Below are 287,572 nucleotides of genomic sequence, written 5' to 3' on the forward strand. Positions count from 1 at the left end.
TATTACCTTGGTTTTCTGGGATGATCGTGGTATTCTGATGGATGATTATCTGCAGAAAAGACAAACAATCAATGACACATAGTATGCATCAATTATTAAACGCAGCGGAAAACTCAGTAAAGGTTAGTTGTTCCGCCAGAACCATGCCCTTTATTCACAAGTCTCGCATTTTGACTTCGAATCAATTAAGCATCAGCCATATTCTCCTGATTACGCTCCATCATCTTTCATCTATTTCCGAAATCGGGAAGGGCGATTCCCGGTACCCAATTCGATCAGCAGATGACGTCAAAGATGCAGTTGACGACTTTCTGAAAGGTCAAAAAAGGTAGAGGGTGTCATTGTATCTTATTTTACCTTTTTTATGGTAGACTGTGTCATGGTATCTTATGATCCCTGTTTCTATGGTAGAGGGGTCATGGTACCTTATGATCCCTGTTTCTATGGTAGAGGGTGTCATGGTACCTTATTTTACCTTTTTTATGGTAGAGGGTGTCAGGGTACCTTATGATCCCTGTTTCTATGGTAGAGGGTGTCATGGTACCTTATGATCCCTGTTTCTATGGTAGAGGGTGTCATGGTACCTTATTTTAACTTTTTTATGGTAAAGGGTGTCATGGTACCTTATTTTACCTTTTTTATGGTAGAGGGTGTCATGGTACCTTATTTTACCTTTTTTATGGTAGAGGGTGTCATGGTACCTTATTTTAACTTTTTTTATGGTAGAGGGTGTCATGGTACCTTATTTTAACTTTTTTATGGTAGAGGGTGTCATGGTAACTAATGATCCCAGTTCGTATGGTAGAGGGTGTCATGGTACCTTATTTTAACTTTTTTATGGTAGAGGGTGTCATGGTACCTTATTTTACCATTTTTTGTGATAGAGGGTGTCACGGTAACTAATGATCCCAGTTCGTATGGTAGAGGGTGTCATGGTATTTTGTGATCCTTGTTTGTATGGTAGAAATATAGATTTGTACCTGATACCCTCACTACAAGACTACGAAACGACTAATGTAGAAATTGGATGTTTTGCCTTTTTTAAAGATCATATTTTTCCCTAATGTCTCCTTGACACAGCCTCACTTTTAGCTTTTCGTTGAACGTTTGTTACTGTAAGTATATCTTTTGAACTCTGTGTTAAGGTCGAGACATAAAAACAATGTACCAGATCTTAGAAATAGTAATTATTTCACTTTACTTCACTCTCGGCAATTTGGTAGTCTAACGACTGGTTCAAACGTTGATATGGGAGAAGGCGGGAGTCCTCCAGACTTTTTTCAATGTGATAATACTAACAGGTCAGTTTCACTTCAAAATTATTACAATGAGGTTTACACTAACAAATTGCATCCTCCCAAATCATGGACTCACCTCGGATGCACAGAGATGTCGCTCTGTAGCTGATATATGACGTTAGGAAATATAAACCAAGTCGTACTGGCTTGTCGACAAATATTGGATAGAATACACAAGGATTGATTTTATGATGTCCTGGCAATATTTCATGATTAAACATAAGACACATTATAACACATAAAGCAAATCTATGATTTGAATGGCGAGTGTAGTGTACGATCAGACCATAACAGAATGAAAACACGTCCGTGCTTGACTAATGCAAAATACGGCGAGTGCTGTGACGTTATGTCGCTCATCATCATCGTGACGATTGGACATACTTTTTTAAGCTCAACACCTACATTTAAAACAATTAATGATAGTGTCTGTGTATTGTTATGATCCCAAAAGCCCGTGGAAACAGAAAAGGTTCTTAGGATTAACTAACGCTAAAAACGAACGTCCATAAGCAATCGGCAAGACAGACGTCGAAATACTTGAAATATTCAATTTAAAATACAGAGTTGATTAACATTGGTGTTTACTTGATAACAAATATTTTTAAGCTGTCTCGACCTACCTGAAAGTTTAATTAGGCATTTTTGAAGGACAATCATGGTAAGAGTTAATTACATATTCATGCTATTTAGCATGAAATTTAGTAAATCCTAATTCTTTGAATTTTCCTAGGCAAATAAGATTTTTAAATAAAAGGAATTAACTCGAGTAATTACTTTTACATTGGTTTAAAAATTTAATGTGCGACAGCTTCAATTTAATTATTTCGAACTCAGAAATTATTTATAAAAGAAACAGAGGTTAAAATCACGACATTAAATAATTATGAAAAAAAATGTGATTTGTAATGTCATATTTTGTTTGGCAACAATATTGTGAAGAGTAAGTTAAAAACATCTGAATACCTGCAATAAAAATTCATAATGACAACTGACAAGAGCGCGCCAATATACATAGTCTAGATGTAAAGCCTTTATATTCCCGTGGATTTATTGATTATCATGATCGCCATCAACTGATCAATAATACAAAAAGCCATACCTAAGATATGCTCTGCTTGTTTTCCAACTGAATGGTTGAATTATTTTTTAATTAAACATATTTTATTGTAAATTATTTACAAAAGGTCGGGCACAAGTTATTTCAACTTATAGTTGGCGTTTCCTCAATACATTACAAAACAATAAAATCACAATATCAAGCTATCAATAATTTACATAAATATTGGCTAATATATTTTTAAAGAGAAGGGAAAGAGAGAGAGAAAGAGGTGGGGTGGGGGTAGAATGGGATTCTATAATTATTACTTTTTCTCGAAGGATAACGAACTTCATCTTGAACAGTAGAGGAAAGTAAGGAAGATAGATATAGATAGAGCCTTGTTAGCATGCATTTTATATAAAAGATGAAGTTTCCTTCTCTTTCTTCTAGCGGACAGTGATTCTAAACCAGTTTCAAAAGTTAAAGAATGAATATTAGCATAGGAGGCAGACCTGTGATAATTCTTGCTGCCTCACGTTGGGCCTTTTCTATCATTTCAGATTTAGAAATTGAGCACCCGTCCCATAATTCACATGTGTATTCTAATACAGGTAAAATAAACGTTCGATAAATTCTTAAAAGAGCATCTCGCTTTAGCACCAATTTCAATTTTCTCATGACATTAATAGATAAATTAATAGATCATTTGTATATGATCACTCCATTTGGCACTAGAGCTGAATGTTACGCCAAGGTGCCTATGATTATCTGTAAAATCTAAAATCTTACCATCAAATTCTAATTCTAATAATTCATCAATTTCGTTTCTATTAGAAATACAAAGAACATCAGTTTTATCTGGATTAAAAGATACCAGCCATTTTAGCCCATGCATTTAAAGATTCCAGATCATTGTTAAGAATAGTTTGAATTTCGTGACAGGAAGATGAAGAGAATTGAAGAGATGTGTCATCCGCGAAAAGACGAGAGGCTGAATTAAATACATCTGCAATATCATTAATATAAATAAGAAAGCATAACGGACCTAGGATAGAACCTTGGGGAACCCCAGCATCAATACAACCCAATTTAGATAGAAATTCATTAACACATACCTGTTGTTGCCTTTGATCTAAATATTTTTTCAACCAGGCCAACAACTCTCCTTCTATACCATAGGATCTTAACTTAATACACAAACCATTATGCCAAACACGATCAAAAGCTTTCGATATGTCACAAAAGACTATACATGTATGTTTTTTTTCTTCAAGAGATAAACAGATATTATGATACATTTCAATAAGCTGAAACACTGTAGAATGGCCAGGTAAAAAACCTGATTAATATTTATAGAACAAGGAATTTTCAATAAAATAATTGTGGATATGTTTGAATATGACACGTTCAAAAACCTTGCCAACGGTAGAAAGGAGAGATATTCGACGATAATTTGATGGAGAATGTCTATCACCCTTTTTGAATGGTGGCATAACTTTTGCTAATTTCCATAATTTAGGATAAATACAAGTAGACAATGACATATTAAATAATAACTCAAGAGGTTTACAAACTGAGTTACAGACATTCTTTATCATATGATGACTGATTTCATCATGGCCCGAGGCTTTGCCAAGGTTTCAATATTTCTAAGACATCTTTAATTTCGGTATAGTTCACTCTGATAGAATTAAACTTTTTATTAATTTTTGGGGCTATGATGGGATCTGGGACATTATCCTCATCAATACGACTTATACTACAAAAATAATCATTAAATATATCAGCTTTATTCTTATCACACATGATTATTTTATCCGTCATTGGATCTATAAGAGTTGGAATTGCATCAGATGAACCACTAATTTCTTTAGACGTTTAATTAATCAATATGCTTTTGGGTCGGACGACGAATAGTTATCTATTAGCCCATGGACATTTTCATAAAATATTTGTCTGTAGTACTTCTTCATATTATTGACCTTATTTCTCTGAGTTTTAAACTGATTGATAGCATGTTGTGTTTTTGTTTTTCTAGCTGTTTTACGTAAATTATCTCTTATTCGTATATTTTTTCTCAATTCTGTTGTCATCCATGGCTTATCATTTGGTCTGATTGTTACAACTTTCGAAGGTATTGATAATTTTGCAAATTTCATAAAAACATTAGTAAAGGTTTCACAAGCAATATCGACTGATTGAGAATTTGTAAAAGCTTCACTCCAGTCAAATTGATTTATAAGATCATTGAATTTACCAAAATCTGCTCGTTTATACAACCAGACTTTATATTTGTAAACTGATTTAAAAGAAAATGGAAGTTAAACACTAACCTTACAACCAGCATGATTACTGATTGACCTATCAATATCTATTACATATGAGTCTATACAGGAAAGAGATTCACTTAAAAGAATTGGATCAAGTAAACTTGATCTCGTATGACCTACACGAGTGGGTTCTAATATAACATTTGACAAACTGAGGGAATTAATTATATCTACAAAAACATACGTTGGTGCAACAGTTAATAAATCTACATTGAAATCCCCTGTAATAATAACATTTGGTAACATGTCAAACGCATTATGAATAGCTGATCTAAAATTGTCCCAAAATGGTAAAACAGAATTTTTAGGTCTATAAATGGTGCCAACTATATAAGTGAAGTTATGAAAAGTAATTTGTAGCCAGATGGTTTCATCGCTATTATATTCAAGGTCTGTTAATCTAGTTACTTTTAGTAAATTATTTAGGGCCAGGATTCGATATAAGTAGGTCATCTATGGAAACATTATCGCCTTGACTTTCAGTAAAACATAAAAACATCCATACACAGCAATATCAAAAACATCATTCAACATCCATACACAGCAATATCAAAAACATCAGTATGATAAAGAAATGGAAATTCCTAACACGGGAAACGATAAAGATACGAACTAAATTGATTGATTTCATCAATCTGTGAAAATTTATCATCTTAAAGTGGGATGTATAAAAATATGTATTCAAGATAGGATAACAATTTGAATTGTTATCACACAATATAAACTTCAGAATTAAAAAAGGACTATATTGTTTTGTTTTAACAATGCTTGCATACATGCTAAGTATGCAAATAATATGCATGGATTTACAGCGGTTTTAAACAAGCTGAGAAATGAGTCATACTTATCAATGAAATGCAATTTCTTACTAAAAGCGAGTGACTTACAATAAAATGTACCTCATGGCACACCTCCATGTATCAATACAACAACCCATCATTGAGGGTAAAGGCATAATATCTATGAAAACGTGTGGCAAGGTGGCCAGGGGTAACAATATGTTCATAAAGGTATGACGTCATCTGAAGATATAGAATTAATGGAAAATAGCAAAAGAGACAAGGATGGGATAAACGTGATAGGTAAAAGAAGATAAGAGTGCAAATTGGAGGTAAGAAGAAGCGCATTTTGAACCAAAGCATGGCCTTTTGGGAAAAACTGTAAAACGACCACTTTTTTAATAAAACACCGATCACTTTATTGGTCATGCAAATTCATGATAAGCTGTTACATGTATTTAGATTAAGGATGAAATTACTATGAATATGATATCCGTACATAAGACATGTAAAATGGAGGCAACACAGATGCTTAATTGTTAAAACTGGACAGGGGGGATCTGATTTGTCTATATGATTAGGTAAGAATTATTTGTGTAATGACTTGGAGTTTAAATTCAACAATGAGTATATACCCAGCCAGTTACTGAATTTTGCACTGACACACACAACTCGGCCACCAGAAAAAAAGACAGTCCATGAGGTCGTGGTAGCCAGTGATAATGCGGCACGCCAGAATCCAGCCACCGGATAAGTTATCAGTGATATTATTAGACAAAATGAAGTAATAAGACTCTTAAAAGTATGTATATACATGCATAACGCCCCATGCTTAACAAGTTAAATACAATAGATTTTTTTCGAAAACCAGAAATGCACAAAATTTGGATTTTTTCCAGGATAATGCGATATTCATTAAAGTTATTAAGTGGTAAAAATTTGACAGGCAAATAAACCAAGACAGGCGGAAAGGCTTGGAATGTTTAGGTTCATAAAAAGTTTTAACTACTGAAGTTTTTTCATATACAAGTGCATATTTCACGTGTGGACTGGCTTAACGAGTTACACTGTCTCTGGGAGTATAGTGGAAGTCAGGCACCAGACTCCGTATGTCAACAAGACAGGAAACTAGAACTTTGAGGGAATTGTGTTCCTTTCTTGAGAAGATACGGCCGTCCCTTGTGCGGAACGAATGAACTTTGTTCATGTGGCGCAACTTATTAAGTTCATTGACAATGGTTTGTCTTTTTCGTCAATGCTTCCACAATCAACGTGCGATTCGCATTGCCCTTGAGATGATGATTGGCCTCGAAAACTCGTTGACGATCATAATATCTGACGAAACGCACAATGACATTCACCTTATCGTCTTTGATCTGGCCCAGAATATGGCATCTAGAGATCGCGTTCACTGGAAGCTGTATCTGAATGGTTCCGTTAAATCTTTCACAGGTTTCACATGGGTACCGTTGTTTTGTTTACTCTATGATCTTATTCTGGCATTAATAACCCACAACTTTAATGATACTGGGATTCCAGCTATTGCTAGAAGGTCATGTCTTTATTTGTGTTTCAGATATGTACATTTATGAGCTTACAAAATTGCCAACCTGTAAATCTCATTTCTTAGTTTCTCTGGCAGTCATTAAAATTTCCGGCAGTCGAAAAATAAACCCAGTATGGACCGATATGCTTGAAAATGCATGCTTATAGGGACAAGGGTGCACCTACCAGGTTGAATATCTCTTATAAGTCTTACATATAAATATACTGTTTATCAGACTCTGTCTGGTGTGTTCTTCGAAATACGTCTTTATCAGTGGTTCTACACCTGATCGTATTTAAAGTTTTAGTTCTGGTTCCGTAAACCTATATCGAAAAATATCCTGAAGATCTTTATAACAGCATGTGATAGCTCAGACACGTACCAAATTTTAAGCTATTGTTGTCTGCAATGTAAATGTACAATCACAAAGAACGTTTACTGTTGTGCAACCTTAAATGTAAGTCTCCAGTTTGGAGGTAATAAAGTGGTCTTCTCCTGCCGACATGTGGTGGTTCAATGGTGGTTATATTGCATTGTCTAAGGCAAGTGATAAGCAAGCAATTGGTAGGCGGTATCTTCGAGCTTTCAAGAGGTATGTATATATGTCAATGTCGTCTTTTTGTACTGTCATTTAATTTACTACACAATAGATTACGATTGGTTTTTCTTCCCTCCCTTGGTTTATTAATAGCATTCGTTTTTTCCCTATTACAACTTTCAATTTAGATACACCGTCCACCAACGATGAAACATCCTCGATTTTATTGTTATGTTAATCGTCCGGTCAAGTGAGCGAGACGTCGGGTCTATCCTTATGCTGAGACATTGTAAAAACATGAAAATGGTTCATAAATCCCACTGCTTGTCATTCAAATTTGACATATTTGAAAAGGGTCCACAATTACTGCGTGGCTTGCATGGACAGCAGTATGATAAACGTAATGATTTCAATTTCCCTATAGTGACTCGTCCATTTCTGGTTAGTAATATCCCTGCATCCCCAGCCTACGGTGGACATTCAAGGGCCTGTTCCCATTATCACAATTTTCGTGCAAGAAGTCGTCAACTGACGGACAAACGTGTACCTCAGGGTTTCAGAAGATGTAGGTTAATGAAAATTGTGGGGAAATTACAAGGAGATTATGGTGTGCTAATCCTGATGGGTACGTGTCTTCTGCTTCATCTTGATTTACCACAAGTAATGAATGACACATTTCCAACGGAAGGAATAAGCATACTAACGACCATCAGACATGTCCAACTTCATTACGCACAGGGCAATAGAATATTTGACAGAGAGTTCATTAAGACGGCCGTAAAATTTCCTGTTAGTTTAAATCAACCTTCATCTCTCAAACCCTGTGTTGTGAATTTGAACGTTGAATTTGTTGCCGAAAATCGTAATGGGAACAAGCTGTTGAGTATCGATTTATCAATAGGTATAATATTGATTATATCATCTTCACTGACGGTATATACATAGCATGCAGAAAGAAACAGTCGTCACAAGCATTACCAGTATGTGTTTGTTGTTGAAAGCACTATTGATGGTAGCTGTCTTCAGAGGTAAGTTTATTGTTTATCATATAATACAAAATAGTTCTTAGCAATGTTTTCTTTCTTATAGTATGACATAGTTTAATTACTCATATACAAAAACACGAAATTAACTCTCCATTACAAATGTTAATAATCATTTACTTCTTCGATTATGACAACCGGCTGTAAGCATCACCGTTAGACGTGTCCTAGACACACAAAACAACTGTATAATGTAGTTAAATGTGTCCAGCTCGGTTAATAAGATAAGAAAAGAAGTATTCGTGGAAATAAAGCTAGTAGACGTGGAACTTGTTCGTAATGCTTATCGATATTTTATTTCTGTTTTTATTGCTTTGTGTTCTATATATTGATATCTGTCATTTCTTTGTTCAAATATGCATTTGTTCTAGTTCCACTACAACCTTAACTTTACGTTATAATAAGTTTTTTCAATTTGAATTTTCTGGGAAAAGGAGACACATATTAATAATGAAAATCGTCGTAAATGTATCTTAATTCAACTCTTACTGAATTTCAAAAGACCTTGATCACAGTATGCATATGTAACGAGAACCGATCGGCGATGTAAAGACTCTTCAATACAGAACACAACAACTTCTTACAATATATACAATTTAATCACACTTTTTTCATAAACAATGCTCTCTCTCTCTCTCTCTCTCTCTCTCTCTCTCTCTCTCTCTCTCTCTCTCTCTCTCTCTCTCTCTCTCTCTCTCTCTCTCTCTCTCTCTCTCTCTCTCTCTCTCTCTCTCTCTCTCTCTCTCTCTCTCTCTCTCTCTCTCTCTCTCTCTCTCTCTCTCTCTCTCTCTCTCTCTCTCTCTCTCTCTCTCTCTCTCTCTCTCTCTCTCTCTCTCTCTCTCTCTCTCTCTCTCTCTCTCTCTCTCTCTCTCTCTCTCTCTCTCTCTCTCTCTCTCTCTCTCTCTCTCTCTCTCTCTCTCTCTCTCTCTCTCTCTCTCTCTCTCTCTCTCTCTCTCTCTCTCTCTCTCTCTCTCTCTCTCTCTCTCTCTCTCTCTCTCTCTCTCTCTCTCTCTCTCTCTCTCTCTCTCTCTCTCTCTCTCTCTCTCTCTCTCTCTCTCTCTCTCTCTCTCTCTCTCTCTCTCTCTCTCTCTCTCTCTCTCTCTCTCTCTCTCTCTCTCTCTCTCTCTCTCTCTCTCTCTCTCTACTCTCACTGTACCAGGTAAGTATATGACTTTCTCACAACGGAATATGCTGAGACAGTCCCAATCACCTTCATCAGACCGTCAGCTTTAGGCCCTGTGCCAGACGGTCAGCGTTGCTTGTTGGTCTTCAGCCTATTAAGTTACAACATAACTATAACCTAACATCTATCTTTAATGAATATTTACAAAACAAAACATATCTTATGGATAGTTCTTAGATTAAATATCACGTACATTTACGTACTTAGATAATCATAATCAATAACATTTACTATTAACGATCTATACCCATATTATGTAACTACTAATACATGCTAACTGATGATATTTATATTTCAGAACATATTATAATTCTATATAAATATTCACAACTAGAGTATTCGAGCAGCGCCTATACACACCTTAACACACTACTAGCACGTGCATTACTCCCCGAACATGCGAGTTTGTTTACATAGTATTGGCTACATCTGAACAATAGCGATACCCGGTATAAGAAAACACACCTCGTGTACGCCCTATAACCACCCACATTTGTGATGAATATGTATACGTCCCATTTATGAATTATAGTATTAACTTAGAATGTGATTTAACTTACCGTAATCTGTGTTTTACGCTCTGAAAACGGAGTGATTTTAATTTTTTTTAAATACCTGAATGGCGGCCATACTTTCAGCAGACTCTTATTAAAAGTAAATCACATTTTAAGACATTTCTGTTGATTTTTCAAGATCGGGACTTGCATTTCCGCTCATAGAATTAAATTTGTCTTCAAGAGTTATCTGTTTTTAAATAGATCCAGACACAGGCTTAATTGCCAAACATTTTCCTCCAAATCCATAAATTGGCCTCCATTACCTGGTCTCTGGTTTTTCACACACACAAAAAATGAATATTAACCGATTTTGATTAAATTTGATACGTAGGATATTAAGACCATTTTAACAGTGCAACAACTCTGGCTTCCTTCATCAACAAAATGAATGTGACTTTCTGGTACTGATTAGTCAAAAGAAATTCAACAAAATTATCTGGTAGAATTTAAAATGTCTACTTTTGATGAAAGTTCTCAGATTTAGAACAATGTATATCTATCATTTTTCTTCTATTGGACATTTTCTTGAATTACACGGGAAAATCCTCAGTGACCACTCTCAACAAAATAAAAACAAATGTATTTTGATGCAAAGGTAAGACGACTGTTTATGTTATTATAATTAGAAACAACTTGAGCAATTGTTATCTGCATGGCCACATTTACAATGGGCTATGTAAAATATCTAAACAATTCAGTGATAAGTCATCTTTTAAATAGTGGCAATATAGATTTTCCGAGTGTTTGTCACAGCTTAAATGCTAAATAATTTTGGTTTCTAAACGTGTAAACAAATATTTGAATTACATCTGCGTACCTTTTTTTGTTTTTTTTTTTTTTTGCAAACATCCCGATAAAAAAACTCATTACTGGTAACTTTATTTTTGTAATAAAGACATATACTCAAATACAAAGGTTGAGTTCACAGTGTCCGGTGAAATATATCGAAATATCTTTAAACAACACGTCGAATCAAGCATTATGTCTTATACATTGCCTAAATACATTATCTATGATGTCATAACCAGGCTGATTATGTGACGTCAATGTATTTTATTAGAACTTTTAAACCTAAACTAAACAGTCTTGTTTAAGAATTTCATAGACTACATGGTGTTGTCCCGTATAATTATGGCGTCATATAGTATGATTCATCCAGCATTGACTGAATTTTTTTTCAATAAGATGTTACCATACAAAGAAATTTACAAATATCCATATTTAAATCTACTTCATACCATGTGTTGACATCCATTTTCAGTCTATCATATCAGAGATTATAGTGTTCCTTCATTTAAAAGCTTTAACTTTGCTCTATCACGGATTTTCTGAACTAATGGCTCTGAATGATATCAATGCTTGTTTTCCATATTTTTTCAACTTTTAAACTTCATCAGACATCAGAAAGAACAGTCTCCTCCAAACAATTCACACAAAACGGGTACTTTCTTGCTTTAAAATAAATAGATATTTTGGTCCTTTGAACTAAATTGAATAAGCATCCCTAAAACACGTGGCCCGTATATATTTTAAAGAGTGAGTTCCATTTTCTGTACTTGACCCCATTGTCTCCGCACTACATGATTACATGTAAGGTCCCCTCTCAACAGCTATGGTCACTGAAGGAGGGGGGAAGGACTCATTACGTCATTTGGTCTTTTGGTTTTTGAGATATTGTATAAAAAAATTAGTACTTATTATCCATATGACCTTAAAAGTGGGTTAGGTTCATTGGAACTAACTTTGTGGTAGACACTGCTGGTGGACTTAAAGTTCCCGAGGTTTGCTGTAACCCGCATGCCACTTCTAAATTCATTCGAATTGTGGCACAGTTCAGAATATACACATGTACTTGACGCTATTCTAAAAATGTGTCTGATATATCAAAATTACGAAATTTATGTAACTATGGGGCTGCTGCACCTGCCCATCTAGATTTTGACTTTTCTTTCGATCACTGTGGATCTTCTGCTGTCGCATTCTGGGCTTCAAACTGTAGACCCTTAGCATCATTGACAAGTCCTACAAGGACGAAACAGCTATATGATAATTTTTACTTCGTTGTTTTGCTCTGTTGTATTTAACAAAATGAATGAATGTGTTATTCACGTGTGTGTCTTTTGTACAATCTTTGATCATTATGCGAACATAATAATTACCCTGGTGGACCTCTTTGTGATTGAGAAGTCGTCTACAGGGGAGCGTTGACGCCAGGCGTACTCAAACTGTGTCATGACGTGCTCATGTATATTAATCTTGGTCCCTGGGCCTTTTTTTACTTATTAATGTATTGATATAAAAAAATATCATCGTAGCTAACTACACAACAGGTTTCACAAATTGGTCCATAAATAATAAAATACCTGATCCGTTAGATAGATACTGCCACAACACAGACTTATCATTTGGCATATTCAGACATTCTGAATAATGTTTATTAAATATTAATATAAATGTTACTTTTCTGTTGGACGATGCTCTTTCTGATAACATTGATTTTTTGGGTTTTTTTCTGTTATTTAGAGCTTGCACTTAGTGAAACTTGATGACGATGTGAATATTGCTCCGTATGTTAAAACCTCACGTAGAGACATATGAACCCAAAACACCACTATAACGGCGGGTCTGTATATGTCTACTACAAAATTGTGAATGAGATCGTGTAGGAAAAATTAATTTAAAAATGAATAAAAATTCTTACCAAATTAAAGCAGATTTTTTATTATTAGACAAACGGTCCTATGCTATCGTTAAAAGTGTCGTGATACAATCAAATGAGACATCGCAGTGTCATTTCATCGCCTTCCTTATTTGGCAATAGCTGTTGATACGACGTTAAACAACCTAAAACCAAAACCAAAATTTAAAAGACATGTTTTTTTTTATTTCAGAGGTCGTCGGTGACATCACGCCGAAACATATATTCCAAAAACTCCCAACTGGATTGGAATACATACGGTTTGAAAATGCATTAAACATTGTCGGCGCAAAATCTAAGATACAATGCGCAAGTTTCTGTGATCGGTACTCGTTGTGTAATGTCATAAGTTGGGATGCGGCGACCAAGACATGCAATGGTTTCACAAGGAGACTCAGTGATAAGGCCATGTCCATCAGTACATTACAATTCTACATCAGCAAAAAGAGTAAATATAGACATCGTATTTTGTATAACCTTGTTTAGATACTCCTGTAGTAGAAATGTCCCAACTCTAACTGTCAGCTTTCTATACTTCAATACCTTAATTGAACTAACACTTCAGCTAAGAACAACACTTGGTTAAAATTGAAAAGTTTAAGAACCAACCCGAAATCTATCCTCACATCACATGTCAGCATGCTGGTACACATTATTGTATTTCAATACTTGAAAAAAAACGTTTTACCTGGCGATGCCAACACAGGATTGGTTTCTGAAAAAAAACTTTCTTCAGAATAATAACTAAGAAAACATTAAAAGTTATGATTAGCATTTTAGCATCGACGCTGCACATTTTACAACTGATATCTTTCATTCAACAGATGTATTGTGTACGGGCGAAGGCTATGTCTACACTGCGGGAATGTGTGTCAAGTTCTTTAGAGACAAAGAGCATTTGGTGAAGAACTGGCAAAGTAGCCAAGAGTTTTGCATCTCTCAGGGTGGACGACTGTTAGTTGTCGATACAGTGGAGAAACATAATTATATTACCACAGAAATACGAAAGAACCAAGTTATTTGGAGTATGTATGAACTGGAATGTGTAGCTGTATTTGCATGTATCACTCTGTTCACAAAGCGTTATGTTCACTCTTATTCTCTTCGTCCAGACTTAAATGATAAATCTCATGTGAAAAAAAACATGAAATCTATAGAGATGTTACATTATATAACTTTCCATTTCACAGGAGATATATGAAATTCGTGTGATATCCTCATATTACTAGGCGTCTTGCGTGGTAAAATGAAGTCGTTATGAATTTCATAAGTCTCGTTTGAAATGAAAACAATGGTAACATTATTAAGATATTTTTGCAAATTCTTGTGATGATGCAGAGAACTTTTTTATTGGTGTGATATTAGATTGTATTAAATGCTTGCTCATTGTATTGTCTATTGATTTGAGAAAATATAACTATATAAATAGTCGTCTAATGAACTCGTGAGTCTACAAGCTAATAATATAACGATGATATAATAGCGAAACAATGAATAAAAGAAAGCTAGAAAAAATCGATATAATTAATTCAAAATGTACTATATATAACATTATTTTAAAGTCATTCTATGCTGAATATCATGTATAAGTGCACTTTTATACCGATATTTTTTACCTTTATTTCCACTAATTGTGAGTTTCTTGTTCTATTACTAGACACTGTGTTGATATCTATTATCTAATTGTAGATATCGAAGTGTTTTTTGTTGGTGCTGTTAAGACGAACGGTCAATGGATTTGGACGACAGGTCAACAGCTAAATCCAGATACACCTGTTAATAACGATAAGCCATCGATCTCGTATTGTCTATGTTATTTCTACGGTGCTCTTGATGATATAGAATGCTATAATTCCGGGTATCCTCTTTGTGAAAAATGATCACACGTTTTATTTGGAACATTGATGTAAGGGATACGTTTCAGGCTGGTACAATGGCGATAGACAATGGAAAGGGAGTGAACCGAGTCCAACTTCCGATGATAATGGATTAATAACTAAGTTTGATCAAGATCATAATACATACATGTGTGTGTACTTGGATTTTTTTTCTTTCACAATAAAGCATTGTTTTATACATCTTTTGGCATTTGAATTGCTGCTAAACGTTGTTTTAGTTCATCTGGCTGCAGGGCATGTAAACCTATGCCGTGACGCGGCATCCATTGTCCATCGGTCCGTGGTCAACTTTCCGCTTTACATGACTCATTCTCAAAACTCAAAATAACAGGGCTCTGATATTCGGACAGTAGCCTACTTGAATGAAAGGCTACCAAGTTTGCACAAATGAATGACTATGAAGCAAAAGACGCTGACTCTTTTGGAACCGATGTGTCCGTAATCATCAAACTATTCACTTGTTCAAATATTTTTGTTTATAAATCGGATATCTGAAGTAATTTCACAAGACTTAAAGTGAGATATATTTCAAGAAGTCATGCCCCAGTATAGAACTAAACCAAAGTATGTAGTGAACATGCATTTATGTAATTGTAATCAAATGAGTAAAGTTGTAAAAATAACAAAGTCAACGTCGGCATGTTAACGCAATCATAATTCAAACACAAATTCGATTAAAGTACAGTAAAATATAAACAAAATGTGTACATTGAAATTCTTGAAAATACAAGTATAAGATCACGTGTTCCGAAAGAATAAACGTCTTCTGCTTCATCAACGACACCGGCCGTGTAAATCTTAGTCTATCCAAATAAATAAATAGATTTACATTTCCTAATTAGAACATGAACAACGGGACCATCCGGTATGCTAACGAGCATCAAACACATCCAGCTTCATATCGCACAAAGAAACAGAATATTTCTCAAAGAGATCACTATGAGGACTGTAGAACTGTCACCTGTGGACATCTTTTACGAAAAAACATGATAATAGGAACGAATCGTACTATATCGATTCAACTGCGACAAGTGAGCACCATAAGTTGGGAATGTAAAGATCTTTTTTGTTCAATCGACCTAAGAGAACACTGCCGATTTCATTCTTCATTTGATCCAAACAATCTTAAGTGACGATTGAATTTCTTTGATTTTTCGTTCTTATATATATTCGTCATTTCATATTTTCATCTTCAATTCATGTATGTTTTCAAAAACCGACATGATCTTATTTTTTCCTGATTTGGCTCCTTTTGTAAACAGCTAATTATGTTTGGTGATTTATTATACCCCTTTGGTACCCACCAAAAAAAAACACATACCGTCACTTTTACTTAGGAAGCATTTCCTGAAATTATTGGTCATGTTTGAGATGTACAGGTATAACAGATTGGTTATATAAATATATCATTACATTATGTATATTTATAAATCACATAACAATTACATTAATAGTAGAGAGATGAAATTTGTGTAAATCAAAAAATTTCCTCTGATTTCTGACATTTGATTGTCATGGTTACCTACTGAAAAAATGCTAAAAATTCAAAAATACTGCTAATTCCAACCTAACACTACAACTTTCTAGAAGAAATTTCATTCTAAACATCTATCTTAAAATCAACAACAGTCATGGTAACACACTACGTACATTTCAGCAAATCCCAACTCGGAAATCCTTCATAACATGACTACATGTAAACACTATGAAAATTTCACTTCCTGTAAAGCGAGTTTGTTGTGCGTAGACACAGAGACTGCTCAAATAGTAATCTCCAACACAAAGCTAAAATATTATTCTGAAAAAAATGAAACCCCACATTGTCCACTTTAACAAGACAAGACCAATTTTAGTAAGGATTTTTTGTTTCAATTTTAATTAAAACCTTTATAATGGGGTAATCTAATGAACAAAAAAAATCACCCATGGCCACACCGAGAAACTGTGTACTGCTACCTGAAGGCTTTTGCTTGCAATACTATCAGACATCTTTGAATAATTAAGGTGTTAATCTGAATATACCGGGGATTAAGAAGGCGCTTTCTAGACACACATCCTTTGTTTTAGGGTCAGATGACAGTGTGCGGGTATCAACCGTAAATTCTCGGAATGAACAAAATGCCGTTACACCAGGTGTTCCACCAGGTCCTGTCAGGGGTCCAATATTGTTTTCAATTCACTTAAACAATTTGGTTGCTTTGAGTTAAGGTCATATTTGTTTGTAGGTGACATCAATAAAGAAAAAAAAAGCACAAAATGTCTGACCAGCTTCTACTTCAACAAAATATTCTATATGTGGTACCTAGCTATTAAAATGTCCTCCTAGGAAAGTGGTACCTGGCTATTAAAATGTCATCCTAGGAAAGTGGTACCTGACTATTAAAATGTCCTCCTAGGAAAGTGGTACCTGGCTATTAAAATGTCATCCTAGGAAAGTGGTACCTGGCCATTAAAATGTCATCCTAGGAAAGTGGTACCTGGCCATTAAAATGCCTTCTAGGAAAGTGGTACCTGGCCATTAAAATGCCTTCTAGGAAAGTGGTACCTGGCCATTAAAATGCCTCCTAGGAAAGTGGTACCTGGCCATTAAAATGCCTCCTAGGAAAGTGGTACCTGGCCATTAAAATGCCTTCTAGGAAAGTGGTACCTGGCCATTAAAATGCCTCCTAGGAAAGTGGTACCTGGCCATTAAAATGTCCTCCTAGGAAAGTGATACCTGGCCATTAAAATGCCCTCCTAGGAAAGTGGTACCTGACCATTAAAACGTCCTCCTAGGAAAGTGGTACCTGGCCATTAAAATGTCCTCCTGGGAAAGTGGTACCTGGCCATTAAAATGTCATCCTAGGGAAGTGGTAACTGGCTGTTAATATGTCCTCCTAGGAAAGTGGTACCTGGCCATTAAAATGTCCTCCTGGGAAAGTGGTACCTGGCCATTAAAATGTCATCCTAGGAAAGTGGTACCTGGCCATTAAAATGTCATCCTAGGGAAGTGGTACCTGACTATTAAAATGTAATCCTCGGAAAATGAACCTGGCCATTGAAATGTCCTCCTGGGAAAGTGATACCTGGCCATTAAAATGTCCTCCTGGGAAATGTATCTATGTACACAGGAAGAAACTTTGGCAATAATTTTACATATTATGTCGCTGAAACTGTACAAATGTAACCAGAAACATAAAAATGCATTTCCATTTTGATCAATAAACATCCTGGATTCGGAAAGCACATACATTCATGTATATGAGAAAGTGTAAACGTGTGAGTGGAAGAGCAATTCAAACTCTGGATATATAGTACATTCATCTTTACAATAAACCACTAGTAATCACCAGCTCGAACACACCTTCACTTCGCAAGCGCTTTTTGGTCCTTATGTAAGAACCAATGCGTTAATATAATTGAAGGAATGCAAAGGTGACAAAATTTGTCCCAGAAATGAGAAAAGGGGAAAAACAAGACACAAAACAAAATAAAACGAAACAAGAAAATATAACAAATTAAACATATCTTGAATATTTTGGACCATTTTCTTCAGATTGGTAATGTCAATAGGGTAGAAGTATTTCTTGGTTGTGTTATCTATGAATCAAACAAAACTCGTCTCCATATAGATTGAACAGCCTCGGTTTATTTGAATTATTATAAGACCTTAATTGTGGTTTTATGTGAAAGTTTAACGTTGTAAGTCAAGAGATTTCACCCAGAAACTCCCTGAAGCCTGTCTTGCTAAAAAAAAACCTCTTCAAGGGCTGATCGCGTATCAAATTTCAATAAACAGTTCATTTTTAGGGTTCTTTAATCACCTTGAATTTACTCACAAAATATCATAAAAAGTTAACGTCAAATTCATTGTTGGGAAATACTTTTGTATTAAAAAATAAGTCATCGTTTTTATGAAATTATGAACGAATATTTCGTCGGAGCGATCAAGTAGAGAAAATTATCTAAAAACTATTATATATACCAACAGTATTCTAGTATAAAGAGACAATTTTTCTTCGAAATGCAATTATTTTTAGACTTACAAAAATATAAACAATAATTAATAATTGAGATGTGGTAACACATGAACATTTGAAAAAAAAACAATGACTATGGAGTCAAATATATCGTTTCAAATTATATAAACACAACAAAAAACGCACAATTAAATTATGCAAGCAATAGCCAATGATATTTTGAGAAATTTGTACAAAATTTTATATCAATATGAAGGGACAAGTCTACTCTTTCCAATACTGTAGAAGGAAAAGTCTGTGCTACGTCATTTGTGTCGTCAGTAGTTACTCAAATTGGGATACGCGCGAAAAACAAACTGCAGTGTGGGCATCTCTTGCACGACGGATTCTCCTGTGCGTTCCCAACAGCATTTCAAAAGTCTGATGAAGGGTGTAAGGGAAGAATTGTACTCATGTGTTCATATCGACGACTTTAATCAACCATCTGTACATGTTGATTGTCCTGCCTTGTACGCTTGGTCTCCATTTTTCACAATCGTAGAGGCTCCGATTCGGGCGCAGACTGGTACTACAAACATCGTAATCTTATTAACAAGCGTCTCACCGACTCAGATCAAGTAAAAAACATGGACGACGAAGAGGAAAAGCCAGGCAACGAGTCGATGAAACCTGTTGTCGTTGACGATTGTTGCAGCGATATATCCAATGGCTCTAAACTGAGGTTGATATAAATTGTTGTGATCATCATTGTGATGGCTTCACATATATGCTTTCAATTCATAGCTATTGTTCCATTGATATGAAAATACTCCTCGCGGTCGTGATGGATAAAAGACGCTGATATATTTGTGTCAAGTTGTATCGTACCACAAGAACACACTTTAACCTAAAATCGTAATGTCGACGTACCTACAACATTGTAGTTACATGTAATTTTATATGTGTGTGTTTGATATGATTTATGTTTGAAGACCAAAAGAAATATAATGCTGAGGCAGGCGTTAGATTCCAATCATTGGAAGCTATAGAGAAAAGTCAAAGATCCCGGCTCACATTTTACTGAAGTGCTGTATAAAGCTAATAACAAAACATACTTTTAGTTATAAGAAATGTGATGTTTGTTGGAGTTGATAAAGTTTAAACTCCTTTTGTTAGTCCATACGTCAAACAAATACAGCTGTATGTGTGAAAAAATATTTCTTAGTTATTGTCTACCACAGTAAAATGCAGGCGAAAAAGCAGAAACAAAAATGTGTCCTGAAGACCGACCAAATTATTATCATTCAAAAATTTCTAGTTAGATATAGTATTCAAAGTTGATAAAAAGTAATTAACTCCCATTATTAACCACATATTTCTGAAAGCCTTGTTTCCTTATATTAGCCATAAGCAGTGGAGAGCCAGACTAAAGAGAGAGCGACGGCGCCAGAAAAGACAAGAGAATGCAAGGGTGTCTGTAGCGTATACAGAAAATGGGAGTTTAGGTATGATATCAGGAGACATTACTTCATTATATTGCCTTTCAGGCAAACAATTCACAACTTCTGCAATTTACCAAGAAATTATACTTATTTGAATAGAAGTAGGGACATTCGTGTCTTAAAGACTTTTTTTTAAGATTTTCTGAATTCAAGTAAGCACTAAATTTTGATAATGTGATAGGAGTCTTGATATTTGTTTACATCTATATGTTCCTGTTGGGCAAATGAGACCTAAACTTTGTTTGTTGCCAGAAAATGAAGTTGTGAATGAAGAGTTTGAGAAGCTGAAGGAGCAGAGAGATGAAGCGGAGAGGGCATACCTCCATGCCCAGTGGTTGGAGCGTGAGAAACAAGCACAGGAACAGTGGCAGAGGAGGAAGGAGAAAGAAAGGATAGAGAAACAGAGGAGAGAAGAACAAGAGGTGATTATTTATACCTGTCTTACTGAATATGATTTAGACTTATTGTCTTTCAATATTTCATTTTAAAAATTGATATTTTTCTAAATGATGGGATCATGAAAAATCACAAAACAAACAAACAAACCTTCTTTTTTATGGTCCTTTGTTCTAGAATCAAACAATATGGCCTTGACTTGCACCAAGAATGTAAACATGTGATAAAAAGAAAACAAATATCACTTAATCAATAAATCGCATTCAAATACGATGTTTGAATTTGTACACCTACTTTTCAGAAAAAAATCAAAGAAGAATGGGAAGAACAGCAGAAAAAAGAGAAAGAAGAACAAGAAAAGAAAGATAAGAAGGATAAAGAAAAGAAGTCCCACCAGGTGAAAGATGCCACATACTCAAAATATCCTAAAATTACAGTGGATGAAATTCAGAAATTTACATTTATGTATCAGACATCTGTTATATATATAGATATCTTCATTTAGACATCTTCAGTTAAACAGACAATTTGGCCACAGTTTTTCTGTTCAGCTCTTAGATGAAGATGACTGAAAAATTTTTTGAAGCGAATTTCTATCAAGTACATATTAATATTTTACTGATATTATTCACAAAATATTAGTTATTGAATTATTAGAATTCATGTTTTTTCTGAATTTGTTCAAAAATTTACAATGATTCCTTGACCAAGACTCCACATTATGGCAACGAGTTGGAATGGCAGGAAGAAGTTTTTAATAGAATGTATCTTTTGTGTTGCATCACTAATATCATATGGATTTGTTCAATTATCCAGAAATTTACTCCTGCAGTGTGATCTGTGTTGATTATCAGTACCTTAATTAATTGATTGACAAACATTTGATTTTTTATTGAATTAATAATCTTACACTTCTATAAAGATTTTTTTGCTCTCAAATAAATGTCAGGAGAAAATTATGATATTTTGTACAATATGCACAACCAACAACTCTAGCTACAGTAAGTTAGGAGTAATTCCATATTCTAAATTAAAAAAGAAAATCATCCCTGTTCTGAGGTGATCTGCGCGATTTAAACATAAAATCCATGTTTAAGGTAACTTAATTAAAACTACTTCCATACATCAAGGACATTCATGGGGTGTGGATTTACGAAGAACCACAACTCCTCCTTTCATAAAGATATCTCTCTGTCTTATTTCCATTTATTGAGATGAAAAAAGATCCAAATCTGTTGACCATCTTACATAACTCTTTTTTTAATAACCTCTCGTTCTTAAAAATGTCAGATATTATAACAATGATGGTTTCCTTTCAGAGCTTGCATTGAGAGCTAAATGTTCCCGTTGTCCTTTTTTTTCAACCATTTCATTTTTCATACAATAGTAAAATATTTTGTCATTTTACAGCATATTTTTTTTAATGGAAACTACCCTTGGTATCTAATATTAAAGGCATAAATAAGATGATACCTCATATATGTCCAAAAACATTATTTCTACAAAGGACTCTAAACACATTTGATATCTTATTTTGCATTTTACTTCCAAACATAGATACTGTTAATTTTTTTACAGCTTCAACCATTGTTTAAAGTAAAAAGAGGATAAATTTTTCGCAGAAGATATGAAACTGATTTTTTCTTTCATTGTCTTAGTTTTATTTTGAAGGTGTCTACTTCAAGTGATTTTATTCCAGTTTGAAAATAGCCAACCATGGAATTTACAAAATATAAATCTTAAGAGTTTTATGAAAAAAGGTTATCTAGCAAGAATTTAATTTAAATTGTGATTATATACTTAAAATCATTAATGTAACAACCAGAGATGTTAAACAGAAATGTAAATTGGTGTAAGGATTTTAGAATAAAAGTCAATGGTATTACATTTGTTTTGATATAAACTTAACTGCAGATATCAGAGTTTTCAGCCCTGTTCCTGTTTTGTCATCAACATGCTGGTGTTTTGTAGGAGGATCTACTTCGTCAGGCAACCGCCAATGAAAACAAGGTAATATAAGCAGAATTTATCTAGCATGACCTGTTAGAAACTTAAACGTGACTTTTCAGTGACTACACTTTGACAATTTAAGAACATGTAAACATAACCCAAAGGTTTCTGACTACCTACCTGCGATTTTATTTTCAATATCGACCACATAACATGTGCTTGTCACTAATAATCTTGTCTTGTTGCTGTTATAGGAAGGAGATGAACAGCCATGGCATAATCCCATTGTCCGAGTTGTACAGGGTAAAGAGAGAGATAGATGTCCCTTTTTTGCCAAGACAGCAGCTTGCCGGTTTGGTGACAGGTATTAAATATAGTTACAGATGATTCTGAAAAATTGATTACAATAATTTAAAGATCTGATCACTGGAATTAACAAAGAAAAGATTTCAAATTGAATTTATCGTATTTTTGATTGAGTCTAGGTTTGAAACTGAAATTTATTTCCATTGGTCAGAAAAAGGTGACCATCACCTTGGTAAAAAGGACTTCAAGGATTTAAAAATATATATCACTTCTGTGTGCATCGGTACCTGCCTGTTTCCAATTATAACACGCAATTTATTTTTCTACTGTTATGTAAACTTATTTAGAAAATATTTAATTGAGTCTTTGTTGAATCAGTTACAGATAAAATATTATATTTCTCTAAGGTATACGTTTTGTTATTTATGTATTAAGAGCCAGACCCACTCCTCAACCGATATTATTTTATAAAAAAAAATTCCTGATTTTTTATTTTTCTCCGGTAGCAAAAGTTCTGACTAACCCTGTAATACCGCAATTTTAAAGTAAATAGCTACCAATCTAACGTAATAAATAGTTTTAAAAAAGAATTTGAAATGACTCAGTGCTAATTCTTAATTATGCGGGAAGTCCTGCCCTCTGATGCATGCGCAAAGAACTGTAAATAAATCTGCCGTCTTCCAACATGGCAGAAAGCGTGCGAGGGAAGCGGGAAAGAAAACATATTTTGACGGACTCTGAGGCGAAAAAAAGGCAGATGACTGGTTCATACTCTGTATCGCTGTCTGTTTGGCTCTCGTGTAGTATCACTCTAAAATCATATTCATAAATACTCTTATCATCGAATATTGGCTTTAGATAGATCCATTTCGCGATGTTCTACATGTTTGTTACCGTATTGTAGCCCCCATTTGAGGGCCTCTTTGCAATTAGTCATAGTTTTTCTCGTAATCTGCACGTTTTTGTGTCATATCTAAGCATTGAAAGACGTGATCAATACATATGTTAGATGATTTCCATACAGGATATATAGAGAATTGATTGCATCTATTGGTAAAATCTCTTTACAAGCAATGTCACATGGATGTACGACTTGCCTCTTCCTCCAATTTTGTTTTGGTTCTGACTGCGTCACATGACTTTTCCTCATCAATATTCATATCCTGGTGTTGATTAATGAGACTAATTCCGGCACCGATATCTCTGGTACCCTTTCAATTTCAAGTTCGAAACTTTATACAAGTCCTTATTTATATATTATCTATTAGTATACAACAACAGTCAATAAAATATGAAAAAATATCTATAACGGAGTGGGTCTGGCTCTTTAAGTTTTAAAAATTAAGAAAAGGAAAAGCTTCGTTGGATCATTGTTCTTTATAGCTTGTACCTTTCTGATTGGCTTGTTTGTGCATTACTTAATCATTCAAGTCACAGAATTATTGATTTACAGTATTTTTATTTGTCCCAAATATAACGAAGTACGAAATTTCTAGGATTGGTCAAAGTAAGGCCCTTCTCCCTTTACATCATATGATATGCTGCTGAAAATGTATACTAAGTCATGTTTTAATCCTATTTGCCAGATGTTCTCGTACACACCCCCAGACTGAGAGCAGTAACACTCTGTTGTTCCGCGGTATGTACAGCCACTTTGAGTTGGAGCAGGGTCTGATGGGTGAGGAATACGACACAGGTAGGTGCTAAGGAGAAAGAAGAAAACACCTGAGCTTATTGTTTCCCAGAATCTTTATATTTCCAATAGTTCATCCAAACTTTTGCCTCTTTAATTTAGATATCTTTGAATCTGAAAATGTATATTGATGTAAAGATAGGGAGACATGCTGGCATGTAGATGCTTTATACTCCCATGGTCACTTTTCATGCCAGTGTTATGAAACAGCTTGAGTATATTTTGATAACAGGACTGTTTTCAGTGTTGACTTCACATTTAAATATCAGGTTTTTTAAAAGATTAGTATTTGATGAGTGTTCTCTAATTTTCAGATCTAATCCTTGAATATGATGATTCGGAACTCTACCAAAACTTTCGTGAATTTTATGAAGATATTGTCCCAGAATTTAAAGCCATTGGTCAGGTTGTTCAAGTGAAAGTGTGTTGTAACTATGAACCGCATCTCCGTGGAAATGTCTACATCCAGTACAGAAGGTAGGCAGGAGACTTTGGGTTAGCCTTGTAGTTTTATGAGCATTGCATTGGAAATCTGCATTCATTTTGTTTCCACGCAATGTTTACTAATAGTTACATTATATATATGTTATGAATGATATATAGTTCATTTGTATTTTGTATGTAAAATAGTTTTTGAAAATTTCATATCTATCATGTATAATATATCTTTAAAAAAATATAGTTCCATGTGTCTCAGGCCTGTCTGACTACATTATACTGGCAAAGTAGAATTAGCAAGCATATTTTGTCAGTATGTAAGCCATGTGTCTCAGGCCTGCCTGACAATATTATATTGACGAAGTTGAATTAGCGAGCATATTTTGTTGGTATGTAAGCCATGTGTCTCAGGCCTGTCTGACTACATTATATTGACGAAGTAGAATTAGCAAGCATATTCTGTCTGAATGTACGGCTTGAAAGTAAGTTAGAGAAATACCAAAATATCCTTGAAATAGCGATGGGAATTAAAATGTGTATGTTGATTTTTCAAAGGGATGACAAATTTAAGTGCTTCAGAATTGGACACAGGATAATGTTTTTAACCTTTATAAATTCCACTAGAAAAATGTCACTCTTGAAAATGTATGAGAATGGCATCTATGGTGAGAATAGTTACCTTAATCCAACAGCCTCCAGCTTTATTTACTTTTGTATTGATGACTTTTGGGGTAAAAAATTGGTGTTATATCATAATGTGAAAATATTGAGAAAAAATGTAAATATTCCTTTGCCATTAGATTTCAGAAGGAGAAGATGTTATATAAAGCCTTCATCTCCATATCAGCTTTATTTGTAAAAAAAGAAATGTTCTGCCAACAAGGAATCTACTTTGTATGGCCTAAGTAGCATGTTTAAAAAGTTAACAGGCCATATCCTCCATGATTTTTCAAGGATCTGTAGGTTAATCATGGCTGACATACTCTTCTCATTTTGACTTCAAGTTATTGTTTTGTTGGCACAACAGTACTTCATTGTTGTCTCTGTATAAATGACCTTATTTTACAGAGAGGATGATGCAGCCTCAGCCATCGTTCAGTTCAACGGCAGATATTATGGTGGAAAACAGCTGTCCTGTGAATATGTTACTATAACGAGCTGGAAATCAGCTGTCTGTGGTAAATGAATTTTAATATATTCGTTTTATCAGTTTTAAACATGCTTCTGGGAAATCTATCACTTAACGATTAGCTAATTAAAATGCCCTTCGTTGGCAGTTTCTCATCAACCCTAAATATTTATTTTGCAGTTATGTCATCAAATGGATGTTTCTGTTTCTTAGATAGTTTTCGTTTGGTCCGAAAATGTGTCCATTTAATTTATAATTGATTAAATGACAGGTGACTCACTTGTCTTCTGACATTTAAACTGAATATTTACTGTGAAATGCTGGAGGGGTTTTCTTGAATTTCCATGTAAAGAATCCCTTTGGTCAAAACTTTTGGCAATCAGAGGAAAGTTTGAAAGACATGCTACAACAAAAGCATTAAATATCTGCAGACGGTATGTTGTAGTAAACAAAACATGATGCTATCTGACACGACATGACATGGTGTCCAATGTATCTGGAAAAGCAATGGATAGTGTTTCCTCAAATTTTACATAAAGATACAGATTGTCTTCATTTTAGTGTTTTAATCACTTGATTCATTCACTAGGCAAAAATCAATGAAGAATATAGTAAAGAGAATTAAATAGAACAAGGTTACATTACAGAAATAAGTGTAATATGATGGGTGATAATTCCTAAAGGAACTCTTGCTTAAACCTTCTGTTGCTTTCTTTTCACTCTTACTATACAAGGTATGTAAATTAACTTTATTTGATCAGAGACTGGAAGTTTATGTACACAATTTATGTTACCATTAGGATCAAAAATTTGTTTTTTTGTTAGAAAACCTGTCAGTCCATTGCCAAAGGGCAGGTAACTTTATCCTTATACATGTACATCTCTTTAAATATTGAAGGGAATTTTGAGAGATGTTTTGCTTTAAGCCAAAGAACAAACTGTGATTTGTCTTTCAATTCATGAAACTACCATAACTTGTACCTTACACAATTATTCCTATTTTCTGACAGGTTTGTTCGGAAGTGGTCGATGCCCCAAAGGACGAAACTGTAATTTCCTTCATGTGTTCAAGAATCCTGGCAATGAATTTTGGGAAGCAGATCGTTATGACAGACACAGACAAAGTAACATGCATAATAGGAATAGAGAATGGTCAGAGAGGTCATCAAGGAATCGATCAAGGTCACGAGAAAGACAAAGAAGCCGGTCAAAGTCACCTGTAAGAAGAAATCGGTCACGGAATCGTGGAAGGTCAAAGAGATCCAGATCGTTATCAAAAGATAGACATTATGATTCAAGAAGAAAAAGGTCAAGGACATACCATTCAAGGTCAAGATCAAGAAGTAAATCCGGAGACCGATCAAAATCTAGAAGAAAACTTTCAACTTCAAGGTCACTGTCAAGAGGTCGATCAAGGTCACCAAAGTCAAAGTCAAGAAAGAAGCATCCAACATCAAGATCAAAATCTAGAGATCGTCAAGGGCAGTCAAGGTCAAAAAGAAAACATTCTGCCTCTAGTTCACAGTCTAGAGGTCGATCAAGGTCACCAATGTCAAGAAAGAAACATTCATCTTCAAGGTCATTATCAAGGGAACGATCACACTCACCAAAGTCAAACAAAAAACGTTCTTTCTCAAGGTCACTGTCAAGGGGTCGAGGAAGATCTCCGTATAAGTCAAAGGATGGAATTGAAAGGAAAGATCCAACAGTAGAGGATTATTGTGTTATTCAGAGTGAAACATTGTTAGTGTCTGAATCAGAGAAAAATGATGAGAGACAAGAAAACAACACAAGCGAACAAATATCAGAAACGAATTATGTAAAATATGATTTACCAGAGAACAGTAACAGTTCTGATTCAGAGAAATCAACTCAAAATCATACAGACAAAAAACATAAGAAACGTAAGAAACATAAGCGTAAGAAACACAAAGTCATATTAGAATGGGTAGAGGCTTCATGAATGGTGATGTTACATTGTACCTACCCTTTATTTTGTAAAGAATACATTTGTGGCTTTTATACATCTTTCTTAAACAAAACCTTGTGTTACTTATGCTTTTACCGGTGCTGATTTGCTAAAAAGATCTGAAAAGTTTAAGCATGAGGTTATAAACAAAAATGGTAATATCAAAAGGGAAGTTGAAGTGTTCCATGTAGTAACTTAATGTATTACTGACATAGCAATCTGCTTAACAAAAGTGGTAGAATCATGTAGCTATTTGTGCGATGTGGAACTTTTTGAACATCTAACTCTGCTATATAAAGTAAGGATTTTTGGTCCTACATGATTTCATATTTGAATTTTTAAGATTATTTTCAACCCTCAATTAAATTCGCCTGTGCTCCATTATCTGTCAGTAAACAGTTCTTGTTTCCACTATTTCATGAGAAGTACCTGATGGAGCATTCTAAAATTCCATGAGTAGGCGCCGTTTGGCCCTACTTGTACCTGTTTGATTTTAGTACTAATCAGGAAAATAAAATGGCCGACCTGAAACTGTTTCGGATTTTGACAATTAAACTTTATCACTATTTCTTAAGAAAAAGTTGAAAAGATCATTCTAAAATTTCGTATGTATGCCCTCCCTTGGCCCCTTGTGTGCCTGGTCTTATTCTTCTTGCACTTTTTCAGGAGTCTGCTATGATTGTTTTCTTTTGATCTCATTTTGCATAGCTTTAATGAGTTTGTGTTTGGATTATGATTATGTCCACATGTTGATGTTTTCTCGTTGATTTTGAGACAGATCCCAAAAAAATGACTGTCGGGATGCTATTTTATCTTTCGCCAATTTGATATGTAGGTTTTCATTGGTCCTAGTTGCTCGTTTGATTTTTAGACTGATCCCAAAAACAAAATGGCTGACAGTGGCCATCTTTGATTTCGACAATGACAGTTTGTTATTACCCTTTCTTGAGAGATACCAGATTTATCTTTCTAAAATTCCCTGTGTGGGTTTCTCTTGGTCCCAACTTCTGCCCATTTGATTTCATGAGTGATCAAAAAAACAAAATTGTTGACAGACGGACATCTTGGATTAGACTAGCGAAGTTTGTTATCTCTATTCATTGAAGATGCAGTTCCGGTATTAATTTGCTCAGTAGCACTCAACTTTTACCCAATGCTTCTTTGAGGCAAGTGCTTGCATGCAGAAGTTACAGTCACTGTTACCTTAAATAGAACATTATATTTCTACATGTCTTTAATTCTATTTAGATAATTGTACTTTCTCCATAGCTACTTCACAGGAAGCACTAGCTCTCAATTTCACATTCAAAAGTCAAGATCACCATCATTTTAGATAGAGGTAAAACTATAGTTTTAATATTCACCATATCTAAATGTTACTGATAAATATTTACTGATGGCTTTCTGAAGCACAGATTAATGAAATCCAAATAAGCAGTCAGCCGAAAATAGGTCAAGGACATCAGGTCAAAGTTCAGTAACAAATCTAAGGTATTTTACCGCCGGATATTTATTATCATAAAATAAAGCATTAGTGACTGAAATCAAATGAGGCAACGATATATCGAGGTCAAGAGGTGAAAGATCAAAGTTATTTTCGAATTGTTCTACAGTGAAATATTTAGAGTCAAAATCCGAGTTGAAATTTATTGGTAAACATGAACTAGATATCAGTTGTCTTTTATGTTCAAAATTCAAGGTCATTATTACTGTAAATAGTAATAAGAATGTACAGCAGACTAATGTATCTAAATGTTACTGGTCAATGTTTTCTTGTGTCATTAGGAAATATGATTGACTGAAAACAAATGATATATCACCCGACCATAGGTAACAGTCACCAGATCAGAGGTCAGAGCCAAATTTGAAATATTTCAAAGGGAAATATTTTTCATGACATAATGAATATTTATTGACAAATCAAAGGAGAAGTTGCCCAACAGTATGTGAATGTGATGAGGTCGAAGATCAAGGTAATATTTGAAATATTTCGGACAAATGCATCAGGTCGAATGTCGATTTCAGGTTTTACTGGTAAATATCTTGATATGACATATTGAAGCATAATTAGTTGAAAACAAATTAAAAGTCGACGAACCATATGTCAAAGATCAAGATTAAATTCAAAATATTTCAGACAAATATTTGAAGCTAAAAGCTGAGTTCAGGTATCACAGGTAAACATTGCGACATGATGAAGCATGATTAGTTGCAATCAGATGGGAAGTTGGACAACTACAGGTCAAGGATGAAGGTCAAGTAATATGATTTACAGTCAATTTACCAAGTCTATAAACAAAAAATCAATATTGAGGTAATGTTCAATTTTTCAATCCTGAAGCCACGTAATAAACCAAACGTAAATCAATTATGGTCATTAATTTTGTAGGAGCAGGCAGTACGATTTTGCGTATGAACTCACCTTCGGATCTCGACCAATTTTTTGTGTTCTGTGTAAAGCAATATCAAAAACTAATATAATTACATGTTGACGATAACGTCGAAAGTGACAACCATGATCCAAAAATCCCGATGGCGTTCGTGGATTTCAATGCAAATAGGAAATTTATCTGACATTCCAATTAGTAAACAGTTCTGTACAATTACAATGCCTATTGTGATGGGGAAAACATTGTAATACATCGAACGATGACTGAGTATTTAGAAATATCGCTAGTTTTTCTCGTGAAAGTGATCCTTAATTTATCTCAAATGCAATGAAAATGAAATGAAGCTTAGATCCAGCCGTCTACCCTAATCTAACACAGACGCCTTTTAATTTAGTTTTTACCCCGAGTCTACTACTTTTACCGATTTAATTGTCAGACACTGAATAATCTGGAAGAACAGAGCTTATAATGGTTCATTATTTGCGGACGAGATAGCATTGGAGACTGTAAGTAAACTGGAGTCTATTATTCAAGTTAACCGCTGTATATCGTAAAAGGGTAAACGCATTCCAGAACATATTCTTGTGGTTGGTGATGTCAATAGAAGTTCTAACATCTGGTCTTTTGTCTGGTGAAGGTGAGCGTGTATTCGTCGAAACGTCATCGAAATCTTCTACTAGTTGTGTTATAAGAACTTCTATTCTATGGCATGAAGGTCTTAACAGATCCAGGATATCAGTTGTATACAGTTCAATAATACTGAGATTTAAAATAGCAATGGTCCCATCATCCCGTGTCTACATATTTTAGCTGTTGTCGGGCAATCAACTCGGAACCTACTTGCCCGATAGCCATTCAAGGAATATACGTAGAAAAAATGAAATATTGGTAGACAATATTGTGTACTAATGAAAAAAAATCACAAATTTGTGTCATTTTATTTGTTTATTAGGCTAAGGTTATATATATTTATTTATTTACAAAACGTGTCTACCACCAACATAATTGGCGTCCGCGTTAGCTGTGGCTAACCTCTTTTGACCAGAGTACTTGTAAATATGGACACAATCAAAACGAGATGGCATCATGTTATTTAGCTATTTAGCATTTCTATCAAAACATCGGCAGTATTCTACAAGATTTCGATGATTCTAAACTCCGGGGGTTAAAGGTTAAAAAATGCTGCCTCTAATCTTCCTGCGTCTCATTTTCACTGGCATTGATTTATTTACAATAGACATGCGAGTATAACACATTTATTACAAATTGAAAAATAAGAACCGAATAATGAATTAAATCGCATTATACAACTTGTTAGTATATAACTAAGTTATGTAACAGATATATTGGGTGACACCTTAGTTCACAGAATCATTTAATGGTTAGATGAGTTCTTAGAATGCAACGCGTATATCATATTATAGTTAAGTGTTGATGGCATCCATTTCGGAACTGTCGCCGCTGAATTCGTCACATCCTCCACGACCTGTCAAATTGTACACGACCAACCGTTTGAACGATCGTTTGTAGTTTCGTTCTAGGTGTTGGTAGACCGGTATAGCACTCTGGTCTGCAGGTTCCCAATCGGCCGTCGGTTTCAGCAAGGACACCAATCTCTGTCAAATTTAAACATCAACAGCAATTTCACTGTGCTGCTCTTTAAAAAAAAAGCTTTTGGCTGTTAAAAAAATCGAGACTTTATTTTTATTGTGTGTAATCATTAATGATTATATTTTACGACTAAATACAGATGTTTCGGATCTGTGAAATTAAAGACTTAAACACTTCTAACACAAGTTCCTAGAAAGCGTGTATTAGATACGTTGTAAAATAAAAATATCAGTGACGTAAATCATCTTAACGTTTCTGCAAAATGAGAAATCGAAACATGAAATTTAAATAAATCTGTAAATGAAAACCCTGAAATCTTAAACACCACGAGTAAAAAGGATATATATATATACATTTTATTTCATCAATTTGAATTAATCTTATTTGAATTAACAATTAATTGTATAGTATACCTCCTTCAACGGGCCTTGTTGCTTCTTTACCGCCCATGCCATATATCCAAACATTGGGACGATTGAGACCATAGCAAAACACCATCCAATAATTTGAGCGTAGGCTGGGTACTCGTAAGTGTAGTAGGTGGGAGGTTTGTATTTAAATATGCTGATGAGGACTAAAAACTATGAAATGATAAAAAAATATGATATATATGAAACGGATTTATTTCCATAAAAATGTGCCTTTGTTAGATATAATTAAATCCCCTATCTAAAAAAATATGTTTTATCTAAATTTGCATAATCATATGATTACTAAATGTATAATCACGGACTTGGCTATAGATCGAAATGTGTGCTATAATAATACATGTGAAATTTGTTTCGCCAGTGTGAAATGAGCCATTTACTTGCAGCCTACACGAGACAATTTCATGGTGATACATGTATACAAAATTCTAGATTATCTGTAAGCTGCCAATGTGTTTCATAAGATATGACCTACCATGGCCAATTGGTACTTTTAAACTATACATATGATTTGGCATCGCCTTTTAAGTTTATTTGTTTTTGTAATGTTTTATTTACGTAAAGGAATTCTAACTAGACAGCATGTAATTTAACTAATACTTGACTCAGGCATTAAGTACACTAACCAGGAGAACGGCGGGCAAAATGAAGGCTGTTGTGATTCGCACAAATGCGGGTAACGGCCTCTTTAGCATCAGTCTGGCGTCTCTACTCAGTCTGTCACCACCTAAAAAAATCTACATTTTCAGTTTTCCAATATCGTAAAAAAAATCATGTTATTAAATATAAAATTTAAAATCATACAATTATAAGAAATGTTACAGCTGTTTAATACAACTTTTTTTATTTTTCATTTGAATAGGATTGAATCTTAAAGCGTATCCTTTTGGATATGTTCACATCACTTGATTGGGATATTTGAATCGTATTATATGGCATTGGTATATGTCACGTATTCCGAGGTAGTGAGATAAACTTAGCATGGAAACGTATTGCAGAGGATCTTTTCAGTACGTATTCTTCAAGAAATCAATCCAATATAAGCGGATTTCGTTGGTATTTTTATCATTGGTGATCGATCGTTTTACACCGCTGTCAATACATTACCAGTTTTTCACATCAGATATAATTCTGACAATCAATTATAGTTTGTTGAATTTCGTATATAAATTGCCTACCGTAGATCCAGGCATATACAATGGACTCGGTCACGGCGATGAATAAAATACTCCATGTTGCGGTGTACCAATCTATCAGTTGGAACATGTAAACTCCAGCCTAGAAAGCGAGAAATTAAAAGACAGCTGTAGCCGTTACTGTAGTTGGAATAATGGGTAATTGGATGCTTTATGTGGTGGCGCGTATACCCCTAAACTCTATCACTCTAACTATTTCTAACATTTTTTTTTTTCATTTTTACAACGAAGGTTCAAGTGATAGAAATTTAAATTTGTTCAATCAATTTTGACCAATCAATCCACAGTATTTTCAATTTTTCCCGGAGTGCTTTAAGGCACCCGTAAAGGCCGACAACCCTGATAGAGATTGTGAGAAATATAACTCCATAATTTATTTTATTTATTCTATTGAAGAAATTCTGGGCGTGTTAAGTTCAGACAAATCGCTAAGGTATGGGCTCTATGAAAAGCAGAAGTTAATTAGGTAAACACAATATATATGTTTTCTCAATATGTAATTCAATATCAAACATCAAGGCAAAATACATTTCACAGCTCACTGCCCTTACACTATTCTCATTACCAGTTGGCGCTGTCATTGTAAGTGATACAATGTGTTTAACAACAAAACGTCACACACCTTGTGTGTCTGGAATATTTTAAGTTTTATCTCTAGTGCGAGGGATATAAAATTCTTTAAACTTTTCCTGTTTTGTCGCGATATGACGTAAACAAGTTTTTAACTTGCAACGCAATACAAATACCATCAGGTCAACACAATCCAAATTCATTAACACTAGTGCAAAATATGAAGAAAAGAAAGTTTTAGACGGAGACTCCCAAAAATTAAAAGGAGAATTAGACAATGTGTTCCAATTCATTGTTTAGCTCTAAATTTGAATTAAAAGGTCCCATCCACTTGTGTGTCTTTGGTACAATATTTTGTCAACAAATCTACCCTTCTATGACGTAAGAAATCGTGTTAATAACAAAAGAATACATTTGGTGCAAAAAATTTCTGTGCCTTATGTGTAAGAACACATTGATCTTGTTATAGCTCACACTGTAGAGTTTGCTGGTTTGAAGACTCACTCGCCAGTAAGATACATATGTCAAGTTCTCCAAAATAGACCAATGTACGATCACTTCACCTTTTTATGGCTTCCTGGTTAATTCCACCAACTCAATCGCGATAACAAGAATGTTCTCCCGTTGTACAAATACATCCACATATATTATATGGCCACTGGTTTACCTAAGTAATAATTCGGATTAACTCAATATACACCATCTAGACGAACTCGTATGCTAAGGATATTTTGGTAAAAAGGTGTACAAGATTGATTTTCACACGTTATCTAAGCAATCTTCAAAGTAGCAGTTTTGTCCTTCATGAGACGTTGCAGAATGTAAATTCACCAACGGTTGGTGAACAAAATAGCAGTTCTGTCCTTCATTAGACGTTGCAGAATGTAAATTCTCCAGCAGTAGGTGAACAAAATAGCAGTTCTGTCTTTCATTAGACGTTTCAGAATGTAAATTCACGAGCAGTAGGTGAACAAAATAGCAGTTCTGTCTTTCATTAGACGTTTCAGAATGTAAATTCACCAGCAGTAGGTGAACAAAATAGCAGTTCTGTCTTTCATTAGACGTTTCAGAATGTAAATTCACCAAAGTAGGTGAACAAAATAGCAGTTCTGCCCTTCGTTAGACATTGCAGAATGTAAATTCACCAACAGTAGGTGAACAAAACAAATTAATGCCAATAACTAACTTCAAGAAGTAAGTTATCCTATCGACCTTATAAGTGATATAAATTAAATTAAAGGATAAAACCGAGAATAATGTATACCTGTGAAACCAGAGGGACACCACAGACGAAGGTGATTAAGGTCATCACTGTAAGAAGTGGGATTCGTCTTTTCCCGATTGTTTTAGGAAATATTTCTTCAATCACACACAGAACGGGCTCCATCAAAATTGTCTATTAAAGAAAATCAGATAAAATATATTTACATTAGTATAAACAATACCGTAATATGAACCACTAGAACCTGTACAATAAAATAAATCCAACGTTTTATCTTAAGAGTTTAACTTTTAAGAGTAGCTACAATTCCTTAGACTTGCTATGGTTTATAGTCAGTTTTAACCGGGAGAGGTAAAATATTTTAATATATCATTACAAATGTAATATATAGATACCTATGAAATAGCTGAGACCTTTTACGTTTTCATTTAACTTTGTTTTTATAGTTGCAATTATAAGTTAAATTTAAACATTTGGTAATACGTTTATTAGAATCCATACTTCTGATATACATTTCGTGACGGCGTAGCTGACGTTGTGTCTTAATCAATATACTGCAATTGTACCTTACCTAAAATGAAGGAATACTTTATACAATGTCAATATGTGTAGGTGTATGTATGCCTTATACGGATGTTTGTATGCACGATTTGATCAATGTCAGTGTGGAGAATGAAAACCCTTCTACATAACGGCATATTTGTACTGTGACGTTGTGAAAAATCATATCCATTTTAAAGGATTTGTTTTCTTATTTATCTTATCTAATGCTCCTTTGCTAAAAATCACACATCCCAATTGTATTTTAATGATGTTATCTTTTTCTGATTATCCATGGATTTTCCTTTTATAAGCAGTTGCTGGGTTACAAAATATTAAAAAGGTCTTAAGATGGCACAGATGCAAATCAACAATGCACATATTGTTTAAAGCAGGTGATATCCTGAAATTGGGTAAAAAGCATTGCCAACCATTCATTTTACTCAAAACTATAATAGCACTATTTAGAGACAAAGTTAGAACGACCAGTTCCTTTGCTTTCAAGAGAAAGCGATACCAAACATACATTGTCATTATCCAACATGGCCGCCTGTCAGTCATTTTTTTACCAGATCCATCCAGTACTTCTAAAAATAGCAAAAACAAGACTGGTTAAAGAATTATGATGGTTTGCTAAAGTGAATACGTAAGATGTAAGAAAATCGGGTAATTTTATATGTTAAATATATAATGAAGAGGAGTTCCGAGTAATTTTCCCTGCAGTCGATTATCTAAGAAAAAAAGAGCTATTTTAACCATCTTGATTTTAAAAAGTATTTAAACATAGAATTGATTCTGCTAAAACGTAGTACGAATGACCCCAACCCCACCCAATCTACCCCTTCCAAGTTCTTGATATCATGCTTTCCCAATTTCTCTTTTGGACTACCCAGATTGTTACCTATAGTATCGCTGAAAAGCGCTAAAAACGCACGAGTTGTACCTATAGCCAAATTTATATTCAACTTGCTTTTGTGGACTGATTGGGATTGCCGACGAAAAAAAAATTGTTTCAAGAGCGTATTCTCTTTACTTTACCTGACTATCAAGTCCAGGCAGGAGGAGTACAACGAAGAATAGGACGGCCCATATTTGCGGGTAGGGGAAGTATGTGATAGCCTCTGGATAGGCGACAAACGCAAGCGAGAATCCGCCTACAATAACATAAAGGATTAGTCTAATGAGATCATATTTCCAAAGTCGAAAATATGACAGAATCGGAAGCAAGTAGCTTACAAAACGTTGCAAGAAATGCTAATAAAAAATACCGCTTGAAATTTGATTAGCCCAAAACAGTTTTAATGGAATGTGTAAAGACATTTGTTTTCATATTTAAGTATCAGTAACATTGCCATTTTACCTGTCTGAAATTTGGGTGAAATTGACACCCTTGAGTGTCTTTTTCATCTATCATCTCGCAAAGTTTTGTAATATCAATGAGATCCGTCAGAGAACTATATATACTAGGAGAGCACAGTTTCTTAATGACATTTGAACTTTGCGTCTGAAAAGCAATTTGAAAGAACACTTTGTATGCAATCAAAGCACAAGAAACAAACATATGTAGTACTTAGCAATTTAATTCATTGTTTGGCTCTACTTTATCTCACTCTAAATTATAAAAAGGTGCTATTAACTTGTGTCTTTTGTACAATATTCAACAATTTATATCTAGTTGGACAATTCATTTTTACGTGTTTTGTATTATTTTATTCAAATCTACCAAATAAGATGGAGGTAAAGTAATTTTATAAAAAAATTATTGGAAGATTTCTTAATTTTGAGTTGAGTTACGTAGTTAGAATATGGAACATTTAAAAAGAAATGCGTACCTGAAGTGATGACCTTGTCGAGGGGTATTCCACTTTCGTTGGCGAGTACACCAATCACAGAGAAGACCACAAGACCATTAAATAGCCCATAACATACTGTTACTGTAGTACTGATGACAGAGTCACTGTGAAAACAAACATCACATAACTTGTTCCAGGATCTACATGGTACGAGATATTCAGTACACCTAAATAACTGCAAGGAATCCTGTCACTAATACTGCTACTGTTAGAGCATATCTCATCAATCAAATTAATTAAGTTTCAAAAGAAACATTTTTCAGACAAAAAAAAAACAAAAAAAAACTGCTGATTGTATCTACCAAAACAAATATAGCTCATACCACAAAACTGACATCAGTCACGAACACGGATCATTTAGTGTAAAATAACAACAGAGTTACTAGTTACTAGCGGACATATGTCAGATTGCAGAGATGAACATATTTATCATGATAACGAACATGGGCCATATCATAGAAATAATATCAGAGTTACTATGATAGCAGACACGTGTCAGATCGCAGTGGAGAACATATTCATCATGACAACAAACACGGGCCATATACAGAAAAGACAACCGCTGTACCATGGCATGAAGTTTATATGAAAACGGATACAAACTTATTACCGGAAGCAGTTTGCTGAGAACTTGTTATGACTTCCGTATATAACCAGACCTCCCCAAGCAGGACCTAAGGTGTAGAAAGCCATGAATGCTGCCTCTATCCAAACCTAGGACAAATTAACAGTTTGCAATCAGAATGTATGAGTGACGTTTCTGCGTATCAGATGTTTTAAATCGATCATATGTTATGTTGTTTGCGCTATTACAATTGTGTTTTATACCTGCAGGAAAAAACCGAAACTTTAATATATATTATCCCGTAAATTGATACTGTTGTTCCGTCGGTCCTTTCAAAATATGATATCTAGTCAAAGTTCATTTTTGGCTGCATGATAATTTTGGCCTTTCAGCTCGGGTTAAGGGGTTTATTGTTTGTTTTCAACAAAGATGTATAAAGATTACTTTGACAGTAATTTACACATACCTCTGAGTGGGCGAGGCGGTTGAAATCCGGCGTTATGAAATAGGTCATGCCACTTGTGGCTCCCGGAAGTGTTAAAGCTCTGATCCAAATAATGAAAGTCAGAACCACTGGTGCTATTGCTGTTACATACATCATCTGTGAATGACAGATGACGATTTGTAAGCCAACTGACATCATCATCATGATAAAAGTTATAGTACAAAATGCTTACTTGAAACTGAAAGATATTTAAGCTGTATCCACAAAGAAAAGATTGAAATAAGACAACACAATCCAGCAATCACCATTATATCATTAAAAAGATATTTCTGTTTTGTGTTATAAACATGTTTACCACATTCTACTTCTATTACACAATTGATATGCTGTGAACATTCAAGTGTGTTACTGTTTCTGTTTACACACTTAGTTGAGAAATCAAACATAGGTAACTGTACACCTGTCTTTGTACATAAGCTTGCTAGACCTGTTGTCACCAACAGAATGTGATAATCAACACTATCAAATACATTATCGTACGTTGGTTTGACATTTATATCCCAAAAACGAAGTAATAAAATTTCATTTGATAATATTCGTTTCGTGTGATTTAAACTAAGAGAAAGATATTGTGTAAAAAAAAAAAAAAAAACACTGCATGACACGAACATTGACGGCAAATTCATCATTTTTTTATGCATGAAATTTTCTGGACACAAATTTGGGCATACTGTGCATGAACTTGACGATAAACTCCCGTCGACAACTCGACATTCCCCTTTCGGCCTTTGTGGCAGCCCTGCCGACATCACTACGTGCCAACAACACAGTGCTATAACAGTATCGTTAGCTGATCAGTCCAGCTCGGTTTCCCGAAATCTGTTGGAACACACCTGCCTTGTGGTGTCTTGAATGAAAGAATCTTCGAGAGAATTTTTGTTATCATTAACAATAATTACACACTTGCCTTGACGTTCGACCTCGCCGTGTTATGTCATTCATTGTGAGGTTAATTGAAATGAGCATTCTATTAATAAAATGCATGAAGACTAATATATACATTCTAAAGTTATTTTATGTACAAATATACCATAATAAATATTAGGTGGTAATCGGAAATATATAATAAAGTCGTTTCCACATTTCTGAAATAAAAAGTTATTGGATAAACGAGTTCCTCAAATTAGAGCAAAATTGCGAAGATCCTTCAGAAGGTACACAAAGAATAAATCCTTGTTTTCTGGATGAGTATATTCTGCTATATCGAGATACCCACCATATAAATATTAGTCAATGGAAGAAGTATTACCACATTTGGGAAAAAGATTCAAAACAGTGATACCATCATTCCTACGAAAGCATCGAATACATTAAACATCAAATTGCACAAATTTTGTCTGCAGTATAAAACATATACTCGAATTTGGACCATTGTTGAACCTGGATACATAAAAAACTGAGATATGAACATTGCAATAGAAGCAACTGCTTTGTTAGCGTGCGAACATGGACCTTCTGTACTGTTTCTGACTTATCCAATGTTTTCACGGTGTTATGTTCAAGACGTCTTATAAATAACATTTTTGACTTACCTTACCGATGGACTGAACGCTCTTGACCAATGATAGCCAAATGATTCCATGACATCCGAGTAAATACAGGAGATATTTCCAATTCAAGCTTCCAATATCGTCTATACCGGAGGACAGATTTAGTACTTTGTAGCTGTGAGATTATACGGAAGTAACATTAAGTGAATTGTTTTAAACTGTAATTTGTAATTAATGGAATTCTGTAATCGTTATACTGATATATACGTACTTCCAGAACTCTTCTGCTGACGACATGGCCACAATTGAAACATTGTCCCCACCATTTCCAGTCGATTCTAATGTAGTCGAATTTCCTGACTGGAAAAAGAGAAAACATGGGAAGATAAAATACGTATATGTTAAGAACACAGAACTTACAGATTATGAGAAATTCCAAGTCAGTTAAAATTATAAATGTAATTTGGATTGTGACGAATATCTTTCTCAATGATAAGTACATGTATTAATGAATCTGTCTGAAATGCAGTTCTCACTAAGTTACTATCGGCATTAGAAAGTAACGGATCGAGAATCAAGATACATTTTAATCATTTTCATTAATGGTAATGAGTAGGCTGATTGAAATTCACTAAAGTCATATAATAATGGCTTCAACTCGAATGGACCAATAATAGAAAAAGGTATTGCATTATATGTCATACCGCTAACATGCTGTAGTGGTGGGTGGAGTTAAGAGTGACATTACTATTCGAGTTACTCTCCGACTGGCCATGACCGACACATCCTGGCGTGTTCCACTCGTTCCCACAAGATGCCCATGGAAGCTCGGTCGAAAATGAGGCAACGATATATTCTATGATCCAAGCCTTTTGTAACATAGCGTATGCTAACACAGTCCAGTTGATGACAAGGAACGCAAAACCAAAACCTTGTGGAAAAAGTAAAGATTCAAAATATTTTGGCTAGAATGAAATTGTTCATTTTTATTTCACATTATATTAGTTCGATACCATGTTCTTTTCAATGGTGATTTTCTTTAACTTATATTTCGATAAAACTTCCAATATGGACTGATTACACTGCATTCTGTTGGGTAGTCGGGTGTGCCGTAGTAATGCACTCGCCGTTCACCTAACCGTCCGGGTTTAAATTCCCGGAACGGACATGAAAAGGTACGGGACCACCACTTTGCAGCTCGATGGGCTTTTCCGCTGTACTCCGATTTCCTCATGCATACCTCCCACCCCTCCGTCCATAAATTATGGATTTGTCAAAGCATGCTACGACTTAAATAGATGCAAATGTGAAAATTTTTGTGTTAATTCGCAAGGAAGAATCTTTTTAAAAACTTTCTGAAATAGCGTTATTACTTTTGACTGATGTTTTTACCTTAGTTATTTTTGTTCGTGATTAATATCTTTTTGTGTGCATCGAGGAAACCCCAGGTAGGTAATTTAATCAGTCCTACGGTTGAAAACCTGGTGTCACACATTACCAAGATTACATTACTTACGCTGACCTAGATCAGAATGCAAACTGAAGAATAAGAATAACAACGCAGTGACGTGTATTGTTTTCATGTCTGACTTGCTAATCTTACCTAGGTATTCAAAGTGAGAAAACCATGTGATGTTTTTGCCTACCAAATACGAATATTTTAGCAGTCAACCGCTAAATCTCTTTTATGGCCTCGTGATCATTATAATTACAGCGCAGTGAACTTTTGGGTAAAGATTGATGATGTGCACTCTCCCATTGTGAAAACTTAGGAGGTAGGCAGTTACTACACTTACTACTGCACCATCCTGGCTACATAAAGGACTTGAAACCGCTAGCTGATAAAACATTCATCTTATAAGATATTTTTTGTTAAATAGTGTAACTGAATAGGTACTGTATGGTTCAACAACTTTTAACTAGTGAATGTTAGGAGACTTGAATATGTTTTGTGTAAAATTACCCGTCTCGTAAAACCACGGCATCTTTAGAGAGTTTCAGTTGCTAATCATGTTTTATGAGGTAAGTGATGACATATATAAAAAAAGATTTAAAAAAAGTTTGGTTTTATATCGTTTAGTGTCCTATTAACAGACAACAGCCAAGGTCATTAAAGGACGGCCTCCCTAGGTTTGCAAGTGTGTGAATCTGTAGTTGAAAATACAAATCAGATTCCATTTGTTTTTGAGTAGTTGAGAAGGACAAATCAGGTGTCATTTGTTTTTGAGTAGTTGAGAAGGACAAATCAGGTGCCATTTGTTTTTGAGTAGTTGAGAAGGACAAATAAGGTGTCATTTGTTTTTGAGTAGTTGAGAAGGACAAATTAGATGCCATTTGTTTTTGAGTAGTTGAGAAGGACAAATAAGGTGTCATTTGTTTTTGAGTAGTTGAGAAGGACAAATTAGATGCCATTTGTTTTTGAGTAGTTGAGAAGGACAAATCAGATGCCATTTGTTTTTGAGTAGTTGAGAAGGACAAATCAGAACAGTAGTTGAGAAGGACAAATCAGATGACATTTGTTTTTGAGTAGTTGAGAAGGACAAATCAGATGCCATTTGTTTTTGAGTAGTTGAGAAGGACAAATCAGATGCCATTTGTTTTTGAGTAGTTGACGACAAATCAGATTCCATTTGTTTTTGAGTAGTTGAGGACAAATCAGATGCCATTTGTTTTTGAGTAGTTGAGGACAAATCAGATGCCATTTGCTTTTGAGTAGTTGAGAACAAATCAGATGCCATTTGTTTTTGAGTAGTTGAGAAGGAGAAATCAGATTCCATTTGTTTTTGAGTAGTTGAGAAGGACAAACCATATGCCATTTGTTTTTGAGTAGTTGAGAAGGACAAATCAGATGCCATTTGTTTTTGGGTAGTTGAGAAGGACAAACCATATGCCATTTGTTTTTGAGTAGTTGAGAAGGACAAATCAGATTCCATTTGTTTTTGAGTAGTTGAGAAGGACAAATCAGATTCCATTTGTTTTTGAGTAGTTGAGAAGGACAAATCAGATTCCATTTGTTTTTGAGTAGTTGAGGACAAATCAGATTTCATTTGTTTTTGAGTAGTTAAGAAGGACAAAACAGATGTCAGATGAGAAGGACAAATCAGATGCCATTTGTTTTTGAGTAGTTGAGAAGGAGAAATCAGATTCCATTTGTTTTTGAGTAGTTGAGAAGGACAAATCAGATGCCATTTGTTTTTGAGTAGTTGAGGACAAATCAGATTTCATTTGTTTTTGAGTAGTTGAGGACAAATCAGATTCCATTTGTTTTTGAGTAGTTGAGGACAAATCAGATTTCATTTGTTTTTGAGTAGTTAAGAAGGACAAAACAGATGTCATTTGTTTTTGAGTAGTTGAGAAGGACAAATCAGATGCCATTTGTTTTTGAGTAGTTGAGGACAAATCAGATGCCATTTGTTTTTGAGTAGTTGAGAACAAATCAGATGCCATTTGTTTTTGAGTAGTTGAGAACAAATTAGATGCCATTTGTTTTTGAGTAGTTGAGAAGGACAAATCAGATGACATTTGTTTTTGAGTAGTTGAGAAGGACAAACCATATGCCATTTGTTTTTGAGTAGTTGAGAAGAGGCCATCTATTCCTCCTGTTGATTTATTTCAATGCGTGCCTTTAGTATGTGAAAACAGAAATCCAGTAAGATTATGTACCTGGTAGCCTTTTAATCATATACAGATTTAATTAGATGAAAAAAATAAACGGTATAGAGATTACATGGTCAGTGTCTTAAAATATATGCCGTATTTCGGCGAGGGTGAAAAGAAATACAAAAAATCATGAGCCTCTGGTGAGCCATATTTGTCTTTCTGACTAAACACTTTGTCATTTGTTACCAAGCTTTGCAGCACTTTCAAGTTGTCTGTGTTACATTGCTTGATATGAGAGTGTTATGTTCGTTAAAAGGTTAAAAACATGCTTATATCGAACCATTTGTAAAGTATCGATAGTTTTGTCATACATAATACTGAACGTGCTAAAAGTGTACATATTACCTCGCTTGTTTTATCATCTTTATTGCGTATATACGACATACCTCTAAATAATGGGCACATGTCCCAAACGCGCCATGTTCCTTTCGCAGAAAACTGTGACGTCATTATTTCTAGGAAGTACAACGGAATTCCACACACCATTAGGAAAAAGATGAAAGGTATCAAAAAGGCACCTGAAAGTATCAAAGTATTTAGATAGACAAAGTGTTAAAAACATCCCTGTTGATTCGATGAATCAGGTTACTGTTTTCATCAATCACTTCCAGAGTGCGGTACCTTACATAACAAGTCTACAAACGTCTTACGCCATTCCAAGATCCTCAAAAAACGTGTTTGTGTCAAATGAAATAGTTCATTACTTTTTTCTTATTTGTATCAGTATTTTGAAACTTTTGAAAATGAGGCAGATATTTTGTTGTGCCATTTTAAATTCTTAAGTTAACGCCATTGTCCATATTTGGATATCGGAATATCACTCTTCAGATGAAACCCAAATAAAAGAACCAATCCTGTGAGATTTTGTTCGGTATGAAGCGGACAGACTGTTAATTTTTCGCATTAAGTTTGTCACTCTCTATTTGTAATAGCCCGTGGCTTCTGAAAAGCAAAGACGTTAACATACAATGAACAGTTGCGACTTCTAATCTTTACAGTACTGAACGTTAGGTAATACACAACTACCCTATCATTTCACATAGCATGAAATGAAACATACCTCCTCCATTCCTGTAGGTGATGTAAGGAACTCGCCAAATATCTGTTAGTCCCAACGAGTAACCAAGAAGAGAGATGATAAATTCCTTTCTTGACGACCATTTTAGTCGACTAGCTTCTGCCAACACCTGTATTTCCTCACCATCACGAGCAGTTTCTTTACTTTCCATTGACACGGTGAATATAGACAATCACGGTAGAAACACCTTGATACAATAATCCCACCTGCACACACCTTATACTTCAACATATATTACAGCAGATTTGATATGCATGAAAACACATGGGTACACAAGAGGGCGTGACTAACGTATGTGTATTCCATAACACTATATTAATTATGATAGAAATACATATGAAAATGGGCACCCGTTGGAAGTGGGCAATGTGTCGTTTTTTCAACTTTGATAATGTAACCGGCCAGCCGAGAAAAAAGGACAATATAAGTAGTGAAGTTAATGTCAGATTGGCAATCATATAAGTATGCAAATGTAAATAACATTGCTATTCATACAGAACGATTGTCCAGAATTTATCCATGGTTCCCAATTGTTGGCCCCTACGGTCTGATACCGGATATCATCCCCGCCCCTAAGGTAAACGCGTTGAAATAGTCGTGATCATCATCATATCACTACATCTGTTAGGATTGTAAAGACAAACACACGCATGTCTACTGCTTATGCATATCACATCACCACCATTTACCTAGGCGAGGGGCGGTACTCTCCAGATATCTAACATCTCTCTTATTGACTATTTCGACAACGATAAGTTTAATTAGTTTGAGGGCACCAAAATCCAGACTGCATGCGTCTAGGTGTATATCAGGCTTTTGGGGTAGAGACACTGTTATGAACTAAGCCTTGAAATATTTTTAAAACTGCTTCTTAATCTGATTAGAGACCAATCCCTTGCGCGTCACAATAATATATAGTCGCTTGCTGATTTATTCATGCAGAGACATAATCAGTCCGGCTTGGAATAAGGCGGGTTGTCTTCATATCATTGTTCCGACTGGTAAGGATAAGATGGTTTTAGTTTGAGAATTGTATTATGTGAATCGTTCATATGGAGGTTTTATTTTTATTATTTCTTAACATTATCAATACTTCAGTAACCTTCTGTCCCCACGATTGTCTGGTATACATAAACAATATGAAACAAGAAACAAACGCAAATGTCTATAAAAAGCACAAGACTTTTCATTGATGATAGTGTTTTGGACTGGAAACTTTAGCTCAGTATAGCCATTCGTTAAGAATAAACACAATAGAATATCACTACTAAATTGTGCAACACAAATAGACGAACAATGATAACGTTTCACCATTCTGAAAGGACATACGTACATAATACCCTTGCAGCATTTGGGTGATATCTTGATATATCAAAGGTATGTATATGATGAAGTGGCAGAATCTAAAAATTGACAGGATACATGCTGATATAGCAAAATCTAAACCAAAACTTATGAAGTGTTAGCAACGTTAATTGCAAAATCAGACATCAGTATAGAATGTCTGAACCTTAGACTGATCTGATGACAGATTGTAGTATATACAAAAACATGCATCGCATACTGGACTAATATCAAAATAACTAAATTACCATATTAGTGAATATAATAAGTTGTAAACAAAAATGTTTCAACGAAGACGATTATTACAAAATTATTTAAGCCTCACTAAGATCATGCATTACACATAAATTGTTTTGTTGTTATGGTACCAGACAGGCTCAAACTACATGCCGTTTCTATAATTTTGTTAATGATAGAGATTGGTTGTCCGTTGCCAATGTTCATTGCTCAGCTGTTAGTGACGCAGATTGCTTGTACGTTGCCGATGTAGACATGTTGCACAAGCGAGTTCTGTTCTCTGACCGAGATCAACCAAAATCTACAAAATCGGCACTTTCTTATCTTTGTTTTGCTGTCAGCATAAGAGTTAGCTTTATAAAGTGATCTGTTGGAGTGTCATACTACCGGGCCCAGGGTTATGATAATCCACAAATCACACTACTGAACCGTTCTTATTTTACATCCATCATCTTATCTGTAGACACCTGCTTTATACGGCCTTAGTTGTTGTGAGGACGGTTTTTAAACATACCCTCATCATTTGTGCACATCTTCTATATACAACTTTAGCTGTTTTAAAGACGGCTTTCAAAACCACTTCATATCATCTGTTGACACGGTTTGCATGGCCTTAGATGTTGTGAAAACGACATTTCATCAATAACATATCCGATGTCATGTCGGCAGTTGATAGAAAATCGAGTAACAAGCAAAACTCAAAGAAAGAAGAAAATATTTATTGGAATGATGAATTTTAAGCATATCTATTTATACTTCACACAGTTTGTCCTTAAGACTGTTCTGATCAAATTAGTAATCATATTGAACGTGCTAGTCTCTGTTGATTGCGCACATTTCAGAGCTTCATCAGGAGAAAGCTTGTATAATCCCCCATGTCCCGTCAAATTAAAATAGGCTAAACTCTTTAAGGATCGTTTTGAGATACGTTCTGAAGTTTGGTTACTGAAATTGGCGTTTTCATTTGCAGGACCCCATTCCGCCGAGGGCTTTAAAGGGACAGAAATCTCTGTGAAGTAAAATCAGCTGGCATTAAGGAAAATATTGCACAAAAGAAAATTAACATCACTATCAGACCATGATAATTTAACAGCATTGACACAAATTTGATTTCAGCAACAATCGCATGACACCAAATTAATGCGGATATTCATATTTTCCATAGGATAGCGGTTTGTATTTAAATACGCTCAAGAGGAGGACTAAAATCTGGAAAAATGATGGGGTAACAAAAATCAAAATTCAAGTCGTATAGAAATAAAACTAAAGTAGAGAATGTAGCCTGACGTGTTAACTGTAAAGGTGATTTTTTTTCCGTGGTTCAAAATAAGGTTTTAACGGTTTTACCCAAAACAACTTGTAGTTAGTTTTAATAGTGTTTCTATATTTGGTATACGTGATGATAGCGCTTATAATTTTCAGCAACCATTTTCCGAGTACATATTATGATCGCTAATGCCGCTTAATGTGTCATATTTGATCCGATCCCAACATATTTAAATTGCAAATGCGTCGTTTGACATGTCTGATTTGCCATGAAAATTACATGCATTGTGCTTAGTATGTTCATCTTCACATCAAATATGTTGACCACGAACGTTGAACATACCCACCAGAATTTGAAATCAAGGACATGACAATTTTTTCTACAACATGCATTGTGCTTCATATGTTTGTCTTAACAACACATTTACTGACCACGTCCATCATTTATATTTACCAGAGTCATGTGATTTTTCAGTGATTCCGGAGATCTAACATCGAGGAAAGGTTGGTTATGAGTTTCATTGTTTTCGGAAGAGAATTTCAATATAAGATTTTTTCGACTGGTCTGAAGATTTTTGAAATTATGATTATTTGGAGACGAATTTAAGGAAAAAACAGATCAAAATCATTTGCAAAACCGATTTTCCATTGTTTTCAGATATCCAGTCGATTTTAAGGATGTTTTACCACTGATTCGTTTAATGATATCCCATTTTTTGTGAATGAATTGGAATTTACCTTGGACACATAAAATCTCAAAACTGCTTAAGTTATCACTTGTGGGGTTGTTTTTGAATTGTCTCAAGGCGATTTTCTTTTATTGATAGCTTTATCAAAATCTTCATTAATCAAAGATTTGGTATTGTATTTTCATGTTGGCTTTTGGCATACATTCTTTGATTACCTTAAGACGTTCGGTAGTGAAGGATTATGTTTGGTCTTCTAAATTCAGGGAATTAATGGTTTTAGAATTGTGGTACTGAGATGTTCAAATTTATTCCAATCTGGTTTATATAATTTCAAATGGTCGCTCTCTGTGGATCCACAATTCCTTAGAAAATAGTCGCTTCCACAGAGATCGTCATGTACCGTCCATTCGTAATTGAGTCCCAAAATTGGGTAGCATAAATGAAGGAGTATGAATGTTTCGTGTGTGCCTTTAAGTTGGAGATTTATTATTTGAAAAGACACGTCCTGGTAAGACTGAAATGTTAAACGTAACGGATCCTGCCATCTCGCTTCACCCTGATCCGTTTAACATAGTTCACCTTCTGTTGTTCCCTTGAACTAACTGAGTATGTTATTCTCATTCTCTCCCTGAAGAGATGGACAGAGTATTTATATATATATATATATGTATATATATATATATGTGTGTGTGTGTGTGTGTGTGTGTGTGTGTGTGTGTGTGTGTGTGTGTGTGTGTGTGGTGTGTGTGTGTGTGTGTGTGTGTATGAGGGTGTGTGTGTGTGTGTGTGTGTGTGTGTGTGTGTGTGTGTATTCAGAGAGGGATGAAGGGCAACGTGGACTGTTCTGTCAGAACATTTGGTCGTTCCTAAGAGGTTCTTTGCTTGTGACAGATGGATTACTTCCACCAGGAGTTCGTCAGAACGTAATTTGTCAACACCTTTTGGAGAACTGCATGTTGAGAATATGGTATTTTCTTTTACAAATGGTGAAACCGATGATATTGGTTTATCTTTTTGCAATGATCTTATTACGTCAATTGATTGAAATCAAATCATGGTCATCTTCTGAGTCTGATGATGAAGGTTTATTATTTATTTATTTTCTAGATTTAATTTTTTATATTGTTTTCCATAATTAGGTGTTCATTACCAATTCTCCTCAACTACCTCGGAGTCAAACAAAGTGACACAGACAGTATACTCGTAAGAATAGAACTCTCTTAATTGACCCTTAAGCCACCTTAGGGCCGCAATTGCCACCCGTCTTACAGAAATAGAGGCCAAAGTGATTTATTGGGGAAGATAATACAATATTGCTGGTAAGGAGATTATTTAAAGCGCAAACCACAAAAATGCTCAATCACAAGGATCCTTCTATGGTAATTTAATAACGGCCTCCTGATGTATGCGAGGCGAGGGCATGTTTTTTGCTGCGATAATATTCAAACTTACACCATCTGTTATTACTGCATACTTTGACAACAATCAAGTCAAATGATTTGCAGCAAAAATCCTGAAATTTCATCTTCTTGGTTTTATTCCTATGTCTTCTCTCATCACTGGAGATGTTTTCCAAATCTTCAATAACAGTGTTGCTGAGAAAAGAATTCGCTGTATCATTAGAATTAGAGAATGACACTTTTTTCCAAAAAGTGAATTTCATTGAGCAAAAGTCACTAGAATAAATACATGATAAGCCTTCGTCAAAAGCATCATAACAATATTATTTGTAACCGCCACTTGTACATGTAATCAAGTAAGCTTTTAGTAGTTGATCTATGGTAAGCAAGTGTTCGATCACATCATGGAGAAAACATACTAACGTCTTTCCTATAACCTTGTTGGGTGTAATGGTCTTACATGTATTCGGAAGCAGACTAATAGAGCATACATTTCTTTGTACGATTTGCAACAGTCATTTTGATGGCAAAGTCGCAAATGAGTAAAATTACCATACATTTCATATGGACGAGATTTTTTACCTCAATACATTATGGAAATGTATGTATTTTACATCAGTCAGGACTAGGTCATATATATGAACATGGTTAGTGCATGCTGTAAACTTTTGTGCGATTTTTTAAAAAGATTTAACAACCTTTTTAAGGTTTGAACTCCATCTTGTTTAGTATAACTCTATTAATTCAAGTGGAACGGAATGACCACCATCTTTCTGTCCATACAATTTTGTATATTATTGAGCTGATGTATTCCAACTTGTATTGGTCACTCTTGTTAGTACGAAAAATACCAAGGTAGTCTTCATACTTTTTTCACGTCATTCGGGAATTTAGCCTCGGACGTTTATGTGAAAGCAAGTGCGTTACCACTGCGCCACATGACAACCCTGGCAATAAAATCGGCAGAGTTCTCATCATCTTGCCATGATCGTTGACTTCATCGGTGAAACTTCAGAAACTGGAGACCTTAATTCTCGCTTCGTTACTCTTCTCATTAGGATCTGACAACATACGTGAACGGGTCATGTTCTAATGACCTTTGCACCCTCTGGACTTCACACATGTCGAATATTTTAACAGACAATTTCATCAGCACAAAATTTAGATAAATTTTATTAAAAACTAGATCCTAGTTTTCTCTCTGTTACTCTCCGAGTAGGAACGACAAAATGTTTCTGAATCTTAATGGGATCGACAACATTCTTGATAACACTTTAGACCTAATCAGTATCAACACTCCAAGTCAAGACACGGGGGCATCTCATTATATGACGCGGTATTCCTTGAACTTTGTCATGTCCCCTTGAAAATCATACAAAAACACTATAATGTACAAAACTATCAAACACCAATTCCAAAAGTTATCTGAGATACATTTTGGAACTCTAAAGAAGACATTGTTTCTCCCAAAGCTGACATTAATGCAATTAAACCTATGAAAACGTTCTTTACATCCATAAAGCACAAAACCCGGTTACATTGGAGTGGATTTTCTTAAACAGGATGGATACATGATTTAACCTTCAAATAAAGCAAATACACCCATCCCAATTTCATTCAATGTTTTCTACTTCTGACGAAATCAGTATGCATACTCCAGACCATGACTCTGTAATTCCTCTTTTCCACATAACACCCAGGGATATTAAAAAACTCGTCCTCAAGATAGACAGCAACAACGCTACATTACCAGATTTCATAAAGTCTCGAGTCCTCAAAGACGTCGCTACCGAAATATCACCAATCTTTTGTCTCATCTTCCAAAGACCTCTCGATACCGGTCACATTGCACGTGACAATATTTACCCTAATGGGTCCTGCCCTTCTGCGAGATTTTTGCTCTATTTACTCAGTTTACTACACCTATTTTTCCATAATCACTGTCTTCAGTTGAGCGTTCACCCCTGTACAAAGGGCGTTGGGTCCTAGCCAAGACATATCAAACCTGTCATAATTGTAATGTTGATTAGTTTGAGTTTGCTTGCTAACATATTCCATACCTTAAGGATTACGATCACTGTCGTTCTCTGCACTCTTTGAACGTGTGCGACACCTTGTGGACAAGACAAAAATATTAGTTTGATCATTTGATGTACATCAAACGAAAATCGAGGTTGTATAGCGGTATATTGTAACTGCTTTGAAGTTTGGTGTCGTTCCTTTGTAATTTTCTAAAGGAGCGTATCAGCCTGTGATTGGTCATCTTCATCCTCAATGCCTTCAGTTTTGCCATGACAGGGGTGCAGAGAGCGAAAGGGATATTAACGACTGGAAAATCGGGGTTGCTAGCTTGGTCCTTCAGCAGTAAATTCATACGTGGTAGCACATCAAGTCGGCTTCAAAGTGGGCTTGTATCTAGTATAATCAATTATTCTTCTTATTTTGTTTAATCACTATGTATATTAGAAAATGAATTGCATAGTGCACATGCCTTAATAATTGAATTTAAGTGTTTAAATCTCAGTATTATAGTAATATAACGATTAGGGTGCACGTTGGATGATGTAACCGTGTTGCTCAACCTCGACGAGGCCATCGTTAAATGATCATAGGATAGAACGTTAAACGATTGATAACCAAACGGAATTACTTTAGGTATGCATATGCAATGAACATCAAGAAATTAACAACATTTTAACATCACCATAATCCAAACTCAAATTCCAAGTTACTAAGGCAAAATATGAACTAAAGAACAATTTACATGGATACTTCTGAAAAAGAGAATAAGACCGGATTATCCATGAGAGTAAGTGTCTTCTGCTTCATGGTTGACACCCGTTGTCAATCAAAGTAAGCAATGTTACGTTCTCAAATTAGAACACGGTATACAATAACGCAACCCAAAGGCAAACTAACGAACATTAAATAAGTCAAGCGTCTTATCACACAAGAAATAGAATGTTTCTAAATGAGATCAATATGGCGACCAAAAAACTTAACAAGTTTTATCAACTAATGTTTTAAGCAGTTTTATCTCAACTCCAGCAGGGTAAGCTTATGGCGTATCGCCGGGTTCGTCTGTAGACTTTTCTTATTAATTGTTATACCAGTCATGAACCATAAAACATATTTTGTCCAGTTTGGGCATGGAGCTTCCTTTGGGGGGGAGGATCAATTATAAACGATTAATGAACAAAGAGTTGTTATTTAAAACGGTAGCTCTGTTGACTTAATCAATCGGATGTCAATGATTAAAGTACAAATGTGGGATTAAGATATAGCAAAAGCAAAAAAAATACCGTTTTACCATTTTGAAAAAAATATGATTATACACTGAATAATATGTAGTTACTGGTCATATGTATTTTGTTCCTGTACTTTCAACACATTACACCTGGATGTCTTCATGAAGGGTGTCCATCTCAGAGTTGTCGCCTCCAAATTCTGTAGAGAACTTGTCACATCCTCCAAGACCTGTCAAATTATATTTGGCCAACCTCTTGTATGATCTTTTGTAGCTCCCTTCCAATTTTCTATAGACATGTTTTACTTTCTCTTCTGAGGGTTCCCAATATACCGATGGTGTCAGCAAGGATGCAAATCTCTGCAAAATTACTATAAATCAAAACACTTTGCGAAGGATTGACTGCATTTCAATTAGTCGGATAACAAATTCAATTTACTTTCCTCTTTCTCTTCTTCAAAAAAAAGCAATGCTCGTCAAAATAAATCTTCTCAAGACAACGAAATACGAGACACAAACATAAAATGTACTGAATGCAAACGAATGCAATGTCAAATACGTATACATCTTTGCTGATTGTATGTAACGCTTCAATCGGATAATAGTGATACAGAAACTATCCAATATACAATTGATACGGACATGACATGATCTAAAATATCGAACATCATAACAAAAACATTGTTACATTGATGAGGTTTTGGTCCCACCTACTGATAACCACGTAATAGTTTTCAGAGGAACGCAATATTCCTTCATGAAGACCACAACTTGTTTTGTTCTCAGTGTCCTTAAAGTCCTTCAAGCCACATGCCTTCATATGACGCTGGTAGAACCAACATGAAACAAGACTACTATTGCATTACCCTTCTTGTAAGGGCGTCAGGCGTAGGATGCTATCGCTAAATTCATATATTAGATACTCCTATTCATATAAATGTTTAAGCAGTGCAAAATATATTGACAACCATACACTATCAAACAAGGCTAGTTTTACTTCGCTGTCCTTTAACACACAGGAGGTATTTCTGTCATAGCTTCAAAAATTGAATACACAAACATCCGCATAGACAACAAGGAAAAGGTTAAAATGTTTTATCTAATTTATCATTACTCTTTCTTATGTAAGCTTTATAAAGAGCGAACTAACGTCTTTTTCAACTTTTTATCCTCCCTATATTAACCTTAGTGTAATTTTCGGTGTCAGGTAATTGACAGGACATTAAGACTATGCTCACTTTAATCATATCCGGTTAATCTATCAATAACCAGAATATTATTCAGTCCATATTGTTGTATAAAGTCGTTTTGAAGTCTCTATAAAAACCTAGTTTCTATGGAAATTTCACTCTTACATCCACATTTGATATCACTGAAACTACTATTAAACATACTTCCTTCAGTGAGCCGTTCTGGTTCTTTATCATCCATATCATATAAATCAAGCTCGGGATAATGGGTATTAGGGCGAAACACCATCCGATTCCTTCGGCGTAGTCAGGGTACTGGTAAGAGCCATACGTTGGCGGTTTGTACTTGAATATGCTGACCACGACTAAAAACTGAAAGTATGATGTACCATAATTTGTTGAACTGAAAAAACTTAAGCATTAAAACCGAGTACAGGTGAGATACAAAGATTGGGCTGCTTTCCCGATCGGTTAATCGTAAGAGGGAACTAAACTCCGTATGTTCAGGAACGGTTTGTCTTTTACTTTCCCAAGGGCAGATCACGAAAATGGTAAAATCTAACACAATTCTAATGCTCATTCTTCGACGTTACCATTTCTAGCAAAATCTAGAATAGCAAGTAAGATAGAATTTATTTTATATGTGGCACAAGAGAAATAGCAAATAAAGTTTGCTCTTCTCCTTTCCATGACACTGTACAAGAAGGCATACAAGAAACATTATACTTTCCTGCTCCTGCACAGAGGAGAATTAGATAGAAAAGTTGTCCAAATCATTGTTAACGTTTTCCCAATCGGATAGATACTTGTTTGCCTTTAATAGCAACAACACTTGGCATTTACTAACCATTAGAATAGTTGGCGTGATGAAGGCCGTTGAGACTCTTACAAACATCGGCAGTGGTCTTCCAATCATCAGGAAGAAATCCCGGCTTAACCTGTCGCCGCCTGAAATAATTTGCATTAATATTCGTCAGAAAACATTTTCCACAAACTTCACAATAGTCCTTAAATAGGATTTAAAAAATTTCCAGAAAGAAACACCTGCTAATGACAATCTTCCTATTAATGATATGGTGAGATATCAACGGGACTGGAGGTCAGATAATATGGATATTTACATTGACACTAGTCCTTTTTGTCATATCAATATATGATTCTTAAGGAATAAAAAAGAATGATATGATGCTGAATTTTCGTATGCGTTTTTTTGTGTTTCCAAAACCCAATACCATAATTTTATTTCTGACAATACTTTATCTGGAGTCTGATGAACTCTTCCTTGGGTTGAAATAACCACATGGTAAACCTATTCTTATCGGTTGTATCTGCAGATCTTCAAATTCACCTGTAACCATGATTGTATTGTTTATTTAGAAAGGGAAGTAATCCTGCTGGGATATTGATCAAGCCATATTAAATTTTAATCCCAATTCTCATCTTCACGTGATTTATTGAAATATGGATCACAATATACTGGATTACAAAACTGCTTACTGAACCTACCAAGACTGATTAACGAGGCTTGATATTCTAATTACTAACAACTTAGTAAAACCTCTGTCCTCACTCCCTACTGTCCTGTTAGCGCAAACTTATATTTAACATCTAATAAACCTACTTAAAAAAACTTTTGAACAGCTGCAGTAAGATCTTATGAAAAAATCTAGAAAACAAAGTAATCAGGGAAAGACATTGTTTCATTCGGAGATGCCAAAGAAAAAGACAACAATTGTCTCACTGATGAAACTACTATCCCTGAAAAATGGTGACGAGATGCCATCCTTGAAAATGTTCATGCTATACCGGTGTCCCGTCCAACTATAGACCAAACACTCTGCTAATCCTTTCTAAAAGGTCCCTCTCGAGTTACAATGTCTCGCTAAAAACAGTTAAAAAATAACGGCATAAGTAACAACATGGTGAAGTGGTTTTCATCTTTCCGACCAGAGTGGTCGTAGAGGGATAACTTGAAAACATTGCTGGCAAGGATAACTTAAGGCAAAGTTTGTTTTCATTAAGTATGTAATATGAAATAATTTGCTTTGTATGCTTTATGGTCTGATTGAGGGAAACAGATATGAAGCTGAATTTTCAATTTTCAAAATATTTTATTAATACAAAAACAAATTGCATTAATAGGATCGGACAGCAGGCATAAGCCTATATAAGTCCTCTCCGAAGACAACACAGGTGGTCAGACAGTTATAGAATAGAATAAACATGTATACAGACATCAGTCTTTAGCACACTTTCATACATACATACATACATACATACATACATACATACATACATACATAACATACATACATACATGCATGCATGCATGCAGACAGACAGACAGATAGACAGAGACAGACAGACAGACAGACAGATATACAGACAGACAACTACTGAGTTTTATGTAATTAATGACTGTGGGAGAGATAACTCTTATTCATTTTGGTAACTAGACATAGTTAGTAAAAAGATATAAAATAATCCAATCTGTAGAATTTAGTAGTTGTTAAATGAAATAAATGCACATTTGGTATACTTGTTCCTCAATATAGACAGGATTTGGGTCATAAGAGTCCATGGTAGTTAAGTTGACCCTCTTCCCATCCAATGGAGAGGCAAGTATACCTGTATGTGCATTATTGTTGAATAGAATTATTTTTCCCAAATATAAAGGATTTTCTGTTCTAGAATTACTAGTGAGTTATATTCCTTTTTATGAATCGTTTTGAGATATTAAACCAGATTATCAGATTATGAAGCCGAATTCGAATTATGACCTACGAAAAATATCTGTTTGTGCAAAAAAGGGGAATCCTTTTAAGTCCACTTTTGACGTTCCACTGTCCTCTGAACATGTTAGTATCCTTGTTTTGGTATTATTCTCTCTAAATCGTGTTTATATGACCTAAAAAATTGACAAAAAGTATATTATTCCCACTATGATATTCCTACCACAAAAATGTACCTACCGTATATCCAGGCAAATATGATGGACTCGGTCACAGCTATGAGTAAAATACTCCATGTGGCAGTATACCAGTCTATCAGTTGGAATATGTAAACGCCAGCCTACATAAACAGAAATTATTTCTTATTATCATGTATTTTTGCAGTGTTGCATTTCGGCCAATAGTCCTGTACAACAGGTCGATGCGTAGGAATGCAATGAACATTAATTTGCAGGATAAAAGATTCGTAGATACCCTCAAAATGAATACAGGACTGTCAACAACTACATCTACACATGCATTGTCAATGTTTGTTGAAGAAATCCGACATATTTGTACCGATGACACGTTCCACTACTGATTCAATAAACACTTACAATATTCACTAATGTGTGATATTAATTTCTGTCTTTCATACAAGATTATTTCACCAGTTACAATATGAAATCATACTGTCGTATAAGGTCAAATGCGCAGTATGCCTTATCCATTAAAGATACCCAAAAACTAAAGCAAGACTAGAAACCAGACTCAAACTTCATAAATCTTTGCAGATATGGTGAAATCAAATGATTTGCATGAATGAAATAAAGAAAGGGTGAATGCGTACTAAAATTGTGTTTTTTATGATCCCAGGGTCCTATACTTACCCATAAGAAGGGATTTAATTTTGCAGTAGTTTATGAAGGATAATTGCACTTCCAGAGTAAATTGTTAAATTACAAAAGTACCATTGGAAAGATTTCAAGTTTATTTGTGTAGGATGACAGTTTGATAGTATGTATACGTTGATAATGGCTGACCATAAGGGGCTGATGGACACAACCACACGCGTCAAAATGACCCATATTTCAAAAAAATCTTCTCAACAGCCAAATATGGTGGAATCAAATGATGTTCATGGATTGAAGGGTCTTAAGGTACTTTATTGTGAATTTAATGACTACACAATCTCACATTTCAACCCAAGGGGGTAAAGTTCAATACATTTATAATGAAAAATTTGCATATTTCGTTTAATTCCATTGGAAATATTTAAAACTCAGATGTATCTTCTAAAATCCATTGAGAAAATACCAACATGGCAATATAATAATAATACAAACTCAAATTCCAAACCAGGACACAACTAGAACAATAGAAAGCGAGACAGCTCAGCGCATTATACACTGACTACTGCAAGATAGGTATACAGTGGAGGATTTGAAGCATATTACACATTTTCTCCATTAAATATTATCTTTATGCTTGATGACTAAACACGAATAGAAGATTTTTAATGCATTACATGGATCATTGTCAAAGAACATATACAGTTGCCCTTTGATTCTTTTAAAGTGAGCCTATCTAATTGTGATTTATCGATAAAACAAAAGGTTCAATGGGGCCCTTAGCGCTCACCTGGTATATATTAGGTAAAAAATACTCAAAATTGACAATGTTTATACATTTACATAAGTTATGCATATTTTGAAAGGTTACCATGGGTACCATAGCTGCAATAACAAATAAAAAAGTTGATCCCCTGTGACCTTGAAGGTCAAGTTAATTTCCGTTTTCCTAAGAACATATCAGCCAAATATCATGCCTCTAGGCCTTTTAGAGCTTAAGACGTTTAAATGTATTTAGCAAATTTGACCACTGTGACCTTGTGACCCTTCGGGTCAGGTGTGCTATAAATGGGTGAAAGGCGGCCACCATAGATTCCGAAGGTTGGATTTTGTTAAATTTGGTTGATCTTTTAATAGAAAGAGGTATGGTGCTTTACCGTGACGGAGCACCTATTTCAAGTTCATCGCCTTGGACAATCTAAATGTTTATGACTTATGACGACAGGTAAACGTGCATTCGGAGTCACAGTGTCTAATATATAAAACATGTACGTCTAGAAAGTGGTGTGTTTAACTATATGTCGCTGGCGATTTTCTGATAAAAGTTGGAAAATGTACAAGAAAAGGCAAAACTGTATATTCATCCAATGACTTGATTACTCCTTAATATACGATCATGAAGCCACATAGAACGTTGCAATGACATTCTACCATCCTAGAACTCTGTGCCACTAGCATTATCATGTAACTCATCGGCTGCATTAGGGTTTGGGAGAGTAGCGGAAATGATTAAAACTATGAATAATTAAGTTAAAGGACACTTGTCACAAAAAGAAGATTATTAGAAATGTGTATTGGAATAACATAATATCTTTATTCCATTAGCTGAGATAGAACTGGGTACCTCCCGAAAATCCCATTTACGTGGGAGTATTGTCTTACTGTTTGTGCTATATACACTGATGAAGAAATGGATGACAATTAAATGGTAAATTTGATGTTGAAAGCATGAGCATTTAACATTGTTTGGTCACATCTGATTTTTTATTTTTTTTAGCGCACGCTTATACCAACTTTTTGTATAGGATCCAAGTAAGATTTCATTACATGGATAGGTTCAGTTGTCTAAAAGTTGGAACATATGGTGTGTGCATTCGAAGCTGGGGAAACCCCCATGTTTTAGTGCATCTTGCTTCAGGTAGCAACTATCTGTGAAAAGAACATATGACACATATCCAAGATAGTTTTTCTGGTAATTGATATTTGGATATTGCGATTACCTATCCGAAATCTTCGAAATCGAATATTCATTTTTCAATTTTACAGTTGGTCACATTTAGATCAAATTAGACGGTAACACGCCACAGGAAGATACAGCAGAGCCAAATAATGAATTAAACTGCAGCATACAGTTGTTCCATCCTTCTAGGACTCGTCAGTGATGCTAAGGGCCTATATTTTGAAGCCTAGGAGGCTATTAAGAAACTAAAGTGATAAAAAAGTCATACTGTAGATGCAGCACCCCAGAATTAAGTAAATTTGAAAATGAAATAAATGTACAAAACTTCCGTTAAAGTCATACCTGTGAGGCCAGAGGGATTCCACAAATAAAAGTTACCACTGTCATTCCGGTAAGAAGAGGAATTCTTCTTTTCCCAATGGTTTTGGGGAAAACCTCCTCAATTACACAAAGGACTGGCTCCATTACTATTGCCTGGCAATGTATCAAGATATACAGTAAGGACAGAGTATTCCACACAATGTAATTTCTTTCTTTCAAGACCTACAATGAAATCGACCAGCAAAATCCATAGAGAAGTATTAAGTTTGATTAGGGTTCGCACCTCAATGACCAACCAACAAACATGTTTTTGTAAAGAACTTTTCACGGATATTCATAATATCATTTAATTCATGAGCTCAAGACCGCGAACAAGCAAAATACAATCAGCTGATTCTTGTTAGTTGAAACGGATGAGGTCACATGAAGATTGTTTACACTTGACGATGTGTAATTCCGATGATATATCATGAAGTATGCATATAAAACCCAAAGACTTATTTGAGCCTGAGAGAGAGAGAGAGAGAGAGAGAGAGAGAGAGAGAGAGAGAGAGAGAGAGAGAGAGAGAGAGGAGAACGGAGTAGGAAGAAATGCCAATCCGTCGACCTTCAGTACCAAGAGATGTTGTTTTTGTTTCCATTTCAAGACAAACCATTGACTAAAAAAATTAGTTGCTTCTCTTAATTTAACGTTTAGCTTGTCATTGTAAGTACAATGTCAACAGTTGGTGTGACATTCTACAGTTTCCATGTATTTCAGTGAGGTGGCTCTATAAAGGCGTCCGACATCATCCGTAGACGTCGCAAATAGTAAAATAGCAAACATTAATAATGAGTGAATTATTTTCTACTGCAAACACATTTAAGGAGATGGACAAACCTCAGAGAATTGGTAGGCATTTTCCTTTTCCTCAGCTTTTCTATGACAGAAAACTAGAATAGACGCATCACTAATTTGATACTAATGAGTTTTTTAATTAACAACTGAACAAACCTGAGTATCAATGCCTGGCAGGAGAAGTACAATGAAGAAAAGGATGGCCCATACTTGAGGGAAGGGGAAGTATGTGATAGCTTGTGGGAAGGCAATGAATCCCAACGAGAACCCACCTGAAAAAAGATTTTCGAATTAATGCATAATCCACCATCGTATAAAGGTAAGAAGGGTATCGTGTTTGGTTACACATAAGTGAGTTGCGACAAATAAAAAGCAGAGTTAGTTTTCCTAGCCGACATACCTTTCATTCTCAACATACAACATAATGATACTGAACGCAGGACAATGCAAAACGGTGATCTTGCTCGTTTGTAAAGAACTAATCAACGCATATATACACCACATACATTTTTCTTATGCTTGCTTTTGCACAGATTATAGTCGGCGATGGAATTGAACGGAAGTTACAGGTAATTATTGCAATTAAACCCCACTAACTGCAGGTTTTTCTACGATAAATGCTTACCTGAAGTGATGACGTTGTCAATAGGTATTCCACTTTCGTTGGATAGCACACCAATCACAGAGAAGATCACCAGGCCATTTAATAACCCGTAACACACTGTCATAGCAGTACCGATAGTGGCGTCCCTTTTGGAAGAAAATAGTTTGAAAAAACACACCATCATGTTTGAGTTTGTTTCGGCGATGAGATTGTCTGGATTTATCGGCAATGCACATTTATATGCAATGGAAACAAACATGTCCGATATATATGAGGTTGCTTTAAATTTTGGCAAATCTACTAGATTTTTCTATCACATATCAAAGGTCTCTGACCTAGACCTAAACTCTGGCAACATGCGGTCCAGCATTATCTTGCTGGAAAATTAGGCTATGACGTCTGAGAAGTGGAAGGACATGTGGTTGGAGGATCTGGTATCTGTATCGAACGGCAATTGAGGTTTGGATCCAGGACCACTAAGGGGGAGTTAACTCCATGGGAGATGCCTCCCAAAACCATTAAAGTAGTCCCATCGAATCCATCGCGTTCACTCAGGGCGATATACCCTTTGTCTTCCGTCTGAGCGATACAGATAGAATCTAGACTCGTCGGTGGAAATCTCACGCCTTCACCGACGCATCCAAACCTTTTCGGGCCGTGTCTGCGCATCCAGTGCTGATATGACCGGACGACAATTTTTTCATTTGTAAACAAAGTTTCGAATTTGTGCCTGCCATTTGCTTTTCGCATCATCCAATTATTTAGTGCGTGCTTTTAGATAAGAAAAAGCAGTGTCATAAAAAGGCTTTGACCAAAGAGAATTCGTGCTGTTCACCCCCGGGACACGTGATTACGTGAACTGTGTATTAAGTAAATATAACACGGATATACGTAGGGTATCGTACAACATGGATTAAAAAAAGATATACGAAGAAAGATGGATTAAAATATATATACGGTGAAATACTTATTTAAAACTGAAAGTCATGAGTTGGTTATGATAGATCCTACTTTAAGGTTAACTAATTACATGCATGTATATATTAAAACAAGTTCTTCAACTTTACCGAAAGCAGTTGTCTGAAAATTTATTGTGACTGCCAAACATTGCTAGTCCACCCCAGGCTGGGCCCAGTGTATAGAACGCCATGAACGCTGCTTCTATCCACACCTTGAAAAAATATATATCTTAGCTACGTCAACAAATTTCTCTTTTATTATCCTTTTGAACTTCGGATAATCGGTTGTAACATTCACGTAAACAATTTTTAAAATGTGATACAGAATATTGACTGAAGAAAGGAAAAATCCCCACGACATCAAACTAGTTGAGATGTCTTTCGAGCATAAAATGTCATCCATCCCATACCCTGGTACTTTATAGATGACACAATCAAAACAATCAGTTAATATGCACATAATGTAACAACTATCTGTCGGAATTGGCTTTGTTATATCGGTGTCATGCCTGTTGTGTGAAAAAGAAAGTTGAACATTTGAATGCTACTGAAGACTAATTTTACCGGCATTTATATATACAAATTTTAACTGAACAAACAACAGGTATAAATCTGACGACTTATTGTGGTAATGTCAGAATGTTTAACCAAATAATTAGCATTTTCTTCAAACAAATAATTTGTAAATCGAAACACACAGCCAAGACTTCATTCGAGTTAACGACCATTAATGAGAATGCTTGGGACATTGTGTTGCACATGTTTGTACTTTGTTCAGAGCATCCAGGAAATGCCTGTAGACAATTAAATTGCGTGGAAAAGAACAGCAGTCGCAGGTCAAAGCAATTTTTGCTTTTCGATTGTTTTGAAAGTAAATTTGTACTAGATATTACCATATACAAACAGAAATAAAATAATTTTCTTTACATTCATTAACAAAGAAGAAAATGGAAAAACTAAATTTTTATCCTGTTTCGTTTGCAAAACTTTATCTTTTCTATCGCATGTTTTGTATATGCTTAACATGAGTCGACATCGACTGGTCAGCGCGTTGTCAGTATAAAGAGAGGGGTAGTATGTCATGCTGTCGTTTTCAGGATATTTCATCTCAGCGTGATGGCACTGTGGAAAAAGGTCCATATCTGACCCTATAATTCAGAGGCGCTGTTGTCATATGAATGTTTACCACACGTAAAACTTGTAAAGATAACATTATCATTGGTTCTGCTATTAAGTGATAATAGGATCACTTCAAAAACATACATAAACATGTACATACGAAAACGTAAATTCATATTTTAATGTGCTGTAACACATGATATTCCCTAGCACTGTGACTGCAACATAAGTGTGCATCAAGTATATTGATAATACTTTCAACCAAAGTTTTGAAAGTGTTTGAGTTCCAGAAAATATCAACTTACCCTTGAGTTGGCGAGGTGTTCGAAATCAGGAGTTATAAAATAGACCATACCACTTGTGGCTCCTGGAAGTGTTAGAGCTCTAATCCAGATGATCAAAGTCAGTACCACCGGGGATATTGTTGTGACATACATTATCTATGGATAACATGTAACAATCTGTATGCAATTTTAATATGATGACGATATAACGCGATTTTAACAGGATAATATTCATGATCTATTCACAGATAAACTTCTAAATGAATTCATGGCAATCATTCTGACGCTACCTCTGACGAGTATCGTACACGACGCAAACGACATCGATATAAATATTAATGAAAACAAAAGCCATGATTTAACCTCCTGTATATGCACACAACAAATATACTATCCTGTTGATATATAATTGTATTGTCATGATATCATTCAGACAAGGTATCAGAGAAAGGAGTTAAGTAGCATCCCCTTTAATATGTATATTGTATATGTATTTTTGACGTGTTATATGCTTTGCTGGAAGGGAATCATAGAAATAGCTGCATTGAAAATGAAAAGAGGAAAAGGAATCCGATGGAATAATTCTATGTAAAAGGCATTATTTTACATCGAGGTCTCAAACGAACCTAATATCACCTTTTATACTATAAAGGAAGTCTTATGGCAAACGTTGAAGCAGGCCAATATTAACGTCACATTTACGCCTGAATGATAACATTATTTGTTGTCGCCAATATTGTTGTCACAAAAACAAAGAAAATACCGACAATTCTTAATTCAACTTGCTAAGGGTCAGTCACAACATTTTGGGCAGGCTTTATGAGGTTGGTGCGTTAGGAATTTTGCAGCAAACAGGATCATTTCTGTGTGGCAAGCCAATATTGCGTCGACATGTGCTATGAACGCGTAGTATTTGCATGTGTTCTCCGTGACTGGCGTACCAGAGACGTGGATGACGCATGAGAGTCCTGTGGGAGCTCCTAGCCACATACATACACCAAAGGAGTACCGGTATACCACCTGCGTTGGCGTTGCCCGCAAGGCGGGAAGGCGTATAAACATCAACAAGAAAATAACAACATATCAACATGATAATACCACCTCTGTCGAAGTAGCCCGCAAAACGCGCAGGGCTTCTCAATAAGATCACTATTTTCATTATCCTGCATCTTTTGAAACCCCCTTGTCACGAGTTTGTCCGTCAGTTGACGACTTCTTCATTTCTCAGCCAGATTTCATAGTGAACGCCCTTCTCGTATTCTGATACGATTAAGTCACATTTATACTTGCATGAAGACCGGTTGCTCCTGCATGACGCCAATCTGGCACTGAATGTCTCCGATGCGCATGTACCTTGGCCTCAGCCGGCCATCAGATTACCAACAGGAAGGCAATAACAGACCCGTAACATGCCCTTACATGAAAAACTCGCCCTCCGACCTGTATAATCAAGCTCGTGGCCTGCTTTTTAGGGTATAGAATAAAAAGAAAGTGCATTCTGGTATGTTTGTTAAATTCTGTTTCTGTTCATGCTATAATTATATTATGTACAACCGCTAGCTCACCTACCTTACCAATTGACTGTACACTCTTCACTAACGCCAGCCAGATAATCACGTGACATGCCAGTAGGTACAGAATATATTTCCAATTCAGTCTACCAATGTCGTCAATACCAGAAGATAAATCCAGGATCTTGTAACTGAAATTATAATGGTATCTCAGGAATTGTGATTACCCCAGGTAAATACCTACTGTATGTTTCACATTATTAGTGGGGCAGATTGCTGAAACAATCTTTTACTTTTACTTACACCATATTTGGCGCAAAAGTGCTTCAGAATCTACTCTCTTAGAAAAGTACGTTATCAACTTGAAAATACAAAATGGCCGCCAATTTTCAAAATGGCCGTCATTCGAAGCAGTTGTAAACGCTGTTTGAACTATATTTTGATTGAATAATCCTATTTTGATGGTTTATACATCGAATTATATGTTTTCCAGTGTGACAAATCCTATTTTGCATATAGAAAATCAAAATTACTGAATATTATGATGATATAATAGGGATTACACTCTGTCAACATATAGGGTACGTAATGTTAACTTCCATTCTGTGTTTTACAAAAAATGTGAAGAAAATACTTATTTTCTTGTGTGCTGTTTGAGTCAGGAAACGAATTGCTGTTGATGTACATCTTCATAGGTTCTTCATTTAGTCCTCACATTTGAAGGCACACAACTGTGTATACTTCATGCTGAAGCGATAGCATTTGTATCGTCCTCGGCATTCAGTCTTGCAGCCTCATTTTGTCAACTGCTCACAAGTGTGAGCAACGGGTGGAAGGGTTGTCCACAGAACTTGTCAGACCTCACCATCTTTTTGTCAGCCCCAGTTGACAGGACTTTCAGTGTGCATTTTGCAAACTGTTACCTGGCCCCATTTGCAGGCAGCTTGGAAGGCAGATCGTTTCACATGCTGAAAGAGGGATGCGCTTGTCGGTGGAATGGCATCATCAGACCTTTGCTTCCGAGCAAACAAGTCCACTCTTGTCTCATCAACCTTGCCTGTTGTATTGTGCTTGTCATACATGGTGATGACAAACTTCTCAAGGATGTTGATGTCTGCATCGTCTATGATAGTTGAGGATTGATTGAGCTTTTTGAAGACAGGACTCACTTCAGGGCAAAGCTATCATGCTTGCCATGCAGTGTTTTGCCTTTACCACGAAAAGCTGACACAACATCACAGCCAGAGAAGGCGTGAAAAAACAACATACCACCGGTTTTTTCGGGGCTAAGATTCACCACCATATCATGAATTGGCAACCCACTAATGGACTGACCCTGACCAAATTCTACCCAAATCATTTCTAAGCCTGCGTCCTGAAGAGTCGCAAAAAAATTACCTGATTGCAACAACAAGAATATCTGTATCACATGCCTTAATCAACACAGACTTCACCTGTTGATTGGCTGCATGAAGATCATGTGTAAAGATTCTGGAGTCAGCTTCTTCGTGGTTGCAAGGACTTAAGCCTTCAAGGCTGATGGGTTTGTTTGAAAGAGCCTGTTCTCTTTTGGACACAACTATGACATTGTCGGGATACATGGTCACTATCTTGTCAGCTACGAACCCAAAGAGCTCAGTCTTGTTGTCGCCGTCTCGCAGAAAGCTTTTCCAGTTGGATGGTAGTTTGATTTTGTCTGTCACTCTACGTCGATCTCCCTTTCCTCTCTTTGACCTTGTTTCAGCCTTCAGTCTTGAAGTCCAGTAGACATCAAAAACGATGTCTGTTCGCTCATAAGTTATTGAAGAGTATGTCTGGATCTTTGGAACTACATATTGGACAGCATACTCCTCAAAGGTCTTTGATGTCTTTGGAGACAATGAATACACAAGAGAGGAACCATGAAAGATAAAAGCATCACATTTGGGTTGTGTGTCAGGAGGAGAAATGGTAGCTTCCAGAATGTTTGCAAGCTTAGACTTCTGACAAAAGTGGAGTTTCTCTGTGTCACTCAGCGCTGCAGGTAAACGCTGATTCTCATGCTTAAAGATTTTATGTCTGCCCCATGCTCAATGATACCTTCAAATCGAAGCAAAGCTGGAGGCAGTGAACCATACACTGAAGTCTCAAATATATTGCCCTCAATTTAGACTTGTATTTGACCATGTGCCTGAGCAATATCCGAGTAGCATTGGTGACAATAATGGCATCAGTATAGGATGATGCTTCTAACAAGACTGGACCAACGTCTTTTTCAAATGTATATCTCACCCTTTCTTGTAGGCTACAAGTCCTAGTATCTCTGCCAAAAGCCTCTCTTTTAATCGAGTCGAGTTCACGTCAGGTATATCTTTCCCAAACAGCTCAAGTCTCTCCCTGTAAAGACTAACCAATTCTGCAAGTCGGAACAAAGTGGGCTCATTACTGTCGTTTTTTTTTTTTTTTTTGTCTCATTGACATAGGACAGAAGTTCAGAGAACACCAAAGGAGGGGCTTCCTTTTTTTGAGATGACTGGAGTTTTTCTTTATTCTCTCCTGCAATGTGTGCCCTCTCTCTCAGGGTTGTTAAGCAAGAACAGTGGTGTTTAAGTTCCAGGACCACCACATCTCGACCACTCATTAAAACTAGAAGCTTACCATCATTAAGTTTACGAGCACATCCATTGAGCCTCTCATTTAGCTGCATGGTCAAGGCTTGTCGCAGCTGTGATGTTGGTTCCATTTTTTCACATAAGAAATACCACCGCACTTCAATACTAGTCCTTCACATTTTTGAGTGTCCTTGACCAGGATCATTCTGAATTTCAGCTGATCTTTTATTGGCACGCTCGAGTTTGCAGTTGCTAATAATTTGGCGATAATTTTGGTGATACGTTGTACTGTTTCGCCTCAATGTGTCTAATCTGATGGGCAACATGTTGGTTGCCTGAAATTGTGGTATGATTTTGGCTATCATGGAATAGCCATCAGAACTACACTCATAACGGGTAGGGGGAGACTTCAACTCCTCTTTCGTATCTGTCTGACAGAATCAACACTTCCTCCAGTCAGTTTAGGTCGTGCAGCTCAATGGATTATTGGCGGACATTTTGTGTTATACGGTTAAAGGCCGAGGGTTTATCCTTTTACCATCCAACCATAAAAAACATCAAAGCACATTAAAATATGGGATTAAACTAGGTTCAAGCATCTGTGCCCTACACCTAGCCCGTTACCCTTGGCTCGGCTCTCCCGCGCTGTCACATCCTGTCAATTCAGGTGCGGCTATCTAAGTACAATACTACAACTAACTAAAACTTCCAGTTGAGTTATATACAGTGGCTTATTAGATAGCATTTGGAGGACTAAAGTATACTACAAACTACAGTGAGTACACCACTTCAACAGTTTACAGCTAGTAAACTTCAAGCCGACAGTGAATCCCATGCTGAGTCTCAAAGCAGTGATGTTACCAGTGTGCCCTGGTTGTGCTTTGACATCAGTCTTATGAAATAATACAAACCAATAGAGCCTGACCGCAGCATTTTAATGAATGAACATGGATGTTGTCCTTCAACTTAATGCAATATCTGTGATCAGACATCTTATGCAAACGCTAATTTTGAGTCACGTAATAGCCGCCATCTTGAAAACGGACGGCCATATTGGAATTCAATTGACAGCTTTGAGTTTTTCCAGTCAGAATGCTCTCATTTTGATGTTTAGGTCATTAACACATATCTCTTTAATCAAGTTTTACTTCAAAAACCACTTGTTTTTTTCATTTGACGAGGCGGCCATCTTGAAAAGTGGTGGCCATCATGGATTTCCAGCTGGATAACGTACTTTTCTTAAAAAGTACATTCTGAACATCATTTGTGCCATATGTGGTGCTTGTATCACAAAGTGAAAGATTCTTATGGAATATTGTCTTAATCTGCCCCACTATATGGGCGTCTGTTTTAGTTAAAGAGAACATTACCGATACTAAGAAATTTTATTAACGTGTCATCTCAGAGCCCCCTATTTGTTATATATAAATGTTGTTGGAATTGCCAGTACAACATAGAGATGTTCCACTTGAAGTGACTTCGCTGTTTCTCCCCTTATCAGAGATTTATAAGAAAATGTCTGACTTTGCATTTTGAAACATAGTCGTCCTCCGAGCATCAAGTTGACTTGAATTTTGGTTCACACCTTCGTTGAATTGTATCAACAAATAATATGTTTGTTCCTTGTCTTTTCCGTAAATTGTAAACAGATTTTACTATAGATGGCCATAACTACTTGGTCACTCAACAGATTGTGTTATTTGACTATGGTCAAATGGTATGACTAATTTGTAGGATCTCTTTGTTGTTTCATAAACAGTTTCTATGGCAGCACAATACTGACCTCCTATTTTTACCAAATTTGGTATACATGGGAATAAGAGGATGCCAAACACCACGTTATGTGTTTCCTTGCCATGGCAACCATGCTATGGCAAATTATTTCCTTTTATTGGATGCAATTTAGATATTGTCTTTTTTTTTTTACCTAATTTTGTATGTGGAGGTATTAAGAAATGCCAAAAATTAGTTTTCAACATTTTTTTTTTTTTTTTTTTTTTTTACATTTTCATGGATTTCTTTTTTACCATATTTAATATAAAAAGGTCTTTACATCTTACATCCGCGGGATAACATTTGTCCTCATGGTGATATTTCTAATTTGCCTTGGAAACAGAATTGAAAATGTTTCTCTCAAACACTTTAACAACAGTATGATTTAAGTGGCTTTTGGCGGCAGATTCATGTTTAAACGCCCTAATGAAACTGAACTGATATGCCTGTCTGTATTCATAAATGGCAACACTAAGTTTTGAAAAATGGAAAATAATAATCTGAGGTATTTTAATACGTGTTCCCGAAGTGCACCTCTCAAAAATTGCATTGTTTTTCCTGTTTAAAAATGTTCAGTGACATAAATAGTGCAAATTTGATTTGAATGAAAACAATGAATCGAATCTAATACAAGATTGACTTCCCAATGTTATTGTAAGTGAAACATCGTTTTCCAACACGGTTTGTTATTGCTTATCGTCATCTTTGTTAGAATTCATTACATTTAAAAGGTGTAAATCTTTCCTAGTTAGAATTTCATTGATTGCTTTTGAAAAACAAAAGATACAAAATCATCTCCTTATGTTCTTATGAAAATAGTGCTCCCCAATTTACCATTTAAACAAATATGTGATATTTAATTTGCAAAATTTTGCAAGATCGATTTGCTGAAACGTTCGGGTGGCCCTGATTGCGTCATAACATGTTTGCTTTGTTATAAGCCCACAGAATGAAATATTTGTGTTAATTTCAAAATCATCAGATGAAAAGTCCAATGGAATAGTAAAATTTCAACTCAAACAGAAATTTTAGTTATCAGAATACATCCTTGTATACCCAATACTCTGCAAACATATATGGTTCAGTGACCTTTCAGTTCCGGATTTCTCGATGCAATATATCTAGACAGTTTGGCTGGGAATATTTCTACTTATTTCGCTTGTCGAAACTGACCACAGGAGAAATATGTTGTTGCTAACAATAGTTTTACAAATCATTAGAATGAGGTCTTAAAAGGTACAAAACAGCCAGGAATTTCGCAACTTACAAAGCTTCATAGCTAAAGATTTGGTTTTTGTGACCATAGAAAAGTATCTAACTTGGGTGAAATAAAAAACATATCCTTTGACCATTCGTTGTAACATCTCTTTATCCCATTATTAATTAACTTAATGTTACATATAAATATAATACCTTCGCAGGTGCTTTTACCCAGAAATCTGTTGGTCATTGGAATGCTAAAATCACACTTAAAACCAGCTGTCTTATCCTTTTGATGTATTTGATATTAATAAAAATTTGTGGAAATTCAATGAAATTATGACATAGTACATAAAGCATATGTAATATTGGTATTTAGCTATAATGTATAAAAAGTGTACCAACTTCCAAAACTCTTCCACGGACGACGTATGTACAAGTCTAGAACCATTCCCTCCATCAGTAACCAAAGTCACGTGTGCAGAATACGTCGACTGGAAAAAAAGATATATTGGTTTCAGTCATTGCATTTAGTATGGAACACGACAGTCGACAGCATGTCTTCGGCAGTGTGATAGCACTATAAAGTCGACTTCGTTGTGCGCTATTGCAGGGATATTTACTTGAACATACCGCAGCCTTCTTACCCAAAAACACAGGCACTTGGTTCACAAAAATAGGGAGGCCCTCCTTAAATGATCTTAAGTGTTGATTGTACGATAATACTTAATTTAAAAAACTGTACCGGTTCTGTGCTGTAGTTGAAGATGGAACTGGCGTTGGTAGTTAAGTATCTTGCATAGTGGCTAGACTGGATACAACCGTTAGTATTCCATTCGTTGTCGCATGTTGTCCATGGAAGCTCAGTTGAACACGAAGCGACAATATACTGAATAATCCATGGTTTTTGTATCATAACGTAGGTTCCAACGATCCAGTTAATGATGAGAAAGGTTATTCCAAGCCCTGCGAAAATACGACGTTGATAGAATATTTTATCTTTAATGTCATCTAACTAATCATGATGGCCGTTAAAGGAAGCCTTAAATTAAATGAGATGGTAATGCAAAGGTATGAAAGACGGATAAAACCGTCTATCCGTCATATAAATTAATCAATTAAATTCAAAAACGCATTCTCGTCCGCTTTATATTCGTATGAAATTGTTGGATTTGTCAACAGACTCAAAAAATCGCCACAGAAGTGTTTACATCAATTTTATCAATGCACTTAGCTGCTCTGAAGATAAAAAAGTGCAAAACATTTGGACCGTTGCAATTTGTATTACTTGCCATTATTTGAATGCAACGTTTAAATTCATGTAACTCGGGATACAATGCCACACGCGCGCGCGTACTAGGTACAGCGAAACTGAATCCGCGCGGAAAAGACCAACACCGTCAGACGCGGTAGGTTCTCGTTGTTTTACTTGTATTATTTGTACTTGCTTTATAACCAAACCATATTGGGAAATGTCGAAGTAGTACAATTGTAGTAACACTCAACGCCCCAAAAACTAAAATTTGTGCAAATTGAACATACATCATCCGCACACACGCAGAATACAGCGAGATAGGATCATTTTAAATCGACAGTGTTTTATAACACTGGAGACGCCTTTGTTTAATCTTTCAAACATTTAGTTTCACACTTCAAGAGGCGAGTGATGGAGTGATGTGCGTGGAGCATTAAAACTTACCTGTTCTCTGATGAAAACGTAACAGGTTCGGATGCATACGGCTAGGTACCCGTGTAACAAACACAACACTTAAAATTTACCTGAGTATATGTTTTCGTTTACAAGGTGAGATAAATATAGACGTAACGAAAAAAGAATTTCCCTTCCGTCGGTGTGAACCTTTAGATGATTCTTTGCCTAGACAAAGAGTGGTATTCATTTGATTTTTACATACATAACGCCAATATGAGTGTCTGTACACTAAAAATGGTCATTTGAAGCACTTTGCAAAAAATAAATAAATAAATAAATAAATAAACAAACAAACAAAAAACAAAAAAAATCCCTTTTACGAGTATATGTAACTATTCAGTCTGTATCTGATATATCTACATGTGTCTTGCCTAGAGATGTATGACCAAATAAGGAAATCTACTTAGCAGTACTCATAAATGTTTTTAAAATATATAAACCCTATTACACATGTATTTATACGTCAGTTCTAAAATTACATCAAGCACGATAGAATCGCCTATCTGTAAACGTCACTATAATTATCACCTGACTATCTATGTAAATGTAAAATGACTATTTTAACGGTTTTTTTTTTTTTTTTTTTTTTGGGGGGGGGGGTGGAGGGTGTTGGTGGGGATCGTTATAATAAGTCGGTCAACAGTCACAACTGGGGTTGCACGAAAATGAATTCTAATACTGAATCAGACATATATTCGAATAATGATTTCTATCAAATTGACATCCCCATCTTTGAGCAATATTTTTTAATGCAATTGTTTGCTTATCTGTATTTTACAAATAGGACGTGCAATATATTTAATTCCCTCTGTTCTTTGTAATACAAGAGCATGATATTACATTTCAAAATTGGTCAAATAAGCAATAATGAAGTATAACCTTTATCTGTTTGTCGACAATTGAGAAACAAGCCATCAGCTCGCATTAATCATTTCTGTTGGCATAAATGTAAGCATGCTAAAGGTCTAAAACTCGGAGGAAACCCCATATCTTTTCACGTCCTCTCGAGTGCCACAAAAAAGGGGGCAAAATGTGTTTTCTCATAGTCATCTTCCATATGATAATAAAAGTGATATTTTCAATTTCCCTATTGTGAATTCACCATTTCTGGATAGCAATATCTCTGCATACCCATCCTGTAGTAATTACATGTCGCAGTTGATTCGGCCTTGATCCCGTGATCACAATTTCCGTGCAAGAAGTCGGACAAACTCGTAAAACGTTGTTTAAAATGATGCAGGTTGATAAAAATTATATGGAAGTATTCTATATCTGTATACCATGTGAACCATAAGCAGTTATCTTAGCAAAGTCATTTTATAAAGAAATTTACTTTGAAATACGAAGGTATAGTAAGAAATATGTACACTGTTCCTAGATTGTGATAAGGTGGGCGATCAGATGTTGGTTTACATATAGTCAACAGTCTTTCTTAACTTATGTTACACTTGTTTGTTCTTCCATATCAATATTTGCTTTCAATTTGCAGATAAAAATATCCCCAGGAAAAACTAATATGCTTCTTAATTTGTGTTCAAGGGCTATTGCGTTTGTTATTGCATCAAAACGTCGTTATTATAATGTTATACCTGGAGTTACTCCACTAAGCTCACTCAAATTATCCTAAACATTCGTTCATGGTCAGGCTTCAACGCGTACTTTTCATAGATGACAGTGATGTGGAAGATGGTACTAAGAAGGGATAATATTTCATAGCCGACTGTTTACATGCAGTGCTGTGGATGATGATACATAGGACAGAGAATGTTTTATAGCTGATTGTTTACTTACAGAGCTGGAGATATTGATACGGTTGGGATAACATATAACGCACCAAATTCTTCTTGCGCAGATAGGATAGCACATTTTGTGCGTTTGGTAAAAATGGTTGGCTAATATTACGAATTGAAAACTGAGTTATTACTCAATAGCGATCACTTCGGATATTCTTCAATAAAACATTTATAAAAAATGATAATCACCAACCTCTAAACAAAGGGCAGAAATCCCATACACGCCATGTCCCTTTTCCAGCAAATTGTGACGTCATTATTTCCAGGAAATATAGTGGTATGCCACAAACCAGCATGAAGAAAATATAGGGGATCAAAAATGCACCTGTAAAATAAAATCATCGACCAAAATATTATTGATGCTACCTTAAGCGATACAGTCTCTCAATATTCAATACATATCGGTAATTAATCTAACAACCATGTAATATGCATATATTATCTGTTATTGATAATTCCACATGTCATTCCATTTATATTAATTCAATTAATTAGAAATCCTTAGAGAAAATACCAAAAAGAGTATTTCTTCGTATCAACTTCCCGATTTTTAAACTAGTTCGTTACTAAAGCGAATTGGTGATCTTTGCTTGTAATGCTTTTGTTTCGTCACTATTTTTCCTGATGTATGTTTCTTATCAATTAAATTTTCGTTTTAAGTCAATAGACAAACAAAACCACGTTTATCTGTAGACACTTCTGTTCTGACTAATCTTAGTTATCAAAATAAATTTCGAATTTCAGTAATATTTCTTACCCCCTCCATTCCTGTACGTGAGATATGGCACCCTCCATATGTCTGTCAAACCTAAGGAATAACCGAGAAGAGAGATGATAAACTCCTTTCTAGACGACCATTTTACTTTGCTTGATTCTGCCAGCACTACTTCGTTTTCTTCGCTAGCCTGTCTGCCTTGGTTATCGTTCATTATGACAGGTTATTCATTAAACACATGTACACGGAAACTGGTGAACAGGTTTGCATCAGGATGTGTAGTTACGCTAACGGCCAAGCGTGAGATATTAAAACGTATTCGACTTCAATTATATACGTATTAGATTGTTGAAAGATATCGGACAAACCACGTGATATTGTTATAAAGAGGAGGAATCTGATTTAGGTTCGAGTTTCATACTTTCATTAGTGATAACACACTACTAAGCTTTAAATGCAAACGAATTCATTATTTTTATTTCCACAAATGTACAAATTCGCGAACATATCATACATCAATTGGTAGATCTATAAGGAGAGTTCTTTATTAGTTATATTAAATGTTGAAGGCAATATTACGCTAAGTTTTTTTCCGGGACAAATGACATCTGCATAAGTCTGGAATGGTGTTGTTGTCCATCGTCCGCGCAGATAGATGTATTACTGGGCGCTGTTTCTTGATGAAGCAAACTCCCTCTGAACGACTATACAAGACCATGGCTTAGAGGTTTAAGTATCTTCCGACGTTCTTTGATATCCAAGATTGTAAAATAGAAACAAACGTGAATATCACTTTTAATACCAAGTTAGAATTAGATACAGCAGAGAAGCACGTTGTATTCAGTCATTAGGTCTATAAGATACAGACTAAATAACAAAGGTCAATTTATAGACATATTTCTGTACAATAAAGGTTCACACATACTTAGGTTTTATGTACATGATGGTTCAGCTTATTTGTAAATGTATGGTAATTAAGTCAGGTGATCACTGATTGGTCAGTATAATTGGACCCTGTGGGGCTTCGGTGATCCCAGTTTGTCCGACCTGGGGTCAGTTTGCCCCTGCGGGGCTATTGAAAACCCCACTTCAGCAGCATTTTTCACACTTCGACGCCATATTGATTTTTTTATTTTCTCTAGAAGTTTTCTTCTTATTTACAGCCTATCTTTATTATTCACCTGGATTGATTTTACAACACGTCCCACCAACCACCCCATACTACCGCCCTTTAATTGGTATGTGTGAGATTTTATTTCTTGTCTTCTTAGTTTGATACCGGCTGTGTTTGTACAGGGACGTCCCTGGTTTGTAAAGATAGTTCTTATCAAATTTTCTGTATATAACACACTGTTTGTAAAGGTAGTTTTCATCAAGATGTATTTATGTGTATATAATTATGTTTGTAAAATTGTTATTCATAAAGAATATGTATGCATATTAGATAAGCAGAGTCCCGGTGCTTCCCTTTTGGTCATTTTGCCTATCCGCCGGGCGCAGGTTTCCTCTCAGAGGTTTTTCTTGAAGTCCACTATGATCGCGAAGAAGGGGTTTGAAAGTTTGGTTTTTACTCGAACGTAGGCGTAGTTTCGCTCACCTTTTCTGCAAATATGTTACTATGAAAGTTTTATATGTACATGTTAATTAAACAAGGTTAAAATAAATGGCTTCCCTATTCTAAAAAAGAGTATGCCAAGATTTTACCGCCAATTTGATTGTTTGGTATTCTTTCCTTGACATTTAGAGCAAACAGAGCTCGAGGTATGGATCATTTCTTTTATACTTTAGCAGGACAAAACGATATATACCATCGTAATTTATAGTAAACGAGTTTTTTGGTCGCCCGAGCACACATATTTCCGCTCTCTAAAATGAGAAAGTATACGCCATAAAGACTAATTAACGCAGTGTCTAGTGTTATTTCAAAACTTGTCGAATTAATCAACAACGATCACCATTAAATACGCAAGTGATCGCTATTAGTCATAACTTTACGAGTTTTCCGTTTAATTTCCGTAATATTAGTCAAACATTTAATGTGCGATGCTACATCACAGTTGCACGCCAGATACTGCAAGGTGTGGGTGATCTGTGTCATCACAACGGTAGCTTATCCGTTTTCTATCAGATTTGATTGAAAAATCGATCACGTGAAAAAAGGATCTTAGATTCGTTTTACATTTGATATGTAATTTATGAAACTCGCGAAAGGCTCACTGAAGTGAAACATACCAGATTTGTTTCATAAATTCCCATATCAAAGGAAACTCCTGTATATACATGTATTAATATTGTCGGAAGCTCAAACATCTACTTCTTGTGCCAATCAAATTTTACTTGTAATGCTTGCTAACCACTTTAACAATCAGATTGAGGGTGTTGTTGAAAACTTTATTGATGTTAGGGATTTCGGTTATCTAGACTTTGCTGACGCTCAATGGAAAAGCCAGTGACAGCAATGCAGGAGGGGATGTTTATAGTAAGGAATGTTAGAATGGATGCAAGGAATTTATATTATTTTGAGCGTCTTGCTCTAAACCACCATTACAAACTAACGGGACTATTCCAAGTAATCAGAGCCTGAATTTGTAGCTTTAGCATTATGCCTGATAGTGCCATGACATGTTCTGAAGATGTAACTAAACTTTCCTCTATATGTCTCCCTGGGCAATGACTTAAGCCTTAATGAGTTAAGCTTTCATTCCGGAACGTTGTCCGTAAGTTTTGACATAGTTCCAATGTAGTGTGGTCAATATAGGAAAAGTGTCTGGGTTATATTCAACATTGTCCATTATTTGTTATTATATTGTTTTTGTTTTCTTATGTTATTGTGTGGATACTTTAGGTGCTATAAAGTCACATGAAAATCCCGAGACAGAATTCATTTCTTTTAACATCACGAACAGAAAACACCCCCAGTAGAAGATAAAAAGCTGAATCTTGGTGGTGTTAGGACTCAAAATTTTGCAGACATTCACTACTACGAAAACCTACGTCACTAGGCTTCCGTATAAACCCTGCCAAAACGACTTACAAACCATCGGTTTGTCAGAACGCCCATAACGATCAGCACATTTAACAAAGAAAAAAATGGTCGAAACTCCACATTCTCCAGTTCTGGTGCCTCTACCATTGTTGGAAAAAGACAAAACGAAGAACATTGGACACCGATGCTGCCAACTCCCAGCAAAAACAAAACCATTTAATTTTCATGGAAACACCAGAGAAAGTTTTGAAGAGAAGTCAGACATACTTATCATCGACGTTAGTCCCAGCAAAAAGATGAATATGGGGCTCATGACTCCCAAAACAGTTATATGAATGAAGTAAGGGTCAAATGACTTATTAATCACTTATTTGGTTTATACACAAAGACTAGATTGAGACCGAAAACATCAAAAGAAAAAAAGGCGAAACCCAAATGGAAGAGAAAGAAATCCATTTACAAATTCAAATAAATTCCCACGTGAGAAGCATCCATTTTTGGGAGAATATCAACAAAAATGGTGTGGAGAAGTATTCAAGTGGCTGACAAATCCAAAAGACGAGATTTACCTGTCTATATTTTTTTTATATTATGTAAGGGTTAGGATTGATTTTCAGAAACAAAATGATGTAGTCTCCAAAGAGACCAACCTCCTCTAGTAACAGGGTTGTTTTGGTCACTTTAAAGTGATGGCTTCATATATTTTCAAAATTCTGTAACCCATTCCAATTTCTAATGCTTGAGTACACCACGTATCTCGCATAATATTTGGGTCGTCATGACAACAAGGGTCTTTGCTCTGTTTCTCTGCACAGTTGTGACACAGTGCAAATGGCCAGACTGAATCAGTGAACAATGGACATTAAATCTTTTGTAATAATGGTGGAGTGTTTGAGAGGGTATTTGTCATATTTGTTTACAAATGGATACAACAAAGTTAAATCAAAATACCGGAAATGCATTTTTCTCCATCGTGCGCTTTGTAGTGTAATGGTCTTTCCACCCCCAATGAATCAAGTCTCTCTTGTAAACCGAGATTCTCGACAAATTGTCTAATGCATTCATGGCTTTGAAATCATACTCCCATATACAAACATAATTCATTTGATATACTTCGCTTTCCCTTAAGTAGGATTATACAATTCATTCAATGACAAGCCCATCCCAAACTTGCGCTATATTAATAATATCTACAAAACAGTCGGTGCGGTAATTTGAGTCCGGAATGTGTCATTCACTCCCTTTCAGAGCGTGACGAACGTGAATTATATCTTTGCGAGCGGAGAACTAACAAATCTGGATTCTTTTGTGAATAAATTTACAAGTATCCGTCTTGTTTCAAATGTAGGCAAACTAGTCTGTCATTATATTGTTTTGTCGTAGTTTTGCCTCCCATTATTCCTTTACAAACTTGGTCCTGTAAACTCTAGAACATCCCTCGGATGTCTGCCCAGGCATCTGCACCTTCCCCTCGTCCCCAGTAATAGAAGTTTTTTGAAAGTCAAACTCACCTTTCTCAAAATATCAAATCGCGCCTACAATTATTCACGAGTTCTCTTTGAAAATGGAAATTCCTTTCCCAACATTGAATCAGACCCATAATAATGTAAGTCAGGATAGGGGCCGCAGTAATCTGATTATGTGTTCTGTTAAAGAAATAAGGGAGATAACCCTTTTTCAAGTCAATAAACATGAAAGCATCTGGTAATTGTATTGGTAGAAAAAATAACAGAATCTATAAATCGAAGGTTGAGTCCCTCTTTATATAGCTGTTGACAGTTTTTTGAACCCGTAGAAATAATGTTTTCGGGTCATAATGAATTATCTTAGATATTCCAATAAGAAATACACATCATATCCCTTCATACTACACGGCTCATATGTGAGACGTTGTCTACACCATCCCAAAATGGCCCATGTACCACTTGGCTCGTCATCATTAAGTGGTGCTGATGATGAAAGGGGGGTGTTCCCATCATTAAGTTTACCCGTGTTCTTGATGGTTTAATCCTGTTTGTCCCAAAACTGAACAAATCTATGTCCTGTTTGTCCCAAAAAAATTATGTACACAAATAGGGCAGTGTGTTGTTATAACATTTAAGATACCTGTGTGTGTTGTTTTAACAGGTAAAGAACTTGTCCAAAATTTTGTACCGGTAAACTTACACAGGTAAACCGTAAAGCCATTTGCAACATTTTGAAAAAATCAAATACAAATATTATTACAACTTAAACTAATATATATGCATGTATGAATAATTAATATGAATTAAATAAAATAATTTAAATAGGATATCAGAAACAAATTATTTTGTTAAAATATATCTTTAAAATATTTTATGTAATTTCATTTTGTATTATATATATTCAAAGATTTTAAAAATTCAGATTCAAAATATCTAATATAACATTTTAAGAAATTGTGAAAAATACAAATGGTTGCCTAAAACAGGTAAGTGGAATAAGAGGAAGTAGTGAACATTCAAACCCTATATTAAAAATGAACATCCAAGCTAGATATGCATAACTGTACTGACACAGTAGTCACCAATAGGATGAGGTGAACTTCCATGCCATCCTGAGTGAGTAGAAATACCCAAGCTGAAAAGCATATATATATATATATATATATATATATATCAGATATTGGAAGGGGGCAGTATCATTGTAAACATCGCAAACTATCAAGTTAAAGTTCAGTTTACAACCAACAAGCAAGGTGTAGGACTTTACTTCAGGCCGGATTCCGCTACATGGTGTAGAACAACTACCGATACACCACCTACTGGAGATGCTGCATTCGGAACTGCCCTGCAACAATCACCACCACAAATGACATCCCAGTAAAATTAGGTCAACCATCTATGACGAAGAAATTGCCAAAGTACAGACGCAAAACTGGACAGCTGAGACTAGACAACTGGCGGAACAGATACCCACCTACACATCGTGTAAGACAACCCTCTACCACAGCAGAGCCAAACTTCTACCAAAGCTCCCAACCTCAGCAGCAGAGATTATTCTAGGACGAATGGACACAGATCAACACCGGGGACCAGTTTCTCCTATTCGACGACAACAGTGACAACACACGGATGCTAGCTTTTGCCACTGCAACAAACCTGGAGATCCAATCAACTACCGACACACTCTACTGCGATGGAACTTTCTACACATGCCCAAGATTCTTCAGCCATCTGTACACGATCCATGCTATGATAGATGATCAAATGTACCCGCTCGTATTCGCCCTTTTACCAAGTCATCTACACCAGATTCATGGAGAAGCTAAAATCTATAGTTATGTCCTGAACTGTATAGCTGAGCATAAAATGTATACTGTACCACATCCTTCCAAGTTTAATTGTGTTGCAAGTTTAATTGTATAATTATATAAAATGTACATTACATTTTGTATATTATAGTGGTATGTAGTGCTGAATTTACCTGTATCTTAAATAAAACTTTTGGTAGATTAATTGCTGGTTTGTTTTCTTAGCCATTACAGACTTATACATATTTAATCTTGTTTTGTCCAAAAAATATTTTACCTGATTTTTACGTTTTGGGACAAACAGGATGACACCTCTACCTGTGGCCTCTCGTGCTTACGACTCGATAACCGCTAAGGGGACGTAACCCATGATATCCCATAGAAATAGCTGCATGTGTTTTGTCTCTTTGTAACCTAATCGAGAAAATTGCCACATATTCAACAGATGAGATTAACAACAGCTTACATACATGATATACATACACGTGATTCTCTTTCACATGACGGACTCACCCTCTGAATAACAAATGTCTACAATATATCACCCTAGCTACACCCTATTGTATTCTTAAGTATAATATAATACTTTCACAAAATCTACAAAACCCTAAAGAATTCATATGAGCTCAACAAGTGACTTGTACGGCAGTCCGCACAATAATGTCAGTACAGTTCTCCCGGTCCTTCTTATAAAACACTGGGTTGATCCCTCTACCATTCTGTAGTGACGAATACAGATACCATTGCCACCTGACAAATATCTATGCGCAGCATGTCTCAGTGTTTCATATATATGATAAAATGAGAGGTATTAAGTATATAAACCGCACTGAAGCTTCCTCGTAGATAAGGTCGTTACTCTCATGTCAATGACAGAACCACTACTGCCACAACACACCGCTGGGCCTCCACAGTGTCCTTAAAGATGTCGTACAACACGGTGGCATATATATTATGTTAACACCCCTGAAAAGACTCAAATCCATGCAGTACATACCGCCAGGCAACTAGACAATGTGTCCTTTAACACCTTAACTCCAAGGAAGTTTTAATGACAATAAGTAAAATATGTCATTTTGCTTCAACATGAATTGTTATCCTTTTCCAGTCAGGTTTTGGAAGCAACCCCCTTATATTTAGAACCATGGAAATACAAGCTTTCCGAATCTTTTGACTTAAATCATGTTTTACGAATAATGATGTTACCATAGCAACCAGAATTTTAAACATTTGAAAAAATCAATTTCCTATCATCAGCAAATGTTTTCGACGATGGAAGATAGTAATAAAAATAAATCCGAAATTCACAGTATTGTGAACTACTGGAGTAGGAACCTAAGGATATGTATATACCAGAAATTTACTGATTCATGGTTGTTGCCATGGTTACAAGCTCGTTTTTCGAATAGATGATGTTGTTAAAATTAGCAAATTTCATTTTGGTCTGCCCAAATTTCATAACGTAAGAAACATTTTGTATGACAGTATTAACAGTATAGTAAACCAACAGAATATATAATAGGGAACTGAAAAACTTATTTGTTTCACAGCGAAATTACTTCTTTTCATACATATCGGTATTTGTGTTTGTCTAAGTGTGAATGAAATAGTATAAAGATGGTCCACTCCAGTATGGGTATTAGATCAAAACAAAGAGATCTCAGGTATTATTAACTACACCTTTGTCAGGTTTTCAAAGCAATCTGCCTGTACTATTACACGATGAGAAAAACTTGGAAAACTGGGAAAACCGACTGAACTGAATATTCTCTACTTGAAATTAAAAAAAAATGGAAGTTTGCATGGGTGGCGAAGAAGATGTTCAAGCATCCACAGAGAGATAAGGACTGTCGTTAAACTTAATGAACACAATAATTGTCGTAGTCTTGTCGCCGGTTGTTTTCAGCAAAAGCATTGATGTGAAGAAAACACAACTATAAACATTATTTAAACCTGTTTCATTGCACAGACTTATATGGGTAGCAATAATTGGGCACAAGTTCTATAAGCCTTTTCAAAAATTATTAGTTTAAGACGTTAATATCGTATTTCATTTATAAAAATGTCAGCGATATCATTCACAAATATTAATAGTATAGAATATATGAGGAAGAGCTGGATAGAGAAATTCAATCATATGCTAGCTAGAATATTTTTGTTTCGTGGATATATTGCCGAGTATGCAAAATTACGATTTGGTTTTCTTGTTGAGAAAGAGACGTGTGTCACCGAATAGAAGTAAATTTAAGTTTAAGGGTATGTATTAACTATGTTGACGAAACATCTTTATTCGTTGGACAATATAATTATCACAGAGAAAAAAGAAGTGATAGGTATCTTCAACAGGAGAGCCACATGTACAACGTTCGTTAATAGATAGATCTACTCGAACAATATCACTTTTATCGATCCAGGTCTTGACGGTCCATCAATAGTTTCTCTCCAGTCCCGTTCAATGTGTTTACTTGTTCCGATCTTTTAGATTTTGGAGAGTGAGAAGCGATTTCATCGGTCTTTTTAACACGTAAGCTTTCTGCATCCAAGAGGAATTTTCGCCGCTTTAGTGCTGGCTGCTCTATACAGCTGACAGATCTAATGTCATTGTGAGCGTCTTCGTGTCTGCAATACTATTCAACATCCAAAAGTTTCCCGCAAGAACAAAACGAGCCAATGAATTCTCTCGGTATACCTGCCAAATATCCCAAGTCGTAATATACATTTTCGTGCTCTCTATACTGTTCATAGGTCGAATTTTCTTTTCCGCGCCACGAACATGTGAAGGCAGGTGTCCCGCAAAAATACAATTTAATGTGTTTCCTTTAAATATGCTTAGAAGGGACATAACTCTGTCATTTTTAGCTACAGTAGCTCTATACGCTTACCTGATACGTGTATGGATGTGGGTCCGTTTACACATTACTCGTGACGGTTTTTAGGAATTAAGTTTCACGCTAGATATCATATTCCAACCCTTTTGTAGTAGATATGTTGATGATACGATTCCGTATAAGCCAGTTTGCGTCGGTCACTCTGCTCCACTGTACGGGTGATGATGATAACAACTAGGGGTAAATAACATCCAGATTGGTTAGCTTGACTACATCGCGTGTCGATAGTCTTTGTAATGATTAACTCTGAATGTATTTTTTCTGTACCGAGTGACGATTTTCCCCAGAGGTTACATTCTAACCTAGTGTAATCAATGTAAATAATTGGTTTACTCCGAAGTACTGGAGTACTTTCTAATTGTGTTTTCATATTATTTTGTCATATGTTCCAAAATTGTTGTCTGGTGTTCATGTATCTTTGAAGATGGTTTTGATTCGCATTAAGTCACGTTATCAATGCTCACTGTAAACTCTCGTCGTCCGTTGATAAACTGCTTTGACTCTACGCTCTGTTTGATAGTAAACAGCACTTCAAATGCATCAATCACATCTACAACCTTTTCCAGTAGAGTTGTTGATGCATCTCAAATATAGCAATTTAAAAAACAAACAAACAAAAAGTATCAATAATTTATATATGGTTTTAAATTATATACAAAGTTACGTAGTCAGTTTTTTTTTCATTGATTTGAAGTTCTACGGTCTCCTTTCTGGATATGGTGGGGGAATACATTGGTTGTCCCCTCAGCCTCCGAGTACCCATTTGTAGACAGTAATCGTGAATTGTGGTGAATAAAAATGTTTAGTTAAATCACAAGATGATGTGTTGCTAAATCCTTCAATGTGAAGCCAAGATGAGATTTTAAGTCGAGATCTGACCCCAAAGAAGGTACACTTGTTGTACTGTATAACATAGTAATTATATTATGGGTTGACTGATTGGTCATTCTAACAATAAAGAAAAAATCAATATTAAAAGTTGTAAAACAAGGAAAAGAGCTTATCGGTCAATATTTTTTTTTCTTTTTTTCTTTTATTCTTTCAAAATTGGGTTACTTAAACCTGATTTTAAAAAGATCACTTAATGAGTTGTAATTACTCTCATAGATACAAGTTCTGTGTTCATCACAGTCATCCCATTTTCTTCACATTTTAAGTAAGGACATGTGTCTTTTTACTTCCCATTTACAGAAAGTGACAGCAGAAATGGGGGGGGGGGGGGGGGGGGGGGGGGGGCGGCATTACGTCATCTTGTGTGCGTGTTGTTGCTCTGACTCGTGCCCAAAAATCAACAACATTTATAGTTCAAAAATCGATAGACCTTGAAATATGTATATATATGCTGATCACAGATTTTCCTCTTTTATCCAGTAATTTGTTCCTGATGCTGATGTAACTAGTATTTAGGTTTTGAAAATTTCCTGATTATATAGGAAAAATTTGTGTTGAAATATAATCAACATTTATATCTTAGTTTGCAGGTTTTTAACCAAAATCAACATATCACCTTCACAGGTACACGGAAATTATATAGTGCTGTAGAGTTCAAGGTGAGAATAATCAGTTATAGTAAGTCACGCTTCACTCGGTAAGTATTACATGATACTCATGAAATACTTACTGTATACTTCAAACCTCCGCAGTGTCCCGTCTCTCACGGCACACAAACGATCGTGAAATCTTACTTGATTCTTACGTTAAAAATCCATCAGTTGATAATGACAGACCACGAATTTAGGTATATTACTAAGCGAAGAGTTACGTGGTACCGAAAAGAACTCCCTCACACCGTATATGTCCCGTACGATTAATCACACAGAAAACAAGATTTGCTGCCTACATAAGGCAATTACGTCATCGATTTTTGTCTTTGTATGGACTTTCCATCAAAGTTAAGTTGTTTGTGGTCTTAAACATAGATATTAGTCAACATGTCATAAGTAATTACCATAGATAAATTATACAATCATATACGGAGCATTTAGATCGGATAAATTAAAATTTGTGAAATCAGACTTTTCAGCAATTATGGGCATTATTTCTTCTTTTATGAGTCTTTATCATATTTTTTCACCTATTGTCAAACTCATATAACAATTTAAAATCGGTGAAAAAAAATCATCGAGTGCACTATCACTTTATGCTAACAGTGCTTACGAGTGAAATCTTATAGGGATTACCTCCCCTACACATACCGCAAGTTGTATACATATTGCCAAAAAATGTTATTTTTTGACAGAATTTCACTAGGTAAGTCATATATAATTCTATAAGAATTTAGGTAATACTATTTAATATGTTATACTCTTAATAAATTAAATAATATATTAATTTTAATTTAAAAAGCTCAATCTTTTAACAACCATATGGAAATTATAACGCACCAAATCGTGTCAGATATGATAAAGAATAAAACAGCTATCTTACCCATTGAAAGTAAGATCATACTTTTAGGGATCATTTCTATAGTATGCATCGCCGGAATGTCAGGTAAAACTGACCAGACCGTAAACCACGATGACGAGACAGAGCGTCCCCTTCTGAGCGTGAAGCGGACAGGGGTTGTCTGTAGCACCACGGACATTGCCCCACTGTCATTGATGACCGTTCCTCTCCTCCTTCGCGGGGGGCTGGAGGAAGGGGACGCATTCTGAGTGGTTCCAAATACAACAAATCAGCGGAAATAAGGAAGAATAATTTTTTTAAGACAATTCCTGCTTCTATGTGTCACATATTCATGAAGATTACTTCATTTCTACATTTTAGAAGCACTACCTCGTAGTTTCGCAGGGTCATGCGAGAAACACTATCCTAAAATACTTCAAATTTAATTCTAAAATATAATAGTTGCAGTTGCTTAAGTAAAAACTATAAATCTGTAATTGCAGTGGCAAACAACAGGAGGCAATATTTTAGAACAGAGACTTCTATCGCTAATTAGAATTTACATGGAATAAAAAAAATATGTTTTGGGGAAATCACAGGGAAAAAATATTTCCGGACATTGTAGGCATTACATGGGAGCAAAAAGGCCGAAATAATTTCTGTTGAGGATAGATGATCTTGAAAATAAGAATGGGATTTCATATAAAACATATCTTTAATTTTACATGCATAGTATGAATTGATTGCAATCTGTATTTTTTCTAATTCCTCCCTGTACTATACATCATATATTAATACATCTAAGAAAATCAGAATTGAAATGAGAGATTCAATTTTATTGTAAAATAATTAACAAATTAAAAAAAAAGGTTACAAAAAATTGGTGGGTAGGGAACATTTTTACATAATTAAGACCTAAACTTGATATGGGATTTTGAATAATGGTACATGTATTACCTTGGTGCAACATCTTATCCATGAACTTTACATCTCGAAGGAGAATGACCCTTATCTGGATGAACCTATTACAGAGCGTGAGGTAAGAAATATTTGTTGCAAATTAAATTTAAATAAAGCAGGATGGAACGATTGTACGGTTTATGAGCATTTTAAATATGGAAATAGCTCGCTATATAGCCATCTGTGTAAACTGTAAAATTCTGTTATCAAAATTCAGTTGATTGGAAGAAGGGTGTTATAATAACTTTGTATAAGGGCAACGGTAAACCGAAGGAAGATCCAAACAGTTATCGGGGGGGGGGGGGGGGGGGGGGGGGGGGGGGGGGGGGGGGGGGACAATGTGACAATTTTACCAGTAATTTATAAAATCTTTGAAATGATTTTATCTAAGAGGTTGGACCCTGTCCTCAACTCTAGTAGATTTCCTAATATACAACAATATCAGAAAGGGTTATGTAGTCTATTAACGTCTTTTAATCTTCAAGAATGTATTAAGTATAACACAGAGAAAGGGGAAGATGTGCATGTTGGGTTCCTTGACAGCAATAAAGCTTTCGATACTGTATGGCACACTGGGCCACTTTTATAAACTACATGAACTAGGAATAAAGACAAAGTCATGGAGTATTATGAAAAGTATGTATACTGGAGTAGTATCATATTTAATGGTTTGTTGTCGAGATGGGTAACTATGGAGCGTGGTATTTTACAGGGAAGTGCGCTCTCAGCAAAAAATATATCTGCTGTTCATAAATGGTTTATTGAATAGTATTGAAAATTGTGGCAAAGGCGCTATTGTAGCGGATTTAAAGTTGAATGTCCCGACACAAGCTGATGACATATGTATCATTAGTACAAAATATTCTGGTTTACAGTATATGCTTCAGATTTGTGAGGAATACAGTAGAAAGTGGAGATTTGTATTATCTTAATGTTAGAAAGAGCTCAGCATTTTATTCTTAAAGCGATTCAGGGTTTTGAAACTAAAACCCGTACAGACATGTCCACAAGCCTTCCTGGATGGACCATCATTGAAGCGTATATAGATACTAAAAAACTATTATTTTTGGGACGGATATGTAGACTAGAAATGAAAACAATATCATCTCGAATATTTTTACAAGATTCTGTAATGCTGATATGGTATATAAGTTTAGTGCAGAAAAACATAACTTCGGTTTTGAAATAATCAGAATATTTAGAAAATATATGTTGTATGACCTTTTTACCGAGTCTTTAGATAGGTGCACTTTTCCGCCTAAATGTATGTGGAGTCTCATTGTTAGAAATGCTGTCCGTTCAGTTGAAGAATCGACGTGGCGGGAAAGAATATCAGCCGATAGTGATTTTTCGAGATTTTCTCTTGTCCACAGATACTTAGTACCTCATGTATTATGGAAACTGGCAATTAGATATCCCGCTATAAGAGAACCAATATATTATGTTATGAAGTTAATTGTTACTATAAGAGATTGTGAAGACGAGAAGAAGTTGTGTCAGAGTGTGGTTTAATGTATAACGATGTCGCTGTACATATAATCTTACAATGTGAATATACAGGGGAATTAAGAGACAAATTATGGTGTGATATAATTAATATCAAAGATATAATGTTTAGTGTACACTTACATTCAATGTCAGATTACAAGCTTTTTCATATTCTTATGGGTGGAGATATTTCTTTCGAACTTGATCCATCTGATATAGATGATTTTTAGCAGTAACTTCCGTACACAAAATGTGTAAACATTATTACAAATAGTGATTCATTCATTAATTAATTACAAGAGACTGTAAGATAAAACAGGTATCGATGACATATCTTGTGTCACGATTATTACGTACACTCATTTGTATAAAAAATAATTATCTAAATGACGAGATTTTTTTCCAAAGGGAGGTAACTCTGTGATACGTCAGTGATACTTTGTAGTGTAACACTCCTTATAACGTCGTAAGATAATTTTAACAATTTTGTGTTGTTAGTTCAGTATTATGATAACCAACGCGATAAAACTTGTATCAGTATATTACTACATTGTCCTACTATAACACAATGTATTGATAATGTATTATGACTTCTACATTTACTCCCCAAAACTATTGATAAAGGGGAAATAACTTCATGTGTATGTTACGTCAGCAGTGATGTCTTGTTGTATAACACTCTATATAATGTCGCAAGGAAAATTGTACTATTATTTCACTATTTTGATTTGTACAATTGTATTCTACTAAACATTGTGGTTATTGTGCCCCGCTCCTATCTAACGTCTGTTCTATATATGTATTATTCTGGTTTTGTAAATCTTCAAAATTGGAGGAAATAAAGAGAATAATAAGAATATGGAAATTATAACGCACCAAATCGTGTCAGATATGATAAAGAATAAGAACAGCTAGCTTACCCATCGAAAGTAAGATCATACTTTTAGGGATCATTTCTATAGTATGCATCGCCGGAATGTCAGGTAAAACTGACCAGACCGTAAACCACGATGACGAGTCAGAGCGTCCCCTTCTGAGCGTGAAGCGGACAGGGGTTGTCTGTAGCACCACGGACATTGCCCAGCTGTCATTGATGACCGTTCATCTCCTCCTTCGCGGGGGTTGGAGGAAGGGGACGCATTCTGAGTGGTTCCAACTACAACAAAACCTTGAAAATAAGGAAGAATATTTTTTTAAAGACCTTTCCGGCTTCTATATGTCATATATTCATGAAGTTTACTTCATTTCTACATTTTAGAAGCACTACCTGGTAGTACCGCAGGGTCATCCGAGAAACACAAATATAATAGTTGGAGTTGCTTAAGTAAAAACTATAAATCTGTAATTTCAGTGGCAAACAACAGGAGGCGATATTTTAGAACAGAGTTATATCGCTAATTAGGATATACATGGAATAAAAAAAATATGTTTTGGGGAAATCACAGGGAAAAAATATTTCCGGGCATTGTAGGCATTACATAAGAGCAAGAAGGCCGAAAAATATCGGTTGAGTATAGATGATCTTGAAAATAAGAATGGAATTTCATATAAAACATATCTCTAATTTTACATGCATAGCATGAATTAATTGCAATCTGTATTTTTCTAATTCCTCCCTGATACTAAACATCATATATTATTACATCTAACAAAATCAGACTTGAAATGACAGATTCCATTTTATTTTAAAATAATTAAAAAAAAAAAAATAACAAAAAACAAAAAATGGGTGGGTAGGGGATATTTTTACATAATTAAGACCAAAACTTGATATGGGATTTTGAATAATGTTACATGTATTAGCTTGGTGCAACATCTTGTCCATGAACTTTACATCGACACCATTGTAGTGGGGTTTCGCGCTTTTGTAATCTTCAAGTGGACGTTTCAGCCTGTGATTGGTAATTTTTTTGTTGAACCAATCAAAATACTGTGCTTGTGCCTTCAGTTTTGTCATGACATGTCCCAGGGCGAAGAGAGTGAAAATGATCGTAACTCCTGGAGTATCGAGAATGGATTGAATGTTACCATCACTTTAATCCCTGATAAACAAGCTTATAAAATCTTTCAACGTATTTGTTTGTCTTTTGATAATCATATTAAAAATTCCTTGATGTGTACTTTGAGTTTGTGATTTGAATTAACATATTCTTACAAATATGCATTATAATTTTCCTCACTTCATGATCGAAGGTATTCACATGTACATACATCCTTGTTTTCAAAATTCTTTAACCAGGTCAGGTGTAATTGTGTATCAATATTGAGGAATAGCAAGAAAGGTGGGATTTTCTCAGCCACTGTTATCAATTTTTTTTATTTCAAGTTGTGATGCTCTTCATTTTGATAATCATATGACTATTCAAAATATTACCCAGTGTTGTCAAGCCCAGAAAATGTATAACAGCCAAACACATATCAGAATTTGTACCAGCGAAACTGTAGGTAGAGATATTGCATTCACTTCTCCATGTACCTCCCGATGGGCCTTAAATCAACTTAAAATCCTACACAACAAAGATCTTAACCTTGTTGCAGTATTGTGAATTAGCAGGCAATTCCACAGTGTTGTGCGAATATTTGAAAGTTAAACCTCCAACAAATGGGTCTTTCAATGGATGTTGTGACCAATATCCCAGATAGACATCAACTGAAGTGACAACTAAATCTTTATTTGATCTTGGTATATCAAGGTAGATAACCATCCTCACCTCCTACTCAGCACATCATTGGTTTGTACCTAAATGTTTGGTCTCCATGATGATAGCCAGTTTCTCTAAGTTTTCTGACAAGGTTTGGAACTTTTCAATAAGGTATTCAGTACTTTCAGCCATCTTTTTTTTTATTTAGACTACATAGAAAATTTGAGAAATATCCATTGATGGCTTCTTCTGAAATACAATAACAAGCTATTTCTATCAAAATCCTAGCTGTCCACCAGTCAGCATGACAATTTCTCAGATCAGTTCAAAAATCAGATATTACACAACTAGGGACCAACATGAATCTATGTATATGTATGAACAAAAGGCCTAGCAGCCTTGATGGCCTGAAATAAGCAATATTGGATATAAGAATTAATGGGAAAGTAGCTTTTAAGTGTCATGAAAATGAATTTGTGATATAAGCCAATGTCAATACATGCATACCATCAGAACTGTCAACCTATACTATTAATCTTATAAAGTTATTTCTAGTGGGAAATAAACAATGTTATGTTCAGAAATGCAATTTTTCTATAAAAATTATAGTAAAGTTAACCTTCTCTCCAGGAAGAAATGTGAGTCATTTTGGTTATTAAAGCCTTGTAGACACTTCCATCCTAGATAAGCATTTAATTTGACAATATCCGAGTGTTCTGAAATTATTTTTTGTAGTCTTTTTTTTTCAAACTTTTTTTATACATTTATTATACATATAAAGAAAAAGATTTTTGAAATTGAAGTCAATTTGACCCATACTAGCCCTGCCTAAGAGCCCTCAGGGTCAGTCAAGATTAATCTATTCATACCATCAAGTTATCATCCTTCATTCATAATTCTAACCAAATTTGAAATATTTCCAATGGATATTCAACAAATTATACTCAACAATCTATTTTTTCCAATATAAATTATAGTAAACTTTGACCTCTTCCCACAGGAAAAAGTGAGACCCTTGGGCCATGAAATTCACAATTTTTGTAAACAACCTTATGACGCTTCCATCCATGAAGAGCATTTGATACTTCCTTATCTGGGTGTTGAGCAGAAGATTTTTCAAATTTGAGAAAATTTGACCCTTTTGGCTTTGCCCCTCTGGCACTCCCATGTGCTGGGGACCATATAATTCACTATTTTGTTTCATCTTAGACCAAAGAAGTTTTTGTGAAAAATTCATTTAAATCAGTTCAGGAGTTTTGGAAAAGAAGTCCAAAATGAAAAGAATCATTACTGTTAAAATCCAAGACGACCACTTGTCAACCATTTGATTCTTCTGGTAAGTTCTACAATGAGACAATGCACACTTAAGGACAAAAGGGCATCTGCAACTGAATTCAAAAATGACCAATACAGGACTTACGAAGAAATAAGAGTTGACAAGAATTGTTTGAAAAAAGGAATAGGGGTTTAAAGAATTTGCTCCATTTTCCCATTTGGCCCTGCCTCTCCTGCCCCCCAGGGGCTGAGACCCATTGTTTATATGAAATTTACCCCCCCTCCCACCCCCACCACACTTCCACTTACCCACAATTTTTTAGACCAAATTTAGACAAAAATCAATCAATCCTACAGGTGGATTGAGATTTTAAAGAATCTGTTCAATTTCCCTTATGGGGGGGTGGTTTGTTATCTCAGGGGGCCGAGACCCCATCATTTATTCCAAATTGATGCCAAAAGATTACTTGGCCCTTTGGGCTAGGTGAGCTAAAAACTGTAAACAGATGCATTGGCTATGCAAATCAGGGACAAGTAACAAACAGTTTTGTTGTATGCAAATATATAGAGGACCAGGCAACATCTATGTGAAAAATTAAAACTGTTTAATAGTTGACATGTTTCGGCATACTAGGTATGCTGTCCTTGTTTTCATGACAGCATGCCTAGTATGCAGAAACATGTCAACATTTAACCAGATTTATTTCTTCCTGCGGATGTTGTCTGGTCCTCTATACTTGCTGTTTACACATCTTTTAACCAGACTCCTGTATTCCACTAAGTATCCATCCTTCCAGACCGCATGTTGCATCTCATTTTCTTTGAATTTTGTTATACATTCCTGTGCAAGAGCACAGTAAAACTGACCCCTCTCCAAACTTGATTTATCACAAGTTACTAGGAAAACCTATAACATTGCACAAAAATGTCACATGTCAGAATTCAAAGGGCTTAAAAAATCATAAAATGTATGATCAGAAATTATCAATCAAAGAAATCAAATTTGAAATCAGTTTAACAGCATTTTGAAATATCTGCCTGAAAAGCTGTGAAAGGAGTTGTAGAGAGCAGTGCGAGTAACATAAACAATTTAGAAAACAAAACAAAACATCATAACTTTTATTCCATTTGCATCCAAAATCTTTCAACCATAAAATACATTTATATAAAGTTTCATATCAAACATACACATTTACCTGAAATACAATTTACAAATGACCTCCCATTGTGTGTAAAAGGAGATGAAAATGTACAATGAGAATATAATTGCATGTGTATCACTGTGGAATGTGATGCAATTATAATTAAAACATGAAAAATTATCTGTCAAAGGACTGACATGAATATGAAATATGCTGACCATATGTAATATATATGAGATTTTTGTTTTGTGTAGAAAATGTTCAGCTGTTAAAACACAACCAATTTAGTCTTTTTATGCCAGCGTATCTTCTTAAAACACATTTTCATGGTCAAATTCATCCAGCTTGGTCATGTGCAGGTGTAATATACCAGGAGTTTATCATCCAATCTAGCTCAAATAATCCAATTTCCTGTGAAAATGAAAAAAAATTATGCTCAAGTACATGTATATTACATCAAACTTGATCATGTTTTATGAAACACAAGAATTTTTAGAATTAATCGGTCTCTCTTTCATAAGAAATATCCTCAAACCATCCCCATTAACTCAATGTGAAAGTAAATCATTTATTTATGTTGTGTATCTTGTTGTTTGCAGTTGTACAGCCAAATAAAAAACAAAGGTCATAGGAAATGGTGTGTGTAGGTGACAGAACCACTCCAGATCATTTTATTAATGCAATTACACTTAAACATTGTAATGCAAACTCATTAATGCTGAATGTTTATTTAAGATGCTTAAAAGATCAGCATAAATATTATTGAAGGAATTTCACCAAAATATTCAATAAGATAATTTTCAACCAAAAATTTGGATAAAAAACTCAACATCTCTATTTTGTTCCTAATTTGAGTTATAAACCCCACAATTTTATAACACCAACAATGTAACTTTGTCACAAATTCTGAAAATGACATGTTTCCAGAGCAAAAAACACCTGCCTCACTTGACAAACATTTGCTGGCTGAGAGTAAAATCCAATTTTATACCAAAGTTCATTGTTTAATCACACTGTGCACAAATTCCAGGTAAATACAAACATTTATAAAGCTTTTGTTATTCTTAAATTTATCAAATTTAATATACCGGTACTCTGTCACTCAAAAAATTTGACTGATATAATACAAAGATCATCATGCAAATATCATAGTAAGATATCTGAAATAGATACAATCACCATTTCACTCACTGCTGATCTGGTTTTGGTCGTATACGTCCTGCTACAATCTTTCCATAGCCTCCTCGTCCTTCATCAAAATCTGTTCTGTATTCATCTCGCACCTGTCAAAAAATATACCCCAGTGAATAAATATGACATCTCAAACTTGATCTGACCTGAAGCATACAGCAATTCACCCTATTGGACCTATACAACAATGTCAAAAAATTGCACATGAGATATGACAATGGCTTGACCCAAGCATATTCCAGATCAAAACTTGCTGAATACGGATGATGTATTTTAATAGAATAAAAACTTTATATACTATCAGTTATATATACTCAATGCCGACCCCCTCAGTCTCACAGCGGTAACATGTCCCCTGTTTAGAGTTGAGTTTACAGTAGACCCTCTCACCTACCTGCCGTTCACTCTTTCCTCTTCCAAACTGTTGACCCTGTTACCTTCCTGTCCTCCATTCTTACCTTTACTATAATGTTGACCCTCTTATCTACCTGTCCTTCACTCTTTCCTCTTCTATAAAGTCAACCATCTGACCTACCTGTTCTCAATTCTTTCCTCTACCATACTGTTCCCTCTTACTTACCTGTTCTCAATTCTTTCCTCTACCATACTGTTCCCTCTTACTTACCTGTTCTCAATTCTTTCCTCTACAATACTGTTCCCTCTTACTTACCTGTTCTCAATTCTTTCCTCTACCATACTGTTCCCTCTTACTTACCTGTCCTCCACTCTTTCCTCTTCCATACTGTCGACCCTCTTTGAAACCTGCATCCCAATCAGTTCTCACAATGCGGTCATCAAGCCGTGTTCCATTGATATACCTCAAAGCATTAGCAGCATCTTCACGCAAGTAATATCTTGTAGTTGGTTAAGGAATGCAATATGACAAACTATAAGAATGTATGCTCAAGACTTCTTTTCATAGTTTATTCAGAGGGTTGGAAGCAAATGATAACAAGCCATCGCATATGAAATTCTACATTGATGTAAGTGTAGAAAGGACATAGTCATTGGACCTACTGCCAAGGGAGCCCAGTCATGGTCATGATATCTCACAAAGTTTATTTAAAAGTATGTCTAGAATTAAAAGGCTGAAACTGAAGTGGAGATTGATGTGTTATTTATGAAGTTATTTGAAACTGCTGAGGAGAAAAAGGTTCCAGAAATAATGGAATCAATTAATTTGATTCCAATGTAACAAAGAATTGTCAAAAGTGAAAACTCCTCTACAGCAAAAGGAAATACAAGACCACTTGAATATGTAAGAATTTTAGTGGAATCATTTGTAAGAGTAAATGCTCTGGAGATGCTTTAATCAATGATTCTGATTATTTGTTATGTTGGTACCCAAAGAAATATTCAAACTAGGAACCCTTTCATGCTGAAACCAGTAATTTGGATTATTTGTTTCAATAGTAACCATCAAAATGCTGAAACTGAAATTTCCTTTACAGCAAAATAGCAAACAGCACTAATAAACTACTTAAGTGATATGCGGAGAAAGTCTGGTGAGATTATCTTGAACACTTTTCAAGATATGCTCTGAAAAATCCCTAGGAGGGACAAAGAGTCAAATGAAACCCATCTGTACAATAATCTTTGTTGGTTGTGGGATAGTATAGATGTTTTGGTTGTGAAGTTTCATCAAAATTTCATAAAGAATGAATCCAATAGAGTTCTGACAAGGATGGTCTTAAAAAATGTGACGGTGGCTTTTACCTTGACGCTACAACCCTTGAACTCCTGAAATTTGAATTTGTACAAAATTCTATAGTCATTTATAAGTGTGAGATGTTTGATCATACCTCAACCCACCCTTAGAATGAAGTCGCTATAGCACTGACAATGATAAAAGTTATGTTACATACAGGAACATTCTAGGACACAAGCTCTTACAAAACAACATTGAGTTTCCTATGTCTTTCAATCTCATCATATATTATCCAAATTGTTCAAGTCTTGACATTCAGGCTTGGTGAGATTACAAATTTTAAATTACAGGAATTACTTATTCTGGCTTATCTTTCACATATTGCATGTAAGCAAAAACTTGGGCATTATTTCTTGTGACCAAAACACCTAAACTGATCTGTGGATAGAATTTCAAGGCACAAAAATGAAAATTTAAGATATCCTGTTCAGAACCAGTTCAAATCTTTGACAATATAAACAATATAGTGAGTATATATGTTAAAAGGTTACTCTAAAAAGCAGAATCCACATGGAGTTTTCTGAACTTTATCAAGACCCATAATTATCCTCTTGACATCTCCACATTTAGAGAAAAGTTCATGTATCTGTTCCTCTGTTGTATAAAATGAAAGATTGCCAACATAAAGTGTGGAGCTCTGCAACAGTAGTCTCTCCTGCTCTACTCGATTTCCCTGAAATTTAAAACAAGTATAATTTTTCAGTATTAGTAATGGCTAACAACCCCCTCCTCTCCCCTAATCCCTATTCACAAATGAGGTAATGGCTAAAACCCCCTCTCATTACTAAAAGATCCATATAGTTGGTCTTCAGAATTTGAGTAAAATCGCAGGAACACCACGAGTTCAGGACTAATATCAGAGTCCTCCAAATCAATTTCTTAAGTGGTAAAGTAAAGGTATGTGTATTGATCCATGGATAGCAGTAAAGAGTCTTTCTATTCATAAGATAATGGCAGAGTTTTCTTGAACATGATGTATCATTAAGTACTTTAGATAACTATGAGCTAAAAAATCGCATGTGAATGATATTTTTATCATAACTGAATTAAAATTTACTTCTCAAGACTAAGCGTAAGACACCATATAAAATCATCAAATACAGACCTCCACTAGAGTTGATTAAAATAATTAAAAATGAAAATAGGTCATTCATGATAAATGATTGGTATATTTCATGTTACCTTTATTTCAGCAGAATCAAATAACAGCTACCTCAGTACCGGTATTTCAGGTGGGGTGGATCAATGATCACTGCTGATTTAGTTATTGTTTTAGGCAGACCTAACTCTGGTATTGCCAAACTTCGTATAATTTGATGAAATATATGACCCATTAGGCTAGTCCGGGGTACAATTCCTTCCCTATTGTTAAGCATGCATGTTGATGTCTCATTGCCGGTGAATGGCTTATGCGTCAAAACTGGTGATGCCACTTGTTTCATTTTGTTCACAATTACCCAATAAATTCAATTGCCATTCCTAAGGACTTCGAAACAAAGAGACATGAATATCACATATTTACCTTGAAGTGTTGATCTCTGTAGGAGCTTATAGCGGCAGAGCCTGACGGTAAAGACATCTTTGATGTCATTTTGTTTTCAGGCTCCCTTTGACTCTCACGAATCGGCAAACTCGGTCCTCACCCGGATGCTTGCATCGCCACCTAGTGGCAAGACCCTGAAAACCAGTCGTAGGCGAAGTGTTGCATTATTTGTGAGACATGGGGAAATGTCAAGTACGTAAACTTTCGATGTCAAAATGTAAAAATTGTGAAAATGGTGAGACGGGGAAACATTATCATATGAAGCATTAACAAGTGAGTATTAATCAGAAAACTGTTTTCGTACTTTACTTTCCCAAAATTTGAGATTGAAATTGGTGGTAGATCCAGACACAGGATCCAGAACTCTTACGTTATCTGCGATAAAAAAAATAGGCGATGAGAGTGACACGGTACATTTTGAAAGATTTGGCCCAATTCGATATTTATAAACAAAATGATAATGTTATAATGTTAATGAATACGGGAAATAATTGTCTTTGTCTTTGGTTGCACGATTGGAAAAAGTTTCAAAAAATCTTGTGATGGTTTTGCAGGTGTGACTCACCAGCTTCGAACCATCAATGACGTCACTAGCAGACGAATCTTTGGTCGGTTGTTTCTACAGCATCCTATCAGTAGGCCAGACAACTTGTCTAGCTGCAATGATATGTGACAATCATGTAAATATTCAATGTAAATGTTAAATAATTTGCTATCAGAGATTGCACACACTCTACAAATAAACAGCAGGTATTGTCATCTTAAAGACAATGAAAAGGCCTCTTTGGCCTGTCTTAAGACTATATGTGATTTGTAGTTATAGTTTATTAGCGAAAATTTGTACCTTTGTAAAAGCCTAATTCATAATAGGCCTGTGAATATATGACTTTATTGAGCATATTTTGTGGCCACATAAAATGTTTAATGAATATGACTTTTATTTTCACTAGAAGAATTTTAAAATGTGAGAATAATTCGAAATGTGAAATTGTACATCAGAATGAGTTAATATGTGATAGGTTGCCCAAGAAGTTTTTTTTTCTTCAAAATGAACATTTAAACTCATTTTAAAAATCCTAAATGCATTTGTGTAACTGTATTTATAGATTAAGTAATACATTTTGGTTGGTGACCTTTTGATTTTAACACTATAGATAAATTACTGCTGGTGCAATGCCAATCAAAACTTTTGATGGTACAGTGTTGATCAGTTAATTGGTATTATTGCTAACTGACAGCACCTGAATTTGAAGTTTATTAGTTTATTTCCTGGTCCATGACTGGCGAACACAAACTCCAATGCCAGATCCCTGTACACATTAAATGATGGGGCATCCTGTTTAATACTCATCACTGATTGACTTCTGAGCTGATGTTTGCTGACGTGATGTACACATCCCTATTCCATGTTTAAGTAACTGATTATTTGCTTTTGATTTAGAAACCAAGTGGATATTAAGTTAGAGGTCTATGAAAATTTTTGGGGAATAATCATTAATCTACGTTCATTTCAGAATATAAAACTTCTTGATTCTAATGAAATAACAGCTTCTGAGCGAGATATTGTGCAGCGACACAAATTTTCAATTATGTATGTATTAAGAGCAAAAATTTTGGCTACCCGTTCAAGTTCTCCTTTCACAGGGTAGTTGATTCATTCTGATCTTTAAGGGTTACTTTCCTTAATTCCACATGATCAACACTGATGGTAAAGTGTTAAGCTTGACAACTCTAGGGGCCAAGAATGAGGCAACCTCATTTACTTGTACATGTGAACATTCACTTGTGATATTAAAAACTATAGTGTGTACAGTCTACTCCCATACACATTTTCTTTGTATATTTCATTACTTTATGATAGAAAAGATAATACTGTGACTGTTAGGTCCACTTGTTGTAGCAAGAATGTAAACCTCTTAGAAAATGTGTTCTTTTTCAAAAACAACAACTTACAGATATTTTGAATTTAACACAATATGTTGTGATATATGAATGTTGTCTGTATAGGCCCCTTTTCCATCATTGTTGTATTTTTCTGTCAAGTTCACCTTTTAGAAAAGTGCATGATTACACATATCTGTCCTCTTAGTCATGTGGCCCTGGCTGTTGCATTGACTTTAGGCCCCAGGACAACAAAACAAAGCAGATTTACATGAGAATCAGTAGAGTACAAGCATGATGGACCAGTCTCTTCATATACAATACTCTTTATGCTAAACAATCAATTGGTCCATTTTTTGTTTAAAGGTTTGATAAGTTGGACCAGAGTTGTCTTTTATGATGTAAAAGCGAACATACTGATATACTTTTGTCTACTGATGAGCTTCAGCTAAACCTTTCAAGGCCTGTATTGATATTTTCAGGTCTGTCTGAATTTATGCCTGAAATGTTACAATTTAAAGTGTTGACAAAACAATATGTCTGCAGCAAATTGATGAAACTGATGTCATAACTCTAGACCAAATGTAATCATTGCAATGCAATGCAAAATTGTACACTGTAGAGGTATAGGAGTCAAATCAAACACTTCAGATTCTCACCTGAGGTTGAATTATTTTATGCTTTACTGACTGTTATGGTCCCCAGTTTGGTTTGTAACATGAGTGGTTATGCTATTTACATCTCTTTTTTTATAGACCTGTCAGTCTCTAGTGTTATCAGAGTATGTTTGTTTAGAGCTAGTGCTTGATAACACAAAAGTTTCATATTGTTTTGTTTGTTTCAGATACACAATGCTATTTTATGGTGCATTGTATTAGGACTGCTACAAGATGAGGAAATGGTATGCTGCACTGTGGTTGGTGCGAGTAGTGTTGGTGCTATTGCCACAAACTGCCTACATCCATCCTGATGAGTTCTTCCAAACAGTGGAGGTTGTGGCAGGTAAAATTGTTCAATTACTGTTGTGAGACTGGAAAGCTCTTAATATATAGTTTGCCAAAAAGAAAAAAATGGCCTTGACTGAAAAAGCATTGATCAAATGTAAATCAGTTAAAACAATATAAATTTGAAAAGAAAGGAAGCATTTTTTTCCAGTCCATGTGCATCTTTGATGGAGAAAAACACAAATACCTCCCAAAACAATAACAACAAAATAATATCTATTGAACACATAGATGAAAGTTTTAGCAGCAAATGTTGTAATTATTTAAACCTAAGAGAAGTATTCCTACTTGTGAGATCAAGAGAATATTTCAGCCTTGGAGAAAGGAAGGTGCACTAATCATTGTGCCACGAAGAGCCTCCCCTCCCCAAGATAAACATCATGTCGTGTATTACAAACAAGTATTCATGCCATTTACCTTTCTACATGCTGCTTAACACATAAAGTTGGAAAAGCATTTTTGATATATGAATTCTTGCCAAATTTTCTTTCAAATTTTTTGTTTTTCATATTTTCAATGTTTGGTGAAACAGGGGACATATGATAATTGTATTATACTTTCATAGTCAACCTTTTAAGTCTTAATACAAAATGTCTTGCAAGAAATTGAAGCACCTTGTGAATTGTTTAGCATGTGACCATTTGACATGCAAGACCTGATTTGGTAATGTATTGTACAACACCTGCACCTACATCTGTACAAATGTTAAGGCACCCTTTCTAAATCCTGTGTGGATAAGTTGATGTAATTCTAATTTTTTTTTTAAATTTCTTTAAATTTTACACAATGACTATTAAATGATTCAATACTCCAACGTGATGAAAATCTCATTAGCATAATATTTTTCAGGTGACATCCTGGGCTTGGATACCTACACTCCATGGGAGTTCAACTCCACGTCTCCAATACGTAGCGTAACTCTGCCGTTTACAATCCTGGGACCACCACTTCTCCTTTTCAACTTCTTCACACATCATTTCCCTATACTTGAGACATCTTACCTCATCCTCGTGCTGCCACGCTTAGTCATGGTCCTCCTAACTGTTGTTTTGGACCTTTCAGTGTATTACATGTGCCAGTGTCTCAACCTGAACGAGTGGATGGGTCTTATGTTAGTGTCATCAAGCTACGTAACGTTGACTTACTTGACAAGGACATTCACAAACAGTTTTGAGACCACGTTTCTTTCACTATTATTAGTAGTGTTAATAAGAGAGTGGAAATCAACAAGAAGTTCAACAATTCTGAATTTTAAAGTACTGAGTACAGATGTCAAAGATAAAAAATCAAAGAAGAAATTTAAGCCAAAAAAGAAAATCAAAAGTACGTTTATTGCTGAAATTCCTAGATATAGGCCTTATGAATGCATAACTAGTAATTTTCTCCCCTTGTCAGCTTTTCTTGTTGGGATGATTGTTGTGGCAGGTATGTTTAATCGCCCAACTTTTCTAATATTTTGTAGCATGCCAATCTTTTTCTGGATTTTATCTTATTATACCAAGACAAACAAATTCAATTCCATTATGACCATTGTGATATTTTCTGGTCTCGGTTTCCTGTTATCGTTTGTTATTTTTGTGTTTGTAGATTCTGTGTACTTTAATCCTCAAATATTATCAACTGTTAAAAGTGATTTTGAAAATTGTCAATCTTCGCGAAAAGACTATGTCATGTGCTTGAAAGACACAATCACAAAATATGTCATTGTTACTCCTTGGAACTTTATAAGGTATAATACAAAACGTGATAACTTGGCGCAGCATGGCATACACCCGTGGTATGTTCATCTACTGGTCAACATGCCGTTACTGTTTGGACCAATGTGTGTTGTGATGTATTACTATATTGTTAAGTTTGTATTGGACTTGTACAAAAAGACATGGAAGAGTCACAACCTGGCTTTGATATTCAGTAATTTTATGCCATTGATTCTTCTGTCATATTTTCCTCATCAAGAGCCGAGATTTCTCATTCCATTATTACCTACTATGACGCTGATCACATTGAAAATTGTTAGTTCTGTGAACCACAAATCATTTCTTTGTACATGGATTGTATTCAATCTATTGTTGACTTTATTGTTTGGATTTCTTCATCAGGGAAGTTTGACTTCATGTATTCAATATTTTCAGCATAATCTCCATTCCAAGTGCAAAACAAAAGAATCATCTAAACACTGTTTTACTCATAAAGATAAATTCATATTTTATCATACATACATGCCTCCACGATATTTGTTTTTAGATGAAAATGCAAACAAGCAAATAGTTGATTTACAAGGACAGAACTGGACTAGTCTTAGCAATCATAAGCCCAAAACAGTGAAACACCAAGTGTATGTGATATTACCAGGGTCTCTTATACAGGAGGCAAAACATCATTTAAAATTTGACATTGTTACTCAATTTTCATTGCATTTAACAATGGAGGACCCACCAGATCTATCGCTGTTGTTTCATTTATACGAAGACTTTACGTGTCATAACTTTTATAAAATATGGACAGAATTATCATCACAGATGTCATTATTTATAATTAAAATAAAAAGGTAATATTTTGGTTTTGCTTTATTTTTTGCTTACTTCCTCAAAATAAATTGGTTGAATAAGTATGCCTATATTAGTTCAGAATGGCTGAAGGAATTTTTAACTGATGCAAGTACACAGAATATATATAAATGGAAAGTGTAGTCCTACATGGGATGAAGTAATGGCAATTTGTACCTCCACCAACCTTACAATCTTATTGTTTGTGTAGACTAAATATAATTGAAACAGAGGAGGCCTGGTTTAGATATTAGTCAAGTGAACAAGGGATGGAGTAGCAAGACCAAGCAAGGAAAAAGTGTTTGTTTGAAGTTTGTGTTCATGTACCAGCTAAGGTAACAAAACAAGTGATAAGGCTTGAGTGTGTTTTGAAAAAGTCATTTCATGAAATATCATATATATATAAATAACATGATACCCCACCAACTCACATTGTGATGACAGTTGCTAATCTCATTATCAACTGCCAATCAAGCAGAGAGCCATACATGCAATTCTTGGAAGATTATGGTTTTGTCCTGGTTAGTGAGGCCCAAGTCTACATCCTTCACTTGTACTTTATTGTCAAGTAAGGCATAAGGAAAAGAGAAATTAAGAAAAAAAGCGAGAAATATCTTATAATTCAATCCATTAGAACAGCAGATATTGTTCTTGAGCCCTATCTATAGGAACTTAATTTCACATTCACAATGGGAATTCAAGTTGTTGGTGTAGCCATCTTTGCTAAATGGGGAAAAACTAATGACAGGATAATTTTATCTTTCGCAATGTGCATTGCGCCCTACCTGAAAGGGAATGTAATGCAATGTAAGAAAGATTGGGATGTTTGACTAATATGGTATTGGAGATGAAAAATCTATGACAAGGGGAATTTTATCTTTTATTAATGGAGTGAATTAGAGGAAGTGTTTTTATTGGTTAGAAGGGTTGTCATGATCTGGTTTAACAATACACTACCATAGTGAAGATATAAGACTTGCAGTCACTTGTCATTGTCTCACTTTTGACCTCTGAGTTAATTATCGCCCATGTGAGGAAAGCTATAGGTCTTGTCTATAAACCATGCCATACATAAATGGTGTCACAGAGTGATACTTCATTCTCAGCACTAAATCAGATCCACAAGGAAATAACTGCCCATGTTGATGTCGGTATGATGGAGAAGGGATGTTAAACTATCATGTCCAAGTCCAGCAGTTGTGAAGGGATAAAGCCGGACGAAACAAAGATACCACAGAATAATCTTATCTCGTAATGGTGGGCCAAAACATACTTCCAACTTTTCAAAATTCTCACTCGGGAAGAAGTATCTAAATGACATTTTTGAATCAACATGATATGTTGCACATCTCAACATGAATGTCGCAAAGGAAAGATCTAAAGGACATTTGGTTGATATATTTAGGTAAGGTTAAGTTAATAACTTCATTATATGCATGTTTTACTATAACATAATAAAAGTCGCTGTTTTATTACAAGTCAGGACAAGATGGGATTTAAAAGATAATGTGAATCCTCTTTGAAATAAAATTTAATTAATTTTTCAGTACTCTATGAATTCGTACAATATAACACATAGCAAGATTTACGATTATTTGTTTAGTTGTTGGTATTGATATTTTTTTATTTCCAAATACAGTGTTTAAAAAAAAAATTAAATTCAAATATGAAAAAATATTGATTATCTCATGAAAATTTAAGCTACTATTGAAGTACAACCTATAGAAAAAAAAATAAAAAACATCAATGTACGGTAAATTTCTGAGTTCATTAAATTGTTTAAAAAAAATTCCAATATGAATAAGTAGGATTGATAATTCAATGATCTTTCATCATTATTTAAAGATAAGAGACATTTTATAATTAGTGTGTTTAGAAACAAATTAAGAGATGACAAGAACATATTCTCAAGGATTGTCCAACAGAATAGTTTATTATCACTAATTTCTCATTACTTCGTAGTCCGCAATATCTTTCTTAATCACAAGAAATTTGCATATAGGTTGCTGAAGGTAAAAATGAGTACTTTTCATGTTTGCAATCTGCATCATCCTTACTCTTGTTATTTATAAGAAGTCGCTTCAAAATCCTGTTGACAGGCTACTTACAAATATTTTGAAGTCATTTGGCACACATGACCTAGCCTAATATCTTGACCCTGGATCTTGCAATAACTGAGAAGCAGTTGCTTAAAGGAAATAGCCAATGGTTAATAACCTACTGAACAGCTTTCTCACACTTTCGGCAAGTCAGCTAATAACTATACAAGAAGTCTTGGGTTAAAATGCTTTCACACATTTTATTTAAAATACATATACATTTTGCATTTTCAAATGTCATATCCAATTATCCATATGCTTTTGAACTCCAGGTCTAGGTGTTACAATGGTTTTGTACAAGAGATATTATTATTGATCCTTATCGTCTGTTGCTGTGTTCACAAAGGAGGACAACATCAACTCCAGCTCAGAATTCTCCTCTGCATCCTCCTGAAGTGATATAAATTGAAATGACAAATCAATGTTTCAATAGTCAGGAAATCTTAATGATGTATTCATACATTTCAAAAGCATGCTGATTATTGGAATTGACCTTACCTAATGTTTTACAAACGACATCCTCTTACCTTTCACAACTGTCCTATCAACATTTTAAGCCAGAATGCCAAAACAAACATGAACTAGAGGGCTCTAACTCTTTTCGATATTTCAGCCAATGAGAAGGCCAGGATCGGTAAATTTTGTCTGAAAGGCCGTCACAATAGGCTATTACGTACTGAATACGTTTAGCCTTAAAATGAATTACCATCTGCCACATATATGTAATGTAGAAAAATTAGTGTTGAAGAAAGTTTTACAGTAGTTTTTAAGTTGGGGATGCGGAAAGGTTTAAATCTAAAGTATACTAAATAACTAACTACAAAATTACGTGTTTACCTGATTCTCATTTAGTTCTTTCTCAGAGTCTTTTATAACCTCTCTGACTACAGTATCTTTGGTATCAACCTCCTGCTTTCTCCCTTTTCTATCACAGTGTTCTTCAAGGTCCTCAACAGCTTTAGCATCAAGGAGGTCTGGAGAAGACTCTGGGACTGCAGCGCAGTCAGTAGCACTAGTGCACTCTGTGACCACTGTGTCCTCCTCATCTACCTCACCACCAGTGTGTTCTGTGACTCCTGGGTCCCTGCCATCCACCATCACAGAAGTGTCAACACTAACCTCCATTTCTGTGTGTGACTCACTTTCTGATGAATCCTCATCCTCTTCCATCAGCTCTAAGTCTTGTTGAACTATGTGACCTTGTTGAGATGTAGATGCTTCCATGTCATCATTGTATCTACTAATGGCTGCAGTAACTTCATTTGTTTTACTTTCGTTTTGAACATGTGATGACATATCATCATTTTTGGTCCTTGAAAATATTCTTTTCCCAGCCTCTCCGATTTCAAAGTCACTGCTGTTTTCTGAATGACTAAAAAGTGATCTCCGTTTATGTGATGATGTGAAATTTTGGGAATCAGATTGCTGCTGTATGAAATTTGAAGACTTTTCAATGTCATGATGACCATTAAGGTCCTTATTTGTGTCCACTGTTTGATCTGTCTGACTGTCCTTACTGCCTCCCACAGTTAACACTTGAGTAACCACCACTGGGGCTTTAATACAAGGTGCACGAGGATGAATCAGTGCCTCTAGAGTTCTTTGTGCCTCCAAACAAATCTTGTTAACCTAAAACAGAAAACAAAATGTGCTTCTGTGAAATCATTCATCTCCGTGAAAGGAGTGAGGGGGTTAATCATAACCAACCAATTCATACGTCCAATAACTGTTGAAGTTAATATAAGCAGATTTGTTGAGCTATACTTATCAAGTCTTCACAAAATAGCATTTTTTTTGAAAGACCACAAAAACTGACTCCCAAAATATATCTGATTTTACAGCATTATCATGACCGAGGTAATTAGATGTTCTCAGATGTTTTATCATCAGTAACCCTGTTTGACAATTTTAAGATACAATTTATTTCCCTGCTTATTACATGAATATTTTCTGATTGTTGTTTCTATCACATATACTTGAAAGACAGTATCCACTTCAATTACAAATGTACACGATTGTGCTGACACTTTGGACTGCTGCAGTATGGAATATCATTAACAAAACCAAAAGTGTTTAAACTTGAAAGGTATTCAGGAAGATTTTCAATCATCTGCAATTTGTTGTCATCAGCTAAAGACACATTCTGAACAGTACATCAGTAAAATCCTGTCTATGCAGCATTCCCATCAAGGTAGAAAATGATGTAGCTATTTAATCTTTAACAGGTGTAGGAATATACTGTACTTACCTTAAAGGACTGGTCATGAAGCCCCATCCTGAAGATCCCTAAGGAACAGTGGAGCGGTGAGGGTGTCGAGGGATGAGGCACTAGACAACAGGCCAGCAGTACCCTTAGTATCTGGTATCTACAACATGGGTCTCTGTAAGGAATCTCTGAGTTCTTCCTCTGTTGGAACATTGCAAGGCATGTCGAAATAGCAAACTCCTGTACATTCTACAAAACAATACATTTTATGATTAAGAAGCAAAAAATGTGTTTTTACTAAAGGTTGCTAATTAAAAGTTTCAATATAGAAATGTTACCAAGACAACTAACAAATCTTGAAAAAAACACTTGAGTATTATTTGTTACATTTTTCTCAGATGTCTTACCTTTTGTATCTACTTGACATCTTACCTGTAAGTTTATAAAACTAATCTATAATCATACCAGAGGATTTTGGAGTGATATTTGAGAACCTACCTGTGGTATTTTGTGTAATATCTAAGAACTTAACTGTGGTATTTTGTGTAATATCTAAGAACTTACCTGTGGTATTTTGTGTAATATCTAAGAATTTACCTGTGGTATTTTGTGTAATATCTAAGAACTTACCTGTGGTATTTTGTGTAATATCTAAGAACTTACCTGTGGTATTTTGTGTAATATCTAAGAATTTACCTGTGGTATTTTGTGTAATATCTAAGAACTTACCTGTGGTATTTTGTGTAATATCTAAGAACCTACCTGTGGTATTTTGTGTAATATCTAAGAACTTACCTGTGGTATTTTGTGTAATATCTAAGAATTTACCTGTGGTATTATGTGTAATATCTAAGAACCTACCTGTGGTATTTTGTGTAATATCTAAGAATTTACCTGTGGTATTTTGTGTAATATCTAAGAACCTACCTGTGGTATTTTGTGTAATATCTAAGAATTTACCTGTGGTATTTTGTGTAATATCTAAGAACCTACCTGTGGTATTTTGTGTAATATCTAAGATTTTACCTGTGGTATTTTATGTGATATTTGTGACTTACCTGTAAAGGTTTTGGACATCCAAGATCTTTTGGTCATATAATATATAAGATCACCTGTAATATATTTTGGACACAGTCTCACTGTATTTTATTTCAGACATGAGATCTTACCTGTAATATTTTCTGTGACATTTGAGATCCAATTGCTGTGAGCCACCAGTAAAGGGCTGTAAATAAAAGGGATGCAATCTTATTCAGTATTTTTGCGGCAATGGAATACTAAATGGTCTAGATTAATTAGGACAGGAGTCACAGGACTAAAAAAGAGTTTATACACCTAATATTAGATAACTTTTACTGAAATTCAGGCCTACTGGGGGGTGGGCTGAACGTGAGTAATAACAATTAAAAATATCACAGAAGAAACATTTATATTCATTGTGATCCAATGCTTAAAATTCCTAGAAAACAGCATGATCAACAGCAATAGTCATTTAGAGGCAGACACAATCTACCCAAACACCTTGGATCTTCACAAAAGGTCCCAAAGTCTAATATCTAATGACTGAGCTACCATGGCCCAAACACATATTATTATAACCACTGTATGGACGGGATAGGTAGAGAACATTTACCCTCTAATGCTGCTGACACCAGATCTGCCCCTGCCAACCTGTCAATCTTCCTCAGGGAGCTAATACCCTGTGATATTTCCTGGTAACCTGTCTTCTTTTTCTTGCGAGGAGGCGGTTGAGGATCAGACTTACTGGTACTATCTCCTGCACCACTAGAAAGCTGACAACACAAGTTATCACAAAGTCATTTCCTTATTCTCATCATCAATATTTCTTCAGCAGCTGTTATACAAGTCATTCATGTTGGTATGGATTAGAATTATAAAACAAATCAAGAGTAATTATCATATCTGTAAAAAGATATCAATGAAACAAACTGATAAGTTATTTGAAAACAGCCAAGTTTGTAAACCCTTTGAGAATTGTACCAGTCTTTGATTTCGATTCAATGATCACATGAGAAGTTAGTTGATAAAATGTAAAACAACACAGTAAATAACAAACAAATGAAGTGTTGATCCAGTCATGATTTAAAGACATCATTTGAAAACATTCATGCAGGTAGATCATGTTATATTTTACTTACAAAAACATGGATAGACCTAAATTAAGTTCCATATTTAAATAATTTATGTCATGAAGCAACACTACTCTCAGCACGCAAACTCAAGAATCATTATTTCATTCAAACTTGAAAGTACAGCACTTTTATTGAATCCCTGACAGTGCCACAGTAAAATCTTTTTTAATATCCATAATTTTTCTCAAAATGTGTAAAGCTGACTTCATGGATACATATAACTCAATCAATAGGCTTATTCTAATTTTATCAGTTATAGTGAATGTTGATTTAGTTGATTCAGAGTACCCACAATATAAATAAAAATAAAACACCCACAAAAACTAATGATTTCACAGTATACAGTTCACCACCATACTTACCATGTACAGTACTTATACACTGTAACTATCAATAGACTTGACAGTTGTAAGCAATTCTAATGAGACTGCAGTAGATATGGGTGGGCTTATTACCAGGCATACTCCCATATAATTACTGTACCTTGAATGTATCAAGTTGCATTCCAGCATCATGAAGTATCTCCTCACATAAGGCTGAGTCTTCAGTGGATGTCTCTACGAAGGTAACTGTCATTTGGAACCATAGTGTCAGACAGTTGTATACACTCTTCCTCAGTTCACTGTTGTTAAATTATAAATATCATGATGTAAACTATGATCATTGTCAGCTATCTTTATATAATACAGAATATATTTACAGAATAATACACAAAACATCACATTTACATTAGGATCATCATCATGGACAGTCAGTAAATACAAAGAAATTTGTGTGATTTATCATCAGTTCATCCTCAATACTTCAGGGTTACCATCACTATCACTCTCCGCATCCCTTGAAATTTTATTATAGCAAAAACAGTCTGTAGTTTGGTGTGATGTGATATGTGTAGGGTGGGTTCTGTCAGTAGTTAGGTTTGGTGTGTTACCTGTAGGGTGGGGTCTATCAGTAGTTAGGTGTGGTGTGTTACCTGTAGGGTGGGGTCTATCAGTAGTTAGGTGTGGTGTGTTACCTGTAGGGTGGGGTCTATCAGTAGTTAGGTGTGGTGTGTTACCTGTAGGGTTGGGTCTATCAGTAGTTAGGTGTGGTGTGTTACCTGTAGGATGGGGTCTATCAGTAGTTAGGTGTGGTGTGTTACCTGTAGGGTGGGGTCTATCAGTAGTTAGGTGTGGGGTCTGACCGTAGTTTGTTTTGGTGTGTTACCTGTTGGGTGGAGTCCTTAGTAAAGTGTGTTACCTGTAGGGGCGCGCCTGCCCGTAGTTTGGAGTGGAATGACTCCAGACTAGTTCTTGTACCAGCAGAGTCAGTACCAACTTGGTGTGAGGCAGAAGGTGAAGTTTACAGCTACAAAATAGATAAATCATGTAAAATCGGACACCATAACATCAGTATGGTATGCTATAGGTAAATCTGGGAATTCATTAATATACTCTAGCAGAAACAAATAGCCCAGCTCACCTGGATATTTCAGTCATCAAGACAAAATCTCTCATTTGCATAGCATGAATATTTCTAATTTCTACCACACTAAGTTCCACAAAAAGACCAATATAATTTCATTTTCTGGTGAAATAGAAGTTTCAATGCAAAATAAGTGAAATAAAAACAACAAAATTTTCACTTGTTGTTCCCATTGGCTAGCCAAACATTTATACAAGTTCAACAATGAGCTTTACTCATTTATTAGTTCTACAGATGACTGTGTAATGGTCATAACCTTGACCTAAAAATGAATAAGCCATTGGCATGCACAGACTCTTGTAACTGTGCACTGACACACCAAAACCAGTTCATGAGTAATGTAACAAAACACCTACAACAGATCAGGGAAAAAGATCACACTGTGTTGTTCAGAGAAATCAGTTCATATATGTGTATCAATATAGAACTTCCTAACAGAATATGGCTATTATCAATAATTACCATTTGATGAGGTTGTAGAGGAGAGAGATGGCTAATCTGTGTATAGATGGTATAAATCCAGCTAATAAAAGTCGCTCTGTAGAAGGTCTAGCTACCTGAAAGGAGAAACGTTACACTGTTTATTATCACAAGAAAAGCTGACTTCTGGTAGAAAATCCAAACGGTCATTACTCTCCAAAAATTGTAAAATAAAAATACTATTCAGTGAAAACAAAATAAGCATCTGGACAGGACTACGTGGGGACAAACCTTCATTAGACCTAAATACTCACCTGCATTTTACAGTTAACAGACAGGATCCTACAGACGAGGTTCAGAACTATGTGGGGACAAATCTTCATTAGACCTAAATACTCACCTGCATTTTACAGTTAACAGACAGGATCCTACAGACGAGGTTCAGAACTATGTGGGGACAAATCTTCATTAGACCTAAATACTCACCTGCATTTTACAGTTAACAGACAGGATCCTACAGACGAGGTTCAGAACTATGTGGGGACAAAACCTTCATTAGACCTAAATACTCATCTGCATTTTACAGTTAACAGACAGGATCCTACAGACGAGTTTCAGAACTATGTGGGGACAAATCTTCATTAGACCTAAATACTCATCTGCATTTTACAGTTAACAGACAGGATCCTACAGACGAGGTTCAGAACTATGTGGGGACAAAACCTTCATTAGACCTAAATACTCATCTGCATTTTACAGTTAACAGACAGGATCCTACAGACGAGGTTCAGAACTATGTGGGGACAAATCTTCATTAGACCTAAATACTCATCTGCATTTTACAGTTAACAGACAGGATCCTACAGACGAGGTTCAGAACTACATGGGACAAAACCTTCATTAGACCTAAATACTCATCTGCATTTTACAGTTAACAGACAGGATCCTACAGACGAGGTTCAGAACTATGTGGGGACAAACCTTCATTAGACCTAAATACTCACCTGCATTTTACAGTTAACAGACAGGATCCTACAGACAAGGTTCAGAACTATGTGGGACAAAACCTTCACTAGACCGAAATACTCACCTGCATTTTACAGTTAACAGACAGGATCCTACAGACGAGGTTCAGAACTATGTGGGAACAAAACCTTCATTAGACCGAAATACTCACCTGCATTTTACAGTTAACAGACAGAATCCTACAAACAAGGTTCAGGACTGTGTGGGACGTAACATTCAGCAGTGCCAAATACTAACCAGCATTTTACAGTTAACAGACAGGATCCTACAGACAAGGTTCAGGACTGTGTGGGACATAACCTTCAGCAGTGCTAAATACTCACCAGCATTTTACAGTTAACAGACAGGATCCTACAGACAAGGTTCAGGACTGCCTGGGCGGGAATTTTCACAAGAGCTTGGAAACTCTCACTGTAAACAATAATATTTACATAGCAAGGACTCCACATAAACCAAACAGAAGTAATTGTAAACTGAAGAAAAGTAAATAATATCCATCACATTTCCATTATGACAAATATAGCAACAGTATTGTCAAAATTATTGTAAGTTGTGTCTACATGAACAGGCTGCTGATAATTAATGAAATGTGCAATATTTTAGTTGTAAGATATGAATAAGACGAAATGTGTAGGAAACAAAAATACATATATAACTGCTTTGCTGTCAATTTTTGTTGATGAATAACACAATTGTATAAGGATTCAACATAACGCTTGCCTGCAAAGCTGGATCATTAATTTGGCAATGAATGGTTGAGTGTCACTCACAAACAGAATAGAATAACAGATTAGTAAACACATCATGTAGTAAATTTTTAAAATATTTTATATTACAGATCAAAATATCCGAGTTCAAATCCAAAAATTAACAGAGTTTTGTCGAAACTAACTGAAATGAATACCATTCCATGTATTATCTCCATAACAAATACTACTGGTGTTAGAAAATTAGGCCTTTAAGTTAAACAAAAGTCATAAGAACTTAATAAAAAAGAATCAACCCAGGTGAACTTTAACACAGGTAAAGCAAAGTTATTTTGGCAAACAATCTTGTGATTTATTCCAGAAAGCTACCAAATGAATTTTCTGACCTTGCCATGTCAAGACAGAAACACAGCATTATGGAAACAATTGTACATCTCATCTGTCCTGTTTTGCTAGTTTGAAAATAGTCAAATTGATATCACATGTATTTCTCCTCAAAAAAAATCTTCAAATTTCCAGGTACACGTTAAATAATAACTGCATAACAGTACCAAAAATATGCCCACAGAAAAATAACACCACATTCTCACTTCTGTTGCAGGTGAGACAAAGATGTTATGCTCACAAAAATGAGAAACATATTTTTAAAAAAAAAATTACTTCTTTATATAAAATGTCAAAATCTAAAGAAATACCTGAGTAAGGCCTGCAGGCAGCCAGAGTAGGCGTGGCACCTGGACATAAGGGCATGGTACCTTTGAGGGTATGATGTGGGCAAATCCTCCAGGGGTATGACCCTTGTTCCATCCTCCCCAGTGACAGGTGACATGACTGTAGGATAAAGAGTACCAAAATGAAGTATTTGGACAATGTTCTTAAAAATCAAGGCCATGATGACAAATGTCATTAATAGCACAGATCACAAGTCAATCAAGTTAAATGTCACTGATGGCAGAGGTCAAAGGTCACTGGTCATTACATGTTACACATCAGGTTTCCTAAGCATTTTTTTTTTGGAAGTTATTTATTTTGTTAGAAATGCATGAAATTGGGACTGGATGACTCTAGTACAATAAGTGATTTCCTTCAGTTCAACCTAATTCATTAGAACTTGAACTTGCATGCTGGAAGCATGAAAAAGATTGTTTGTTTTATTAGCACACTGTATAGCTAATAATATTCATGTGCAATATTTGTTTCATAAAATTTAGCACAAAATCAAATACAAACATTTTTACAACGAATCAAAATTGTTTCACATGCCTGTATACATTGATACAAATTGACAGATATGTGCAAAAATTAATTGTCTTGAACTAGCTCACACTGGGATAACCATGAAATATCATGTTTTGATGGAGCAGCTTGATTACAGTAATAGTTGATGATAAAACATGTCCTGTGTGATATATACAAGGTGAAAAAGTTTAAGGGTAGCTTTAATTGAATGCATTTCTCAAAATATGATAATATTCTATATTTAATACTGCATAATTGAAACTGAGAATTTATACTGGATGTACCAAATAATGCTTTATTTTACAAAATGTTTTTGATTTCTGTTGGTGCACTCAGGTATTGCTATGCGTAGTTTTTCTGATGGTTTCGTTACTGTATTCATTGTGCAATAAACCCTAATGACAAGTGTGAAATACCATACTTATAGAAGATATTTGTGTTCACAGATTGGTGGCAATCCTACTGAAACTGCAATAGATTTGGATGGGCTTAACACCAGACATGGGCTTATTGTAGATATGGTTACTGTAACACATACCACAATTTGTGCAGTTACTAAAGATTTAGAATATTATGTTAGTATTAATATCTCTAGTCATACCTGTGTCAAGCCCTTCATACAAGTGGTCAAACAATCTGTGTAAACTGTTGACCACTCGGTTAAACTGTACACTCCAGCCCTCTGTGTGCTTCAGGCCCATGTTTCCTCCACCTCCACACCGACTCAGCAGAGCGAAGCACCGCATCACTTCCTATTGATAACAGGTACATAATGTCATCATTTAATTAACACTTGGTGTGTACTACTAGATACCCACAGTAGACCACTCAGTTTACTTTGAACTTTTCTATTGAATGAAGTTTATATGAATAGAAATTATGTATAAGTAAGTGTAAACATCTTGTTCTTTTCTCTGAGACATAAAACTTGACAACACTTTCGTAATAAAAACATCTGGTTTGCCTAGGTGTGTATAAAAAGGAGTTTAAAAGAGTAACATGAAATGAAAACTGAAAAAATGTGATATTTCTGTTGACTGTGTATACAACTACAGAAAAAAAACTGCTTACCTTTGATACAACATCACAAGAGAGTTCCTTCACCACATATGAATCAATCTTGCCCTAGAAAAGCAATCATGATATATAATATCAAAAGGATTTCATTTCAAGAATTTTCATTTCTATAATTATTTACTCAATATTATTTATACATAAAGATGATTAATGCATGGATCCTTATAATGACAATTTCCAAACAGAAGCTTAGACCTTCCCAGTGTGATAGGCCTTAACACATTGGTCACTGTAAATCACTTAAATTTAGGGAATACTTCATTTCATAAGCTTACCACTTCAGGCATATTCAGTCATATTTAGTACACAGACCTAGCTAGTTTATCTTGAACATAGCACAAGAACAGATAATACACTCTGACTGTAGCACAGGAACCTGGGTAATTTACTTAAGAAGTAGTGCTGGAACCTAAGTTAAATACCTTGAATGCAGCACAGGGACCAGGATAGTTTGATATACAGCTGTTGATACAGAGGCATGCTTCATTTCTCCACTGTAATACAGAAAAGGTTTTCATAAATAGATATATCTAGTCAACAGATATGAAAATCTTTTCCCAAGCACACAGATATGACTTACATAGTAGATCAATAAGGTTTCTTGTGCGTGACAACTCATATGGTATGAAATATTGCACTTGATGACCTTCAGAACCAGAAGTGAAAGTTATTATAATATGCTGATCATATAGATAAAAAACAAGCATGTTGGCGATACAGACACAAACCCTTGTATATCATGACACTAGAACTGATGCTGTTATGTAATAATTATTTGTGTTATTTGAGACCTACATTTATCCTATTGCTATGAGCAGTTTCAGAAGACCTGCTTTGACTGGTGGTGGTATTGTTACGTCATTGATGTTCATTTGTTTATAGATAATTGGAAATTTTCACTGGAAATCCCAACCCTTGTGATTAGATTCTTGAAAGTCAAGCTTTTGGCAGAGCCTCGGGTTTAACATTCAAGACTGAAGACTTCTAAAATCTTTTACTTTTTGTTTACTATCACAGTTGATTAACTTGATAATTCAATATCAAAAATAAATCCAAGGAAAAGACAATATTGCTCATAATAAATTACTTTAAAAAGCAAAAGGATATGTGATTCATTAACATCAGAAATCTGAAGTAGTTAAAATATTTAATATCTTTACTTAATAGTCACTTCTTATCTTGTACACAAAATGTTTCTCCCATTCTTAATATTTAATTCAGCTGAAACCAGTTCTGAATTCAGGTATCATACAACTTATTACCTCTGTTGGAGCCGAGAGCAGGGCAGAGATGATCTGTGGCACAAGGGAGGTAACCTCCCGACTCAAGGATGTGAAGTCACTGACAATGCCCAGAATTCTGCTACAAACGTAACATGCCAGACGCTGTGTGCTTGGAGGATCATGTGACTACAAAGTAAAACCTCAAGATTAGTGTTAAACAATAATCACTTTCATTTTTTTACAATCGTGATCAGATGGGAGTTTTTTTTTTTTTTTGCTTTACATTTCAAGAGATCAAGGGAATGACTCAGATATTTGTTTTAATCTCTACGAAAACATTCTTTTCTGTATTACCTTATATGGCAAAGTTTCCATATGCATATACAAGTACACGTACCTAGAAAATTATGAAAATTATACATTGCACTAAATAAAAAGCAAATTCTGCAGCTGACAGACTTTTCTGTAAAACTTCCAAATTCACTAGGTACATGAAAATTCTGCCAACACACAACATAACATTTTAGGGTAGTGGCACTCACCTGGAAAATCTGAATCATGAAACGAATCCATGTGAGTGTATTGTGTGTGAATACCTCTGTTACACATTGTTCAAGTACTTTGTCGAGGAACACCAAACCTTCTACCCTAAAAGTGAAACAAGTAGAAATTACAAAATAAGGAAAATTTGGCATTTATGCAATATTCTGAGTAAACAGATAATGAGGAATGAAAGAAATGCATTTTTCAAAAAAAAATATCTATAAACTTTAACTATTCACTGAATTTTGTATAGAGATGACATCAATGAGAACACCAGTACATACATTATGCCAAGTGATTAGCAACATTTTGGTGACTCCTTTCACATCTCTTATCACTGCTTTGGGATAGGGCAATTTTGACTCATTTTGAGAAGTGAAATGGGAAGGAAGATTTCAAGTGTACATTGTAAAGAACAAGTTTTTGGAAATTTAACTTTAATAAGAAGTAATTCTGATTTGTAATGGGGCCCTTTAATGACCACAAAAGCCCTGATCAGCTGTGGCAGAAAACTGTGAACAAGTCTTTATGTATGGCTGACATTGAAAGCCTGTGAAAAGGTATCATATATGATAGAGATCGTACACTGGTATTAATTCCAGAATGTTGATGATGGTTTCCATGGCAATAGTACAGGAAAAATCATGTAGATTTTGTATATAATTAACTCAGATATATTTTTATCATCAAGATTATTGCTATACCCTCTTTTTCATATACTTACCTTTGCTTTGCTGAGTTCAGACAGGTGTTGATATGACCAATAATTTCATGCAATTTTCCTGGCTTCTGTTAGGAAAAAAAAAGCAAATGTTATCGTAATATATTTCACGATTTAACTAGGATCACCAGTGTAATGGCAATGACTCGTTCATGGACAATTTTTCATCATGTCTAAAGACTTTGAATTTTGATCAATATGATTGAGAGACTGGGCTAGGGAGTGCAAACCAGAAAACTCCAGACTGAATCGGGAAAGTTGGCAGGTATGCATGTGGCCCGAATCTGCATCAAAGGTATGCATATCTGTAGACGACACAATGAGTAAATGACGTCATATTGAATGTGTGTGTGTACGTGAAAATTATGCAACGATGAATTCCAAAAAATCACCTGAATTTAGACAAATATGCCAAAAGCATTAATTTCACTGCCTTACATGATTCGTCATCCATTTTTTCGACCTGCATGAAAAAAGTGTGACCGGACCTCACCTGGATGTTTGCCCTATACATTCAGATTTGACTACATAGCCAAATCTACATATATACCATATTTATTCCAATAAACGCCCCGTCTCTAATAAACGCCCCACATCTGTTTTCTCAGTAAATTTCAACAACTCAGGAGTCAGGTTACAAAGCTTACTTTTTAATAAATTTCAAATTCCTGGTATCCATGAACATGAACAAATGAATTTTGGCACAGGAAGATTACACTGTCATGACATGTACACAAGTAATATCAATTTAATCCACGGTTCATTTCAATATACTGCAGGCCTAACGGCCGGGACTGCCGTACAAACTACTGTCTTCACTTTCACCAGTCTCGCTTTCACTCAGTTCTATTTGTGGAATAGAAGGCGCGTTCACATCACCCATTAAATTTTGCAAAACGTCATCTGCAGCTTGGACATCCTTTTCACTAAACCCCTGAAATTCCTCATCGTCAGAATCATGCTGGAAAATATGATCCACGCTACCGTCCAGCGACTTTGTGATACCGCATTTTTTTAATGATCTTCTGATTGTGTATGGGCTAATGCTATCCCATGCTGTCTTGACCCAAGACAACATTACAGCTTTAGATGGGGCTTTACGATTCCCTGCTTTGGTTTTCTCAATGGGGCCACTGAAACACCATTTGTCATAGAACTCTCAAAGTTTTTGTTTGAAGGGTTTATTCCACGACACATCGGCTGGCTGTAGCTTACATGTGCGTCCTCCGGGTATAACACAGATGTCTAAATGATATTTCTGATGAACCAGTTTTTTTACATCTTCAGTAAGATGACCACGGAAAGCGTCCCATACTAATAACCGCCTAGCTGTATTATTCACACCCCAGAGTTTTTTTAACCAAAATTTTATACTTTCTTCGTTTGCCCAGGATTTTTGTCCGGCCCCGTACATGTATACCACAATACCTCTTAGTATATCATCTTTCGGATGGGGACAAATGCCTGGCATGTGCACAAGGAGGGGGGCGATTTTAGTCCCATTGGCATATGCTGCCAGTGTCACCGATATTTTTTGTTTTTCGTGGCCAGTACTGTAAACTCTGACCTCCTTTTCCCCTTTATTGCCAATGTCGATTTTCCTGGCATGTCAAACCACACCGCGGTTTCGTCCATGTTAGCGATATGGCTATTGGGGTATTCTCGTAGCCGACGCATTCTTAACACGAAATTCAAAAAACTGTCAATACAATCATCAATTAATGAAACTTCATGTTGTGCCACATGCATAGATCGCTTGAACGAAATGTTATGTCTCTTTTTGAATTTAGAAAACCATCCATATGAGGCTTTGAACGATTGACTACCATTTGCCTTATGCATACGCAGGGCCTAAAATCGCAATGCTTTCCCACTCACTCGTATTCTGGCCTCCCGTCTGTCCTGTAGCCATCTCATCAGATTTTTGTCAATATCTTCATATCTGACATGCCTCTCACCTCATTTACAGCGTTTAGATGTTTTAGAAAGATTTTTTAATTTTTCTTTGTTTTGACACCAGTCCTGCACTTGTTTTCTGTCAACACGAAACACTTTCGCGGCGAAGGCGATTACTTTAAGCTTGAAAGCAGTGTCGTAATTTCGTTTTGTCCCAGACATTGTTATCAGGTATGTGGGATTTATTAAGAAACAGACTGACTTATATACCACTGTGTTTTTTTATTTTGTTATGCAAACTAGGCCTACAAGCAATGATGAACATTGTACGTTTTTGACTGAAGCTGACACGATTGTTATCGTGTCATTTCATACAAGAATTCAGGTTATCAGAATGCAATTGACAACAATGTTTAAAGCTACAACGATGTTGGAATTACTGCAATTTTCAAATGCATTCTTTGCTGAGTAATTCGTTAGTTTGTTAAACAACGTTTTTAAGTGGCAGCCATGGCATGTCACGACCAACAAATTATGAAATTTTGTGTTCTATTAATCGCCCCGTCTGAAAAATTTCACACCCCCGGGGCGTTTATGCCGGTGCTTCAATACCTGGCCAGTATTATCCAAATATCAAAAGTTTAACCCTCCAGACTCTGGAATTGCATGCACTATTATAATATACACGAATAATTGGGACATTCCAACTTTCTATCTTCTGAATTTCCTTAACTTTATCAATATTATATTATTAGTAACTCACAGATCAGAGACAGACGTCTAACTAATGTAAATCACGGACAAAATTATTATGATGTAAATGTTACAACATACCTGCAATGTAAAAAGTTTGCTGTCTTCTGCAATATCAACAAGCTGTCTGATGCCCGACCTGGAACCCGAACTGTCGCAAAATGATGGAACGAATGAGAAAAACACGTTTTCAATCATGGATTCCGCCATTGTTGCAGTTACGCAGTAAATGTCAAATGAAGGGGTTTTAAATATTTCTAAATGACACTAAATTTATAAGAATAACCAAAGTCGACACACAGGTTATTTTCAATACATTTTGATGGTTTCGCTACCTTTTTTGGTATTATCAAAGTTATTTTGTGTTAATAAAAACTACAATATTCACTCCGTCATAGCAATATGTCGGCATCCATGTGTGGTGTTGTTGTTCAACAAACAGCGTAAATGTGTAGCTTCCAGCATATCGAGCCAACGTTCATTGGTGACAGTTTCCGATATAAGGTCGTCAGCTGAGATGTTTACACAGTGTATATATAATATCACCTCAATTGCAGTCTGGCAGAAAAAAAAGAACAAAGGTACTTTCATGCTCACCACGGACTAAATACTCGCAATGGATTAACTCAGTAGTCAAAGGAGAACAAAATAAGATGAGCTTTAAAGTTAGAAAGAAAATAATGAATACTATTCTTATGCAAATACAGTGTCACATTGACTCTATACGCCACGTGATTTGAGGTAAAAGTTTTGGTTTAAATCTACTTTAAATTCAAAATAAAATTGTATGTCAGTTTGCTTATGTCCTTAATTATTTCTCCATTTGATTTTCAGTTATCGAGCTTCTGGATTAAAGAATAATTTTGTCATACACAGAAGATGAGAAGTGATGTTAAAAGTTTTTGTTTTAATGATAAAAAATATGATAATTAAAACGAAATAAAAAAGTATAATTGATACATGAAAACTTCATGGAATTGAGGATCTAGACATTTCATTTCTACAACAGATAAAATGGAGACTGATATACCTGGAAATTTATCTGACAACAACTTACCTGGAAATTTACTTCACAATGACTTACCTGGAAATATTACTCACAATGAAGATGAGACGAAAAATCAAAATGACAGTTCATTAAATCAAGGTCTTTCGGATCATTCTATATTGTTAAGAAGCCAACCAAAAATATTTGATCAACAGGAAATGATGGTTGATTCTTTAATCAGCAATAGCAATCAAGTAGACAATAAAGAAGACAAAGATCATGGGGAAAGTCATAACACGGACATCTTTGTAGAAAGTCAAGGTCAAAATGAAGAAAGTGAGAGTAGCGGAATACAGCCAAGGAAGGAATTCGGAAAAGATGGAGATGTAAATTTAGATAATGAACAAGGGTGTACAGAAGACATCGTTGATAATGAAAGGACTATGATCACATTAACAGAAAGAGGAGAAAAACAGTCATTTAGTCAAAAGGACACAGTAATTGCATGTACATCAGAGGAAGGTTCCAATAATGATATTCCTGTAGTGTTTGCAGACTCTGATAAGCAAAACTTAACATTTACTTTAAATTCAAACACAGAAGGATTGGAACCGCCAATGAAAAGATTTAGAGCTGAAAAAGATTCAGAATCAGTGACACCAAATGATGTGTTAGAATCTGTGTCTGATAGAGAAACCAGTGGAACAGAAACTTTGGTTGATAATTCTGTTCAGTCTGAACCTGTGTGTATGCAGAAAGAAGATCAGGCCTTTGACTCTGCTGATGGAAAAGATATGAAAAGTGATGGCCAACAGGACATGCCCAGCACAAGTCAGACAGAGGAGGATGACATGCCCTACTTCAGGTATAGAGGAAAACAAACAACATAATATATCATTTCATCATAAAAATATAATCAGACAACAGCTCAGTTAGTAGAGCATCAGAATTCCGAATCCCAGGTGAAGATCTGGGGTGTGTGGTTCGATCCCTCCTCTGGCCAATTTTTTTTTTGTGTCTCTGGTATCTGAGGTCACTGATCATCATGTTCTGTCATAGTTGTGATCTTGGGCAAGAACGCTTTGATTTGATTGTCTGCCTTTGAAAGCATGCTTTACTGATCAGTATTTTTACCCTTCAAAACAGTTTTGAAAGAGACAAATGTAGTTTTGCACATATTTGGTATGATTTTCTGCTTTTTAAACTCATCAGATAAGGATTTCATTTGAGATACCTAGATATTTTTCTGCAGCTCAAAAGACCAAATCTCTGTCTTCCTGGTATTATTTTAAATAATAACTAGAAATATAGAGACTATCCACTATACATTCTGTACATGTATCTATATAATGTATGCTTTAAAAGTATCTGTCAAAATTATTTACAAAGGGGTTTTAATTTTTTGTCATGTCTCCTTTATAAATTAATGTGTAATATGTAAATCATAAGTTAATGAGATACCCTATATATGTGTAGAATTTACATTTGTAGTCAGGAGGGTATGGTACTTACAGAAAAACCAGAGTTTATTACTGATGCCATGACAGAGTTCAACACAACAGATGATAATTTCCTCAAGGGCTGCAAATGGTGAGTGTAAATTAAAAAAATTGTAATAAAGTTGTTTTACAAATATGTTGGCAAGCTCTGAAGTTTTTAACCTGCTTTCATGTTATTTATAAAACAAATATATTCATACTAACTTTCATAAGATGTTTGGTAGATTGGAAATCTTGGAATTTTTTCTTAGGGTCCAACTAAACGATAAGATCTTGTCATGAATTAAAGTTCATCAGTAATTTTTGTAGTAATTTTTCATGCGATTACAGAATATGATTTCAAAAATTTTGATTAGTCTCAATACCAAGAAATATAAACTCAAATATCTGAGTTCCAGAAATCACTGGTTCTAGGAGAAAAATGATGGAAGAATTATTTCAGTTATTTCATTATCTGATTTTGTTACTAGCTAGCGTGAACATTCATTTCATTTATTTTTTTCTATGTAAGTTGATGGTTTTAATTAAATGTGGAAATACGTGGAAAATATGTAGTCAGGTATTGTTATTCTCGTATTTTATATTTTAACAATGTTTTTTTACCCCATTTAGGGCCCCTGATGGGACATGTCTTCTCACCAACAGCAATGATAACTGTCTAAGACTGTTCAACCTTCCTCAACCTCTGTATGAGGGACAAAATGAGGGGATCCCTGAAATGGTACTTTTCCTTACAGCTTACAGATATAAAATAAAATTTATGTTTATTTAATGATTTTTGATAATTAACTATAACCTTACTTGAATACTAAATCATGCTGTAATAATGATATTTAAATACTGGGTTGTCGATAAATTAAAATCATTTATGTTCCTAAATTACTAATAAATCAAACAATAGATATGTCAGTACACCTATTCTAAATAAGTGTAATATTCCATTCACGTGATTGAATGTTTAATTCCTTTGTTATCAATGATTATAATCATCATCAGAAAATATCAAATAAAGAAAAAAAAAATGATATGAATTGTTTTTGCCACATTTGACTACAGTTCAACTACACCTAAAACATTGGTTTTCTCCTCTCAGCCCTTTATTCATTAGATATTATTGTGATAAGAATAAGTGATAAACTCTTATTTCGTTTACTAGCAATATTTATTCAGTAAATCAACAAATTAACATAAAAAAATTTGTGCTGTGATGTCCAGAGGACCAATGCGTAACTACCGAGAAGTAGACAGAACAAGAATATAACACTCGTTGACATTTCTACAGAAATTTATTATAGATTTGGATGGGTATATTAGAAATGCTATGGAAATTTAGGTAAATAGTTGAGGGGTGGGCTTATTGCCAAATAGACATGGTTTATACCTACACTGTACAATATTAATGATAAAGTTTGGATGTGTTTTTATTTCAGACCTCAGCCTTGAAATTTTCAGAAACTGACACCATCTATGACTACTGCTGGTATCCTAAAATGGTGTTTGATGACCCTAATACTCAATGGTAAAGAAAGATGTATTATTTGGTGTCTGAAGCAAGGCTTGGTAGGATTATGACCCTAACAAGGTCCTTACATGACAGAGCATTCTTACAATAATAAACGATTACTATTGGAGCTTAAGATTATATATCTGTAAGTTACTGAGAGTTTTAAGTAAGCAGGATATAACAGACAGACATGACAGATATGAAAGAAGTGTTTCCATATCCTCCAGACAAACATAATGGTTGATTGTGACTCACTTGAAATGTAAGCAAAATGAGGGGAAAATAAGGAAATAATGGTTTATTTTCTTGATAGCTTACAAGTTCTTCAAGGACATATTTGGAAAAAAAACATTGCCAGATATTTTGAATATTGAAATTTTACTTTGAGATAGAAATTTCTACATTTCCTACTAAGACATATGTAACTAGTTTATTCTTTTGAATTTGAATCTATAATTGTGTAGGTCTGACTAAAGTAAGATGTCTTATTCAATTTGAAACAGACTGACACTATCCAATGACTCATTGTTTGTTCATTTTATAGCCTTGTTGCTACATCGAAAGACGGCCCAGTACATCTATGGGATGCAAACACTGGACAAATACGATGTACATATCGTCCTTACAACCATCTAGTAAGTCATCAATTTTATGTTTTGAATTATTCTTCACAAGTTTTAGGAAATTCTGACATGAGAGGAATTAATATGAATTTGTGAGATTAAACATAATAAATAAATCAATTGTGTACATGTATGACATAGACACTTGTGTAACAGCAATAGCCACGATATCTCAGTCAGTAGATTGTTAGCCTACACAATCTCAGGTGATACCCAAGTTACATAGTTCAACACTCCGTACAGTTAATGTTTCTCAGGAAGCTAAAAAAAGGACTGGTGTGTGCTGTTGTGGTCGCGTTCTTGGGCAAGACACTTTACCCTAATTTTTCTAGGTTATATGCGACAGGTCTCCAATATGTTTTTCAAAGAGGCAGCCACCATCTACTATACTATAACGTGACCCCATCTCAAGATGACCCTGGCTGTCCATGGGGCAACAAACCAAGCAAATTAGAAAAAATAAACAAAATTTTTGATACTGGTATCATTAAGAAATATATAGAACCCCAAAAATTTATAAAAATAAAAAGTAATAAAAATTTATTTTTCTATAAGAATGACATTTTTAGACAATTTTTTTCTGACATTATAGAAGATATAATGTCATTTATTTATGATTTTACGGGAGTTATTACACAGCATGTGGTATTTATGATATTGTCATATAACAAGCTGGAACAGCCAAAATGAGTGATCAATGATTTTGATAAAACATGAAAAAAAACTGAACTTGATGTAACTAATTATTTGATTTTAAATAAAGTGATGACATTCTACTCATGAAAACAATAAGGGCAACTCTAAAATATCTATTCTACCCCAGTTAATAATGCATTAAATGTGAAATAAAGAATTAATGTCAGGAATGTTTCAATAAAAAAAGTAGAATTTAACAAAAAAATGTGTTTTTCTAATTTACTGATTTAGGTGACATAAAATTCCAATGTTACTCATGACTTTTGTTTTTTCCAGGATGAGATCACATCTGCCTACAGCTTAGCCTTCAGCCTTGATGGGACCAAACTTTATTGTGGATTTAACAAAATGATCCGGATATTTGATCTGGCAAGACCTGGGCGTGACTGTGTTTCCCGGCCAACATACTACAGCACCCAGCACTCAAAAAGTACGAAATGTAGATGCACGACTTTGACATGTGTATCTTTTTCAGAATTGATCCATCTTAAAAAATACATGTATATGGTAAATTTTTTTGATTGACAATTTGAATCAGGTTAACTACTGTAATCAAGTCTCTGGTTTGTTGATTGATAAGGGAGATAACTTTGATATCTGTAAAAATATCAAACTGCATGTACATTTATGGGAACCTGGAGTACATGAACAAATGTGTCTTCTTTTATTATAGTCAAACTTTAGTGCGTCTTGAAACATTGATTTCATCATATTTAATAACATCATTTTCTGTGTATGTTTAACACGTGTTTGCTAGTGATTCATAATTACACATGACTTTTTGCAGTCAACACATGTCCTGTATCTAGCTTTTACCTGTTGTCAAATTCATTCAGCATAGAATCACCTCTCTGTAACTATCACCTGTCTAACACAACAATCCAACCTGCCTTAGAGACCACCTGTCAATAACTACTCGCAAAACTGCTTCAGAGGCTACCTATCTAAATCTGTATACAGTCATACCTCTCTAAGAGATCACCTGTCTTCATCAAATCTACCTTTGAGACCACCTATGTATAACTTCAGTAATACCTCTCGAACAGACCACCGGTCTATAACTTCAGTAATACCTCTCTAACAGACCACCTATCTATAACTTCAGTTATACCTCTCTAAGAGACCATCTTTCTATAACAGAACTAAAGTCATTAAGTCATCACTTGCTTTATGATAACCTTTATTTTTCTACAGCTAAATCAGGTCAGCCTGGTATAATATCATGTATCGTCCCCAGTCCTCAGGATAATGGAATGTACGCTGCAGGATCTTACTCCAGGGCTAGTAAGTTTTGCTTTCTTTGGTTCCAGTTTCATGAACTCTCCAAACTTGTGGAGATTCTTTAGGTTTGTCTGTAAAAATATCTTGTTAGACATACAGTAAGGATTGCAACAATTTTTTTTGTAATTTCTTCTTAAATGCTCTTCTCCAGAAATTTTCTTATGTTAAGGATATTTCTGTTGTAACATCATTTTATTGTCAGTCTCTAAACTCAATCAGTTATTTATAAGAAAGAAATAGTGCATTGGTACTTACTGTTACCTCAAAGTAATATATGATGTATATACTGTGTTAAGATATGTCACACAAAGTACATCTTACTATTGAATGAATGCAATTGAGGATATCATTTAATAATGTACAGGTTTAAGACAATCTTATGTAATGTACACATGATATATGTGAAATAGAAATTAATTTGTAGTTTTTATGTATATAATGCATTACACATTACATTGTATGTAAAATAGAAGTTTATTTTTTAATTTACCCTTTTCTTAGTATTTAAGTATTTCATACTTTGTAGATGTAAAATAAAAGTTGATTTTGATGTATATGTGAAAGGAAAATTTATTTTGATGTTTTGTAGTTGCTGTGTACTGTGAACCTAAAGGGGAAATGGCATGTATGTTTGATGGACAGCAAGGGGGAGTAACTCACCTGGCCTTTTCCCCAGATGGAACCAAGCTCTATAGTGGAGGTCGTAAAGTAAGTAACATAAACTAGTTTAGATGTTATAATTTACAATGTACTACAGTTTATTTCACTTTCTCAATGGAATCTGTGACCTGTGTTGTTCATATTTGACCAGTGTAGGTATAATGAAATTTAAGAACCAGATATTGTTACAACCAACATTGAAATTTGAATTTGAGATCAGATGCTATTACTTATTTTTTTTCATAATGAACATTCTACTTCAAAAAATGGATGTCCATAGTGTGTCATGCTTTTGATTATATATGTTTTGATTGGAAAGTTTCACCTAACTAGTTAATCAGCATTCTACCAATGCCTACTAAAATCTCACCAATTTTATTGAATTACCAACAAATGCTAATTCTTGTCTGTTATAAAATGATTTTTTGACTTTGAATCTCTGGGGTAATGTAATTAACCCTAGGGCTTATTGAAGTAGTAATTAGTCTCATATATTTTTATAACTTACAGGATCCTGAAATTATTTGCTGGGATTTACGATATCCAGGGCGAATTCTATTTGTAGCTTTGCGACAAGTGCTGACAAATCAGAGGATTTATTTCGACTTGGACAGGTAAGACAATATTTCAGTCAAATATCAATCATGGATATCTTTCTTGTATCATTAGTAACTACTACCATCAGATACTTCAAAGTTTTCAAAAGAGACATTATCAGAAAAAGTTAGATCTCATATCCTTTAATGTTAAAGTCTGCACAAAGACAGAATATGTGTTTATAATCTCGCTGAACTTTGTAACTTCTGAAATATTACTAAATTTAATTCAGAGTAAAAAAAAAAAAAAACTCTGAGAAGATAACATCCAAAAAATTCATGAGTTTGTACCAGTAAACCTACAAAACAGTACTATTGTCACTGTAAAACAATGCTTGATACCTTTGAAACTATACTGTTGCATATTCTGTTCAATCTTGATTACCTTCGTTGGTAGTTAAATGATGCTAAGGACATCCCCCCCCCCCCCCCCCCAATACAATAATTTAAAGAACAGCCTTACACAAAATATATTGTGTCTTGATTAAATTATCAAAATAATCACATGATGTTGAATGAACTGTATTGTGTTGTTACAGGAGTGGGCAATATCTGTTCTCTGGCAGTCATGATGGTACAGTGAATATATGGGACACTACCATTGCTCCTGAGGAGTTGTTTCCTGGGCAGGACCCTGTCTTAAAAGTTATCAATACATTCCAGGCACACAAAGACACTGTCAATGGCATCAGGTTTGTGACATTGTTCCTGTTTTATAGTAATCTGCAGAAGAATTATGACACAACACAAAATAATGTGGGTACCATTTGCTAAAAGAGAATCCCAGGTTAAACACAAATTAACATTTTTGAATCAAGATTGATCTAGTTACACGTTCCTGTTGAATCAAATGATTGTTATTGAAGCTGAAAAGCTGCTTTCTACATAGATTAGGTTGTTGATCTGTTATCTTGTCAGCAGTAACAGCTTAAAAACCCTATTGAATGATAATTTTCATAATTTTTTTTGTCTCCTTTCAGTTTGCACCCATACTTGCCAATTTTAGCCTCCTCTTCAGGCCAGAGACATTTCTCCTGCGTAGATGATAGTGACAGTTCTGATGACGAATCCAGTGACATCATCGAGAATAATCTCAAACTTTGGGCATTTCCAAAATCAAAGATTTGATATTTTTTCGTTTTAAATGTACCGCAAAAACATTATTGGCTCAAGCTATTTTTAGCCCAAGTGTTTTGTGCCAATTTTCTGAAATACTTATGTGTACATATGTCTTCTGGTTTTCTGGATTTTTTTTTTAAAAATTCAGAACAAATAGTGCAATAACACAATTAAAGGTGTTCATTGGTGTCTACAGTGGTGGTGGAGGAGATCAAAATATCATGTCATATCTTAGACATTTAACTGTGTAGAAATGGCATTTACTTATTTTATAAATGCAATATCTATGAAGTTCTATAAGGTATATTCACATTTTCTGCACATTTTGCTGTTTGTATATATTCATTCACTTTAAACTTAATTAAGTTGTTAATTAGCTACTGTATCTAGCAATTTGGAAACACATACGGCAGATTAAGCTCGCTCACTCAATTTGCATAGCTGCCATTTTGGATTTTGAACAAAATTTATAGGTATAGCAGGAGAACAAAGAATGGGCGCATTATTGAAATTAATGGGGCCAGGCACATTTTAACCAGTTTTCTGTATGCATTGATGGAAAGAGATGATCAATATGTTATTGTTTCGAGGTTCCTATACAGTCTTTGTCATCATGTTACAAATTGGCATGATATCACAGTTTTATGTAATATACTGAACTGATTTTAAGGTTCCGGAGACCTTTGAAATGATTGATAATGTATTTGTGCTCAAAAGTTAAAGGGGCCAGCAACCTGCCAGTAACTAGGCTTATAACTTGCAGGAATGGTATGATGAAAATCAAAATTGTAATGAGTGAGGTATTCTGAACCTGATGTCAACCTTTTTTCCCAATAATAATTAAATTGCTACAGTATGAGAGGCCATCAGGGGGGCTATCTCAGTGAGTGCTTGTGAAGGTATAGAAAGTCTACCACAGTTCAGATGTAAATGTGACTGAAAAATTTTTATTTTGAATACTACTAAACAAGTGCAATTGTTGATAAAATAGTATAAATTTAAACTTACATGCTCATTCATTAAACTGCATTTACAAATAAAAAAGAATAAAGGTTTTTTTTGCCTCTGTGTCTAATATTGAATACAGAGTAAGTAAATAAAGAAAAGAATTATTTGTACCCCCCTCATCCTGCCTGTTTTCATGCTTGCCACCTCTCAAGTTTTGATGACATCACAAATATTTTATCTTATGAATATTCATGAGTTGAGTGAGCCTATTTCTCCACACGAATCATTTTGACGGTAACCGTGAAACGTTAATCGACTCCATAACTACAATTGTGACATCATGGTAGTCACACCAGTAAAAGTATCTACTGTAGAACTTTTTACATAGATCTGTTTTGGTAGGTATATATCACAGATATCTCATGCAAAAGTAAATGTAATAGGGAGGATGCACATTGAAGCTGTTTTTGTGTTGTTGGAATTTGATGGTCTCCAACAGTTTCTTTTTTCATCTGTTTTCTGATATTTGTATGCCTTTTTTATTCTGTTTGTTTTGACTTTTATGTACACAAGTGATAAATTTTAAATCCTAAATATGTCCAGGTTTTTGCTAAAAATAATATAATATTTCTTTAACACTAAGCTTGTGTGAGTAAAACTGAGTCATGAGTAGCTATCAGTTGAGTTAACACTAAGCTTGTGTGAGTAAAACTGAGTCATGAGTAGCTATCAGTTGAGTTAACACCTGGTCAATATCACTTTTGATGTAAATATCACAATGAAATGGATTGGGTATCAGTTAAGATAATTCAGTTATTCATGAAAATCACATAATTTACATGGTTTTATTGATTCAGAAAAAAAATGTATTCATACCATATATGGTCCTGAGATAATTACATGTTATTGTTTGTCACATAATGCTGATGGGACCAGTCACTTGTCAAAAAATCTCTAATGATAAAAACAAAACAAGTGAAAATAAAATATCTCAACAATATAATTGATTTTGTGTGATTTGAAGTTACAGTTACATTGAATGGAATTGGCTTTACTTCAATACAATGAATTGATTGATTGATTGATTGATTGATTGATTGATTGATTGATTGACGCAGATCTCTTTCAATCTCTGCTCCCCTGGAACATTTCCTGGCACAAAGCACAAGCAAGTTAATTCATCGGTCAAGAGCGGGTTTCAGGAGAGAAAAAAATGACCAATCACAGACTGATAAGCTCCTTTGAAGATTAGAAGGAACAACACCCGACCTCATAGTCAGTACCACATACCATTATGTGACCTCATCTTTCCTACAAGGTGTCACACATGGAACCTTCAATTTTGTCAAGAAATGTTTCAAAGATGCAATGGAAGTGATAGTGAGTGTAACCACTCAATTATTGAGTTTGATAGTTTGGGTCCAAAATTATGCCAAGGTATTGACTTTTTTAAGGTACTCAATACGTACTCAACTGGCGGCATTGCCCACAACAGAATCACGAGATATTGTAATATATATAGAAAACAATAGGCTACTACAACAAAATATAACACAATTTAGCAACACTTCATTGCAGTTGCCGATGGTGTCAAGATCTGCTGACTGGGGCCCATACCTAGGGCTCTGTAAGGGACACATTAGGGCTCCTCTCCTGAACATCAGAGCCCTGAACAATACTCCCCACAATAAGCAGAATGTCCCAGGATACCCAAAGAGACTGCAACAGGGAGGATTACTACTGATTCTCCAATTCGTTGGCGTATACTGTCACCTCAGGAAGTCTGCGGTGTTCTCCTCTGTGCCCCATCCCTGCATATACACCCTTAAAAATAGTTCACACGATAGGTTGGTTTCATTAGTTGCATAAGTTTTAAGTGAAACAGCACCATGAATGCTAATGACAGAACACCTACATATACGATTTCATGAAACCAATATGAGCCTCTTAAAACGTCACTATGTCCAAATTTGACAACATATTTAAATATGCAAATTACATTTTACTAGATATTTCTTGTGTACGCTTGATCAGAAACAATAACCCAAAGCAAGCGATGTGATTCTCTATCAACACAAGAAATCATTTGCTGTAAATTGCCTTATTAGTTTATTGCTTGTATTAATGTATTTTAAAGAAAAATACTGCGATTAGTGTTGTAAACACATGTGTCCAATTTTCATATCATTTACAATCAAATATTTTTAATCAAATTCATATTGGGCTGCCTACACTTCTTCTACACTCCCCCCAAACCCAACCCTCCTCCCCCACTCTCTCTCTCCTTAGTACTGTCATTCTGAACCAACCTTCGTCTCCTTGTTGTTGCATTCTTCCATCGCTGAAAGTACACTACCCCGCTTTAATATATAATCCAAAGTACAATGACAATGGCCTGCTATTATTACATGTTCAATGATAGCATTTCATAGAGGAGACAACTGGAGAACTTACCACTGTGGATCGAAACATTTCTCAACAAACAAAGAAGAGAACGCCGTAGGTAACCTAGAGCACACCGAGGTAATGCACTCGGTTCAAACGGACGCTTTAAAACGACCAGTTTCAATATTGTAGTTATCAAATTTCCCTTCGTTTGGACTTGTAAATAACAAAGGTGTTAGTAAGTCGTTCAATGCCATTTGATAAGAGGAAAAGTTTGGGAAGGAAACTGGTAAATCATAGGTATAATATACCAAGTCTTTAAATTTTCTTTCTGTTACATTTTCACAGAGAATGAAGTATACAATAACTTGATCCAAACTAAATCTGTATCCATAAAGAGGGCGGGAAATTAGCACTATTCTTTTACTTTGGAGAGTTGACGGTAACCATATAATATCGTCGTGTTTTACATGAACCTTATAGGTGATGATCCGATAGAAATTGCTGCCAATCAATCACGAGATATGACTTGGCACAATGGCAAGAAAGCAGAAAAAACATCGAATTTCAATACAGGGAATAAAGAATATATTCAAATAGATAAATGAAAATTCAAAAAGAAAGAAAAATAAATATATAAAAAAATAAAAAAATAATAAAACAAACAAAGAACTATATAAATATATTAAAGGAAAAATAATAGTAATAAAATGCACCCCGACTGAGCGTCGATCTTTTGGCTCAACTACCATTGGACCCACTAGAGGGCGTGATGTAATGTTTACATCCGGTTGTTCAATTCTGAGAAACCCGTCAAAAATAAAGTACTAACTGGTATAAAAAGAAAACTAGACCTTACAATGAGTAAAACATTTACAAGCAAGCCGTCAGTGTCATACGCACGAGGACGTGGAACGCGACAGACAACCGAGTCAACAACTAGACCAAAACCTGTAAATAGGGACTCTTCACCAACCCGAGCTCCTCCACCAGGACAACCTCGAGCGCCTGTAAACCGAGGAAGAGGCCGAGGTGTCGCTACAAACGGACGAGGCGGAGGACTTTCGTCAGTCAGAGGAAGGGGAATGGATGTCAACCAGCCCTCCCAGGATCAAGGCGAACCGCCTTCACAAGAACAGCGAACGTCATAGTAAATTGATATATATATATATATATAATATCATGCTGTAAAATGAAAGTAGGACTGTGTTCATGCCTTACCATTGCCAATATGTAATCACAGATTATATTGTACGGAAGTTAATTGACTGCATCCGCCATTATGATTAATATACGCAATACACATCTGTATCACTTTACATGTACCAACGATTATGCAGACTGATTATCCTATCACTTGTCCTATGGGTCACTGAGAAAAAGTTGTCTAAAGAATTTAACACATTTTACCACTGTGACCATGACACTAAGTCAAGGTTATTCATTCGAACAAATTTGGTAGCTGTGCACCCATCAAGCTATGTTCTGTAAAGAAGTTGTTAGAGAATTTTAAACATACTAAGGACAATCATTTGAACAAGCTTGATATCCATCCATCCCAAAGTATTGCAGACCCAATTTCTTAACCCCACGGAGGAAAACGTCTTAAGATTTCAACACATTTGACCATGAACTTGGATCAGTGTCATTTATTTGAACAAATTTTAACCATCTACTCAGCTAGTAGCAATCATGTGACCATTAGATAGGCTCATTATCATGACCTTGAGCTTATTGGTTATAGAGAAGAAGTTTGAAATATTTTATGACATTTGACCCCTGTTGCCAAGGAAACAAGTCAAGGTCATTCAAGCTGCGCCACAGCATAAGCTCACTTGCTCTTTCAAAAGAAAAAAGAAAAAAGAAAAAGAAAAAAACCCAGAAAACATTGTGTACTATTCTAGACTGCCAGTTCAATATCAAATAGGATGGACACTGTTACCCAGTTAACTGATTGAAAAGTGTCCAAAATATTGACCACTGCTTATTGATGTAACTGTAAATGTAATGAAAAAGGTTAAACACTGGGAATTTAAGTACACTAGATATTGTTAATGCAAAGTACCAGGTCATCGGCTATTGACACAATCCATATAAAATCAAGCATAAAAGATAATTCCATAGCTAACTTGGTATTGGTCGTGTGCATTTAATTACTAGGTCACCAGACATAAAAAGGTTAAGGATCACTTCCTATGCATGTTTTCCCTTGGTACTACAGTTTCCTCCCACAGTAACAACCCTTGACAAATTGGCACCATGGAATGATATGATATTGTCTATGCTGTATAAAATTGTACATCTTTTAAACATCAGGAGAGAATTTGTTTGTAATATTATTTTGTTTTTTATTCTTCATGGTTTTAATCAATATTATATTGCCTCCAAACATTCATGCATATAGAGTGCTAGTATTTTAGACCCAAAGTTGATAGTTCCAGTAGGAACTTTAGGAGATATTTGGGACAAAAGAACAAACTTAATTATACATGTATTATTTTCCTTTTTCAGTCAGGGAGGATTTACTATGATAACACCAAATGAAAAGAAACGTCAAGCCGTCAGTGAACGTAAGTTAACTGATTCATGACATCATGATATCATTAGATATCTCAAAGGTTACAAGATTTCAAGGAAATTTCATTACACATTTTGCTGTAATGATATATTTTATTACCATTATAGGTAGTATACAATTAAAATTAATTGAGAAAAAATTGTACATTGCTACTCAAAGTACAAAATAACCAGAATTATGATATCAGGAACATGTAGCAGATTGATGCTTGGATTTCTTGTATTTAAAGAAATTTGATTTCTGGTGGGTTTTTTTTTTTTGTATGACAGAGGCCAAACGTGGACTGGAGCAGTACAATAGTCACAAACAGCAACAGAAGCTAGGTCATGTCAGCTATGTGGGAACGGCTGGAGGAGGTCAGATGACCATGGAGGAATCGAGACAAAGAATAATTGATGGAAATCGATTTGGAAAAGTAGACAGACTGGTAACTATTGGTCATGTAAATTGCTTTTAGAAGGTGAACAGATTAAGAACAGACTGTTTCTAGATAGAAAAATACTTTGTTCTGTAGTTGTTCAAATTGTTCATTGTCCGACTGGTCCTTCGTCAAATTGTCCATCTCTACTCAATTGTTCACTATTTCTGCAGAAGAACTGGAAGAATCATTCTCAAATGTTAATAAGTACCCTAGGTCTTTTCTTGAGAGGCACTGGATCAGTTTCATATAATCAATCAAGAGCTAATAAGAGAAAAGACAAGAAAGATCCATCTAAAAATTTATCATATAAAGAGCCAGTGAAGGTCAGAGTTACCAGTGTGTGTACCACGATCCCTCTGGAATCTCTTATCATCTATCTGTCTGACATGTTGTCATAGTTATCTTATGTGACGGCACTATTGTAAGTACATACTACATTCACATTACATAGCAAAAACAGCAGCAGTACAAAAATGAAAGAAAACAGAAAGAAGAAGCAGAATATGAAAAAAAGAAATTACAGCAGAGGATGAAGGTACTGTTATTGATGGAATGTCTGTTGTAGTTTTATATCAATTTATATCTTTTGTATAAGTATTTCTTCATATGTAAGTGATAATTTCGTCTCTGTCAATTAAAATGTTAATTTAATTGCTGTAGTGAACCAAGATTAGGCCCTTTATACCTGTAGATTTCTTTTCGTCATGTAGATATTTTAGAGGAAAAAAATGTGTTTGATGTTAATTCTTCATAAAGGAAAGTTTATAAAGTTGAAGCATGAATATGACCAGTGTCTTATAATGTTGTTGGTTTAATGAACAACTCATACCACTGAATTAAAAAGTGCAGAACACCTGATGTCAAAAGTTTTGTAAAGTGATATCATCAGTTTGCTCTACATTTAATTCTTCAGGCTGAGAGTAACAAACAAAGAGAAGTAAGTCGGCAGTCACAGGACCATATAAAATATGATGAGGACAGGAGAAGGTAAAAATTATGTGGAAAAGATAAAATTGTTAATATATGAATGTGGAACATTTCGATTTTATATCATATATAGATATTTTACTAATGTTGATAATTGCAATACAAATGCGCAAGAAACAGTATAAGTTTAACAGAAAGTTTGTAAAATTGTACTCGTGACATTGGAATCTAACTTTAATGCTAAGGACCTATCATTCTTTGTATATATTGTATATTTTTAATCTTAACAGAAAAAATGAAGAGTTCCTTAGGAAATTAGAAGGTAAAAGTAGACAGCCAGCTGCATCTGCCTCAACCACAGGTAAAATTTACGTAAATAACTTAATGTTCTATTAAAATTCAGCTTGCCCAACTTTAATTTGAATGATGTAAGAATTGAAAATGGTACCCAGGTAGATTTATTTTGATGAATTTCTGTGTTGATATGAGATTTACAAAAGCAATCTACATGTAGGTTTAAAAAAAAAAACATTATGTGTTAAAATAGAATAATTTAAGTGAAAAATTTCAACAATATTATGTGGTTTTGTAGACTCTTTTGGCAGCCACCATATTTCATCACAAATTTCTACAAATTTAGGAGACAATCAACTGATATCTCGTGGGCTAAAACATGAAATGGCAATATCGTTCAGGGGTCCGGAAAAGCACTCGTCCGGTCGTCATGGACGAGTGAAAATTGTCTCGGACAACCAGATATTTCATGGTACTTTTTCCAGTGATATTAATGTTACAACTTAAATTTCAATAAAAATGTAAAGAAAATTTAAAACAAAGAAACATGTTTACGGTACTTCGAAAACAAAATATTCCAGTCCGCTCTCTAACTTTCGATTACACCGGAACTCCCATGACGTCAAATATAGCATTCGGAATACCTTAAGCATTTTCTCACGGTTATACTGATGTCAGGTGCTCTCATTCTTAACAGCGCCTAGTCAGTCAGATGTAAACAAACACTACGACCAGGCCTAAGTCGAGCACAATGTCTGATGCAAAGCAGCCATCACTGCATAGTTTTTTGTTCACTAAAACTTCAAATAAAAATACAAAAAAGTCACATGTCACATCCTCGCTGATTAAGTCGCCATTTCATAGCTGAATTTGGACGAGTAAATTTCCAATTCGGAAGAGTAAATTTTTCATCCCACCAGTCCTGTGCCTAGTGGTTTAAAATATTTTTCCAGACCCCTGTCGTTCACAGATAATTTAACAAAATTGTGGAGCAGTATACTTACTGTGAATGAAATGAATTCTTTACATTATTTGGGTACTTGAGTTTTTCAAATAAGAGAAAAATGAAAAATAAAACACAAAATTGAAGTTATAGTTGTGAGATGGTTATAGATAATTATTAGGGCACTCCAGTGATTTTATGAAAATTTAAAGGTCAGTTGCTGCAGTAGTCTATAAATATATTCTTATTCATTTTACCACTGCCTTCCTCAGTATTTAGTGTGATTATTGATGTCTAAAAAGTGGAGTAACAAAAAAATCATGGTTCTGAAGATGGGTTTTTTTAGAAATAGTCATCATAATTAATTGTCAGTTGCTAAAAAGAGAAGACTTATCTTGTGTTTTAGGATTGTATAATAAACTCAATAATTCAAGATAACAAATTAAGAGATATAATTATGTGATCTATTTTCTGACAGTATGTGCTTCATCTACAGACAATTCTCCACTGCGACTTGCTGCTCCTGCTACATCACCAGACAATCAGAGTCAAAGGTCATATGAATATACTCCAGTGGTTCAAAGTTCACAGCAGTTTAACTCCTCAGGAGTTCAAAGTTCACAGTTCACTGATGAAGCAACAGGAGGTCAGAGTTCAGAACTTGAGACATTAATGTCTATGTTCCCAATGTACAGTACAGAAATCCTAAGTGACTTCCTAAGTCAGACAGGAAACAATGTGGACCAAGCAGTGCAACTTTTGACTCAATAAAAAAATAATTATGATATAAATAGAAAGTATGTTAATGACAATGTAATTTTAATGGAAGTGTGAAACTCTGTGTTAAATAATGAAATTAAGGAAGATTTTGATTGTTGTGTGAAACATTTTGATATATGGCCGGTGTTTTATGAGAAATATGAAATAACTGAATTGGTAATATAAATGTATTCCAGAACAGGGCTAACTGGGAATAATCTAACTTATTAAAAACCAGTGGATTATAACTGTGAACCAATTTTCTTTCAAAAAATCACAAACAATTTCAGGAAATGTTAAGTGTCATAAATTAAGACAGAGATGATAATAATTTTCATTACAATATGTATTAATGTGTGACTCTATACACATACTTTACATACTAATCCAGGATCCATTTTATCATAAATTATGAATGACACATATTACAGATTTTTTTTAAGCCAATGACTAATTATTTACTGTAAGGTCATATATTTTTGTGATGCTCTATTTTCCTGGGGCACAATTTTTGGCTAATTATAGCCAAATAAATATACTTAACTGATTTTAATAGTTGGACACATGGATTCATGGGTTAAGAGTATCCATGAAATCAGAGCAAATATATCCTCCACAAAAATTATTTATGTATCAGTATACATAAAGTTTATTCTGAATCTAGTTAATGATTAATTCTACACAACACATCACAAAACATAACTGTTTGTTAATGGGAGGTATCACTTGTGTTAAAATTTCAAATGTGATTCAAATAGTTACACTAAATGACATTGCAAATATAAACCATTAGTTTATATATTTAAACGGGTTATTTAAATTTGATATTTATGTGTACATGCATAAAGCATGTTTAATAAAACAGAAGTGAAGAGTACTTGATATGGCCTCATGAAAAGCTGATTGCTGTGTTTACAATTCTCTAATTTTGCTCTGATTTATTGAAGTACATCCCAGAGTGTAGAAAATTCATTGTTGATTAATGGTGAGGGTTCAGATGTGAACACATGGCTGGTTAAAGTAGACTAGATAGGGCAAGAATATTTTCATTTTTTCTGTAGATTAAATAAATGAATTTCAACGATAATTCTGTGAGGTTACATTACAATGTATTTGATTGGTTCATCCAAAGTTTGCCTACAATTTCTTCATTGGACATAAAGCATGAATATTGATGAACTCAAATGTCATCAGTGATTATTGAACACCACATAATCAGTGATCTTTGTCCATCTACAGGTGTTACAAAGGAGTGAGCTTCACATGATTTTTTTCTGAGTACTGATTGTGAAATCTGGCAGAATTCAGTTTTTGATTCTTTTTGATTGATTTAACAAAGATATTGCCCTTTTGTATGATGATTTTCCATTTTCACACCATGTCATTTTTCATTGTGCCTTTTTCACATTCATGAATGCAAAATTGTTAACTTTACAGGTTGTTAAATGTGTGAAGGATAATTTCTTCACTTTTCTGAGGTATAACTTCCTCTCTGTTTAAAGATCATCCTTACTGTATATAAAACTTATTTAACAAATATAGGGTAACTACTTATGGGCCTTGACTGGCGGAATGATAGCCCTCGACAAAAACAGTGCTTTGATGTTTACACATCTCCCTTTAATCTGTCTCCATATGTCAAATATATGAAAACAAACAAAATTATAAAGACATTAATGGTGAAGTTAAATTAACAAGGCCTTATGTAATAGGGCACGAAAAGTTCAGTTGAAATTTTTTTCGTTCTTTTCTTCTTGGTCATTATTTTCTCATTTCCTGCATTGTGAATAGAAGTTTTCTGTTATATGGAAAGGATGTGGTATTAATCATGTTAGGACTCATTATAGCACACTAGCTTGCAGAGTTATGGCCATTTGTTATCATATCTTTGTTTCAAATTTGGATACATGAATGAAAATGTATTAATATCAAGTGAAGGTGATATGTTACATTTCAATTTCAAACCACACATGAAAATAGAGTGTAATGTATTCAAATTCATGTATTATAGTGTACATGTATGTATTTATGATAAAACTATGTAACTACAGTTCATTATTATTTCCTTTACCATATCCTACCTGTCTTACCTGTTTAATGCCACTTTTCACCATTTTGTACAGCTTACCTGTTTAACATACTCTCTCACAAATTTTCCATTTTGCTCACACATTATACACTGACTGTGATATGTATTGCTGAATTCAAAGTATGCTTTAACAATATATTATGTATATTCTTATCTCAAATTGTTTGTCCTTGTCAGTTTTGCATATACTTTTATCACATAATTAGCCTCTTAGCAGTCTTTCATTGGCTGCACCAGTTAAAAATCTATCATGATGTCATATGTCATGAATTGAAAACAGTTGCAACAATATGGCTGCCTGTTTTAGTCCTACACAGTTTTACTTAAAAACCTGTCAAAGGTAACTTTTCTGAGTTATGTAAAACAAAAAATTTTAAATGTTTTCATTTTATATGAGATTTTATCATCTTGTCTTTGAGTTTTTAAATTTTTCTCTAGCCTATATAGAAAAACTGTCAAGACTTGTTCCATGAAACCTCCATAAATGAAAACTCACTTGATTAAGACCCACTATGTATTATCAGTTGTAGGACTAATGTTTTCAATGTGTTGTTAAATTATTTTTTGTGGACCATTGTTTGTTTTGAATTTGTTTAGGAAAGTCTCCCTAAATGTATTGCCAAATTCTTTACTATATCTGTGTTATACTCAAGTGGCAGTATAACAGAAATTCACTTGTTGCTTGTTACATTTGTTTATTCAATTTCTGTCTGTCTATACATACATAAATTATGCACAACTTATAGACTGAACAGATTTTCAGAAAAAATATAAATAAAATATTTACGTAAAAGAAAAAATATTGTTGTTTGTTAATAAGACACACTAAGATTTGACAGAATTAGAGACAAAATAAAACTAGTTTTTTCCCAGATCATTTCATACTGGGTAAAAACGTGTTAATTTACAGATGATGCATGTGACAAGCATCTTACTGAATCATTTATACATGTGATCTCTTTGAAGAAAATAAAAGGAATTATACAGAAAGAAAAAATGAAAATGATTGGACTTCATTTAGGTGTAGCACTTCAGTATTCTTATGTAGAAGTTGAGAGTATATGTTGCCTTACCAGCCTCAGTTAGTTGGAATTTCCCTTTAGTTGAGCGATAAAGTGTCCGGCTAGAGACCAAAGGGCCACTAGTTCAAACCCCAGTGGTGACAGTGTGTTTTTTCACTACTCCTTCCTGTTACAGATTTGATGTCATTGACCACTCCAAGGGTAGAAGCTATAGGAGATTGAGGCGCTTCCTTGGCAATATTGAACTTGGGTTGTTGTTGTCTTCGGATCGAAGACTTTGTGAAGGTGGGAGTAGTGTAGAAGTTGAGAGTACAGGTTGCCTTAATAGCCTCGGCTAGTGGGAATTCCCCTTTTGTCGAGCGGTAAAGTGTCCGGCTAGAGACCAAAGGGTCGCTAGTTCGAAAACTAATCAAAATGTTTGTGCATGTATATTGAAAGTTTTAATGTGTAATTTTGTAAAACAAAAAATTGCTGGTGTCAAATGACTTAGTCCTGCAATTTTGCCAGTACTTCCCAGTCCTTGCCTACAATAAGTTTATTTAACAAATGAATTTGGTAATCATTCAAGGTCACAATGTCTAAAATTATTACTTGTAACTATGAATGTTCCATGAGACAAAATGTTAAGATCTTTCATGTAGGAAGAATCAGTTAAAAGGCAATCATGGTTAGACTGAAGTTTGAGCATTCTAGCTATAGGCAATCATGGTTAGACTGAAGTTTGAGCATTCTAGCTATAGGCAATCATGGTTAGACTGAAGTTTGAGCATTCTAGCTATAGGCAATCATGGTTAAACTGAAGTTTGAGCATTCTAGCTATAGGCAATCATGGTTAGACTGAAGTTTGAGCATTCTAGCTATAAGCAATCATGGTTAGACTGAAGTTTGAACATTCTAGCTATAGACAATGATATAAGAAATTAAAGTTTGAATGTGTTAAGTGTATTGAATACTAGATTGCAGGACCAATGGACCTCTTCTTCTAACTTGGAACTAATGAAATGACTTATCACAAAAACCTCAATTTTGTTGTAACATATTCCTAAGATGAAAAGATTTAATATGAAGGCCCCACGACAAAAACACTCTTAAATTGGGTAGTGATGAACTTTAATCATGGAATACTTGAGAAATTGAAATTCGATTGAATTTTCTTGTGGAAGTATGGAGAAAGAAAAAAAACAAATGCCCTTTGATGATAATCATTATCAAAATAAATGATACATTGCCCTATCTAGATTCACAGATGTTGTGTTACAATGTTCTAAATCAAACACTGTAACATCAAGTGCTTTGTGCTCATTAAGATGAGCATCAGTAGTAACCAATAATTAGTGGAAACATCCAGATCATCACTTCATAAAAAAAAAACATTTTGATATAACTAATATGATAAAGTGAACTTTGCTTTCTGGTTTTTATTTCAGTTGATCCCAAATTTTATCAAATCTAAACAATCCCATGAAAAGTGGAGATATGTTGTCTAAGAAACACCAAATTAAAGTCAAAGATGAATATGAAAAAGGTTAGAGTGTCCTGTTTCTGGCATGCAACACATGATGTAACAACTCAAACACTTTGTAGGTCTCACACTAAATAGCGTGAGAAATGTTCTCTTGGACGTAATTCATTGACAGACACTTAAATATAGGATACATCTCTGCTTTTCTGTATTTTCAATTGAATGTAACAAAAAAATCAACTCTGTGAAATAGTATCACATTTTAATCACATTCAGTTCTTAATTTAATTTGTAATTTGATATTCTCTCAGAATATAGTCTTTCAGTCTGTGTTTTGCCCTGTTGTCTGGAATGAGTCATTTGAAGATCGGACCATAACACAACTTTTAAAGATCGGACCATAACACAACTTTCTTCTGTCTTTCTCCACTCAGTACATACGATCCAACTGGATGCCAGGAACAAGCAATCACAGCATGACTGAAAATCAATGGTAAAACAATATTTGACCTTGATCACTGACTTAAACACCAACAAATCATACTGCACTTATCCTTGACCAAACCTTTTGAATGTGATATTTGACATAAACAGATGGCCATAAGACATCAACTAAGAAGGCTATTAGATTTGACTTTATTTGACCTTAATTGCTATAATATTGTACAATACTGGGGTACAACATTTACGGTATGTGTTCCTGATCTGTGACTTTCAATAAGCTTAGACTAGATTTTAAACTGAATGATGTCTAAATAGTTAAAAAGCAAATAATAATATCTTTTATTTGTAATAAGTCTACTCACTTGTGCTCTTTGAGTACTTTCTCCACTTTACTCTTAGCCAGGTTCCAAATGAACAGGGCACCGTCATTAGATCCAGCCAGGGCGTAGCTGCCATCAGGACTGAAAAATGTGTTAACTTTATACATTAAAGCTTCAAAATAATGACACAAATTCTTTATCATATGAAATATAGCAGGAAACAATCCTAATGAAATGTTACACAAATTAATAAATACATCACAGACATATAAATTGTGTATATACATATCATATTCTAAAGCTATGTCAACAATTCACTTTTCAAAGTTATCTTATGTGAAAGTCCTTGATAAGATAAATCTACAAGACTCAGAAACGACTACAAAATTACCTAAATACAGCTCTTGCCCAGTCACAGCCAACTTTGAAGTCATCCGCACTGCAATTATAGAACAGAACCATATACACAAACACTTACACACACAGGGTTGTGTCCCATTGGTACAAAACCATTTCAGGAACAGTCATGTAGATGTCAGCACAATGGAATAGCACTGTCTGTTGAAACAAAAACACTGTTTATGCCCTATTTTAATCACCGTTATACAGGTGCTGGTACAAGGTGATAGCACTATACCATCTACTGAAGAAACAAAAACGTTTGTTCAGCATTATTCTAATCACACTAAACAGATATTGTTCCCACTACCTAAGTTAACTATTGACGATGATACTTATTTTTTAACTTAGAGTACTAGTCCTTCTGTGAAAACATTTATTTTTTATCTATATCTTCGTCAAAACAATTTATTTATCGGAAATGATAATCTAGATTTTAAGAAAATCTTATCTTTACTTACTATAAAGTTTTTGAGACTTGGTTCATCCGAAGATCAATCACCTTCAATGTGTCATCACGTGTGCTGCACAGCAATGAACTGCGGTCTGAAATAAAAACACATATTGCAACATGTACATGTATACCTGTATATGTATAGAAAAGTGTAAAATTGGAAACACTTCTGAAATAATAATAAAGCATAAGCACTTTCCTATGGAATCCTCAGATGCTTTGCAATCACAATTTACAAATATATGTATAGAATACTACAAATTCTAACTTTCTAAAATATATCTATTTTACAACATCTGGCCAATGGACAGATATTCTAATATCACTCTATGTCAAGGTATAAAGGGTACTAATTTTTATCAAGAGTAAAACTTTTTCAATGTTAAAGAAACTTTATGAACATGATTAGTACCTTGATAAACTTCCCATTTATTTCTATTTTAATCATTTTTGTCTTGGAGTTATGCCCCTTTTATCCTATCCTTATATAGTTTGTCCTAAATACTGCTATTTACTATCTCTATATATGCTAATAGAATTTTTATGATATAATCAGTATTTCAGTAGTTGGTTATTTTTCATTTAACTGATTTCCAAAGAAGTTTTATCACTTTTCTTCCTATTATATAAAATCTGGATTGAGTTTTTCTTTGGCTGGATCGTTACTACTTCAAACAAACATATAATACTCTTACACTAAACTTGCCTATTACAGCTTTATATAAAATAGTTTGAAGGTCGGTACAGAAGCATTAGCAATTTGAAAATACATAATAATAGATTACAGAATATATACCTGTAGTAGTATAACTATATACCTGTAGTAGTATAACTATATACCTGTAGTAGTATAACTATATACCTGGGGCTCTATATTGTTGCTGTACACTAGTGGCCATTAGAACTATATACCTGTAGTACATAACTATATACCTGTAGTAGTATAACTATATACCTGTAGTATAACTATATATGTGTTATGTGAAGTATAACTATATACATGTGAGTAGTATAACTATATACCAAATGTATTTATATGACTATATCTTGTTATGTAGTGTTTTAAATAATAAATAGTATAACTATATACCTGTTGTGTATAACTATATAATGTGTAGTATAACTATATATACCTGTAGTATAACTACATACCTGTAGTATAACTATATACCTGTAGTATAACTATATACCTGTAGTAGTATAACTATATACCTGTAGTATAACTATATGTAGTATAACTATATACCTGTAGTAGTATAACTATATACCAATGAGAGCAGTTGCTATGTAGTAGTATAACTATATAGAACTATATACCTGTAGTATATACTATATACCTGTAGTAGTATAACTATATACCTGTAGTATATATTTTCAAAGCCTATATACCTGTAGTAGTATAACTATATACCTGTAGTAGTATAACTATATACCTGTAGTAGTATAACTATATACCTGTAGTAGTATAACTATATACCTGTAGTATAACTATATATAACTATATACCTGTAGTATACCTATATACCTGTAGTAGTATAACTATATACCCTGTAGTATAACTATATACTGTAGTATAGTATATACTATATACCTGTAGTAGTATAACTATATATACCTGTAGTATAACTATATACCTGTAGTAGTATAACTATATACCTGTAGTAGTATAACTATATACCTGTAGTATAACTATATAGTATAACTATATACCTGTAGTATAGTATAACTATATACCTGTAGTATACTATACTATATACCTGTAGTAGTATAACTATATACCTGTAGTATAACTATATACCTGTAGTAGTATAACTATATACCTGTAGTATAACTATATACCTATAACTATATACCTGTAGTATAACTATATACCTGTAGTAGTATAACTATATACCTGTAGTATAACTATATACCTGTAGTATAACTATATACCTGTAGTAGTATAACTATATACCTGTAGTATAACTACATACCTGTAGTAGTATAACTGTTCCATATATATAGTATAACTATATACCTGTAGTATAACTATATACCTGTAGTATAACTATATACCTGTAGTAGTATAACTATATACCTAGTAGTATAACTATATACCTAGTAGTATAACTATATACCTGTAGTATAACTATATACCTGTAGTAGTATAACTATATACCTGTAGTATAACTATAGTATAACTATATACCTGTAGTATAACTATATACCTGTAGTATAACTATATACCTATATACCTGTAGTATAACTATATACCTGTAGTATAACTATATACCTGTAGTAGTATAACTATATACCTAGTATAACTATATACCTGTAGTATAACTATATACCTATATACTATATACCTGTAGTAGTATAAGGTATATACCTGTAGTATAACTATATATATATACCTGTAGTAGTATAACTATATACCTGTAGTATAACTATATACCTGTAGTATAACTATATACCTGTAGTATAACTATATACCTGTAGTATAACTATATAGATGTAGTAGTATAAATATATACCTGTAGTATAACTACATACCTGTAGTATAACTATATACCTGTAGTATAACTATATACCTGTAGTAGTATAACTATATACCTGTAGTATTATAACTATATACCTGTAGTATAACTATATACTATATACTATATACCTGTAGTATAACTATATACCTGTAGTATAACTATATACCTGTAGTATAACTATATATACCTATATGTAGTATAACTATATACTTGTAGTATAACTATATACCTGTAGTATAACTATATACCTGTAGTATAACTATATACCTGTAGTAGTATAACTATATACCTGTAGTATAACTATATACCTGTAGTATACTATATAGTATAACTATATACCTGTAGTATAACTATATATCTGTAGTAGTATTACTATATACCTGTAGTATAACTATATACCTGTAGTAGTAAAACTATATACCTGTAGTAGTAGTAGTATAACTATATACCTGTAGTATAACTATATACCTGTAGTATAACTATATACCTGTAGTAGTACAACTATATACCTGTAGTAGTATAACTATATACCTGTAGTAGTATAACTATATACCTGTAGTATAACTACATACCTGTAGTATAACTATATACCTGTAGTATAACTATATACCTGTACCTGTAGTATAACTATATACCTGTAGTATAACTATATACCTGTAGTATAACTATATACCTGTAGTAGTATAACTATATACCTGTAGTAGTATAAATATATACCTGTAGTAGTATAACTATATACCTGTAGTAGTATAACTATATACCTGTAGTATAACTATATACCTGTAGTATAACTATATACCTGTAGTAGTATAACTATATACCTGTAGTATAACTATATACCTGTAGTAGTATAACTATATACCTGTAGTATAACTATATAACTATATACCTGTAGTATAACTATATACCTGTAGTATAACTATATACTATATACTATATACCTGTAGTATAACTATATACCTGTAGTATAACTATATACCTGTAGTATAACTATATACCTGTAACTATATACCTGTAGTATAACTATATACCTGTAGTATAACTATATACCTGTAGTATAACTATATATGTATACCTGTAGTATATACGTTATATATACCTGTAGTATAACTATATACCTGTAGTAGTATAACTATATACCTGTAGTATAACTATATACCTGTAGTAGTATAACTATATACATTGTAGTATAACTATATACCTGTGTAGTATAACTATATACCTGTAGTATAACTATATACCCGTAGTAGTATAAATATATACCTGTAGTATAACTATATACCTGTAGTATAACTATATACCTGTAGTATAAGTATATACCTGTAGTATAACTATAAACCTGTAGTAGTATAACTATATACCTGTAGTATAACTATATACCCGTAGTAGTATAACTATATACCTAACTATGCAACCTGTAGTAGTATAACTATATACCTGTAGTATAACTATATACTGTAGTAGTAACTATATACCTGTAGTATAACTATATATACCTAGTAGTATAACTATATACCTGTTGTAGTATAACTATATACCTGGTAGTATAACTATATACCTGAAACAACGAATATACCTATACATACAAACTGTTATACAGAAACTCATAATATATTCATATTATCATCAAATAAAAGCTATAGACTAATGTTCACACTTTCATATTTTCATCAAATTTTATATATCTTACATCTAAAATGAACTGAAATTTCAATGAAGTCTTATGAAATAAATTCATTTAAGAATTATTTATTGAGCCTCTGGCAACTTAAATTTAGAACTGTTACAGGTTTTATAAATTACAATAAATGAAATTGAACTGAAGATCCCTGTTATCATATCATGAGTTATCTGGTCAGTTTTCACTACCCTCTTTTTGTCATTATGCGATCCATGAGTGTGTGACATATCATTATCATTTCTCAAAGTCAGTAAGTATTAAGATACCACTATGAAGAGAAGCCAAGTTTAAAGACATTGACGTAAGCAGGAAACATTATCATTACACTAAATGGAATGTCTTTCTATGTATGTACATAAACTGAAGACTTCGAAGAACTCATTTTTGACAAAGTTATACAATTATCTGAAACTTTTCTGAGAGATACTCCATCAATCAGTCTTGTCCTCGAGTCATAAAATATTGCATTAAACACTGTATATGGTAGAATACTTGACTGTAATATTGCTTTGGACTTTGGCTGAGTAAAATCTACTTTTTTCGGATTTCAGCTGTATAAAATCAACAGATGCTATGTAAAATCTACTTCATTTAAAAGCTTGGGAAAGTTAAATCAATGTTTCTTAATATTTGCTATATAAAAACAACATCACTAACAAGTTTGGCTTTATTTGTAGAACTTCACTTGACTGTGTAAAATTAACTTAACTTATGATCTTAGCTTGCATATGTCATCAATAAACATATCTGAGTACAATGTATTTCATGTGAAATTCTACTCTAACAAGAATGTTTGGCTTACAAGCTCGACTGTGTAAATCCCAAATTTTCAGAGTCCGGTCATGGCTTCCTGAGACCACCTTACTGGAATCTCCGAGAAATTTGGCTGCCAGTACCTTTCCACTGTGTCCTGTCAGTGTGTGCTTTTAAATAAGAACTAGATAGTTATGAAGGCACCATAAACAAACAACTAACTACTTAACTAAAGGATACTCCACAGAAGTTTATGAAGAGACTTTTTCAAATGTGCATATCCAAGCTTGTGTTTCTTTCAAATTCTTTTGTTGTTTTAGAGCATTTATTGATATTAATTAATAGATTAAGTGTAATGGTATGTCTGTAAGTAGTAAACATTAACAAAAGGTCAAAACAATATGCTGATACAATATTGTATGTGTATCGAGACAGATTATTACAAATGGCTCTGATATAGAAACTATCATTATATCTACGTGTTGTGACAGGTAACAAAGTTTTCTCGTATCTATAAATGAAATTAGAGTATTTCAGCAATGATATTGTGATTACTCAAATCTTATGATCACATCTACTCTTGTATTCTATGATGTACTGTACAACATGAATAACTTTGAAAAAGACAATTAACATCGACTCACTCTGAGACGCTGGTCATTTAGTGACCACACCCGACTGGCAAAATCGTTAGATGCTCCAAGTATCAACGTCTCCTGCAAACAGGTCAACCATTAGTGAAACTTTAAACACAATAAAATATGTAACATCCTTTAAAGATATATTCCCACTTTTCCCTACAAAAATAAAAAAAATCCTTGCTTCATGATAGGAATGCCCAAAGGATTACTATACAAGATATTCCTTGCTTCATGATAGGAATATCAAAGGATTCCAAACAACTTAAAGACATAAGGTCAACAACACAATAATGTCACAACAACATAAAAATACTACAATTTGATGTAATTAACATTGCATATAACAGAACAACAAAAGGTGAGGGAAAATTCATTCTTGCACACCCTCCCTTTGAGGGTGAGATAAGTGATCTCAATCCTTGAAGTAAATTTTCCAAGCACTTGGAAAGTCTCAAGTCTTGCAACTTGAAAATATTCCCCTTTGGGCTGAGCTACCCTCATTTTACTTTCCTTCAGAAAGGATACAATTTTTATATCTGTACATATCCATAGATACTATATAATGTGAAAAAAAGCTTCTTTTTTGTATCTTGTTTACACAATTGTGTTTACACAAAAACTTTCAGAGTTTTGGCTCTCTGATAATATTTTGCTAAAACTATAAATCAGATATACTTTATCTGCCGAATACAGTGTACATTTAAATATTTGTTTGCCAGTTTAAAAAACAAATGCTCTTAGCAAAATCAATTACAAAGCAGGTAACTCACCTCAAGGTCGAAGTCTAACGAAGTGATTCCTTGATTACTGCCCATGAGAAACCCTTTACTTTCACATTTACCTGCACAATAATAAGCGATTATATGTTAATTCTGCGATACTTTTTAAAATTTTATCTCTCCAATACTTTTTTCCAGTTTATCTTCACAATACCTTTTATAGTCTATCATGGTTATTATGCTAAGTTTACAAATAACATAAACCTACCTTTTTTTCTCAAATATCCTTCAAGAAATACATTTGTTTCTAGAAACTTTGAAAAAGCAAGTAAATCAATCAATTCCTAAATTGTCCACCTATAACTACTAAATACAGGTATAGAGATTTACCAGCCATCACCTCCCAAAGTTTGATCTTCCTGTCTGTGCCACCTGTAGCAAATTTAGCCCCTGATGGACTCCACTGTATAGCATTCACTTCTCCATCATGGGCATCCTGATGAGAAATTGCAAATCACTATGTTAACCAAGTCAGACAAATGCATTGTATAGAAACAATAGGTGTTTTCCCTTTTCCTGTGTCAATTGTACTTAATAGACATATTGTGTTATGATAAAGCCAAGCAGGGATAACTAAACATTTACTGTAAAACTGTAAGTCTAACATATTACGTAGAATTTCTGAAATCTAATTTAAATGAAATGAGCTTTTTCTTCTCCCTAAACTCCAATCTCTACCTCTATACTCTGGAAACCCAATCTTCCTACAACAAGTTTCTTTTTTCTTTAATCTCTTTTCCAGTTATCTCCCTTCCTTCATGCCTTGTCTTCCCCCTGTATGTTTGACTTGTTGGTTGGTTACAGGTTTTCCACCTCTTTGACTCTTCCTATTCATTACTTGGTATTGTCTCACCAATGAAAGTCAGTGTCCTGGCAATGTTTCTAATTTCCCTAAGCTTTACAACATCCCTTGTACAAATCTATCAGAATCAACTAATTTCCCTAAGCTTTACAACATCCCTTGTACAAATCTATCAGAATCAACTAATTTCCCTAAGCTTTACAACATCCCTTGTACAAATCTATCAGAATCAACTAATTTCCCTAAGCTTTACAACATCCCTTGTACAAATCTATCAGAATCAACTAATTTCCCTAAGCTTTACAACATCCCTTGTACAAATCTATCAGAATCAACTAATTTCCCTAAGCTTTACAACATCCCTTGTACAAATCTATCAGAATCAACTAATTTCCCTAAGCTTTACAACATCCCTTGTACAAATCTATCAGAATCAACTAATTTCCCTAAGTTTTACAACATCCCCTGTACAAATCAGTCAGAATCAACTAATTTCCCTCAGCTTTACAACATCCCTTGTACAAAATCAATCAGAATCAACTAATTTCCCTCAGCTTTACAACATCCCTTGTACAAATCTATCAGAATCAACTAATTTCCCTAAGTTTTACAACATCCCTTGTACAAATCTATCAGAATCAACTAATTTCCCTAAGCTTTACAACATCCCTTGTACAAATCTATCAGAATCAACTAATTTCCCTAAGCAAAAGCATGCATGTATCCAACCAACCCATGTTATCATGTAATTGTTACAGTTCTGTTCACAGCACATTTTCATCAATACACACTTACAAATTTATATTGAGCTTTGTCTGGCAATGAGGCTTGGAGACATATACGAGTGCCCATCACAGCTGTTTTTGCTCTGTCAATAAAACAACACATTGATTACAGAAGCTATACAAGGGACAGTCCAGGAACAGTTAAAGACTAAATTATCTCCCAAGGGGTTTTATAAATAGGACAGAGTTAGTTAATTACCATTCTAATATTTGGAATGTTTTTAACAATCAAGTACAGAAAGGATTCATTTGTTATTTTGTAGATTTAAATTTTTAAAAATTAAAAAAAAAATCATCACAAGTTTTTATCTGCATAATGGTCACAGAAAATAGAATATTTTATCATTGCTGTACTAGTATTTACTATGTAATATTGATAATATTCTTTGAGATATAATCTTGTGATACAATAACATTTAATCTTATGATTGTTAAATGCTATCTTATGAAAAAGACAATCTACAACAATAATTACCCACACAAACTCACACACTTACCCATCAGTTATACTGACATTCTCTCTAGCAGCTTCTGCTAAATCTTTTTGAAGTTTGGCTTGTCGCCTCCTGCAAAGAGAAGTGTAAGGTTAGTATGTATTGGAATCAAACACCAGCTCAAGCATATGAGGAATATCAAACACAAGATACTAAACTTTGTGTCATAAGAAAAGCAACAATTTCAAAACATTGTCAATTGTCATTGGTCTGGGTAAATTTTGTTTACATCTTAAAAAAAAGCAGCACTGCATATCTTAGATATTTTTATTTTCTAGGTAGATTTTGTTTGCATAATTAGAGAAAAGAGTCATGTCATGTGAATTAGTATTTTAGCTATCACAATAAAGAATATATCACCTCATGACATAGTCATTTTCGGCATTAAGTTTGTCTGCGTCTTTAGATTTCTGGTCCATCCAGCGCTCCACCAATTCACGATTATCTTCCTGTGCTTTACGGTACTTCTCTTCTAGAGCAGTGAATGCAAGCTGTAATGCCTGGTGTTCATCCTTCAACATCTGAGGAAGACAATAATACACCATACAGAAAACACTGAACACATAGTCAGAAAGGCAATAGCACAATGTGATTAAAAATTTCACTAATTGTCTAATGGACAAATGGCAAAATCTCCAAAATAGAAAAAGACATCTAGTTTTGCATTGCTATTCATAGCATCAATTTTATATCCTGATTTGATATATTTTTCAAGATGATAATTATTATCTTTTACATCAGTAAGTTTTGTAAAAATGGCAGACAGATTCAAATAGAGTTTGGAGGGGGCAGTTTTTATAGCATCAAGTTCTGTTGATTATAGAATGGCAGTGCTAGTCCGATCTCATTACCTAACAGAGAACTCACTGACAGTCCTGCTTCCAGTGTAAGAACTGAGTGATCACCTCCGTATAAACTCACTACCAAATGTGCCTGACTTCAGAACAGAAAGTTCCATCCCATAAACAGGTCAACCCTCACAATGCCTGAACACTAAAGTTTGTCACTGAGACAGCACCTAGTGATAGGAAGATTCACAGAGTTGAAAAACTTGTAACACACTCAACTATAACTTCTTGACTTTTGATCCACTTACCTGACTGACCCCTGCTTGACCATCTGACTGTTCTATACCTAATTGACCCTGTCAGACAAGTTGTATTACCTGATTAGTTGCCTCCAGCTCCATTATTGTGTGTTCTAGATTTTTAATGGCATTCTTCATGGCAAGTTCAGTCGCTGTTGCATCACTCAGTCTAAAAGTAAAGGAAACCTTTCAGTCAGTCATTTAATGATCATATTCTGCCCTAAAAACATCTTCAGGGAATTTCCCATATATGGCATCTATATTCATAATGTAGACACCATACTGTTAAGTGGATACCATGTTGGCTAAGTTAAAATTACACTACATTCTATAACACTTCTATGTCATTCCATATAAGCAAAAGGTGAATGATGCAAGTGGAAAATGGTAAACATTACTAATAGATTTTGTCCAATTGCGTCTTTGATGGAGACTGATAACTTATTGATAGAATTGTCTATAACCTAATTAAAATGTATCATATCCATTTTCATGATGGAAGTTAAATTTTTCAATCTTTTTATCCCAAACTGTTACTCGTATCAACTGTAATAGCTGTTTACTCTGATAGTTTTGCAGTTCGACCAAAATCATGAACAAAAGCAAATATTTAAACATTTTCATGGAAGTCATCAAACAAAATCTTGTATTCATTATTAAGGCAATTTTTACAGTAACATACTTTTTCAGGATTAAATAGATATATTCAAACCTCGGAAATAGCGGAAAACACCACTCTATAAACAAAAAATGTTGAAATACACGGGAAAAACAGTTGAATTGTGGTACCAAAATATCTTAGGACACATTCAGAGTGAGATCACCTGTTGTCTTTGGCCTGGAGTTCTTTCTCCTTTTCCTGGAGTGCAGTATTCAAGTCTATAATTTGTTGAGCATTCTGAAGTAGAAACAATTTCTTATTAATTGTATAAGAATTCTGGATTTTTGTTTTGATTCAACCCATGAAATTTATGATAAGAGAGTAAGTTCAATATGATGTAAATCAATGCAATTAATTTTTATATGTCATTAAATTGATACAGACAACATAAACAAAACCAGGTCTTTAGAAATTTATGAGAATGCATGAAGAAAAATTCAGCATAATCACACATGTACATTTTGGGCCCTCCATATAAAGTGTGAAATTATCATAATGGGAAAAATGAACATGTATACACCTAGGAATTTTCACTGTGAAGGAAGAGATTTTTGGCATGCAACAACAAAGGTCAAGATCATTCACCCTGTGACATCGACTTTCGAACAATGTGAAAAGGTCCTGGAATTAAACAGGGGGCTTGTGTAAAATCCTTCATTTAAGGAAGTAAACAGCGAAACGAGGAAGAAGACAGTTTATAGATTGTAGTGTGTGCATCCCTTAATGTCTGTATTGGAGAGAAGGGTGAATTAAAACTCTTCTATCTTACCATGAGGTGTCACAATTTTACTGATAACAAATGACATTGTAGAAAGGCATGCTGACATGAAGTGTTGTTTTTTTTTCTGATTAAAACAGCATTATACTAGTCAAAAACAGGATGTTTCCCAGCAGTGTGTGGGTGTACATAAAGTCACGTTTATCATTCATCAAATCAGGATCCAAACGCTTTGTAAAAGATGCTTGGTGAGTGTAGTATTACCGTAATGCATAATATACACTTTCAAGTCGTCAAACCTTTCCTAACATAGCATTTCATATTACTGCGATATACATTGTTGAAAGTGTAAACAGCATGCTCCTGTGTAAACCTTTCCCAAAGGCATGACTTAAAGGTCTGACCTGACCCCTTTCACAAACAATAGGTCCTACTGGTCCATCCCAATCTTAGAAGAAAATAGGTTCAGACATTCTAGCCAAATCCAATTAAGAACCTGTAGGCCCTGCAGGTCTGGCCCAATAGTACAATTTGGCCAATCCTGTTAACATAATATAGGTCCTGCTGGTCTTGCCACACCTCATCAATAAAACGAAAGCCCAGGCCCATTACAAAATGTAGACTCTGCAAGTCTGACCCAATACTGGTCTTATCAAATCCTAATAATAAAACAAAGGTTCTTCTGGTCAGACTCATTAACAAAACATACACTTTTCTGGTCTTGCCCTATCCCATTGACAAAATATAGGTTCAGTTAGTGTCACAGCCCCGTCTCTAAAGATAGGTTCTACAGGTCTGACAGCATCCCATTACCATATATAGACCCTGCCAGTCTGGTCACTTATTTAAGATCAAAGTGCAGAGGGCATTTAAAGATGCTGTGCATGATGTATCAAAGTAAAGGAATAAAGCAAGTGGTTACCAGAGTATAGCTTTATAAATCATAAAAATAATATATCCTCCAACTGGAACTTACCAGGAAAATGTATTTTCTATATATGACAAGTATATTGCATTTATGATAAAATCAGGGTGAGACTTAAATTTCAAAAAGTGACCTTGAACTTGAACCTATGATGCATTTGCTTGTCTAAATTATTGGGGTCTAAATGAAAATACATATGAATTATAATGTTGAATCATTGGTTGATTTAAGCTGTCACAAAAATGAACAGTGACAAGGGTATGTTCAATTAAATAAGTTCAGAGATGGGTGATGCATTATGCCAATTCCAGGAGGGCTAAACAATAGATCTTAGAGAGGTATTTGTAACATAACTGTACCAATTTTCTTTTCTTTGAAATTGGTTCTAAAATCAAATACATCTTGGAATCAAAGTGCATCTAGGGACAAAGGAACACATACATATAATACATAGAAACTTGAGAATTATATATCTAGTAATTCTCACTGCAAAAAATTGAACCATCAAAGTCCATGAAGGTTGCTTGTCAGCTAGTATTTACAATCAGGAAATCCACAGAAGTGGATGTGTCACCTGCCCAGCAAGGTTTGTAGGGACAAGTTTCATGGATCAATAACCATAGATATTTATTGTATTTATTCCATTTATATAATCTGTCAAATTGTAAGAGATGTAATGAGTAAACTTCATATTATGTATATAGTGTTGAAGGGAACTGAATCACGAGGATAGATCTGTATATTACAATTACACACATATTTAGAAGTAAAACAAAATACTAATTTGTTCCAAATACAAGAGGAACAGGGACAACCCACCTAAAAAGCAATCTCAAACAAGCACTGTATGAAATTTTAAGTCTAAGTTTTTAAGAAAACTCAAGTAATCACACAAAAACACTTTCGTTTTCAAAGCTAAAATTACCTTGACCTTTATCGTGAGAAAACCTTTGTGCAGATGACAGCTCTCATGCTGACGACAAAGTAACATCTATATATAACCTTTGGCAGGAAGGTGACACAAAAAAGGTACATTCCATAAAAAAAATGTTTATTTTAATCAGTCTCAGAATATATAATGTACAACCAGGGACAAACATCTGGAATATAAGGATTTCAATTAATTCAGAACTTTTCAAGAAGTTGCAACAAGTTAAAACTGTTGAAATCTGTGTTTATAATGTCATCTACTACTATCAACAGTAATGCACTCATAATCACAAGTCAGTGAATGTACCGCACCAACAATCACTAAGGGTAGTACCTCTACACTAGGGCAGCTTACAGAAATCCCTATCACAGATTTTAAGATATGGACAATAAAACAACAAAACAGGACAGTTGAAAGAATTACAGGTTGCGTTGCTTCTATCAAAGACTATTCACATCTGTTTTTTTTTCTCTATTAGGACTTGCTGTGAGAAATGTTTGAAAAACTTTTTAAACTTCTATCTAAATTTTAACAACATATCAGAAGGAAACTTACAACAAGTCCAATAATATGATCTAAGTAGAGATATGATGAACATTTCCAGCTATATCAAAATCAAACACAGTCATTGCAACATTTTCAGCAGTTGGTTAAATACTACTTGTGTGATGGCGGGCATCTATAAGCCAGTATTGAAACCAATGCTTAAAACACCCCACTGAAATATCAAATATTTAAAATGTTGTTGTGATGTCTTGTATGTAATGATGTTTGAACCTCCTCTACACAAATTCCATGAACTTTCTAGGTCAATATTACGGTTTAAATACACCTGATAAATTATATTTTTTCCTTTTTTCCATTGATCACTGATCAGCATGCATTCCTATGAAGGAAATGTGGACCAATAATTGGTTTGTAGTGTAAAATATGTCAAAACCACTATTGATGCAATGCTTTTGAGTAAGAATTTTTGCTTGATTTTGTTCAGAATAATGAACAAATTTCAGTGTGCAAACCTTTCAGGAACTAGTTTTTCTTTGACACTAGTGCACAGCTTGGTTGACTGGATGCACAACTGTCTTCTTGAATTCAGATTATCCTTGCTTTGTTTGAGAGCTATTCTTAATGAAAGGCAGAAAAGTTCCCACATCCCATAATTATCATGCATCATGAGTGGACAAGTAGGTCACTTCGTGGAATGAGAACGGAAAATAAAATAAGTGTTTGAGCACTGTTCCTATTCGAGCACTGGTTAGTCTACTTCAGTACTACAGGTCAATATGTGATGGTAAGAAATTACAGAGAAGAAAATTATAAACCAGGAGGTCCTGTAAAAATGATCAGATTTCATTAAAACGCTGGATGTAAAGTTTATTGCTTACAAATGGAAGCATTTAATACTGTAAGTATAAAGCTATTCCTGCATAAATCATCAAAAACCAGATGAACATTGAAATTATTTAATTTTGGTAGAACAGCCTTGGTCTGGGAGACTATTGTTGTCTATGACAGACACCCCCAGCACCATGGACAGAGAGAACCTATATATAAGTGATCTTTGAGACTATGTTTGTCTATGAGGGACACGCCCAGCACCATAGATGGAAAAACTTATAACTAAGAGATCTTTGAGACAATGGGGATACCCCCAGCACCATGGATGGAAAAACTTATAACGAAGTGATCTTGAAGACAATGGTTGTCAATAACGGATACCCCTAGCACCATGGATGGAGAAACCTTATAGCTATGTGATCTTGTAAACTATGGTTGCCTATAACGGATATGTCCAGTGTCTTGGATAGAGAGAAACCCTTAGTTACCCGATATGTGATCTTGGAGACTATGGATGTATATAAGGGATATGCCCAGTGTCTTGGATAGAGAGAAACCCTTAGTTACCCGATATGTGATCTTGTAAACTATGGTTGCCTATAACGGATATGTCCAGTGTCTTGGATAGAGAGAAATCCTTAGTTACCCGATATGTGATCTTGTAAACTATGGTTGCCTATAACGGATATGTCCAGTGTCTTGGATAGAGAGAAACCCTTAGTTACCCGATATGTGATCTTGGAGACTATGGATGTATATAAGGGATATGCCCAGTGTCTTGGATAGAGAGAAACCCTTAGTTACCCGATATGTGATCTTGTAAACTATGGTTGCCTATAACAGATATGTCCAGTGTCTTGGATAGAGAGAAACCCTTAGTTACCCGATATGTGATCTTGTAAACTATGGTTGCCTATAACGGATATGTCCAGTGTCTTGGATAGAGAGAAACCCTTAGTTACCCGATATGTGATCTTGGAGACTATGGTTGTATATAAGGGATATGCCCAGTGTCTTGGATAGAGAGAAACCCTTAGTTACCCGATATGTGATCTTGGAGACTATGGTTGTATATAACAGATATGTCCAGTGTCTTGGATAGAGAGAAACCCTTAGTTACCCGATATGTGATCTTGTAAACTATGGTTGCCTATAACGGATATGTCCAGTGTCTTGGATAGAGAGAAACCCTTAGTTACCCGATATGTGATCTTGGAGACTATGGTTGTATATAAGGGATATGCCCAGTGTCTTGGATAGAGAGTGTACCCGATATGTGATCTTGGAGACTATGGTTGTATATAAGGGATATGTCCAGTGTCTTGGATAGAGAGAAACCCTTAGTTACCCGATATGTGATCTTGTAAACTATGGTTGCCTATATAACGGATATGTCCAGTGTCTTGGATAGAGAGAGAAACCCTTAGTTACCTGGTATGTGATCTTGAAGACTATGGTTGCATAAAAGAGATATGCCCGGTGTCTTGGATAGAGAGAAACCCTTAGTTACCTGGTATGTGATCTTGTAAACTATGGTTGCCTATAACGGATATGTCCAGTGTCTTGGATAGAGAGAAACCCTTAGTTACCCGATATGTGATCTTGGAGACTATGGTTGTATATAAGGGATATGCCCAGTGTCTTGGATAGAGAGAAACCCTTAGTTACCCGATATGTGATCTTGTAAACTATGGTTGCCTATAACGGATATGTCCAGTGTCTTGGAGAGAGAGAAACCCTTAGTTACCCGATATGTGATCTTGGAGACTATGGATGTATATAAGGGATATGCCCAGTGTCTTGGATAGAGAGAAACCCTTAGTTACCCGATATGTGATCTTGTAAACTATGGTTGCCTATAACGGATATGTCCAGTGTCTTGGAGAGAGAGAAACCCTTAGTTACCTGGTATGTGATCTTGGAGACTATGGTTGTATATAAGGGATATGCCCAGTGTCTTGGATAGAGAGAAACCCTTAGTTACCTGGTATGTGATCTTGAAGACTATGGTTGCATAAAAGAGATATGCCCGGTGTCTTGGATAGAGAGAAACCCTTAGTTACCCAATATGTGATCTTGGAGACTATGGTTGCATATAAGAGATATGCCCAGTGTCTTGGACAGAGAGAGAAACCCTTTGTTACCCAATATGTGATCTTTGAGACTATCGTAGTCAATAATAAAGAATACAGCCAGGGCCTACAGACTGAGGAAAGAGGATTTTTAACCCCATATTAGAGAAATAGGTAATCTGTCTTTATCATCACCAAAATAGAAAATAGTTAATGATAACCTTGTGTGTAGTAAACAGTTCTATTGACTAATGGTTACAACCAAAGGTGAATATCTGTTACTTATAAAACATGACATGATAGCCATCGGCAGATTGTACACTAAATGCATGTGCAACATTATCTCCTTTATGTCGTGTTTTAAATACCCATTTAAAGACACAAAAATATTTTAAATTTGAGATAAAACATGTTATATTTCAGTTATACTATCAATTACCTAGATGTATGAAAGGCAAGGAGTTAAAAGACTGAATATTAAGACATATCTGTAAAGTCTTCAGGTTTGGTCTAGACTGGAGTCTCTAATGTGATTCAGTCAATATGACAATCTCCAGTGTAAAGGTTTGGTATAAAACCTTAGATAATCAGAAGATATATATCTTCTATGTTCAACTAAGTAAGATGTTTATGTTTTATTTATGCACTGATTTAATAAAATATATTTATGTAATATTACAGTTTGTGATAAATTTCCAACTATAGCTCCTTTTGGTGCAAATATTGTATTGGTAGATTACTGAGGTTAAGCACATCTATCCTCTTTTTCCGAGAAAATATGAGGTGCTTTCATAGGAACAGTGTCAATTACATATAATATGATTCATACCTAAATGGATTGAAGTAGCTATTGTTCATAATGCTGTAACTAAACACTGTAAAAACAATATTGTGTTTTGTCCTTCATTCTTCCGTCAGAGACAGCATTATACCAAACCCCTTACACTTTGAAGTTTTTTTTTTCAGAAATCTGAAGTGTGTCCATACCTCACTCCTTTTCCTGTGAAGTTCTGTAAGCTCCTCTTGTAGTTTGTAAAGCTTGTGTTCAAGGTTGGAATTCTTATCCCCAGCATTACCTCCCCCACTACCGCCTCTGACAATAAGAAAACAAAGTCAATCTTTAACATGATTATTCCATCAAGTGTCACAAATGTTTTTAATGAAGGTGTTTTAATACAATGTACATAATCTGATTATTAAGATACTAGGTACGATGTCAAAGTTATACAAAAATCCCATTAGATTATTCATATTACAAAGGTGTCTATAAACAGTTACTAGGAAGTGCATATTTTTCCTTGTCCAGAGATAATTGCTTGTCAACTGCAAGAAAGCATATTTTTCACAAAGGGCTGACTTTGTTATCTCTCCTCAGTTTAAAGCCCCACACAAAACAAGAGGCCAAAGGGCCTTAACGGTCACCTGAGTTACAATGCTCCTTGTAACATGTCATAGAAATGATGTTAAAACAAGTAAGATAACTTTAACTATATTGTACACATAACACAGATGTAAGCAGTGAATAACATTAGCTTCTGTTCTATGCAAAGCTTCTAACCAAGTTTGAATTAAAAGAAATTACACTAAAAAATTGGATTTTCCTATATAGAATCTTCCGTGCAGAAACAGGAGAACATCTTTGAAGTTTCAGTCAATTTGACCCATTTTTGCCCCCCCCCCCCCTACCCATAAGCCCCTGGGGGTCAGTCAATGTCAATGTACGTCTCATCAAACTGTCAGCTTATACTAATAATTCTAACCAAGATTGACCTATTTCTGAAAGAAAATAAACAAATAATACTCAAAAAAAATTTTTTTTCCTATAGAAAATATAGTAAATTTTACCCCTTCCCATAGGGGAAATGTGAGACTCTAGGGTCATATAACTTACATTTTAAGTAAAGCACCGTTAAACACTTCCATCCATGTAGAGTATTTGGTTCTACATTATCTGGGTATTGAAAGGAAGATTTTTGAAATTTCAGTCATATTTCAACAGCCCCTGGGTTGGTGGTGGGGGGTCAGCTGAGGTCAATATATGCACTCATCAAATTATCATCTTTAACTTATAATACCAACCACGTCTAAACTATTTACAATAGAAAATAAACAAATTATTTTAAACAATGTAATTTTCCTATATAAACTATAGTAAACTTTACCCCTTCCCCAGGAAGAAATGTGATAGTCTGGGGTAATGAAAATTACAATTTCTATAAAGCATTTGAAGGCCTATACATTCATGAAAAGTATTTGATTCTACCCTATCTGGGATTTGAGAAGAAGATTTTTGAAGTTTCAATTAATTGTAAACAGTACTACATTTTATGTTGAGTAAGATATGTTAGTACCCAGGTATCAAAATTACTAAAATACCTCTGACAGCCCTTAAAAATACACTCGGATATCCAAGTAGTTGTCATGAATATGATCTCTTTAGAAATGAAGGAAATTTCAGACATGTCATAGGAGCATCTCTAAAAACAAGCAGCAAATATCAAACTACTGGTTATTACTGTTATAAAATCCCATCAGAATCAAATCTTTGTCTGATTGTGGTTGCAAATATCTCTTTAATTGGAAATTTCTCCATTAAAAAGCATGAAACATAACAATGAAGTGAATATGAATATTTGATTAAGTGTAACACTTCAGTCCCATTTTTAAGTTGTTGATTCAATATTATTTTACTGCATGGAGCTAGAGGTACTCCATCACTGTGAGAATATTTGTAGACCTAGAAAGATTGATTTTCTTCTTTCAGATACATACTAAGTAATTTGCCCCCGGAATCTCACAGCATAATGACAAGAGTTACTGCTTTTGAACTCTGGCGCACAAGATTGTCTGCAATCACATTACCTCAAATTACATTCCAAATAAATGCTCCAAATATATATATATATATATATATTCTAATGTGCAACACACTGCATGTAAACAAGTTGTCTATGGTCAAAAGCAGTGATGCTATAGCTTACTCATGACTTAAGTTAAAAGCATCATTTTTGACCTTAAAATTACCAAACAGATTACACTGTTATGTTTATCAGCTTAACTTGATTTATAAGTTTTGTCAAAACTGCCTGAACTGCTGTGGTGAACAAACGATAAGAAAATTTGCACAAAAACTTCAATACTGCAATGCCTGGGTGATTTTATATCCTATAGCCACCCCTAAAAGTTAATCCCCCAACCCAACACACACTTTGAAAAAGTCTTTCTGTCAGCCAAGGCAACTGGTAGAATTACCAGTGGCTAGATCATTATTGGGCCTTCCTTAAAACCACAAACTCATTTGTGTGATTCATACTTTATTTAGAGGCAGTTTTCCCAAACTCAATAATTATCATCTTGAAACTAGATTAAAGAAACTGATCTTTCACTGTTCCGTTTACTTTATTAACTTTATGTGTTACTAGATACTTGTGTCTTATTCAGAAATTAAAGGAAAATTTTTCAATTTAATGTTTCAATCATGTCTTTATTATATGCATCTTTGGCCCCAAGTGAAAATTGCACTATTGCTTATCTAAGTGATCTTGGCCGGAGGATGTATTATATGTTACATATGTATTGGATCCGATTTTGGAGGAGACATGTTTCATAAGATTTCAGGTAATTTTCAGGTGACATTCCTTAAATAGCAAACATGAACAGCAATGTTAGTTATGCTTCCGATAATCAAGTCAAGTCAAGTAGTATACACAGTTAGGGTAATACGGAAACAGTGTCTACCTAAATCAATGGTGAGGTCACACAACAGCTAAGGTCATATAACATCGTCTACAAAAATCAATGGTGTAGCCACACAACAGCTAACGTTATTTCATAACATTGTCTACAAAAATCAATGGTGTAGCCACACAACAGCTAAAATTATTTCACAACATCATCTACATAAATCAATGCCAAGGCCACACAACAGATAAGGTCATATAACACCAACATCTACATAAATCAATGTCAAGGCCATACAACAGCTAAGGTCATATAACAACAACATCTACATAAATCAATGTCAAGGCCATACAACAACTAAGGTCATATAACAACAACATCTACATAAATCAATGTCAAGGCCATACAACAGCTAAGGTCATATAACAACAACATCTACATAAATCAATGCCAAGGCCACACAACAGCTAAGGTCATATAACAACAACATCTACATAAATCAATGTCAAGGCCATACAACAACTAAGGTCATATAACAACAACATCTACATAAATCAATGTCAAGGCCATACAACAGCTAAGGTCAAATGACAAGTGTCTACCTAAATCAATGATGAGGCCACATAACAGCCAAGGTCATATCACAACAATATCTACATATTTAAATGATGATGAGGCTTCACAACACTGTAAGTCATATGATGATGGTGTTCACTAATGAAGAGCTCTAAGAACATCAGTCTGTTTGTAATTGCAAGTTTATAAGCAATCATTGTAATTGTCCCGTGTTCAACAGTTTAACATACCTGTATATTTGTATATAAAAAACAATATTCACTTCCTATCCTGATCTAATTTCAAACCCCTCACCATAATGTGCATGCACATGTCCAATGAATGTCTGTTGATCATGACATGATAGAAGTCACGAGTCGTATAATAATAACACCTAGGTTAAAAGGAATCTTTAGTAACAATGCAAGTAAATTCTAAAATAAAGAAATATATATATGAAAAAGAAGCAAAACCACTTGGAGAATTACAGACCCCATTGAATGGGAAGTTTTGTACCACTTTGGAATGTAGAGATGATGAATGCTTGATAGACCCAGAGTCTTCAACAAGGAAAAATGCTGTTGTTAAAATCACAAATTAATCTGCTGGAAGTCAAGCTGTTAGTAGAGCAAACATGCCAGATTACCATCAAATTGCATCTGATGACACCCTGTATTCCGAAGTATTTAACTATCTCATTAAATTCAGGGGTGTACATTTGGATGAATTTTGTGATATCTAAGTTGCTTGATGGGCAGTTATGCTTTTAATTCAATGCAAAAGAACTCATGACCCGGGTAAGAAGTTCCAAAGACATGAGATGCAGGAACTTAGATCTGAACTAACTCTTTCCCTGATGTAGGATCAAAGATCAAAATATAGACCAAGGTGACCTACTTTTGGTACATGTAATGCTTCAGTGAAACAATGCTCCATAAATAAGGTTCCAGTAACCAGTATTATAGGAAATAGAGCATTTGATGTAGGTCAAAGGTTAAAATATAGGTCTGAAAGAGTGACCTACTTTTGACACTTAACACACTGCCTCACATTGGTAAACCTATGTTGTGAAGTTCCACTGATAAGCAGTGCATGAGATATATAGAGCACAAACCAGATGAAATGTAGAAGAACAGACGAACATCCCTAATTACTGTTGGGGGACTATAGCTTTATCATTTTACTACACAACCTTAACCCAACAATATCTAGAAATTAACTTATGCCTGGTTAGAAGTCCACCTATACATAAGTTCTCTGAGCATTCAGTTGACCCTTGATATTTGGAAATTACGAATATCAAATCACAAATATAACAGGTCAAAACATCTGTGAAATAGACATGTCCCATCAAATTCAAGAATAAAAAGTTATTTTTGCAAATTCAAAAACATACTGTCTAAAAGTCAGTAAGGCCAAAACATTAAAGTACAATGTACACTTACCCACTCTCTACTTTGATTTGCAAGCTAAGGTTTTCTTCTTTCAGTTTCTCAGTCTCTAGAGTAAGGTGGACATTCTTGGATTTCAGAGATGTAGCATTTTCAAATAACTTGTTATCTGTAAGTAAAGAGAAAGCAAGAAATGAAAATACACAAAAGTAAATATGTACAGTCAGATAGCACTGTCCTATCCTACTGTAGTGATATACATGTGTTTGAATTTATTTTGCTAACTATACCACTGTCCAATCCTACAGTAGTGGTATACAATGTATAAACATGTTTGAGTACCTAGATTTACAGTCAGATTACACTGTTCTATCCTGTTCTATGCCACCATTGACAAAAAAATTTTTTTTCTTATGAAACAGCAAAAAAATTATGAATATTTCATGCCATTAGATAAGAAATTAGCTTGACTGACCAAGAAAAATCATCAAAGTTTACATACTTTTCAGCTACTCTTAAGTATAATAGTGATTTACAAGTTAAAGCCCCAATATACGTAACATTCACCAAAAATTTAGTGTAGAATCACACATAATTATTGAGATATTTTCTAAGATGTCGTTAAAATTAAGTTATTCAAACAATAGTTACCATGACTTTGTGCATAAAGTATTGATATATGAGCAGTTGAAACTCGCTATTTGTAAACACACCTCCATTTTAAACACGCCGCCATCAAAATTACGATTGTTGCCGAACCACGTCGGAAAGTTCATGACCTGATCTCGCGAGAGTTGAGGTTTCTACTTATAGAGGAAGCACATGCAGATATGTCTACGGTAAGTTTTTGTTTACAAACATTGTTTGCCAAGTCTTGTCGTAGACTTGAGGTATTCCTGTGATAAACATTCAGTTTTTGGGAAATTATTAGAAGGAATAATTAGTTTAGAAATGATACGACGCACAATTATAACATAAGAATTCAGAACTGGCCTGATGTATGATTGAAAAAAAAGGAAGCGACTGGTGAACGTCTGTACTGTGTCTGTCATGTTTACACACGCGGAATATGCGCATGCGCAATGTCATCACTACGAGCGGTAATGTATGAATTATTGTGGGTCCCACATTGTTTATTTTCCGATTTTTTCAATTTTTATATAAATTGAAAACAGTCAGTTTTATTTTCTTTAATTAAAGGAAAGTATTTGTTTTGTTACATATATTACGGGGAAAATAAGATGAAGTTTGTTTTTTTATAGTGATTTTTACATATATTGGGGCTTTAATTATGTATGAACAAAATAATCATTGGAAAGATTGAAGTACTGTAATATCACAAATATAAAAAGAAAACCCAAGAAATTCAACTGCTTATAAATACCTAAATTGTTCTGTAATTGGAATGTTGAATATTAAGACTGATCTGAAATAGCTGCCATATACTGAGACATCATTTTTCATAGTTTTGATTTAACAAGTGAAACAAAATCACATAAAACATTGTTTCTATCCAGCATGCAACATTATAGTGAACAACTGTGCTGATTGATCTTTTTCAATATACATATATGTGCATAGCCTGATAGGTCCATGTGATTTACTATACCATATTACTACATACTATTGAATACTATTAAATATTGTACAAAAAGGGATTCTTTTATTTCATTTAAAACATTCATGACCTAAGCCATGAGTATTGTGTAAATGCAGATGAGCTCCGAACTATTGCATTGTGTATATTGCAGTGGTCTCCTCAATGACATGTATAAGTTTGAATTTCATGTTGTGAATGAATTGTATGAATGCTAGGATGTTACTGTAGAGAATTTGAAACTGATTGTAAGTATGCCTGAAGCTTACATTTTTAAGTCATGCTGCTCTGATGGCGAAACATTTGATTATCCAGACCGGAAAATTTATGTTAATGACTAACACTAAAAAGGTTAAGCAACAATAACGTAAGTGTGTTTTGTTCATAATTTATCTTTATTCATAGCTGTTGATACATATTTATATTAAGATCTATTTGAAAGATTGAGTTACTTTTGTATATTGAATTTATTTGAAAGATAGTTACGTTTGTATGTAGGAAATCGACGCACCGTGTAGGTGTTCGGTATATTTCACTATATACTTGTACATGTGAAAATGACGATTTCTTCCGACAATTTGTCAATTATCGTTTGAATGCCGACCCAGGCGAGGGTCGTTTATTTTCCTCATATTATATAGGGCCGGAGTTCTGACGTTCATTGACAGCACACCGATTTAAAAAAAATTCGATAGAACGCCAGAATAATTCGGACCAGGTTCGAACGTGAACAAAATGTAAACAAACTAATGTCAGAATTGAGACACCAAAATGAGATTTCTACGAATGTACGGATGAAATTGACCATGTCATTATAATGATGTAAACTGCATGATTAAAGTATACCAACGTGATTGAATCAATCCTTCGAAAGGTTGTTTCTGTCTTTTGTTTCGGCATTTTAACTGTAATAATAAATTTTCCTTCCACTGGATCACTCCAGCAGTCGCCATTCTTCCGCCTCAGTAATACCACAATGGTGGTAGTTTCGTACTTTATTGAAAACAATCAGTTAGTGCATATAGTCAGGTCAATTTATTTAAAAATATCAATAATAAATAAATATATTATTATTCCAAATCTGGTAGGTATATTTCAATGAGATATTAGTGAAATTTAACTTTTGAAAGAGGATATAATTTTTCGGAACTCTCTGAACGTAGACCTATTTGAAAGACAAGAGGATATTCCGAACAAGAGAAACGAAAACAAAACAAAGTCGCATTGTGCGATGTCTTCAGTACAAATACTTCCTGGTTTGACTTAATAAGGAAGAGCGTTTTTGAAAGACAGTGACAGCTAAGGTGAGTAAACGTATTATCTCTGTACATTACATGCATGAGACCTTTATGTTTATTCATAATTTTCAAACAATTATATTAACTATGATTGTCAGCAAAACAATTCAGCATCTTCATTACAATAGAAACAGTTGATATTAATTCTTACAGTGTTTTATACTCTGAGCTTTTCTAAAAATTGCGCATGGGATGATGCAGAAAATTAACTAGAATATTTTATATTATCTCTTCAGTGTATACCTATGTAGACCTACAATGTTCGGTATGGTCAACTTGAATTGCATTGACAGTTGAAATAGTAAAAAAACCCACTATAACTGTATCAGTACCCAATACCACGCTGGGATTTAAAGTATAGTAACCCTTTGGTCTCTAGCCAGACATTCCACTGCTCAACTAAAGGGACATTCCCACTAGTCAATGGTAGTAATGTTGAATGACTGACCATGTCAAGGAAAACAAATCATTATGTGACTTTTTAAAATTTTTATTTGAAGTTTTAGTAAAAAAAACTATGCAGTGATGGCTGCTTTGTGTCAGACATTGTGTGTGACTTAGGCCTAGCCGTAGTGTTTGTTTACATCCGACTGACTCGGTGCTGCTAAATACAGACCAGTACATGTTGGTACTGCCCGAGAGCACCTGACATCAGTATGACCACGGGAAAATGACTAAGGTATTCCAAACGCTATATTTGACATCATGGGAGTTCCGGTGTAATCAAAAGTTAGAGTGCAGACTGGAATATTTTGTTTTCGAGGTACCGTAAACTTTTTTCTTTGTTTTAAATTTTCTTAAAATTTTTATTGAAATTTGTAACAGTAATATCATTGGAAAAAAGTACTCGTACGACGGACAACTGACAAAGATCAATTTGGTTGTCCAAGACAGTTTTCTCTCATCCATGACAACCGGACAAGTGCTTTTCCTGACCCCTGTTATCACTTAATTACTCTTACACCAAACAGGGAGACACCATCTAATGAAGGAAAATATACATTTGTATGTTTATACTCTTTGAGAGAGCACAAGGTACTCTAAATAATGCCTGGATCTTATAAGAAAAACTATGACATTCAACTGTATTACACACCTGTACCATCCATGCGATTAGAATATGCTGAAAATCTTTTCTTTTTATAATTTGCTGATTGTTTTTTCATTTCATTTCAGAATACAAGTTGTATTTCATTCTTCAAATGCTATAAGATAAGATTTTGCATCTCTATGACAAGAGTAAAAAGAATTTGAAATAATACTTTGATATTTAGTAAACCTTGAATATGGTTAGTTTGAATCAGTGAGGAAAATATTTTCTTTTCTGTCAGAAACGGAAAATAATTCAGTTCCTGGTTTTCCAAATGACCATAACTTTAAAGCAGAAATGCAGGCTTTGCACAATCAGATATCTCTTTTTTATTCCAAATCAGAAACTTCCTTTCTATACAACTTATACATATAAGTATATAGAAATATCAACGTCACCTAAATCTATGTGTTCTTCAAGTTTATGTTGATATGTGTAAATAAAAATATAGATAATATTCTTTAACATAATATCTAAAAGAGTTTGTAAATATTGAGGTATAGAAGTTTTATCTATGTATAACTCTTTTTTGAAAGAGAAACGAAAAGTAATAATTATAAAAAATCATGCTGTGATGTATGTAAACATAGGAGTACTTGATGAATATGTTGTATTTTGCAAATCTGTCATAATCAGGTATTGAGTAGCATGTGTGACGTGATGAAAAGGTGATAAATCCTATCAGAAAGTAAAACTGTATAAAAGAATGATTTAAAATCATGGATACTTTAATATACACTTAGAAAATAACAATCAACAAAAAATATTATTGAAAAAAGAAGGAGGATACAGCTTCAAAATATTTTTATTTGTCAGCATAATTGTTTCATCAACAGTGTATTGTTAATGAATTGCCCCAAGCACTCATCTTTAAAATTTGAAGAGATATGTTTGTTTAGTATTGTATAGCTGGCTGTGTTTCAAGAAAAAAAAATTAGATCATGATTTCCTTCTTATGCACTTGTAAAAACTTTCAGAGCTTAAGTGACTTGTTTATAAACGGTTTCAGATTACTTCACTAGTGACAGAGTTATGACCCTTAGTACGCTTTTGATACCAAAGTTCATCCAAAGCATAACTCTCTACTAGCCATACTCACGGATTTAGATTGAAGTCCATGAAAAACTGAATTATTTTGAAATAGTGAAACTTTGCACACAGATTCTTGTTCATATATTTACCCCATAGTAACATCAAGTTTTTCACCTGATCATATTCTGGTTTGTATAGAGGTTTTCATGTCTAAAGATACTTTCTAATTGTTTTTTCTGAATATTTATGTTTTGAATTTAAGAGCTTGAACTTTCAAAATGTTAGTGTCCTTGCATTAGTTACACCATTATCTCCAAGAAAAACTGGGATAAAAAAATCAATGTTTTTATACAGAGCATTTCAGACTAGAACCCTTCGAGTAAAATCAAAGAAATTACAATGTAGGTTTACTGTATTTTTAAAGCACTCTGTCTAGGGATAGTTATTCAAGTTAGGGAAAAAGGTAACAATTTCTTCTTGTGTTCTGAGGTTTTCTCATAAAGAGAAGGATACTTATACTTTGATATAATTGTTTGGTTTTTTTCAAATTTCACACGAACAGAAAATTATAATACACATAGGAAGTGTTGTGGTCCAGTATGAAACATGGTGGGTTGAAATGTTGTAGTCCAGCCTATAAAATGGTGGGTTGAAATGTTGTAGTCCAATATAGAACATGATGGGTTGAAATGTTGTCCATTATAGAACATGATGGGTTGAAATGTTGTAGTCCATTATAGAACATGATGGGTTGAAATGTTGTAGTCCAGCCCATAAAATGGTGGGTTGAAATGTTGTAGTCCATTATAGAACATGATGGGTTGAAATGTTGTGAAATGTTGTAGTCCATTATAAAATGGTGGGTTGAAATGTTGTAGTCCATTATAGAACATGATGGGTTGAAATGTTGTAGTCCAGCCCATAAAATGGTGGGTTGAAATGTTGTAGTCCATTATAGAACATGATGGGTTGAAATTTTGTAGTCCATTATAGAACATGATGGGTTGAAATGCTGATTGGGTCCCGTGTTGAAATTTAACCAGTGTAGGATCACAGATTGAAATGTTTACAGAGTAGGAAGTGGTGAGTTGAAATGTTGTCTGAATCCAATACAGGATATGATCATAAAGTAGTGATGGTAATCACTGATATTGTTGCGTGACCCAGGTACAATAAAGGCTTTATATCAGCTGATCACAAAAAAGATATACCAGTAGTATTGTATTACATTAAACTTCCTGGAAATATTAGATGTATATAATGTTGCTAGTTAAAAAAAGAATTCGTGATATGCATAAGTTCCACCAGTTTGAGGCTGAAAAAGCATACTGGGACCTAGTTTTAACTGTTTGATCAAAAGAGATAGTGTTGGACATATTCTCCTCCTTTCTCAGTGTACAGCCATACATTGTGGTACGTATATGCATGTTATTCTGTTTGTAGACGTACATAGTGATGGCTATGTCTTGTCATACGATGTCTCAACAAGTGTTTTGACAAATGTTTTTATAATACTCAATTTGTCCCAATCAAATTGTAGTACAATATCACTGCTTGGAAAGTTAGCACAATGGTGTATTGCACTTCTGAAATGGTCACCATATAAACAACATACAGAACTGTACTGGTGCATACTTTATCATGTGACATCTGTATCATCTTTTTTTTTTATTATGTGCCTTATTTGTCATGTGACTACTTTATTTGTACCTTTTTTATCATGTGACATCTTTATCATATGTCCTCTTTATCATCTGTTTTCTGTAATGAGATGTCTTCTGTCCCGTCATGTGTCCTCATTTCTAGGTGTCCTCATTCCTATGTGTCCACTTTTCTATGTGTCTTCATTTCTATTTTTCCACTTTTCTATGTGTGCTCTTTTCTATGTGTTCACTTTTCTATGTGTCGAATTTTCTATTTGTCCTCGTTTCTGTGTGTCCACTTTTCTATGTGTCCTCGTTTCTTTGTGTCCACTTTTCTATGTGTCTTCTTTTTTATGTGTCCACTTTTCCATGTGTATACTTTTCTATGTGTGCACTTTATCAGGTGTCCTCTTTATCATGTGTCCTTTTTGTCAATTTTTCTCTTTCTCACATGTGAACTCTTATATCATTTGACATTTATATCATGTCCTATTTTTTAATCATTGCACATAGGTCAGTGTTACAGTTTAGTTTCATTGATTGCAGCTGTGATTGGCTGTCATGACAATGATGAAAATTGCTATATTTCTACTGTACAAAATTCAACTGACATCTCAATATGACCAAAAGTGTACATGGTATTTCATGCCTTTGTCTGATATCTTTAAATGATGAATGCAAGAATATTCTGTCAAAACGTTTTGTGTAACAATGATTATTTAATAGTTTTGATGTCTCCTTTAGTTTTGTGATATTTAAAGCACTGAAGATTTCTAATATTGACAGATGAACATTTACTCTTGCTCTATAAATCACCCTGTGGCTGCTTTACCTTTATCATGTGTTCACAATATAGAGGGGTCCTCTTTATTATGATAACTATATTGGGAAGTTTTCCCTTTATCAAGTGACCTCTATCTTGAAGTTTTTCCTTTATCATGTGACCTCTGTCTAGAGGTTTTTTCTTTATCATGTGACCTCTGTCTAGAGGTTTTTCCTTTATCATGTGACCTCTGTCTAGAAGTTTTCCCATTATCATGTGACCTCTGTCTAGAAGTTTTCCCTTTATCATGTGACCTCTCTCTTGACGTTTTAGCTTTGACAATGTGATCTTTCCCTCTTCATAGAGAGTTCAAATTGATCAGGTAATGGTGTAAACTTAATCATGTGACTTGTATATAGTTAAAGGATTCCTCGTTATCGTGTGACATTTATATGAAGGTGTCCTCTTTATCATGTGATTAGTGTGTCAATATGATATAAATTTTGTATTGTACAGAAGTATAAAGGTCTTGTGTTACAGATTTCATCTTTATGAAATATCTGTGCCTGTAGCATCTTTGGAAATGTTATAGTATATATTTCTTGTGTAAATTAGACAAGGAATTTAAGCGATCATTATAGGTAGAGATCTACACTTTGGCAAAGGTTCAGGTACATACAGTATAGGTACATTTTACCAGGCTGGCTGCGATGATCTGTTTAAAAAGTAATTATACAATGCACACCTACATTCCACTTAGACACGGCAAACTGATGGTAACAGGGGGATACATAAATTCATGGAAGAGAATATTTGAACAGACCCCTTGACTCAAGTATAAAGATGGGGAAGATCTTATTCAAGTACCCCATGTTTTAGCAGATGATAAGGAACAGCATTAGTGAGCTAGCTTGAGGGTGGGTTTGGAACTCTTCTTAGATAAACAGGTCGTGGAGTACCAGAGACGGAAAATATTCACACTATACTTCAAACCTAGATAACATTTTCCTTAGAGATAAGGAGTAAATATCATTTACACTGACAGACATTGAATTCAAATCTTTTTGACACCATCTTTGAATTTGTTTTAATGATACAATGTTGACATTCAAAATTTGTATCTCGTCTGTAACGTAATGAAATGGTTTTCAGTCTATTATAACAGATATATATTATGTAGAAATGAAAAAGACAGTTTACTTTAAATTTTGATGAAATGAAAGCCTGCCACATCATACATATGGTAATACTGTTGTTTTTTTATTTATAAATGCAACCTTCACAAAAACACATTTTACTCAGATATGCATTACAACAACCTGTTATCTGTCATTTCTATAATTAGAACCAAAGACTTGAATGTCAGTGTACATTTTTACTGTGTATGTGCATCTTGATTAAAGCAACATTTCTTGGGAATCTCTTTAAATCTTCCGTAATAAATGTGCTTCTCTCTGTAATTCATCTGCCTTTCTTTGAGATTTTAGTGTAAATTGTTTTTTTAATGGTATATTAGTCTTCATCCACATGCAATTTTCATCACATTTTAGGAGCTTTGTGTTCTATGTTAAATCTAAGCTAGCCCAGGATACCTTGATTAAGCTCCCTCCACTAGTGTAAAAATTTAGTATTAATGTGTACGGAGGTCTTATTTGTGAACTACTTTTAGCTTACTATTTTAAAATTGATGATTCTGCAAAATTGAATTAGAAAACTCTTGTTTATGGGGCAAGTGGTTATTTGCAGATAATATGCTAAACAACAGGACAAAGTTAATCAAAAGCCAAATTAACGCATAGAAATTTTCCAGATGCGAGTTTGGAGAATTATGTTGAAATTGATAATCAACATCAACAACATTCCTGAAAGTTTCTACATGAAATTTTATGGGCATGTATAACATTTAAAATTTTCATAGGTTGACAAAGCTTTAATTATTGAACACTATCTTTTTTTTTATTAGTGTATATAAATGATACATTTGTGGTTAAAGATAAAAAAAAAATAATTTTAAGAGCAAGATAAAGCATTGCTGCTGCAAATTAAATAATTCACTGTTGTTTAAGCAGTTTAATACTAGTTTCAAATATCTTTGTTGTACAAGTATAATAATGAACTGTTCACATGTTCTGATAAACCTTCATTTTAGATGATGTTTTTAACTATCTAGTCTACTGTATCTACAAAACAATAATCCATAGTGATACAGAAAAGTTTGACTCTTTGATCATCAACTATATCAGAAAGTACTTTTTGAAATTCTCCTGAAATTTATACAATATTATCTCTATTCCAAATCATGAAGTCTCTATGACGGATAAAACAGGCACATAATGCTGTTAATATTCATTTTTTTTTTTTTTTTTTTAGAATTTTAAACAGTAATTTTGTAAAGTTATCTTGCTACTTTTCGGATGTACACATAATTATCAGTAAAGAACAAAGATCATTTCTTATCAGTCCAAATGGTCAAGTTTGAAATCTCTTTGCATTTTTCTTACTGAGCATTTTAACATTACTTAATTTAATTCACTTTATTCATTATTGAATGAATTTATTTCCAGTTTCAGGGTTGTAAATTAATGTGTAATGTTATTGACATTATGCTGAATTAATATTTCAATTCTTTTGTATCACTATTAATTGTGTTTGAAGGTAACGGTAGTAAGTGAACTTTACTTTAAATCACAATTTGTAATGTAGCATACTTCCTTAAGATAACTGACCTATAAATGCATGTATCATTGAGATTATGTTATTAGTAGATCCAGAGATAAATCTGTGTAAATTAGGATAGCACCTAAAATGAAAGACACCATTCAAAAGTTCTAAAGCAAAATTAAAGAGAAAAAAAGACGGAAGACAACAAGATAAAATACATTAAGTTTCAGGTTTTAAGGATGCTGCATAAGAAGAGAGTCACAGAGTGGTAATGCCTGCGAGGTTGGAAGCTGGCATAGTGAGGGATGAGCTACATTGATTGTCAGGGACCTGGGCTATGTATGTGGTGTGCTAGGATAATATATATTGATTCAGCAGTGTGTCTAACAATCACATGTTTTAGCTGTAAGTAATGATAAACTCCTAACATTGATAACCAATGTAGCCCTACCGACAGACCTTGGCAGTTTTTAAGATTGTATGTTTTAGTGTGCTAACAGTGCTATATATCTACCGGATGATTTAAAGTTCAGTGACTGAGACTGTGTGTACTTGGCCATGTAAATGGATATGCTATTCTGTGGATTTGCCGAGAGTGTTTGGCCATGGGATCGAAGGTATGATGAAAAAATAAAGGTGATGTCAGGTCGTAAGACAAAAATATCTTAGGACATCATAATAAGTTTCTTGTTGAATGTAAAATTTTTCATGTAATTGGTTGCTGCATGTAGAAATCTCATAAGACATGTACAGACAGCTTATTCCCTAGCCACATTGTTACATAATGTATAGTGTCACTATTTTTGACATACTTTGGATGGGTTGTGCTCTTAATTTAAAAACCAATCAGCTTTTCACATTGTCTCCTGTGAGGGTGGCATTGGAAAGTGTCTAGGTACAGCTAAGGTAGATAAGCAAAACCTACCATCAGTGACATTATAATTGATTTTAAATTGTTTACGTGAACTGAGCTTATATTGGCAATAATCAATTGCTGTTTTTCTCATTACATTTTCCTATGTTTACGATAAATCAAATTTTGTTGCACAGAATAATAGATATGTTTAAAAGGTGGGTGGGGTAAGGGGTTTGGGAAAGAGCCAACGTCAGTCAAATATATACGGTAGGTAAGGTCCTTTAGATAGTTGAATTGCTGGAAAATGGGTAACATGAGGTATACACAGAGTCTTACAATAACAAGACATAAGGTAATAGTGCTTTGAAAAAAATAAACGACTACAACATCATGTATTGATAATTTGTCTACTTAGATAATTGTACACACATTGAGCCAATATTCTCTATACTGGTGAAGTATATCAACATTTATTCTGCATTTTCCCATGACTATGTATAAAGAATGCATGTTGTGTTATGAAATGGTAGCACCAGTTGGTCAGGAGACCATACATCTGTGATGTTATCAGTTTGAAATGTGACAACACTGATTCTACTATTGCACAAATTTCACAAACTGTCTTTATTTATTTACTGAAATTACCCTTAAAGAAAGCATAATTACTGTATTAAAAGGTAACTCAGATTAAGGAATGGTTTGAAAAATGGTGTTATTCTTCGATGCAACATATACAGATTTCCACTGAATGCACCTGAACTGGTGTTGTATATAAACATTATATGTCTGAAAATAAGCCCACCATATCTATTACTGTCAAGAAAAATTACCAGAAAGAAGATATTTCTTTTTCCAGTATTAGTCCCAGCCAATGACATAAGGGAGATCAGTCAAAAGTGATATGGTGACCCCGGGGACCATTCTCTCTGTGCCCTTCTACAGATATGTTTCCTCACAACAGAAAACCAGTAAAAATCAATGGTAGAATTTGGTCAAGATTACAATGACTTTAGACATGTTTGTAACACATGTAAGTGAGAATACTTCTCCATGTTTTATGAATGTTTTCAAACTAGTAGATTGATTGCAAGATAATGTCACAACCTTAGACTCAACAGGATTTTCTCTTGTACAGACATTGTCAGATTCAGAAGATAGCCTGAATGTTGATGTCACAATTTCTCCAGGAGCTTGTGTATAAATTCTTCTCTGGGGACTTAGGTCTGTTCTCTAACACTGATACTTGAAATTTATTCCCTCAGAAATGGTTTTAACTTCCTGTTATCAATTCCCGGTTGAAAATGTTTATTCCAAACAAATACACTATCTTCATACAAAGATTAAAAATAACCACCCCATAATTGTGTTTATATACACTTTAAGACATCCTCTAAAATCTAATTTTCTTAATATCAATTTTTTAAATCAATTAATTTAGATTAAGATGAAAAACAGGACATGCTTGTTTGGAGAGCTTTAGCTGTTTGAAATTATGGTGTAATTTTCAAGATAAAATATAATAATTCTGCCTTATAATTCTTATGAAGGTATGTATATTTAGAAACACATACACAAGAATCAATTCTTCTTCAACATGTCGCTTCTATGGAATATCTGTGTTTATAATCATACTACGAAAAATAAGATGTATGTTTTATCAGAGGCGGCAGTAAAACATCAAAATGCACACACCAGGACACAAAATCTCCTGTGACATTTAAAATGTGAATTATCTGTATTTAACATATAACTCAGTTATGATTCATTTATCATCAGGGATCTCTTGTTCATAAACTAATAACATGTTCAGTCAAGACTTGACTATTTATGATTATATGCATGTATCATAAACACTTGTCTTATATATCTAAAAGACTAACACACTCATGTGCAAAGTTTTCAAAGTTATTGAAATTCAGAACCTCTCTTAATCGTCTACAAAAATCAACATAAAAAAAGAGAATACAAAGGTATTTGTCAGTTTACAATGTTTAAAAAAAAAACATGTTTTGTTAATTTAAAATAATGACTTTTCAGATGATCAGGCTTTAGAAACTGTTTGATTTTGTTGTTCAAAGTAAAAACTCCCAACTCTGATGTTACTGGTGTATAGACACAAAGTCAGACGAGGACAAACATAGTTAACATGTTTGATTGATAAATACTTGATGCTGAGAGTGACAAAAGAGAGTTTAAAAAGGTTAAAGAGAGGAGGAATTCCCAAATTCAAGTCACTTGTGTAATATGTAATTAGTGTGCAAGATGTATTATTCCCAGCTGAACTCGCAGAGAGTAAATAAGATACATTTCAATGACTACAGTAAACGTACTTCAGGTCTGAAACAATATAAGACAAATTGACTGTAGTAAATAACCTCCATTTTGACATACTGTAAAATTGCTGTATTAGATATATCCTTCAGACATGATAATTTAAAATACATTGCATTGAATGAGGTAAATGTCTTTTGAACTGCTTACACAAATGGAAAGATTAATTTTGTGCAGCGGAACAAACATCCTTAAGTTTAAAAACAACGAAGCATCTGTTTGATTTACTGTGTTCATTTTTCTTCATATTTGAACAATAAAAGATAATGATGGTAGTGAATGTTCTACAGATTTGCAACATGAAAAGATAAACTTCACAGACGGCAACATGTAAATGTCTCTATAGTTAACACACCATAAAATTTCCTTTAGATTTGAAACAACATTAGACACCACCTTCTAATGACCTAAGAAAATAAATCTTTTGTTTTGAAACAGTTAAAAATCAATTTCAGAAGCTGCGGTAAATATCCTTCAAAACTGTTTGAAACAATTTAAATTCTCATAAATTTGTCTGCAGCTTACTACTCTGACTTTAACAATACAAATTGCATTCAAGTTACTACAGTAATAAACATCCTTGATGAAGTACGTACCCATCAGTACCTACTGATCAGTTCTCATTTATATGGATTTTGGTTTTATATTAAACATGTGTGATTTGAATTTTGTAGCTTTCATTGATAATATCACTCCATTAATACGATGAAGATCAATATACTTCACATGTGGTTTGTACTTCTCAGGAAGCTGATCACAGATCATCCTGTGCTATTGTGGAAGTGTCCTTGGGCAGACACCTTTTCTGAAATGTTTTTGATTACCTGCAATGGGCCTCTGTCATATTGTTTATTATTATAGCCACCAGCATAACTACAGTCTACAACAAGATTCCAAATGACCCTGATTGTCTTGTGACAGGCCTCACTTTATACAATCACTGGTGATGTACCTCCTGTATCATGTTCAGTGATATAGCAACCAGTAATTACGTTGCGATCAATTAACTGACCTTAATAGTTCGTAAAACAATATATCCAGTAAGAACATTAATCTTCATCCTTATTCTTTAGATACTGATCATGACATACATTGCAATAACACACAAATATATTTCTACATGAAAAAAGAGTCTAGAAGTTGAATATAGATTTCACTGTGTTTGTTTGTTATTTAGTCTATCATTGTAAGCTCAGCCTCTAAAACTGTTATGTCAATGTAAGTCATCAATATTGGTGGAGGTAGATTATATCTTAGAGGTAAATATGTTAAGACTGTACTTCAATGAAGTAGTAGTGATGGTTAAACTGTGGTCTCAAGAAATCAGGGTAAGGTGTCTTGTTTAAGGATATAACGATGATAGCACAGAAATGTTGTGTGTAATGGAGGTTTTTGTTGTGTAATGAGGTTTGTATGTTAACGAGTAGTAATTATTTCCTTTTACTAAATATGAGAAAGGTGTAGTGGGGAGGGGAAAGGTATTTGGTGTTATGATGAGTGTTTACTGTCAGTAATGTGTAGTTGATTAATAATAATGATGATGATGTATAGGGGAGTGGGACCTATTCAACATTAACATTAGGGTTAAGTCGGATAGCAGCCATTATATAGGGTGCATGTAAATGACAAACCGAGTTTTATATCGAGGTTTTAATATCACTATAACTTTTCCTTAGATTTGTTAAGATGGATTATGACATATGGATGTTTTTATTATGATGTGATATTAAAGTTGAAAATCATTCTCTGCCTCAAATGAATATCGCATAAGCCTTTGATTACCTGTGACCAAGCTTAAAAGATGTATGTGGAGTTGGTGTACAGGTTAAGTAAATCATATCCATGGCTTCTAATCAGAGATTTTAATTGTGTAGGTTAGAAAATGGTATTTAATTAAGACAAGACAATGTCCCTAAACACAGTTAATTTGATAAGACAAAATAAAATTTTTTTTTATGTATAGGGGTAGTCTTTACACAGAGGTTTCTTTATACAGAGGTGAAGACAATATCAGATGTCTGGTACATGCTAAAGCAGCTGACCTTTACCAATGTTTGTTTATGTATACCAACAAGATATATACAAACTGTTTGTTCTGGCTGCTTGCTGCTTATGCATGCAAGTCTATGAGCCTGTTGCAGGGCCGATTCCTTGAGCTGTTTGATTGTCTCAACTTTTACACTATATGTTCACATGCTACTGTATTGGTGATATCAGTGAGAAGTGTGATACAGTATAGATTGGGGGAAGGCACCTCATGGTTTCCACAGCTGTCGACTGGCTGCCCAATGTTACGGTAATGGTTGTTGTAATGTGTCTCCACACACATTATGTTGTTGTTGCTATAATGATGTCATGGTGTTTTTTTCTTGTTGCTGTCTTGTTTTCTGCTGGATATGCATGAATAATTGCTCATTATTTACATGTTACATGGCACTGGGCTGAACATGTGTGTGTTATAAGGAAGAGACTTAGCCGGCTCAGAACAATGTAGGTCACGATTACTGTGACCTTGTCTGGAGGTTGAATTGACCTTATTTTCATATTTTTGTCTCTATGTTGACCTAATATGAAGTTAATACCCCATTTATAGGTCAATGTGACCTTGTTTTATGTTGTTACCAGTGGTTGCTATAACCATCATCTCTACCTGCCAGTTAAATTTAAGAAAATATTACTTTCTTGTGTTGAAGAACCTGTAATGGTCTCATGTAATTTGAATAACCAGACTTCTACAAAATACATGAGTCTTAGATATTGTATCTATTTATCATTTGGTGATCTTCATTCTAAGGAATTTTCTCATATTAATTACTTTAAGCAACTTATTGCCCTGCATTTTCCTCACTTGGTGCCCTATAGGAACCACAATGTCGGTATATGTTATGCCATTTGTCCATCCGTGTGTTTGTCGATCAGTTCTTTTATTTTGGGGTTATTCACAGTATGAAGTGTACAAAATTTCAGAAATTTCACATGATGATATAGTGTGATTTGGGGATATGCAATAGGGGTTTAAAAGTGCCTAACATAAAGGTTGCTATAACTAAAATAGAACTTTTGGAAACTTTTAAGATACTGTGAAAAAATAAATGATGTATAAATATGGTATAAGTTAATTTTCTTTTATGGTATTATGAAGCAACTTTGACTGAAATCAAATGAGAAAGTGGCTGACAGCTGATTAGGGTCATGCTATCAATGGTCAAGGTCAAATTCTGAAATATTTCACTGGCAAATATAATGTTATAACATTGCCAGAAGTCACTTGGCTACAGGTCAAGGTCACCAGGCCAGAGATAAAAGTAAAATTTTTTAAAGACATTATCAAGCAAAGTTGACCAAAATTATATGAGGAAGTGCATAATCAAAGGTGAAGGTCAAAAGATTTAAAGTCAAGGTCACAATTTCTATCTTATAATTGGTAAAATGTTCATCCAAAATCATTGTCTCTGGGTCAGAGTTCAATATATATCATAGCCATTTTTACTGGTAAATACTTTGTTATGATATTATGGACCAGAAAAATAAAACAGTAAGTGCATTATCAGTCAGATTCATTATCCAAACAATTCATTTCTGAACTGATGAATAGTTCTGTCTAAAAATAATCACAGTTGCTTGGAAATAACTGAAAAATCACAATTCAGCAGAAGGATATAAAAGATATCAAAAATCACAAGGAAGTGATCATACATCACACAACACACAATTGTGTACTTCATTGTTCTCCTAGTTTTAATGTCATAAAAATGTATTTATGATTTTACAAAGTCTATATATATAAAATAATTAAAGTGTGTTTTGAAATTAGAGATTAAACTTGCAGGTTTTGGTGTGCTTTCTGATCTGTTATTACTCTAGTTCGACCTCTGTAATCTGACGATCATTGCTCGTTATCAATCAGCAACAATTCAGCAATTCATGTTTATAGCTCATAAAATGCGGAAATTACAGGAAATGATTTTGATGAGTCACAATAACTTCTACAATGAAAACATGAAGTGGTGGTTGTATTTATTTGGTTCCATTTCCTATTTGAAGTTAATTGTCATTAATATCCTGAAATTCAATATCTAAAATAAAGTCTCAAATATAATAAGCTGCTTTACCAGCATGTCGATTTTTTTTCTGTTTCTATAGTTAACCCATAAAAAGCCAATGTTTGTGAATGAGACTATAGAACAGGTAACAGGAGCTGCAGAATGTAATGGTTCTGAAGAATTAGAAATAGTTTTAGTTACTCTTGATTTGAATACATATTACAGAGGCAAAACAACAATTATCAAGTTGTGTGTAATCGTAAGATTTTAATCAACTTTGTATCATAATTTCATAACAAAATATTAATTAGTAAAATATTAAATATTTGACCTTTTTTCTGGTGACCTTCACCTATATTCAGGCAACTTCTTGAAATATTATAACAAACTCTGTCAGTGAACAAGTTTACACTCTGTCAATCAGTGTCACTTTCGCTGCAGTAAATAACTCATAAAGGTTCTCTGAATACAGAAGGAGAAGTAGGGTCAGTGTGCCACATGCCACCTTACTTGAATCAGTCCTTCAAACAGAAATAGAGATTGATTCAAATATGTGTTAGACCTCGCTGTTGGTGTAAGAGTTCGGCATGATGACATTGATGAACAGTAGTAATCCTTTTCAAAGTGTACTGTATTAGCCAATCAAAACATCTTTACAGTTTAGACCACATTTTGATTAAACTATATCATTTAAAAACATCTTTAATGATTAGTTGTTGCCTTGGAGTTTAATAATATCCACCTATTGTTGCATATATTAAATCACAATATTTTGAATAAACAGACACCAGAATTGACTTCTGAATATGAGTGCAGGCTACAGAGCTGGCAATGCCATGAGACTCTGGCTGTAGCCATATGCGACTATCAGGCCTGTATAAAGATCACTAAATCTCACAGCAAGCACTCGTTAATTAAAACATACATGTACCAGAAACAATATTGCACACAAATAAATGAAACACTGATTTCCATCCTTCATTGTTTTAAATAATTGACAAAAAGTTTCAGTCACCTATATGACCTCGAGGAGAAAACTCCACTCTCAATTAAGATGATAACTTTAAAGTTCAGAATGGAGAAGAGTCTTACTATAAAAACAGGCCTCATTTTGAAAAACACACCAAAGGGATATTTACCGTATAAAGATTATACATTTACTGAAGTTGATAAAAAATTGAAACAGCAGAAAATTGAATTCAGTGATGGATACTTGCATGTACTGAAAAAAAGCTTGGCTTATCATGAAATTGAAAAACAAGGAAGGAAGTTTGTGTATAAGGAAGAATAAAAGATGTGATAAAATGTATTAGTACGGCGTATATGCCACAGTTTAAAGATTTTTAGAGATATGTAAATTATCAGATAAAGTGGATGTCTTTATTTCCTGAGGATCTTTTGACATCCATGGTGTTTATTACTGACGTGTGAACAGGGGTAAGTTTCAGCATTGTCTTGTGACTGTACAAGTATTTATTCTGAAATACCGTACCAACTATATATGAAGTGGTCTATATATATGAATATACATTTTTATAAAACTTTTCCTGATTCTGTAGTTTCTCCTGAATTGTGCTGTTGAACATGTGTACATTGAAATAACTTGTTGACTTAAAATACTCTTTTGATGCATGTATGTACAACTGTAATATATGAGCTGTTAGATTTTAAGTGCATTTAATAATTTCAATACTATATCTAGCAAACATGACAGGTGCTTCCTTGGAGATATGAATGGTGCCTATTAATGGAAATAACTAAGGTCCAAAATGCTGTTTCCATTGTTACACTTACATATTTGTATATTTTGATATTTCTTTCAATAAAATAATCTGAAGCGGGTGTTATACGATATGTATACATTCAATGACTCATGCAAGGTATTATTGTCAGACAGGAACAGGATCTTGTCCTTTAAAGATTTACTGGCAACAAGATTTATTCTTACAAGCAATATCAAGTGTGTTGTGTTATTATGCATAATACTGTACATGTAATTTTCTTTTACAATGTTGATGACATTATCTAATCAGGTTTTCTCAATCAAAATCTACAGGAATAACATTCCTATTTTGCCTAGGAACATTATGTCAAAAATAGCAAAAACTAAACACTGATGTAAAAAGACCTGTTATATGCAAAGCTAGTTTTATTCTCATAAAACTCAAATTAAATGTGTATAAAACTGTGGGTACAATGTAATATAATGTAAGAGACAAAGAAGCTGACTACTTACAGTCATCCATTTTATTACTGTCAAGCATGGAGCCAGTAATTCATGGTTCAGTAAAGACAGGTGATTGTTAAACAAGGGTTTCGGTAAAGTCAGGTGTAAGTCAGTAAACTGTCGTGATCAAATCCAGATTAAGTCACATATTTATAAACTGGTGTCTCTAACACAAATGTCAGTAAAATGAGGTGTCAGTAAACGTCAGTAAAATGAGATGTCAGTATACTCAGTTTCAGTCAACACTGAGACAGCTTTTAAATTGTTGGATATGTAAGTGTCACTTAAAACAGTTTTTATTCTTCATGTGCTCAGGTATTCGTGAAATTGATTGTGTTTTTGTCTAATTGTAGGTGGACAAAGGGGGCCCGCCCTCGCCTGAGACAAATCCACACCAGGATGTCCGGAGCCTATTTCCACCGTGGCATCACCAGGCTAAGGGCTGAGGAGCTACTGCTTGGGGCAAAGGAGGATGGAAGCTTCCTTGTTCGGGATAGCGAAACCCTTACAGGAGCTTTTGTACTCTGTTTACTGTAAGTGTGCAATAAGGAATGAGATTAAACACTTGTACTTGATGTAAGTACTTACAGTTTTAAAAACACTCTAAGTATAAATAGGTCAACATATAAGATTTAAATTTAAAAATAAAAATATTGTAAGCCATTGGATAAATTCATAAATTCATTAATCTCTACACCATCACACAACACCTTAATCTCTATACCATCTTACAACACCTTAATTTCTTCACCATCACACAACACCTTAATCTCTACACCATCACACAACACCTTAATCTCTATACCATCTTACAACACCTTAATTTCTTCACCATCACACAACACCTTGATCTCTACACCATCACACAACACCTTAATCTATACACCATTACACAACACCTTAATCTCTACACCATCACACAACACCTTGATCTCTACACCATCACACAACACCTTAATCTATACACCATTACACAACACCTTAATCTTCACACCATCACACAACACCTTGATCTCTACACCATCACACAACACCTTGATCTCTTCACCATCACACAACACATTGATCTCTACACCATCACACAACACCTTGATCATCACATACACCATCTACACAACACACCTTGATCTTTACACCATTACACAACACCTTGATCTCTACACCATCACACAACACCTTGATCTCTACACCATCACACAACACCTTGATCTCTACACCATCACACAACACCTTGATCTCTACACCATCACACAACACATTGATCTTTACACCATTACACAACACCTTAATCTCTACACCATCACACAACACCTTGATCTCTACACCATCACACAACACCTTAATCTATACACCATTACACAACACCTTAATCTTCACACCATCACACAACACCTTGATCTCTACACCATCACACAACACCTTGATCTCTTCACCATCACACAACACATTGATCTCTACACCATCACACAACACCTTGATCTCTACATCATCACATAACACCTTGATCTCTACACAAACACTAAACACCTTGATCTCTTCACCATTACACAACACCTTGATCTCTACACCATCACATAACACCTTGATCTCTTCACCATCACACAACACCTTGATCTCTACACCATCACACAACACATTGATCTCTACACCATCACATAACACCTTGATCTCTACACCATCACGCAACACCTAAATCTCTACACCATTACACAACACCTTGATCTCTATACCATCACACAACACCTTAATCTCTACACCATCTTACAACACCTTAATTTCTTCACCATCACACAACACCTTGATCTCTACACCATCACACAACACCTTGATCTCTACACCATTACACAACACCTTAATCTCTACACCATCACACAACACTTGATCTCTACACCATTACACAACACCTTAATCTCCACACCATCACACAACACCTTAATCTCTACACCATCACACAACACATTGATCTCTACACCATTACACAACACCTTAATCTCTACACCATCACACAACACCTTGATCTCTACACCATCACACAACACCTTAATCTCTACACCATCACACAACACCTTAATCTATACACCATCACACAACACCTTGATCTCTACACCATCACACAACACCTTGATCTTTACACCATTACACAACACCTTAATCTCTACACCATCACACAACACCTTAATCTCTACATCATCACACAACACCTTGATCTCTACACCATCACACAACACCTTGATCTCTACACCATCACACAACACCTTGATCTCTACACCATCACACAACACCTTAATCTCTACACCATCACACAACACCTTGATGTTTCTACACCATCACACAACACCTTGATCTCTACACCATCACACAACACCTTAATCTCTACACCATCACACAACACCTTGATGTTTCTACACCATCACACAACCCCTTGATCTCTACACCATCACACAACACCTTGATCTCTTCACCATCACACAACACCTTGATCACTACACCATCACACATCACCTTAATCTCTACACCACACTGAATTTAGCTCACGTAAAGATTAAATCTGAAGAGGTTTTGAAACTTGATAAACTTTAAAGAAAATGTTACATTTTGACAGAATTCATTCTGGTACTTTTTAAATTTATTATTTTTTGTGTGGTAATGAAACCTGACACATTGAAGCACCAACTGGTAATGAAATACAGTAAAAACACCTCTGAAGTGTTTGACATCTTCATCAGTGAAATGTAGATATAAACAACAGGAAACAATACTGAGGAAAATGATTGTACAATTTCTGTATACACACTGATCCTGATGAAATAAAATATATTGACTGAGCTTTCAAAATTTTACATAAAATATATAATGCAACGAGTGTTATTTAACAAGTTAATTGATGGAAACTTACATAATTAATGATGCAAACATATTAGAGATAATGAATATTCTTAAAAAATGTTTAATTAAAATTAATTAAGTGTAGTTCTGTTCCTTGTTTAATTAAGATATTATTAACTGCAGTAGAATTTGAAATCATAATATGTGGAGAATGAGTACAGCCTGAATGCCTGAGGTTTTTTTTTTTAATTTAATTTAGAAAAAACGAAATAGGACAAGAACATAGGAAAAAGCATCTTTTGAAAACATGAAGATAGTAATAAAGTTAAGATTGTAACAAAATACCAGAGACTTTGTGGCTACAGTTCCATGTTTGCTGGGATAACGTTTGATGAAGTTTGAAGATTTTAATTACTTGGATCCACAAGTTTGTGTTGGAGGCTGATTGATCTCTGCAGGGAAGTGTATCAGTGGTGTTACCACATGGGGAGAAATAATAGTACAGAGAGGTGAATGGTTTTATATGTATTATGCATATGGTCTTGTTTGTTTTGACTGGCACTTCTAGCACTGACATTCAGTACCATTAGACATTTAGTAAGATGTCGGTGTCTTCAGCAACTGGAAGACCCATCTTGGTTTTGTTGACGGTGATGAGGGTTAGTGTTGACAGGCTAGAGAGTATTAATGGGTGTATGGTAGGCCAGGCGTGGCCTTTAGCTACTGTAAATACATCATTTGTAGTTTGCAAATTAACAATTACTGTGTTTATTTTTGTGGGAATCATTCACTGGTGTATTGCTTTAGGTTTACTGAAAATAGCTTAGTGGAGTTATGAACCTTGGTCAGTGAGTTGGCAGGTAAAATCATAGGATCTACCAATTAGGTCTAGCATTGACTTTGAGATTGGGTAGACTTTCTATTACAATGAAGACATACTTATTCTCTGATGTTCAGTTTCCATGGATAATACATTGTACGTGAAACACAGCAGCTCTTAGCCATTTTTCAGCTTTTATTAAAAGCTCCTCGATTGCAAAAAAATATTCTTGTGTGCCAAACCACTGAATACATTTTAGTTATGATTTTCCTGCATATCCTTCTACTGTTGTAATTTCACATCAAACATGTAGAATTGATATATTAATTCATTTGTGGGTTCTAACACCAGTCTGAATTGGGTGATATTAATGTTATTGACCCGTTTGATTTTCAAAAGAAAATAAAAGATATGACTATATATATTTTCTCTATTTACTCTAAATACTGCTTAACACTCTAAATAGAACAGAGTGGGTGTGTCAATTTTAAATTGATTATCAGCAACTGTGACAAAATATCTGTTTTGCTTGATATGTTGTAACATGGATAAGTATCAGTATTCTGATAACCTTTGTGATTACATCTAGGTTTTGTATACTAAATCAAGAATGTTTTATTTCCTGAAGGCTTACAAGAATTGATCTTTTCTCTGGTAAAAAGTATGTAATCAAAAAACAAAAAATATAGCTATGAAGCTTTATTTCAGTTACTTGGACCAGGAAGGAGTTAAAGTTGTGTCGGAAATATTGGGTGAAGAGATGTCACACATTGTACCATAGTGTAAATATTGTTACAGCACTCATCCATATCTTATGTTCAACAGATGTAGGATTAAGTGTTTATCCACAACAATGTTCCTGTGGCTTGAGAGTTTATGAATATGTATATATACAAACAGGCTGATGTTTATCTTTTATATAAACATTGATTAACAATTCACGTAATTGCATCCTTAAAACCAATGAAGCTGATAATCATTCATTGTATATAGGAAGTTGCAATTGATTAACAATTCACGTAAACTTGCATCCTTAAAACCAATTAAGCTGATAATCATTCATGTATTATACACATAAGTTAACATCATTTATGGATAATGGGTACATACACCCTTAAGTCCAAGTTTATCATTGTTCATGTATTACATACATAAGCTTACATTATTCTTGGATAATGGGTCATACACCCTTAAATCAATATTGATAATAATTCTTGTAAATTGATATACATAGATCATCATTTATATGCCCACATGTCTAAGTTGACCTATGAAGAATAATTATTACTTCATTGTCTTGTAATAAGACCAAACTTTTAAATCTGGTGATTATGAGTTGGATTGCTAATTAATGCCATATATCTACATCAGTGCTCTGATAAATGTACCTAGTATCTCACTCATTTCCTGTATTGATGATATCTTGCTTTCATTCTTTGTCAGAGATTTTCTAGCTGCAGATTGTCCCTGACTTTTGTGTATATATACCGAGGCCTAGTTAGCATCTTTTCCTGTATCAGAAAAGTGGTCTGTGCAAATTGGTTATGTTACATAAGGTTAAAACTTGCTTACTATGAACAAGTTAATCTCGAAATCAAAGGCATACATACTGTGCTTGAATTGGGTCATTAATTTTGGCAGTAGTTAAGTAATGAGTTTCCCACTGGTACAACAGGAGGGGACTGTTACTTCAGTCTGACAGTCACCAAGTCCAAGACATTTCTCACTAAAGTGATGTAGTCATGCAAAACATACCTAACAATATTAATTACATCTTATACCAGTTGATGTTTCACGGGTCGACCGGATATTGTCGTCATTATGACAAGTGACTTTATTAGATGATCGAGTGTCACGTCACATTAAAACCAGGTCACATATTCTGTTGTATACAGAGTTACATACAGTTAAATATTTTTATCTCCTATGTCTTGAATGTGATACATTGGAAATGGGTCCTATGCTGCTTTAAATACAGAGTTATGGCCCTTAGTTTTTGGCTTATAACTTTGACTGGAGGTGGAGAGGAGTTATGGATTTGTTTGCTCTATATTACTGTTAAAAATTATTTTCCTTGTTGTTTCAGAGGCAGATTTGTACACTCATAAATTTTTCCCTTTTAGTTTTAAATAAATAACAAATGTGCTTCTTATGTTCAGATGGCCCACATATACAAATGTATATTAGAAAAAGAATGAAATATGATAGCTTGGGTGAATGTTAGTACAAAACACTGTCAGGAAATAAACATGAATTTGTCAACTTTAATAAAATCTGGTATATTCATGGTTACCCTTGAAATTTAGATGTATTAATTATATTCATTTATTCTAAGTGATGTTTCTTATGTAGTCATTGTAGGATCGTCAGCGTAAATAAACAAAGTTTACGTGTATGTTAATGAAGTTTTCAGGAAATTTTAATGCAAGAAAATTGGAATAGAATTACCTTTACCGTATTCAACCAATTAAGCTCACTGTTCACTTACAAAACACAAAAGGGGTATAGTAATAATATTTACAGGATTAAGTTTCCTTGTGAAATATGTTGATGTAAACTTTAGAAGCAGAAAACACAATTTGAAAAATATTGATGTATTGAAGAAAGCAGCCTTTTCACTGGTTTTAATTAAGTAAATATATTCTTGGCTTACCAGAAAAAAAAGGGATCATGCTTATAGGAGCAGCTACAGTTATTTGGTCTTCTTTGGGAAATTAATGTAATGTAATGTTTTCCAAAGAGACATGAAAATTGTAATCTTGTTATAAAAAAATTCACCAGTCTACTGTTAAGATAGCGCTACTATGTAGGCTGGGCTTAGGGTGATGGAGTGCTGTGATGTGGTCAGCCTCACAAGCACCTGCTTCAGCTCAGAGTGGACCTATCTTTTTCTGTCAATGACTCACCAAGAAATTCTATCCCAGACCTTCTCTATCAGAACACCAGGCTTAGGGCCTTACAGATCTGACCTTTGATATGGCAGACCTACACATGTTTACATCATTAAGGCATCAAGTTCTATCTTTTTATTCATGGAATAAATGATTTATATAAAAGGAGCTAAAGATTAGATAAATATCAAAGTTAATAAAAGTGGGAGAAAGTCATAGAAAGACAAGTTACAGAGAGAAATGTAGAGAGGCCAGAAGAGAAGGAGGGACATAATTACTGGAGGGAGACAGCCCTTGTCAGTTAAAAGGGAATAATATTGGTGAAGAATTTTAACTTAGAAACAAGTGGACAAACACATCATCACCGCATAATGCCAAACAGCTGACCAGTAAAGGTCATTTCTCTCTGTGATTCACTACACACTGTCAACAGTGGTGGTTAGAGCATTTATACAGGGTGTTAATTCCCTCATTTCCATCAACAGTATTTAAACTTTTAACAAGCTTCTTCTATAGAATCATGATATTTGACAAGAACTCTTCATATGTGATCTCATTTATGATATTGAGGTGATTATGGGTAGGATTTGTTTGTAAATAAAGATAAGATTTATAGGTAAACAAATGCAGGATATATTTTTAATTATAGATATAATGATAATTACTGTATGATATAAAGATAATTACAAGTATTATATAGGGCTATCATGGACATAGTGTTAAGGTAATCACAGGTATGGTGTTTAGGTAATTACATGTGTGGTGTTAAGGTAATTACATGAGTGGTGTTCAGGTTATTACAGGTATGGTGTTTAGGTAATTACAAGCATGGTGTAAAGGTAATTACTTTTATGATGTTTAGGTAATTACATGTGCGGTGTTTAGGTAATTACATGTGTGGTGTTTAGGTAATTACAAGTACGGTGTATAGGTAAATACAAGGATGGTGTTTAGGTAATTACAGGTATGGTGTATAGGTAAATACAAGCATGGTGTTTAGGTAATTTCAGGTATGGTGTATAGGTAAATACAAGCATGGTGTTTAGGTAATTACATGTGTGGTGTTTAGGTAATTACAGGTATGGTGTATAGGTAAATACAAGCATGGTGTTTAGGTAATTACATGTGTGATGTTTAGGTAATTACAGGTACGGTGTATAGGTAAATGCAAGCATGGTGTTTAGGTAATTACATGTGTGGTGTTTAGGTAATTACAGGTATGGTGTATAGGTAAATACAAGCATGGTGTTTAGGTAATTACATGTGTGGTGTTTAGGTAATTACAGGTATGGTGTATAGGTAAATACAAGCATGGTGTTTGGGTTATTATACATGTGGTGTTAAGTTAATTACACATATGTTATTTAGTTAGTTACAGATAGCATGCTTCAAGCCAATACAGGTATGGTGTTTAGGTACTTACAGGTATGGTGTTCAGGTAATTACAGGTATGGTGTTTAGCAACTTACAGGTATGGTGTCACGGTAATTACAGGTATGGTGTTTAGCAACTTACAGGTATGGTGTCACAGTAATTACAGGTATGGTGTTTAGCAACTTACAGGTATGGTGTCACGGTAATTACAGGTATGGTGTTTAGCAACTTACAGGTATGGTGTCACGGTAATTACAGGTATGGTGTTTAGCAACTTACAGGTATGGTGTCACAGTAATTACAGGTATGGTGTTTAGCAACTTACAGGTATGGTGTCACGGTAATTACAGGTATGGTGTTTAGCAACTTACAGGTATGTTGTCAAGGTAATTACAGGTATGGTGTCACGGTAATTACAGGTATTGTGTCAAGGTAATTACAGGTATGGTGTTTAGCAACTTACAGGTATGGTGTCACGGTAATTACAGGTATGGTGTTTAGCAACTTACAGGTATTGTGTCAAGGTAATTACAGGTATGATGTTTAGCAACTTACAGGTATTGTGTCAAGGTAATTACAGGTATGGTGTTTAGCAACTTACAGGTATGATTCACCGTATCATAGATACTAAGTTTTTGCCTATGTTTGATGACAGGTACCAGTCTAGGGTACACCAGTACAGAGTGTTACCTGGAGCCGATGGAAAGCTCTCAGTCCAAGTAAGTATATATCTACCTGTTTACATATCTACAAAATCTTCCTGATCTTGATTGAAGGTACCAAATTTAGCCTTATTAATAACACATTTTTAAAGTTAGAAACAAAAATGTTTGTACTGAAGAAACACTTTCAAACAGATCAAATAAAAAGTTAATAAAATATTTTCTCTCCAGGCTGAAGGTGGTAATGTTGAACCTAAATACAACAATTTAAATGAGCTAATCGCTGATTACATCAAAAAGGGAGAGAAAAATGGTCTCATCTTCGCCATGAAAGTCCCAGTATCTCCAGAGAGAGGTGATGACCAGGATACAGGTAAATAAGACCAACTCTCAAAGAAATAAGTTTTATTAGGTCACATGAGACAAAGTCTCAGGGTAACCCATTGCAATTCCCTTTTGTCTGACGGCGTACATTGTAAACCTGAAACATTTTCAATTTCAATAAAATTTTGCAAAAGCCTTCCATGGCTAAAGACACATTAAAATTGTAAATGATATGGTCTCTAACTCCCAGGTGCCTGAGCGGCAGGGCCAAAAAGGGTTTAATTTATTGAAACTTGTGTGGTAGAATCAAGAACTCTTCATGAATGGAAAGGTCTTCAGATGCTTTACTAAAATTGTTGTTGTTTTAATAACATCATTTCTATGACAAGCATTGTGTCTCAGGTGCCCATGGGCCTCTTGTTTTTCAGTTAAACCAAATTACTCTACCACTATGTACCATGCTAACAAGATTCCTCTAGCTCTCCTCTAGTTTTGTAATGTCAAGAAACCAAGCTAAGCTTGAAAATTTCGTAACAATATCAAATTAGAAACTTTAAGCTCCAGTATCTAAAAAGATACTTTGATTTTATAGAGAAAATATCTCTCTGATATGTCTACTAGGCACAATACAACGACAAAGGGGTAAATTTTGTAGGGATTGTATGGTATTTTAACATTAACAGTTTCATAAATTAAATAGACAATCAAGACAGAACAGGATATTGCAGTGATTTTCGAGTTGGCTGATTTTAAATTGATCCAATTTGAATAAAATTACTGATGGTTTCTGTGATGTGTGTTCACAAGATACTTAAAAGATTCTTAAAAGTATTTTGAATTTACAGCATCTGATTACTAAAGAGGTAATTTCATCACATGTTGATTAACCTTTATAGTGATCTTATTTATTTTTTTTTTAATTTTTGGAGCTGTGCCTGAGAAATATTGTCATCACTGTATCGTTCTTTCTTTCTTTCTTTCTTTTTTCATTCTTTCTTTCTTTCTTTCTTTCTTTCTTTCTTTCTTTCTTTTTTCATTCTTTCTTTCTTTCTTTCTTTCATTCTTTCTTTCATTCTTTCTTTCTTTCTTTTGTTCTTTTTTCATTCTTTCTTTCTTTCTTTCTTTCTTTCTTTCTTTCTTTCTTTCTTTCTTTCTTTCTTTTGTTCTTTTTTCTTTCTTTCTTTCAATCTTTCTTTCTTTCTTTCTTGCCATTATTTCAACTTTGTGTACATTAGGACTACCTAATATATGATGGCTTAGTGATGTCCTCATTTATTAAAAATCTCAGAACATCTGAAGACAGAGCAATTACATTTCACATTTAGGCATATTGTTCATAAATATGATTTCATTAAACTAAGAAGTTGATGTTGCATTTCTTCTACCTCTTAGTACAGGTGTAGGATTTTATCATTATGAATTTGTATTTGATATCACCATTGTTTACACTGTAGATGAGGAAGACTTCGAGGATATTTGCCAGTTGCAGCAGCAGCAACAACATCAAGTGAAACTGCCATCATATGTAAATATTTCTCTGGCAGGAGACACCAATTCAGTTAAGGTCAACGGACCAACACATCGTTTACAGATGGAGCTGCTGAAAAACTTCTCCCGTCTCAACCTCACAGAGTATGTAATATTGTACAGCATCCTTCCCTCACAGATTATGTAATATTGTACAGCATCCTTCCCTCACAGATTATGTAATATTGTACAGCATCCTTCCCTCACAGATTATGTAATATTGTACAGCATCCTTCCCTCACAGATTATGTAATATTGTACGGCATAATTTCCTCACAGCATGTGTAATATTGTATAGCTTTCTACTCACAATAACAATTTTGAAAATACTTAAGAAATTAATTGATATCTTTATTAGAGATGGTATGAATGCAGTTACCTTTTATTAAAAGTGTCCGTCCATCAGTGCTTTACTTCGTAAAGAATGTCTCAGAAACTGTTGGGCAGATGTAGATACTACTTTTCCTAAATAATAGTCATTATACCTATATATGCCAACACAATTCTTATCTGAAAATTGCTAATTGCTATTTTTACTGGTCAGTGTATTGCTCTTGATTCCTTCCATTAAATATCATTTGGTCACTTAAGTGGAGCTCTGTAACCATTTCTGTTCTGTCTCCAGCCCGTATCTTGCATTGTCCATTAACATTTGTCTTCTTGTAATGAAAACTAGGAGTGCTTTAATTCACCATGTAAAGCTACCACGACATTTTGTTTGTATTTATAGCTGTGATACAGAGTTCAATGATGTACTGAAGTCATACATCGACAAAGGCCTTGATACTGATGTCACTGCAAGCCAGGCAGGGGAGACAATCCTACCTGAATATCAGAGCATTATAGAGGGCGCTGCTAGAGGTTTGAAGAGGTAGAACTATATTGTCAGATCTAGCTTTCTAGGATTTGAGCATCTCAATCAATTACTATTTGTTATTACATAATTAACATTTAATTTGATAATGTTAATGTGTGAAGATCAACACAAATAACAACAGTTTAGAAACATAAAACATAAACTGCCTGAACGACCCACTGTATAAAACAATCCCTGATTTAGTGATCTGATAAAGGCTTGTAATCACCCTCAGAAGTTAAAAGCAAAAAGTTTACAAGTGAAACAAGGAAAATACCCAGACAATTTACACCTTTCTAAATCTGCCATCAGATACTGCAATATGTTTAATTCAATATCTTAACACTAAATACATTCTTTCACAAGAAAATCTGTCACTGTCAATTATAAATTTAATACTCATGAGAGCACATTGTTTTGAAAAATGTAAATTTAAATAGGACATATCTTCATATGACTGACTCTCTCAACTAATTCAATAACTGTATGTTATTACTTAGCAATTAAACTAAAAGCATTAATATTTGAAGTTTAACACAAGTAATAACTGTGTAGATTGATAGAAACAGACCTGTTAAAGGCTACAAATGGCATGATTTAGTAAGTTGAATGGTATCTTGGACTGTCAGTGCCTTCAGAAGTCAACTACCGGAAGTGTACAAGTGAAACTTTCTACCCACTATGGGAAAAACCCTGACATTTTACACCTATCTGAATCCACCAGGGACATCCAAATGTGTTAAAAACTACAGGTTTATGAAGCCAAATCAATGCCAATTTCTTTTAGATGTTACAAATTTTAAATTTAAACCCCAAGAGGACACAATCTTTTACCAAATCTCAATTCAGGAAGGGAATCTGTTATAATAGAATGAAACAGAATTCCAGTTACTTGATGGCTGGTTTAGATGTGTGAGTCCTGAAGCAGTCACTCATTGGCTGATTTAGTTATGTGAGTCCTGAAGCAGTCACTCGTTGGCTGGTTTAGTTGTGTGAGTCCTGAAGCAGTCACTCATTAGCTGGTTTAGTTGTGTGAGTCCTGAAGCAGTCACTCGTTGGCTGGTTTAGTTGTGTGAGTCCTGAAGCAGTCACTCGTTGGCTGGTTTAGTTGTGTGACTCCTGAAGCAGTCACTCCTTGGCTAATTTAGTTGTGTGAGTCCTGAAGCAGTCACTCGTTGGCTGATTTAGTTACGGGAGTCCTGAAGCAGTCACTCGTTGGCTGATTTAGTTGTGTGAGTCCTGAAGCAGTCACTCGTTGGCTGGTTTAGTTGTGTGAGTCCTGAAGCAGTCACTTGTTAGCTGGTTTAGTTGTGTGAGTCCTGAAGCAGTTACTCATTAGCTGGTTTAGTTGTGTGAGTCCTGAAGCAGTCACTCGTTGGCTGGTTTAGTTGTGTGAGTCCTGAAGCAGTCACTCGTTGGCTGGTTTAGTTGTGTGAGTCCTGAAGCAGTCACTTGTTAGCTGGTTTAGTTGTGGGAGTCCTGAAGCAGTCACTCGTTGGCTGGTTTAGTTGTGTGAGTCCTGAAGCAGTCACTCATTAGCTGATTTATTTGACTGAATTTTTGTTGAATATTTTGTTTTTTCTACTGTTATGGTATTGTTATAGTATTACAGTTAAGCAGTAAATGAATGTGTACAAATATTTATATCCATGTTTAATTCTTTTACAGAGAATTAGAAAGTTTTATGAAAAAAATGACAATTATTGATGACTTACTGGACATTCCAAATGTTTGTGGTGGGATGCAGCAGATGTCAGACAGGGATAAGGTAAGTCAAATATTTGTGGTGGGATGCAGCAGATGTCAGACAGGGATAAGGTAAGCCAAATATTTGTGGTGGGATGCAGCAGATGTCAGACAGGGATAAGGTAAGCCAAATATTTATGGTGGGATGTAGCAGATGTCAGTCAGGGATAAGGTAAGTCAAATGTTTGTGGTGGGATGCAGCAGATGTCAGTCAGGGATAAGGTAAGTCAAATATTTGTGGTGGGATGCAGCAGATGTCAGACAGGGATAAGGTAAGCCAAATATTTATGGTGGGATGTAGCAGATGTCAGACAGGGATAAGGTAAGCCAAATGTTTGTGGTGGGATGTCACAGATGTCAGACAGGGATAAGGTAAGTCAAACGTTTGTGGTGGGATGTAGCAGATGTCAGACAGGGATAAGGTAAGTCAAATGTTTGTGGTGGGATGTAGCAGATGTCAGTCAGGGATAAGGTAAGTCAAATGTTTGTGGTGGGATGTAGCAGATGTCAGACAGGGATAAGGTAAGCCAAATGTTTGTGGTGGGATGTCACAGATGTCAGACAGGGATAAGGTAAGCCAAATGTTTGTGGTGGGATGTCACAGATGTCACACAGGGATAAGGTAAGCCAAATGTTTGTGGTGGGATGTCACAGATGTCAGACAGGGATAAGGTAAGCCAAATATTTGTGGTGGGGTGTCACAGATGTCAGACAGAGATAAGGTAAGCCAAATGTTTGTGGTGGGATGTCACAGATATCAGACAGGGATAAGGTAAGTCAAATGTTTGTGGTGGGATGTCACAGATGTCAGACAGGGATAAGGTAAGCCAAATGTTTGTGGTGGGATGTCACAGATGTCAGACAGGGATAAGGTAAGCCAAATGTTTGTGGTGGGATGTCACAGATGTCAGACAGGGATAAGGTAAGCCAAATGTTTGTGGTGGGATGTCACAGATGTCAGACAGGGATAAGGTAAGCCAAATGTTTGTGGTGGGATGTCACAGATGTCAGACAGGGATAAGGTAAGCTAGATGATTTTGGTGGGATGTCACAGATGTCAGACAGGGATAAGGTAAGCCAAATGTTTGTGGTGGGATGTCACAGATGTCAGACAGGGATAAGGTAAGCCAAATGTTTGTGGTGGGATGTCACAGATGTCAGACAGGGATAAGATAAGCCAAATGTTTTTGGTGGGATGTCACAGATGTCAGACAGGGATAAGGTAAGCCAAATGTTTTTGGTGGGATGTCACAGATGTCAGACAGGGATAAGGTAAGCCAAATATTTGTGGTGGGATGTCACAGATGTCAGACAGGGATAAGGTAAGTCAAATATTTGTGGTGGGATGTCACAGATGTCAGACAGGGATAAGGTAAGCTAGATGATTTTGGTGGGATGTCACAGATGTCACACAGGGATAAGGTAAGCTAGATGATTTTGGTGGGATACAGTAATAAGCCCACTCCCTCATTTCTAAGAAGTGATTTGATAGATACCTTGGCTTATCACAGGATAAGTATGGTTGTTCAAAGGCTGTTTAGAGAAAACCAAGGGTTAGTGAACATTTTCTAAAACTGGAAAGTCTTTACTATTTCACAGCTGTAAGTTTGTTCAGACAGGTCAGATTGGTATATTTTGAGTGTTTATTTTACATTTTACACTCTTTGTTCAGTGGCAGCGATTTGAACTTTCCACTAAACACTGATTAAATCTAACTAATTTTTGAGCAATTCCGGACCAGATATTTAACTGGATGGTTAAATTATACTGGGATAAGGATGAGTGACATTCTATTTCACTGCACTTGATTTTTTTTGTTTTACTTCATTATCAACAACAGAGAGAATTTGTATAATATCAACGGAATACTTGAAATATACATTATGTATCCAAAATAAGCATTTTGAAGTATGTTAAATGTTCTATGTTACAATGTTTTATGAGGGATGACAGAAAAATCACAACATTTTTGTTGTTGAATTTCAGAAACATGGCTCAGGTATACCAGCTATGTTGGAACTTATGACTAATTGTCTGTCAGATGTCATGACACTGGAAAGTAAGGTAAGACTTGACAAAGTAAAGGGCAATAACTTGCATTAATGTAAGAATAACTGGAATGGGAAATATAATACTGGGATAAGGGAAGACAATGGGAGATTAAAGCGGTTATTTAAGTTAAGGAGGAAAAGAAAGGGGAATAACTCTTAACAAAAAAAGAAATAATACGAAGGGAAGTGACATGGAAGTCACTCCAATGTAAAGAAATAGTTGCGCAGTAATGAAGGAAGAACTCAAAGGTAGGGGGAATAACTCTGTGAAAGAAATAAGTAAAATAACACAGAAATGTAAGATACAGCAAGCAATTTATGTCTAAAATTGATGAATGTGTCCATATTTTTTCAATTAGTTGGAAATAAATGGTATATACTATGTATTGAACTTTGAAATGTTACCGTTTCTGTTACAGGTTCATGATACCGTGCGTTACTATGCTGTGTCTCATTACGACTATGTTGAAGCGGAAGCAGAAGACAAGGGTGTACCTGATGACCTTACACCTTTCTTATCCTCCATTGGAAAACCAGTCATTCCACGAATTGAATTTGAGGTAGGATGATATGATGTCACTTCTTATTTCTTTAAATGGAATTTTCAGACAACATATAGAATTTATAAATAGTGCATAGTACTAACTTAAAATGCCTATGAATTCTTGATTTTAGCTAATTTTTCAAAAGAGAATTCTTTATGGAATGTACATTTTGAAAAATTGTTAAAGATCAAAACAATTTACTCTTTCTAAGATAGCTATAAAAACAAGTAGTCTTTGCTGTCCTTCATAGTTGACGACTTTAAAAAAACTCATATATTAGGACTGTGCTTCTTAAAAGTGTAAAATCAAGCTTTTAAAAGTCATGTCACAGTTCAAAGTTGGCCTATATACATTTTGAATTGTACAAGCATGTGTCGTTTAGGGATAGTGTTTTAGGAAAGAACGTAAGTTAAGTATCAAATGTAAATCAATATTACCTAGGTATTTAAGTAGAAGAACTAATATCTTTTAAGAAAATAAGGTGAAAGTCTTAAGATTTAAGTCAATTGAATTTTGTATATTTTCATACCTGATTCTGTGCCATTTGCCTCTGCCAGGTGAAGACTCCTACATATAGACAGACAGATAAAATCACCACCAAAATGACTCTAACAATAGACATTCCAGCTGGTAAAATGTTTGCCGTCAAACCCTCCAAGGATATCCTCGACTCCAACAGCCTCATCACACATGACAGAAGTATGTACTTGCTGTGGTTAAACTGATAATCATTTTGAAAATATAAAACATGCATATTTCATATAAACTAATTGTATCATTGTTTGCAGGTACTTTCACACTTTTTTGTTTTTGTTTTATTGGAATCTGATGATTTCATCTGAGTTTGATTTAAATGTGATATCGGGTTTTAGTCGTACAACTATACAAGAAATTATCCCTGATTTTATTTTGATATACATAATGTGATAATTATTTAAGCTACAGATTACTATCACATGACAAAAGTCTGTGACAACATCACAAAATCTTTAAACAACTTTTACGATTCATCGTTCATGATATATTCATGTATTTTAAGACAAACAAAGATTGTAATAGATTAATATAGTACGTGTTTTTTATTTGTATCATGGAGGTAAAACAGATTGACCCTGGTAACATCAAGAATTTTAGAGACTTTAAAGAATGCACAAAGATTTTTTTAATCCTCATACGATTTCAGGGATTTTAATGAACCTTACATTTGTATCTTTATGAGGTTTCCTGAACATCCAGAGGATTATGAAAGTCTTCTGGGAATTCAGACATTTTTATGAGGTCCCTTGCACTTGCATATGATTTTGAATGTCATTTGGGAATTGAATTCAGGCCTTTTTTGATTTCAAGCCTTTGCATGGGATCTCAGGCTTTTTTGAAACTTTTATGAGATTTCAATCACACATGGATGTTATAACGAATGCTAATGAACATTTTAATTAATTTGAACAGTTGTACAGTTGGTGAAAAGTTCATCAGACAACTGTCGTCTGGATCTAATCTATGACACAAAAAAGAAGATGACCTACATTTTCAACAGTGCGCTGGTCCGTGAAAACTTTTGTCATCAAATCTTACAGATGAAAAATATGCATTCCAAGGATGTGGATGTGGACCAGATTTCCATCTTTATCGGAACATGGAATATGGGTAAGATTTTATAGCTATCCTTCTTATCCCCTGCTTGACAATTCGGTGGGGCGTATTGAAATGAGCTTCATCTGTCCATTCAGTTGAAATGATTGTGCAGTCATCATCTGGAAGACCATTTGTACGAGAGGGTGTATACTTACACGATAAGTAAAACATGGTTGTTCTACAGAATAAGGGTGACATGGTTTATTGGTTACATTGCAATATGTCTGAAAACTAGTTTCTAAGCAGGTATATTGATGATAGTGTCTTCATGTGTGTAATCTAGGACACACACCATCTGGCTTTGATCCTGACATGAGAAAGTTAGCTTTTGTAATTAATCGCTATTCTGATGTGAGGTTGCTTTTTGTCTGTATTGACTGCAGTGTCTGTGTTTTGTAATAATTTAGCACTAGTCTTCTCTGTTTAATACTTGAAGGAGACAGCCATCCATTAAATGGGATCCCTTCATGGCTTCAGTGTCAGTGTTTTGTAATAATTTAGCACTAGTTATCTCTGTTTAATTCTTGAAAGAGACAGCCATCCATCCTTTCTGGCTGCAGTGCCTGTGTTTTATTTAACCATTGGTTTAATCTCTGTTTAATTGTGACAGGGGACAGCCAGCCATTAAGTGGGATTGCTCCATGGCTACGATGTAAAGGCTGTAGTAAAGTCAAAGATCCTCAGGTCGTTGGTGTGATTCCCCATGATCTATATGTTATTGGCACACAGGAAAGTGCACAAACAGAAAAAGACTGGGTCAATTTCCTGAAGAAGAATATCAAAAACAACTTCATGTTGGAAGTAGAAGTGGTGAGAATTATGTAATCATTGTCAAATTGCTTGGATATAGAACTCGATGATTATCTCCCCTGAACCCAAAATCAGTCTCTGATTTATTGTATTGTTGAAAATGACAAATGATAACTGCTTCAAAATTTTAATGAAAACAGATATTTTTGGTAATGATATCACTAATCAAATTCATAGATTGTGATACATAAGTATCATCACGAGTGGTTGTGTCCTTGGGCAAGAGACTTCACCTTAGTTCCTACAGAAGTCCTGTTTCTTATTCATTGTGGTAGCCAACAGATACTGAAAGGAGACACTGCCTTAAAAGGACCATTGCTGTTTATGGGATGATGAACCCAGCCATTAATTGATAGTAATGTTAGTGTGTTTGGTAGTGATGTTCTGTGTGACTATATGGAAGTGAGAAGGTAAACTGATTAACATGTTATCCGTGACAGGTGGAAGTGTGTACATTGTGGGGTATACGACTTGTGATACTTTTGAAGAAGGAACTAATGCACAACATTAACCGAGTTCAAAGGTCAACTGTAAGGACAGGGATTGCAAATGCTCTAGGTAAGGAAATTTAATCACAAAGGAAGAGATTGATGTATCATTAATGGTTACTGCAATTTTATCTTTATTTTTCGAAGAATCAAAGCACAGGACCTGAAAATGACAGTAAATCAGCTTTAACTATTGAGAAAAATTAACTCTCACGTCAAATTATGGCTATTCCATCTTTTTTCACATAAGCTTGAAAATTGACACAGATAGAAGCCTGAAATGAGATATTCAATCTAGAATAAAACTTTTCTCAATTTTAGTAGTTGTAGCATAGAAGGAATATATCTTGTTTACAATGAAGGTGTTCACTAAGATACAACGTTCACCCTTGGTTCACTCACAATATTGAAAAAATGAAACTGCAAATTATTTAAAATACTTTCTATGCAGGAAACAAAGGAGGTGTTGGTATCTCCTTTTACTTCAGGGGGACCTCTTTCTGCTTTGTCAACACTCACCTGACGTCAGGGGATGAGCGCAATGTCAGGTAGGTCAGAGGGGCAGGGTCAGATGGTTCAGGTCATGGTACCATAACCAAGAAAATTTTAAAAATAGCTAGGTGCAGTATTTTTACTTAGACATGGCTGGTGTCTTGAAGGCATAACCAGAATTTTAAGGAGAGATATTACTTGCTATACATACAACTTTCCATTTTTTTTTTTTTAATTTTATATTCTTGTATGGTTTTGTAGACGTAACCAGAATTTTAAGGACATCATCAAGGGACTCTCACTTGGTCAGAAACATCTCGGTCTTACAGACATCACAAACCAATTTCATCATCTCTTCTGGTTCGGTGACCTCAATTATCGCGTTGAGGAGGACGTACAGGTAATCTCATGACATACAATTATTGACCCTTGAAAAGCAGTGCTGACCTTGGCCTTCTGCCTCAGTATCAGAAAGGTACCAGAAAGGCAATCTGCTCCCCATTAGACTATAACTAATTGATCGAAATGAAATGAACAAGAATTACCAGACTGAGTAATTTTGCGTATTATCCTAAATCCATTTGACCGATTTTTTCAGGTGCTGTTACGCAAACTTGAAGAAAATGATATAAAGAGCTTACTAGCCAAGGACCAACTACGCAGATCTCAAAAAGAGCACAAGGGATTCAATGGCTTTCGTAGGTTATCTTTTCTTTTTTCTTCGATACTTGACAAGTATTGATAAATAGCTCTTTTCTCTGCCTGACGTCTTGTTCCCTATGCTCTGATTCCAAAAGTCTACCTATCACCAACTTTCATATGTGGGTCGTTAGGAAAGAGTACTGTAGTAGTACAGGTCACTGTGGACCTGTATTTTATGCCTCACTGAACTTGATAAAGACTTTTGAGATTGGTTAATTTATTTTGAAGGAGAAATTAGGATGTGTGTAATAGTTAAAAGAGGAGTTTTAAAAATAAAAGTGTTTATATCTTTTGCTGAAGGAAAATCTCAAATCTTTTCAGAGGAGGCAGAAATTTCCTTCAAACCAACCTACAGGCTCCCAAGGAGTGAGAGGAAATGGAGTTACGACTGGAAAAAAGTCAAGAAGACTGGGGTAAGTATAAAACACAGACAAATTTTAAGGATGACTCCAGTGGTGTTTATTGTGGAATTGTTCCGTTGGTATGAAATTTGTTCATTTAAATTGATGTATATGTTTTAGATAAGGATAAACACGCCCTCTTGGTGTGATCGAGTGTTATGGAGGTCCTACCCAGGAACATACATACAGAACCTTGCATATGGTATGTGATCAACAGTCAATGTACAGAGGTACCTTTGTATCTTTGAGTGCACGCAATTGCTGACTCAGTCATCCTTGATATCTGTCATGTCTTTCATACAGTTTATGGTCCATCCCTCAAGGGAACCAGGTTAATTACCAAACTCTTTGATTCAACTTTACTTGGTTTCAGCTGATCTGACTCTAAAGCCCCATTATTATTAAATTATCTTTATTAAAAAGCAGTGTTTCATGAAAATTTCAAAAATTAACTTTTTATAGCTATTTTCAGTGTGAAGATTAAGATTGAGACCATTAAATATTAAAATTACAAACTATATAATTATGTAAGAAAATTTTTTCAAAAAATAAAAATTTGAAAATATGTTGTAAAATATAATGTTTCTTGTACTCATGAGTTGAATATGTACAGGTTGTGCAGATAGTGTCCTTGGGAGTGACCATCGTCCAGTTTTTGCTTCATTTAACACTGGGATTGCCTCTGACTTTGTGATGAATCGAGACTCCTTGGCAGAAGAATCTCCCACTAAAATCGTATTCCAGCAGATTGAGGCTGAGGTAATTACCCTTCATACTAGTAACTGTTAGCAATATATATATCAGCTGTACAACATTTATTACAACATCAGAGGTTGTGTGAGGAAGTTTCATCATGTACACATATTAAAGTAACAAATGAGATAATTCTTACTGATGTAGTTGTGATATCAAGTCCTTTATATTATACAGATATATAGATATTTTTCTCCGGATGTTGTAGTTGTGATATTAAGTCCTTTATACTATACAGATATATATATATTTTTCTCCGGATGTTGTAGTTGTGATATTAAGCCCTTTATACTATACAGATATATATATATTTTTCTCCGGATGTTGTAGTTGTGATCAGGCTCTGTTACAGAATGTGATTCAAAACTTAACATTAATCATTTCTTTCCACAGTTGATCACTTACTGTCGACAAACCTTTCAGTTAGAATTCCAGTCCACCTGTCTTCCAGGTAAGTCAGACATTTTGTTTTATGAAAAGTTAAGGCAGGGTTTTGCTTGGAACTATGTCTGTGGGTTTCTTGATTAGGGCTTTTTTCAGAAACTTCCAAAATAACTCTCTTTCAAGAAAAAAAATGAATGCTCTTTCTTTACTGATATCTCCGTTTTAATGTTCTTTCAGTTCAGCATCAAATTCAAGAATATATTCTTATGATTAATTTCAGAAAAGAAAATTTAGAAAAAATTTGATTTATATTTTCAATTGAATGGCAGATAGCAGCAATTGTAGTTCACAATTACTTGTAATTGATTTTGTTTAATTCGAATCTGTCATTCAAATTGCAGAAGTTGTTACAAGTAAACCTAACAGCCGATTCAAGGACTGTGCACAGGGTTTCACCTGTCCTTTCTGGTGTAAACAGGAAATACCGACGGTGTGTATAACAGGGTGATGTCAAGAAACAATTATTTCCTTATTAATCTATTAGATATGATGCAGATTTAAAGAGAAGATTAAGTTAACAAACTTACTCATTAGATTTGTATGGTTGTGCAGTCAGTTGACAATGTAAGTTTTTTAGAGCTCATTTATATGATAAAATCATCACCATATCAATAAATAAAGCCACTCAAAATGTTATTTATTGACAAATACCAGTGTTCAGGTGAAAGCGTATTCTAGATGTCAATTTGAATTTAATGCAAAGTTTTGCTAAGTGTTTCTATATATGATTTCTAGATTTAATTTTTAAGTTTTTCATGTAAGGTAAGGCCAGTTTTGTTTTCACTCTTATGTAGATGAAACCTCTGTTTGGAGATGAAGACTTTCTTAAGGAACAACATATTTTGATATCCGTACGGTCGAAATGTGGGGACAATGAATCCTATGGTAAGTGTTCATACTTATCCCTCAAAAACTTCAGACAAAGTAATCCCTGTGAGACTTTTAAGTATCTCTGGGCAACTGAAGCTGGTGGCAGTATCTAACGATTTTTTTATATCAGAATATCTAAAAGTTACCATATCATTATCTGGTATATCTTCATCAGTATTATCATACATGACCTGCTGTAGCTGTGATTATGTATATGTTTTACTACCTAGTTTATCTATGATTATCTGTGTTTTATTATTTCTTAGTTGACAAGCGACTACCTATATGTGATAAATTCTTAGTTTACTTGTGATTACCTGTATGTGATCTTAGTTTACTTGTGATTACCTGTATGTGATCTTAGTTTACTTGTGATTACCTGTATGTGATCTTAGTTTACTTGTGATTACCTGTATGTGATCTTAGTTTACTTGTGATTACCTGTATGTGATCTTAGTTTACTTGTGATTACCTGTATGTGATCTTAGTTTACTTGTGATTACCTGTATGTGATCTTAGTTTACTTGTGATTACCTGTATGTGATCTTACTTTACTTGTGATTACCTGTACTTGTGATTACCTGTATGTGATCTTAGTTTACTTGTGATTACCTGTATGTGATCTTAGTTTACTTGTGATTACCTGTATGTGATCTTAGTTTACTTGTGATTACCTGTATGTGATCTTAGTTTACTTGTGATTACCTGTATGTGATCTTAGTTTACTTGTGATTACCTGTATGTGATCTTAGTTTACTTAGTTTACTTGTGATTACCTGTATGTGATCTTAGTTTACTTGTGATTACCTGTATGTGATCTTAGTTTACTTGTGATTACCTGTATGTGATCTTAGTTTACTTGTGATTACTTGTATGTTATGACTTCCTAGTTTACCCGTGGTTATGGATGTTTGAATACTACATAGTTTACCTGTAATTACCTGTGTGTGATTAACTATGTTTGAATGCAGGTGAATGTGTTGTTGAGATGAAAGGAAAATTTGACCTCATGCCTCAAGTTTTTGAGTTTGAACTGTTGCACCAAGGGGAGGTTACTGGAAGTCTTAGGTGAGTTTTGTGTATTAATTGGGGGAAAATATATCATTTTCATCGTATCATCTGCCAAACTAATTTTGTTACAGTTGAAAATAATGATTATCATTTATTTTCATAAAGCTAGTAAACAATGCATAAATATGATAATATATTACTTTTGTATGTATTACCTATTTTCATACAAACAATAATTTGTTACTTTATAAATGACCAGCATTTGGTTTTGGTTTTTACCTTGATAAAGATTTACACAGATGATGATAATATGTTTTAGGGGTCAGCTCCAGGTTTTGACAGGTCCTCTGGCTGTGAGACACAAGAATTCAAAGAGGAGTTATGGTAATGATAGAGCTCACTTTGTCTCGCTGCATGTATAGGCAATTATTCTGTCAGTAAAAAAATGTAGAAATTTCCACAACACCATAACCCACGGAATCTAAATAATGATGTTCTTTTACGTCATTACTTTAGTGGTCACTAAAGAGTAGAAGCATGTACATATTTCAGTAACTGTAGTGTATCAGTATGTCAAAGCTACGGAAGAAGTTGATATTTCAATACTTTAAAGTACACAGAATTTGTGATATAAATAAAAATAATGTATTCCTTAAATTATAATAATGACAAAAAAAAATCATCATTTGAAGCTATCATTTAATAACTAAAGGTTGTTTTAAAGAACTGGGGTATGTTTTAGTGAATATTTCTGATCCATCAATCCAGGATCAATCCAGGAAGCATTCCATGCCTACCTGGACATCATTGTGTCTGGAACACAACAAGGTTCTACTGTATACACATACTTAGGTGTAACATTCCGTGCCTATCTGGACATCATTGTGTCTGTAATTTTATCTATGAATGAATACTACTAACACTTGGTGTCATCTTTGCGTATGATAGGTAGGGAACCTTATACTGACATTATTTGGGAAAGGAAGGGAAAAAAGGTGTTAAAGATAAAAGAAAATGCAAAATGGAAATGTTTTATTATTTTGTTCAATTGATGCAAAGAGACTTTCCTTTTCGTCTCTAAAACACAGAGTATATTATTCATTGTTTTCAAGGTCTTAAAAAGTAAATATACCTGACGCAAGAATAATTAATTGAATAGATGATGTGATGGCCAGTGTCTTTTAAAGGGCACTTCTCAATTTATTTCTGATTCTATTGTCTCAACTACAAGTTTCTCAACATATATTTTATATTTCTGATCACTTAGAGCTCATCGCTCTAGACACAGAGTACCATGACCCCGACCTTTGGCACCCAGAATCGCCAAAGTTTGAACGACGGGATCACCCGTCAGGACCACTGCCTTGTTTTGATACAGAAGTTCCTGTTTATGAGGTGATTGACTCCGACCCTGCAGCATGTGGAAGACAACAAAAAGGAAACATGCCTAAAAGTCCAGCTGAACGTCCCCCAGCACTCCTTCCACGTAGTGCCACTGATGATACTCCGGTACTTTATATATACAAATATTATGTCTGTAATGATGTGACAACATCAATGCTAGAGTAAGCTCATGTGCAAGAACTACTTTGTTTCATAGTTACATTATAACAATTTCTGTTTTGTCTGTGGTCATGCATCATGAGCCATCTGCTGTGCGTGAACTTTGCACAATTCAATATGGCCATCATAACCACCATCTTGAAAAACACGTTTTTGATTCTCTAGTTCCACCGGTGCCATGAATCAGAAAATTGGTGGGGATGTTAAAGAAAGGATGACAAAATGTTGTTATATTTTGGCTGCATCAAAAGATTTATATGATAGCTATGGTGGCCATTTTGTAACATGATTGAATGAACATTATTTCCTGAACAGCATTTATTATGAACTTTTTCTCATGTTCCACCATTGTAATTTTGCTCAAACTTGCCTGAATAGATCCCAAGATGGTACTGAACCATTAATGGTTTTCAGAGTATGCCCAAAGTCCAATACATCTGTCATTTTGAAAAGGAAATTTAAACTTCATCAGTGCCATTGAGATTGAGATGAAAATTTGTTTGAAATTTTTAAATCAGCTGAAGAAAGCTTGAGTGCTTTTTTGTAATATTTTCTGCCGAAAATGAGAATATTTGAAAATATTCAATTGTACCCTTTACAAGGGTGTACTGGTGGCATAGTGGTAACACACTCACCTTTCACCTAACCATCTGGGGTTTGATTCCCGAACAGAAGTGAAAAGGTTAGGATTCACCTGTCTGACCACCTGGGTTTTCCCCGTGAACTCTGGTTTCTTCCCACAATAAGACCCCTTGCACACTTAACTCTGGACCAACAAGAGTGATTAGTATAAGTTGAAATAATTTGTTTCAAAATTGTTGTAAAATAAATAAAGTTTGTATTTACCCTTTACTACTAACTGCTATTACAGTGTATAACAAGTGTCTGTAGTCAGATGACTGTTGGGTCTCTTGTATCTAATGTCAGTAATGATTTTCAGATCAAATCTGTCTTATCAAAACTTTGCAATATACCCTCATGAAAAAACATGCAGTCACTCTTTACCCAGATTTTATCTAAAAGTCAATCTCAAAATCACTATCGATACCAAAATAGCAAAAACTTCAGGATAGTAGATTTGGTCTCTTAACTCAAAAGAATTATAAAAAAGTATCTTTTGGTGTTATCTTTTAAAAGTACTAAAAACTTCACACAGCATTTTGTAGAATTACCGATACCAATACTAGATATATCTATGGTATATTTACAGAATTCACGGTCCAAGACACAGCCATACATGGGACAGGCAAGTCTGCAGACTAGACAAGTATTACCAGCCAGCTCAGCACTTATGGGGTCAGAGGTCACCTCACACACAAGACCCCCTGACATACCACCGCCACCCTTACCCAAGAAAAGTGGTGCAATATCATTCCAGGTATCTGTCAATGACTCAGTCGTCTTCTTTTCGTTTGATACTTTGTGGTTTCCATTTGTTGAAATTATCAGAAGGAATCATTACAAAGCTTGTAAAAATCAACAAATATTGTTTGAATTTTTTTTCCAAATGTCTATGAAAATAGATCTCTGAATTAACTGATTTAATTTTGAATTTTAATTTCACACATCAATTTTGTAATTTAAGATTCTTACTGATCAGTCTCATTCATTAATGGTCATTAATTCCTTAATAAATTAAAAACAAAAACAGAACAAAGTCATGCATGCTTCCTTATCTTAACCTATAATGATAATACCTGTAGTATCCATCTAAATTCACTTTCAAAACTATGTGAAGTGAGTTGTCGGACTTGACTTTTGTCCTGCCAGTAAAGACACTCTCTTTGGTCCTGCCAGTAAAGACACCCTCTTTGGTCCTGCCAGTAAATGCTCATTCTCTTTGGTCCTACCATTAAATGGATTTTCTCTTTGGTCCTACCATTAAATGGATTTTCTCTTTGGTCCTACCATTAAATGGACTTTCTCTTTGGTCCTACCATTAAATGGATTTTCTCTTTGGTCCTACCATTAAATGGACTTTCTCTTTGGTCCTACCATTAAATGGACATTCTCTTTGGTCCTACCATTAAATGGACTTTCTCTTTGGTCCTACCATTAAATGGATTTTCTCTTTGGTCCTGCCATTAAATGGACTTTCTCTTTGGTCCTACCATTAAATGGATTTTCTCTTTGGTCCTGCCATTAAATGGATTTTCTCTTTGGTCCTACCATTAAATAGACTTTCTCTTTGGTCCTACCATTAAATGGATTTTCTCTTTGGTCCTACCATTAAATGGACTTTCTCTTTGGTCCTACCATTAAATGGATATTCTCTATGGTCCTACCATTGAATGGTCATACTCTTTGATCCTACCATTAAATGGACTTTCTCTTTGGTCCTACCATTAAATGGATTTTCTCTTTGGTCCTACCATTAAATGGACTTTCTCTTTGGTCCTACCATTGGTCCTACCATTGAATGGTCATACTCTTTGGTCCTACCATTAAATGGACTTTTGCTTTGGTCCTACCATTAAATGGACTTTCTCTTTGGTCCTGCCAGTAAATGGTTATTCTCTTTGGTCCAGCCATTAAATGGAATTTTCTCTTTGGTCCAGCCATATTATGGACCAGTGCATTATATATTGTTATTTTTAGTCATTGACTATTCCACAAGATGTCAGATAACTACTAATAAATCTCTATCATACAGATACAGATTGAGATGAACCGATAATCACTTACAAAACTTATGTTACAGGACCATGCCATGAGGTACGACACACTAAAGAGACCCTCGAGTGTGACAGACTGGCTACTTGGTCTTAGCCTCCCAGAGTACATCGAGAGATTCATAAAAAACGGATTTGATGCTATGCATTTTGTGACTAATATAAGTTGTGATGATCTCATCGAAATAGGAATTGACAACCCTGTGCATCAAAGCCGTATCATAAGCAGTCTTCGGGACATGAAGTGACATCATACGTTATTGGCCATGTGACGGACATGTGACTATATTTGTTAAACCTGCTACAGTTAAGATTGATGCCAACCATCTGTTATAAAATTAGTATTGTTGTTCAGGACTTTACATTGCCAATCGGCTGTTTAGGGTCTTTATTTTGTTTGAATCCTGCAGCTGATATGGGCTTTCCACTTGCATTTAGTTCCTTACTTTAAGCCTTGCTTCTCAAAACAGTTTTAATATATTTTAAATGCATTTTCATATGTCTCATTCTAATAGCATATTATTTCACTGTTTGTTTGCTTCACATTTTAAATTGTTTATACTTTTAGAAAATGTTCACAAAGTATGCTCGAATTTTTGTGTATACACAGTGTATTATTGTGAATACCGTATGAAGTACATGACTAACACTTACTATTTTGAATTTCCATGTTAGTGCAATTATTAAACATTGCAGTTTGAGTGTAATGGATGGCTATGTTGATATTCAGATTTAATACTGTTGAAGACTGTTTGCAAGGCAATAACAAAACAAATTTGGAAATTGTTAATATCACTTTTGAAACAGACTTTTTTTTTTTTTTTTTTTTGTAATTAATTTGGAAAATATGTTAATTTGGACATCAAAGTAGTTGGCCTAATAAAGTTTAAGTATATATTTTCAGATTGAAAGTACTGGGAATATCTGTGATGAAATATATGTGACCTTTGACCCATGCAGTATATGTAGGGTAAGAGTAAATAGGTGATCAGTAGGGAAGGCTTAAACTTCCTTATATGGCAAGGAATGCTACAGTAAAAATCTTGTGATGAGAAGCATTCAACAATTAGTAATTCAATACATTCCTAAGAGAGAAAAAAAATGGTCAAAAGAAAGGTTAGAAGTCTAAAATACTCATTGTAAATAGACTTTTACCATTCTAGTGACCCAATTCCTCATCTGTAATGATGTTGGTGTTTTTTGTCTTTATCTAAACATACCTTTTGTATTAAGTCTTATAATTAAGTACCAGACCAAATGAGTTACCATGAATATACAGTGTCTGTAAACACTTGTTTAAATACCGATTTCAGAAGTGGAATTTCTCAATATTTAATAATGAAGATAATGTAGTTATCAAAGCTACCAGCAATTATTTCATTTTAGATCAGACAGATTTCATTTACCCTGGGTTACCAAATATTTCACTTACCATGGTTACTACAGATGTCACTTACTGGCAGACACAACAGATTTCAATTATCTGTAGCTACCAAAGATTTCACTTTCTGATAGTTACCACAGATTTCACTTACATTTAGATACCACACATTTCACTTAAAGGTAGATACCACAGATTTCACTTACAGGTAGATACCACAGATTTCACTTTCTGATAGTTACCACAGATTTCACTTCCAGGTAGATACCACAGATTTCACTTGCAGGTAGATACCAAAAATTTCACTTTCTGATAGTTACCACAGATTTCACTTCCAGGTAGATACCACAGATTTCAATTATCTGTAGCTACCAAAGATTTCACTTTCTGATAGTTACCACAGATTTCACTTACATGTAGATACCACACATTTCACTTCCAGGTAGATACCACAGATTTCACTTTCTGATAGTTACCACAGATTTCACTTACAGGTAGATACCACACATTTCACTTCCAGGTAGATACCAAAGATTTCACTTTCTGATAGTTACCACAGATTTCACTTTCTGATAGTTACCACAGATTTCACTTCCAGGTAGATACCACAGATTTCAATTATCTGTAGCTACCAAAGATTTCACTTTCTGATAGTTACCACAGATTTCACTTACATGTAGATACCACACATTTCACTTCCAGGTAGATACCACAGATTTCACTTTCTGATAGTTACCACAGATTTCACTTACAGGTAGATACCACACATTTCACTTGCAGGTAGATACCAAAGATTTCACTTTCTGATAGTTACCACAGATTTCACTTTCTGATAGTTACCACAGATTTCACTTCCAGGTAGATACCACAGATTTCAATTATCTGTAGCTACCAAAGATTTCACTTTCTGATAGTTACCACAGATTTCACTTCCAGGTAGATACCACAGATTTTACTTCCAGGTAGATACCACAGATTTCACTTCCAGGTAGATACCACAGATTTCACTTACTGGTAGATGCGACAGATTTCAACAATATTAACAGATGATAACAAGCTTCAGTCATCTTTTGTGTCATACGCACATGATTTAGTTTGTTCGATAATAAACTCTCTCTTCCTCCTGTTTTATTGGCTTAGCAGAAACACCCAAGCGTGTTTTAGAGTATGCTGTACCTAAGTGTTTTAGCTCTAGGCCAGAGGTGGGCACAACTTATTACTGAAGGTGCTTGCAACAGGCAATCAGCGCCTTCTCCATCCAATTCAGTATCTTTATTTACAGTTTTCATTTAGTTCCATTTCTATGAAAGGAACAAGGAACAGTTTGGGCATAAGCTGTTTTATACCAAATTTACATCTTTGATTTTTATTGATGGTTAAAATATGGGCTTGAGGGTTAAAGCAAGTTTCAAGCTTCTCTCAAGCCTATACCATACTTTAAATGTACATGCATGTTGTACATTACAGGACTTTGTCTTCTTTAGATATAACATTTGTTTATTGTTAAAAAGAAATAATTTGTGAATGCATTTAACAAAAATCTAGTAAAGAAACATGACTGAGTTTTAAATATAATTCTTTAATATTTTTTTTTCTAAATCGTTGATGGTATTAACTAAGGTGTGTTTCTTAAAGGTACTTTTTATATGTATATGTGCAAAGATTTAATATATCCGTTCTATCCTTAAACAATGTTGTAAAGTTTTAATCTCGTCAGGAAATATGTTATCAAATTTCTAAATATTCATGTCGGAAGTTGCTGTGTTTTTGCGTTACCATATACATACATGTGTTCTATTTTGATACAAATATTATATACATTTTTAATTTTATTTTGTCTTGTGCTACATGTAATCATGATATTACCGCAGTGCTTTTGTGCTCTAACATACAGTATAATTATGCTTCCTCTCAGTGCTGATCGTAAACTCCATTGTATCCTTTGATGACAATATTTGAAACACATTCTTAAAAAGTCTTTTACTTAACACTAAAACATATGGATAATTTGCTTGATTTCAACCACAGACCAGATGTGCTTTTATGTATATTTGAAAAAAAACATCCCAGTTAATATATTATTATTATCATACCTAAAACTTGAGTGTAACACAAGTCTTAGAAAAAGAACGCTTGAGTGAGACTTTCACATATACCTAGTACATCTCTATTGACAATAAGGCTAACACTAAGACATGTGCATCACTTAATTATCAACATAGCCATGGAAAGCTCCTTTGGTATATCAGATCAGTCTGTATTTTAACAGCATTCCATATCAGCTGATATCCTTTAAATAGCAGTGGTGCTGAATGTACTCGGTGTATTGAATTCAAACATCCTCAGGCCTCATGCAGGATCTTCACACATTACTTGATCAAAATCAAACAGGTCGTATATAATTGTAATACTCTAGCTAAAGCCCAAAAGGAAAAACAAAACAAAACCTGAGGCCAAGTTGTACCTGTGTGTTATATACTCTGAACCATTACTGCTCTTAAACATGAAAGATGTATTCAGGCACTTGGAACGAATGTCATTTTGAAAAAAATCATGTCATTAATTTGCTTTGCCTTATATTTCTGTTCAAAACTTAAGATGTTTCAAGAAATAGTTGGAAACTAGTTTTTATCCGACACATAATCTTGACAAAACTTTACAAAGCAGGGTCATTTTATTAACAAGAAGTGTTTAATGTTTCAACAAATTTCAAAATACAATGTGCAAAAGAATATTTAATGACATGAAGAACGATTAAAACAAATATTTTTCCATATCAAACTGCTGATATTTTTTCAAATATTTGGCTCCCTGAAGGAGTTCAGTCGTTAATTTAATGCACCAAATATTTTGAATATGATTTTTAAAAATGAAAACTTTATTTACATTTTTTTAGGATCTATTTGCCATTCAGTAAGTAGACCATACTTTGATCTGCACTGTTATGTCTCAATGCTTGAGTTATTTACATTTTTTTAGGATCTATTTGCCATTCAGTAAGTAGACCATACTTTGATCTGCACTGTTATGTCTCAATGCTTGAGTATATGAATTACCTTGTGTCCCTAAATGGAACACACGTTTATTGTATGATGAAATTCATCAGCCATTGTCTCCACAATTATGTGGAATTTATTATTTTGATGAGGATGAAATTTTGAGATTTTTTTGCTTGTGTTCAAGAATTAAGGTTATATGCTGCCATACCTTTACCTGTGACTTGTGCTAAAAAGTTTTTTTTTAATCTTTAATTTTTTCTTCAAAATTACTTCAAAATAATCAGTGGTTTCTGTTATTAAAACAAGTCTGTTACTATTTTTAAGATATGGCAGAACTTCATTTTTTTAAAGTACATGCATGTAGAACTCTTTTGAAAGAAAAAAAGATGTATGGCAATTTAATGTAGCATATAGCCTTAAGTAGTACTTATAAAATGATATACTTTTGCTTTGCTGTCGAAAGCAGTGTCATGCTGTGGCAGAGTCTGAAGATGACTTGTCCTCATATGAAAAGTGAAATGATATTGATCATTATGATTGGAGTAAAAATTTACGGTGTTTTAGCTTTTTAGTTTTTCATCAGTACTTTGTTGGGATACATTTAGGTAAGAAATCATTTTCAATTTGCTTAAAATGTTTTCACTGTAAATGAAATTGTAATTTAATTTTTTTGTTTTGTTTGCCTTTATGAAACTTGTGATCAGCATTTTCACCTCTCCTGCCCAGACAGGAATATTCGGTTGGCAAGGTGACATCATTCCATCAAATAGTTCATGAAGAATCTGGTCTGAGTGTGTGAACTGACAACATTATCATTTTATTCAAGAACACTGTTAATATACTAGAAGTATAAATCTATGTAATTGAAATCCATGACACTTTTGGAGGGTTTTTTTTCTTCAGAAGAATGTCCCAAAAACTATGGGGTAACACTCACTGTTGACATCCCTTCTGAAATATGATTTGCAATTCATTGTTGGAATAAATAATTTCAATCTAATTCCTGTTTTTCACTTGGCCTCCTTTCCCCTACAATAAATGAGGGGTACGCCTTTTCACTGAATCTGTAGGTGGGAATATTTCTAGAGCAACGCACTCTAGCTTTGCAAACAATTTTTATCGATATTGGCACCCATGACCATTACCTGAAATAACCCTGACATTGGTTTTAAATTTTTTCCACAGATTGACTTAATGAAATAATTTTCCTTGGAGATAATCAATAAAAGATATCAGAGTGACGATCTTTACTTAATCAGAACCTGAAGTACCCCAGTATGTAGTATTGATGTTTTATGTAGATGAGATTTTGTAGAGTAGTGTGCCATCCCAAAAGTCAGTTAGCTTACGCCCGGCTATAGTGACCGTTGTCTGTTTTTTTTTTTTCTTCCCGAGTCAAGGTTTTTGTTGAAACAACCTTTTATCAATAACCAAGATGCATAGTCAAGTACAACATTGAAGGGTTTTAAAGGATGTTCAATAAATAAACTGGAGCCACATTTAAGGTCACCAGGGATAAATGTGTTTGAAGTAGATAGGACCCGTGTCATGGCATTGTGCTGGTAGCATCCTAAGATTAAAATCTGAAGGCTATAAAGCTTGTTCAAATGATTGACCTTAACCTTGTTTCAAGGTCAGAGTTGTCAGAGGTGTTAAAACCTTCAAATTAACCATAGTCGTAGCTAAGGGGCATGATATTCTACTGGCAGCATACTGAAATGAAGTACTCCCATGTTAACTGAAATGAATGCCCTTGACCCATATTCAAGGTCACAGTGCTTAAACATGTCAAATATTTGTTGACTTCTGATAGATATTTGAAAGGCCTTCTGAGATGAAGATTTATCAAGTTTGGTCTGGAAACAGGGTAGTTAGTTTGGGACAAACATGACTGTTGCCAAACTAAATGCTTCCCCATTGTCTCATTTTTTTCCTGTAAGTTGCTGGACATATGAGAGGTTACTGGCTCATTTTGGCTTGCTGTTTGGTAGGAATGGGTTTTTTTTGTTGTTGTTTTTTAGTTTTTTTTTAATTTTTTTGGAGGAGGTGTGAGGGGTGGGGTGGGAGGGGGGAGTTGAACATTTTGATGTGACAAAATATTTTACACTTCGCTCAATAGCCTGTTTTCCTGTATAAATGCTCATTTACCAATATCAGGTAAAAAGGAAAGCATAATATTTAGGTGGTTATAGATTTGAAATGTCTCAAATTGCTTCAGTTGTCTCATCTTGAAAATACATACACAGGATGATAGGATTGTCAGTTAGTCTGAAGGATCTCATTAGGATATCAATACCTCTAGCTAAATTAGTTTTATACCCCGTAGTGTTAATGTATAGAATCATGTCTTCCCACACGTAGATTATAATACATATGGATTCATTAACTTCAAAAGCAGTAAAGGATAAAACTGGGTAATTTTTAAATGAAATTCTGTCAGAGTTGGAGAAATGTAATGGATTGAATGTTTTTTAATAAATATAAAGTAAATCATTAAAAGATGAAGATATGGATAGAAATGGTGCGTAATGTTGCCAGATTTTGTGAAAATCCTCATTAAACAGTTTTAGTAACTAAACATAAAGATTCTCAGAATATGTACCTGTTGATTGTTGTTCTCATTTGAATGGAAGAATGTATAAACTTGATCATCTTCCAAAAATAGTGTGCCATTTCTTAATATTCTCATTGTGATATCATCTGTACTATCAAATTATTCTAGTGAATGCCATGTTGGTTAAGTGAAAAAATATACCATTACAATTATTCTGATTTTTTTGTGATACAATATAGTTTATATTTGGTAAAAACAATATTCCACCCCCTTCCCACATACAACATTCTTTTCGGTATTTAAAGCATAAAAGAGATTGCTTATGATACAAGTGACCCAAACATATTCCTAGATACTGACAACATCAGTGGTGTGACCCAAATAGGGATCAACCCAGGGTTATTTTACTACAGGTATTGGGTAGTTTTCCCTTGCAGCTAAAATTCTCCTTATTCAAAATGTTCCATTTGAATCTTCAAATATATTCATCTATTTTATGTATATATTACTGGGCTTTCTCTATAAATTTCGCTTATTTCAACAGAAATTACATTTTGATTTTTCAGTTTGATTGTTTTTAAGCAGAATTTGATAGATCAAGTATATTTTCTGTTTTAAAAAGAATCTTACATTATTCAAAAGTTGTTTGAACAATCAGTCACAAAGTGCTGAAAATAATCTATAAATCATCTTCAGTCTAAGAGGCTTTCTCCTAAGGCCCTTTGGACCACAAGCTATTTTCCCCAAATCACAAAAAAAAAACTTTCCCTTATATCCCAGATAGATCCTTGCAAAAGAGGTCAATTTATGCTTACTGCCCAAGACTGTTTTGTGCCATTAAAATGATCAAAATATAATGAAATACCATACAGTGGAATGATCACTTAATCATCCTGAAGCCGGCTTAATTTTATCCCTGAAGAGCTATACCAACATGGCATTCACTCATTTGGAAGACACTTTTCCAATGATGTTCTGGAGTTTACGAAATTGTCCATTTTCCATTTTATCATGTTTGTAGAAATATAATTATTACAGTATTACTCCCACTACCAATGAAAACATTTGTTAAAGTATCATATTGTTACCTACATTAAAAATACTATTACCATAACAATAAATCAATTTTAATATGACTTCTTGTTGTTTGTTTATCAGACTTCTGTATTGTAATGTAGTAAACAGATGAATAAAAACTACTGATTTCTTAGAATTTTTTAATCTAAATTACATCAGAACTTCCTTAAGGCTATTCCAGTCAAATAACTATCCTGACACATGACTCCTTGTTTTGTTTAGAGGTGCTACACATTATTGATAATTTGCCATGGACTGAAGTGATGTAATTTGGAGTCCTGCAGTAGATGTTTTACTGAAATATCCCTTACATGACTTTCTCACTTTTTTGTTACATATACAACATATATAAATCAAAACATAAAAGAATTCACTGCCCATTTCTAAAATAAAATAACCAGAATTACAACAATAATCCATTAAGTGATGACTTAATCTCACACATTTCTGAAAATATCCAATTCATATTTAATACTGAATAACGATTTTATATACAAGATAGTCCTCATGATAAGTACAGGTAAAATGACTGTACATTAACATTTCCACCAGTCATCTGATATAATCATTAAGTTATGGTTAGCACAAGCAAAACTGGTATATTTTACCACTGCATTACTATCAACTGCCATGCATTTGTTAACATTATTTGCCACTGTTGTAATGTTAAACATACAACTGAGTCTTGCATTGCATCTCCATGTCAACACAGTGTGTCTGTGTACAAGATTCCAGAACTAAGTAGTGTTAACAAAATATATTTGCAATTCCACTCCAGCTGTCAGATATTTCTGTTTTACTTGTACAGACAAACAAATCAACAGATTGGTTTAACACATCATCCAAAGATGATATGGACATGATAACCAGTACCACGGTCTTAACTGCCTACACCGATCTGTCCTGTAACAGCTGCCTCCTTAGTAAATGATACCAGGTATATAGTACCAAAGTCCTAGCTGCCATCGCCCATCTGTGCAGTGACAGTGGGACCTTTGGTCATTGATAGTTGCCGTTGTGCTTGCTGGTGTTCAATATGTAATTTGCCAAGATCCATGAGTCTGCTTCTGATATGATCCATACGATGGTAGGCTAATGTCAGGTCTTTCTGGGCGGCATAGGATGAACCTTCATGGGGTTGACCTATTTACAGAGAAATATGATTACAGAAGAACTTGAAAATGTCTTTAATTTCCTTGCTCTCAAGTACATCAGTATCAATGTTTAACAAATATCTATCATCGCTAGTAGCAATTTTGACCTTGAACTTGAAACTATCAAATTCATTCAAGTCAAAATCTTTTCATATAATCTTATCAAAGGTGATTACAATCCTTCCCCCTTCCCTCTCAGTGTTGTTGAAGTGAAGCCATTAAAAATACAAAATAATCCAAGGAATTGTTGTCATTGACCTTTATATAATATTTTGTAAACTCCTTTCAGAAATAACAGACTGACTGCAATCTGAAATGCCAATCAAATGATGGTAGGCTATTTAACATGTCAAACTTATGAAGAGTCAACATTTTGTTTGGGGAGAAAATTGATTCAGAGCTCACACTTCTGATGTAACTGTCAAACCTCTCTGTATAATTGGCTTTAATTATTGTCTTCAGAACTTACCTGTAGATACCTGTGTTAGATAATTTATCTGCTGTGTGAGTTTTTTCTCAACCTCCATCAATATCTTCATGAAGTTGGTGGTATGTGTCTCAACTTGTTTTAATACAGGTTTGTCCTTAGCTAGTTCTTGAAGGGCTTGACCTGTCATAAATACGAAAAGATGATGATCTGGATGTTGGTCGTCAGAAAAATCCACAAGATTTTAATAACATTATATTTTGTACTTACCTGTCCTGAAACTTGAATTCCAGTTCTGGAAATATCCATTTTTAATTTACACAGAATGTACTTTTTTTTATAATATTCCCTCAGTATAGTTTGGACATTTTTTTCACAAGAATAAGATTTATTTTGTTGTGTTCAGCCAACAAATCAAACACAGATATACAGCATACTGCTAGGCATTTCACACTAAGTGTTGACATAAACTGTAGCAACCATGGAGAGATAATTGCCTGTGATCTGCATCAGTTCAGGGTCATAACAACACTACTAACCAGGCTAAAATGCAATATTTGTGTCCAAGCTGTTTCAATGCCATGAATAAAATGCTAATCAAATTAGTCATTGTTCATCACATAGTTCTGAGTGATAATATCAACCACCATTTAAATATAAAATGCTTGTCAGCAAAATATGCATTGTTTAATTTCATGATTGAAGAAGTTGGTATCAGTAAAGACATCATGTATTGTTCAGTGCTTATGAACTAGTACAAAATTAATATTGATTGGAACCTTGACTTATGTCCAAACAATTATCAATATCACAGAGAATTTCAAGAAAAAAGTTCTTGATAAAATTAGATAAAAAATATGGATTTTTTTTTTAATGTAAAAGAAGCTGTAAGGAAAATAGCCCCTTGTCATTTTCAGACAAGATTAATACTGATTTCTCAACAGTACTTCAAAAACCTCATTATCTTTACATAATGTTAGGGTTTATATCTATTGATGGGAAAAAAGCACTCATCAACAGCTATGATGAAATTTATCTTGTGACTCATTCCTAAACAACCCTTTGTTGTCTACTACACAATGTCCAAAAATCCTAAACTTACTCCAAGAAATTCTGAAATCACATGACCCTTTGACACCATATGTGTATCAATTAAGCACTAAGGAGACAAAATGGAGCAGTCACCCATCTAAATACTGACAACACTCGATATTACAAAACTTTGATTCATGGACACAACACTTAAAAGCTAGCTATTGGACTGCGCAGCTGAAATACCCATATATGTGAACCGTCATATTACTTTGTTCACCAAGGTTAACCTGATCATCCTAAATTGCACACACAAATTTTGTTATAGCCAAGTCACCTCGGTAGACGCCTGTGTCCAGTCTTTTTAAGCAATCATTGAATAGCTTCTGCATCCCCTCATCCGGGATGGATAAGTGATTAGTGCCAAACTCTGCATGTTATATTCATTACCTGATACATGTGTAACACAGCCCGTCAAGAGACAAGTAAAGAACGCAGGTTTTCTTCTTGACAATTAGTTTTAATCTTAAGATAACAAGGTCACACAGAGTGGAAAGGTTGATGGTCATGAGAGCTGAGTCTGGCCTGCTGCTTGGTCTCTAAAATCAGACTCCAGGTTTACAAATTGTACTGTACCTTTTATACTTAAGTTTAAATTTGAGATCCTCATCCAGGAATCAAATCCGGATTCCCAGTGTAATACTTTACCTGCTGTACATTTATACCTACTGAGTTAAAGAAACATGTTCCGTCTCTTACAGACAGAGACCTATTTAAGTATATGCAAATCACATTATGAAATGAAAAACAGACAAGTAAGTGGCGGTACCCTACCTGACCTGCTCATATGATATTGCTTTCCTTGTGTACATGTTTTGTTTTGTTTCAGTATCGTATGATAGATGATTCGTGTTATTTTACTTTTAGTAGTATAATAGCTAGAACGTTCGATTCCTGTCAAAATCACATCAACATCGCATTATGACATAGAAATACAAACCGAAGTACTGTGATATTATCATAATTATTTACCTGCACTTTGTATTGCCGTAGCAATATCTTTTTCTATGCTCTCGAGCTGTTGCAAACGCGCCACCGGTCCTTCCGCCATTGTTGCATTGTAGATGGCGCTGTTTCGAGTTTTAACACAACTACTTTCATTTTGCACACAATTTACACAGTGAATGAAAATAACAGAAACGTTCCGAAAATAGCATTTCGGAAACCGAATTCGAACATGCGCAGTTAATTACAGTTTTTCATACGTTGAGCAGACAATCCGTCAAGTGAAATAACTCGGAATTATGTTTCGATCAGTGCGGTACCTGCCATCTTTAATTCAGAAGAGTGCTTTGAGCCACTCCAGGAATGTTGTTGGGTTAGTTTTCATGAATCACTTTTCAGAGTTTAATTCAAGTTAATGGCATTTTCTTCGCTATTCTATTTTGTTACACAACACGAAACTTGGCTGGCAATGACTGCATGGACTTTGACCCCATCAAAACAACTTACCTGTATAGGTAGATGTCAAATCTAAGAGTTACATTATATCTGTTGAAAGATGCATGACATGGAAATAACCACAATGCCTGAGCCTAGCGTGAGATGCTCGTTTTCGGCTCATGATCATTTATAAGTTTATTTGTAAATGACATAGATATTCTCTCCCAATGATTTTGCACCAGAAACTGAAAGCAGTTTGTTATGAAATTTGTTGACCACTTGTAATCATATCATTATGAAACGAAAACAAACACAGCAACTAAAATTTATACTAGTCTCTAGAAAAAAGGGGTGTATTAATTAAAAATTATTTAAATATTTCTATAGTCTGCTGACCCAAAGATTTAGTTGTCAAAATCCTAGCTTTATGTTTATGGTTTCCATTTTTTCTGTATGACATAATGTCATAGATAAGTGCAGTAAGCATTAAATGGGGACATTTTCAATGGATCAGTAAACTAATATAAGGACTGTAGCCCAAACATATTTAATGCGATTACTGTGTATACAATTTGTGTAAGCTGTAAAATGATATAGAGCAGAAGAAGTGATACAAAGTCTCCAGTAATGTGACTTCTTTTATATTACGTTGACAGAGCTGTGAAGCAATCAAATACCAGCTAATTATGAAATATTGTACATTGATCGGGAAAGAAGAAATGATTTAGAATGACTCCTGACATGATTCATTATCACATTGTAGTCATGAACATGATCACTTCATACAAAAAAGAATGGTTAGCTGCATTTTACATGTTATCATAACACTTGATGACAACTTCAATTTTCAACAACAATTATGTATGTTCTATAAAGTATGGCATACATGTGTACATACACACAGTTGTTACATCAAATATGTATACTGTAACTGCCAGTATGAGATTTGAAAATGAATGTATGGTTGAAGACCTATACAACTATACCTTAATTGACATCGCATATATTCTTAACTGACATAGCACATGGTAAACCAGACCACAACAAGAAAAATTAAAACGAAACTGTTAAGGGTGAAATAATGACCTTTAGTTCAAAATGAAGGTTAATTACTATCCAGTCATCTTTCAATTGCTCAGCCGTCTTCTGTAGCAGGACGGCCAGAGATAAGATCCATAGACAAATTTCATAGCTGTCACTGACTATGATTAGGAGGTCACTTAATGACCCCAGCGGGGGTAAGAGAGAGACTCAGTTTCATTTCACATTTATTTGTATCTGAAAATCATTGCCATTAATTATTGTTGCCTGTCCATGTATATTGTCAGTATCATGTTAGGTTAGTCAGTTCCTCTGTAAGCCTTGGAGCGAGGCACACATGTGTACCTTACCTTCATTAATCTAATTCAGCATATAGCACCAAAAAGTGAAGTCTATTATTTTTACTGTGTCTGCGATATGGTATAAGGTAACAGAAACAAAAAAAAAACTATCGTAAGAAAGACTCTTAATTAGCAAGATAAGATTGCAAGGGTAACATTATATCTGTTATGTTTAAAACTTGAAAAAGCCCTGACTGCTTAAACATTTTAGTCACAATGCCTGAAGGAGTCTGATTTCATAAAACTGAACCTAATTTTAGTCAAATATACATATCTAAATGAATAACATTGTAAAGAGTTATTTTGCTAATATCGTTTTGAAGTACATGTGTATGCATGTAAAACACTGGAAAGATGATTACGACACCTTGACCAACACCAAAACATTTCTTGATTTTTAAAACAAAACCTTTTTTGTACTAATACCCTTGCTTTTTTATTAGAGGTCCAGATATATGTTTGCTTTAACTCACAATTTTTTATGAAGACAGTACAAATAAATTAAAGAAAATTGCCATTTCAGACTTGTTGTAAGTTACTTACAACCCTGAAACTAAAATTTGCATGAATAGTTTTTTTGTACTAATGTGTTTCAGACCATGTTCACAATTACAATGGAGGGAAGCCAGACCATCTTCACAAATACAGAAGAGGGAAGCCAGTTCAGGTGCAGAATCATCAGTAAGTATGATCATTCCTAGATCTCTTAGGAAAAGTTGTTCTTTGTTCTTATTGTAGTGCATGCACAAGTAGATATACATATGACTCTGTGTAAGTAATAGCAATACTTTGTATAAAAACACTAACAACTGCAATCTTTCTAAAATGAGACCTGTTGTATTATGTAATGTGGTATGAAGAAATGATAGATCTAATTTTAATTAGATTGTAGCATTTGATCTGTTGTGTATGTACCAATGGTATGTAATATATGTAAAAATAGGGATCTCCAATTGAAGGAATTTTTCATTTGATCAAGTTAAAACAAAAACTTGTTAGACTCTTTTCATAAATAAGATGTGAAATGGAGGCAAGAAAATTTAAACACACATTCAATTATTTTTACAAACATTTCAGAAAATTTTCTTTTCCTTATCAGTTTTAAAAGTCATTAAAAGGCTTTAATATGGAACATTTTTTAAGGAAATGAGTGTGAAGTACTATTTGATTTTATTAACATCTGCTAAATTCAATTTAGCTTATAGGTCATACAATCACCTAGTGAGCTATAGACAAAACAATAAAATTAGTATATTTAGGGAATGTTATGGCAATCATATTAAAATCCATTACAATGTATTTTCTTGATATACTAGGTCATTAGATTGGTAAAAAGTTCCATTAATGTCACAGTAAAAGAACAAGTCTTAGAAATGGATTGGATGTTTGGGGATTCAGATAAATTCATATTGCATAGTACTGCTACACTGTATTAGTCTTCATTGTTCAGAACATATACTAACATATTTTATCATGATGTTCAGGAGATGAACTCATTTGCAATGAACATATTCAGAGGAGACATCAAACCTTCGACAATATTTCCTTTTCCAGAAGGTAAAATAAACAAGTTTACTTTTTATCAACATTTTCCTATCATATCATTGAATTACATGATATTCTAATCCATTCCCTATTTATCCCTAAGTATTATGATGACTTCTAAATTTGTAAAATCGATGAAATTAAACATTTTTATAATGAACATATTTTCCTTGATTAATGGAATATATATTATCACCTTAATGGTAACTTCATAATAGATCAGTTATTTGAATCAATGCTAGCGCTATATAATTCTGCTTTGTATTTGAATTCCTAGAATATGAGGTAGATTCCATATCTTCCTTAAACTGTAATATGATTGAATATCACGGTAGATGTAGAAGACTATCTAGGTCTAATAATACAAGAGAATGTGTGGTAGATTTATTGTAATGTATGGAATTTGTAGATAATTTGTTCTTGTTACAGTGTTAAATGAGGAACAAGAGGAGACACTCAAGATGTTGGTTGATCCATGTGCCAAATTCTTTGAGGTAAAACCTGGTTGCTGTTTAAACATTTTCAGTGTAGATCTATAATCTTCGCAAAAATGAATAAGATTATTTGTGCTATATGTTAGCATACTGTGAGAATGTAGAACAGATCCATCCTATAAATAATTTTGTATTCTATAATTAACAAACACCCATGGTGTGTCCCTGTTAACAGGATATCAATGACCCTGCAGCTAATGACAGTCTGGAGAAGGTGGAGGATAATTCACTGGAGGGACTCAAAGAAATGGGAGCTTTTGGTTTACAGGTCCCGCAAGATCTCAGTAAGTTTTGTGTGTTCAAGTCTTTTTAGATGTATTTGAATATGAAAAAAATAGTCAAGTCATTCCCCAAATAAAAGAATGAAAACAAAAGTTCATATTGCTTTACATAAGCAGTAGCACAGTATGACTGTTTTTTCGGTGCATTTTATTTTTGAAAAATTATAAATTATAGTATAATTGTAATATAATTATAAAAACCAATGGATTGTGACATGAGTTATGAATTATTGATAGATTATTAATATTTTATAGAAGTGTGTATTCAACTAAAACACTTAAAACAACAGCCCTGACAACCGCCACAATGTTTTTCTGTTATCAACCAGAGAATCACAAATAAAGAAATTTTGCCAAAATTATATATTCTTAGATTATACAAAATTTTGTAATTTGATAATAAAACATGTTCTATGGTATGTTATAGGAATCTTTAATGCATACCAAATGGTATAGACTTGAGCTCCATATAGACTGAGGATTAATGTAAGAAATACTATATATAGTGTTCAGTACAGCAGAGAAAGATGGTCACATTCTTACCATCTCATTCTCTATGTATGTCAGTGATAGAACGCTTCACACTGGTCATTTGTCCAATGAAGGTGACTGTGAAGTCATTGAAACATCACACATCAATTTTCTATTGGTTGTGACAAGTAAGAACTTTTTTTTCTCTATTAACATTACCAACCCGAAGAAAATGTCCCGAAGTACACATACAACTGTTCTGTTCCAGAAAGCAATTTATGATAGCTATATAATAATAAAATATTTGGCTAAAATATCTAAATATTTATGTATAAAAGTACACTGTGCAATTTACTGTACACAGCAAAAATTTGGTTAGTCCTCTATTCCATTATACTTGCAGGTGGCCTTGGGCTTACAAACACGCAATATGCAAGACTAGTGGAAATAGTCGGTTCACATGACTTGGGTGTTGGGATCACACTTGGTGCTCATCAGGTATGTCTGGTGTGTTTAATAAAGTTTTAGCAGGGCTAACATACCACTTCCCTCTTGTTCAAAATCATTTTGATATCCCTTTCTGCAATAGAAGAGATTGGAAAAAAACTGGCCTTTTGTTAAATCTACTTTGCAACTGCTTCAGATAGGAGTTTATGAGGTTTTATAGACATAAAAAAAAAAGAATTATATTTTGCAACTGTTTCAGATAGGAGTTTGTGAAGTCTTCATCTGTAGTGAACTAATTAACTAGTCATAGAAATACAAAATAAACTCAAGAAAATTATTGTTCTTTTGGGAAAAATAAATTAAATTTCTTGTCTTCAAACAATTTCTGTTAGAAACAAGTCAGTTTGACACATCACAAAATTAACTTCTGGGTTTAGATATTGTCATGTTCTGCTTATTATCATCTTCTCCCCTGAAAAATGGAACATGATATTAAGTGGGATTCACTGTATATCTTATGCTGAAGATTTGTTTCTGTGGATGCTCTCTGTTTGTTGGAACATAGTTGCCCTTATACGTATTACAAAATAGTTAGATAATTTTTCATTTTTTGAGCGATCAAACTGTTTTGAAAAACAACTAGAAACAGAATGATTTCTGAGATTGTGTGGACTACTATGCTTATCAGATTACATTCAGTATTTTGCATGTGAAATCACTTCACTTTCTTTTGACATTGTTAAGAAGAACCATGGAGATGTTTCCTTTTTTTTTTTTAACAGTCCATTGGATTCAAAGGTATCCTCCTCTATGGTACCCCAGAACAGAAACAGAAATATTTGCCTGATCTTGCAACTGGACAAAAGATGGCAGCCTTTTGTCTGACAGAACCTTCATGTGGATCTGACGCAGCTGTAAGTTAGCTTATGTTTATCAAATCCAGGTTTTATCTTTTGGCACAAAATGTAAACCTCTTTTAATTTAAAGTGCTTCAGTCTTTGAATGGTGGGTGTTTTTTTTTTCTAGTTAAATATTACTCACAACTTAGACTCTGGGTTTGATATTTTAAAACCACTCATAAATTTGAAGTAAATTTGCTTAGAATTAATATTAGAAAAGAAACCAACCTTGAGAGGAAGTAATTTATTTCAGAGTTCCTTCATTGGAAAGATTTATTTGTATCAGTGTAAAAGAAAAGTAGACTGTTACAATGAATATATGTATGAGGATGGATGGTAAACTGTCTAGGAATTTTACTCTATGAAATACTTCTTGATACAATAACCTGACATTAAATGCCATCTTTTGGTTACTTAATGATAGGAGGTGACAAGAGGTTATCAAAGGTGTTGTGTTAGAAAATAGTGTTATCACAGTGCCAGTACAGCAATTATAAGTTTACAAACTTCACTTATGTAAACTAAAGTCATGAAATATATACATGCATCAAATCTATTTTGATTTTCAAAATTGAAAATAATATGCCTCAAGGATTTCAATATATATGTACCCTGTTACATTCAAGATGAAATTGGAGATATACTTACTGTTAAGCTTGTTTTCAAATTAAAGATTAAATCTATTTACTTCAAGTCAATGAAATTTTGTAGAACAAAGACAATAAAATGACTTCAGGAATTTTGGTAATGGTTATTACTTTTGTTTAGGGCATCAAAACACGAGCAATTCTCTCCCCTGATGGAACTCACTACACTTTAAATGGAGGTAAAATCTGGATCAGCAATGGAGGTGTGGCTGATGTATTCACAGTTTTCGCAAAGACACCAATTGTTGATGAAAAAACAGGAAAGGAAAAGGACACATCTGTTGCTTTCATAGTAGAAAGGGGGTTTGGAGGAATTACACAGTAAGTGTTTTTGTTTAGATTCTTTAAAATAATTGTATTAGCCCTTAAGAGGACATGTCACTCCATTTCGCATTTCATTATGTAACAAAGGTTACCTATTGAGATGGACATGTTAAATGATTATCCTGTAATTACTGGGTTAATTGATAATATGACTCCTTTGTCAGTGTAAACATTGTCAGCAGGTAAACTATTTGAGTGCTTGAGGGATACAGGTCTTATAATGATGTGTTCAAATATTAGAAAAGCTTTTGACATTTTACTTTCAGCAAAAGCGGAACAATCTTCTAACAATTGAACCAGTCTCATTAACTTCTAAATAAATTTAGGGGTCTAGTGTTTTGTTTTGATAGCAAAGAATATGAAAGTCAATAACGATTAGTTAAAAGCTCGGAACTGTATATGCAGTGCACATAGATTCAGGATAAAGTGCTTGTATAGTTAACAATGATGTATCATTCATTAAATCATTTAGCTATTATATGAATGATTATTATCCCAGTAAAGTGTTCTATCAAAAATTTCCTTTGGTTGAGTAATTCCCAAAAGTGAATCACATGTTAAAGAAAGCTGGTTTACATTGTTCTCATAGGTACAGCTTTGCTAGAGCATTGAAATGCTACATGTATTTAGTTGGACAACTGATAGTATTTGAGTTATATTCTCATAAATAAAGGAACATTATTAGAGAGCACATGCTGTATTTATTTTCATGATTTAACAGTGGAGCTCCTGAGAAGAAAATGGGAATTAAAGCCTCCAACACAGCAGCTTTGTTTATAGATGACTGCAAGGTGCCTGTGGAAAACATGTTAGGAGGTTAGTATGAGGGAAGGTAATTCTCTGAAATAGGTTTAGAGGTAAATATGTGACACATGGTGAGGTAAATCTCGAAAAACATGTTAGCATGTAAATCTCTGCAGCAATATTTGGTCAATATCTGACAACATATGTGGAGGTAAATCTCTGACAACATATGTGGAGGTAAATCTCTGACAACATCTGTGGAGGTAATTCTCTGACAATATATGTGGAGGTAAATCTCTGATAACATCTGTGGAGGTAAATCTCTGATAACATCTGTGGAAGTAATTCTCTGACAATGTATGTGGAGGTAAATCTCTGACAACATCTGTGGAGGTAATTCTCTGACAATATATGTGGAGGTAAATCTCTGACAACATATGTTGAGGTAAATCTCTTGGTAACATCTGTGGAGGTAAATCTCTGACAACATATGTTAAGGTAAACCTCTTGACAACATCTGTGGAGATAAATCTCTGACAACATCTGTGGAGGAAAATCTCGGACAAGATATGTGGAGGTAAATCTCTGACAACATATGTTAAGGTAAACCTCTTGGTAACATCTGTGGAGGTAAATCTCTGACAACATCTGTGGAGGAAAATCTCGGACAAGATATGTGGAGGTAAATCTCTGACAACATATGTTAAGGTAAACCTCTTGACAACATCTGTGGAGATAAATCTCTGACAACATCTGTGGAGGAAAATCTTGGACAATATATGTGGAGGTAAACCTCTGAAAACCTGTTAGGAGGTAAATCTCTGAAAAACTGTGTGGAGAGGTCAGTCTCTGAAGCCATGTTTGGTGTTAAATCTGAAAAGTATGTGTTATCTAGGATAATTTAGGGGAAAAGTAGGAAGTAAAGTATTAAATGGTACAGGTAATTCTTTTTTCATTTTTCAGGTGTTGGTGATGGGTTCAAGGTCGCCATGAACATCCTGAACAATGGCAGGTTTGGGATGGCTGCTGCCTTGTCTGGTACCATGAAGTACTGTATAAACAAATCTGTAAGTAGTCTATTCCTGATAAAGAAAAGGTACAATGGTTACTAAAAGTAATTACCGGTATTCATGTCTATATAGCTCAAGTCTGTGGTAATTTTTCTTGGTTTTTTTTTTCATTTCTCAGAATTTTAATCTAATATTATAATGTTGTTTATCCAACTGCTGTGTATCAATTGTTGATGTTTTAACTGAAAAAAATTATGGATACTGTTTATTTAGCTATTATCATTTATATCAGATTGAGCATGCCGGACAGCGTGTGCAGTTCAAGACAGAAATTTCCAACTTTGGAGCCATTCAGGAAAAAATCAGTCGGATGGTTATGAAACATTATGTGACAGAGGTAAGATTTAAATTCTTTTGTATTCACAATTCCAATGTATTAAGTATCAGGTGTAACTGATTTTGTGGAATGATAACTTTCTGTGCCTGTTAGATTTTCTATTAATATGAATAGATTTTTAAATACATAGTATTAAAATTCTTGTGTTTTTGATAGGTTGCTGTAGAGATAAATTCAACGCGACAGTGTCAGTGAAAATTTTCCTAATACATGTACTTGACTTCAAACTTTTAAGATCTGTGAAAACATCAAATCTAAATCAATGTCATGTTTGTAGAAGCTATGGTGTATAATTACCTATAATCGTAACACATTATAACATCCAAGTTCTACACTTAGGCAAAACCATCAAACATTGACATTTACTTGGGATCAGAGGCATTCATGTCTTACAGATATTTTATTGTCTTAATGAGCTTCAAATATTTTCTTAAGTAGGAGAAATTAAAAGTGAAATGAAACCAGTGTGAAAAGTATCATAGACCTGTCGCAAGGAAAAGCTTTACTTTAGTACTTTGATAATATGACAAATTGATACTTCTGTCAATATTTAATGCTGTTGCCTTAGGGCTATTCCAGTAAAACATGTACTTGAACTCTGGACACCAAAATAAATCACTTTTGTCTCTGGTTCAGTTTTCTGCCTATTACTTCTAACCAAAGTTTTATAGGTGGTACCCATTTAGAATAAATTCTTGGTATGCAAAAGATGTTTTACTGGAATAGTCCTTTATCAGAGCTAATACTACATGTACTTATTCAATTTTACATTTTCTCTTCAGTCAATGGCATACTTGGTGTCAGCTAACATGGACCAGGGTATCAAAGAATTCCAAATAGAGGCTGCCATCAGCAAAATCTATGCCTCAGTAAGTCATGATTGTTGATACAGCCCCTCCAAGGCTCATTTATATAGTAAAAAAATGGAATGAAAAATACTGTTGAAACAACATGGGAAAGATCTTTGCATATATTTTGTTGGAAAATGGAAACTTTATAGAATACAGACAAGATACATGTGCTTCATTCGATTGATCAGTCTATATTAAGCTAACTTCTTTTGTTGCTGGTAACAGGAGGCAGCCTGGTTCTGTGCTGATGAGGCAATACAAGTCCTAGGAGGAATGGGATACATGAAGGTAAATAGTAGACAGTAACAGTTACCTCCCTTCATATAACATGTGACAAAATGAAATGATAACCTGGATGATGAACGTCTCAATGTATTTTTACGCTGCTTTGTCCATCTGTCTGTTTGTCTGTTCATCATATTTTTGTCTGCAGGACTGAAATTATAAGAGATATCAGCATGAAATTTCATGGGTACATAGATCTCAACAGTGAGATGTAGTGTATCTATCGCTTTTACATGATTAAGGAGTTATTGCCCTTTGTTATTAGAACTGTATCCCTCTTATTGCCTTTTGTTATTTTCTTTATACTGAAATCTTGTCCCATTCAGGGAGCATAACCCGTCTCTGATGGCCCATGTTATCAAAGTTACTTATATTTCTGATCGTGTTACAGTAGGTAGATATTTCTGTCTTATAAAGAAAACAGAATCCTGTCAGAAAAGACGACTGAATGCATGATTTTCATGGTAGATTTCCATAACAGTAATGGAAACATGTGATAAGTTCTGTATCAGACTTTTCATGTGTTTGTATATTGATGCAATCACAGAAATTTGGATTAGTATATAACTGGTATTACAGAAATGTGGATTGGTGGATAATTGTTATTATGGAAATGTGGATTAGTGTACATTTATAAATGTTATGACAGATATGTGGATTGGTGTACACTTGTTTATTGTAATTACAGGAATGTGGATTGGAGCGTGTCATGAGAGATCTGAGAATTTTCCGTATTTTTGAGGGAACCAATGACATTCTTCGTCTTTTTGTTGTCCTTACCGGAATGGAGGTAAAAGATTGATTTGAAATTTTGAATACTTGATTTGATTTTTTGGTGAAATATATGAAATTCTAAGAGAATTTCTGATTACTGGTAGTAATTTCTGTCAACAATTTTCAGATTGACTTCATATTTTGTACACTCAAAAGTGTAATATGGTTAAGAGATTCTAGCTAATTCATTAAGAAGAATGGAATTTTCAGCGATTCATAGTAAAGACAGGAACACTTACTACTCTTTAAAATTCTTATATTTTGTTGGTGTGTCATTTATTTGGTATATCAGTATTAACCCTTTGGAGTATCACTGTATTGTTACTGATATTTCTTTTTCTTTAGTATGCTGGACGTGCTTTGAAATCTGCAGGAAAAATGGGTGTAGCTGCAGACATGTTGAAGAGGTGAGAATGACATTTTTGTCACCAAATTTTAACCCCTCTCCAAAGAAAAGTATTTAATAGCATACAGAAGGAAAAGTTTCCCTAATGAAGAAAATCGCTTATTCTGCATTGATTTCTTCTCTGCATATTTGGGAGATTTACATTTGGAATCAGTTCTCCTCCTAAATTTATAGCAGAATTTAATATCTCCCAAAATGACAGTGATTTGGATTTATTATAAGATTTCAACACTTCAAGAAGCAAAAAGTTACTCTTGGTAAGAAAAGAGGCAACACTTTGACTAGAAACAAACCAATCTAGTACACAGAACTTGTATTACACAGGGATTTAAAATATATTACATACCAGTTAACCACAGCTTTATATGTTGAAGTGATTCTCTCTCCCATATAAATTTTTTGATAAATGATAGATATAAAAGAGGTAAATGTATAAGCAAGGGGATGCAATAGACAATAAGAACCACACAATGGAGCCCATAGCGTCACTAAACACACAAGTATAATTACTACATAGTTCATACCATGTAAATACCATTGAATATGTATCCAGACTGCCGTCAATGATCTGTATAATATATCAAATGTATTTTGTAGTGGAAGCACATCAGGAGTAATTCTTCATCATTGTTGTCATGAGTGTTATGAGTTTTGAGTGAGACATATTGTGGAGCCCATTTTGATGTGTCAGTACTCAAGATAAATCTTTTTTATATTATTATTTATATTATTTTCATAATTTATGATTTTCACATCCTTTTTGATAACAAGATATGGTATGTAATGGAAAAGCCCTTCACTTTTTAGACGCCTTGGAATCTCCTCTGGTGATTCACTGTCAACACAAGTTCATGGAAGCCTTAAGGAATCAGCAGACCAGGTAAGGCTGATAGTAAACACTATCACAAGTTACTAATCAGAGAGTCACAGTAAACCTCTGGTCATTTCGAATAGACAGGTGTTTCAAATATGTGATTTTTCAATGAAAATTTCTGTCTAACAATAGTTTAAACTCTTTCTGGTCTTGTTTCACTTACAATTCAAATTGTTTGTACATATTGTGATGCTGTACGAATAATTGTTGATAAGATGTCGGCACATTAATTGCTTCATGAGGTCACTTTTTACATCAGCGTTAAATGCTGTGGGTAGCAGGCTGTACATAACCATTGGAAGCATGTCACTTAATTAGCATTAATCTAGAATGATCTTTTAACATTTTGTCATGATGCCATGCTTCCATACAACTTCAGCCTCCAACTGTATATTACAAGCAATTGGTATATACAGACCATGTGGTCTGGGGTTGTGTATCATCAGAGAGCAGAAGTGTTTCAATTCACATTTCAATAACATAATCACGTCCAGACTGTCCTCATTTATTATGTTAAATAGATAATTAAGAAACATTAATCCCTCGTCTCAATCTACACTCCCCATAATGATATGTCAACACTAACTTCCATCAATAACAAACAGATATAGGTTTTATTGGGGGAAAAAAATTGGCTATATTTAACATGGTTTCTTCATAGCTAAATCCAACATAATGAAGACCAAAATAAAACCTCTGATTTCTGAACAGTCGATAAACATGTACACTTTTAAACACTTTGTCATGATTATGGACAGTGTATACTTTGATAGTTCAAACTGTTACTTATTTTCACAAACAATTTTGTATGCTATGAACGGGTTCCAACAATATTTATATAATAGGTTTATAGGTTTTAAAAAAAGTCAGTTGTGATGATTTTGAAAATGCAAAATAGATTAGTTGATCCTGTGAAAGATTTGAAAATGTAGAATAAAAAACATTTAATTGTGATAAAGTTAACACTGAATTTTGATATAGATTCAGAAATGTTTCAATTACTATAAATGAGACATAAAGTTTCAGTTTTAGAAATTTCCTGTTTGAATTTCCCTTCCCAAGAGAAAATGACTTGAATTGTATTATATGAGATGGGAGATAGTGATTCACAAAAGCATGTATTTTCAATGGTAAAATGGAAGGAACAACTTCTTCATATAATGAAAATAGGTTTAATATACCATTACTAAAATATTTGTTCTTATTGTTTCCAGGCCTCTAAATCAATCAATGAATTTGGGGCAACAGTAACAAATCTCCTGATTAAACATGGCAAGAAAGTCAAAGGTAAGGTATATTGATATATACTTTTAATTGTCAGCTAAGCCTTTTAGGTTTTATTGGACATGTTTGGGGCATAAAAGGTGTGCATTTGTTTGTTGATTATTGGAGAGTCTTACGTTATTAGAAAAAAAAATTAAGTGGTACTGGATCATAAATGTCATTGGCCAGTTGGTCATCATTTATATGAGTTATTAGCAATGTCCTGAATCATATCTTTCATATTTATGGGGTCTGAAAGGATACATTTGTATTTACATGAAATATGTCATCAGTAGGCTAGCTATTCTCTGCTCGAAGGGATGTTAATAAGTATTAAACTCAAATTTGCCTTGCTGAAATTCTTTCTCTCGTCAGTTTAAAAGATAGTGTAATTGGGAATGTAATTTAAAAAGCCAGTTTAGATTGGATATTACATATGACATTACTGAGGCTTTTTAGGTCATCTGACCCAAAGGATTAGGATGACCTATAGCTATCGTGTTTCGTCTGCTGTCTTCTGTGCATCGTGTAGAGAAGTTGAGCCTATTTAGCCTCTTTCATACTTATTGGTCAGATAAACAGATGACCGTTAAGGCCCATGGGCTTCTGGTTTATCGCTAATGATTGATGGAGGTGTTTAATGAACATGTAAAATGACACTGCTGAACTTTGAACTTGGATTATGATTCGGTTCACATGTTGGTTTTTTCTTGTTGTTTCTGAACCTTATTTACGAAACAATGTAAATCATGAAATGTACTGAATGTATGTAAATTTCACTGTTAAAACTGAGTAATTAACCTTGTGTTCCTTTTCTTACAGACCCTGAACATCAGTTTGTATTGAATCGAGTTGCTGAAGCAGCCATCGATATTTATGGAATGGTTGCTGTTTTGTCAAGAGCATCACGTTCACTTGAACAAAACCATAGCTCTGCCCAACATGAGTTGGTGTTAACCAAACTCTTCTGCGATGAGGTATTTACATTTACTTCAGAGTTAAACACTCTCTATCAAAATCATTTATAATCATGAAAATAACGAGTTAATGAATTGATGTAGGGCTATCCAAAGCTTAAACTCACAAGGTGATAGGGTTTGAATTTCCATGAAATGTCTGACTTTGTGAATAAGACTTGTGTCCATAATTTTTATTACTATCTTAAATATTTCAGGCAACAGAAAGGATTGCTATGAATTTGAGGGATGCCAGTGACAGTAAAGCCTTACAGAGATACACAAGTCTTGCAAGAATCTCAAAAGACGTTGTTTCCAACAATGGAACTCTTCAACAGCACCCTCTGGGTTTCTGAATCCTTATTATACCTTTTCCTACAGTCTACATCACTGATGAGTGCAGTCTATTGTGAACAAATAGGGGATAAGAGTACTATGTAGTTTATGGGTGGGAATCATTGAATCAGTCACATGTGTGTGGTTTACAAATTAACTGTGATAGTGAATTTGATTTTAAAATGTATGTGAGGAATATTTTCAAGATCTTAAAATGACTTTGGAGGATTATCTGTGTTTGCAATTTGTATGCAGTTTTGCATGTAAACTAAACTCGGTGTCAGTATATTTCACATACAAATACATGTGGAGAAACAAGATGAGTTCAAATTTTCAATGATAAATGATTCATTCCGATATGAAGATGCAGTGTTCTGTCAAAGGGTTCAGTAGCATGATACATAGACCCTGTGTCTGCTCTCTAACCAAAGGTTGCAGTATCAATAACATTCTGATAGCAAATTGGAGAAAACAAAATTGTGAGGGCCCAAAATATTTTGATTACTTACACTGTTATGGAAAGTAATAACCCAGATTTAAAAAAAAGAGTTTATGTATGAATGCTATGATGTGTTTACTGACGGTAAATATGTTTGAAGCATCCACTAATTTTCATTGTGTAACTGGTTTTTCAAGGATGTTTCTTAATTTTGTAATATATAAAGTTTTCTTAACACAAAATTTCAATCCTTGGAATGATAAACTTTGGTTACAGAATTTCAAATACAACCAAAGAAAATAAAAATCTTTTCTTCTTAATCAATATTTATTTAATACTGATCCACACTTCAGAAATCATTGACTGTCTAAAGATGGTATTCATTGTAAAGCCTTACAGAAATACACAATGATGGTGAAGCATGCTGTACTGGTATATAGTGCACAGTGTATTTCTTAGTACTGCTTATTTAGAAAGTAGCATATAAGAGTTAGACATGAATTTGCTATGACCTAACTTACTCTGGCAGAAAGTTGGACAATTGAAAGGACTTAAGTGGCTGCAGTTTGAATGTTCATGACAGAATCTTTCGTTGTTAGTGATACATGTCATTTCTTTGTATATAATACTCATCTTTTTACTTAAAAAATAGTCATTTCATATAGAGTTTTCATCGCAGCATGTTCGGTTGTTGAAACACTTTATACCTCAATTAACAAACATATTGCCGATGAAATAGTTATCTCCTATGATAAAATTTTTTCATTTGTTAATACTTGTTTAAAAAGTCTTAACATTTGATTTGCTGTTGGAAAACAATGCCTACAGAAACAGCATAGTTCATTTAATGTAACATTTAATACTTCATGTTTTCACTAGATAAGTAGATTCACTGATATCACTAAGAAAAGGCCTAAAGGTTATATTTCAATCTTAATTAGGAAAATACAGGGGCTGGATAATAGTGTCATTTACCTTTCCTTATTGAATATTGTGTTAAAATGTATTATCAAGTTTGTTGCAGAAATCTCACTAAAGTCCTAATTCTGGTATACATTTTGTATTGACTCAGTTTTGTGGTATGTTTCCTTGTATCTTGATTTACTCCGAGACTGAAATTGTTAGTGTAATACAAGAACAAGTACTTTTTTGATGTGATATAATTTCACATTACACTATTTTGTTAATGAGTTATAAAACTTTTTTTTTTTTTTAATTTTGAATTTGTTGTGACTGAAAATCTGATATCCTGGTCACCTGAATAAATCTACCATCACAGGAATTCTTGTCTATATGTCATTATAAACAGAATCTACTTACAGGAAAATTTAGTATCATTTGATGGTAAAAACATGTTTTCCTTTGCTGAGTGACGGCATATATGCATTACAGCTGATGCAGTTTGTAGTTTTGTTCTTTTATTTTTTGAGCAGTGGGGTGTGTGATTGTTGCGTTCAGGTTTACAAAAAATTAATGTTTTAAAATATGCTGTCTTTTTTGAGAAAAAAAACTCAGTATAAAAATTATATCACAAATAATTGTACTAAAGGGGAGGTTTACAGAAAATAAATTATTGTACACGATGTATTTATCAGAGTATGATTTTTTATGCTCATAGACTTACTGTTGTGTAATTTCAGTGTTTAAGTCTTGTTACCTCGCCAAAGGACCATGTGATGTCTTCTATTTCATATACTGCATCAATTCTCTAATGAAACATAAACAAGAGATTTCGGTGGGGAAAGAGACAACTGAGGAGTTTGTTCATGTTTAATTGACCTTCCTGTGTCTTGATTCACATATACTAACTACTTAGCTAAGAGGTCCTATAGTATGACAATTGGAAATTCAAGAGTTTAATTGTAGCAATGATTTAGAAATGTGTCAATCTTCAATTGGTCTCCATTTATTTTGACTTACATACTACAGCTTATTAAGATTTTTTTAATTGGGAAATTTAATTGAAAAGGTAGGAAATACATAAAACCATTGTTTTCTCAAAGAATTCAGACAGCTAAGGGGAGAAAGTACATGTTTTGTTTTTTTTTTACATTTTTCGTCATGAGAATTAGTTTTATCAATGCGATATTTTAAAAATTATTTTTTCCCCTGTAGCTTATAAAAACCTTGTTTGTTGCAACCTCTTATACTTAAATACTGCTTTTGACCAAAGATGACTTCCATGTATTAATAAAAATTAATGTGCTATGGTCACATCAATTCTTTACATTGATACATGTATAGCTGTGTTGTTGAACCTAACTTAGAATGGAGAATTACAGCATTGGTTTACAATAAAATGAAGGAACCTTTCTGGAATGTTTTGTTGATCACTAGGGAATATTTTATATGATGTAAGATCAAAATCATAGGGACCTCAGAATTTGTTACATCCTCAATATGTGCCTACCTTTTTGTGTTCAGTTAAAGTCTAAGGGTGACCTATTGTGATTCTCTGTTGTCTGGCATCATGTGTTATAAACTTTTAACATTTTGACTTGTTGTGGAAAATTCCTGAAGTGATTTCAATAAAATATTACAAAAAACGTCCACGGCTGAAGACAAAATTATAAATTATATGGTTCCCAACCCAGAGGGGCCTGAAGGGCAGTATCAAAAAGGTCAAATTGATTAAAACTTCAAAACTCTTCTCAAATCCAAGGTATGGTAGCATCTTCATTGATAGAAAGACCTTCAGAGGTTTAATCAAAATTTTAAATATCATGACCCCAGTGTCTCACATTTCCCCCCCTGGGGAAGGGGTAAACTTTACTGTATCTAATATAGGAAAAACCATTTATTAAACATTATTTGTTTATTCTCTATTGGGCAAGACCAAAAGTGGGTCAATTTGACTGAAATTTCAAAAACCTCAATACCCAGATGAGGTTGAGCCAAGTACTCTTCATGGATGGAAGTGTCTTAAAATTCTTTACCAAAATTATAAAATTTCATGACCCCAGAATTTCACATTTCCCTTTGAGGAGGGAGTAAGATTTACTATAGTTTATATTGGAAAATTACATTTTTGAGCATGATTTGTTTATTTTTTATTGGTTCAAACTTGATTAGAATTATTAGTATAAGCTGACAGTTCAATGAGATGCACATATTGACCTCGGTGGACCCCCAGGGCTGAGACAAGGGGCCAAAAATGGGCCAAATGGACTGAAATTTCAAAGATATTCTACTGTTCATGGATGGAAGTTTTTATATAGGAAAATTTTAATTTTTGAGTTTAATTTCTTTTAATTCAAACTTGGTTAAAAGCCTTAGCATGGGACAGCAGTTAATGTTATGCACAGTTTACATTTGCATTGTGTGTACAATGTAGTTTAAAGTTATTTTACATTTTTCAACAAAATCATTTCTATGTTACAAGAAGCATTGTAACCTAGGTGACCATTAAGGCCATTGGGCCTCTTGTTAAGTTTATTGGACACTTTGGGGATTTAGATCAATACTTGGCTAAAGTGACACCATCTATGGTACAGTATACATAAGCCAAAATTTCGTATAGATATGTCCATTCACCCAGACCAATAATTTCTAAGATCCCTGTGATTCCAATAACCATGTTTCACTGACTATTGTATATATATATATAAGTATATGTGTGTGTGTGTGTGTGTGTGTGTGTGTGTTTGTGTGTTTGTGTGTTTGTTTGTTTGTTTGCTTGCTTGCTTGTTTGTTTGTTTGTGTGTATGTTTGTTGATAACTGATTGTGGAACCGGAAGAAACTCATATTTTGTATGTGCCCTAACAATACCACTTTCATCAATAGAAACAATTAATTAAATGCATTTTTCCAATTTTGAATAATTTCTACTGACCATTGATTGTTTAGGATGTGGTATATGCCATTAGAAATTGTCAGAAAGTATATTGGTATAAAGCATATCTGGTGCTAACTTTGTGTGGAAATCCCGTCCTTAATTAGGTTTTAAATGATCTGTCAGAAATTAGTATGATTAATGATAATGAACTTAAGTCCTGTTAAACTGGATGATTTGAGACAATCAACTATCCACTACAATCTGTTATGGTTTTAGTGTTTCAGTGATGGGTAGTTTTATTATAAGAGGTATTTCATCCTTTGTTCTTTACATCATTCAAATCTTGTATGGAGATCGCCAAAGTTTCAAACGATAACAAATCTATGAAAACCTAGTAGGCTTGATTGATAAAGTTGACAGGCTAAATAATCATGACAAGTTGTGGTTTTCTAAAAAGCTTCCTGGTAAGTCAATTCTACAATTTTTTAGCATTCTTGTATGGAAAGTTCTGTTTCAAACCGAAAGTTTCATAACCATAATGTGTAGTGCTGTTTTCCTGAATATTTTAATTTCTGATGTAAATTTTTAAAAGTTTTTTCCCTTTGTGTTCTCAGCATTTTAATCTGGCATGGAAATCTCCTTATTGAAGCTCAGTCTGGTCTTTTGAAATATATTTCTTTCAAAGAATTTTCAAGATGTTTTTACAATGTCAAAAATTTCTACCACATGTAAATCAGTAAGAAATAGTTAAAAACACTGTTTCTTTGGACTCAAAAAATAAGTGTTGCAATGTTACATCAGGTAATACAAACACTGTCAGAAGAATATAATTATAAGAAAACAAAATCTTGGGGATTTATTCTTTAATCAGCATCTGTAGCTTTACAAAACAGTGGAAATATACTGAAGTATGTTGAATAGATATCCCTGTAGTATGAGTGTACATCATGTGATCGTATCCAGCAATATGTGCATGCAGATATAGAAGGGAGGTCTTTGTTACCATTTTTGTGTTATAATACAGGGGCCAATACCCAGTATAACTCAAAGGGCAGTCAAATTACGATAAGTACATCCATCTAGCTATGCTTTGCTATTCAAACAATGCCTGTATATTTATATGGTTGTGCTTTTAGATCTGAACCATTTTCACAATACCATCCGCATAAATAAATAGCCGTAAATGGCTTGGACAGTCCCAGGAATAATCCAGAAAGTATGATTTTTGTTCACATCTACAGTCAAGCAATTACATGAAATGTTCTTGAATTGAAGGCTGTGACAAAGTTTCAACAGTTATGCACCAACCTAGGCAAATTATATAATTGGTGAAGATCAGTTACTGTCAAATGGTTTTTATATCATGATTTCTCAAAACACTTGTGAATGTATTCAGACATATATGTACTGATCCTGAAGGTATAAGATGGAGATCTCTACAGTGTTCATGTTAAGGTCCAAGGTTCCAGTCCAAAACATACCATCACACTTGAATACTTAATTAGATTCAACACAAAGATGACTAAGACAACACAGTTTACTACTGGACGTTGATGGTAACAGAATTTAGGAGCTTGTTTGTTTATGTTGATAAACAAGTTTGTAGGCACATTGAACGTAACATTTCAGTCTAAATCAGGACTGACCTACAAATATTGATACAGGCCTAGAAAGGCTTAGCTGAAGCTCATCAGTAGGCAAATTAAGATAAGTAGATCCACCTTTATTTCATAAATGAACAACTCAAGAACAACCTTGGTCCTACTGGTCAACCAATAAACAACATACAGCCAATGTGTGGAGTTGATGTATCCTGTAGAGTTTTAGTCGTCTGATATTGGTGGAGGACTCATGACATGAGGAGTCTTGTGTAAATTGTCATTGATTTGCCAATTAACTTAAAACTGGTTATGTATTTTGAAATCAATTCTTGAACAATTTTCATGAAATTGTAAACCTGACACAACCAGCAGTAAATGACAAAATTGTAAACCTGACACAGCCAGTAGTAAATGACAAAATTGTAAACTTGACACAAACAGAAGTAAATGACAAACCACATCGAGGAATGATAAAATGATACTTCTATATATCATTAAAAATTCATAAACAAAAATCTGAAATAATATATCAGAGTGAATATCTACAGAACAATGTACATACAGCTTCACTATTGAACTGTGAAAGATACCTTCTATCTAAGCCTCAGTATATCACATAGTAATCACAAGGATTTTGGCTGTTTATACATACAGTACAAGGTATCATCGTAATATACTTCTGTCCAACTATACAAAAATGTACAAAAAATTACAAATTAAATTGTCATACAAAGTCATTTCACTGTGTCCTGAAGAGGAAGATTTGTGTTACAACCATGTCTCTATACTGCATTTAAAATAATTATTTATTAGAGATTCAATAGTTTATACATTTACTTTTATTTGAATCTAACAACCACAGATACATTATATATTAACAATTTAGTCTGAAGATCATTCAATTGCAATATCTATAAGTGTAATAAAATTTGTTGAAAATGAAAAATAGTAATAATTTATGCTTCAACACATACATAAATTTCTATATTGAAGTGTTCATCTATATAATTTTGTTTACAAGGTATATGTACTGTGCTTCAAAGTTCACAATCTTTCTCTATGGATACAAGTTTCAGCTTCATTTAACTTTCTGACAGATATCATTACAACCTTCACTTTGTTCTGTACCTGAAAAAGTACTGCTTTATAGCTAGTATGGGGAACGTGACAAGTATTTGGCATATATAAGGACATTGTATATATTATGTATATGTGGAACAACACATTACTCTCCTTTTTTGTAATATATATATATATATGCCTGGTATATATAATAACAATAATAAACTAGGCATTTTTTATAAAAAAAAAATAAGCATTAAAATCCTAGCTTTTTATTTAAATTGATAGAATTTGAATTTTAAAAGTATAATTTTTTATACACAAAAGAAAATTTACATCAATTATTACATCGGTGCAGAATTACTCTTTTAACACTTATGGTAAAATAAGTTTCGATAACAAGAGCATTTTCTACTTAAGAACACAACACTTTATTACATTATGATAAAGATGTTAAATAGTAAAATGTAGACATATTTGGTTTTACACGAGATGGTCAGAATTAAATGCTCCTTTTGACCTTGACAGCCAATTTCATTGAGAATACTAATGTATATATGATTTCTGTGATTTTGTTTTCGAAAAGTAAACAAACATCTTTGACATTTTGTTCTTAAGATGTTTGAAGACTTTAACATGTTAGACCACTGACCTTTACAGTGGATCAAGGTTATTCATTAGAACAAACTTGGTAGTACTCTATCCCAGTATGCTACAGGCCTAACCCCAGTCACCCTTGGCTTTTAGTTATGTATGTTTTTTTAACATTTAAACACATTTCACCCCTGTGGCCTTGAAAGTGGGTTGAGGTCATTCATTTGAACACATTTAGTAGCCCTTCATCATAGCATACTACACACTCAAAATCAGCATCATTGGCTTTTTGGATATTGAGAAAAAATTGTTTACGAATGGCCCATGACGGACGAAACAATGTCTATAGGTCATTCTGACCCTTCAGGACCCTATAGTATAGCTAAATAATGAATTAAGTTGCAAATTCTTAAGACTACCTTTTCAGATTTCATCAAACAAAATATGATCCGCCTCATCATAGGAAGTTTTCATTAAAAAAAATGCCCAACCCTGACAATCCTTTGCAAGAATGGTATTAAACTACCATTTTTGTTTAAACAAAATATCACAAGTTTTCAGACTACATTTGTTCAAACATGACAAAGCATTCAGGAAGTCCTGTCTTTCAAGAAAACAACCTTTGATTTCCCTTTTATAAGTTGCATCCCACCCATTCAGGACATGTTAACAACTTTACAGTCACAAATAATCAATGGTATGCCAAACCAAGCTTTGCTTAAATTCACCAATGCATTAGGGAAGTTAGGTGTATTAAAATACTAGTTTCTCCTTAATCATCTCAACCCCTCCTACCCCAGGAGTCCTGACTCCAATCAAATTTACATATAACATAACATAATTATCCCTCACAGTATTCAGGTGATGTAGTGTTTTAAATCAAAACAACTAATATTCCCGAAGTCGTTCACAACTTCCTTAACACAAAATATTGCTAATCTTCCTTACAGATGTTTCAGAAATAACTTTGTAGAATTTCTCAAATGTGTTCAGGAATAACTGTTTTTAAAACAGTTGGATCATCTAATTCAATTACTAAATAACAAACATCTCTTCTTTCAGGCTAAATAAAGTTCAACTCATAAACGCCAGTAGTAGTGTTTTAAATCAAAATGTCTTGTTTTCATATAATGGGCTCAGCCCGTCCCTTCTCTAGGGTGTCACCAACATTATTCATACAAAAAAAGTCTTTCTTTCCTTAAAAAGTAAGTTTCAGACTAGATTTGGAATAAGCAATATCGTAACATCTCTCGGATGAAATATACCAAAGGAAGGGTAATTTAATTTGAAATACAGGGCTTGCATAGTATGCTTATGTCTTGCGTAGAAGGTACAACTTGACATTACATGCTTCATTTACTTATTTCCAACATACCTAGGTATATATTACATCAACCGCCCAATTAAAGTACCAAATGAAATAAATACAATACACATGAACAATTCCTCTTTGTAACAAATTTCTGAAAGCTTCAACTCTTTTGATTTTGCATACTTATAGAGTAAATACAATGGAATGAAAACATGTAACAGATCAGGAATCATGAGGCCGATGTTTCTGGCATTTTGGAAATGAGATCCTCTACGATAAATTACGTGTTGTATAAATTGATCAGAACCTTCAACTGATATGTGCATCAAGTTAATACTGACAATTGCTAGTATCTTCCAGGAAATGATCTCATTACGAATATCACACAGGTTTAACACAAGGCAGGTAGCGATGACTTCAGTGATAGTGAACAACATATGATGTTTGTAGTAGTCGTAGAAGTCCTCGTTGTAGTAGCTGAAGTAGGACCACCACGAGTAATAATGAGGATACAAGTTCACTAAATACAATACGAACATTGCATGTCGCAGATTGCCTCTCCGAATCAATGGAATAAGATATTTGATACTCTCGTAAGCCAGAAGTATGAAGATCACTGTGAACAGCCAGATACGCATTGTTTGCCAGGTAGCATTAAAGTAGACATGTTTGTATGTTGTTGGCCCAGGGTCCTCATACTGTCCTGGAAATTACATATAAATATACAGATTTGAGTGAATTTTTAATGAATAAGGTTTTATTCCCCGCTCAGAGTTGTTTCCCTTTGACAAAAATCAAAATTTTACCTTCATCATTTTAAAATCATCACAAAATCTTTGCAAAACCTGCAAGCTCGACCTTTCTGATTTGTGTTGAAAAATCATTTTTTGCCCTGTTTATTAAGTTTGGTAAGATAACAACAAGAAAATGATATGAAATATGTATTAATTGGATAGCACTGCATTAAGCATATGTTGTATGTTACCTCTGAATACAGTATCGAAGCAGGAACATGTGCACTTGTTCTTGTCCACCTTTGGTTTCCCAGGTACCCAGATTTTCAGATGGATAATACCTGATAAAAGGTATCAATATAAAGATAAGTTTCTCTTTTAACTTCAAAATTTCTTCAGTATTTGACAATAAAACAATTCTGTCACAGCAATGACAACATTTGCTCAAACTGATAATGTAAATAAGTAGATGTCATTTAGGATGATGGCTCAAATCTAAAATACTGTGACTTCAGCAAAAAGCTCATGATAATGAAACAGTTTCATGTCAAAACTTGGATCTTTTTTTACTGTATTTAGTGACCTATCTGAAGGTTGTCCAGGTTACAATGTTTGCTACATATAACATCGAGTGCAAGGTGATTTTGTGAGAAAGGATGAATTAGATCATAGGTAGATACAATACTGTATAAGTTGATTTCTGACAGTAACAACATCTTTGAATAATAAATCTAAGGTTACACAAGTTGATCTAAGAATATTTTTCAAAGAAACAATACCTAATATCGCTTTTGCATTGATAATTGCTATCACCTTTATGTACAATGTAATCATAACCCTTTGATATTTGAATTTCAGCAATGCTTTAAAATAAAAATAATTTAATAACAAAATGATTAATGTACCATAATTATCTTTCATAAATACTCATGGCTTGTAATTAGCTAAGCTTATAGCAGGACAAATAGGGTACTTAAACACTATAATGTCAAATGAGTATACATGGCAAGTACCTATGTGGATATATGGAAGTATAGTGATGAAGATGACACCACTGAGGAAGGCAAAGACCTTGTCTTTGTAGTTGGTGACAGAGGAGGAACTGGAATTATGAAGAGTTGTCATCTGTTTCTCCATGTAATTCTGCATCATGTTGCCACCAGGGGCCGATCGTGACTTGTTGAAAAACATATTTATTTCTGAAGAAAACAAGAAATGGTGATTGTTATTAATAGCTGGGATACTGGGACAATAAAACTGAAACAAAAGGTAGAAATTTTATTTTTTTGGCACCAAACATCATCAAAATAATTTAAGCACTCAAAATCTTTAAAGCATGCATTCCTATTCAAACCGGTTACTGGCAAAGTTTGGTTCTCCAATGCTCTACTAATAATCAACATCTTTCTTATTTCATGAGGACAAATTATCCTAATTTATGTCTCAATTATTCTGACCAACTGAAAATTATATGTAACTAACAACTTCATAATTACATGCAATTGTCCAAGATATCATCTTTCTGCTAGAAAGTTCTATTTTTGGTTTCATATTGATAAATAGGCATGCCAAATTGATGGCCTCAGGTGTGGTAGCCTTAATCATTACCAGCTAAATCTTAGGTTTACAGACAAGATATATATATATGACACGATCAATAGCCTCAGGTAGAGTTCAATATATGATTTATGGATCATCATGTTCATAGAACACCTGCGTGCACCTTGAAATAACTTTATTGCCTGCCTGTTTATAGTATAATGTTACATATTTTTAATGTAACATTCAGGTATACATAGCGACGGATTTGTAACTGCTAATAAAGATAGCAAACGACTTTGTCAAGCAAAGCTAGGCTGGACTCCCGTCTTGTCCATGGTACATCACGCAAGTCGCTTATAATCTATTGCTTTGCTTCTTGCTAGTTGAAATACATTTGGATTCGTGTTTACTTCTATAGTTTAATAAATTACCATGTGCAGGACTATCGACACACTTTGTAGCCCATATTTATCAATTAAAACAATTAACAGATAATTATATGCCAGCACCCGTGGTCCAAGGTGTTTGCATCATCGCAAGATGTGATTGCATTGCCAATCAATTATCCACAAATTAAAATAGAAAATACATGCAGTTTTAGAGTACGATGCTTATCTAGGGATTGATTCTACAGTGACCACGTTGCCAGGAAATAGTTTACCTGTATTGTCACTCTTACCTGTTTCCGTACCTGTCCGACCTTCACTCAAACTCTACCTCCAAATTTTATAGCCAATGTCAATTTGACGCTTGAGCGTAGTAAGAAACGGGAAACGCATACTTGGCCCAGACGGAAACACATACATGACCCAGACGAAACTGATAACTAAATTAGAGGCTCGCCAAAGGTGAACGTGGTTTAGACTAGACCAGATATTTCGAAGACTAAATTTGTCATCGTGTTCCAGCCTATTTTCGTGCATTTTCCCTTGCCTGTGAAAATGCATGACATTTTGTGCGTTCAGTGGATTGCACCACGTTGCACCCACAGAAATAGTAGTCCGAATGATTTCTGACTGTCTATCCGCGATTTCTTCACGCCATTGTTTCTGTTTGCCTCTGAGATTGCCGCCCCGAGAACAGCCAGATTATATTTGGATGGTTACCTCACCATCAAACAACATATGGGAGGCCCGTCACATGCCATACAGGACACAACATTAGGGTAAAAATAACTGAGAGGCCGCTGGTCGACCGTTTTATTATTTATCTGTCATTGTTGTTACGCGGTGCCCATCATCATAAGTTTCTCGCCGTGTAAATCCTCTAAAATTGTTGGAGTAAAATTTCTCAAGGACACAACAATGACAAAACTGGTTGGTGCCCTAGTAACTTTCCGAGAAACACAAACCGCAAGTGTTAGAGAACGAAACCACGCACTTCGGATTGCGACCTCAAAAGACGAACGAATTGAAAGTTTCAAAAGTCAAATGTGTCTAATAATTACCATCACAAATAAAACATTCATTTTATAAAAAAGTGTATTTGAAAATACCAATCTCACCTCGATACCTCGATCCGAACCTGCTGGCTCACGTCTCGTTAGAGTTCGGTGCCACCGAACCAAGTAGCCTTCAGATAGATGTTCTTGAGAAAGACGTGCATTCCGGCGTTGACCAATACGTATTTGGATTGTATTTCTGACCCTTTTCTGCATGAACGTGTGTGGTGTAATGGGTTCATAATTGTGAAAAATATCTAATTACATTATTTAAAAAAAAGTCTTACATTTCTGCGTAAACTTTTATTGTCGCCAGTGGCTTCAAATGACCTCAATAAAATTGTCAGGAGCTTAATGAAAATTTCAATGATCATGAGCATTAATTTTCAACAATTTTTTGAGAGTCAATCACTGCAGTTAGTTAAATTAACAATCAAATGTGTTGGTTGGATACTGTTTAATTGTTTCTTGGTGCTTCGAGTACTGAAACTGCTTTTCCGGAACGTAATAGAGGTATTCCTCAGTCGGACAACAGTTTATTGTCCCGTCCCCCTGACGCCACGCGAGTAGTTAGACTAAGCATGCAGTGCATGTGCATTGTATTTTAAACATGTTTTTTTTTCGTTGTTCGTTTTGTATTCCATGCAGTCTTTCATCTCAACATGAGCACGTTATCACAAAACAATCCTGTCTTTTTCTGAATCTCCGTTCCATTCAGATTCAATAAATATATTGATTACTCTGTTTATGATCCATACAGCAGTGGAGGGGCATTAAGCGTTTCCCCTAGTCTGTACACTTGTAGTTATTTACGGCGTACAAAACAAATGTTGTTTCTTTGGAACTGTGCTTTATTAAGTCTTGAAACTAGACGTGCATTCGTCTTGGAAAGTGCTTTACTGTTTGTTATTTGTAGGTCAATGTGATTTTCGAACTGGCAAAACCTCGCGGTCACTTTGTTTGGGGTAAGCATGAAAGTTGGACTAAGTTCTTGTAAGTTTCTCTGGAACTCTGTCTTACCCGATCTCGGCACTCCACATATATGTTTTACTGCCGTTTTCATTTGTATGGGACCGTGACCAGTATTTTCGTCTTGGTTTGGCTTTGCTTTCACGTATATGCCGCGACACAATAATGTATGTTATGTAACAACCAGTCGTGACATTTTTATGTCATTCACTCTCACCAAATTTCACACCATTTAACAATTTGTTTAACTCAATAATTAACTGTAGTTATTTTAGAAATGTGCGATGAATTATCTCGGACAAGCTTGTTCACGTATATGTGTATCTAGCCGCGTCCAGTTGTTGCATCTTCCATCTTCACGTTCTATTCCGGTCCAGTGTGCCATTTTTTATTGGAAGAGATATAAAGTTACAGGTTCTTAACTTACAAATATATATTCTATCTGTTTAATTGAGTCCGGTGAAATGTTTTTATATATTCAAATTGACTCTTAAATATTTTATATATCTGACATAATGATGACTTTTCTTTGTTAATATATAACATGTATAAATTGGTCACACAAAAGTCTTAAAACTAGTATGAAAATAGTTCTTACTCATTTTGTTGTAGCCAAACGTAACATAATCCTGTAATGTATAAAATGATCTTTACTTTATACGCGTTCTCATCATCTTTTAGACCCAGTTAAAGATTGTCACCATTTATATTGATGTCGTTTTTAGCTCCGTTACAAACATTTCGTTATATTTCACCAACTCTCTAGTCATTTAGATAATCATTTAAACTTTTTATGTAGATCTTTATGAATCTGACCCAATAAGCATGTAATGAGTACGCAGTAAAATGACGAAGTAACATCCGACAAAATCATCGATTAATAGTCTTCTAGTTGGTCATTACAAAATAAATACCTGCATATTACCTGTTACCATTTGTATAACAAGGAAATTGATTTATAATGACTCTGTTGTCAGGTCTTTTATGATTTAATAAGAAAGAGGATGTGTGTCAGACCCTGTTACAGTCATGAATACCGGCTCTATATCGTATTGATGGGTTTGATCCATATATGTTTCCTTTGATAGAAAGGTCAGAATGGCTGATCCTACCGGAAAGTTAAAAAAAAATAGGTCAAATTTAAATCCAGCAGAAATATATTTCAATTCGGATAAATTTCACCTAAATCGTATTATCTGGTACAATTTGAATTAAAGTAAATTTATAGCATGAACATTTAGAAATTCAAAACTCTTCAAAAGCACGAAAGAAAAGAAAATGCATTAAGAAGACTTATTGAGTGAAGTATTTCAACTTAGCTAGTTGGTTATTTTCTGATGTAAAAGGTCTGTTATCACAATAAAAAACAGGTTTAAATTTTCATGTTTCATTTTTATGGAAAAACAATCAGAAACTTCGTTATGTATATCCTGATTTAAGATACCTGTAAGGTAACCATCCTTTGAACAGCCCTCGGTAGAGGGTCAGTGCTCAAATAAAGCTTAGTCAGTTAAAATAGTATGGAAGGTGAGAACCGGACCTGTCATTTCCCTGTTATGGCTGCATTCCTGGGCAAGACATTTTCCCTAATTGCTGTAGATAGTATGTGATTGGCCTCCCATATGTTGTTCAGTAAGGTTACCACCAGCTACTTCCAGAAGACCCCACCTTAAATGATCCTGGCTGTTCATGGGTGATAAACCCAATGAACTAACTAGAAATACGATCAACAGAAACGTGTGCTGAATTAGGTATAAAGTGTGTTCTCTAATGACAAGGATCAATGCACGGACAAAGAAAACATTGTATGGTATTTTCTGCTGTAAGTGTTGGTTACTAAACCTCAAAATATTGTCACCAGTGACAAGTATTAAGTAAACTTATCATATGACTACTTTTGTAATACAACACAAATTGTAACACTATGGTTTCTATTATTGGACCAAAGGCTGAAAAAAACTGTTAGTTCTGTTAGAGAAAATAGCAATGAAATTCGAGCCGTTCTACAGATATTGAAGTTCGATAGATTTAACCCTGTCCGTGGATGTGCAAGTTGAATTCAAGGACTGTATCATCGAACGAATGAATATCGCCGTCTTGGATTTTGACTGAAAAGACTTCTTCTTGAAAAGAACTGGAAAAATCGTTTTCGCTATTTCTTGCATGTTTGTGTAGGTTTTCATTGGTTCCTTGTGTTTGATGTTTACTTTTAGTTGCATTTGTGAAAAAACAAAATTGTCTACAAACGAATGCATGTATCTTGCATTTCAACCAATTATCGAACCAGATTTCATATGTAGGTTTTTGTTGATGCATATCAATATCTAGTTTGGAGGCTGATTGGCGAACTGACCTAATCAACTTTTCACGAAATATTCGTGTAGACATTGTAATGAGTGAACCACACCGTGTCCTTCATAGTGTCGGTCCCTAGGTTTGATATTCTAAAGTATTGCATTAAACAGCTAAACTGAAGGAGAGCGAGAGTCGGGAAAAGTAAAGTTGATTAACGCTACTGAACTGGAAAATATCAACACGCCATAGACCCAAAAATAATTTTAAAATCTCAAAGAAATCAAGGAAACGGATATGTACAGTATATTAGCATATCTTACAATGTGTCTGTTTAGATTGTATATATACATGTGTCTGTGTAGATTGTATACATACACGTGTCTGTGTAGATTGTATACATACACGTGTCTGTGTAGATTGTATACATACACGTGTCTGTGTAGATTGTATACATACATGTGTCTGTGTAGATTGTATACATACACGTGTCTGTGTAGATATATACATACACGTGTTTGTGTAGATTGTATACATACATGTGTCTGTGTAGATTGTATACATACACGTGTCTGTGTAGATTGTATACATACACGTGTCTGTGTAGATTGTATACATACACGTGTCTGTGTAGATTGTATACATACACGTGTCTGTGTAGATATATACATACACGTGTCTGTGTAGATATATACATACACGTGTCTGTGTAGATTGTATACATACATGTGTCTGTGTAGATTGTATACATACACGTGTCTGTGTAGATTGTATACATACATGTGTCTGTGTGATGTTGATGTCTGTTTCATTTTTATCATCTAATTGTAAAAGTATGATGGGAGACAAACGTATATTCTTTAGATTTTAATAAAATATATTTAAAGTTCTTTCGGTTAAAAATTAAAAGCGACGTATGTTCAACGGAGAATCGAAAAAACAACATTCTAGATATCGATCAATTGCATCATTTCGATCTATATATGCGTCATTTAATAAAATAAAACTGCGTTTTTTTCGGATTTTAGCCTCTTTACAAGGTTTAGAATAGACCAAATCGGTCATCATACAATGCTGTCTGCGCTCAATAAGGTCCATCAGGATATAGTGACCATTACAGAATATCAAAGTACACACGATCTCTGAGAAATGAAACAGAAAATTATTTTCATGTTTTATATCCGAGATCGGTCATATTTCTTCACATTCAGATTCTTGAAAACGAAACCTCGTAAATAAGATATCCTACATTTATTGTGTTAATAAACTAATCAAAACTCCGGTATATATCCCATTGATGTGATACTTCTATCAATACTGATATATTAACTGTGGTCATATCTATTAAGGTTATTAAACTTGGTTCTCTATACAAGACGCTTACCTCACCTATCGGTAGATATGAATAGACATAGGTAATTATGAATCAACCATGACCGGTAGTTATAAATAAACAAAATTACAGTCGACTGTTTTCAGAAATTCGAAGCACTATCTTTGCTTAAAATGAAAGTAAAACAACATGATTCGGTCTAGAAGTTTAAATTAGACTAACGATTTTCAGAAAGTAGCACTATTGATTTCTGAGTTGATAACTAGTCTTGGTAATGTAGCAGTAGATTTCGTGTTTCTTCAGTCGATACGAAAACAGAATACCGATGGATTGGTAAAGTCATACACTATTAACATGTCGCTGTCATTATAATTTTTTTTTTCTATTTTGTTTTTCAAACATTTTTGCATTACATGATAAGAATACCTTTCATACACCATTCACATTATATACATCTTTTCGGTTACATGTACATCTTTTTACCAACAGCATCTTCACCCATACACCACCCTTGCCATTTTCATACACAACAAAACATAATATCAACAGTATGTCATTATAAATTTTATTGAATGTTTAAGCGTGTTGAAATGAACAGGCCTTATATAAATATGAAGTCTGCTGTTGTTAAGTGTGATATTTGTATGTATCTGTGTATCAGTAGATGAAACTTGGTAATTCTTTATAACGAGGTGGAAAGAAAAATTAATACATTTAGATAAAGATATAAATGTATATTAAATAAAGGGTTCAAGCAACATCATAAAACAATATATATTTTTTCCTCACGATAATTACATTGACAAATATAATATTGATATAAATTCTGAAAAAATATTGTAACCCACGATTTTGTAAAGTTATAAAAACAAAAGATTTTTCAAAATGTTTATAAATTTCAAAACGTACTTTTTTTCTCGATCTATCAAGAGAAAGACGATGCTAACAAAAAAACTAAGTCTACCAAAATAACAATGTTCTCCTAAACATATAGTAAGGAATATGTTGTTTACAAATCTTTACATGGATAAACAGAGATATATTGTTCTCAATTTATAAACGGAACAGGTTAACAAAAAATAAATCTATAAACAAAAGCATGCTGCAGACCACATTCTAAACGTATATTATTATATACAAACATTCTAAACGTATGTTGATGTATAAAATTTCAATTTATCAATCGTTGGTATGAAACAAGAAAAAAAGTTCACAATTTTCTAAATATATATACACACACACATATTTATAATTTATAACAATGACGTTACTCTCATAATTATATATGCCGAAGGACTTGTCACACAAGATTCGAATATAAAAAAACAAAACCAAATAGACCTCGACTCACAAGTGTTGAGGATTAAAGAAAAGCCTGATTCAAAATACAAAATTCCAAATCACTATTCAGAGCACGTAAACACCGAAGTTATTTTTAATCTGTATACTAATTAATGTATATAACAAGAGTCTAACTCTAAATTGTGCAAAAGATATACAAACAAATAACTGCAGCACAGCCAAACAATGAATTAAACTAAGTTATGCAGCTGTTTCGTCCTTCTTGGTCTCGTCACTGGTGCTAATATATTTAAAAGGATATTAATCGATTAGGATAGTTATACAGGCGTCTGTCATCTAAATTATTTAAATACAATTAGTAGCTAGCTCTTTCGATTACTAATCTGCAATTACTGTAAAGTCATCAATTCTAGCGGGGGATTATTTTCGTTAAATTGAGTAACTCTTAATCCACGAATTTATGTGTCCATGAAATAATAACATATAAAATTGATTAGAGTACTTGAGTATTTATCAACAAAATCAAGTGTCAACGAAAATGTAGATTTCTGTTTAACCACGAAATCTGAACCACGAAAATATATGATTTAACAGTACATGAATTAGTTTCAAACTCGTAATGTAAATTATTTATTCTTAACATTACAGTTATTAGCGATGATTGCAGATGATTGAAGTTTTATGATTCAATATAAAATCAACTGAAAATAACCTCATCGTCATAACGATGGTTGATGATGCTGTAAATATTTATCATCTCATAGCTATTCTGTATCGGCTATGTCTGCTGGATACGCGGACGTCTCACTACGACAACTGTAACAAGCGCTCATGAAGTGAAAAAAACAGCAATATTTTATCAACACAAATACCTACAAAAACAAAGAAATATAGTGAAAGACATTCTGTTGTGTATACAATAGCGATGATATGAAATCGGTATAATTGCTGCGTTACTGTTTGTAATCCTGAGCAAGCGACACTTTCCTACATTGGTGGTAGATAAAAGTATATGGATGATACCAATGTATATGTAAAATTTGATTGTGAGATGATTATAAAAGATATTTTAACAGTAAAATAACTTTTGTAAAAATAACATCAAGCTTTTGCAAAAAGCATTTTTTTACCTGTAAAAGCATACGAAAATGATATTATCATCTTATAACTATACATGACAATACATCACAATTTTTGTTCCCAAGAGGACAAGCGTATACTGTAAAGCAGTAAAACAATATCAACAAATATCATTATAACGCAAAACAACATCTTTACCATGTAAAGATACAATGTACAGGAATCGGCACTTAATGTATGTTTGTTCTTCACCTTGTTCTCATATCAACGTGCCATTTCTCACTTGAATGTACCAATACTTATAGATATGATGGGTGTTGCCGATGACGCGGAAGACGCTTACCGTTCCGGAACACCTGGTATTGTATGTTTTATCGTTTTTCGTGGTTCTGTTTGTACATATTTCTTTTGTCAATATGTTTCCCTCATTTTATTAAATTCGGGTTTGAATTAGAACTGTTAATGAGTCGGAATTTTCCTTTTCTTAAAATTATTTTGCAATATTGTTATACCGATTATGATGGTTTACTGACATATGCTTGGTGATTTTCTCTATTTCATTAGAAAATCTAAGCACTTCAAATTTTACATGTTATAATAAGCCATAACATTGACACGTTAATCCTTTTTTCAACTGTGGTTATGTGAATCTTGTTGAGCACTTATATATTTCATGATAAAATTCTCTCTTTTCTTTTAATCAGTTCATTTTCTATATATAAATTAAATATTCTCAAAGTTAAATATGAAATTCATTTGGAACAAACGAATTTCTTTAAAAAGTACAATTTATTCAATACAGATTTTTTTATACACTAAATGTCCATTTTGGTTTGTCAATTAATCTTGTTACATAATTATAACATTCACAAGTCAACAAAGATATATTTAACCTTTCATGTCAGGAAGATTTAAAGCAATTAAATTGTAAAGTGTCATAGACACGGAAGGGTCAATTGTGATTGTATCGGCACTAAGGATTTACACTAGTATTTTATATTAGCCCTTGGTCAACACCCTTTGTGTGGCGAGTGGCCATTACGTAATAGGTTATGGCTAGGAGCCCACATGTCAGTGATTTAGATATTTTTGGAATTATACCGACGCTTACCATTGCGCATGCCTGTGTCCGGAGAACAGCTTGATCTTCATAAAATCTGAGTTTTCGTATCACTTTTTGACGAGACTCAATAAAGGAAAGATCAACGTTAACAGCTGTCTCCATTATATATTTTACAGGTGAGCACACTTTCTTACTTATGTACATTTAGTCTATTTCCATATTGTTAATTGACACAATTTGTATTTTATTATTATTTTTCTGTGTTCGATATTATCTTTCATACGTCTGTATTTGTATTGATTTATGTAGTTAAATATTTATGTTTTATTCTTGTCTGTGAAATGCAAAGAATAGTGTTCCCGTAATTGAAAATATTTATCTATTGTAAAGCTTTCAACCATAAGCATTTTATGCACAATTTATTAGTCTCTTGTGAAATATTGTATGTTTCAATTAGATATCATTTTATGAATTATTTATGAGTTATTGCCCCTTAATTCTGACACTTAATTATTAATAGATTTAGTTCCATTTCTTTGTATTGAATTTTTAATATTAATATATACTTTTATCTTGCAAAGTTATGAAATTATCTTAAATTGTTTTTGTCTGTCAGATCTTGTAATTTGTTATCTCAGTTTAGAATCTGATTGAAATATATGTACTTATGATGTATTATTATTACTGTTCCTTATAATGATTATTAGAACTTGAGTTCAGGTTTTAATACGCATAATTGTGAGGACTTAAATTCTATTCAGAATCATTGGAAGATATATATTGATGTTCATATAACTTAATTAATTTTAGTTTTAATTGGCTAAATACCAATTAATGATATTTATGGCCTGGCTTTCATATTGTAAAACCCTCACATAGCCAAGATTTATTTATCTCTACCTCTAATTTCCCCATATACACAGATGACTTGTCAGTTAAATTTATATTCGATAATTTCATTATGTATCATGTACATTTACAACAAGTCTTATAATCAGACTGTGATTACTTGTATTTGATATTTGTTTGTAACTTTTGGACGAGACTCAATAAAGGAAAGATCAACGTTAACAGCTGTCTCCATTATATATTTTACAGAACACACAAAAAAAAAGCTGGATGAAAACTTGGTGGAGATATCCATGATCCCATGAATGCCCACGGCCGTCCGAGTAATTACAATTTAAGAAGTAACGACAGGCAAGCAAACATGGCGTCAACATCAACTTATGCTCAAAGTTCAACAACAACGACAACAGCCACAACATCAATACCAAATGTGATAGTCTCAACTGCATCAACTCCTTCATCTGCTGGATTACCACCACCACCACCACCACCACCGCCACAACAACAACAAATCATGTCCAGCCTAAATCAACCCTTGCCAGCTGCAGCATTTTTACCTGGACCCAGCCTCACCCTAATCGCTTGAAGCTATACACAAGCAATGACCAAAGGCCAAAATTTGATCAGCCCTTAGATCGGCCTGTTGGTAATTACATCGTCCCTGACCATGGGAAGATTGTTGCAAACAAAGCAGCAGTTACACCTGCAGCATCAAATGATGTGCAAAAAGAAAATACGACGCCTTCAGTGCAGGACAATGCACAAGGGTCATTATCTCAGGATTCAAATCCAGACGATGGAGTTAACAATAACTCCCAGGGTACAGAAGTTCCCCTACCAAATACAACAGATGAACAAAAGTATGATGTCGACAAATTGTTAGCTTGTAAAACACGAAATGGTGTGAAATATTACAAGGTAAAATGGACTGGATATTCAGCCAGAACTTGGGAACCAGCTGAAAACTTGCCTTCAGACTTGATACGCAAGTTTCATACCACAAAAACACAAAAGGGTAAAGCACGAAAGAAGGCCAAAAAGTCTAAATTGACTTGTTTTTCATAATAAATCTTTTCGTAAGATACTACTAGACATCTTTCTCTTTTACCGCTTCTGGTGATCTTACCTTTATCTTTATCTTACATCTTTGTTGATATGTATGCTATGAGTTGTCATGATTTGTATTTATGCAAATCTATACTAGTGCTAAAGGCGTCTGCAGCGACCTTATACCGGCATATATGATACCAATCAAACAGTTTCACCTTTTCTTTCTGTCTTCCATAGGTGTCTTTGGTATTCCTAAGATCTGGATTATATTTATGATGGCCCTTCTATGCTGCCCAGTTGTTTCTGAACAAAACTACCTCAAACATTGTGGTATTTAAAATGTACATGTACAAATTCACAAATGAGCTCAATTGTATATATTTGTTATTTTGTGCATACTGATATATGTTTTTCCTTATGTTGTATAGAAAAATACAAATGGATTGCTTGAGTCATAAGCACAATGATTTTATTCATTGTCTTATCAAAGGTTCACATGGTTTTGTACCTGAATGTAAATATGTATTTGTCAAATATCATGGTTATGCACCTATATTTTCATGTCGGACTTCCAGTACTTTGATATTTTATTTTTGAGAACTGTTTCCTGTATGAACATTGTGAAGATACTGATATTTTTCTTTTTTTTTCTCAAATAATCATTTATTACTTTTTATTGTTAATCTTCGGGACGAAGATTTTTCTGTGTAAGAGGGATATTTCATGATAAAATTCTCTCTTTTCTTTTAATCAGTTCATTTTCTATATATAAATTAAATATTCTCAAAGTTAAATATGAAATTCATTTGGAACAAACGAATTTCTTTAAAAAGTACAATTTATTCAATACAGATTTTTTTATACACTAAATGTCCATTTTGGTTTGTCAATTAATCTTGTTACATAATTATAACATTCACAAGTCAACAAAGATATATTTAACCTTTCATGTCAGGAAGATTTAAAGCAATTAAATTGTAAAGTGTCATAGACACGGAAGGGTCAATTGTGATTGTATCGGCACTAAGGATTTACACTAGTATTTTATATTAGCCCTTGGTCAACACCCTTTGTGTGGCGAGTGGCCATTACGTAATAGGTTATGGCTAGGAGCCCACATGTCAGTGATTTAGATATTTTTGGAATTATACCGACGCTTACCATTGCGCATGCCTGTGTCCGGAGAACAGCTTGATCTTCATAAAATCTGAGTTTTCGTATCACTTTTTGACGAGACTCAATAAAGGAAAGATCAACGTTAACAGCTGTCTCCATTATATATTTTACAGGTGAGCACACTTTCTTACTTATGTACATTTAGTCTATTTCCATATTGTTAATTGACACAATTTGTATTTTATTATTATTTTTCTGTGTTCGATATTATCTTTCATACGTCTGTATTTGTATTGATTTATGTAGTTAAATATTTATGTTTTATTCTTGTCTGTGAAATGCAAAGAATAGTGTTCCCGTAATTGAAAATATTTATCTATTGTAAAGCTTTCAACCATAAGCATTTTATGCACAATTTATTAGTCTCTTGTGAAATATTGTATGTTTCAATTAGATATCATTTTATGAATTATTTATGAGTTATTGCCCCTTAATTCTGACACTTAATTATTAATAGATTTAGTTCCATTTCTTTGTATTGAATTTTTAATATTAATATATACTTTTATCTTGCAAAGTTATGAAATTATCTTAAATTGTTTTTGTCTGTCAGATCTTGTAATTTGTTATCTCAGTTTAGAATCTGATTGAAATATATGTACTTATGATGTATTATTATTACTGTTCCTTATAATGATTATTAGAACTTGAGTTCAGGTTTTAATACGCATAATTGTGAGGACTTAAATTCTATTCAGAATCATTGGAAGATATATATTGATGTTCATATAACTTAATTAATTTTAGTTTTAATTGGCTAAATACCAATTAATGATATTTATGGCCTGGCTTTCATATTGTAAAACCCTCACATAGCCAAGATTTATTTATCTCTACCTCTAATTTCCCCATATACACAGATGACTTGTCAGTTAAATTTATATTCGATAATTTCATTATGTATCATGTACATTTACAACAAGTCTTATAATCAGACTGTGATTACTTGTATTTGATATTTGTTTGTAACTTTTGGACGAGACTCAATAAAGGAAAGATCAACGTTAACAGCTGTCTCCATTATATATTTTACAGAACACAAAAAAAAAAAAAGCTGGATGAAATATATATAAAGATATTTTCTACTATTTTCCACAGATATACCCTTTTAATATAACGTGCATTAATTGCACTATACACTACAAATATTATCATTGATGATAGTGCAGATGTAGTAAATACCTGTGTCTGTGTGCAAGTATGTGAATGAGGGTGTGTATTTATCTGTTATACATTCACAATTGTTTGTGACTTACTTCCCTTGATTGCATTGTGTACATATACATTTTTTTTACATCTAATGTTTTACCTAAGCTTCTAGTTACACAGATTAGTATTTTTCACTCCAGTAGCCGTCATTGGAGAAAATGTATACAGGCTTAGCCTGTTATTTAATCCATTTAACCATACCATCTGTAAATAAAATTCTTTGAAATGAAATGAAAGACAACAATATTGAAGTATAGTGTTTCATTATAGGATTGAAAAATTAGAATTTGAACTATTTATATAAATGATTGTACTTTAGATCATAACAGATTACACTACTGAGGTCGGGTGATATATTACACCTAAGCTACTTGGGATCGATTCTGATGTCATCTGCCTAACTATGTTGGTATTCTTCGGGTTTTCTTAATAATCTCTTGTGTGCTTTAATCAGGACCAAAGAGGTAACTTACATGTTATGCCTTTAGGACATTACGATTGGGATCTCAAAACAGCATAACTACATAATACACATGATCCTACATCTGAAAAAAAACCCTGATGTAATCGATAGGCGAGTCAGGAGAGAGATGTTAAATATCAGGGCATCGTCAATCTCTCCCAGAGGGTATTGAGTTATAATATGTGTTGTGACGCGAAGGAACGACAACTCTGTTGGAGAATGGGTTACCAAATGGAGAACTCTCCTGTGTTCTTCATTACGTCATCCTCGGTACTCATTTTAGCTCTCTGCACCCCTGTGACATATCGCGGCAAAATTGAAGGCACGAGCGAAGTAATTTGATTGGTCTGGAACGGGTTTCATGATAAAAAAATAACTTACCTATCACAGACTGAAACGCTCCTTTTAAGATTACAATGAGGCCTCACACTTAGAAACCTATACTATATACCAAAATGAGACCGCGAGATTCGTTGGATGCACATCAAAGGATTAAACAAGTTTTCTCGTCTTATCTACAAGGCGTCATGGGATGTTCCAGGGGTGCAGAAATGGAGTATCGAGGATTACATTTCTAACAGTTAATGAGTGTAGTCAAGAGAATACCATCATATAACGAAATGTCGATCCAAACTAAAAAATTCAACCTTGACACTGAAAAATAAAAGGGAAATAATTTCCGATAAGCTGGAAAGATTGGTGTCATGAAAATTTATGATGGGCGATGAAATAAAGACACACCCACCTTTTATTATTTTCTTAAAGAGCAAAATTCATAGCTTCATGGTTGTAATCTATTTTAACCCTTTTAAGTAATTACACGTATTTTTTATATAACTGTTGCTATGATGTCACATGGTCACCACAATGCCATAACTGGAAAAAAACTTCGATGCCCGTTACTATACCTGGTGGCGTCGTTGCTAACCTTGTTCTAATTTGAGAAAGAAACATTTCATGCGTTACCCAAGATAACATCTCGTTGTTTGTCGGTTAATCTGAAGGTTAATTACCGTGTAGCAATAGCGTGCCTATAGCTTATACAGACCAATATAGTTAGAATAATATGATTTGTACAAGAACGAGGCATTTGAAACTGAAACAAAGACTTCGTCATCTTTACGTAATCTGAACGTACCACATAGGAAACTGTTGTAGAAGGCACTTGACGGCTTTCCTCCCCCATGTTTGTTCATCATCATGATAGTGGACCCCGTGTTTGGCAGCAGGTAGTGCTCCCGCAATAGCATGTGGTATACCTGTGCATACGTTTCTGGTGATTTGCCGGTTGTTGGAGCTTTGAGTGTGATTGAGGAGTAGATGAAATACAGACCAGAGTCAGTTACTTGGATACTACGTTTATCTGGGTGGTATTTCACTAGATGGTCAGCCGTCGGCAGGTTGTGGCTGTCGTGTCCATCCCATGGGACCCGGTGACCTGTTCAAAAGTAAGCAGGTTAAGTTAATAGTAACATTTGCGATGTTGAAACGGTAACGAAATAAATATGAGAATCTAGGTCAGAAGCACGCTTTATTTCATGTTTTACAATGCTGTTAATGAATATATTGTGTGAAGACTTATTCATCCTTGCATTAGTTGGTGGATCCCTCAATAAATATCACGCAAGATGCCCATCACATATGACATCATATTACATGGTATGCCACTAAGATGATAGCAACAACCTGTTTCATTGGAACTGTCAAGACGTTCGAGGTCGATAAACATATGGGCTGCGTCTTCCCTCTTCTTCCAAAATGAAAGCGATTTAGATACAGATGGCGCCTCAAACGCATTGTCCGAGCCTCCTGCATCAGCAGCCGCTCCAACAACTGACAAACGAAAACAAAATCTGATCAGTTTATTTCTTCTTTGATAGCATCAACTTGGTTTCAGCAATGATACACAAATACATACTGTTTCTTCTCTGTCATTAGAATACTTACACCTCGGTTCGGACCAGACTGGCTACCAATTCCTAGATGCCACAAAGCAGTAAATTGTTTGATCGGATCTAGTGACTATGATGTGGTTGGCTTGTGTCCAGGGACAGTGTTATTTCCCTGGCTTTCGAGGTGTTTTATCAGATGGAATCGGAGAGGAGGCGTGTCCTGTTCGATATGTACACCATCTGATACAGTTATTGACTAAATATTTTAAGAAGAATTGATGAAAAAACGGTTATTTATTTTGCACACAAAAGTTTCCTTTCCACAATACGATCAAACAGACATCATATTTGGACAAAAATATGTTATTGGTTTGTTGAAGTATCATTATCTTTTTTCAACATTGTAAAATAATACTTTTACAATATCAAATTTCTGAAATGGACACATTTTTGACGGTGGAAAGTTTTAGTCGTTTCTCATTCCTGGAATGAAATTCTTTTTATATCATAAACTTTCTGTGAGTGTTAACTTACAGGTATCAATGGACTATAAACACAGCATATCACGCCATAATATTCATTACAGTTTTTATGAGTTGTGTTCTATTAGTTTATAAAGAAAGTTCTGAGATAACTTGTTCATTCATCTACCTGTAGAATCGCATGGTTGTAATATCATGATTATAAATAGCACGTTCAAACAAGGAGAACAGAAACTATCTAAGAATTTGGCTGGACAATTCTAACACAAGCTCTGAGATTGGTACATGTAGGCAGTCTGTATCATTCCGACAAGAGTGTGGTCAGGTAAAGGACAATATTTAGAATTCCCGAGATTGACCAAATTACAATCCTCATCCACAGTTCGGAGAGACCAAAATTATATGAAGCTCATTTTCATGAATAATTTAAATTTACTAGATACAGGGGGCATTCTAGGTTCGATCTATTGCATGACTGAAGATAAACAATACTGTGTGTAACGGACTTAAAATACAGGGGCGTAGCTTCCATAGAAAGAAAAAGCCCGGGCTTACACATAAAAAAAATCCGTGCATAGAGTATGTCAAACAAAATTACAAAACTAAGGTTGAAAATAAACATCAGGGGTTAAAGTTTGTTGTTAAAGAAATAAAAAAAAAACTGCCTCAGAAAACGATCCAAAACATCTTTGAAATCATGAAATTCAGACCCCTCGCCTGGGCTTACACATTTCTGCTGGGCTAGCTACGCCCCTGAAATAATACTATGACTATGTGAGTAGTGCGATACCGTATGCATCAAGTGATTATATGCCGTGTTCACCAAATGTTTTGGGTCTTTGATCACTCCAAACTTACGTGTATATGAGAATCAAATACCACTCTATGTAGAAATGTAGAGACGGAAACAAGTTTAAACGGATATAAATCAATATAACGTGTTGTCTGGTGGTATTACTGATAAGCGTAGATGTAATAGCGTGTGTGAGACCACGACTGGCAGAGGTAATGTCATTAGTGTTTTACTACTTCAGTTGTTATAATCTTACTTGTAAATATTTTTATTGGTTAAAAACAAACATATATTTTAGTCTATTACCTTGCTGTGATAGCTTTTGGAGTTTGCGCAAACATTTCTCAAAGGGAAGTGTCCATTTATATTGACTTAAAGATTTAATACAGAATTTGTTGAAGAACATTTACACTCCAGTATTTTTAATATGGATTTTTCACGTAAGAATATCAAACTTGCAAGAGAACCTTACCTTCAGTGGAGCTATGTGTATGGTTTGGTCCTGTAGCTTTCCGGGTTAAAGCTGAACCATACACTATTCTTCTGTAGTATTCATTGATAATCTACGATATAAAAAAAACATCGCAAATAGGATATGTTTATATAGGAGTATTTGACAAAAAGAAAATTAACATCAGATAAAAACCGGTATTGCTGAAAGTGTTTCCGTATTCTAACAAAGACTTGTTATGATAAAGTGTACACAGTGACCGAATTTTAACAAACGGTATGTAGTTAAGATTAATAGGATTCTTTTTCAGATGCAGTAATTTGACTTCTGCAAATAGAACATAAAATAACAATGAAATAACGTCACAAACATGAATTTTTATGACGTCACAGTCGAGTCAATGTCGGTATTAGTTTTATATCTTGGCAGGAGAGAAGTACAAAGTTAATGTCATAATGGAGACAATATATACCACATATTTCTATTATTCCCGGAATAATATATATATATATGGCTATCAAGAACCTTGTGATAAAATTATTAATTAACACTTATACAACAAAATTTACATATAAATGATTTAAGTAACGTTAGCTCTTTATGCTGACAAATTTACAACACACGTTCTCGACAAATACAGGTTACGGGAAGGTTTTACAGTCGTCATAGTGACTTCATGGAGAAATATTATATATCTTTATGCGGACGTGATATTACCTACGTGGTCTAACCGAGATTCACAGGTGTCGTAGATAAAGCAGAAGACGCTTACTATTCCGAATCACCTGTTTTTTTATCTTTGTATATATGTTTTTATATTTATATTTTTTTGCTCATATTTTGCCCTATTTGGCAGAGGAGATTACTCTTCCAGAACACCAAGTTTCATTTACTATGTACTTTTTCAGATGTCTAAATGTTAATCTTCTTTTATTCATATTTTTGTCTTTTTTTCTATAAGACTCTTAATCTTCAGGGATACCTGGTTCTATTTCCCCTTGTACTTTTTTAGGAATCTCCGTGTCAACCATTTCGCAGCATTTTTATTGAAGTAGAGTTTGGATTATGATTCTGTTCACATGCTTGTATTTTTCTGTTATTCATTATTCATGGTATAAAATTTGTTATTCCGCGAATTACACATAGATATTTCTATATATAAAACTGATATCATACAGGAATATATAACACTATTGACATAGCCAAGTTACCGAGAACAGGTAATGTTACTGTTTACAACATGCACGACGACATTATAATACTAACAATCAAATAGTGTTTCAAGTATTTAAATGGTACAGGTAAGGAATCAACGCAGAAATGTTATCAGTGACACAAGATTACCTTTCGTTAAATGCCAAGGATTTAATGCTTACAAAAAAAACCGACTTTTGTAAGGTCCTTATGTAAATGTATGACACAATCTTAGCTACAGAATGTACAATTCGATTTGATATCAAATGTAGAGTGTTCTTAAAGGCCCAGGAGAAAATATAGACAGAATAATTAAATCACTCATACCAACAAAAACAATTTCTTCAGATTTCCAGCATTTTCCATGCAGCACATGTTTGTTTCCTTGTCGAGTTTGATCAGATTCCCAATGTCGTTGTTTGTGATATTGTCACCGATTTCCGCGCACGGGAAGCACACAGCGTTTAAACTGGCACTCGCATCCAAACTAGTTACAGGCGATGTCGTTGTAGTATTCTGTAAGGTAAGTTTGATTTCCCTGACAACAATATAGCTCACCAAGATTAAAATTAACATCATCTGGATGGTGAAAACCATCAAAACCTTTAGGTTTTGTCTGAAAGAAGCTCTCCATTTCATTCGACTGTCAGTTTTGTTTTCGCCGATGAGTTCAAATTCATCACCCGACTCAATACTCCCCATGTCTACGAATCTCTCTCTGTCGTGCAAACAAATACCAAATACCGAAATCAAGCATTACTTGGAATTCTATTTATTATGCCACGTAAAAAACCGATTTCCAGCTGCTACTTACAACAAGCTATAAAGTGAAAGTGAAAGTAGATATACATTAACCTGCACAGTATTGTCACGTAGTCTATCGTAGGAATGTTTTAGCAAGTGTATATCTGTATGGATACGTCGTGAGTTATCTTATCGCGTGCCTGTTTATCTTAAGACATGTGTACCGCTGTCAAAGTGAGTCGATCTATTTTTAGCCGTCACACTTCCGGGTACCTGTTCCATTGTTAGTGTGCATGGGTCTAACTGTCATATAATGTTGTCGAGTTGTCTTGTTTTCTTTATTGTAATAGTTTGTAAGGGGCGTAAGAGTGTGTAAGTCAAGTGACCATGAGATAATGTTGTCGAGTTGTCTCTTATTCTTTATTGTTATAGTTTGTAAGGGGTGAAAGAGTGTGTAAGTCAAGTCGCCATGAGTTTTCTTTGTAAATCGTCCGCCTTTGTTCGGGCAGACTGAGCTCGTTCGTTGTGCTGTGCAGATGTGTTACTGACACGCTGTTTTATTATTGCCCATGTCTTATCCCATTGCCCCCCTTGCTTATTTCATTGTACTCAAACATGGTCTACTGATCCTGAATACACATCTTAAGTGACTTTTCAGTCTTTGAGTGGGTTTTCTCATAAATTCGCCCTAAAATGATACATGGCCCACTGGCCGAGTCCCAAACTAATATGTTGACAACGGCAATTGTCACAGTATTTATATGATTGAGTCATTGTGTTTGTAAGTCATTGTCAAAAAATTCTCTGACTAACTGAAGAAAACAAATCAAGATTGTATAAAGACGAACACAATTTATTGCATACGTAAAATACAGAAAATGGTGAAAAAAAAATAAACCTGCATATATATTGATTTTCTGTTTCAACTAGTAATGTCATACATACACTTAGAGGGTAAAGTTGTTGTATAATCTTTGTTTCAAACATATCTCCAGTCAAACTAGAAATAATTTCAATAAAATGAATGTTTCTAATCTGTATTTATATGCTAAAAAGTAATTTTCTGAAAGTAAACCCCATTCCTGATTGATTGTGAGGTTTGTTTTAATAGATGGTTGCTCTTCCAGGGTGGTTCGAATTAAGAAAATAACAATGATTTGATGAAAAAAGGGAAATAAGATGAATTTCTTATGTCTTATTTAAATATCACTCCCGTCCGGACAATCAGGCTATCTTTTTAACGCGTAATTATAGAAGGATATCTAAACTATAGGTCTTTTGATCTTCCCGAGAAGCAGGCCGGTTAGTCTGTCTTGGTTCTTGCTTTGACAAGACACTTTACCAGAATTACTCTTGATAGCAAAATAGAAATTACAGGATGTTCACTACAAAGTCCATTACCTTCAGTTTACTTTAGTATCATAATCCATCATTGTTATCATATTTCTATACATAACAATTTATATATACCTCATAACACGCGTATATACTCTATAAAACATCGACAAACAACAATAAAAGTATATATACCCTATCACACAACTACAAACAACAATAAAAGTATATATACCCTATCACACACCTACAAACAACAATAAAAGTATACATACCCTATCACACACCTACAAACAACAATAAAAGTATACATACCCTATCACACACCTACAAACAACAATAAAAGTATACATACCCTATCACACACCTACAAACAACAATAAAAGTATATATACCCTATCACACACCTACAAACAACAATAAAAGTATATATACCCTATCACACACCTACAAACAACAATAAAAGTATATATACCCTATCACACACCTACAAACAACAATAAAAGTATATATACCCTATCACACACCTACAAACAACAATAAAAGTATATATACCCTATCACACACCTACAAACAACAATAAAATTATACATACCCTATCACACACCTACAAACAACAATAAAATTATATATGCCCTATCAAACACCTACAAACAACAACACAACTATACGACCAGTGCCTAACAGAACCCGTTGATTACTTAATCTCATTGGTCAAGTAACGTTTTCTCTATCCACTATGTATAGTTTCGTTAGATGACGAAAAAATCCTACACATCCGGTTAATTTATCATTTGATCTTTTTGATTACGGCAAACAAGATTGAGCTGAATCTAGGATATGAACGTTCCTACCTAATGGCCACGTAGATCTTAGTTCATAAATCATTGGATGTTTTCTTTAATGTATATATGGGTTATTAAGTATCGTCTACCTGAGTATGAGTGTACTGTTATTTAATTATACCATACGGAAGATTAATTTTGCAGATAAATGTGTTAGACACATGCCCCATCTAATTCAATTTGGTCTGTATGGACTTCATTAGTTATTACTTATCCACGTGTTTACACTGCTATCTGATCTGCGTCCAGATTAATTCCCTTCATTATTGTGCTTCCATGACAACTGTTAAGGTACTATCATACGATACAAAATCGAACCACTGAAAATATGTTTAGATATTTTCTACATGAAAATGTTTTTTGTGGTTTATTATGTAATAATAGATTCTTTGGGTGTGTTTAAAAATGCCCAGAAGGGATAGAAAAATATCCGTTGCATGACCGTGTCATCTCTGATAGGAACATTTATGACATTTTTGCCCATTTCGAAAAGGTCTTGCAGAGAATATTAGAAGCTTTGTACAATAAATCAATGTTTACTAAACACTTAGATGTTGTTACATTTACATAATCAGTGTGTATTTCTGCATAGTTCATTCGCAATGCTTGACGTTTTGTTTGTTTTAACATTGCGTTGGCATTTGGTAAGCTCGTTTGATCCGCATTTCAGTTCCCGAGGATTTAAGGTAACCCCTCATGTCAAATAAATATTCTTTTTAAACGGTTTTAATCGGCAAAATGTTCAATAACAGTATAACCACGATGTTGACCGTAAATTTTTCATCACACCCGAATGACGATTTTTTTATAACACAATGAACCCGAGTGACCCCAGCATGTCGTGAAAAGGCTGCAAGGGCAATAGCATGACCCGGAATGGAGCCTTACTTTGACATCTGACATTTCAGATTTCTAGAACTTTGCAAAAAATTGACTGACTTATCGTGTTTTGCCTTCCTCGGTCTTTACATATTCGAATAGAGATATTCTACCTGTCTTTTGAAATCTGTCTGAAATATATCGTGCATCAAAAGAAGCACATAGTTACCCAAATGTAACTGCACTTGAATAAATGTACAGAACAAGCCTTATATTTTCATTTGGAAATAACGGCTGTTATAAACGTTTAAAAAACATTATACACATCGATACAACAGCATCGAGTTCAACTGAAGCGCAAGATGCAGTAGATGGCATTGCTTGGACATCAATGACGACATCGTCATGGCAACAAAAATAATAATTTGCTTTACCTTTAGCAAATACATAAATACTGTAAAATTGCATGTAAATGGCTTAACGGTGTCTGCATATTTAAACCAAATATCTATAAAATTTAGGGCTATAAGCAAACATCGCACAATTATAAACACGAAATAATGACAAGGCTTAACCTCAGATGAACTATGGTTCCTTGTCCTTTGATACTTAATAAACACCTTGGACTAACAACCATACCAGTGCCTCATTATCTATTTCGATTTTCCTCTGTCGCATTTAAGGTTTCAAACTTAAGGTCCTTAATACCAATAACGAGTCCTAGAAAGAAGACAGCCGTAGTATAAATCAATGTTGACTAAACACTTAGATGTTGTTACTTCAACATAATCAGTGTGAATTCCTGCATAGTTCATTCGAAATGCTCGACGGACATTTTGTTTGTTTTAACATTGAAGTGGCATTTGGTAAGCTCAGTTGATCTGCGTTTCAGTTCCCGAGGATTTAAGGTATCCCTTCATGTCAAATGAATATCCATTTAAAACGGTTCAGATTTGAAACGGCATATTATTGGTCAATAACAGTACATCAATGACGACGTCGCCATGACAACAAAACATTTCATTTTTTAACCGTTAGCAAATACATAACACTGCACGATGCAGATAAGATAATTGTTTGGCTTTCCTGTATCTGCCTCTAAATTTGTATTAAAAGGTACTTTACACCACTGAAGGCATATGAAAGTGTTCTCCTGCATACGGAAACTGTTCTTCCATTTTACCTGACTTATTGCCGTGGTGTTTGATAAAGATGATTGTAAATGAGTTTAGAACCATTCTTCTTCGCAGGTAAATGTATATATTTGAAAGGCAGAAAGGGCAAGTTACGAGAGAAATATGTGGGGAATAAACGGTCGGAAAACAAATACGAATTTCTACATCTGAAGATAATTTGTAGCCCTGGGTCAATCCAAATAAGTAATATCACTTTCTCAAATGAGAACAAGGTATACCACAACGAACCAGTCAGCAAACGAGCATCAAATACGTCCAACTTCGTATCGCACAAAGAAATAGGATTTCAATGAGATCACTATGGCGACCATAAAACTTCCCGATAGTTTTCATCATCGGTAATAAATTGAATTGAATTAAGTCACAAGTAGTTACTTTAAATACTTAAAACCTTCTTTTACCATTTCCTTTTTTTATCACACTGGCTAATTTCTTGTCAAAATTTAAATATGATTTTTATAGATTGTGTCAAAATCGATTTCCTATTAACATTTAAATAAGTATAAATGTATGTATGCATTTGGCACTCAACAGTTTTCAATCCAAATATTTGCTATCATATGATATGCCCTTACTTTAAATGGATTGCATACCACTGCAAATGTTCAAAAGATTCTCCACTAGATCACTCTAGTCTTCAAAATGATATATCACAAAGATAATACAGTATAATACTTGTTTATTCTGAGACCAAAGAAACATACTAAATGTTAACAACAATTTATATACAAAAATCAATACATGATAATCTTAAGTTAAAATGCAAATAACGAAATCAAGTAATAAATGAATTAATGATACGTTAACCATACCATGTTGCTGAAAAAAACAAAGGGCAGAAACTCTCTGAAATATTGCTGGGTGAAATAATCAGTCAAAGGTCAGAAAGATTGATTAAAAGAATGAGAGAATTACTCTTCAAATTGTAAAATTGAACAACCATTTGAGAAAACATCATGTCATATTCAGTCTATATACTTTGAAATTTATAAGTTGAAAAATGGGAGAGAATCTTCATACACACTTAAAATGTATGGCAGATACACAATGCCATATTTTAATACATAAATCTAATAAATGCTGGAATAATGAAAAGTGAAACTTGATTTGCTTCATAATTTTGTTTCCTTCCACTTTCTTTTGTAAATAAATTATCACTTATATAGGTTTGTGAGCACATGGAGATTGTCTGAAACTTGGAGTAAGGAATTTTGGAGATTCGAGTTATGAATGCACACAATTTCTCATGACCCCTTTTGTAAAGCCACGTGATGGATCTGAAGCAAACTTCAGCCAGGCTCATTCCACAGCAACAAAAAGGGTTATTGAAAGGACATTTGGAATGTAGATAATACGTTACCATGTCCTTCATTTTGTGGTAAATATATGAAATATTTTGTTTGCGATGAAACTGGTAGCAAACATGACATCAAAACATACAAAATCAATAACATTTGTATGGTTTTGGTAATTAAGGTATTTGACATAAGTTTTACTGACATCTATATTTCAACATTTATTTCAACATCATAATATAGTTGCATGTATTTATTAAAATCAGTTCTAATTATATCTCTATGTACGAGGGGGCTGGTGTCAACAAAATCATCATAATCCAACTCAAATCCGAAAAAAGCTATGGTATATTATTAATATAAGAAAGGGTAAGTATCTAGTGTTTCATCGACGATACCTGCCATGTAGATCTTCGTCAATCCAAGTAAGTAATGTCACGTTCCCAAATGAGGAAAAATGCATTATATACATAAACGGAAGCAACAAGCTAACGAACATCACATATTTCCAGTTTCGTACCGCACAAAGAAATAGTTTTTATCAATATATAGTAATAATCGAAAAAGTACAGACTCCATGTGTGTAAAGATGCAATTACCTCAATATACAGCTATAGATGTAACGAAAGGAAATGAGATTAGTAATCAATACAGGCTGAAACACCAAACTATATAACTCCAAAAAGAAAAAGAAACAAACAAACAAAAAATAATAATGAAAACACATACTGTTTTAATATACCAGTAGTACATATAATCAGATTTCATTATATAATCGGAAAACCGTCAAGTATATGGTTCTATCGTAAGACAATATTATACCTGTCAAAATTCAATGGCTGTTCCTCGCAAGTGGATAAATAAGCCATCTGAGGTACATACTAGAAATTGTTATTGTGAAATCTCATCTGCATTTGGGGAAAAGCGAAACACAAACCCTGAACAAACAATATTCAACAAGACGTAGATTGGTTATTATATTCCTTGTTTCATAAACCTTATTGAGATGTACATATACTGAATTTAAACAAAATTTATATATCTGGTTTGTCAGTATTCCTGTCAGATGGTAAAATCACCTGGACAATTGGAAAGGCAAACTCACCTGTATTTGATACTGATTTGATTTAAATACACATAAAACGCACATTGCACACAATGAAACCAAACAGAAGAAATGCCCAAATTATGTCTGCTTTCGTGCGTACTGCAGACATGTACATATATATATACATATTATTTCTTCGATGCAATGTTAATGTCTATCTATCCTACAGATCGCTTGTCCAAATTTACGAATAGCAACACCACTCTTCCGCCTACCATTAACTACAGTATCCTGGTTTGCTTGTCAAGACATTTTGTTGTACCCGGTGTCAATTCTATGTCACATCCACAAACGAAGATTGTATTGTTCATCAAATACAAATACATGTGTAATTACGTGACATAAAAAAACAACATAAACAGAGGAAATGAGCCATTGAAAATGCTTTTCTGAGCAAGAGACACTACATGTAACACGGCATAATTATGTTAAATGTTCCTTAATTATAACAAACGTGTACGTAAATTACTAAATGTAACTTTCCCCTATTTCCACTATCTGCATTGAACACTTCTGTTTACGACCCGGTGGCACGAAAGGTTCTGGCAAAAACGACACATTCAATGATTTAAGTCTTCTGTCAAGCTGTTGCAGATACGGTTGGTTACACGGGCACAATATTTTGGTCAGGTGAATTCTGCATTCTTTGAATCTTAACACATACAGTAATGGGTCTATGATAGTACTTGTCATAAAAATTATGTTCGTTATGTTACGAATAGATCCCGTTTCAAACAGCCGGTCAGGGTGGATATATATCACTGTTCTATATACTCCCGCAGGTGTATAGCACATGATGAACATCAAAACCAGAAGTAATAATATGACAGTAGACCGATAAAGGTTTACTCCTTTTGACTGAATGCCAATGTTCTGTTGGTGTTTTTGAATATTGATAAACACCCCTATGTACGATCCAGTAATTATTAAGCCAAATATTATAGATACGACAAGTACAACGATGAAATTCTTTGATTGGTTTTCGTTGAAGCAGTCTTCGGTAAAGTCGTTACTACCAGCATAGGTTCCAACTGTGATTCCAAACGACATCAACCACGTGACAAGAGTTATGGTAAAAATCAGTCGCGCACTTACAACTTTCAAATACCAATTCGAAAAGTACAAACAGACGAATCTATCCACTGCAAGGATAGTTACCGAAAACAGTTTAATCAATGTCAGAAAACGGGACAACAGTAGCTGAATATAACAACCCGAAACAGTATTGGAGAATTCGAAATGATCACTAATCGCTGCAAGTGCTGGAAAACATCCAAAAATGCCATCAAGAAGGGCGATATTACTGATCATAATTTTTATTCTTTTGTCCATTGTAACGCATTTTATTAATGAGACAAACGATAGCGCATTGAAGGTGCCAGCAAAACAAACGATAGATATTGAAGCTGCAAACCCTGTCTTCACAGATTGTTTCAGTTCATCGGTTCCATTCATTTCGTAGAAATATAAGGACAAAAATAAAGAAATAAGTAATTATTTTGCATCAAAATACAATTTTATCTTTTGATAAGTTAATGTTTCCAACTCAGTAGCTTAAAAATCCAATTTTCTCCGAGCTCTTTTCACCCCGTGTCTTCAATGTCCAGAGAAATGTTTCCAAATGCTGTTACTAATCCATATTTCCATAGGTACGCACCAGTCGTTCGTGAAGAGTTTTTCCTCGTGCTAGAAATGTCCCTCTCTCACTGAGTATACCTTATGTTTATAACTGAAGAAAGTGCGGTAGTTCCTGGTGTATTAGCCGATATTTCATCGTCATTGTATAACACCTAATCCATTCCCTGGCCACGGTTCCATTGAATACCGTTTTATCACATCGTTGGTTGGATATTAGGTAGAGTCATTTTCACGTTTGATTGTATCTATGTAGACTTAATAACCTATTTTTTATTAGTACATTACCACTGTTATCTGATCCATGTCCAGAATAATTTCCTGCATCTCCATTTTATGGTATAATATGTCCCATCAATCCTATTTGTTCAAGGAAATACTTATTTTATTAGAAAAGGTCGTCCACTGTTAGGTATGTACATATAAAGACAGGCTTAATCTTATTGGATATCATTAATATCACTACTAAAATTACTACCTAACAATTTCAAAATAATTTGTTTACATTTAACAACTAGAATGGTGGTAAGCTAAGCCTGTCCTCTTTTCAGCCCACTAGAATTCAAGGTAACTCTGCATGCCAAATAGATGTTCATTTTACACTCTCCGCAACTCCGATTCAATCGAGATTTGACAGAACATTTGATTAGTCAATGAAAATAAATTGCGGCGTATATCCACGATATAATGTCAACAAGTTGTGTGATTGCCAACCCAGACGAAGATTAAGTGCTGTAAAATATAATTGAGAGAGCTGTTTAAGCTGATGTTGCTTCTGTATACCTCAAGTCAAAATTTACTAACTGATGACAATTTATAATACATGAAAAACATCAAGAAAATACCATCATGGCAACATAATCATAATTCAAATTCCATAAAACTAGGGCAAACTATGAACAAATGAAAGAGTTACATGGAGACTCCTGAAAAAGGGAAATAAGACCAGGTGTTAATTAATGCAAAGCATGGGTGTCTTTTCGGCATTTTCATTCTTGATTTGAACTCTAATAGCACACTTATTTATTTGGAAGTATTACTTTTATATATGTCTGGTACAATATAATTATAAAGTGAAACACATCATTACACGAGCCAATAAATTTTAACTTTTAACTTTCGGTTTAGGGATATTACCTCCCGTTCGGGTGTATTTAAGTTCTGTTTGCCTACTACGATGTGCTCTTTTAAAATAGCAATGCTAATACTATGGTTATATACTGGATAGGAAAATAAACATGATCATTTGCAAAATACTATAGTAGAATTTTTATATTTAAAATATTTCTAAGAATATTCTGCTTAGAGAGAATATATTTAAAGAAATGTTAATTTGAGATAGCCAGTTAATCATTTACATGTTTTTATGCGAGTTCAGATAACAAAACCATACTGTATTTAAATATCTATTCACTGAAGAAGAATATTTATTTGTTCATGATTGTCCGATCGAGTCCAGCAAAAGCATAAATACATATGAACACAAAACTATGTTTGAATTTCGTTTTACCTTTTACCTGTCGTCGAGGTCTCAGCCTTAGACCCCTCTGATCCATTGCTTAGTTCCATCTGCCTCCGGTAATGAAGAGAAACAATCATTGTCTGGTAATTTGATCCAATTTTAACTTCTCTTTGAGATAAACGGAATATCCTAATGTCCAATTTCCAATGTTTTATTTTACTGTTGCCATTTGAAGATGGCGTTTTGGAAATAATGAAACAATTACTCTGTGTCTCAGTTGTTGTCGATCACATTATCCTGTATACTGATTTGATCGGCTCACAGTATCTGTTTTCTTATAGCCTTTCTGAGAAGCTTATATGTTTAAAACTCCATACTATTTTAATTGCGTTGTACTCTTTCAAGTGTTCCACTAACTTTCTAGGTAGTTACTAACCATGCTGGAGAGGAATTGTCTAGGTGTAGTCTTATTAGTGGTATGTATGATTTAAGGACAATGTGTTTGTACATATATTGAAAAGTACGACTGTTTACAACTAGGATTCGGTATGGTTTTAGGTGCGTTGTTCATATGCGAACGGAATTTCAATCTGTTCTCAACAGTCACATTAAGTCAATTTCCTCAGTTGTTTGGGATATTTCAACATTCCATATTTTGTCTTGGAGGTATTTGCTCTTCTTAGGGTTGAATATCATATGCTATGCGATTGAACACTTATTCGGTTTCCCTTGCACTCCTCCTGTGTTCTGCATAGGTTGAATGGCGTTACATGTATTTACATATTCCTAGCCATTTTGGATAGATCACTGGAAAGATTACTGGTCCAAAAACACCGCTAGTGATGTAGTCTAGATTGTGGTTGTTCCATTGACAATTACTCTTTGTTTCCTTTTTTAATTGATTCCATAATCAATTAATTATATCAATTGGTCTGGAGTTCGACGATCGGTTTTTGTCCTGATTTGTGTATTACAGAAATATTTGCTGATCCCAATCATTAGGCCCGTCTTTGCATGGATGGATTCTTGAAAAACAAAAATGGTCGATAATAATTAAGAATTCGAATGCCTCATTTTGAAATGCAGGTTGGATTTGGCCTGGTTCTTGTGATTAGTTGAGCTTCGTCTTTTTCGAATACATTTCCATGTTGACAAAATCAACGTTAGTGTGACTTAACTGTAAGCCTGTAGGTTACCTCGAAAACACGGGTACGTCGTGTAACGTTTTTGCTTTGGTGAAAACACCAGTGAATGTATAAAGCTCCTCAGCTTTTCCTATCATCATCGTCCTCCATGTCCCTCATGGTTTGTTCTGGTTTTATCTTTTGATTGGACGTATTTCCAAAATGGCTTGTTAAAAACACTTCCATGTTTAGATATGAAATAAACCCTCAAATAAGTTTTAAAAACACAAAAAGCAAAATAATAATGATAATAAAGAATGCTTCCAAGACCTCCCCTCTAAGCTAACGATGTCTTGTGGTCATCGTATCTATGAATGAAAGTAACAGACATTTACTCCAAGCGTTGCTTGGAAACGACGTGTACAGGCATAACAAGGTATCAACGGCTTGTATATGTTGTAGGTTGATCTGGATTTTTTTTTTACATTTCACTCGCCCGGTTTTCTTTTGTTGAACATTGTATAAGGTACTGAAACAATTTTGGGCTGAAAAATTCTATAACTGATATTCTGGATGACATGGTTTAGTTTATCAAATTTATTTTTTTTAAAAGTAGTGTCTTCATCGTTGGAGGAATTTGATTGCTGATGGCCTCTAATTCGTTCTGTTTAGCAATTGAACGATACGGAATATCTATAAATCCAATTACCGCACTCCTACAGATGGTTAGTACGTCGGCTTTGATTCTGATGTAGTTTTCCAAAGCAAATTTATAGACTGAGTCGATATCGATCATTAATTTGATGAAATGACCTTGTTAACTGGTAAATTAACAAATTCTAAACTGTAATAAAATGAAAACATTCTTAAAAGACGTAGGAAAATTTAAAGATCTTTTGTTTTGTTTGTTTGGTTTTTAATCGGAGCACAACGCCTCACTGTCGTGGACGAAACTTACTTTAACATTGCCTCGGTTCGGGCAACTCTCAAATGAATCACGTAGACATTGGACTTTGCTGTAGCCAGCAACGATTGTCTTCTGATTATCACTTTCTAATATCTATCATAATTGCTCTCAAATATGAACAAGCAAAATTAATTCTTTAAAAAAAGGCGTCTGACAGTTTGCAGAAAATATCGTAATATTTCTTCTTTGATTTTCTCTGTTCTACATTAATATGTGTGTCTTGATAGCGATGGTATAAAACAAAATATTTCTTCTTTACAAAATTACCTTAACCTTAACAGTTTGCAGAAAATATAGTATTTTTTTTCTCTTATTTTCTCTATTCTACAATAATGTGCATTTCTTGAATACAATGTAAAAAAATATTTTTTCTCTGCAAAATTACCTTACTTCCGAGAGTTTACAAATCCTGGCCGACTTTTCATTGTTCTGTAGTACATGTTAGCAACTGAAACATGCTTTATCGGATGAGCTAGAGAGACTCCATTCAATACAGTACAATTCTGTCAAATGTTCAATAATCATAAGAAACGTGTACGTCAAATTACTAAATATAACTCTCTGTTTCCATAGAACACGTCTGTTTATCACCAGGCGGCATGGAGGATTCCGACAAAAAGGAAGCACTCATCAATTTTAGCCTACAGTCAAGGTGTTCCAGATACGGTTGGTTGCACAGGCACAATATTTTGGTCAAGCGTATTCTACATTCTGTAAATCGCATCACATACAATAATGGATTGATGATGGTGCTTAGCAGAAAGAGTATGTTCGTTATGTTACGAACGGATTTCGTTTCAAAGAGCCGGTCAGGGTTCACATATAGTAATGTTCGATAAACTCCCGCAGGCGTGTAGCACAGAATGAAAACCAAAACTAATAACGATAAAATGATTGTAGACCGATAAAGGACTCCTGAAGAAGAATTGTTTGACTGTTTTTTTATGTTCCGTGCGTGTTTTCGAATATTTATATAAACACCTATATAAGTGCCAGTGATGATGAGTCCACAGATCATGGTTATAACAAGAACAACAATGAAATTCTTTGATTGGTTTTCGTTGAAGCAGTCTTCGGTAAAGCCGATGCTACCAGCATAGGTTCCAACTGTGATTCCAAACGACATCAACCACGTGGCAAGTGTTATGGCAAAAATCAATCGCGCACTTACAACTTTCAAATACCAATTTGAAAAGTATAGACAGACGAATCTATCCACTGCAAGAGTAGTTACCGAGAACAGTTTAATAAATGTCAGAAAGCGGGACAACAGTAGCTGAATATAACAACCTGAAACGGTATTGGAGAATTCGAAATGATCACTTATCACTGTAATTGCTGGTAAACATCCGAGAAACCCATCGACAACAGCAAGATTGCGAACCATTTTTTTAATTCTCTTGTCCATTCTCACACTTTTTGATAAGATGACGACCGATAGCACATTTAAGGTGACAGCAAAACAAGATATCATGACTGAGGCTACGAATGGTGTTTTTACAGATTGATCACTCGATGAGCCGGTACTATTCATTTTGGACATGAATTTAAGACTTTGACTAAAACTTTTAAAAAAAGTTTTACGAAATGTACCTGTTGTAAATCACAGAGAAAATGTTTCCCAACAATGAATGTATTTCGTTATTCACACAGTAAACATCCCTGGTTCATAATGATATAAATCAAAGATGTTATCCAACGTTGTTACTTTTTCATTTCTCAGTTTTAGAATACACAAGTTTGGTTAAGCATTGGAAGAGAATCTTTTTCCGTTACAGTCACTCGAGAGTACATTGTTGCGACAAAATATATATCCTTGTATACTCGAGATACATGTTCGTCATTGATTGTGCCGGCTTTCAAACTTGTTAGTCCATTACAAAAGCGACTGCTCTTTGCCGAACCATCATTATGCATCATGGTGGTTAATTAGTTCTAATGTCTGTACTGTATATCATGTGGACTCATCAGAATTTGTCAGCCATTTTCACACTTCTTTATATTAAATGTATTCGTTTGTAATCCGAGACAGATGTTATTTGTATGGTTTGTGATATGGCCTTATCGACCTGTAAACAGGCTCTAACGAATCCTATATATTAAGAACGAGGAATCGTCAACTCACGGAAAACGGGGCCCGACTCGAATTTCCAATCCACGGCATATGTTTTACGTACAAATGTATTGTTATAGAGAAAAAATCGAACTTCCGAGAAGGGAAAACTGAACACCTTTTTCAAATTATGTTTTTGATATTCTAGGATCCGTAGATCTAAGATTACATGTACTCATCTTTCCATTGAGCGTTTCATAAACGAGATTGGCCAAGAATTTACTAAGTTATGACCTGCCGAATTCGAAAATATAGGTAGAAATTTTTAGATGAAACGTTCGCTAGTCTCTAATGGGTACCTAGTAACTGTGCCGAAATCGCAAATATACGCTCGTGATGGTGTAAAGAACCCAAAACCGTGCCCACACAGATTATCTATTGAAGATGTTATGTGTTGTACGATGTAGAAACTTGGGTTGGGCCTTTAACGTTACGTTGTAAGATGTGCAAATAAAAAATATACAATATTGATCGATATTGATAACCCGTCTTACCTTTGACCTTCGGTAACCTGTATATGGATTTTTGACATAACTTTACATAGTAGTTAGATATGCAAACGAAAATTAAACAATATTGATTGATGTTGATGAGTTGTTCGACCTGTGACCTTTTGTGAAATAAACATTGACTTTTGATATAACTTTACATGGTATTAAGATGTGCCAATGAAAAATTTCCATTATTGAAATTTATCCAAACTGTTATATTTGGTGACATATATACATACCTCCACTTTCCCGATTCAGTCGGGAGTTTCCCGATTTTCTCTCCCCATCCCCGCATCCCCATCGTCTGGATCAAAATTGGGATAATCTCCCGATTTCAGAGATCCCGCTAGGTAGGTCATAAGTAACGAAATTTCCGGATTTGTATTGGTCTACAGTTATTTTCTAAATATATCTTTTACAGTAAATAAAAAAACAAATATCATCGACCATTATATCTAGATTAAAACATTTTGAATTTTATGAAAGTATTTATTTCATTTATCGTTTTCCCCTCTTTCTCTTTAATAAAATGACAGCTTTCAATTTCATGAGATGATTAATAT

At 34.2% G+C, this 287,572-nt stretch overlaps 14 protein-coding genes and 2 non-coding genes across 18 annotated transcripts; 8 read left to right on the forward strand and 8 right to left on the reverse strand.

Moving 5' to 3' along the window:
- The first annotated feature begins 19,497 nt into the window (after positions 1 to 19,497).
- On the forward strand, positions 19,498 to 28,306 carry LOC132550571 (U2 small nuclear ribonucleoprotein auxiliary factor 35 kDa subunit-related protein 2-like). The gene is made up of 10 exons (XM_060214660.1): positions 19,498 to 19,592; positions 20,255 to 20,355; positions 20,605 to 20,774; positions 21,050 to 21,145; positions 22,720 to 22,758; positions 22,953 to 23,062; positions 24,591 to 24,700; positions 25,012 to 25,174; positions 26,204 to 26,313; positions 27,275 to 28,306. The coding sequence occupies exons 1-10, from the start codon at positions 19,498 to 19,500 to the stop codon at positions 28,225 to 28,227; spliced, it is 1,947 nt and encodes a 648-aa protein (XP_060070643.1). The 3' UTR covers positions 28,228 to 28,306.
- Positions 28,307 to 32,010: 3,704 nt separating this feature from the next.
- Positions 32,011 to 45,492, reverse strand: LOC132550581 (sodium- and chloride-dependent glycine transporter 1-like). The gene is made up of 14 exons (XM_060214673.1): positions 45,324 to 45,492; positions 44,650 to 44,781; positions 41,319 to 41,534; positions 40,875 to 40,941; positions 40,646 to 40,778; positions 39,075 to 39,209; positions 38,654 to 38,757; positions 38,023 to 38,147; positions 37,229 to 37,344; positions 35,693 to 35,824; positions 33,841 to 33,940; positions 33,289 to 33,389; positions 32,648 to 32,815; positions 32,011 to 32,239 (listed from the first exon to the last, which is right to left on the reverse strand). The coding sequence occupies exons 1-14, from the start codon at positions 45,490 to 45,492 to the stop codon at positions 32,048 to 32,050; spliced, it is 1,890 nt and encodes a 629-aa protein (XP_060070656.1). The 3' UTR covers positions 32,011 to 32,047.
- An 8,176-nt stretch (positions 45,493 to 53,668) lies between these two features.
- LOC132550555 (sodium- and chloride-dependent glycine transporter 2-like) lies at positions 53,669 to 75,869 on the reverse strand. Its single transcript, XM_060214644.1, has 14 exons — positions 75,698 to 75,869; positions 75,134 to 75,265; positions 72,182 to 72,402; positions 71,842 to 71,930; positions 65,931 to 66,063; positions 64,383 to 64,517; positions 63,067 to 63,170; positions 62,021 to 62,145; positions 61,552 to 61,667; positions 60,579 to 60,710; positions 57,687 to 57,786; positions 55,562 to 55,662; positions 54,919 to 55,086; positions 53,669 to 53,884 (listed from the first exon to the last, which is right to left on the reverse strand). The coding sequence occupies exons 1-14, from the start codon at positions 75,867 to 75,869 to the stop codon at positions 53,669 to 53,671; spliced, it is 1,944 nt and encodes a 647-aa protein (XP_060070627.1).
- Positions 75,870 to 87,241: 11,372 nt separating this feature from the next.
- Positions 87,242 to 87,462, forward strand: LOC132550583 (small nucleolar RNA U3). The gene has a single exon (XR_009554222.1). It is a non-coding gene; the product is annotated as a small nucleolar RNA U3 (small nucleolar RNA).
- A 3,105-nt stretch (positions 87,463 to 90,567) lies between these two features.
- LOC132550584 (small nucleolar RNA U3) lies at positions 90,568 to 90,787 on the forward strand. Its single transcript, XR_009554223.1, has one exon. It is a non-coding gene; the product is annotated as a small nucleolar RNA U3 (small nucleolar RNA).
- Positions 90,788 to 94,656: 3,869 nt separating this feature from the next.
- On the reverse strand, positions 94,657 to 99,220 carry LOC132550574 (nuclear cap-binding protein subunit 2-like). 2 transcript variants are annotated; one of them, XM_060214663.1, is made up of 5 exons: positions 99,117 to 99,220; positions 98,086 to 98,267; positions 96,602 to 96,740; positions 95,887 to 95,978; positions 94,657 to 95,106 (listed from the first exon to the last, which is right to left on the reverse strand). In XM_060214663.1, the coding sequence occupies exons 1-5, from the start codon at positions 99,183 to 99,185 to the stop codon at positions 95,085 to 95,087; spliced, it is 504 nt and encodes a 167-aa protein (XP_060070646.1). In that variant the 5' UTR covers positions 99,186 to 99,220; the 3' UTR covers positions 94,657 to 95,084. The 2 variants fall into 2 exon arrangements, with proteins under 2 accessions (XP_060070646.1, XP_060070647.1); XM_060214664.1 differs by having other exon boundaries at positions 95,875 to 95,978.
- A 141-nt stretch (positions 99,221 to 99,361) lies between these two features.
- Positions 99,362 to 104,581, forward strand: LOC132550572 (GPI mannosyltransferase 4-like). 2 transcript variants are annotated; one of them, XM_060214661.1, is made up of 4 exons: positions 99,381 to 99,410; positions 99,692 to 99,817; positions 101,863 to 102,020; positions 102,872 to 104,581. In XM_060214661.1, the coding sequence occupies exons 3-4, from the start codon at positions 101,909 to 101,911 to the stop codon at positions 104,572 to 104,574; spliced, it is 1,815 nt and encodes a 604-aa protein (XP_060070644.1). In that variant the 5' UTR covers positions 99,381 to 99,410; positions 99,692 to 99,817; positions 101,863 to 101,908; the 3' UTR covers positions 104,575 to 104,581. The 2 variants fall into 2 exon arrangements, with proteins under 2 accessions (XP_060070645.1, XP_060070644.1); XM_060214662.1 differs by lacking the exon at positions 99,692 to 99,817 and having other exon boundaries at positions 99,362 to 99,410.
- Positions 104,582 to 106,897: 2,316 nt separating this feature from the next.
- On the reverse strand, positions 106,898 to 122,305 carry LOC132550575 (proline-, glutamic acid- and leucine-rich protein 1-like). Its single transcript, XM_060214665.1, has 17 exons — positions 122,177 to 122,305; positions 119,450 to 119,514; positions 118,725 to 118,830; positions 118,222 to 118,368; positions 117,382 to 117,453; positions 116,954 to 117,007; positions 116,484 to 116,634; positions 115,339 to 115,474; positions 114,260 to 114,347; positions 112,953 to 113,047; positions 112,266 to 112,373; positions 111,510 to 111,648; positions 110,507 to 110,666; positions 110,043 to 110,098; positions 108,916 to 109,122; positions 107,505 to 108,296; positions 106,898 to 107,057 (listed from the first exon to the last, which is right to left on the reverse strand). The coding sequence occupies exons 1-17, from the start codon at positions 122,303 to 122,305 to the stop codon at positions 106,977 to 106,979; spliced, it is 2,586 nt and encodes an 861-aa protein (XP_060070648.1). The 3' UTR covers positions 106,898 to 106,976.
- A 701-nt stretch (positions 122,306 to 123,006) lies between these two features.
- On the forward strand, positions 123,007 to 132,339 carry LOC132550569 (telomerase Cajal body protein 1-like). The gene is made up of 11 exons (XM_060214658.1): positions 123,007 to 123,948; positions 124,575 to 124,673; positions 125,195 to 125,303; positions 126,013 to 126,101; positions 126,631 to 126,721; positions 127,682 to 127,835; positions 128,600 to 128,689; positions 129,276 to 129,394; positions 129,857 to 129,960; positions 130,482 to 130,634; positions 130,923 to 132,339. The coding sequence occupies exons 1-11, from the start codon at positions 123,110 to 123,112 to the stop codon at positions 131,068 to 131,070; spliced, it is 1,995 nt and encodes a 664-aa protein (XP_060070641.1). The 5' UTR covers positions 123,007 to 123,109; the 3' UTR covers positions 131,071 to 132,339.
- Positions 132,340 to 135,254: 2,915 nt separating this feature from the next.
- On the forward strand, positions 135,255 to 143,136 carry LOC132550570 (epithelial-stromal interaction protein 1-like). The gene is made up of 7 exons (XM_060214659.1): positions 135,255 to 135,544; positions 136,906 to 136,964; positions 137,242 to 137,399; positions 137,845 to 137,928; positions 138,307 to 138,380; positions 138,611 to 138,681; positions 140,054 to 143,136. Exons 1-7 carry the CDS (start codon positions 135,255 to 135,257, stop codon positions 140,326 to 140,328), a joined length of 1,011 nt encoding a protein of 336 aa, XP_060070642.1. The 3' UTR covers positions 140,329 to 143,136.
- A 2,001-nt stretch (positions 143,137 to 145,137) lies between these two features.
- LOC132550556 (autophagy-related protein 16-1-like) lies at positions 145,138 to 170,869 on the reverse strand. The gene is made up of 17 exons (XM_060214645.1): positions 170,767 to 170,869; positions 168,374 to 168,488; positions 163,680 to 163,785; positions 156,872 to 156,945; positions 156,126 to 156,216; positions 155,321 to 155,481; positions 154,964 to 155,032; positions 154,477 to 154,549; positions 153,210 to 153,315; positions 152,871 to 152,941; positions 152,104 to 152,175; positions 151,486 to 151,629; positions 151,242 to 151,257; positions 146,514 to 146,598; positions 146,045 to 146,092; positions 145,696 to 145,794; positions 145,138 to 145,369 (listed from the first exon to the last, which is right to left on the reverse strand). Exons 1-17 carry the CDS (start codon positions 170,867 to 170,869, stop codon positions 145,276 to 145,278), a joined length of 1,527 nt encoding a protein of 508 aa, XP_060070628.1. The 3' UTR covers positions 145,138 to 145,275.
- Positions 170,870 to 188,244: 17,375 nt separating this feature from the next.
- Positions 188,245 to 215,571, forward strand: LOC132550580 (phosphatidylinositol 3,4,5-trisphosphate 5-phosphatase 2-like). Its single transcript, XM_060214672.1, has 26 exons — positions 188,245 to 188,393; positions 196,427 to 196,490; positions 196,665 to 196,806; positions 198,212 to 198,389; positions 199,015 to 199,155; positions 200,809 to 200,908; positions 202,873 to 202,950; positions 203,357 to 203,497; positions 204,040 to 204,181; positions 204,932 to 205,129; positions 205,728 to 205,927; positions 206,368 to 206,485; positions 206,867 to 206,963; positions 207,169 to 207,307; positions 207,506 to 207,605; positions 207,931 to 208,022; positions 208,131 to 208,212; positions 208,624 to 208,769; positions 209,157 to 209,214; positions 209,549 to 209,637; positions 210,002 to 210,092; positions 211,049 to 211,145; positions 211,408 to 211,472; positions 212,356 to 212,597; positions 213,862 to 214,029; positions 215,353 to 215,571. The coding sequence occupies exons 1-26, from the start codon at positions 188,260 to 188,262 to the stop codon at positions 215,569 to 215,571; spliced, it is 3,321 nt and encodes a 1,106-aa protein (XP_060070655.1). The 5' UTR covers positions 188,245 to 188,259.
- Positions 215,572 to 223,460: 7,889 nt separating this feature from the next.
- On the reverse strand, positions 223,461 to 227,058 carry LOC132550566 (mediator of RNA polymerase II transcription subunit 11-like). The gene is made up of 3 exons (XM_060214656.1): positions 226,980 to 227,058; positions 224,958 to 225,098; positions 223,461 to 224,477 (listed from the first exon to the last, which is right to left on the reverse strand). The coding sequence occupies exons 1-3, from the start codon at positions 227,056 to 227,058 to the stop codon at positions 224,290 to 224,292; spliced, it is 408 nt and encodes a 135-aa protein (XP_060070639.1). The 3' UTR covers positions 223,461 to 224,289.
- A 175-nt stretch (positions 227,059 to 227,233) lies between these two features.
- LOC132550561 (very long-chain specific acyl-CoA dehydrogenase, mitochondrial-like) lies at positions 227,234 to 244,529 on the forward strand. Its single transcript, XM_060214650.1, has 19 exons — positions 227,234 to 227,325; positions 229,369 to 229,453; positions 230,257 to 230,329; positions 230,747 to 230,811; positions 230,987 to 231,095; positions 231,967 to 232,061; positions 232,793 to 232,924; positions 233,678 to 233,877; positions 234,602 to 234,696; positions 235,588 to 235,691; positions 235,927 to 236,031; positions 236,814 to 236,900; positions 237,108 to 237,170; positions 237,856 to 237,957; positions 238,287 to 238,348; positions 239,155 to 239,227; positions 240,436 to 240,508; positions 241,307 to 241,461; positions 241,659 to 244,529. Exons 1-19 carry the CDS (start codon positions 227,252 to 227,254, stop codon positions 241,794 to 241,796), a joined length of 1,890 nt encoding a protein of 629 aa, XP_060070633.1. The 5' UTR covers positions 227,234 to 227,251; the 3' UTR covers positions 241,797 to 244,529.
- A 4,478-nt stretch (positions 244,530 to 249,007) lies between these two features.
- On the reverse strand, positions 249,008 to 253,561 carry LOC132550577 (uncharacterized). Its single transcript, XM_060214668.1, has 4 exons — positions 253,516 to 253,561; positions 252,308 to 252,493; positions 251,546 to 251,635; positions 249,008 to 251,263 (listed from the first exon to the last, which is right to left on the reverse strand). Exons 2-4 carry the CDS (start codon positions 252,483 to 252,485, stop codon positions 250,635 to 250,637), a joined length of 897 nt encoding a protein of 298 aa, XP_060070651.1. The 5' UTR covers positions 252,486 to 252,493; positions 253,516 to 253,561; the 3' UTR covers positions 249,008 to 250,634.
- A 14,533-nt stretch (positions 253,562 to 268,094) lies between these two features.
- LOC132550557 (uncharacterized) lies at positions 268,095 to 272,577 on the reverse strand. Its single transcript, XM_060214646.1, has 4 exons — positions 272,203 to 272,577; positions 270,703 to 270,793; positions 268,750 to 268,896; positions 268,095 to 268,501 (listed from the first exon to the last, which is right to left on the reverse strand). Exons 1-4 carry the CDS (start codon positions 272,575 to 272,577, stop codon positions 268,095 to 268,097), a joined length of 1,020 nt encoding a protein of 339 aa, XP_060070629.1.
- Positions 272,578 to 287,572: the final 14,995 nt, after the last annotated feature.

The sequence above is a fragment of the Ylistrum balloti genome, unplaced genomic scaffold (assembly GCF_031769215.1).
Source record: "Ylistrum balloti isolate Yb309-2 unplaced genomic scaffold, AGI_CSIRO_Ybal_v1 Utg370128, whole genome shotgun sequence".
NCBI lineage: Eukaryota > Metazoa > Mollusca > Bivalvia > Pectinida > Pectinidae > Ylistrum > Ylistrum balloti.

Excerpts from the sequence above, each read along its gene's own strand:
- LOC132550566 (XM_060214656.1), bottom strand. The coding sequence starts at position 227,058 with ATGGCGGAAGGACCGGTGGCGCGTTTGCAACAGCTCGAGAGCATAGAA. Across the intron at positions 225,099-226,979 it reads TACGGCAATACAAAGTGCAG|GTCAAGCCCTTCAAGAACTA; the intron begins GTAAATAATTAT and ends TATTTATGACAG. Across the intron at positions 224,478-224,957 it reads TCTAACACAGGTATCTACAG|GTCAACCCCATGAAGGTTCA; the intron begins GTAAGTTCTGAA and ends CTCTGTAAATAG.
- LOC132550571 (XM_060214660.1), top strand. The coding sequence starts at position 19,498 with ATGGACGACGAAGAGGAAAAGCCAGGCAACGAGTCGATGAAACCTGTT. Across the intron at positions 20,775-21,049 it reads AGAGGAGAGAAGAACAAGAG|AAAAAAATCAAAGAAGAATG; the intron begins GTGATTATTTAT and ends CCTACTTTTCAG. Across the intron at positions 22,759-22,952 it reads CAACCGCCAATGAAAACAAG|GAAGGAGATGAACAGCCATG; the intron begins GTAATATAAGCA and ends TTGCTGTTATAG.
- LOC132550561 (XM_060214650.1), top strand. The coding sequence starts at position 227,252 with ATGTTTCGATCAGTGCGGTACCTGCCATCTTTAATTCAGAAGAGTGCT. Across the intron at positions 234,697-235,587 it reads TGTGGAAAACATGTTAGGAG|GTGTTGGTGATGGGTTCAAG; the intron begins GTTAGTATGAGG and ends TTCATTTTTCAG. Across the intron at positions 235,692-235,926 it reads AGTACTGTATAAACAAATCT|ATTGAGCATGCCGGACAGCG; the intron begins GTAAGTAGTCTA and ends CATTTATATCAG.
- LOC132550557 (XM_060214646.1), bottom strand. The coding sequence starts at position 272,577 with ATGGGGAGTATTGAGTCGGGTGATGAATTTGAACTCATCGGCGAAAAC. Across the intron at positions 270,794-272,202 it reads TGAAGAAATTGTTTTTGTTG|ATTATCAATGAATACTACAG; the intron begins GTATGAGTGATT and ends TTTATATCGTAG. Across the intron at positions 268,502-268,749 it reads TGACAGTTCCAATGAAACAG|GTCACCGGGTCCCATGGGAT; the intron begins GTTGTTGCTATC and ends ACTTTTGAACAG.
- LOC132550569 (XM_060214658.1), top strand. The coding sequence starts at position 123,110 with ATGGAGACTGATATACCTGGAAATTTATCTGACAACAACTTACCTGGA. Across the intron at positions 123,949-124,574 it reads GATGACATGCCCTACTTCAG|TCAGGAGGGTATGGTACTTA; the intron begins GTATAGAGGAAA and ends TTACATTTGTAG. Across the intron at positions 130,635-130,922 it reads GACACTGTCAATGGCATCAG|TTTGCACCCATACTTGCCAA; the intron begins GTTTGTGACATT and ends GTCTCCTTTCAG.
- LOC132550572 (XM_060214662.1), top strand. The coding sequence starts at position 101,909 with ATGAGGAAATGGTATGCTGCACTGTGGTTGGTGCGAGTAGTGTTGGTG. Across the intron at positions 102,021-102,871 it reads AACAGTGGAGGTTGTGGCAG|GTGACATCCTGGGCTTGGAT; the intron begins GTAAAATTGTTC and ends AATATTTTTCAG.
- LOC132550556 (XM_060214645.1), bottom strand. The coding sequence starts at position 170,869 with ATGGCGACTGCTGGAGTGATCCAGTGGAAGGAAAATTTATTATTACAG. Across the intron at positions 151,630-152,103 it reads TAAATGACCAGCGTCTCAGA|CACACACTGACAGGACACAG; the intron begins GTGAGTCGATGT and ends CTTATTTAAAAG. Across the intron at positions 146,093-146,513 it reads CAAGTCTCAAAAACTTTATA|TGCGGATGACTTCAAAGTTG; the intron begins GTAAGTAAAGAT and ends CTATAATTGCAG.
- LOC132550555 (XM_060214644.1), bottom strand. The coding sequence starts at position 75,869 with ATGAACGATAACCAAGGCAGACAGGCTAGCGAAGAAAACGAAGTAGTG. Across the intron at positions 62,146-63,066 it reads TTTTCAGACAACTGCTTTCG|GGACGCCACTATCGGTACTG; the intron begins GTAAAGTTGAAG and ends TTCTTCCAAAAG. Across the intron at positions 55,663-57,686 it reads CATATTTGCCTGGATATACG|GCGGCGACAGGTTAAGCCGG; the intron begins GTAGGTACATTT and ends AAATTATTTCAG.
- LOC132550577 (XM_060214668.1), bottom strand. The coding sequence starts at position 252,485 with ATGTTTTTCAACAAGTCACGATCGGCCCCTGGTGGCAACATGATGCAG. Across the intron at positions 251,636-252,307 it reads ACTTCCATATATCCACATAG|GTATTATCCATCTGAAAATC; the intron begins GTACTTGCCATG and ends ACCTTTTATCAG. Across the intron at positions 251,264-251,545 it reads CTTCGATACTGTATTCAGAG|GACAGTATGAGGACCCTGGG; the intron begins GTAACATACAAC and ends TGTAATTTCCAG.
- LOC132550575 (XM_060214665.1), bottom strand. The coding sequence starts at position 122,305 with ATGGCGGAATCCATGATTGAAAACGTGTTTTTCTCATTCGTTCCATCA. Across the intron at positions 118,369-118,724 it reads TCATGATTCAGATTTTCCAG|TCACATGATCCTCCAAGCAC; the intron begins GTGAGTGCCACT and ends TTTACTTTGTAG. Across the intron at positions 112,374-112,952 it reads CTCTACAACCTCATCAAATG|CTGTAAACTTCACCTTCTGC; the intron begins GTAATTATTGAT and ends TCTATTTTGTAG.
- LOC132550581 (XM_060214673.1), bottom strand. The coding sequence starts at position 45,492 with ATGGAAAGTAAAGAAACTGCTCGTGATGGTGAGGAAATACAGGTGTTG. Across the intron at positions 37,345-38,022 it reads CGACAAGGTCATCACTTCAG|GCGGATTCTCGCTTGCGTTT; the intron begins GTACGCATTTCT and ends ATGTTATTGTAG. Across the intron at positions 32,240-32,647 it reads AACAAGGCCCGTTGAAGGAG|AGATTGGTGTCCTTGCTGAA; the intron begins GTATACTATACA and ends TAAATTTGACAG.
- LOC132550580 (XM_060214672.1), top strand. The coding sequence starts at position 188,260 with ATGTCCGGAGCCTATTTCCACCGTGGCATCACCAGGCTAAGGGCTGAG. Across the intron at positions 205,928-206,367 it reads TCATGTTGGAAGTAGAAGTG|GTGGAAGTGTGTACATTGTG; the intron begins GTGAGAATTATG and ends TATCCGTGACAG. Across the intron at positions 208,023-208,130 it reads AAAAAGTCAAGAAGACTGGG|ATAAGGATAAACACGCCCTC; the intron begins GTAAGTATAAAA and ends TATATGTTTTAG.
- LOC132550574 (XM_060214663.1), bottom strand. The coding sequence starts at position 99,185 with ATGACATCAAAGATGTCTTTACCGTCAGGCTCTGCCGCTATAAGCTCC. Across the intron at positions 95,979-96,601 it reads GAGGAAAGAGTGGAGGACAG|GTGCGAGATGAATACAGAAC; the intron begins GTAAGTAAGAGG and ends ATTTTTTGACAG. Across the intron at positions 95,107-95,886 it reads CGACCAAAACCAGATCAGCA|GAAATTGGATTATTTGAGCT; the intron begins GTGAGTGAAATG and ends TCATTTTCACAG.
- LOC132550570 (XM_060214659.1), top strand. The coding sequence starts at position 135,255 with ATGAGTAAAACATTTACAAGCAAGCCGTCAGTGTCATACGCACGAGGA. Across the intron at positions 137,400-137,844 it reads TTGGAAAAGTAGACAGACTG|CAAAAACAGCAGCAGTACAA; the intron begins GTAACTATTGGT and ends CACATTACATAG. Across the intron at positions 138,682-140,053 it reads TGCATCTGCCTCAACCACAG|ACAATTCTCCACTGCGACTT; the intron begins GTAAAATTTACG and ends CTTCATCTACAG.